Genomic DNA, 288,358 nt, shown 5'->3' with positions numbered 1-288,358 from the left:
GATTGGCTGTCAATGTTTTTGTCACTGAAAAAGAATAAAAACAAAACAAAAACACTCTAAATGTGATTCCATCAATATTGTTTATCTGTTTTGGTATTGTTATAAGTTGTGGTGTGAGCTTCCATATTCCCATAGAATTAGACAGATTATTAAATCTTTATTCATGGTTATAGCAGTGTTATTTTAGTATCACTCAGACACTATTATAGATTTTATTCATATTTTGAACTTATATTTTCTATTTAATTTGAAAGTTTGGTAACACTTTAGTATAGGGACCAATTCTCACTGTTAACTAGTTGCTTACTATCATATTGTCAGGGTCGTGCTGGAGCCAGGGAAACGCGGGGATCAGGAGTTTCTTCCAACACAGACTTTATTGGAAATGCAGGAACACAGGAAAGCAGGACACAGATTACACACGAATAACAATTAACAACCGACAAGACGACAGGGAAACACAGGGCTTATGAACGGAACGAAATCAAACGAGGAGAACTGTAACAGGTGGGGAACAAATCAAACACGGCTGGAGACTAAAGAACTCATAATGACAGGAACAGGAACAAACCAAACATGGGCACGAGAGAAGGGGAAACACAAGACAGGACTGACATTACTCCACCCTCCCGGAAGGCGTGTCCTGCGCCTAGCAACATCCAACGGGGGGGGTGGGCGCTCTGGAGGCCTCTAGGGACCAGGAGACATCATAGACGGCCTCCAGGGCGGCGCCCGTTCCGGGATGCCAGGGCGGGTCAGGGGAGTTCGGCGGCCATGGCGGATCCGGGGAGTCCGGCGGCCATGGCGGATCTGCCTCCGAGACCTCGGCACCAGCCCCCACCTCGGCCTCTCTGGCAGGAGCCCTACTACCCCCCCCCCCCCCAAAATTCAGCGGTGCTGGACGGGACCAGCGGGGACTCTTGGAAGCGCCTTCGTGGCGCAGGCACAGGGGGGCGCTCTGGAAGCGCGGTGCTGGACGGGACCAGCGGGGACTCTGGCGGGCACTTGCGAGGGGCAGGCTCTGGCGGGTTTACGTGAGCCGCGAACGGCGGCTGTCGAGGGGGGGCCGTGGACGAGCCTGCAGAACTCCCAGGCGAATTCAACGAAGCGGAGATCCCTGCAGGCTAGGGCGACTAACTCCGCGGCGACCTCCATTGCCGCGGGGGAGAAACAAAAAACAGGAACAAAAAACTGACAAAACGGGAAAACAAAAACGGGGGGAAAATAACGGAAGAGGTTAATGTATTTAGGTCGGTTGTTCCGTCACTTATTAACATACTGGCTGCTTATTAGTGCTTATAAAGCACATATTCTGCATGACCATATTCTACATCCCCAATACCTAAACTTAACAACTACTTTACTAACTATTAATAAGGAGCAAATTAGGAGTATATTAAGACAAACGTCGTAGTTAATGGTTTGTTAATAGCGAGAATTGGAGTTTAGAATAAAGTGTGACCAAAAGTTTTAGTAATTTCATTGTGTTTTTGTACATTTTTAGTATTTTTGTTTTATGTTATACTGTATATTTTATATAGTTTTATTAACTGGTATTTCAGTTTTAGTTATTTTATTAAAGGGGTGGTTTACTGCTTTTTTTCTTTGCTTGATTGTGTTTATGGGGTGCAATATAACATGTTTTTGTGTTTCGTTTGTTAAAAAACACCTTATTTTTCATATATTTCACCTTTATTGTAAGCTGCTTTCTCCTCTGTCATTTGAACTACCGGTTGACTTCCTGATTCTGTGAAACCACTCCCTCAGAAACAGGCAATGGGCTCAGATTGGTTAGTTGGGCCGGTGTGTTGTGATTGGCTAAACTGCGTACTGCACATTGTCCAGAAACTTCACGCCCATTACCTTTACGGGCGACAGTTGTACGTGCTCCGGTCAAATGTAAATAATGGTGCCAATATTGCCGTATCAGTTTACAGACAGGTTTTTATGCATAGTTAATAGATTACATTATTAGGCTACTTTTGACTATAGATCAACTAACATAATCTATAAAGGTGAGAATCGAGATATTTCATGATATAGTTAATGCGTTTGGGAATGTTTTGAATAAAAAGGAAAAAAAAAATAAAACATTGGCTAAGTCTATTGTGGCTGCTGTGTGTCACATGACGACCCCCCACCCCACACCCATGCCCCCTCAAAAATAATGAGTGCATGATGCCCCTGCGTATCACTAACACATCAGAACCAGCATGCATTAAAACTATGATGTCATTTGATGGAAATCCACTTGGATTTGTTTTTAGCATCTGTCCATACTTATTAATAAAATAATTAATAATTGCTCAGAAAAACATTAAGAATAGAAAAAAAGGGGCATCTTTCAGGCATTATGACATGTTGTAGCACTTCAGACCTAGACATTTATTAAAATGTGCTCCGATCAAATGTAAATAATGGTGCCAATATTGCCGTATCAGTTTGAGCCAGAATCAGACCCAGAAAGCGGTAATGAAGAGAGTCAAGCAGAGTTTCCGCAAGCACGGCTCTTACAAAACGTTTCTGAATGGAAGTTATGCTGTTGTGATTACATATAATTTTTTGAAGTTTGTACACGTTTGTCTTATACACACAAAATAGCATCAAACTAACTGGCTACTATAACCAAACAGTGTTGGCTTGTGTTTACATTCTTGATAAAAAAAAAATACATTTACAAAATTAGTACATAATTACAAATTCGGGTCCAAAATGTTTGTACGCGTTTGTCATAGAAACACGAAATAGCATTTAACTAACTGGCTACTAAAGCCAGCGTTGGCATTTGTTTATGTCCTTGATAAAACTAAAACATTACGTCTGAAATTATACATGCAAATACATTTAAAATTATTAAATCTTACTTACAGGTCTTGGCCCAACAACTGCTGCCTCTGTTTTTAAAGTTGGAACTGCTCCATGTTTTAGTAATAGTTTCTGTGTGAATCCGGCATTGAACTCGTGTAGATTCTGGAAGCTGTTTTCCGTAAAATGCGCAGCACAGAGAGCTAAATTAGGATTGTAATTGTCAGGAACATAATCAAACATAAATTTCAAACCATTGTTGACGAACTACAGCATCCGTAGGAAGCCCGAACACAGAAGACCTGACAGCTGGGTGAAAATAACACCGTTTCGATGGCATGGCTACAACTCTCCACTATGACTCTTCCTCTTCGACAAAGCCGCAGAACATGGCCTTGCCCCCTTTTTTGCATGTTCCGGAGGGAGGGGTTGATGCAAATTTATGGGTTTGTTACGTATGCAACCCGGGAAGTATCTCGTTGTAGTCCCATATGAGTCATTTTTGTAGGCATTAAACTTCCTGATTTTTAAAAGACATCTCCGCATACGTTGATCTTTCAGCGCAGCAACTTTGCAGATACTGTTCATGCACCAACAGCAACATTACACACTATTTAAAATGAAAAAAGTGAAATCGAAGTCAAATTAAACTACTTTAAAATGACAAATGAACAACAACAACAAAAAAGTTTAAATAAATACTATATGAAATGTGTAATATATGACTGTACTATTGTTTGATTTTTAAACTTGAGTTTGTCCATTACATTAACTAATATTATTTTGGTAACCCATTACTTAAAGCCTTTACGCATTATAAAAATAGTTTTAATGCATTAATTATGCCTTCTACCTAAATATACCTTCTAATAACCCTTTATAATGCATTTAAACTAATGAACTAATCCTTTAAGCAATTATTGAAATGCTGCTATCGCATTGCAGACACAAAATCTTATTTTAAAGATGGTTAACAGGCAAAAGTCATACAATTTTGGAATTTTAGATTTGTGCTATTTCAGTTTTTGGGCCACTAGCGTTATGTCAACACCATAAAAAAGGCATAGAGTTTATATGCTGCAACACCATGGCAACACACAACAATACAAAAACCACATGGGTGACAGGTAAAGTAGGAGAACAAGGCACAGCTGAAAGTGATATCGACCCTTAAGCACAGAATACAAAAGAAACTATGCCATAGTTCAGTAACATGCAGAGAAAGCTGCTAATGTTTCCCTTTTCCCACAGTGAAAGTTTCCTTCTCAACCCTGTGGCCTTTTGACTGCTCTAAGATCCTTGTTTTCAGACGGTTTTGTCTTTGCTTACTCACAAACACACAGAAAACTGTCTATAAAGACATGCAAAGTATCAGATTTGGATAACTAAGTGAAACCAATTAAGCGTTAGCGAGTTGCTCATTTCAATAACCTCCTAATATTGCATTTTAGAATGACAATTATGCAATCATATTTGCTCAACAGGATATTGCAAGAGATAAGATGAAGGTATGGTTGCTATTATTACTGACTCGCTTCACAATGTCTCCACTGTAGAAAGAGACATTACTTGAGAACATTGCTTACATCTGGCTTACATGTATTTATGGACAGAAGCGTGGTATTTAAATTCAAATTATAGGAATTTTAAAACCAAGAATATATTAAAAAGTATTGTCGAATAAAATCTGATTCCAAAAATTGGCTAAAATGCCTTGTTCTTTGATCCCTGGATACACTCAAAGGATTTCTTGATACCACAGACAAGGGTTTCTGTCGATGATACTCAAGAGTATCATGAACCTTTCCCTGCAAAGTGGACATCTTGTGAAGAACAAGGAGGTATTGCAAAAATGAGTGGCCCTCAGAAGAGCCAAAATATCAGGCTGGACCATGTCTATCTAACAAGACAATGACTGGGGCCAATTAGGGCAGCATGAGGGCTTTGGAAATAACAAGATTCCTGGGCCTGAAGAAGTGGAAGTATCCTTGAAGTGAAAACCTATCAGACATCTCTTCTTTGTGTGTTGGAGGGCGAGCTCAAATATAGGATCAATCTCTCTCGCAGGCTAAATCAGATTTCCCTCGGTGTGAACATGGATTGGAAAAAGTGCTACCTGGCTTAAAGTTCACTCTGATTGGTGTAGTGTGTATAGATGCTAGCCACGTTCACATATGAAACCTGTAAAGTGCAGTCAAATTACCTTTGCTGCTAAATTGACCAAGGGCCAGGTTTACTAACAGCTTGTGCCAGCACAAACCGTCTTTTGGCGTTAAAATAGTACTTTTAGCGTTAAAATAGTACTTTTAGCATTTACTAAAGACGCACAGTGAAGAATCAGTGCTGAAAAGGTGTGGGCACAGTTATTTTTGCACCTGACCTTATTGACTATGCATTTGTAGGAGTTTCCCTTTCAGATGCAAAATTTATGGCAGGAGAGTATTTAAATGAGCATTAGCTCTGTTTATTTGTGACTACACTAATTTGAGCTGCGCTTGGTATATTGCGTTGGTCGATATGTAAATGAGATGTTGCATCTGTGTTTTTAATTTGCTCATTGTTAGTAAATCATTCGCAGACATTTCCACGCCTATCGGCACTGTTTTCGAATTGCGCTCTAGCTATTCATGCATGCAACAGTTTTCAATCTTTTATCGGTATCACCAGAGGCGTCATGCCCATTCAAAGTGAGGGGGCACGTGCCCCCTCAGATTTTTGAACCAAGTGGATTTTGAATGCAGCTTCCAAAAGACAAAAAATAGCAGATTAATATTTTCTATATTTGATACAATCACACTGGTGATTAGAACGTTCAGTGCGTCATAACATCATCTGCTAAATTCAAATCTGCGTTCGCTGGCTGGCGCTGAGCCAGAGACAGATGCGTTTTTACAGCACTGCGCATTACAACCAATCACACACAATGTTGTTGAGCTTATGAATGCAATGACCAATGAGAGGCATTCAGATGAGTCATCGCTAAAATGCCGATGTTTCTTCACTCGCTCGCTGACTGAATACCTCTTTCTGGCTTATTCTCTTGACAGAAACAACAAAGTGCAGATGTGTGTACAAATCTGTAAGTAAGATATTCATTTCACTGTGTAAACAGCTTCAGTGATTTTAATGGGAGTTTTTGAGAGTGCTTGAACTCTATAGACCGTCAGTGAAAATGTTCTCTGATCATGTAAATGTTCTTTGCTCTCTTTCTGTACAATGAAAGTGTTATGATTAGTAGCCTAAATTACAATGTTTTTATTCACATTAACTTACAATGAAAGTGTTATGTTTTGTAGCCTAACTTACAATGTTTTTATTCACATTAACTTCCAATGTTAAATTAACATTAAAAATAAAGTCAGTCGTGTTAAAAATATGTTATGACATGACACCCATATCTGTTATTTAAGTAAACAGACAGGTTTTTATGCATAGTTAATAGATTACATTATTAGGCTACTTTTGACTATAGATCAACTAACATAATCTATAAAGGTGAGAATCGAGATATTTCATGATATAGTTAATGCGTTTGGGAATGTTTTGAATAAAAGGAAAAAAAAAAAATAAAACATTGGCTAAGTCTATTGTGGCTGCTGTGTGTCACATGACGAACCCCCACACACACACACCAATGCCCCCTCAAAAATAATGAGTGCATGATGCCCCTGCGTATCACTAACACATCAGAACCAGCATGCATTATGATGTAATTTGATGGAAATCCACTTGGATTAGCATCTGTCCATACTTATTAATAAAATAATTAATAATTGCCAGTTTCGACGTGGTGTATTGATAAAAAAAAATAATAATAATAACGTGTATTGAATGGTGTATTGATAATAAATAATAATAATTAAAAAATAAATAAATAAATAATAATAAAAAATAAATATATATATATATATATATATATATATATATATATCGGAACTTCCTAACTTCACACATTCAAACTGTTAATCTTAAGCTTTATTCACAAAAACATCATTGCAAAAATAAGTACATAAATAAATAATAGGCCTACAACTTTTAATTAAAAAAAAAAAAGTATTAATAAATGTTGAAGTTAACATCAACTAAACTTAAAATATGCTTTATAAATAGTGTTAATTTCAAAAGTTGATGTTAAAGGAATAGTTCACCCAAAAATAAAAATGTACTAAAATGTACTCGCATTCAGGCCATCCAAGATCACCAATGGATCCTCTGCAATGAATGGGTTCCGTCAGAACTCCAGTCCATCAATTAACATCTTATGAAGTAAAAAGCTGCGTTTCTAAGAACCAAAGACATTTTAACTTTAAACCATTGCTTCTGGCCAATCAATCTATCAATAATGTTACTTTCTCCAGTGAAAAAGTCATTTTGTCTATATGCACAGAGAAATATGTATAGATCAAGCATTGTTGTTTGAAGAAATAAACTCATCTACATCTTTGATTTTCATTTTTGGGTGAACTATTCTATTAATTACTGTAGTTAACTAATGTTGACAATTTTTTATGTCTAAAAGAGGTTCCTTGTACTGTACATTATATGTCACCAAAAATATATATATACTGTCAGTATATATACTGAGATATATATACAGGTGCATCTCAATAAATTACAATGTCGTGGAAAAGTTCATTTATTTCAGTAATTCAACTCAAATTGTGAAACTCGTGTATTAAATAAATTCAATGCACACAGACTGAAGTAGTTTAAGTCTTTGGTTCTTTTAATTGTGATGATTTTGGCTCACATTTAACAAAAACCCACCAATTCACTATCTCAACAAATTAGAATACTTCATGAGACCAATAAAAAAATAAAACATTTTTAGTGAATTGTTGGCCTTCTGGAAAGTATGTTAATTTACTGTATATGTACTCAATACTTGGTAGGGGCTCCTTTTGCTTTAATTACTACCTCAATTCAGCGTGGCATAGAGGTGATCAGTTTGTGGCACTGCTGAGGTGGTATGGAAGCCCAGGTTTCTTTGACAGTGGCCTTCAGCTCATCTGCATTGTTGGGTCTGGTGTCTCTAATCTTCCTCTTGACAATACCCCATGGATTCTCTATGGGGTTCAGGTCAGGCGAGTTTGCTGGCCAATCAAGCACAGTAACACCATGGTCACTGAACCAGCTTTTGGTACCTTTGACAGTGTGGGCAGGTGCCAAGTCCTGCTGGAAAATGAAATCAGGATCTCCATAAAGCTTGTCAGCAGAAGGAAGCATGAAGTGCTCTAAAATGTCCTGATAGATGGCTGCGCAAACACAGTGGAGTCGACCAACACCAGCAGATGACATGGCAGCCCAAATCATCACTGACTGTGGAAACTTCACACTGGATTTCAAACAACATGGATTCTGTGCCTCTCCACAATTCCTCCAGACTCTGGGACCTTGATTTCCAAATGAAATGCAAAATTTACTTTCATCTGAAAAGAGGACTTTGGACCACTGAGCAACAGTCCAGTTCTTTTTCTCCACAGCCCATGTAAGATGCTTCTGATGTTGTCTCTGGTTCAGAAGTTCCTTTTCCTGAAGACGTCTGAGCGTGGTGACTCTTGATGCACCGACTCCAGCTTCAGTCCACTCCTTGTGAAGCTTTCACAATTGTTTGAATCAGCTTTGCTTGACAGTATTCTCAAGTTTGAAGTCATCCCTGTTGATTGTGCACCTTTGCCTACCCAAATTATTCCTTCCAGTCAACTTTGCATTTAATATGCTTTGATACAGCACTCTGTAAACAGCCACACCTTTCAGTAATGACCCTCTGTGACTTACCCTCTTTGTGGAGGGTGTCAATGATCGTCTTCTGGATCATTGCCAAGTCAGCAGTCTTCTCCATTATTGTGGTTTCAAAGAACAAGAGATACCCGGAATTTATACTGTAGGGATGGTCATTAATTGAAAGTCAAATGTAAATATTCTAATATTCTGAGATACTGATTTTTGACTTTCATGAGCTGTAAGCTCTAATCATCAAAATTAAAACAAACAAAAAAAACTTTCAAAAATGTTTTACTTTACATGCAATGAATCTAAAATATATGAAAGTTTCACTTTTTAACGACATTCTAATTTATTGAGATGCACCTGTGTATATATATATATATATATATATATATATGGGTTTGATTCCTAAGGAACATGCATAGTGATTGTAGTATGTAACTTAACGCGAGTCAAAACAGTCAGTAATGTGTTCAGTAACACAACAGGTACATTCTCTTTTGTAAGAAACTGAAAAATGCATATTTGCTTTTAGCTCCTCCAGTGTTTAGACAAGGATGTGCTGCAGTATGCTGATAAAGCAGTGGTCGTCACCCAGAGGGGCCTTGTGTATTTGTTTATTAACAAATCCACATGCAATTAAGCTCTTTGTGCATGCAAAAGCAGTGGAGCCATATGGGTAACTATAATTGATTCTTATTTTTGAGTCATTTATGGGAATCAGCAGCTGCAGCTCAGATCATATTTGTTGATGACACTCCAGATAACTGTACTTGCAAGTAGATTATAGTAAACAGTGTTAACATGACTCAATCTTGTTATCATGTGCGCAGTAATATCCTCTTACCGAAAGACTCTGATGCCTTTAGCATCATTTGATTCACGTAAAGACTGAGCCGTATTAAGCTAAGAAGAACTACAAAGAGGATAACGGCACCCACCCCTGCAATTAAAAACAGATTACGGCGACTTTGAAAGACTCTGCAGAGGTAAAGCCTACAGACAACAGGTGATTGTTAGACAGCGATCGCTTACCGACTGAGGGTATAAATGAAAAAAAGAGATCTTTTTGTTGTTTGTTTCTGTTCGAGAGGTGCAGTTTAACACCAGAATTCACTCTACCTTTTATTCCCGCTGCTTCCTGACAAGACGCGTATCCTTCTGTAGACTGAGGAGAAATTAGACTGTCAAACAAAACAAGTCAGCCCTGTGACTGTACTCAAACCCAACCTCGCACTGATATGTCTCTTCTTGTTCTCAGAGATGCAAGTAGGAGATTCATTCACCTTTCCTTCACTCATGTTCGCCTCCATTGTTACCTGGCTTTCTGGAAGAACAAAAGACGCAATTCTTTAATAGGAAAGCAATGAAATTCTGTGAGTCAACACAAGCAGACAGCCACACAAATGCATTATCCGCTCGGTTTGATGCAATGAACAAGGCATTTAGTATTCGGCAACAACGTTAACCTTCTAACAATGATACTAATTAATAACATGCAACACATTTCCTGATAGTCTTAATGGTAATTATCACATGAGTCTATCACAGAAATGTCACAGACGGCGAGATTGCAAAAGAGTGAAAATGGTACTTGACAGTGTAATTATTCAGGGCACTCTTGCAGTGGCTTCGAAGCATTAAATCACTGCGAGGAAACCTCAGCGTTAGGTCACGCAATCTTAGTGTGCTTTGTTTTAAACTCTTATTCGATGCTGTATCACTGTAGGAAATGTCATGTTAAATGCTAAACTGATGATCTAGAGTGTGACAATCTCATTGAGACTTTAAGCCAAACTTCTGTGTTTATTGAATTTTAATTATTCAAGTATAGACTAGCCTGAAGGCAATGTGATACTTTCTTTTGTTTTTCGGGTCAAGATGAGGTTTCGCCTGTTCGTTCACCTGCTGAGGCCTATATAAACAGTAACAGCATTTATATTCTGCACCTGATTCTGTCATGCCCAGCGTATTCATTTAAACCATTTGACACATGACCCTCTCACATTGTCTGCCTTATTATTGCAGTTTTTAAGCAAATTGAACATACCGTTTTGACATGACACTGGCCAACAGCACACTTAACTCGGGTTTTGAGAGCTTTTGCTGATGCTTGTTGTCATATCGCCATGTATTTTCTCAAACCTGTGCACTGTGGTTTTCATAATGGATATGCAGTAGTTTGTGTTTTACGGAAAAGCATGTAAGGAATAGTTCTCCCAAAAATGAAAATTTTATGAAAATGTACTCCCCCTCAACCCATCCAGGATGTAGATGAGTTTGTTTCTTCATCAGAACAGATTTGGAGAAATGTAGCATTACATCACTTGCTCACCATCGTCTTCAGTGAATGGGTGCCATCAGAATGAGAGTCCAAAAAGCTGATAAAAAAAAACGACACAATGACCCCAGTCCATCAATTACCGTCTTGTAAAGCAAAAAGCTGCGTGTTTGTAAGAAACAAATTCATCATTAGAGCCCTCTATCCATAATATTTATTTATCCAGTGAAAAAGTTGTGTCTTCTGATTCTGACTAAAGTATGCAGTATCTGTTGTTTCTAAATTGTGTTTAAATTTCAACTAGTAGTCAGATGTAAACCCTTCTATCGATATACTTTAAAAGATGATTTTCAGATGATTAATGATTTCAGTCGGTTAAATTCAAAATTTCTCATTTAATTCAACGCGTTGCTTTCCATTTGTAATTATTTGTGAAATTTGCTGGCAATTTTTGAGTAAAAATTGTTTCAATATAAATCCCACATTATTATTATTTTTTTTGTGTGTGTATGTGTAACTAAAAGTCATTTTTCCAATAACTATTTTTAAATACTTATTTTTTAGAACAAATTAGCACATTAACATATGTAATGTGATTAATTAAATGTGTTTAGTGCTGTTACACTTTTGAGACTAGTAAAACGCGCTGCTGCATTATCTACCTTCATGCAGTCTTTTATGTATTGCATATAATCAATTCTACTAGTGTCATTCATGCAAATTACTGCACCCAAAAATGATGCATATTTATTTCTTTCTGTACCAAATAATTGAATTTGTTACCTATAAAAAAAATGCAATTAAATCTTTTAATTGATTGACAGCATTTTCTGTGTTCTTTTAGTATTATTTACAGATATATGTACTGCTATAGCATTTATTAATATTTTGAATATTTTATATATTTTCACTTTTTTAAGCATTTATGAGTTTTTTATTTCAAATTTTATCTAATATTTATTATTTCATTTCAGTTTTTTTTTCTTTTCTTTAAAAAAAATAGTTTTAGTTGATAACACAATATTAAATGGAGTATCATAAACACATTTTTCTACTACTGTTATTCTTGATGTAAATTACCTTTTTGCATTGCACGTGCAACATGGACACTGCAAAGTGTCACCACATACACATACTATTATGTACAAAGACACTGTTTTTACTAACCTTTCGTGGGTGAGATGTACACAACAAACATAATGAACGACACTTTATAGTGCAACCGATGTGATCTCATTGAATGTTTACTCAGAAAACATAACCCATCCTGCTCATGACACTACAGCCTTCTCATTGTAGCTGTGTATCTCACCTTTCTCTTCCTGTTACGCTCTTCGGTGTGAAATATATCATACAAAGCAAGTAGAGCCAGTCTTTCTTGCTTGTCAAACTCCATGTTTGTCTTGGCATTGTTGTGAAATTATGTGTGGTAACACTTTGTGAGAAAAGATAGAAGTGTTTCAGGTCCCCATCCAGACAACCTCAAAATGAAGTGGAAAATCTCATAATACCTGATGCCCTGCTTTCACAAAAGCATTATTTATTTAATTCTGGGCCAGATTGTAAAACGTGAATAACATCCCTTAAGTAAAATACCCAGTACTTCAAAATACTGCAGTATAAATTCATCTCACACTGCAAGAAAGAGTTTATTTGGTGTGGTTTCATCTTTAGGGATCAATCTGTTCTACCTCATAAAAACTGGCATGATGTAGGGTGGATGTCAACGCTAATGTCATCTCCACAAAATAAGGAGGAGAACAGAAGGTCCAGAGGCGGTCCCAGACCTCACGGTTTGATGAATGTTGATACAGAGATTGTTTTCATTTTCTGTCAATACCAGCAAAGAAAACTCTACAGAAACATAATATGATCTTGTGGAATTATCTGCATCGGTAATGAAAAATTAATGCACAACATCCAAACTAATTTCTTTTATTTGAGTAAGCAAAAAAAGATGTATGTACTGTGTCTGCATTTTAGTCACCTTAAACATTACTTCAGGCAACTGTGTTTGTTGAAAATTTAATTGACCGTAAAACTGCCATTATCAGCAGTTTATCAAAAGTAAAAAAAAAAAAAAAAAGAGAACCTGTGCGTCTCATGAGTGAGCAGAAAAATCCATCCTTGATTCATTTCATGCTGAATGCAAGGCTTAGTTGAATAGCACCATTTGCCTTTCCAAGCGAATGTCCGTACATGCTCTGATTAGCTAAACGAATATGGCCCATTATATTAATACGTCCTGGTGGAGACGTCTTGAGATTTAGGAGACAAAAATTCACCATGATGTTCATTGCTGGGAATTATCCCTGACATGTAAGCAGGACCGGCGGAGCCCTGCGGCACAGTTACCACCAGCAACCCCGTAGTGTGGTCTGGACTTTTATCCATCTAATTGAATATGCATATAATGCATTGCTGTGTAACCCTAGACAAAGCCACATGCTAATTAAATCAACTCTTTGATTGAGGACATCTTAACAAGTCTAGACTGTGTCATATGAATGTGAATTCTTAATTATGTCAAGCATTAAAGAAATCATACATAGTGCGAGGGTTTTTCCCTCACTGATTTTTGAGTGCCTTGTGAGGGGGAAAAAATGAAGGGGTATGAACACTTTCATATTTTGTTACATTAAACTTCTTTTTGCCACATCATACACTTGAGACATTATAATGACAAAGCAAACAAACAAAGAAAAAACAATTGGTGATAACTTTACAACATTACAAATGTATTAAAACAGGAAAAACTGAAATAATTACGTTGCATAAGTATTCATACCCTTAACTCAGCACTTCGGCTGTGTTTACATCTTTTTGGGTATGACGCAACAAGCTTTGCACATCTGCATTTGGGGATTTTCTCAAGCTGTGTCAGGTTGGATGGGGTCTGTCAGTGGATGGCCATTTTCCGGTTTCTCTGTTTGACTGGGTTCAAGTCCAAGCTCTGGCTGGGCAAACTCAAGGACATTCACAGAGGTGTCCATAAGCCATACAAGCATTGTCTAAGCTGTGTGCTTTGGGTCATTGTCCTGTTGGAAGATGAACCTTTAATGGACAGTCTGAGGTTCTGAGCGCTCTGAATCAGGTACCTGCTGCTGAAAAACACCATGCTTCACTGCTGGGACGGTTTCGTTCACACATGGTGTTTGGAATTGAAGTTCATCACACCAAATTATCTTATTCTTTGCAGTCAGATTTTTATTTTTATTTTATTTTTTACACCAAAAGAAGTTTTGCAGTGGTACAAGATATTAGTAAATCTGACAACTCTGAAGGTCTTTAAACTCTGATGAAGAAAACATCTTACAAAGCAAAGATGTTCTGTGCATCAGTTTTATAGAAGTATATAGACCTCAACTTTAACTGAAGATGAAATTTTAACATCATTACACAACACATTACTAATTTACTAAAAAAAATATTAAAATAAAATAGTTCAAAGCAAATGTGTCATATTACACATTCATCTGATCTGATCTTATGGCTGTTTGAGAGAAAACAATTATTACTATTATTAGTATTATACTTATAAGTGGTCATTGATGGCTTTAAGTAAAGTAGCATAAGAAAGATGGCAAGATATGAGACTTATAATACATTATAACTATGAGAAATATAATCCATTGTAACTTAAGTGGATGCAACGTGTTCACTGTGTGTTATAAATCATAAACCAAATAAGTAAATATTATAATACATTAAAACTGTTCTTATGAATATTCATAAGATGATATAACACATTATAAGGTATTTTTTAATGCATTATGCATTCAGTATAATGCCTTAACAATACCCTTATAATGTATTATAAATATGGGCTTCATAGAAAGTGTTACCGGAATTTTATATCTGTAGAAATGATTAAATGTAAATATTAAAAGGAAAATTTAGGTTACAATACCATACGAAAGACTTTCTAAACTTTTTTTAATATACACATGTATAATAAAGTGATACATATTTATGCAATATCTATGTCCCACCTTTAATTATACTGATTATAATCAAAAGTTGCCAAGCAAAGTGCTGTTGTTATAGTTACCTGTGCAACTTTTAGTTAGTGCCTACAATATTTGGGAAAAAATAAATATGTTTGACTAACTTTTATTGTGAATAATTTGTTATAATATACATTATATAATAAAATATATTCTAAATACCTGTATATGCTGAAAAACAAATGCTATAATATGAGAATATATTATTTCACAGTAGCATCAAAACAATATTAAAAAGAATGTTTATCAAAAACAAGTGAACTTAAGTTTTGCACTTCTTTATCATGACTAACACTTTGAACAGAACAGAACGCTAAATCGGCAATTACAACACTAACTATTACAAGAACACATACAAATTGACAAGTCCTAACACTTAGTCAGTGTACAATTAGTCTGCTCATTTCTGCAATCTGATTCGCAACATATAATGACACAAGCTCTTTTGAGAGCAATCAGGAATCTCGTTGTCTCTCTGCCTCGGTGCCTGAGCTGTGGATGATGAGCTAGTCCTTGGAGGGCCAGTTCATCTGCTGATGGCTACCAGCAAATCTGAGTTTAAACTCTACATGGAGCACAAGGTCATATTGACTACTTCTGCTCCACTTGAGCAGAGATATATTGGCATTTAATGATGGAACAACAGGTACAACATAGATCAGTCTGCAGTAAGACATGTACCAAAAACTTCAACAAGTGCTCTTACCTGCAATATACACTAATCTAAAAGTTGGAGCCAAATATGTGGAATTTCTTTTTCAAATACGCATACATACATATACATATACACATATACATATGCATTTGAAATACAGTGTCAATCTACCAACACAGGCTTTGGTCGGACACACATTTGCCATCCTTTTAACACTATTTTGTACTTCATATAATGGTATATGATAAATAACTGAATAATGTTATGTTGAAGTTAATATTAAGTGAAGTATATTCCCCATCTCCTAATATTATTTAAGCAATTGTAATTGCAGTGTAAATGCATTTGTGGCATCTCTGGCAGCATTAAACAGTGCATCTAAATGCCACTTCAGATGGAGCTTGAGTGCCATTTCTGAGGTTGTTGATATTTCATTCCTTTAATAATACACTGGCTGATGCATCATCATTCTGCGCGTTTAACTTCTTAGAAAATATATTACAACAAAGTAAATGCACAATGTCCTTAAGTGGGACATCTTACTCCATCCTATACTACATACGTGTAGGTCATTAGTGAAGCCGCAGACTATCTAAGGGTAATTGATGAGCAGGTTTCTTAGCTATGATGTGATAATGTCTTATTTCATTTTCAGAAAATGTGCCGTCTCTAATTACAGCAGTCCATACAGTCACTAGTGTCATTAAAGAACTATTATTTGGTGTGAGATGTGCCTGTGCTTTCTGTGGGCTCTGAGGTAAAGGTGATCATCAAGGAAAATCGACAGTGTCTGTTAATGGGTGCCACAGGTAACGTTACTGAGCTCACAAAAGACTGTCCTTAATTATCTTGCATCTGAACTGCGAAAGAGAGAATAAAATGCACATTCTATTTGCACAAAAAAAGAACACTGGCATATTAATTGGTGAAAATGTAAAAAAAAAATTAAAAAAATATCCATCATAAATATTCATACCATTTAAGCAATACAGTGATTTACGAGCTCAAACAAAGAACCCTTTGTCGTTAGCATTACCATTACTGCTTTCCATGTAAATAGTAACCATGGCTTGGTTTTGTCTTGAATGAAAATAACAGATTCACATTCTCCAAAGCGAAGCAGATCACCCAGACACATAAAACTGTCACCTAGGGGACAAGCATAGATACAGACTCAACAAACAGAGTGGCTATTTGTCACTTGGCTGTTCTGGGCTGCCGTAATTGCCATTGTTAAAACACATCTGTTACACCTCTCAGACACCGTTCGGTTTTTAATTAATGAAGATTTGGCTTTGTCACCTCACGTCCGAAGGTAATAATAAATCAGCATACCGCAGTAATTCAGACATAACCAAGGTGATCGAGACTGGAGAGCGGACTCCAAAAATGGCTCAAGCAGACACGTCAAGTCTTTATATCTTTGATTTTTAGTGAAAATGCTTCACTGAAACAGTAGTTCAGGCCATACAAAGGTTTAATGAGGACCAGTAGTAAATGGCTAGTATATGCATCATTGATTTTAAAGCTCTGATATGAAAGATTATAACACAGTCTGAAATTCTTAAAAGCGCTGTGACAAATCGAGAGATATCTGCAAGCAAAAGACTCATTAAAAACCCTGCTAGGCTAAAGTGCTGTCGTTAGACACTATTGGCCCTTTTTTAAAACTGACTCCACCTGATGAAATCAAAATGTAAAAAAAAAAAATGCCATTTTGTGTGATATGGTACATGTAGATACTAAAATCAACCTCCAATGCTAGATATGAAAATAAAAATGCTAATTCAATGGGTTGTTTTGTTCTGAGATGTGCAATTATATTGGCTCTATTGCAGAGTAAAAATAAAATATCAGTAATTCAGATTCATTAATGATTGTTTATGTGTGCATCATCTATATACAAATATCATTTAATGGTCTTAAAGGAATAGTTCACCCAAGAAAATTACCAAAAAATGTACTCACCCTCAAGCCACCCAAGGTGTAAATTAATTTGTTTCTATACATATATAATAGTGTTTACATTATTTGGTGACATGCCTTTGAATGCATGCTTGAGGAATTAATCTATTTACACAAGAATCATTTGGGGGTAATAGTGTACCACACGCTCAAAAGTTAATTGTTAATTTCAAGATTGAGATGACAGGAAGGAAGCATGCCTTGATTGTGATAACAGAAATTTATCACACCTCTGATGTGACGTGTAAAGATGCATAAAGATGTGCAAACGACGTGTGTACTGAAGAAAAAAAAAAAAAAGTAACTCATGTGAGACTAAAGTGGCAGAGCAAAAGCAAAAACATCATGCATCTATTGCTTTCTACAGCATTCTACCTGCAAAACTATAATAGTGTGCGTTCATTTTATCTATATTGTTTGCACTATATGATAGAAATGTTAAAATAGAGAGACAAAAAATTTAAATCACACTCCAAAAATCTGACTGCATACAAATGTTTAGGTGCAATAAGATTGATTTTTTTTTTTTTATTTTGTAATAATTTAATACATATATTGTACTTAATACTTGTAGTTATATTGCTCAAAAGTGATACTAAAGACATTTATAATGTTAAAATTACATATATGCAGTGCCCTCCACTAATATTGGCACCTTTGGTAAATGAGCAAAGGCGTTTGTGAAAATAAATCTGACTGCATCATTTATCTTTTTGATCTATACAAAAACAAAATCCTAACCTTTCATTGAAGTAAAACAATGGAAAGTGGGAGGAAATTCACATCATGAAATACATGTGTTTCTCCTGTGCATGTTGGCCTCAATTATTGGCACCCTTAAAATTCTTTAAATGCAAAATACCTCTGAAGTATATTCTCATTCACATTTACAAGTTTTTAGCACACCAGGGTGACTAGGAGCATGAAATTGTCCAGCCATGACTTCCCGTTCCACAGGATTATAAATATGAGGAACACAAGCCAAATTCCATCCATCACAAGGAGTAAAACCAAAGAATAATATCTGATGTGCAGAACAAGACAGTTGAACTTCAAAAAATAGAAAGTAACAGGCTGTAAGAAAAGAGCTAAAGCATTTAAAACCCCCATTTCCACCATCAGAGCAATAATTAAGAGGTTCCAAGCAACTAAAGATGTTACAAATCAGCCTGGAAGACAATGTGTGTATGTGTATTGTCCTAATGCATGGTGAGTAGGAGAGTCTGAGTGGCCAAAGACTTCCTAAGGGTCACAGCTGGAGAACTGCAGAGATTGGTTGAGTCTTGGGGTCAGAAAGCCTAAAAAAAACAAAATAAATAACGTTTTTTTTTTTTTTTAACAGCAAACAGGCATATAATGCCCAAGGTTAAATATACTGCTGGATCTTTAATGCTGCGGGCCTATTTTTCTGGATATATAGGTCCTGGATATATTGTTCAGATACATGGCATCAAGGATTCTATTAAATGTCAACAGATATAAAATAAATAAATAAATAACAAATTGAAACCTGACAGCCTCTGTTAGAAATTTTACAATGGGCTGTGGTGAGATCTTCTATCAGGACAACGATTCAAAACAAACATTAAAATCAACACACACAAAAAAATGTGTCACTGAACACAGAATGAAGCATCTGCCCTGGCTGTCCCAGATCCTAGACCTGAACCCTATAGAAAATGAGTGGTGAACTGAAGAGTAGAGGCACCAACATGGAGCTGGGAATCTAAAGGGTCTGGAGTGATTCTGGATGAAGGAATGGTCTCTGATCTTTTGTCAGTTATCATCTAAACTCATCACGCATTAAAGGCAAAAACTCGGAGCTCTTATCTTGGGAAAAGGATGTTGCAATAATTGGGGGGCACTAACATTGTGGAGATCAATATTTCCACAAAAACAAAACAAAAAAAAAAATATTAAGCTGCACAACAGTTTTCAACATTGAAAATAATAAGTGTTTCATTAACAACAAATTAGAATATTAGAATGATTTATGAAGGATCATTCGACACTGAAAACATTTGAAATATTCAGAAAGAAAACAGTTCTTTTAAAATGCAATAATATTTCACAACATTACTATTTTATACTGTATTTTTGATTAAATACAAAGTGTTAGTGGGCATAAGAGGCTTCTTTCAAAAACATTAAAAAACCTTGATGGTAGTGCATGCAACAACTAACAAGGTTAATCAATAACATTATTTCAATGATAATAAACTTATCTCAGAATATTAAGTTAATTTGTTTATAGTCATTCAACTTATGATGCAATTTAATGCTACACATGACTGTAAAACACGTGTTGGGTGTCTCCCCAGACCACATATCGTCCGAAGATATGGCACAGAGTGAAGGCTGACACTATGGGACTAGTGTGACACTTCTCAAAGAAATAAAAGGTGAAGAAATGTTCAGGTTGAGTTGTGTGAATGTCCAGGGGATGTGGTGTCCATGCTGTGCTGGGAACGACAGATGTGTCAGTCAGAAAGGGCAGAGAGTTCAGAGACACGAGGTGGTCAGTCCTTACATGGAGAGCCAAAACTGAATTCTAGTAAACCGGTTCAGGAAAAACAGGTCAATTTATTCATGGTCAAACACAATTTAGGCCCAATAAGCATCAGGCGTTTAATCAAAAATTTACATTTTTGTACCACTCCTTCTCCTTGGTTAAGCTTGGAAATAGACAGGGCCAAAGATGACTGGAGGGAATAGGTGAATCCTTCTGAGCTTTATAGGCTATGCATCACAAATTCACAACTTCCTCTCCTTGAACACAACAGCTTAGGGGTGAACACAGGGCACACAGGAGTGTTCAAGAGATGGGATCGAGCTTTATCTAGGAAGATGGCCTCCTCACTGGACACTGAACTCACCTTGTCAATCATCTGTCAGTGGCATTACAGTTAATCGACTTTTATATGTTTTCGGGTCTCATGTACTATGGGGGCAGGTGGCTCAGTGGGAACAGCTGTATACTGTGCCCTGGAAGATTCAGGTTTAAATTACACTTTAGGCCCTTCCTGTGACCACTGCTGGTTTGCCCTTCGGCAAAGCACTTAATTCTCATCTGGTCTAGAGGTGCTACGCTGTGACTGCACCTGTGCTCTGATATATCTTTATGCCTGATAAATACAGCTCAAAGAATTATACTGAATATTAAGTTGAAAATGTCAAAACACATACATACATACACTGAACAAAATTATAAACGCAACACTTTTTTTTGCCCCCATTTTTTAATGAGCTGAACTCAAAGATCTAAGACTTTTTTTTTTTATGTACACAAAATGCCTTTTTCTCTCAAATATTGTTCACAAATCTGTCTAAATCTGTGTTAGTGAGCACTTCTCCTTTGCCAAGATACTCCATCCACCTCACAGGTGTGTCATATCAAGATGCTGATTAGACAGCATGATTATTTCACAGGTGTGCCTTAGGCTGGCCACAATAAAAGGCTACTCTAAAATGTTTTTGTGCATCACACAGCACAATGCCACAGATGTCGCAAGTTTTGAGGGAGCATGCAATTGGCATGCTGACTACAGGAATGTCCACCAGAGCTGTTGCCCGTGAATTGACTGTTCATTTCTCTACCATAAGCCGTCTCCAAAGGTGTTTCAGAGAATTTGGCAGTGCATCCAACCGGCCTCAGAACTGCAGACCACGTGTAGCCACACCAGCCCAGGACCTCCACATCCAGCATCTTCACCTCCAAGATCGTCTGAGACCAGCCACCCGGACAGCTTCTGCAACAATCGGTTTGCATAACCAAAGAATTTCTGCACAAACTGTCAGAAACCATCTCAGGGAAGCTCATCTGCATGCGCCTCGTCCTCATCGGGGTCTCGACCTGACTGTAGTTCGTCGTCGTAACCGACTTGAGTGGGCAAATGCTCACATTCGATGGCGTCTGGCACTTTGGAGAGGTATTCTCTTCACGGACGGATCCCGGTTTTCACTGTACAGGGCAGATGGCAGACAGCGTGCATGGCGTTGTGTGGGTGAGCGGTTTGCTGATATCAGCGTTGTGGATCGAGTGGCCCATGGTGGCGGTGGGGTTATGGTATGGGAAGGCATATGTTATGGACAACGAACACAGGTGCATTTTATTGATGGCATTTTGAATGCACAGAGATACCGTGACAAGATCCTGAGGCCCATTGTTGTGCGATTCATCCACGACCATCACTTCATGTTGCAGCATGATAATGCACGGCCCCATGTTGCAAGGGTCTGTACACAATTCCTGGAAGCTGAAAACATCCCAGTTCTTGCATGGCCAGCATACTCACCGGACATGTCACCCATTGTGCATGTCTGGGATGCTCTGGATCGGCGTATACGACAGCGTGTTTCAGTTCCTGCCAATATTCAGCAACTTCGCACAGCCATTGAAGAGGAGTGGACCAACATTCCACAGGCCACAATCAACAACCTGATCAACTCCATGCGAAGGAGATGTGTTGCACTGCGTGAGGCAAATGGTGGTCACACCAGATACTGACTGGTTTTCATAATTTTGTTCAGTGTGTATATACACATACAAATACACATACACATATACACACACACACACAATATATATATATATATATATATATATATATATATATATATATATATATATATATATATATATATAAACAATGTAATTTAAAAATGCATTAATTATTAAAAAATGAAATTTAAATTTCATCATTTTATTTTATTTATTTTCAGGTCTGCTGCTCAAACTGATCAGTTTCAGAAAAGTATATGTTTAGTTATATTATGTTTTTGTTTTTTTTTTGGTGAAGGAAAAAAAAAAAAAAACATTTTCCATCCTCAATTTTAGTGAATTCCCACTGCTGTCATTGGCTAGCTTCATGTGTTTGATACTCCACATGGAACATAATAATAATAATAATAATAATAAGTTTTAGGTTTAACTAAATACATTGCACAAACAATAATAAAGAAACAAATACAACACCACTGTTTTTGAAAATATTTCAGTCACACATAACTTCAGGCTAAAGGCACTTGGACAAGGATCATCATAGCATAAAATGTGTTGCCATAGAAACATGCCATACAAACAAAGCACTCAAGAAACGAGTGGGTGCCCTAGAGAACTAGTTGTCATTGTTGCACTCTATATTCTTTTTTTTTTTTTTCTCTCCATATTGTTCATCTTCGTTCACTTTTTTCATTGTCATTCTGCTAGCACTACAAAAAAAGAAGGCATGATGAACTTAATGTGGCCTATTGCAAAATAAAAAAAAAAGAAGAAAAAGTTTTATGAAACAAAGCGGTTTCATTTAAAGTTTATTGTAATGGGATGAAAACTGATCTTGGAGAGCATGTAGTGCAGCATTAGGACATGATATTTGGATTGAAAGCACTCTGTTGTATTTAATTTCCTGTTCCGGTTAGATACTAATAGAGTTATGGGCCGTTTTCAGGAACATGTCTTCCTGTTGCCTTTTTCCTTGGGTGTGCCGCTCTTATGTTGTTATATTTTGTAGGACTATTAAAGTAGGTTATTTTGTGGTTTGAGAACCCTAAATATGCATCAGGGGGGCAACGATGGTAGAGAAAATAAATGAACTGCTTTAATTTGATCTGGATTCAAACTGATGCTTAAAAGCTACATTTTATTGGTAGCCGAGACGGAGGATCTGTCTCCTCGTTGCCAGAACATCATCTCTCTAGTGGGTGGCCAAGAGGACGGGCACAAGCACAGAGCCGTACTGGCAGTGCTTGATGAGGTGCACTGATGCTTATTGTGCCTTATCATTGCTGCCATAAATCCAGCATTGCATCTCTCCTTGACTGAGACTGAGCTGGCGTGCACCAGATGTCCCCAAGGTTCAGGTATGGCTCGTATTTATAGAACATGAAAGATGGTCAAATGAATCAATAAATAACACTGTGAATGGCCATAAACATCTCAATAACAGAACCTCCAATGCTTAGATATTTGAGTTACTGTTATGAACAAATATTCTACAAACAAGCATAAAAGGACATTGTGCTGTAAATTAATCACATTATACTTGCCAAATATTACAAGATTTTTCTATATGCATTTAAATACAGAACTACAATGAAACAGCTCTGAAACAGTTTTCACTTACAAGTAAATTTTAGAAATAATTAAAAAACGCAAGTATCACATTGAATTAAACATGAAAGTAGAAAGACTGAAATATTGTTTTCTTGTAAAAGCACTCAAATAATCTTTATTTACAACTCTGAGTATCCATCAGTTATCATTAATTACTCACCCTCATGTTGTTCCAAACTCGTAAGACCTCCGTTCATCTTCGGAACACGAATTAAGATATTTTTGATGGAATCTGAGAGCTCTCAGACCCTCCATAGACAGCATGGGTCCTTACAAGATCAAGGTCCAGAAACATAGTAAGGAGTTCGGTAAAATAGTCCATGTGACATCAGGGGTTCAACCGTAATTTTACGAAGCTATGAGAATACTTTTTGTGCGCAAAAGAAAAAGAAAATAACGACTTTATTCAAATTTGTCACCCTAGCGCCATTTTAAAGAATATCCACTGAACGCAAAAAGCGTATGCTCTTCTGTGTCAGCTGCGCCACACGGATACGTTGTTTTCGCTCAAATCAAAGTGTACGTACAACGTAGAAAACATATCCTCGTGGCGCAGCTGTAACAACACCAGGGTGAGTAATTAATGACATAATTTTCATTTTTGGGGTGAACTAACCCTTTAACATCTTGTGAAGTAAAAAGCTGTTTGTATAAAACAAATCTATCATTATCATCTATCAGTGGCGGCTCCAGGATTTTTTTGTTGGGGGTGCTGGGGGGGGGGGTCTTAACAGTTCAGAGGGGGTGCTAAAAAACTAAATTGAGAGAGAGAAAGTAACGCCTAAACTTTAGATAATTTTTTTTTTTTTTTAATTATTTATACAGCAGATTCGAAAAAGGCATTTTTTTTTCAGTGGTATTAAACTTCTCATATGCCTCTGTTATTAGTAATATAACTTCTAATGCCAACTGCCAAATATGACACTTACAAAGTAATATAATTTATGAACGCATATAGAAAAGAGAAAGTAGGGATTTTTAGTTTTTTCATTGTTTTATCTTATTTTATTTATTCATATATTTATTTTTTTAACACGTATCTAGTAATTTTTTCTGACCATCAAGTGTCAGTCACTCTCAATGCCAACTGTTAGGAAAACATGGTAAATTCTAACCCTTTAAAATAGATAGTGCTGACAATTCATGAAACTATTTCCACACAGTGGCATACAGGCAGACATTGCGAGCGATAACCTCCCTGTGCTGAGCTGCATCGTATCATGTGTCAATGATAGCCAGAGGTATTGTCAAAAGCATAAAAAATGTGCAATATTACGAGGATTTAGCATTTCCATTTAATGTAGGCCTGTTGCATTCTTCTTATTATTAGGCTTATTATTATTAGATTACTTTTATTATTAAATTACATGAAATTGTTGCTAAAATTATTAATACTGCAGTCATCAATAAAAATTCAGAGCAGCTTTATTTCATGCACAGTTTTATACCGGTTTCAACATATATTAAAGTAGATTCGTCTCTCGTTGTCTCAGAGAGAATATGCGCCGTCAGCCGTCAGTTGTTGTTTTTTTTAACTTTCACTTTCTCTATAGTGAATTGACTGACGCTCACCAGCATATCTCTTGCCCCGTCAAGCCCCGCCCTAGCACCACCACTGATCAAGGCATTTTAACTCTAAACCATCGCTTCCAGCCAAAATACGAGTCTCCATAATCCATAATTTCTCTTCCTCCACTGAAAAAAAAAAAAGAAAAAAAAGAAAATAAACTCATCCTCCCACATGAAAATCCACCAACATATCTTTAGAACTGTTTTAAATCGTTTTCACTTTTCCACAGTGCTTCATCTGTGTTTACGTCTCTTCTGATTCAGATGAGATGACTTTTTCACTGAACAAAGCAATATTATGGATGAAGGACTCATATTTTAGCTGGAAGCAACAGTGTAAAAAGAACACTCAATGATGAATTTATTTTTTACAAACATGCAGTTTTTTGTTGTTGTTGTTGTTTGTTTTTCCTTTACAACACATTAATTAATAGACTGGAGCGGTGTGGATTATTGTGGTGTTTTTATCAGCTGTTTGGACTCTCGTTCTGACGGCACCCATTCACTGCAGAGGATCCATTGGTGAGCAAGTGATGTAATGCTACATTTCTCCAAATCTGTTTTGATGAAGAAATAAACTCATCTAAACCCTATTCGGACGGGACTAGTTTTCCAGGGGGTCGTTAGAGAAATGTGTGTTTCACAGACGTACTTGGTGATTTTAATCCCGTCCGAATCTGCCAAGTCTGTGTTTTTCTCACACAACCTCTGTAATAATTCCAGAGCAAATTACCAACTGTTTTTCAGCAAACTCAATGATCCTCTGAGAAAACTAATCCAGTCCGAATGCGATGTCTGTGATTGCCGGTGAGATTTTTCACAACGCGTTTCCTTGTGTGTTTTGGCCAACGTGAATTACCGTAGACGCTCTTACCGCGCTCATGTTTGATATATTTGCCTCCCGGCAAGGAAAAAATATGTAAATGAATTAAAAACAATAATAAAATCAAGAGTCAGATCACATAAACCATTCAGACTGGCTATTGTAATATCTGCGTCAGGTAAAATTACTCGCGTTCATTTCTGCAGTCAATTACATAATGTTTTAATTACATATGCACCTTTATGAAAATTAAACACGGGTTTACTACAAATAAATAACTAAAGTAAAACTAAAGCAACCACACATTAACATGGTTTTGCTATACTTCACCATGGTATTTGTAGTAAAACTGTTATACTAATGGTAATCAATCTGAATGACACGCAATGCACGCATACAGAGCGCGTGACCTCTGAAACGCCACACGTAGTTTGGAAAACTAGTCCCGTCCGAATAGGGCTTTAGATGGCCTGAGGGTGATTACATTTTAAGGAAATGTTAATTTCTGGGTGAACTACTCCTTTAACACCTGCAGTGCTGAACATGAATGAGATGGAAATGGCTTTACTGGTGCCTATTTAAGAGGCTGTTAGATCTACTTCTATTATCTTCACATACAGACATAGGCAGAAGTGGACCTGTGGGAGCAGATGTACAGTATACACATCCCTAATGGGCATGAAAACAAGCTGCTACCATTTGGGTACAATAGCTTCTGCAATTTATTGCAACTTAAGTGCTTAATATGTTCCCCTTGAAACTATGGTTAAGTGTGGTTGGGGATATGGTTAACACACTGGACAAATCTAAGGAACCCAATTAAAGTTTATCAATAATCACATGAACATTTGTTTTTGGGCATATGCAAATATGCCTCTTCTCCATTCAAGTGATCGTCAAGATGTAGCCAGTTTTTTTTTTACATTCCATAATGAAAATGAACAGCATTGTTTGTGTCAGATTGGCATTTTTAAGCTTTTAAGACGATAGCCAGGAATTTCTTTTTTTTTTTTTTTTTTTGTGATTTTGCCATAATTCTACTTCAAGAAATTATGCTTACCTAAAACATATTTTAAAAGAACACTTTATTCCTTTTTCTCAGCAATAATCTTTTATTGCTTTGCAAGATTAATTAATAAATTGAAAAATACCCTTTAACTGCATTTTGTTCAGGCATACTGGTTAAGCTCAAGCAGGTTAAATATTTTATAGCACAACCTTGAGCAACATAATATCTTATGAATATAAGTTTTTCAAATAGTGATATTTAAAGTCATATACAATATATGATATGGTATGATTTGCAAATGAATAGTTTCCATCTAATTAGTCTGCATTCAACACCTATTAAGTAATGGAAGTTTTCAAAAGCCAAAGTTAAAAAAAACACCAGCATCAATGACGCCTTTGAAACACTAAAGGCAAGAGCTTAACACATGAAGATAGAAATGAGATTATCCTGTTTTCCCCAAGGACTTTTGTTCATATAAAATCTTGGCATTGAAACCACAGTGGCTTTTACACAAATTTAATAAAAGCATTCATGATGAAATTACCTAATGTCTATTGACATTTTATCCAGGCATTATTAAAACGGCCCAGGATCTGGTTATCATTCTCTTTCAGGTTTACAAATCACATCAAATATGCTTTATTGTGCAGCTATCTTTTCAGATTGATCAGAGAAGACGTTGCTATTTTTGTTTTTATTTGTTGACAGTTTTTGAGTTTTCTGTAAAACCTCAAACACAGCTTAATCAGTGACCTGCATCCAAATCATTTTAGCACATTTCTACACAAGTACGAATTAGTATTATGGTTATGCTCAGGGTTGCTAACTGAAAAGGTCTTTACTCGAAACCTGCGAGGATGGCCATGAGCCACCATTATGCCCTTGAACGAAGCACCTTATATTGGTTGCTTCAAGGAAATTGCCCTTGTAAAGGTCCAGTACCTGGCATTAAAAACCGGTAGTGACAAGTTACGCTAAGTTAAAAGAGAATCATTCTATTATACTTAAAAGCTTTAAGAAGCTGCTTTAAGAAGACACATCGAAGGGCTTTTAAATAGCCAGTGGCCTGTAGTTACATCACATATGTACATATGCACGCACGCATAGAGGTTTTCATGTTTTATGGGGACATGTAATGAGTGTATTTTCTATCCCCTTACCCTAAACCTACTGCTCACACAAAACTTTCTGCATTTCTAGATTTTCCAAAAAAAAAAAAAAAAAAACATGATTAAATGTGACCCTGGACCACAAAACCAGTCATAAGGGTCATTTTTTTTTAAATTGAGATGTATACATCACCTGAAAGCTGAATAAATAAGCTTTCCATTGATGTATGGTTTGTTAGGATCGGACAATATTTGGCCGATATATAACTATTTGAAAATCTGGAATCTGAGGGTGCAAAAAAATCTAAATATTGAGAAAATCTCCTTTAAAGTTGTCAAAATGAAGTTCTTAGCAATGCATATTACTAATCAAAAATTTAGTTTTTATGGAACATGATCTTTACTTAATATCCTAATGATTTTTGGCATAAAAGAAAAATCAATAATTTTGACCCATACAATGTATTTTTGGCTATTGCTACAAATATACCCCAGCGATTTAAGACTGGTTTTGTGGTCCAGGGTCACAAATGTCCTTTTTGAGGACATTTTGACTCCAAAACGTAGGTTATACCTTAACCACACACACAAACACATTTGACCCTTATAGTCAAAACAAGTACAGACACAAATTATTGACTAAATTCACTTTTAGCAGATATTGTTTTAAAAAAAAAAAAAAAAAATCATGTCTTTCATGAAGAGATATAATACATACAACTAAAGAATGGGTATGTGTGTGTGTGTGTGTGTGTTTATCATTGAGATACCATTATAGTTATGTTAATATTTTTTTAATTAGATTTCATTTTTATATCTTGTGCTTCTCTTCTTGTTAATTTTAGTTAAAAAAAAAAAAAAGTGTTTGTCATTTTTACAATTAAAAAAAAAAAATTATATATATATATATATATATATATATATATATATATATATATATATATATATATATATATATATATATATATATATATATATATATATATATATATATATATATATATATATATATATATATATATATATATTTTAAATTGTAAAAATGACAAACAATTTTTATTGCTATATATATATATATATATATATAGTGCCCTCCAAAAGTATTGGGACAGTACAGACAAAATTGCTCTGTTGACTGTGGAGACAAGACATTTACAAATATGATTAAAAGATGAATATGAGACAAAACTACAGAATGTCACATTTTATTATTGGGTGATTCAACACATAGATGTGCAGCTAAGAAGTTCAGCACTTTTAGAGTTTCATCCCTCTATCTGATGTGAGCATAAGTATTGGAACAGTTGCCTCACAGGTCTTTCTAAGTGATCAGCTGTGTCCTGTTGCATTAATTCTTCAGATATTAAAAGCAGGGAATGTCTCGTATCGGTTATATCCATTACTTCTGCATTCTGAATCTTGCATTCAATGATGACACACACAAACCAGGATGAAGATGAGGGAGCTGACTTTGAGAGAAAAGCAAGCAATTTGGATGCTAAAAGAAAAGAGGAAGTCAATTAGAGCTCTAGCAAAAACAAAGGGCATGGAGAAATCAAGAGTTTGGAAACCACCAGCAACCAACTACCTGATCAGCTGAGAAAACAACAGTAGTTGATGACAGAAAAATCATAAAAGCTGTGAAAATGAACCCTAAAAGACGTGTCTGTAAAATCACCAACAACTTCCAGAAAGCTGGGGTGATGCTCTGACAATTTACTGTCCTCAGGAGACTGACACAGAATTACAGATGCTACACAGCAAGATACAAACCTCTGAACAGCACCAAAAATAGAAAGGCAAGATTAGAGTTTGCAAAAAAGCACAAAGGTGAGCCAGAAGAGTTTTGGAACTGTGTTTATGGACCGATGAGACAAAGATTAACCTTTATCTAAGTGATACAATGATCCCAAGCATACAGCCTCATCTGTAAAGCATGGTGGAGGTGGTGTCGTGGCATGGGCATGCATGGCTGCTTCTGGAACAGGCCCTCTCAACATTACGTATGACAATGTATGATGACAGTAGCAGAATGAATTTGGAAGGGTACAAAACCATCTTGCCTACCAATATTCAAGAAAATGCCACCAGATTCATTTGGAAGTGTTTCATATTGCATCAGGACAATGACCCAAAACACCCTGCCAGTTCAGTCAAGGAGTTTATCAGGGCAAAAAAAAATAAAGTCTTAGATTGCCCAAGTCAATCTCCAGATTTAAATCCGATTGAACATGAATTTCACCAGCTGAAGAGGAGAGTAAAGGCAGAAACTCCCCCAAACAAGCAACAACTGGAATTGGCTGCATTAAAGGCTGGGAAAAGCATTTCAAAGGATAAGACCAAGTGATGTCTATGGGTCACAGAATCACTGCTGCGATTGTAAGCAAGGGATCTGCAACTAAATAATAGCTTTTAATCTTTTACATCTGCCTTATGTTCAACTGTCCCAATACTTATGCTCGCATCAAATGGTGGGATGAACTCTAAAAGTGTTGTTCTTTTTATTTGGTAAAACATGTACGTGTTGAAACGGCTAATAATAAAATGTGACATTCGTCTCGTATTCATTTTTTCCATCATATTTGCAAATGTCTTAACTCCACAGCCAACAGAACTATTTTGTCTTCACTTTTCCAATACTTTTGGAGGGCACTGTGTGTGTGTGTGTGTGTGTGTATATGTATATGTATATATATATATATATATATATATATATATATATATATATATATATATATATATATATATATATATATATATATATATATATTTTTTTTTTTTTCAGTTTGTTATTTTAGTACATCATGTTAAACATTTAATTTCAGCTAGTTTCCGAGAAACATTTCTCATTTTAATTTGAAGTTTTTATATTATATTTTGTTTCAGCCAACATGCATTTAATTCCAAGTAACATTTTTATTGGTTTTAGTTTAAGTGTTATATAGTAACTCTGATATTGATTGTTTGATTGATAACATGAAGATCTGCTAAAAGTGAACTCAGTCAGTTTAGGAATGAACTAGAATGACCAAAGCTAATGAACATGGGCTAAAAGCTAACTCATAACGAGTTCATGGGGTTTATGGCAGACTAAATTATACAACTAGCTTACAGTATCTGTTTTTCCCTAATCTTTTTGAAAATGTTCCTAATATGGACTACGGGCTGCCTATGATTTGTTTTGTCCCTTTTTACAATTGTGGCTATGTGACAATAATGAGCAAAATGCAATAAAAGATTCAAGAAAGCACATTTGATCATCTCTGCAGTAAGAACAGAAAGGCAGTAGAGACAATCTGCACAGTAAATAATGAGCCAATCAAACTTTTAGAGACGAGATCAAGGGAGTCAAATATACAAACCTTGCATGCCATCTGTTAGTATGTTTCTTCACCTAAGAACAACCTCCTCCGCAACCCCCTCCACCTCCAGCTCCAAGCGCGCACACACACTCACACACGCGTGCGCGCAAACACACACTCCGAGCTTGAGCCAGAAGCCCCACTTCTCTAAGAATCAAACAATTAAGAAAGTTGCTTTCCTGAATCCACCAGCTGGATGCGCTTTAATCTCAGATTCTCTGCGAACTAGAGAGACAGTGGTGCAAATTATTTGCTTGTTTTACATCACATCACATGTCAACTATAATGATGGAGGCCCACGCAAGATTTCAGCGGACAAAAAAGCAGCATGCGTATGTCTCAGTAAACCCACGAGAGCAGCAGCCTGTGAAGCAAAACAGCTTTCACTTTCATGCATTTTTTTTTCTTTCTCTCTCTTTTTTTTTTTTTTTAAGTTTCAAGTAAAATTCTCCATTAGAATGGCAGCATGAAGCATAGTTCTGTAAGCCTTGAGTCGTTTGAAGAAAGTACTTTTTTGTTTAATGTTAGAAATGCATTACTTTTAGATGGAATGCTGATGCAGAAAGACGGATGAAAGTGAAACCACACTTTTTTTTGTCTTTTTTGTCTTTTAGGTCTTGCTGTGTCAAATTGAATTATATATGTTTAGTTTTAAATTGTAAGCATTTGCAACTTTAATGATTGAATAGACACCAATCTCAAGCACAAAAATTAAAAATTACACCACACATTATAAGGCTGCTGAAAGCCTATTGTGGACCAGGAATGAAACCGACTATGTATGTTTTATTTAAACCCCACATAATTCGATCTGATTTTATACACTGGATATGAGTGCACAATGACTTCTGGGAAATTAACAGAGTATCATTTTTTACCAACAAACAGAATTCCAATTATTTAGATGCATGCTGTGAGAATTCAGACCTGCAGAAAGGGGTCACATGTAAGAAGCCCTCTCAAAAATTCACCAAGAGCTTTGCATGAATATTGAATACCAATCTCCATATGAATATAAATACTGTCAGTGATGTGAACGGGGAAAAACACATTATAAAACTCTTAAAGGCTTATTTATGCATCAGTTGTTTGTAAACACATTTTAGGCTACATTTTTATACCATTTCATATCTGTTTTCCAAACAATGGTAGACGGAGGAGTGTTAGGGAAGCCTGTTATTAATTAGCAATTTTCTTTGATTACAAATTTCACCCTTTACCTTTAAGAATCAATCATATTGTAGGATAATAAGCATACCTTCATGTTCAAGGGCCCTGGAGAGGCGCGTGGTGTCCTAAACCATCTGTACTTGACAAAATTGATGTGAGCTTAGTGAACAAGTCAAACCTTTGACAAAACTAGATGAGCCCCAGAGACTGATCCCCAGCGAAGACCCGGTCTCCTAGATGGCCATCAGGACAAGACCACAGGAACCAGATGAGTCCTTTGCATAATCTGACTCTGCTTTAGCCTAGATTTAAACTGCTGATTTTGTCTGGCCAGAGGAGAATGACACTATTTCGACAAACTATTTCCTCGTCTAAATACTGTAAAGCAGATATAAAGCCACCCAGCATTATATCAAGCTGATGTAAAGTTGCTTTGACACAATTTGCATTGTTAAATACGCTATACAAATAATAGTGACTTGACTTTACATACTAAAATATAAAATAAACTGGATTTTTACGATAAATCTTTACAATTCTTTCATGCACCACATCAATCTCTGTTTCCTACCCCACTGACCAATTTTGTTACGCCAGACTAAATAAGTGGGACAAAATGAGATGATCCATCTAGGGAGTATGTCGTGATAGTGTTTGTTAAGAAGGTTCCTAAAGATGTTGTACGCTGCAGTTTAGCACAGCTTGACTATGTCAGTATCACTTCCCCAATGCAGCCATTTCTAAAATGGATGTGATAGAAGGGAAAAGAAAAGAGCACCATGCTTTTGTGTCAGTCCGGGTAAAAATAAAGGAAATTTCATTCTGTTTTAAGTAATGCTGAATGACAAAAGGATGAAGAGGCATCAGCAGCAGTCTGACGAGATGGGGAGATTACCAGTGGGAGAAGATTCTTAGAGATGGCAGTCTTTCACAGCCCACTTGACTTAAGCCGTCATGATACCATCAGATATTCCACACTGGCCAAAGTGTTCTTCTTTTTCTCCCGATAATCTTTTATAGGGTGAATGTTGTATGCTTACATATACAATTCATGTAGCATTTATATATACCATCAGAGCAAAGATTCATCCCTGTTCTTGAAACAGCAAATAATGCAATAAGTAAATAAATAAACATACAAACTCAAAATTATTTGTTAAATCATGCAAATCACTGCATGGTTTCTTCAGGTTTTATGAAGGTACATTTAAGACCTTAAGACTTAAAAGGGATGGTTCACCCAAAAATTATTCACGCCATTATTTATTCATCCTCATGTCATTCCAAACCTGCATGAGTTCCTTTCTTCTGCTGAACACACAAAAATATAATTTTAAAGATACTCAAAGTCAAACATTGGCTACCAAGACAGCAACACTGACAACGTTTACATGGACATCAGTAATCTAATTATTTACCTTATTCTGAATAAGACAATATTATGATTAAGGTGTTTACATGAGTTGCTTTTAGAATAATCCTTTCATGTTCCTGTTTTACATGTTATAGTACATAGATCGATTAATGGAATGTGTCATTACGTCACCACGCGACGCTATCCGACGTCTCCTCCAGAATTTCACGTATAAACATATAGTTCGTCTTCGTTATGATGCCATATACAGTTTTGGGTGTTTCATTTTTAATTTTAGGAATGCTTCAAGTGCAGTTAATTATTTGTACGTGCATACAGATGACGGCGGTGTTGAAGCTCTTTTATTTGCCGTCAAACGGTTGATCGCTGCCGTATGTGTATCCTGTCGCAAAATGCGGCGAAAATTCCTACACGGCGGTAATAGTTTGATTAAGGTGTTTACATGTCTGTACTGCACTTCAATAATGCGACTAAAATAGGAATACTCCACATGTCTTAATTCGATTTGTGTTTACTTCAGTATATGTTTTCACCTTTTGTAATTGTTATGTATGAGTCCCTCAATTGTCCTCAGTGTGAAAAGATGGATCTCAAAATCATAGTCACTGTTGGAAAGGGTTCAAACATGCAGAAGATGCTGGAAAACAAAATAATGTGCAGGAGCTGGAGGATTTTTCTGAAGAACAGCAGGCAGTTGAACTGCTCATGAACAACTACCACAAAACAGAAAAACAGTTATGGATCATCCAGGAAACGAGACACAGTATTAAGATTCAAGGGTATGTAAACTTTTAAATGGGGTCATTTTTATAAATTCAGTAATATTTTTTTCTTGTGGAGTATATAAACATCTGTTATGTGAAACAGCTTACTCAGGACAGTACAAAATAAAGAATAACATGCAATTTTCATAAGCTCTCTTATTTTGTTAAAATTATTAACATATTTACATATTCTGCAATTGGGTGTGTAAACTTATGAGCATAACTTTTTTTTTTTTTTCCCCCATACTATTAAAGTGTGGCTACTGTCAACTCATTGGTTAACGACATTCTTTAAAATATCTTCTTTTATGTTCAGCAGAATAAAGACATTCATGCAGGTTTAGAACGAAATGAGGGTGAGAATGTAAATTTTGGGGTAAATCGTTCCTTTAAGATCAAGTAATGAAAATGTAAGGAAAGGGAATAGAAGAACGTCAAAGTGGTTTCTAAATGTCTCGTATTTTCAAACTTTTAAGCATTGCTAAAACAACTTCCAACCGAACTCTAGCCTATTACTTTTTCAATTATTTTTATGCAAAAAACTAAAATGTCTAAATATTCTTAAATTAAGATAATTCCAGAAGGAAAATGACATTAAGGGGAGACACTGCAGGCAAAAACACTTTTATACACCTGTCAATTTTGAGATTTTGGGCTTTTTGGTTTTTCATAAAGTGTTTTTTCATACTAGTAGAACAAAAACACTGTTAAGTTTTTCTTTTATAGCACTTTATCTATTTGTGTCAATAGATTTCAATTACAACACATATTTTTAAAGGCCGTTTTCTCAAAATGAGTTTTTTCTCCTACACTGAGCCATAAATCTCCACTTCAGTAGCACTTACACACACCAAACTTTACATTTTTATCCCTGTCTATATCCTGAAGGTTTTTACAGAGGGATTTGTTCATATATAATTTACTTGATTATATACAACATTTTAATCCCCCAAAATTGTCAAATTGTAGTGTTTTCTGTCTGTTCTAAGTATTTTCTGAATTATGGAGTGACAAAACGAGATACCCAAAATTCCCTCTGTAAAAACTTTTGACTGTAATATGTCAAAAAAATTAAACAAGAATTTTGAAACTGACTTCATCCAGTATCTAGATTTTTGTACTAGAAATGTATGCAAATTAGTGCATATTTCATTAAATAATGCCTCATTTGCATATTTAAACCTAACAAACCTGTAATCAATCAACTAGGTAAGTAAGGCGATAACTATTAGTTAATTTTTTTTACCCTATTCACCTGCAGTGTCTCGCCTTAAATAAGTCTTATTTTTTGAGTTTCTCATTAAAACAATAACAAATATCTGCTAATGCTGAGCTCAATAAAATCAACTCAATTCAAAGAAAAAAGTTTGTATAACCAAATGAAATATTTGTTATTGTTTTAAGCATAAACCTAGGTAATTTAGTTCAATTGCTCAGAAGACAAGACTTTTTAATCACTTTATATCTCAAGTAAATGTATCTTGATTCAAAGATGTTTAGACATTTGTATTGGAAAACAAAAGAAAAATACTGCAAAAGATATGGCACATGTAACATTTAATGCCATGACTATGAATTTAAGACTTTCTGCTCCAATTTAAGACCCGTGGAAACCCTGCAGAAAATGTGCAGGCTCACACTCCAGGCCAAATCCCAGAAGGGAAATGGTAGCATAAAGGAATGTGCTGGAAACGCGGTGGTGGTCAAGTGCCATAACAAATTTCCTCTGAACAAAGCATGAAGTCATAAGATGATCCAAAGGGGCTGTGCTCTGACAATTATGACCCCCTTTTGAGCTCATTTATGTAGAAGAACCAAAAAAGCAGGCTTTCATGGTAGAAATTGTCAGGAAGCACATCTCAGTGTGTTCAAATGTCAGCGTCTTCACAGCCCTTGCCATAAACATGTAGCTTTGTATGGCTTGTTCAGTATGTAAAATATATTCATTGAAATCCTAAAGCTGACAATGTTACATTTTTCCTTTATTAACTGAGGCTACAGGAATCCCGCTCTGCTGATTTATTTAATGAAACACTCAAGTGGCTCTAGGGTACCAAGGCACCAAATGAATAAGGCGTGCACCAGTGCTTCTAAATTCAGATATATCACTACAATTAAAAAGGCCAAACTGCCTGTTCAGTATTCAGATTCAGACTACAAAATGCTCCTCCATAGAAGCTTGTGGTATTGAAAAGATTATTATGCATCAAAGACATTTGCAAAAGCTCTGCCCACAGCAGCTCATTGCTTCTCATTCGTGCCACTACTTCACTCCTGCACTAGTTAGATGTCACTGGGGGATTGTTATCGGGACTGACTCTTCATTCCGAATTGGAATGTGTCAGGGATCAGTGATTTTAAAACTGGTCATGGGGCAATTTTAACCACCACAAAGGCAGCATGTGGTGGGCTGGAAGCGATAGTGACAACTGGAACGCCAGTACACACATTTCCCATTGCATCTGCATGGCATCTTTTAACTCGTTGGAGACATAAAACCACATTTTGCTTTTAAAATCTTGAAATCTCAAGTACTCTTTAGTGGAAACTGCATAAGCCATCAAAGGCTGCAAATGCAGTGAATGTGACAAGGTGGAGTGTATACAATGGATTTCTTAAAGAGTCATTAGCTAGGTGATTCATATTCAAGACTATGCTTCACCGGATCCAGGCTTGGGCTTCAAATTCTTAACAAGATGCAGGAAGACTGAACATTGATTCTGCTGCTCCTCCCTTTGGAATAACAAACCAAATGAGCGTTGCAGAAGCTACCTTGGAACTGGCTTTCCAAGCTGCAAGCTACTCGTAAATTTACAGTTCAAATACGGTCAAGCTACTTCTGAACGGTATAATACACGCATATATTTCACATTCACATGTAATTCAGTGTGTTCTGTGCAGTTTCTGTGTAACTACTTCTAAAGTTTACTAGCAGTTTCTGAGTGCAAACTGTTTAAAAGTAAATCCTGCAACGTTTTTAATTCTCCCCAGCTAGGTAAGGGGTAATATTCAATTACATAATTTATTTACAAAAATCAGAGAAGTATTTACCTGGCAAAAAAGCAATGAAAATCTCAACTATGGCGACAGCATTAAACTTCAAGTCAATTTGCAGAAAATTAAAATAACTGAATTTACCGAACTGAAAGCATGTGATAAACAGCACTACTGCTAATAAATACTAATTAAATATAAACAAAAAAATAAAAAAGACTGTCAAAATGATCTATTACTTCATTGTTCCTCCGGTAAAAATGTTAAAAGATTTTTGAACCATTTCAATTAAATTAACTTAAATTAAATTAACTAATGAGGATACTGTACACTTTAATATTTTGAAAGAAAATGAGCTAGTATTGAACAGGTGTCACAATCAGTGAAAAATGTTACTATGTGACTTAATTAGTTATTATCTAATTCCAGGTGGAATGCTAGAGCATCAGACTTACAAAAAAAATAAATAAATAAAAATTTCCTTGACAATACAAGATTTTCCACATCTTATGTTATTTCAAATGAATTGTGTGCTAAATTCCAATACTCCTAAAGACATATAAAAGAAAATACAATTTTATTCACTAATAACTTTCTCCAATTATTTAAAAAAAAAAAAAAAAAAGACATTTTCAACAGGTCAGTCTAATTATTTATGGTGTTTTTAGTCCTAATTGTTTGTTGGCAGCACCTGGTCACTATGGAATCTGCATGGTAAAGAACGGGATGAAGATTTTTCAGAATATTATTATTATTATTATTTTTTTTTTGTATTGGTAAAATAAGAGCCTACGGGATTGGAATAAGGTGAGTGACTGAGGATGAATAAATAATGATGGGTAAATTATTCCTTAAAATATCCTCATAGCTCAGAGCTGTGTGAACCCTTATGTGTTAATTAGCGGAAACTCTTCTATTGTTGGTTTTCTGACTATTTGACAAGGAGTTCTTTTGAACTGTAGCTCACAGACACATGACTTGGAATTCATTGGTCACTCAGTAATTGCAAACCTCCCAGCACAGCAGCTTCAGACTCCTCAAGTCCTTCAATCGTGCTTCACAGACGAGATGGGCTTTTGATGTTGCTATGCACTACATTCTTTGTTTCCAACATAAGGCGGTGCACATAGCATAACAACAGAGATTATCACATGCAAGAGGTTCCTGCAGATTCATAGCAGTCACCAAAGAGTTATTGTTGTCATCTTTTTCCCCCTCTTTAACAGAGCACACTTGTGCTGGTCTTTGTAGGGTATTCACTTCCTGTTTGAAAATCAACAGTGCTGAACTTCTATTAAGACTAAAAACTGTTTAGTCCATTTTCGGAGTATATGCATAAACAGTTTTCCTGACTGTAGAGTCAGATTGATGTCCTAGTTCCTGAGTTTGTAGTAAATTATTTTAACTAAAGTTCTGTAATGTTTTTAAATTCCAATTTAAAAGCTTTTTTTCCGACAGTACCTGCACAAGTAAAATGAATACCTTATGCCCATACAGAAACTCACACAATCTCAAAATAAAACATGCATCTCAGATTTGTTTACTTAATTTAACAGACTGGTACACACATTCAACTGCAACCACTACTGGATTTTGCTGATACAATAGTAATGCATTTTAATAAAGGCAATAAAAAAAAAAATATCATGTTGGTACTAGTCAAATCTTTGTACTGAATGTGTTTTGAGTTTATTAATTTAATGCCAGATAAAGTCTATGTAATTAAAATACCAAGAATGTCCAAGTGAAAAATCCATGCGTAATGCAGAATTTTTTATTATAAACACACCTGAAATACACCAATACTCTTATTTTGAAATATAAATGCTTCACTGCCAGCTGCACATTCAAAAACAATTTTTCTGTTGACAAACTTAAGACCTCCTACAGCAATTAAGACTTTTGTTATGGAATTATTTGAACCTTGCAAAGTTTGGAACACCGCTAAAATTGCCCATACTTAAGTTTGTACTTAAAGGGTTAGTTCACCCAAAAATGAAAATTATGTCACTGATTACTCAGCTTCAAGTCACTCCAAACCCATAAGACCTTTGTTCATCTTCAATTAAAATATTTTTGATGAAATCCAAGAGCTCTCTGATCCTCCATAGAAAGCAATGCAGCTGAAATGTTGCCAGGCCCAGAAACGTAGTAAGGACATTGGTATTATCGAGAGTACAATGACGCATGTGTATGCATTCCTCTACTCGTAAACAAGGCTCAGCACATGCGTGGTCTACTTCAGCAGCACCATATACATCACGGAAGTTTTGTTTTCCTTGCCCACAAAAAGTATTCGCATAGCTTTCGCAAATTAAGGTTGAACCACTGATGCCACATGAACAATTTTGCCGATGTCCTCACTGCATTTCTGGACCTGGGAACATCGCTGCCTATGCTGGGTCAGAGAGCTCTCGAATTTCATCAACAATATCTTAATTTGTATTCCGAAGATTATCAAAAGTCTTACAGGTTTGGAACAACTTGTGGGTGAGTAATTAATGACAGAATTTTCATTTTTGGGTGAACTATCCTTTTAAGTATACTTTTCACAAAACGTTGAGCACAAGCCAAATGTATTGTCTGATTAAAATATACACATGCCGAATGAAGCCATGATCATATTATCTAGATCCGTTAGTTCAACTTTGATGCAAAAAGATGTGAAAAGTTGTTGAAAATTTCAAGTTATTTTATTACTGCTGAACTTTAGCAACTGTATTAAAGTTCTTCAATAGGAGCAGGGAGTTATTTTTCTCTTAGTTTTTTATTTTATTTTATTCAAATTAAAAGGAATAGTTCACCCATAAATGAAAATTGTCATCATTTACTCACTCAAGTTATTTTAAACCCGAATGAGTTTTTCTTCTGTTAAACATAAAAAATATATTTTGAAGAATGTATTAATTTTTATTCTTGTGCTGAACACAAAAGATGATGTTTTAAAGAATGTGGGTAACCAAACAGTTGCTGGTCCCCAGTGACTTCCATTTTTTTTTCTTCCTACTATCAAAGTCAGTGGGGACCAGCAACTGTTTGGTTACCCACATTCTTTAAAATATCTTATTTTCTGTTCAGCACAAGAATAATAAAAAAAAATAATAATAATAATAATAAATGAAAAAATTAAATAAAATAAATACAGGTTTGGTACAACATGACAGCAAGTAATTAGACAGCAAGCAGAATTAAAATTTTTGAAAATCGGCAGCATGTTTAGTACTGTCCCTTTAAGACCTGCAAGCAGTTTCTCTCTCAACTCTTTACTTTCACTTTAGACATAACTGTGTTTACATGTAAACCTTGTGTGTTTTTGACAGTATTAGCGCAATCAGACAATAACTAAGATGAACAAGTAACCAGGTGCTGTTTAACAGGCCTTTTAGTGTCCGCACCAAGCGGCAACCTCCCGCTCCCTCTCTTGAAACCAACATGGCAGTGACAAAAACTGCAATTCATCGTCTGGCCGCTAGAGGCTGGCTCCAAAAGGGAGTCAGTCCCATAGACTCCCCATGTTAAAATACCCAACTTTACAGCAGAAAAAAACATATTTGCAGCCTGGTACAAAAAAAATTATTTTAGTCTATATAGGTAATTTTGCCCTTCATGACAACTGTGAGGGGGGTGAATTTTTTTATAACTCATCCGTTTAAATTATATCACGCCTTAAAGTTCTGTATAATTAAGGGCGTGGCCACTTGAGTGACAGGTGGATTGCAGCTGCTGTCACCAATGTCGCGCTTGGCGGGCGTGGTTTCAGCAGCCAGCTCCACCCACATCCTGCTTTTTTGCCCATTTTCGATTATCCGGGAGTGACGCGCTGCCAAGATGGCGACGGTCGTCTTCACCCACTTTGAGCTTCAAAAATGCTCTTTAGAAACCACGGACACTACGTCCATTTTTTTTTTTTACAGTCTATGGTTCACACTTCAGGTGAACGTGCTCTGAATAAGCGCATGTCAGAACAGCACGTGAATGAAAGGTTTAACCGGCAAGGCTTTTTCTCGTGAGTTTAACTCTACCGCTGAATCAACATTTGATGTGAATGTGTCTCGCGAGTTGCAGTTGGAGCTGGAGCCGGGAGACATAGTAAATATAGCACACTGCTTGAGGTAGATATTGTGTTTTGTTAGTAAATGTTTCATTATATTACTGGTGTTGCCTCCTTTGTTCACTATTACACTAATGCATATATTGCATCTGACGCTGGTGTCGCTTATTTTTGTCACGCGAGCCCACACTTTCGAACATTTCACTCTTGCCGCAAACACACACCGATATGCACATGGATATCACACGCAAACGCCGACCACATCATTCAGTGAAGGAAAATGACAAGCAGCAGCTTCTAATTCGTCATTAACATTGAACTACACAGAGATAAAACAGCGCAAGTATCGATAACAGTATCATTTGTCCTTATTGGTAGTCCGGTATTGACCCGATTAGGTACCGGTCCAAAAAAATACCGGTTCTCCGTACCCATCCCTATGTCTGACTCATCTATTACACCTGATTCAACTCATCAGCTCATTAGTGGAGACTGCAAGACCTGAAGCAGTGTTGCCAAATCCGCGGTTTGCCTCCAAAGATGTGATATTTAGCCCTGAAATGCGAATCTTACCAGGGGAACCCCTTCAAAAAATGTGTATTTTACGCCCCGGAATGTGATTTGTACCGGTGGACCCCCCTCGGAACGGGATTGGGCTAGTTTTGAGTAGCAATTGGGTGGGCTTTGTTGTGAAAACCTGGCAACCGTGACCTGAAGTGGGTGTGTCAGATAGAGGGAGACATACGAATTGTGCAGTGCTGGGGGTACTTCATGGAGAGGTTTGGGAACCACTGTTCTAAATGATTAAAAATGCGTGAAAAATCCCATGAACTTGGTCTGAACAGTGGCCAGACTTGAAGTTCTTCTGATTCAACCACCAAGGGCACTCTAACAACCACATACTGTAGCAAGTTTTGCAAGGACAAGCATACGTTCATTACAATAGCGGAATGGCACACATTGTGTTTGCATTGGATGTTTACACACATTTATTTAGTTTTGTCTAAGGTGTGCAGTTTTCAGCGGGTTGCCTGTGATGCAAAGATGAAACTAAAATTTGTTTTGTCTTCCTCACAGAATACAATATGAATCAAACAATCCCCCCTTACAAGCACAAAGCTTCACGCAGGAAAACTAGAGAGAGCAACTTATTACACATTAGACTTCAGATCATGCAATGAGATAACATGAGAGGGGAAAGCAGGAAAGGAAAATGGCCTCTGGGCAGAATGTCTGTCTTACACAAGCAGAGCCTCTGGGTCGCTGTAGGCAACATTCACGGCAAATGACAGGCCCTGGATGTTTCTCTGAGCATCTTGTGAAACTCCACAGAGCAAACATTGGGCCAGTCACCAACACATGTCAACACACACCAACCCTGTCCCCATCAAGCAGAAGATGCGAGACGGAAGCTTCGCAGACGAGCGGTTCGATTCCTCTGATCGTTATCAGTACTCTGCTCTGTTTTCACCAAATTCTCCTAAGTAATGATTTCACCTTGGGCTCAGTCTATCTGAACCGGTCTCTGTTATTCAAGTACAGAAGATTATATGCACTGAAAACAGAAAAGAGCAAGATGTGAGTCAGATACCTCTGAGGGACTGTAATGTTTTAAGATTCGCAAAAATGGAAAGCTCCCTTTTAAATTAAAAAAGACAAGAGAATGGCAGATATATTTGGCTGCTCTTGTAGAGTGTTAGGCACTGATACATAAAGGGACAGAGGACAAAATTTAATGAGCCCTTGAATACGTACCATTAACATTTTCAGTGGCCCCTTAACGCAATGCTGTCCAGACGCTAACCTCTTTACACTTTTAGCACTGCATGACATACTTGCTAGACACAATGAGGACCGTGAGCCGTTGTAAACTGAAATATGCATTTCAGAGCTTCCTTGATAGGTTGTTTTTATAATGATAATCAAATATTTAACATATATATTATAGTCATCTGCATTTAGTGATGCATAGCAATGGTTCCATATGTGACCCTGGACCACAAAACCAGTCTTAAGTCGCTGGGGTATATTTGTAGTAATAGCCAAAAATACATTGTATGGGTCAAAATTATAGATTTTTCTTTTATGCCAAAAATCATTAGGATATTAAGTAAAGATCATGTTGCATTAGATGTTTTGTAAATTTCTTACCATAAATGTATCACAACTTAATTTTTGATTAGTAATATGCATTGCTAAGAACTTCATTTGGACAACTTTAAAGGCGATTTTCTCAATATTTTGATTTTATGCACCCTCAGATTCCAGATATTCAAATAGTTGTATCTCGGCCAAATTTCGTCCGATCCTAACAAACCATACATCAATGGAAAGCTTATTTATTCAGCTTTCAGCTTTCAATTTTGAAAAATTGACACTTATAACTGGTTTTGTGGTCCAGGGTCACATATGTCTGTCACAGCAGTCATTTTAGACATGTTTAACACGTTATCTTATTTGCATGCAAGGTTATGAGAAGAATGAATCCACAATCTATTCCTGATTTGAAAATTTAAAACCCAATACTGTATGTATACTGTTATTAATAAATAAAGTTTGGCCAAAAAAAAAAGTTTTTGTTTATTAGGTTTTTGACATACTTGTGAATTTTTGCCTTCTGTAATTATCTGAAAAGCCTAAAATTGGATGTTTAACTAGGGCTGTCGCGGTTAAGGAATTTCCCTTGCGGTAATTTTGAGTGGCTCATTAGCGCGGTATGCGGTATTACCGCATATACAGTGAGGAAAATAAGTATTTGAACACTCTGCTATTTTGCAAGTTCTCCGACTTAGAAATCATGGAGGGGTCTGAAATTGTCATCGTAGGTGCATGTCCACTGTGAGAGACATAATCTAAAAAAAAAATCCAGAAATCACAATGTATGATTTTTTAACAATTTATTTGTATGATACAGCTGCAAATAAGTATTTGAACACCTGAGAAAATCAATGTTAATATTTGGTACAGTAGCCTTTGTTTGCAATTACAGAGGTCAAACGTTTCCTGTAGTTTTTCACCAGGTTTGCACACACTGCAGGAGGGATTTTGGCCCACTCCTCCACACAGATCTTCTCTAGATCAGTCAGGTTTCTGGCCTGTCGCTGAGAAACACGGAGTTTGAGCTCCCTCCAAAGATTCTCTATTGGGTTTAGGTCTGGAGACTGGCTAGGCCACGCCAGAACCTTGATATGCTTCTTACAGAGCCACTCCTTGGTTATCCTGGCTGTGTGCTTCGGGTCATTGTCATGTTGGAAGACCCAGCCTCGACCCATCTTCAATGCTCTAACTGAGGGAATGAGGTTGTTCCCCAAAATCTCGCAATACATGTACAGGTCATCCTCTCCTTAATACAGTGCAGTCGCCCTGTCCCATGTGCAGAAAAACACCCCCAAAGTATGATGCTACCACCCCCATGCTTCACAGTAGGGATGGTGTTCTTGGGATGGTACTCATCATTCTTCTTCCTCCAAACACGTTTAGTGGAATTATGACCAAAAAGTTCTATTTTGGTCTCATCTGACCACATGACTTTCTCCCTTGACTCCTCTGGATCATCCAAATGGTCATTGGCAAACTTAAGTCGGGCCTGGACATGTGCTGGTTTAAGCAGGGGAACCTTCCGTGCCATGCATGATTTCAAACCATGACGTCTTAGTGTATTACCAACAGTAACCTTGGAAACGGTGGTCCCAGCTCTTTTCAGGTCATTGACCAGCTCCTCCCGTGTAGTTCTGGGCTGATTTCTCACTTTTCTTAGGATCATTGAGACCCCACGAGGTGAGATCTTGCATGGAGCCCCAGTCCGAGGGAGATTGACAGTCATGTTTAGCTTCTTCCATTTTCTAATGATTGCTCCAACAGTGGACCTTTTTCACCAAGCTGCTTGGCAATTTCCCGTAGCCCTTTCCAGCCTTGTGGAGGTGTACAATTTTGTCTCTAGTGTCTTTGGACAGCTCTTTGGTCTTGGCCATGTTAGTAGTTGGATTCTTACTGATTGTATGGGGTGGACAGGTGTCTTTATGCAGCTAACGACCTCAAACAGGTGCATCTAATTTAGGATAATAAATGTAGTGGAGGTGGACATTTTAAAGGCAGATTAACAGGTCTTTGAGGGTCAGAATTCTAGCTGATAGACAGGTGTTCAAATACTTATTTGCAGCTGTATCATACAAATAAATAGTTAAAAATCATACATTGTGATTTCTGGATTTTTTTTAGATTATGTCTCTCACAGTGGACATGCACCTACGATGACAATTTCAGACCCCTCCGTGATTTCTAAGTGGGAGAGCTTGCAAAATAGCAGGGTGTTCAAATACTTATTTTCCTCACTGTATATATATATATAACAGTTAGTTCTGATCCTCGCATCTGACTGGACAATATACTTTTTCGGTTGATATTTCACCTGCAAGACTGTCTTTGAGTGAGTCTTTAAACCGTTCATTCAACTACAAGTTCAAAAGCGCTGATTCATTCAGAGATTTGTAATGAAACACGCTGTTTAAATCATTTTAACTTTGAGCGCCACTTTTAAAGGCTCAGCTGACTAGCAGAGCGTCGATGCTAAGACATATTTCGCTTTCCTTGGACATGACAACCTGTTTTCACATATGACTCGGCCTGAAGGACAGACGCAGGTAATCGCACGCGATCAGTCGATCTCGCTCTCATTTGCAGTCTGTTTAGGCTTGTTAAGTGCAAATTTACTGAGCCTCTGTGCAAATCAGCATGATACACATTGTTATCATTAGTAATATTCAGTACACATGCACGAAGTGTAAAACAAGAAGGGCGTAACCTTACGAAAAAGAAAACACTGAAATATCGCGGTTGCTGCATTCCTCTGCGGTTATGCTCGTCAATAGCGCGGTATTGCGATATTGCGGTTATCGCGACAGCCCTATGTTTAACTATAGGTTCCAACTTGTGACAACTTGCCCCATAAAGTGTGGCAACACACCTGCTTCTGCGTCATTATGTCTCCAATAAACCCTTTTTTTCCACTGGTGGAAATGTTCAATAATGTTTGTAGTCAAGACAAGAAATGTACTATCAAAATTAATACGGCCCTATGAAATGATACAATTGTTTAATGTTTAAATTAAATTATAGCATGTCTAATTAATTAATTCTTAAACAGTTTAACTCGATTTATTCCAAATTTACCAACAATTACATTTTTATGGCCTTATAAAATGTATTTTTTTCTCTCAAATTCTGTTTTATTTATTTCCCAAATTCTGTATTTACATTTACATTTTTTCTGGATTCCTTTCCAAAGGTTTAATTAAATTGTAATAATCCAAAAGCACGACTAATCAATTGAATTCATAAAACTATAACAACATAATTTATTAAATTGTTTTATAATATATAATATAACATATAGGGCACTATTGAATTTCATTCATTCATTCATTTTTATACTCAGAAATTCTGTTGTGTTTGTCCATTTTTTGATGGGTCTATGATATTACAAAATGAAAAGGTATGAAACATTAACAATCTTCACAGTATTTGTGACAACTAACCCCAGTCTGCCCTTTATTGTGTATATCGCTGAATTTTAGAGACTATTTCCTCAATGATTACTTAAGTCTATACGCTCAATACTACAACTAAGCCTTTTGGCAGTCATTGATGTTTACCAGTGCGGAAGCAATGTCCATATATTTCCCCTGGCATGACAATGAATCAGTTCCATAATAAACACTGATGCGAATTACTCTCAACTGATGAATAAAACAACTAAGATCAACTCACACTGGACATTGCACTGCACACTACGCAGTCAGGGTGTATATTGGCAGATATTCTGTGCTGCTCTCTCTCAGCAGTAATGGGAAACCCTGCGGGATTTCTCTGCAGGCCAGAACCCTAAAAAACATGAGGGAGCACATCTGGGGCCCAGCAGGTGTGGGATGTCCCATGAGAGGTTGTTGCCAGGTAGTAAACTTCTGGACCAGCTTCCCCCAGTGCTCACAGACATCTAGATAAATGTGATAATCAGCAGCAAGCCCAAAAAAAGATCTGTTTGCCAGAGGCGTGTAATTGTGTACTCACCCACATTTTTATATAATTCTTACATACATGTAGTCTACCCTACTCCAATTTCAGGGTAGAGATCATTTTTTAACCTGTCATGCCCTAAGGACGGTCTGTGTTTACAGTGTAGCTCAGGTTTATTTTTTGGTTAAGTTTATGATTACAGCCACCATAGCATGTTTAAATAAATAAAAAATCACCCCAGAATTGAAGTTCTGTTATTATTTGCTTACCTTTAAGTTGTTCCAAACCCGTATAATATCTATTCTTCTGTGGAAAAGAAAATTATCCGTGGTCCATATAGCTAAGGTAGCTATAGACGTCTAGAAAGACCTACCGCGTGCGAAATTCTCGCACATGCGCATTATTATCGGAGCTTTGGTCGAGTTGTTCACTCGAGTTTTTCCTGCAGTTCAGCGGTTTTTCTGACCTTGCTCTCTGAATTGAATGTGATGAGATAAAAAGCCTGTACTGCTAAACAAAGGCACGATGAAATTATTATTTTTTTTTTCATGTCTTCTCGAAGCACACGCAAAAACATAGCAGTTTGATTCACTGAAATGACTCTCGAGAGTGAGACGGTTCTTTTTAACGAATCAATAAACACACAGCGCAAATTGCATATTCCGATTCATGAACAAATGACTCATCATGTGCCGGATCTTTTAATGAATCATTCACGAATGCACGAGTTAGCTGTTTGAATCACTCTGACGAATCTTTCTCTCAGTGAACTCTGAAAACGTTCAATGCGTTGTCGTTTCGTTAATGAATGAATGAATCACTTATACAGGTTAGGTTCGCGATTAAGTCACGGTTCGTTCACGAGTTGTTTGCAGTGATTTCTTGCTAAAACAGTTACCAAACTAAAGTAGCAAAATTTAGAACACCTAGAGCAAAGGTTCGCTGGTTAAAGTGGATATTTACCTGCTGAAAATAACCTAGAAATTCGTCTTACCGATTGTGAGCGAATATTTTTTATTTTTTATTATTTTATTAAAGTTCAACACCCGTGTGTGCTTGTCGCCGATTCAGAACTGCAGGTAAAGCGATCAAAACACTAACAGTATAGGCTACAAAATAGTAAAGTACTAGAAAGTGTTTTGTTATTTTTGTGTTTAAGCATATGCATGAGTTAAAAACATGCTTTAGCTTAAACTGTTTTTTTATTTTTTTATTTTTTTTATTTTGCTTGACAGTGGTCACAATTTACTTCAGTTTTATGGAAAACAGCAGAGTGGATATTCTGCTATAAATAACTCTTTGTGTGGAAAAACATACATGTTTTGGAAAACGTGGTTGAGTAAATAATGACAGCTGTATTTTTGGATGAGCTATTGCTACCCATTTGAGATAAACACAGACTACATTTGCATAAGGCCTTCAGAAGCGATGATGTTTTTAAACAAATCTGTCACACCATGAGAAGAATTATACAAATTTAAGTAAATGTTGCAGGTCATTTACATGTTACATGGGAGTCAATCAATCACGCGAGGAACACTCCAGTGTAGTGCTGCTGAAATATACTGCAAAAAACAAATATTAATGCAGCCATTTTTAGATTTGGAGATTGTGTTGATTAAACCAACAATCAAGCTTGCATTTGCAGGACTCTTGACAGCCACTGTACAAGCTTTGTTTACATGTTTGTCAAACACTAAAAGGACGAGGCAAGGGGAGCCAAGAAAAGTGCCACAATCTCATCAGCATTCCAGAGAGCTGGCTGGTCATATTATCCTTGATAAGGAAGCCTGGAGTAATTGGGGAAGATAACTTTTATTTCAGCCATCATTATCTCCCCCTCCTTTCTGTTGAGTTTTAATTGTAATCATTTCCTCCCCAAAATATCATTGACTTTCATATTGACTATGAGGTATCTGCAGCAAGATCTGAATAATATTAAGGTGTCCGACAAGGGACACTGGGGAAGAAAGGTTTGGGATTAGGAAAATTGAATCGATTGTGTGTTTGGAATGGAAACAGCATGCAGCAAATTAATTTTAGCGGTGTATATTGCATTTTAAATACCTTTGTCTTGAGACAAACAATTTTCTTTTTCTTTGTTAAAGGTACAGTTCACCCAAAAATACAAATTCTGTCATTTTAGGAAGATATTTCGAAGAATGTTGGTAACCAAACAGGTTTGTTTACCCGTTGACATTGTATGGAGAAAAAAAACAACAACAAAAAAAAACAGATCTCTCTAAATACCGTATGTGTGTGTGTCTCTGTTCCATAGAAGAATGTCATACAGATCTGCGACAACGTGAGGGTGAGTAAATTATTTTTCATTTGAAATATTTTGATTAACCATTTAACTTTCTTTCATCTAATTTGCTTTCATTTTCATTTTACACCTAAAAGAGCTTGGGTGGATTATCAAGAGTTTAGTTCACTTTCATTATATGCAAAACAGCAGCCAGGATATTATTCAAAAGTTCACAATTTGTATTCCATGGAAGAATGAAAGTCATGCAAGTTTGAAATGAGGGAGAGTAAATAATGACTGATTTTTCATTTTTTGTTGAACTAATCATTTAAAACAGAGCTTTTATGCATGTACAATTAAAAAACAATGCCAGGTTTATATGACTCATATCATTAATCACTACTGGGGTAGCAAATGATCATAAAAGTCACGCCAGGCTCTGCGTGAGTGCTTTAGATATGTCGCACCATATGAGCAAAATTTATCAAGGTACTAAAAATCATACCAGTCACCTTCGACTTCGCCCTGCTGAAATATGCTCATGTCTGGAGGACACTATGTAAAGCACAGGGGCAGTAAATTAAATTTAGATTGCATCTAGAGGACTACCTGGTAATTTTGGACTAAAAATAACTTCGAGGCACTTGACAACTAAGAGATCCTCAGCAGGATTGAGATGGAACATATATTGTAAAACCTGATTACTTGAGCTAAGTCAACTTGTTGAAAAGGGTTGTAGAAAAGAGGATTGTTTGACCTTTCTCACCTCAGTTGTATACTCCTAGCACAAGGTACACATACGCAGTGAATGGGGTTACTATGGTGAACTGCAAGGTTTTTTCCAGTACATGGCAAATAAAATAGACGGGCATTTTCCCACACAGCTTGCACAGATGCTTTAAAGACGGAAAATATGTTCTCTTAGGTGTCTAAATATGCGTTGAATGACTAATGTACATATATCTACACCAAGGACAAATTTTTGTAAGGAAGCGAGGGAGGTAGTGCGTCCTGAAATACATTGTGTAGTATATACCGCATATATAAGTGTGAAAAGTGTGTAAACCACTAATAATTACTGACGTTAAACTTTTCAGCAGCACCACCAACAAACAGCCAATTCTCATCGAGGTTCGAAAGCGCAGTGTGAATTATTTGCAACCAGTCTTTATATATCAGACTAAGTGCATTAAGCAAAACTAGTGAAAATGAATAGACTAAATACAGAATTAAGAACTCAAGAGTTTTCTTTTCATTGCTTTTGATCACATCTGATTGTAAATGGCCTTGTTACGGTCATGGCCAAAAATATCGGCACCCTTGGTAAATATGATCAAAGAAGGCTGTGAAAATTAGTCTGCATTGTTAATTCTTTTGATCTTTTATTTTAAAAATTCTAAAAAAAATCTAACCTTTCACTGGATAATAAGAATTTAAAATGGGGGGAAATATCATTATGAAATAAATGTTTTTCTCTAATACACATTGGCCACAATTAACGACACCCTTTTATTCAATACTTTTTTAAACCTCCATTTGCCAGTTTAACAGCTCTAAATGTTCTCCTATAATGCCTGATGAGGTTAGAGAACACCTGACAAGAGATCAGAGACCATTCCTTTATCCAGAATCACTCCAGACCCTTTAGATTCCCAGCTCCATCTTGGTGCTTCTTCTCTTCAGTTCACCACTCATTTTCTATAGGGTTCAGGTCAGAGGACTGGAATGGCCAGCAGAACCTTGGTTTTGTGCTCAGTGACCCATTTTTGTGTTGTTTTTGAGGTTTGTGTTTGGATTATTGTACGGTTGGAAGATCCAAACATGGCCCATTATAAGATTTCTAACAGAGTCAGTCAATTTTTGATTTTGTATCTGTTGGTATTTGATAGAATCCATGATGCCATGTGTCTAAACAAGATGTCCAGGACCTCCAGCAGAAATATAGGCCCAGAACATCAAAAATACAGCTGTATATTTCATTGTACACATGGGGTACTTTTCATCCCTGTGTTCACCAAACCCATCTTGAGTGTTTGCTGCTAAAAAGCTAATTTTTTAGTTTCATCTGAACATAGAAGCCAGTCCCATTTGAAGTTCCAGTGGTGTCTGATAACTGAATATGCTGGAGTTTGTTTTTGGATGAGCTAGGATAATTTTTCTAGAAACCCTCCCAAACAACATGTGGTGATGTAAGTGCTGTTTGACAATTTTTTTTTTTTTTTTTTCTTTTAAGGTTTTCTGACCCCGAGACTCAACTATTTTCTGCAATTCTCCAGCTGTGGTCCTTGGAGAGTCTTTAGCCATTCAAACTCTCCTTCTCATCGTACATTAGGACGATGTAGACACACTTCCTCTTCCAGGCAGTTTCGTAACATTTTATGTTGATTGGAAATTCTTAATTATTGCCCTGATGGTGGAAATGGGAATTTTCACTGCTCTAGCTCTTTTCTTAAAGCCACTTCACTAATTTGTGAAGCTCAAGCTTATCTTTTGCTGCACATCAGAAAAATAATATTTAGTTTTTCTCATTGTGATGGATGATTAAGGGAATTTGGACTATGTTTTCCCTCCTATTTATATTTCTGTGAAACAGGAAGCCATGGCTGGATAATTTCATGTTCATAATCACCCTGGAGTGCTCAAAATTGTCAAACGGGAATATACTTCAGTGATATTTTACTCATAAGAATTTCTAGGGGTGCCAATAATTGTGTCTAATGTGTATTTGAGAAAAAAAAAACATTTATTTAATAATGATATTTCCCCCCATTTTAAATTCTCATTATCCAATGAAAGGTTAGATTTTTGTGAATTTAAATAAAAGATCAAAAGGATTAACAATGCAGATTAATTTTCACAGCCTACTTTGATCATATTTACCAAGGGTGCCGATATTTTTGGCCATGACTGTATATCTCGAAACACAAAAAAAATTGTGAATGAAGCAATTTTTAGCATTCACATTGCAGCTATCTTTCCACTTTTTGTTTACTAGGGATTACTTGAGTAATGCATGGAAAATAAAGTGACTATTATTAATAATAATTAGGCAGCAGCTTGTAGTAAAATAGTAGTTTTTGTTTTGTTTTTGTTTTGTTTGTTTTTTATGGAGAAGGCTAACTTTGGGTTATTTAACCCACCATTATTATTTTTTTTTAATTTTACAAAAATACTATTATATTTTTACCTCATACATGAGTTACTTCCGTATTATAATTAGATTCAGTATATTTACAAATAAAATCATTTAATTTTAAGTCATCAGGTGTTTCCATCACACAAAATGACCACAGTGATGCACAATTAGCTGACTCACATCATCTCCGTTTGTTGCACGGAATAGAAAAACAAATATATAAATAAAATGATTTACTGCACAGTAACAACATTATATATGAAATACAGCATACACAAACCTTCACTGAATAAATGCACAAATTCAGCTGCGCTGTTTCAACAGTCAGTCAGATTGACCCTGCCACTAACCCTGCGGCTGTGTAACACAAAAACTACCAAACATTGAAATGCACCATCCCAAACAAGATGACCTAACAGGCTCAACCCGGCATTTGGGTAGGAAAAAATAACTCAGCATTTATTTATTTATTTATTTTCTTCTGAGTTATAAGACTATTATAGTATTGATTTGTTTATGATAGTGCAGATAAATGCTGTCACATATGCCTTTATCCAGGAAACCATTTCAAAGTACAACTGGAACATCGAATTTACATCACAAAAAAAAAAAAAAAACCTTGTAGAAAAGGAACACCTTCAGTCCACTACACACCACTGATCAGCAGATAGGGAATGCACGCTTCTATGAGTATGCAAATCAACTCTCCGCTATACATCGGGCACAAGGGTGCCATGCCAAAGCAGTCCAAAAAGGTCAAAACTGAAGGATGACTCTGACCTTTGAGACCTGCGGGTCGGACCAGCGATACCTACGTACAGTGCTTAACATTTGCGTGGGCAGAAGTTCAAAAATATCTTGGAAATAGATTACGCTTGGCTTTCCCACCTCCCCTGTTTTGTGAGAAATACTGTGTGTTTTTCGCAGCATTTGAATCCTTCCCTTCAACTTGTCAGCACTTTGATTCCTTGACAGATTTCCTTGCTGCATTTTTGCTTCAGTGCCATCATGCTCTGTTTTCTCCGTACTTTCTGGATCTGCCTCATGTCTCATCTGACATGTGCACAGAGACAGCCCTCTGCTCATCTGCTATTTTCCATATAACGTGTACAGGTTTTGGCGATCTGCTATGCAAGCAACAGTGTAAACGTCTTTCCTAACAAGTGAATCAGTGCCAAATAACAACTGTATGGCATGTCTTACCGTGCGTCCTGCTGTTGGACTTTTTTTGGGAATGTTTGACAGGCAACAATTCTATTTTGGTCTTTATAAAAGTCGTGTTTTGTCTTTAAGACTATATTTTGCTCAGCACAAATCTGTGATATGTTTCCTCGCTGCTTTCATCGCACCACATCAAATGATAATCTAAGGATTTGATAAAAACAAAAAAGATGTCTATGTTTTTTCCCCAAGCAAAACCATTCTTTCTATTACATGTCATTTGACAAGTATTTGCTCCAGAATGCTGTCTCGTGAGATTAGCGAGGAGAAGTGAGAAATAGTCACACCATCAAATCTGGGGCACTATTTCACCTGCTGAAGTCTGCCGTCCCAAAAGTAAAACTTTCTTCTTTGCTCTCTTGTTTTCTGTTTGCGATTATGTGGATTGGGGTAAACACCAAAAAGATGTAACTAATGCACTACTTCTATTTACAGTGGAAAAACCTAAGCCTGTAACAGCAAACCCAGACACCAGTTAGTGATGTACTCTGTAATGTTTGGTTTAATAATTTGAGAGTCATGGTCTGGTAAAACCAACAGAACTGACAGAATCAGTGCGCTTTCACTAATAATGAACAAAGCTTTGTGGGTGTTCTGCGTTGAATTCCTAATGAGCTGGCGATAGCATGGGGTCAGCGAGGTGACTGACCAGATAAAAAGGCATAGCAGTCGCTTTTTATGGACGAAAGGAGTATTTCAAGAAACAGGGTGAGTGAAAATTGGTCCAACAGAAGTTGTCAAATGATTATTAGGATGCATACTGTGAACCACAGTAGATTATATAAAACGAAAAGCATATTCAAATCTAAGCACATAATTAATATGGCCGTCGATCAATTTGCACGCGATTTGGTTGCTTTGCTGTTGTCACTTCTTATTTCTTAGAGTAATGTTACTGCCAAACATAAGAGACGGTTTAAGGCGATGTAGCACAATCTTACACAACTGCAGCTGTACCGCAGAGAGCACCGCAGAACGGGTGAGGGGTCAACACAGCAACAGTTGGGGAATGCTTCAGGGACGTACATAAAATTGGATCTGTCATTTCTGAAAATTGTAGGGTTGATTTGATCCTCCTCAGGCTAGACTTTGTGTAACCGGCGATGTCCATACAGGCTGATGAAGACAAATTACAGATATTTTTGCCATGTAAAATTACATAAAAACTCTTGTTTTTAAATGCCTATCTTAAAAGTTAATGCCACTTGATGATGTGGTAATAGGCATGATTCGCATTGTTGATCAAGTGATTATAGAGAAATAAAACAAACTTGATTATCTTGTTTTTTCCATAACTCATTAATTATAATCATCTGTGTTCACAGCGGTAATTCATCAGACGTGACTATACAGAAAATATATTATAATAAAGTAATAAGCCACAAAAGTGATTTGTTAGGCATGACAAAAGGGTTTTATAAAACAGTGGCAGCCTCAATATGATAAAAGCCGCTAATGTTAAATAAATATATAACTTTATTATTAGGATTACTATTAATAACGATCACAATGAACAATTGTTCCACCAAGTAATAGGTCATTAGCCTAGTTGGTTTACAGATTATATTTAGAATTTGTGCATTAAAGGAAACATTCTCTCTACATTTATTTATTTTTTCTTCATTCTTCCTTCATAATTAAACATGTTAAAGAATCTTACGGGAGATTCATGGAAGGGCACTTCATTGTGACTGTAAAGACCTAAAAGTCATTCACTGATGATCTTCATCTCTGCTAATCTCATTTGTCTTGCAAGGTTTGACAAAATTGAAGTTGCAAAAATCTGTGAAATGAGGAAGTTGGGTCATGCAAAAATGTATGAGCCAATCCTAATCCTAACAATTAAGCACAATCCTTTACCTGAACCCTATATTTAAACATGATTGTAATATACCTTTTCATAGGAGTCATATGAATTCATGGGAGTGTGTTGTCATCGACATAAAATGTCATTGGTTCTTGTGTACGTTGTAATTGAATGTGTAATTTTAAATATGCGGAATAGAGACTGACAAGTACATAAAGCTAAATTAAATTACATTGAATTCAACTGATGCTGAGTTCACAGGTGTGTTTAATGGCTGTTTTATTATTATGACTTCGAATGTAGTTCAACCAATCAAAATAGTTCAGATTTACAGCTCAAATCAAACATACAATAACATACAGTTTTTTTTTTTTTTTCAGTTTTGTACTTATGCAGGTCTAGCTGTGTTTTGGCATTCCTACTGCAGGGCATGAAACATCCAAAAATTCTGCATTGAAGCTTGACTAAGAAGCCTTTTCACAAGTCACATGTTTATCTGTTCAAGCTGTCAGTACCACATGCTGCGGCCCAGCCTAACATATGTACAGCATTTACAGACATTCTTCTTCATCTTTAAGAACAAAGATGAAGAAGAATGTCTGTAAATGCTGTACATAAGTTAGGCTGGTTAGAGTTTTCCTTTTTTTTTTTTTTTTTTTTCTTTCATTTGAATGCTGCAACCAGTGTGCAAAACAAAAGTGACAGAGAAGTGATGAGAAGAAGTGTGACATAAATGTGAAAATGGGGTGTGGATTTTTGGTCTTCCGTACACGATGTCTTTTTAATCGCACCTTTAAAACAGGGTATAATCATTTCTAATATTTTATCATCATTCATTTTTGTCTTTTTTTAATGATAACATTTGCATGGGAGCACACCATGCATGGAGGTTGTAATGTAAGTCAGTAGCAATTTTTATGTATGCAAAAAAATCATGTTGCACTTGATATGAACTTAGAAAATACACTTAGGTAATGAATTTTGATCTGAGGACTGAAAACTGCATACATACGCAATCCCCCTCTAAACACAGACACAGACAGACACACACACACATTCTTAATTGTGTATCTATATATCCCTATTTCTTCTGATTCTGCATAACATGAACTTCGTAATTTATAATTTACAAGTCTTAATTTCCAACTAATTATGGTTGGTATTGTTTATTTCAAATATCCATGGAAGATTGCATCATTATTTAATTATAAACAGCCTTAGTCACAGTAGATTTGACTGGAAATTCCTTTTGAAATGCGGTGAACAGATACACTATGCATGGCATCCACTGTAATAGACTGATGTGTTTTAATGTGATTTCACAAATATACTAATAATACCTGAATAAAATCTTCCTTAGATCTTATTAAACAACTCGCAACTAGAATACTTTCTGATTGGTCAATTTTGGTTTTGAGTGGTCATCCCTGCATAACTGATTGCTCATACAGAAAACCTGTTTCTTAGCTGCATTTGATCACTTCAAAAGATCATCAAAAAAGTATTAATCTGTGAAGAAAATGACAAGCTAATTATCTTGCTTATTAGCAGGGTAATTCTTATCTGCCGACAGAATGAAGTAAAAACAAGAGGAACAGAAAGAATGGAAATTAATGTTGTTGTTATTATTAGGCAGAATCCTTAATTAGAACAAATGCACAGAATGAGGTTAATACTAAGCCGGCAAAGAATAAAATAGCAAACTGTGAGTTGTTCTAGAACAAGAATACACAGTATTTGGTATGTCACGTTATGCCTTTCAGATATATAGGGGACATGTAATTTTGTGAACCTCACAAACTTTGGTGAATCCAGTGGTTATATCTTCTGAAATGTGCATTTGTAGCTCTAAAAATGTGTTTGCGCTCCATTCATCCGATTTGGATGCCAACATTTCAGACTATCCAGTTGTCGGTGTCATATTAATTTGCTGTACTGTAGGAAAAATTAGCACTGTCTGGTTGTTGTTTGAGGAAATATGATTCCCAGTGCTCACAGACCAGATTACTGAGTACACTGTTGGTTGCTGTGTTCGTTCGTTCTTTCTTTCTTTCTTTCTTTCTTTCTTTCTTTCTTTCTTTCTTTCTTTCTTTCTTTCTTTCTTTCTTTCTTTCTTTTCTTTCTTTCTTTCTTTCTTTCTTTCTTTCTTTATTTGTGAAAAACACTATAATAGAATTGTAGTCTCAAGAAGTTTGTATGTATACCTGTATATAAGCAATAAGTCAAGTCAACATACATTTTTCCATTACTTTCAATTTCAGCTTTTTTAAGTTGTACAGTATTCAACTCGATTGTTTAAAGCTGTGTAATATAATTTAAATTGAAATGACTTGCGCAGCCAGTTTGATTATACTTACACATTTAAGGCAGAAACTACATTTTTAAGTTGAAGTAGGTGTATATTTATACATTTTTCTAATCAATTATTTCTATTTTAGTAAATATGTAAAAATTTTTTTTATTTCAACAATTATGCATGTTATTTATTTACTAAATAATTATTTAGTAATATGTTATTTATATACCTTAGTTATTTATTTTCTAAATGAAATGGTTTGATATCACACACATTCAACAACATGTTCTCTAATATATTGGCATCGACATTTGCCGTCAGAAAAACCATATTGGTCGATCAGTGGTCCAAATGTGCAAGTGCTTCTTTTTCATTTTAAAAGATTGTTAAATTAAAAATTGTTGTTGTGAACTCTGTCCTCCAATTTATGGTCACGCTGTAAAAACACTGCATTCAGGTTTTCACATTTTTATTGAGACAGGTCGTCACATTTAATAGCCTGCATAATTTATTGCGGTATTTGTTGACCAAACAGTTTGCTACTTTTTATGATACCTTTTAAACTTTTGCTGTTTAATGAGTTGATTTGTGCTTCATGATATAACTACTAAATTGCATAAGTATTTTATTTATATTTACAGTAGCTAAAAGCTGAATGGGATGTTTAATGGCAGGCAACAGCCCCATATAGTGCGGCAGCATGCCATGCTATTGTGTGTAGTGTACTGCATCTTTTTTCCTGGGCACTAATGGTGGAAAAGTTCAAAACATTTTTTGTAGTCAAGGTATGTGCCTTCAAAGAAATTGACTTTCAAAAACAAACCCTGAGAAGCATTGAGCAGAGTGAAAGTGTGATAACTAGCCCCGCTTTCTCCTATATTTTTCTTAATTCATGGAGTCTATTGCTATGGCAACATATGGACGATTTTTGATTCATTTAAAAGACACGGTTTGTGAGAACATGTTGATGACGTGCCGTGCAGGTCCCGCTCACGCTAAACAGAGCGTCTCCTCCTTTCCATCTTTTCCTTTAAAACACGAGCGTGTTGGCATATGATTTATTGGCGTTTTGTTGTGCTGGTTTAAATGGGCTTGCTCTATTAGAATCACAGAGGGCCACATCTTTTCCTCAGTAGTGCACATGCGAAAGCCAAGCAGTCCCCAGAGCCTCTGTTTACCAACCAAGTCGGATTTACTCCTTTCATACCCAGACGTACGGAGGCTCACCTTCTCCCCCGAGGCTTTCATTTTGTCTCACATTCTAACTCCATTCCAGCCACAATCCGCTCAAAACTTAGCAGACTGAGGGGCTTTTATGCAAATCTCTGCACCAAAAACATAGTTACGAGCCCATTCCTCATTCTCAGAAATACACACTTCAAAAAGAAGCCATTTAATTCTCTGATGACAAAATTGAGAACAGTTCCATTATTGCCCGCACCAGCTAGAGGGGACAACTTAAGGAGCTTGTCTGTAAACATAGCCATACAAAACCGCTCTCAAGGAAAGCTTCATCAGACAGGGAATCATTTGCATTCTTTTAAACAAACGTTTTGATGGTGAAACAAACAGGCCCGCTCTGCCATGTTTGATCTCCATCATTTTCACAAAGCGCTGACACTAAGTACAAAAACAACTTAAGGTCATTTCTCTGTGACTATGACAGACAATTATTCAGCTGTGTTTCGTATGAGGAGCTATGGGGGCGGACACGGATGATGGGTGAATGGATACCGAGATTACCGCCGCGTTTCAGCAGACTGACCAAAACAAAGCCGGATTCCTCTGTGTCTAATGGTGGCCAACGGAAAAGCTTTTGAATCAGATCACATTGAGGATAAATGAAGCTTCTTAAAATGGAATGGGGGGGAATGTGGCGCGGATTGCAAAACGGGGACCACGGGGAACGGTAAATGGGTTCGAATGGCAGCCAGATTCATCAAGTCATTTATGCCGTTCCTGAAATATGTCAAACGGCCATTAGGAATGCTGTTCTGATTACTAAAAGGGAGAAAGAATTAAATGCATGAATTGGGGAGGAGGATGGTGAGTCGTGAGCGCTGCATTTAAAATCGAAAAAAGGGACTTGTAACTGTCCTAATCAGTCAGGTCAAAATACTAAGTATATTCAGACTCCACTAGTGTACCAATGTTTAAATTCATTATAAATAAAGTCTTACCCCATTAGCACCATTTTTTTTTTTTTTTGGAATAAACCTAAGAAGCTATCTTTTTAACCAAATGTTACCTGATTAAGCATGAACTAAAGTAATTTAGTTCATACTTCTAAAAGAAGATGAACGATTATATGGATGAACATTTAACATCCATGGAACTTTTCCATTGCACAAAAGGTTATTTATAGTGGAAAATGTTTTGTGAAAATTTTTGAATTTTTTTTTCTTATTTTAAGAAATGGTCACTGAAATGCTAATGAACCAAAAATGGTTGTTTTATGGCACCGCTGCAAAATAAAAAAGAATTTAAAAAAAAGAAAAAAATCTGGTACCTGTATTTTTAAAAGTGCATACTTAAACAGGAGAAATGGGATTAAAAAGATATTTAATTTAAGATATATATATTCTTACACTATATTTCTTCTCATTTTATTTATGTATTTATTTATTTTTGGAAGCCAGCAAGCATTCAGATTAAGAAAATATTAAGAATATGATTTGTGTGCCTGTGTAACATGAACATAACATTTGATAGCATGTGTAACACGTCTTTTCCAGTCCAAAAGTACTCATATGCCATTCATTTATCAGTATTGTGTATATTGTAAGAATCAGCTCTTTGTACTGAATGACTGACGGCTGCCAAGTGCAGCTTGTGTCACCGGGAAGCTGAGCCACAGCCTATCACTTCCAACTGTTCTTTCTATGGTCACACGACATGAAATCAATACGGTGCATTCTGCAGCTGATAGGGACACGGTGAAAAAGAAATAGTCCTGCAAACAGACTGCACTATATTTAAGTCCACTGAAGAACATATCATGACTGATTTGACAGAACAAACCGTAAATTATGCTGAAGATCAGGCTTTTATTTTAGTATCTTTACAGCATAATCTAAGGCCAAATATTAGGTAGGTGGAAAAAAAAAAAAAAAAGATGACTGTAGCACAAATCTGTAACTGAGACATACATTATGAACATCGCAACAACATAAAAATTTAATAACTTGACATACAAACAACTTTATAGATGAAAAGTTATTTATGAATCCTTTCAATGCATCACATTTATTTAACCCATTTACCTAATTTGATATTTATAATGTATTTATTATTTAAACAAACAAACAAAAATAGTGTATTGTACTTATTGTCACTGTTATCTGCATATTAGGTTTTCAGTATTGTTGAGTTAAGCCTTTACATTTCAAATGTTGTCAAGGCATCCATGTTGTACATTTCAGAATATACGCATGCGAAAATGTGTAAATGTTATGTATGAAAAAAAAAAATGAAAAAAACATTCTCCCTTGACAGCTATTTAAAAATAACTCTGTAACCTGCCAAACTACTGTATGTCTTGCATTGAGATTGGAATGATAGCAGATAGGTTTCTCCCTCTATTATATACTGTTTCTGTCAGTTAAGGTATTAAAGCTGTTCACATTTGTACCTAAAGGGTCCATATAGGTACCTTCTTTTTCTCTCATGTGTGCTATTTGCTCAGATAACACATTTTTAAACGATTCTGAACCTGGAATGATCACTATATATGGAAACACTGAATATATAGGCAGTCTATGTAAGATATTTTGATCATTTTTGTATTGGCAATGTTCTGGAAGTTTAAAAGAACCACTATATTTATGCTCAAAGGCTAGAAGAATTGAGATGTTAATGAATTCAGTGTTTAATGTGAGGAGTATCTGTTTGAAGCTCTGCTTTATTTAGTAGTACACATCGATGGCTCATGTGAAAGATTTTAAATGTCATCGTAAGCATCCCTCTGAGCATTACATGAGACTGTTCCTTAAAAGCCAAGAGAAACGTAAAAGAGGCTAAAGTGATTTCAAGAATAAGACAAGCAGTCCCAGAAGACCCAGTTTAAGTAGGGCTCCTTTGGTAGAGCTCTCATATGCGATACCTACAGTTGTGACCATTGTTCAAAATCTTGCTGCACTGAGCTCACTGTCTGTGACTAAGAGCCTTTGGAAAGCAGTGGCTTATTTCATGCGTTCCTGAGGGAGTATGCGTCACATATCAGATTTAAAATCAGATGGATGTTATTCTGTAAGGAGGAAACCTCGACACATAGTAACCTATAAAGATTTCAGAAGTGCAAAACGTCTTTTCCAGTCCAAAAGTACTCATATGCCATTCATTTATCAGTATTGTGTATATTGTAAGAATCAGCTCTTTGTACTGAATGACTGACGGCTGCCAAGTGCAGCTTGTGTCACCGGGAAGCTGAGCCACAGCCTATCACTTCCAACTGTTCTTTCTATGGTCACACGACATGAAATCAATACGGTGCATTCTGCAGCTGATAGGGACACGGTGAAAAAGAAATAGTCCTGCAAACAGACTGCACTATATTTAAGTCCACTGAAGAACATATCATGACTGATTTGACAGAACAAACCGTAAATTATGCTGAAGATCAGGCTTTTATTTTAGTATCTTTACAGCATAATCTAAGGCCAAATATTAGGTAGGTGGAAAAAAAAAAAAAAAAAAGATGACTGTAGCACAAATCTGTAACTGAGACATACATTATGAACATCGCAACAACATAAAAATTTAATAACTTGACATACAAACAACTTTATAGATGAAAAGTTATTTATGAATCCTTTCAATGCATCACATTTATTTAACCCATTTACCTAATTTGATATTTATAATGTATTTATTATTTAAACAAACAAACAAAAATAGTGTATTGTACTTATTGTCACTGTTATCTGCATATTAGGTTTTCAGTATTGTTGAGTTAAGCCTTTACATTTCAAATGTTGTCAAGGCATCCATGTTGTACATTTCAGAATATACGCATGCGAAAATGTGTAAATGTTATGTATGAAAAAAAAAAAATGAAAAAAACATTCTCCCTTGACAGCTATTTAAAAATAACTCTGTAACCTGCCAAACTACTGTATGTCTTGCATTGAGATTGGAATGATAGCAGATAGGTTTCTCCCTCTATTATATACTGTTTCTGTCAGTTAAGGTATTAAAGCTGTTCACATTTGTACCTAAAGGGTCCATATAGGTACCTTATTTTTCTCTCATGTATGCTATTTGCTCAGATAACACATTTTTAAACGATTCTGAACCTGGAATGATCACTATATATGGAAACACTGAATATATAGGCAGTCTATGTAAGATATTTTGATCATTTTTGTATTGGCAATGTTCTGGAAGTTTAAAAGAACCACTATATTTATGCTCAAAGGCTAGAAGAATTGAGATGTTAATGAATTCAGTGTTTAATGTGAGGAGTATCTGTTTGAAGCTCTGATTTATTTAGTAGTACACATCGATGGCTCATGTGAAAGATTTTAAATGTCATCGTAAGCATCCCTCTGAGCATTACATGAGACTGTTCCTTAAAAGCCAAGAGAAACGTAAAAGAGGCTAAAGTGATTTCAAGAATAAGACAAGCAGTCCCAGAAGACCCAGTTTAAGTAGGGCTCCTTTGGTAGAGCTCTCATATGCGATACCTACAGTTGTGACCATTGTTCAAAATCTTGCTGCACTGAGCTCACTGTCTGTGACTAAGAGCCTTTGGAAAGCAGTGGCTTATTTCATGCGTTCCTGAGGGAGTATGCGTCACATATCAGATTTAAAATCAGATGGATGTTATTCTGTAAGGAGGAAACCTCGACACATAGTAACCTATAAAGATTTCAGAAGTGCAAAACAGACTTTTCTTTATTTTTAAGTTCTAATAAAAGCTTATCAACCACATCTTATACAAAGCGTGGGAGGAGAACTAGCTTGTGCAAAATCTGATAGCAAAGCCTTAAACCATTTCAGAGGTCACACGCATGGCACCGCTATCCCTTTAGTGCTGTGCGGGTACATCTTATAAACCTGTCACTCAACCCTTTGGCCCTAATGACAGAGAAAAGCCAAGCCTGGAGCTTCTGGTAATATCTCAAAAGGTCATTCTAAAGCTGATAATGCATTCATCAGCACTAAAGAAAATTAACTATATAATTTCACGTCCGTAGTTTTAATGTGGAGATGAATTTGTGCCACAGACCATGGGAGAGCAATATGCCATTAGTTTTGGTTGGCCAAGTGAGAGCGCTTTCATTGTGTCTAATGCATACCTGAGTCAAATAATTGTAAAGTTTAATCTTACTGAAAGGGTTTGGGCTTTTTAAACAATGTGTACTTCATGGCATGTGACTTTTTGCTGTCGCAGTGCCTTGATTTGCAGGCAATTGGACATGAAAAGCTGTGTGGTGTAGAAGATCGTTTTATTCCTTCTTTTTTGGTGGTTCATTTTAATCACACGGCTGTTCTTAGTTCATTAGCTAAAAAATCATATTAATCTTATGAAATGGACATTTTTAGAAAGCTCCAATGAACACATCTTTCTGTTTTGACATTATTAGCTCTGTTTTCCTCAAAAAAGGCAAGCAGAATTTCTGCTGGAAACTTTAGTTAGAGTAAGGGTCAATTTCATAAGTAGTCATTAGGCTTTTCCAAAGCTCACAGAATTCATGGCTGCTAGAATCATGAATAATGCTACTTGCAGCGCACTATTAATCTCACCCTCTCTTTGAAGTATTCTGCTAAACTAATCCACAAATTTTCTAATAAAAGTCACCTAAGGAGTTTAGATTGATCTGAACAATATGTTGCAATCAGGTGGTTCGGTGGTGATTTAGTTGATTTACAAAGTGACCCTCAGAAACACTTTTTCCCTCTGCATTGTTGTTGGACATAATGAACAGCAGGTTCTCGTGACATATTTATTTATGGAGATTCATATTCATATGTGAAGAGAGGAAAGCACATAATCCATAATGAGATAAATATAACTCAACAAGCCAAATCAAGTTATATGTATATATGTACAGTTAAAATATGTAGGCTTAGCAAGGCGTTAATACTAATAAACTAAACAAATGGAAATAAGTTGATGAGATGTGATAGACATTAGCATAAATAAACAAACACACATACGGTACATGCATAAATGCTGTTCCTTTTATCAAAGTATCCTGAAAAATGGATCATACCTTCCACAAAAATATTAAGCAGCACAACAGTTTTTAAACGTGACACTGAAAGCTGCTAAAAATTCAACTTTGCCATCATAAGAATAAATTGCATTGTAAAACAGAAAATGGTTATATAATGGTTATTATTATTACTGTTTTCACTGCATTTTGATCAAACAGTTGCAGCCTTTGTGAGTGTGAGAATAATCTTACTGACCCCAAATGTAGTGTGTTTGTGTTGTATTTGAGCCTTTATGAATGTTCATCTCAGAGCGTTCATCTGAGTCACTAAAGTTTCACTAGACTATATCAAAATATTTAGAATATTTGTGATTTCACTTTATTGAATGAGACCTGGAATGTGAAAAACATTCACAGAATTTCTGCAACATTCAAGAAAAACCTCTCATAATTTTTTTTTTAAAGTAAGAAAAAGTACAAAAGCATGGAAAATAGTTTTTACGATACAGTCAGCAATGGTGACCATGATGTGTGATATTGTCATGCTAGTGTAATATTAACAAATGTGTTGCAGTTTAATGTCAGTAGGTCTCAGAGGGTTCACAATTAATGATACTAAGTGTACTTTTACTTTATTAATAAAGTAGGCAACTGAATGGAAATAATGTCAGTCACTTTATATGACGATCAACATTTTGCATCCAGGTAGTCTGCAAAGTAACACTGGAGAGAGGTGTTAATGAATTCAGAAGGGGGTAAAAGCCGAGATGAAGATAAGAAGCACTGGTGGAGGTCAGTCCACATGTGTCCCAGATCAGTCATTGTTGTTGGACATAATGAACAGCAGGTTCTCATGACATATTTATATATGCAGATTCATATTCACATTTGAATAGAGTAAAGCGCATAATCCATAATGAGATGAATATAAGTATAACTCAACAAGCCAAATCAAGTTTTTTTTGTTGTTTTTTTATGAGTCACTATTATTCACATTATTAATATCAGCTAAAGTACACTGTAAAATGCAAAAATAAAAATAAAAATTAGGTATTGTTTCTTGATAGGATGAGATATGCTGATACATTTAAGGTAAAAAAAAAAAAAGGAAGCAAAATACTGGGAAACTTCATAAGGGGGGTAATTAAATATACATTTGATATTTAAATATGTGTTTTCATTTGATCAGTAAAATTATTTGTTAATTTACAGTAGTCACTTTGTGAAACCATTGCAACTGAAAGTTATGGGGCCACACGCTGCACCCCTGCCTCTGAATGTGTGTATTGTATTACCTGACATATCTGCTGTTCTCTCTCTCCTTATTTACAAATTCCCAAAAGCCACAAAAACAAAACATTCACAAACTCTAACCGCACCATATAAAAAGGCTATGTTCTTCCTCTTCAGAGGTAATTTGCATATCTTGCAGGTATTGGCTGTCAGTTTCTGGATTCCTAATGTGCAAAGTACGTTAAAATTTAAAGCAAGCGAATGGAAAATAGATTTGAGACTAGTACTTACATGGTAGTTCAACTGGTGCAGGAATGATGAATCAATAGTCTAGCTGTAACATCTTTGACGATGCTCTCATCTATAATGTATAACTCATGCATGTGTAATGAATCAACAAATAATTTGTATTATATTACAGGTCTTGTTGCTCCTTAGTACCGTGCAGCAGTTACAATGCATTAAGATGTCTTAGGCAGCGTGAATTATCAGATTGTTGCATGAATATATGTAGGCCGTTGTGTTGTTAGAATATATCACGCATTAAAACACCAGTGGCACCATCTAAAGAGCTCCAAAATCAAATAAAGTTGCAGAAAACTCAAGGGATATTAGCCAGTACTAAAAGGGTTGACCCCATAAAGAGTTGTAGCCTAATTATGATTTCATTAAAGTGTTTATTCAATAGAGGAATAGGGACGAGATGAAATTGAATTGTTGGATAAGATGATGGCAGTGTTGTATTGAAGCTCAGAGTTGAGTTGGGGTTTCATCCTATTTCTAGGTTAATTACATGGAGCCTTCACTTCAATTGTCAGAGGAGGAGCATCGCTTAACCTAAATTACACCAAAACCCTGAAGAGAAATTGTCTCATCCATGTAAACCCAAGTCGTCTCCCTCTCGCTCATCTATCTCTTCCCCCACCTAAGACGTGCTGCGATCATTAAGCTTACTTCATTCGCAAAACCTACACCTCAGAGGCTAGTCGCGAACATCCCGTGCAAATCGCCCCGTTTCCTGCATCAGACGGCGACGGTTTACACGGCATGCCTTCAATTTTCCTCTTCAAACAATGGTTGTGTACACAGCTCATTCAAGGTTTGGAAAACGCAACAAAACGTGATTTGAACATCAAGAGTCGGACCATCTGGGCCACATTATGAGCGCCAAATAATGACCGGTCCTTCATTGCTCCTCTAATGCGTGTTGTGTTTCACTTATATAGAGAAATATTTCCACGCGATGATATTTTCAATTTTGCTGTTTGTATGTGCAGCCGCCTTCATCTCATCTGTCCTTAAACCACAAAGAAAAGGCTCCATTAAAATTTCACACACAGAGACAGGGCTGCCGGGCCTGAGGTTCAGTTGATGGAGAATCTCCAGTTGCCACATGCCATTCATTTCACCTGCTTTTGCTGTTATCAAGGCCGGTCTAATCCCTGATCTTACAGAGGTTATTCATTAAGATTGAGATCTTCAGCACATAAAAAATGTATTTAAAATCAATTCCACGTCATTCCTATGCAAAGACGGGTCACTTAAGTAATTTTTTTTTAGCCGTATGCAAGCTAATTGATATCACCCGGGCGCAATCTGATTGAAACATATTTATATTGAATAGCTTGTTAATTGTAAACTGATTATTAATATGCATGCTTTTATTGGTGTTTTATGCTGCAAAATCATTATGTTCAAGCATTTTTCTGTCTCCTGTAATTTAGTCAAGGACCACTTGATAAGTTCCTTCCTCCATTTACTTGTGATTATCAGTGGGAGTTAAATGCAGCGGTCTGAACCCTTTAAATTCATGAGTTCCCTCCGAGAAAGAAAAGCATTTTGCTTACAATTGGTCCATTGGTCCGAAAGAAAGGAAAGACAGATGGCATAAAAAAGACACAAAATACATCAATGGGCTTTTTAAAAGCAAAAAGCACATTGAAACTATGCATATGTCTCAAAACCAGAGGCTTTTTTGTTTAACCGAATGTATTTTTACAACGCGCAGCCTCCGCACCCAAATGCCTTGATTTTTTCAAACATGATTTATCAAGACACAAAAGTATTTCAATGTAACCCCTCCTCTCTTCGATTGCTCTTTCTTGTTGTCTCCCTCTCTTTCCTCTCCCCCCTCTCTCTCTCTTGCACGCGCTCTCCTTCTCTCAATCCTTCTTTTTTTCTGCGTGTGTGTGTGTGTACGGTTCGTGAGCGTGCGTTGCAGCCGAGAACTACAGGGGGGAACAATGTGATAAATTAGTTATGCATGCACACAACAAATTGATCCTGCTCTGTTCTGTCACAGAAAGCAGATGTTGCATGCAGTGATGTATGTGGATGAGCAGCATGACTACAGTGCATTAATATTATTTCTTATTCAAATGTAATGCAAAGGACAAACAGTGTCTCTCATTCATGGCAAGATGTGCAAACAATAATAAGCTGTATTTTTCCATCGCTTGATGTATGAACTAATACATCACAGATTCAGAGAGACAAATTAGTTTTTTGCCTTCTATAAAGACACGTTTTTAGGATAAGTTATCTTCTCACTGAACGTATTTTCCTCTTCATTAGAATACATTTGTTTACGACGTGACACAGTAAATTATTGTCTGTTTTGCATTCCCCTTCTGATTTTTCGTATTACTCAATACATTGTTGTGAGACGTTTTGATGAAAACCAGCAAAAAAATAAAAAAAAGTGACATTTTCTACATTTTAACTCCCATTTACTGCAACCAGAACTGGTATTACAGGAATAACAAGTTAGCTGTCCTGCCATGAGTGCATTCGTCAAAGTAGCGCAACGTGCATGTAAACAGCATATAAAAATCTGAAGCAATCAGGAAGCAAGAGCTGCTATGATTTGACTTACAGTCATAAACCAAATGAATAGCCTCTTGTCAGAATCTACAAAACCTCTCTGAATAGCTGTTAAAAGGACGAACAAACATCCCAAGGTGTTTTTACTTCTCATTAAAAGTCCCATCCAGCAACATCTGGACAGTTGGCATAAGGTGTCCTTGGTATGCCGTAATAATTGTTCCAAGTACATCATTTGAAGCCTCTTATTAGTCTTTTAGGCTCTTCCACATGCATCCTCTACCGTTCAAGCCCAGGATCATGGAAAACATTCAGTATAACACAAGCGTAGCTGTCACGGATTGGTGGAAGCGGGCTTCGGGACAGATGCATCCTTGCTGTCAGATATCTCCTTGGCCTCCTCACCTCATAATATTCCCCAAGGACATGGCATAGATCCACTTCATGATTGCAATCAACCTTGACTTCCACACAAACAAACAACTATCCTTCACCCAGACCATCGCCAAGCTGGCTCATGCCAGGCAATTCACCAAGCACCAGCATTCAGCTGAATCGCTTCGTCTCATCTAACTGAGAAACCCCATGGCCTGTGCAATTGACTCTTCCATGAGCCGTACAACAGCTCGGCAAGACTCGGAGCTGACAATAATAGAGCGCTTTGTGAAGCTAGTGTGCATCAAACTCTGAAATCTTTTATTTCAGACTCTCTCCTTATAGCTGGATGCATACCCCTAACGCTCACCCCCGATGGTAGCAGTCATTGACATTTTGAGAGACAGGCAGGATTACTCTTGCTCCCGCTCTGCCTTCCTCCTCTTTTGTAGGCAGAAAAGCGTTTCATACCTACCTGACAAAAAGACAGTATCCAGTTCAGATGGCTTAAATCCTTACATATTTTATTAGATTTCAAAACCCTTCATAATTCATGCTCCTGACCGTATTACTGCCCACTTTTGTTTACGTTTTGCCATTTTCCACCACGGTGGAGCGACAAGCCAGCGATCATCATGCCTGAAGGGCAATTTTCCTTTGAATGCCAGCTTACTCTGCTGGGTTGAGCCGAGGTTTTGAATGTTGTAGGTTTTGAAGGCGAAGGTCAAGATATGGAGCTCCTTTCAACCTCAGACACCTCCGTGTCTTTGTTCAACGAGTTCGGTAGATGATGGCGGCTAGCCAGTGTAGGATAAAAGTGTCAGCCTGTATGTGCAGGTTTGTCTTGATGTATTGGAAGTAATGGACTTCAATTACAGTTGATGATAATTCAATCATCCTATTAGACGTAGAAAAAAGCAGTGGGCCAAAATGTTGTATGCGAGGTTAATAGACTAATGATCGCTAATAACGAATACAAGGATAATGACCTAAATATCCTTTGAATACAAGCCTGTTTATTCGACCTGCATCCATCAGTATGCTAACAGAGAAGTAATGTTGATTTGTCTGAATAATACGTATCCTCTGCATAGCATGACAGGATTTTTAAGAGGCCGATGATTGCCTGAAGGAAGGGGGAACAGTAACAAGTCATTCTTTAACGGCAAGTTGGATAATACAGAGGCATGGTCATGTTTTATAGGGAAGAAAGATCAATCCTCTCTGAAAGAACTTGAATGTTAATATACTGAGGCACACCTTGCAATTTACCTCCCTGGTCTTCAGCACCGTTCCCTGCCAAGCTGCGCTAGACTGATAAGGTATATTAGTGTGTTCTTTCCTCAAATGATTTCTCTTTGTGCTGCTAGTAATGAGTCATGGATCCGGTAGGGGGGCCAGTCGCATGCAGACTAAGGGATGAATAGAGGAAAACCCCATTTGATCATATCTGCGAAACAAAAAAAGTGAAAAACCGCTCCGTGCAATACTCTAGACTTTTCATTCGCGGGATCTCATATTGTACACAGTACCTTTTTATCACTTTAATGAAATGGCATTATCACTAAAACATTAGTTTGGATTTTACTACAAGAGGTGTAATTAACACTCTGTGTAGTCATCTTGATTACATGTGTTGGTTCGATCTGATTTGCCCATGGGAAGTCACAGCTTGATGTGTTTTATACCAGGAGAAACCACCATTCACCACTGATTGTAATGTGAAAAGCTTGTGTAATACTTGCTGTTAATGGTACTGCTAAATTATGAGGCACACCGTAAAAAATAAATAGTTGAGAAAACGGTAAAAAATCAAGGCAACTTGATGCAGTAAGACTTCTGAGTTCTCTCAACAATAGTTTTTTAGTTCTGCCCAGTAAAGATACTTTGTTGAGCCAATGTAAATTTGTTTGTTCATGCAATGCTGATTGTCTTATTTTGCTAATAGAACAATTCTTGTCACAGCAGCTGTAACAACAATTACTGTCGATGAGGTTTTTTTTTTTTCTGTTTCCTGGAATGTTTAAAAAGTCACCACAATATCAAATTTATGTTTGTTTACAAATGACAAACGTTAATGGATAAATTAGTCTAAAAAGTAGACAACATTGTCTTTGTTTGTAAGACAACTTACAAAACTAAGATATCCAGGAAATGGACATAAGTCGTTGGACATACACTGTAAAAAATGACCGTGATTTTAACGGTAAAAACTGTGAAAAAGCTACGGTAAAAACCTGTTAAATGGTTAACGGTAAGTTCCCCTAATATATACGGTGAAAAACTATAATATACATTTCAGACAATTTTACGGTGAAATACCGCTTTTGGAAGTGAAAAAGAATGTAAAATTTACAAGGAAAAAACGTAAATTGACGTTCCCAGAGTTCCCTGCGTTGCATTTCAAATTTTGTTTGAATTTGATGTTTTTTCTTTGCAATAACTAGATTTCTTCTTAGTTTTTTAATCAGTTATGTTTATTAGGGTTGTTTGTTACATCTAATGTTGTTAAATTAATGTTTATTGCATATTTCAGTTTAATGAGTCTCACCATGATGGTGTTTAGTGCTTGTGTGAATGACACTGTGCACCTTCTATATATGTTTTTATTTAAAAGCTGCTTGTGATGGGCTTTGGTTCTCCCATCACCACCTGCATTTGGTGATTATCAGTGTATTTCAAAGGTACAAAACAGATTTCAGTACTTCAATAGGTTGGTATATTAACATTATATCAGTTAATGAAATTACGGTATTTAACTGTAAATTTAAGTTAAAACCGTAAAACCTAAAACGTTGCTACCATATATTTTACGGTAGAATTCCGGCAACCACAGCTGCCGTTTTTTTGACCGTAAATTTTAAGGATTTTTTTTTTTTACCGTGTACTCTAGGCCTCAAAACTAGATACACAAACCTCAAGAACGGTGGCAATCAACAAATGTTAAAAAGATGAGCTCTTTTACATCACCGTACAACAAATAACTAACATTAATGATAAAACAACAACAAAAAAGTTTAAATGAAGTCAGCAAACAGCAAAACAATAATCTTATAACTAACTGCATAATTTATTCATGCTGCAATGCATGCTGGGAACTCACAAGGCCTTAACATTTCAACAATATGAAATTTGTTCAGACAACTGTGTTTGACTAGTTGGGACAACATTTGTGGTAATTGTGTTGGTCTGACAATGGTTTTTATGTAGTTTCAAGAAAATAGCATATTTTAGTATTTGAGACTCAAAAGGTTTTGTAAACTGGAAAATGTGCAGTTGCATTTTTTACAGTGCAGAAAAATAGTTTTGCCATATAGTACTGTATTTATGTACTATATTCTGACATACCTTTTGTACAGTAAAGTATATAAATATTGTAAAAACAAACAAAAAGTTAAATGTTTAACAAGGCAGTATGATTTTATAAGTAAAAAGTATAAAATGCACGAACCATAACATTTCAGTTTTATTTAGCAAGTTATTTTTTCAATTTTTATTTTTTTTTATTTTTCGTGTTATGCATTGGGTGTTTGTTTTGTCTATCTATCTATCTATCTATCTCTATGTCTATCTGTACTTGCTTATGTATTATAATATTATTGTTAAAAAAAGTGTAATGATTTTGTGCAAAAAAAAAAAATATATATATATATATATATATATATTAAAATAAAAAATAATAAAATAAAGCAGCAGGAAATATTTAACTGCAGGCTTTTGTACTTTTGGAAATTAATATGATGTCGAATTCTGAACCCAGCACAAGTTAACGAGTGAAGTTTTAATTACTGAGCACAAAGCAAAAACTTCATACCATTAAGTATTGTAACTCTGTCCTTTATGTGGCCCTGAAAATTCATACACAGGTATCCAGTGTCACACATCATTAGGTTATCATGGTTGAGATAGTGGAGAACAGCTATCTGAAAATGCTTGGCGTACATTTCTCTTGAAAGACAATATGCATAGAGACACAACAAGGACAATAGCAACGACTCGGATACTATAAAATCATCATCATTTGTGCTTGCTTTACATGCAGTGCATTAAGATTTTATTCACATATGCTTCCTCACAAATGTTACCCTCACCGCCCCATTTACAGCAGGAAATAAAACAATGTCCAAGATTAGATGGGCAGCATGACATTTAAACTGCTCTGTGCATTTGGTGGATTCTCTAGCCCTATCAGAAATGCATAACTGGTTTCTCTAAAAGTTCATTTTGAGGGTGGCAAAATAGCCCTCTGAATAATTCATGAGGTATTTTGTGCCTTTCATATTGCTTTAAGGCTTTCAGATTTGCATTTCTTTAACATGCCTAGGAGAAGTCCTTCAGTGACAAGAAGTATGAATCTTAAAAATATGAAGGGATCAACCCTTTTAGGTATAGCTCTCGGATAGCTACATTACTTGATGAGGGAGAGAAGCTCCCTGGACACTCCAAATTCCTCCAAAGATGTAGGTTTCCCGGAGTAGATTGTGCAGCTTAGCACAACTATGTTATCTAATTGGGGAGCCATTTTCCTGAGGTGCTTCGAAGGAAGCCATTGTAAATGTTGCCCTAAAATAATGCCTGATAATGGGATGTTAAACACTATGATCAAATACGCATTAGCCTTAGAAAGAGTTAAAGAAAAGCTTAACTGTAAACATGCAATTGTACACAAGGATTTAATGTTTTTTGTTTTTTATTAAATGCCAACTTTCCAAGCTTAAGGGCACGTCACACTCAATTGAAAGTGTGACCATTTAAAAGCGTGCTGAGGTGAAGCATCAGGACGTGATTGATGTTACGAAGGTTATGGCTTTTGGTAAGAAAAGCTAGCTTGAGGGGACCAGTCAAAGACTGTGATTTGTTACATTGCAGCAGTGTAAAAATTAATGGGAAGATCAATGTGTACATGTTGTGTGGGTGACCTTTATTGAATGTGGGACTGTGCAAGATTTTCAGCCATCCCTGGCAATAGAAAGTGTTAGATTGTGCTGACGAACCATTGCGTTTTTTTACATGGGTAAATTGACTGGTGTTCTCGCTTAAATTTCTGGTTGTCTGGTTTGAATACGTTAGTGAGAATAGGGCATGTTGTGCACATTTTGTTTAAACATCTGTACGTTTTTGAGTCACTTGTCTCAGATTTTGATATTTCCATATGTGTTGACAGCAAATGGAATCTTAAAACTGTCTAAATTAATGTCAAGTTTAAAGTACCCCACTACCAGCCTGGGTTGTAACACCAGTATGAGTATTTTGTGCATGAATCTATTGTGGTGATCAAATTACGGTTAAAATAACAGTGTGTGATTAACAATTAATACTTTATTATCATTATCACAATCAATTAACAAGTTTGATTCAATTTGTTGAATAGCTATAATTTGTCTCTAAATTCACAACACCCATGAATGATGAATATCGTTCATCACCAATCAACCATATACACAATACAACTGTACAAACACAATAACCAACAGACTTCATTTACAAAGAAAAGACAAAAAACACTCAAAAAATAAGAATCTATTAATTGAAATATCAGGAGTAGACCAACATATATCTCACCATAGACCTTCACATGTGTTGGCCTTGTTAATGTGCTTATCCGACATTAATGCAATGGCTTACAGGAGTTAAGCAAGGATAAACTTCATATGTCTATCTTGTCTGTCTGTTTGTCTGCACATTAGTGAAGTGTAATGAAGTAGTTTGACGTTGGACTTTGCACTCAAGCTGCTGTTTATAAGCAAAGCGAACAGTGCCCCCTTTTCCTCTCAGGCGAGTCGCGGCGTTGGTGTGAGGTATTAGTCCGCGGTGTGCGCGAGCGAGCGAGCGAGCGGGGCTCTGACTCCAGCAGCAGTGCGGCTTTAAGATGATGAAGGCTGTGAAATTTATCGCTGGCTCCTCCTCCCGCGATGATGTCAATCGGAGGTGGAGAGGTGGGCAGTACTAAGGAACTGAGTTCATACAATACAACAGAGATTGCTGGAGCTCTGCGTATAACTACGGCAAAAAAATCTCAGTGTGTGGAAGTGATGCTGCACCTATAGGCACACTGTCCACCTGCTCCGTTACACTGACAGTCTATGAATATCTCTCAAAATAGATGTTTTACTCTCCATCACTCTGCCAAACCACGGGATGACATTAAATGACGTGTCCGAGGATGCGGTTCACAAGTTCTTTAGCTGTTAATTAAACGCACAGAGAAAAAAAGAAACCAACTTCACTAAACAGTTTTCGTACATGCGAGGAGCGTTCCCAGGTTTTTTCCCGTGATGACTGTAAGAATGCACTGAAATTAGAAGTACTGCACATTGACAAACCCATTTGGAGCACCACTATCTCTCCGCGCGCGTGGGATTCAAGCAGTAGCCAGGCGCGAGACATCTGAGGAATTACATCGTCTCTTCTAAAAAGTCATTCGCAGATGTTTTTCGCCGTTCGTGCGTGGAGCGTGGACTTTTTCATGGACATGGATCGTTTTCTCTAGTTGGATACCGACTGGTCACTACGTGAAGCTGTTTGATTCTGGGATTTTCTTCAGTCTGCTTCACGGCACTTCATCTCCTCCAGCAGTGATGCCGCTACGTGACGGGAATTGAGAGTTTCCATATTCACAGAGAAATCCGAGGTAAAACGCGTCCTCTTTATGCTCATTTGTGGGATTTTTTTCTTCTTCTTCTATTTTATGCTATTTCTGAGAAGAAAATGTTGTTGAATTTCACCGCGCTCCCTAGTTCATTGAAACGATCGGTCGTACTTACTTTAACGTCTTACAAAAACATCGCGAATTAGATTAAATATGCGCTTGTACTGTTCGAGGGGGGAAAAATGCAAAAGTCGAAGGGCCTTTGCCGACAAAAGTCGATGTTATTTTCCCCTGTGAATAGAACAGTTTGCCTGAGGAAAATAAATGAATTATAATATTTACAAAATAATAATAATGATACGAACTGCAGAATTTCCAAAAGCTATCCTACGGCTTCACTTTCCTACTGAAGATGCGCTACAGTCTAGTTTGTTAGTTAGAGTAGCTACTGATCTAGCTTTATTATAATGGAAAAAGCAACGCGTCCGATTTAAAGCAAAGGTAAAATCATGTTAAAACGTTTCATATACTGAGAGAACATCTACAGCCAACACGTGAATTACAGCGTATAGCTCTAAGATGCCATCCAACAACTTCTGAAGCGTTCTCCTCAATCTTCTGGTTTTAGGGGGCTTTGTTTTGTAACTATTCAGAACCTAGGAGTAAAATATTAATATATTCCATAATTTGCTTTTTAAGGAAATGTCCACATCGCATAGCTTAGGCTACTCAAAAATGCACGGCTGTATGCAGCTTGCGAGACAGAAGAGCATCAGCAGATGAAGTCGGAAGCTGATCCAGGAGGATGCGTCATTTTCTGAACCGGTGTGCCGGCCGAAGCAGAACAGAAATACTTTGTTTTAAACACAAATCCGGTCCTTTACAAAAATGTCATCCATACTTTCAGCTGGAATACCATACCCTCTTGAGGAAAAAAAAAAAAAAGATTCTTAAATGATTTATCAAGAACCGTTTTGGGCTGTATAGGAGTTATTGATGAATTTTAGGTTTTCATTGGCGATTTAAAAGTTATTGATGTTAAATTATAGGTTCCTCGTATCAGTGTATGGTTTTGCTAACCTTTAAAGAAGTATATAAATAGTTTTCTCAACAATTAGAAAATAATAGCTAATAAAAATACAAAACTTGGCTTATCTGTGTAGCCTTATTTAAAATGTTCACCAATTAGATCATGCTAAATTGTACAGTTCAAAATTGGAAGATTTAGTATTAAGAGTGTAGATACTACATTTATCGTTACTTCTGAAAATGAGTTGTAGTTTAATATTATTAATCTGTAATAGCTGTAATAATCTAATAAAAAACAACAACAAAATAATAATAAAATAACAAATATTCTTAAAGCCTTACACTGTGTGCAAGGGTCCCACATTGATAAATTAGACTTACCTTGGTAATAACTGTAGTAACATTGGTATTTTGGTGCAAACTACTCTAGTTACCATGGTAATTTTAAGAGAAGTGTCCAAATGTAGCATACAAGTGCACTGGGGAGCGCAGTGTAGATGTAATCCATTATGCTTGCTTTGTTCACATTCAGTTATGCACCAGTTGACCTTTGATGACAGGTATGAGTGTCAAATCTGATTAATTTCTCATTTGGATTTTCATAGGGACAAGAGTTCAACATTGTTTCATGCTTTAAGGCAAAATGATGCAACTGGTTTTCATTTTCACAGTGCATATCTGGTGGTTGAGCAACACTCGGATATGGAGAAATTCAACAGGCCTTTCTCTTTATAACCCATTGTTTATAGGCATTCTTACCAGTTTTCACATTTCTTCATGGAGTGTGGAAAGCACTGGGCCCCTGGAGTCGATGCTGAAAGTACTTTATGCAATTTTTAACAGTATACAACAAACAAACAAACAAACAAACAAAAACTCCTATCTTTACTCAGATAGTGCCACTATTTGTTTTTAAACATTTATCCATTCTCTCTTGCCTATCATTCAATTTTTTTTCATTCATTCTGTAGTTCTAAATATATTGAATGTTGCGTTGTTATAATATATGCAGTAAATTATATCTAAAACAAAATGTTATCTTTATAGATGAAAGTTATGGCACATCTAAGGGTGTGAGTTAGGAATTATTTTATGTAAAATGAGACACAAGTTCTTTTCAGTCTTGATCGGCCACTAAAAGTATGATGTCATCGAAAGCGAAAGCAAAAAAACAGTACATGTCACAAAACAGTTGTGATGGTTATGTAGTTGCCTGAATCCAGTAACATAAAATAAAGGCATCAAAAATGTGTTATGAAGTCAGATGTTTTAATAAACTTTCTGTATTGCTTTATAAGCTACTAGTATCATCAATGATAAGTAAGAACAATTTGAGTGAAGAACTTACCTAGCAAACACTGGTGATATCAATATTATATCAATTATACAGTTGTCCTCAGCAAACTTAAAATGGTAGTTAATACTAAGTTCGTAAAAAAAAAAAAAAATAAATAAAAAAAACGTGCGTCAACAATTATTTCTGTCATTGCCGAATACCGAATCTGCACTGCGGTGTTAGTCAAGGTGGTTACACTTGATACAGTGTGCTAATATATTATAAAAAGCGACCTTGCGTTATCTGATAATTAGAATAAGAGTTTGCCTTCCAACTATGTAACCATTAATATGAATGGTTACTTATTCTATATTAATTGTTTTATTTTGACCGCACTGTCTATTGCCCTCTATTGGTGATTTTATTTATTTATCTTGCCTTACATTACAGTAAAATAAAAACCATGCTTTACCACCTTGAATATACAGATTATTAGCATAATTTCTCTCTCCTTTTTACATTTCAACAATTTACAGTCTATGTTTGTCTTTTAGAGCAAGGTGAGATTAATTAAATGTGTTGAAATAATTTTTTCTTCATAACTATGTGCTTTGAAAAAAAAAATGGCATATATTTTTTTATAAGTACTCTAAATATGTTACATAAGTCATAAAACGTGGTGGAAAAGGAGTGATGCAAGCATCTATGTCTGTCATCTTAAAGCCTGTAACGAATGTTACCCTTTTTTTTTTTTGTGAAATCCCCTTGTATTTCTAATTTCTGTCATTCATAACTTATAGACTTAATGCATTTATTTATTTATTAAAGGGACATTTCAGAGAGGAAGAATGCAGATGAATGGTGCATCTCAGGCCAAAAACCAGCCTAAGATTTAGAGTTTCATTGGCATGTTATACACTTTGCAATGTTTGTCCATATAAAATCAATTTGGGAGAATGATATATCAACAACTGACTTGTCGTTCCACTGAAAGTGCCCACAATAAATTGCCTGATGTTGGTCTAAAGAATTAAATCAAGTTTTGCTATGATTATTTATGATTCAAATTAGCAAAAATCTCAACCATGATTCATGGCGCACCATTTTACGCAAACAAAATCACTCTCGGTTCCTTCTTGGCTGAAGTTAGCCATAAGTTATGTTGTCATCTGACCGCATGGAAACTTTGATAAATTGATAAATGGCAGACATGACTGTTTGGATGCATAATCTTTGCTGACGGACCTAAATCGACTCCATCGCGTTTGCTACATCTGTTTATCCGTTGCGACTGGCAGCCTGTTTGGTATGTTAATACCTCCCTATTGATCATTCAATTGATCATTGGTTCTTAGGATCAGTGTAGTCGCCATCAAATCTACTCAAAGCCAGTCTGTATGTTTCAAAAGGATCCTAACTTTATATGACACATCAGTCTAGCCTGTTCAGGTACATGTGAGCAATTAATTAAGACATATGAAAATACGATAGTGATGTTGCAGAACAACAACACAACAATAAAAGTAATATTCATGTTTAATAATAATACCAGATGTTTTTCATTACCACCTATTAGATTAAAAAGGATGCCTTCCTGATACATAAAGCCTGAATAAATGATTAAAAAACATGTTTTCTGTTGATGAAAAGCCTGACATCCTGACAACACAAGAAGGACAGCAGGTAGGCTGGCGAACAGCTGGCAGGGGGGTTATGGGTCTCAAGCTGCTGATGGCAAAAGGTGGAGGGCGAACTCAAACAAGACATTGAAATGTCAAAGAATCGTGCACACACAGGGTTTCTTTAAACCGATAAAGAGGGCGATGCTTCTGATAAGAGCGAGTTAAGTGACACGCTTCAGGCAGTTGTCCTAGTTTAACTTCCATAAGCGGCTTTAATCATTATTCGAAATGTCATTTTGCTTTAATTACCGTTCGTGTTAAATTTGATCGTTTTAATCTGATGCCCGTTTGGTAGGTTGAACCGTATCGATTTTCCCACCTCTGCAGCACTCGGTTCCTGCTGATTCATATAGACAGAGATTCAGCGTGAACTCGCGGTTGACATGTAGAATTATTTTCTTCCTTGACAGCTCAGCTCGAAATCAAAAAACAGGCAGACCTGTCCATCACGTTGTCACGTAAAGCACTCCAAAGTCTGTGCGCCGCTCTCTCTGGGCTCCGGAGGGAAAGACGGCTTTTGCATACTCCCTGGAATGCATGGTCCGCTGCTCAGAATAGATCACTGGAACCCTGCGCAAGCAGGGAGGAAGTCGCACCGATACCCATGAGCACAATTTTCCCAGCTAATTCTCTCTATTCGCTCTCAAGCTGCAAGTTTCCAAAGATTGGGAAAGTTGAAACTCAAAGCTTTGCGAATCCATCCAGAGTACAGTTTTGAAAGAATCGCTCCCAGGAGTAAATCTGAAAATGGCTCCGCGAGTTTTCGCAACAACATAAACTGTCCTAAATATGGGGAGGAGTGACATGTAGGCTCCCGTGTGGAATTGTCTAATCCCAGCACCGCGTCCCTGGGTAGCAGAGCTCCATACAAAATGCCAGACATCACTTACTGAGAGCTGGAGCTTATACTGTCTACAGTGTTTGGTGCTATTTTGGGTTATACAGGTTCATCAGCGTTCTCTCTCTCTCTCCCCAGGACAGTGTGATTCGTTATTGTTGACTGTAAACTGATGATCTAAAAAAGCAAGAGAATTTGCAGAACGAGAGACCCGTCGCCCTTATTGTGCGTCACGGCTAGTGTCAGTTGCGGTTATTTAGATGTAGCTCATCTTTTCATCTTTTATGCACTACTCTGCAATGCATTCCTTAGCCAGTAAGTCCTCTTCATTATGCATTGTCGGATACAGCCTTGGACTCTTTCGGGCTTATCAGAGTACAGTAGGTGAATAGTAATTGCTTTGCTCTCGCCGACTCAAAAATGGTGCAATCTTCAAAAGCAAACCAAATCATTTTTCACTACTTTCTTCAAAGAACAACATAACAGTCTGAGAATATGTGCAGATAGTAAGCTGGCCATTGATCACTGTCGTGTAAATACTCTGAGTGGTGCTCGTCTGCCCAACAAACCTTTAATGAGTCCCTACAGTCCAGCCGGAGTGTTCACTGTGAAAAACGGAACATCTTGTGACAGCTGAGACTTGAGCGGCTAAAAAATTGGGGCCTTCAGCTCAGTGTGTTTAAAGGAATCAGCCTTTGTGATGAATTTTTGATGTGCAAAGCGAATCTTCAAGGTACATGACCGTGTATCTCTGCTGCGTTCGGCTCTGTTTTTAAACAAACATCCTTTTGGCACATACAAATTACACATTAATGACTTGACGAATGGGGAGTCATTGTTAACAGTATTTCCAGGATATCCCATTTCAAAAGCATTATGCCGTGAGCTGTAATTTTTCTTTGTCGCTCTAGTAACGTGCTATATTTGAATAATTAATTTGCTGAAGCTATATTGGATACTCCTACTCCTAAAAAATAGTTTTATTAATGATCTAGTTGTATATTATTACAATCACTTTGATTTAAAAGAAAGTCAAACTCTTTTAGTTTGGAGTTATTGATGTGGTTAAGGTGAAGGGCGCTACAATTAAACAGAAATAGCACTGTGTGGACAATTCTGTAAACTAGCAAAACCCGGAGTCTGGAAGTCTCCCCCACCAGTTCTCTGTGACCTAGTTGAGTTGTTGGCACATTGTGAAAGCCTCAGCCCCCTGGCTACTTTTATTTATATAATGCCCTGACAGGATTTGTGTGGCCATCGAGCAAGTTGGCAACAAACACTGAAATGCTGATTCATAAATCATGTCTTGGTGGTTTTGAATTATGGCTTTGTCCTATTCTTCTGAGGGATATTGACAGTCATTTGGGACTCATGTCTTTATTCTTAAACTTTAAATCATAAAACTCTTACTTGCACTACAGTTACATCTTGGCTGCTCAGAATATCAACATACTGTAATCTGATATCATGCATTGTAGCTTTGTTGAGTGTTGCCAATGGCATACAAGAGTCCATTATGTGCAGTATGAAATCTGGAGAGCCTCTCTAATGCAATTGTATGTTGTATTTGGTAGCATTTGATGATTCAGACAAAGATTCCTCTTGTTAAAACAGCATCTTTTTCCTTTTTTGTAAAAGAAAAAAAAAAAAAAAAGTGGTTCAAGTGGTAGTTCACCCAGCGATGTAAACTGTGTCATTTACTCAACCTCATCTTATTCCAAACCTGTAAGACTTTCTTTCTTCTTTGGAACACAAAAGAAGAGAAAAATCTCTTTTCTTTGTAGTTTCTTTTTACCCCATTGGCAAATAGTGTTTTTCCCTCTCATTTTCACAAAAACCTCACTAGTTTGAGATTTCTATGCAAAGAAACTAAGGTTTATTTTTTGTCTTGTTTTGAGATGTTTATATGTTTTTACTTGAAAGACAAAGATGCTAAAGGATTTCTTTGCAATACTCCTCACTCCTATGTCTGGTAGTAGTCTAATAGTAGTCTGATTCGGTGAATTGACTCACAGTGAGAACTTGAGAACCGGATCAGTCCAGTGGCTCAGTTTTGTGATTCATTTGAAAAGATCCAACTCAAGGTAATTTGTTCACATTGCTACTCTCATGCACATGCATAAAGATTTAAAACATCAACCTCCATTATTGTAATTGCATGGAAGAAGAGCAACCAGCACTATTTTTTCTTGTTCAGATTATCCCTTTTGTGTGTGTTCCCTTTCTGTTTCACAGACGAAAGTCATACAGGTTTGGAAAAGAGTGAACAGAATTGTTATATTTGGCAAACTAATCTCTCTAACTAATCTAATGAAGAAGCTAAAATGCTCCCCCAACGAGTTAATGTTTTAAAGTATCAAAAAGCAATATGTATCAGAACTCTGTTTCATAGCTGTGAATATGACTATCTTTCTTTTTTCCCCACTTATCTTCCTCTAGCAGACCTTGCAGATCTTTGAAGAGAGTGCAGCACCTACTCTGAGTATGGACTTGGCAAATGAGGCCCATGTTCTGGTGGTTTTACTCACCTGCCTGTTCTTGATGTGCCGGGCTCAAGAGAAGGACTACACTGTAAAAGAGGAGCAGCCAGAGAATGTGCGCATCGGAAACCTGCGCAAAGACCTAAACTTGAACCTAGATCCAGACATTAAACTGTCTTCTGCGCTGCAGTTTAAACCTGTCTACAAGACGGGTGATGTGCCTTTGGTCAAGGTAGAAGCAAGCACGGGAGAGATTTTCACCACAGCCAACCGCATCGACCGTGAGAAACTCTGTTCCGGAGTCTTCACCGAGAAGCGCTGCTTTTACGAGATCGAGGTCGCAGTGCTACCCGACGAGATTTTCCGACTGGTTAAGATCCGCTTCCTCATCGAAGACATCAACGACAACGCCCCGCTCTTTCAGTCGACGGTTATCAACATCTCCATTCCAGAAAACACAGCCATCAACAGCCGCTACCCTGTCCCTTCCGCATTTGACCCTGATATTGGGATCAACGGGATTCAACACTACGAGCTTGTCAAGGTGAGTTCAACGTCCAGCTGTGATTTATTACGTGACACCGCCATTTAATGGGCCCTTAATGTCCAGAATAAAAATAGCACTAAAATAAGCAATAAAAAATTGTTTTTGGCTCAAGGTTTTAAAAGTAATTCAAATGTAAGGTAAGTTGTTAATTGCACCAAGATAGATAGATGAACAATGGGGAGAACGGTTCTTTCTTCTAATTGATGTCTTCCGAGAAACTAGTGTAATATTCTCAGAGGCTTAATGCAGTCCGCTCAAACTGAAAAGTAGGATAATGGTATGCATGCTATTAAAATATATACAGTAGCAGATACGTTGCATGTGTATTTAATTTAGCATTTTATACAGTGTCAGAAGGCCCATTAACCCCAGAAGTGGTAAAAAGTCACTAAGCACACTTGCATGCATCTGGGCTGTCAGTCACAGTGTGGAAGATTAGGACGTAGCGCAGTTCACTGAATGAACTAGTATTCCCCAGAAAGGTCGCCCTGTATTTTAATTAAAATTCAAATACAGTGTGAAATTCAAATACAGTGTGAAACAAAGAGCCCAAGACTGTCATTAAAGTGTGAAAGAGTAATTTGTACCTTTTCTTTTGAGAATTAGCCGAATCCTTGCTTTTCATGTCTGATTAAGTTACCAATTTGCATTTTTAAAGAGTCTCTTTCTCTCTCTCTCTCTCTCTCTCTGCCAAGCTGCTGCGGCTCTCTCGATTGCCTGTGCTTGGAAAATGACCAGTGCGTTTCCTCATACAATTACAATAAATATGTAAAGGCTCTGTTGCCTTTCAGATGATTTCATTTGTTCTTCGTCTGCAAGTGTAGTGTTTCTTTTTATGAATCATGCATGCGAGTTTGGTGAGGGTAGATCTAAGTAAACAGAAATGGAAAGGGAGGATATGTTTCATCCTCTGAGGTTGTTGAAAGCATCCCACGAGCAGCATCTGGCCATGAATCCACCTCTTGGACTGCGTTTGCATGGTCCTGTGAGAGTTAGAATCTCTGAAGCTCCCACACAGTAATGGTTTAGACCGGCTCACCGTCAGCATGGAGCGGCACGATTAGCATTGTGGGCCACAGCTGCTGCGCGCATAGCTTTGAAAGAGCTCTGATAGCAATCCCTCTTCTGCTCTTTACTCATTCCAGTCATGTCCCCTAAGGAGGAAGCCCTCGCTTATGACACAGAGGGCCGTTATTGCCTACCCCGGTTTTAATTGCGGTGCCATATTAATTGTTCCATCAGCATTAGTGTTGCCATGTCACCTGGAACGATGCACAGAAGCACCTCTGGACACTATCAAGGTCAGCCTACAGAAAGTAATACCATGCATGGCTGGAGGAGTACTTTCCATTAGAAGAGATTTTATCACTTAAGGAGAACCTCTTTACAAGTCCTATCTGGAGGCATTTGGATCAGATCAGGCTCATGGGATGAGGATATTGACTTTTCTGTTGTGGGTTCCACCCAACTCATTGTTATTTTTACTCTTCCGTTTAAGCACTCTAACCTCACATTAAGAAAGCCGTTTCTCTCCTTTTGAAGCCGTTTGTGTGCTTTTAATCACCTGGGACCGCCGGCATTGTCGTTTTAGATCTGCACCACATTTTAGATCTTTCTAAAGGACTTTCGTTGCAGCAAAGTCTCTGTTGGATTGCTTATTTGGAGGAGTCAAGGTCAGCATTAAAGTTGTTACCATTTCATTTCAATAATTCATGAGTATTTTGGTTTTCATCTGTGTCTGATTCCGATTTGAAACTAGCTTGGAAGAGAAACTAGCTCAGCTTAAATAATTTATCCAAAGTGTGATTTTTATTTTATTTTTTAAGCTCTCACTTCTCACTTCTCCAGTTATTTCACTTCAAGACAATGAGAAGAGCCAGTCGAATGATGCATTAATGATCAAGGGCTGACAAGTAACATGTCATAAAGAGTTTCCATGAATATTGCACCACAAAGGCTTGCGAATGATTCTCGAGAAAGATATCATCGTCTTAGAACAAAGTAATTGTTGTGCCTGAAGTTGAGCTGAAGGGTTCTGACACTTCTCACAAAAGGTTTGTTTCCCAGGAAACGCTTGCAATATATAAAATAAATAATATTAATTAGAACAATTAGCCTATCAGATTATAGATGCTCATTAAACCAAACGTTTTGGAATTTCACTCCCTTGAGAATGAGTCTGAGTAAAAGTGTATTCAGTTTAAGGATGAGTGCATAAAGTGAAACTGATTTCTGCCACCGTTCTGGACAATAGTGGATGCAAGGGAAAGGGTAACAAATTCTAATCACATTACTACCTGTCAGTTGGTTCCTGGTTTCATTTGTGCCTAATTTCTGGCAGATTGTTCAGCCAAAGTTTTGCCAAGGAGACAGCGCTTGTGTTTCGGTCACAGGCAAATGGCTTAGATCTGATTATAGTTGGCAGTGAATCAAAAATAGGTGACAACATTTTCAGACAATTTAGTGTAAGTGAAATATTTATGGCTTTATATGTTGTATTATATGTATTTAACACTTTATACAGTGTTCCAACACAATACAATGGTGCAAAGGTCTAAAATATTCAGTTTCTCGGTTGTTGATACTGAGTTCATTCTGAGTCGTTGCTATAGAAGGTCATCTCATTGATTCATACCGCAGATACTTCAGCCAGTCTGCAAAGCTGAGAGAAACTCTGGGGTTGAACTACATGAAGCCCACTGACACTTAATATTCTACTGTTAAGATGCCGCTCTCTTTGGGTTATTTATAACCGACATTCGCTTTTGCATATATTCCTTGATTGCACCAGACAATTGGGTTCAGTTTAAGCAATTTTTTTGGCTTTGTCTTACACCCAGTATCATCCCCTGTCAGTCTTAACTTGAACAAAAGAGATTCATCCCATGTGTCTCTCATAATGCTCTATGGGTCAGTTAGAATGAATATGTAGATTCTTATGCACTAACTGTATTAATTTCAGACATTTGTCACTTCCCTTGAGCCTGTGATTCATGTTCTTTTTGCTCTACCTGAGTCTGTCTGAAGATAATCAGAATTCCCCAGCCTCATTTTCTATGGGCCTGGCTTGAAAAATTATGATTGATCTCCTCATTGCTAGGCATTTTTAAATCAGACTCATTAACTAATCCATGTTTTAGCTCCCTGTATAAATCTGAAACAATCATAGATAACTAGTGGAAAAAAGCCCTTATTGTCACCATGCATGCATTTGCAACTGACAAATTGTAACCCACATTTATCATAACCAAAAGTACAAGAAACAGATTTTTGTGCTGATTTTTACATTTACTGTACATCTTCACGGCAATCACTTTTGTTGAATTGTGTTGACGCTATAATAAAGAAAAAAAGCCATTTTGTATGTGCTAATATATGTAGGCATCCAAATTGTTTCTTTTATAACTTTTCTGTTTTAATGCTAATTATGTACTTGGATGCGTATTGATGTGTGTGTTATTTGCATGTGTTAGTAGTACTGACAGTAGACCACAGATGGTCACAAAATTGTGCCAAGAACCACCAAAGGGGGATGTTACATGATTTTAGCATGTAAAAAGCTTACTTTGTCAACCCCAAATATAAATTGTCATTTGCTATTGTAGTTAATTTGTGGCTGCATGCAGTGTGCCCATAGAAAGTGGTTAAATGGCTAAATGATTCAAGATCACCCATAGCATGGGAAATGCATATATGTATCATAATCACATTTGAAATATGTGCCTAGACAGAGTAATCTTTCCCAGCTTTATATGAAGCAGGAAGCTTATCTCTTAAGGAAGTTGCCTTTTCTTGTTCTAGCATGAAATGTTTTTGACTGAAAGAGCTTCAAAGAGCCTCTTTGTTTCACAAATGTGCTTGACTCTCATTCAGGCACTGTTCCCCTGTCTCCCTCGCTCGCCAACCACAGAAATATAGAATATGCGTGATGTTTTGCCGTACCATGTAGCCTGATCTGTAATCATAAATATTAGGGCGTATTAGGGATAGTTTCGGTAGGAAGGCAATTATTTTAAACAGTTGAAGCCGGATTCTCAGGGGGATTACATATGCATTTGTTTTCATTTTCCTCAGGCTTTGCTGTTGCCTAGATTTAGCTCCTTGCTGGTAGAAAAGCTTTTTTTAATGTTCAGGTTCTTCTCTTTTCTTTAATCTGTGGTGGTCTTGCAGTGTATTTAAAATGGAAGCTTATCTCTTTGACTCCCTTTTCAGCTTCTTTCTTCACATATGAACTTGAAACTGCACAAGCTGTCTTCCATAGACTAAATCAGAGTCTTGCTAGTTGGGTAAAACAATAAGTTGTGTGCAGCAAAGCAGAATACACCAGAGGATAGGGCTAGAACTCACTGTTTTATTATTATGTTGCTATGAGATGCAGTGTGGCATTGTTACTCGTGTTGGTTGGTAGAAAATGTTGTTTTTGAATGTTAAATCTGCCATTTTCTGTCAGACTGGCATATGGTTTTTACAATTTTTTTTTTCATTTTTACATTTTACATTTCACATTTAACGAAGCACGCGTATTAAGGAGTCAGCAAAGGTCAGGGAAGAAAAAACATGTATTTCATGAGGGTCAATAAAAGGCTTGCTGTAATATTTCAGACAGGAATAGGTGCATCGATTTATGCTTACCCAAGTAAATATGGAATGACACAAGGTAATTTCCTCTCCAACAAACAGTTTTTGATTGTTTACCACATCTTAGACTTATTTACTTTGGGGGGAGAAACTGTGCTCAGTGCATCATTTATGGCACATATTTTAGTTTTCAGGTGCTCGATGGAACTGTTTACTGTGTGGGGATCCAATGTTTGCTTTATAGGATCATATCCCCCGGATGGGCTTTTCAAGTAAATATTTTGAAGACCTTGTGCATTTTCTCATAGGATTAAATAACTTTAACCCCAAGGTTTAATGCTTGAGCTAAAGCCAACATCTGTTGAAAGCCAGAATAAATGACTGGCTCAAACACATTAGTATTTGTATTTTTTATTTTTATTTTTTTACTTCTGTGAGTTATGTCTGAGAGGTTTTCATAACACACATTCCCACATACATTAAAAGCAAGATAATGTAGTAATAGGCATAATAACAACTACAACAACAACGATATTAATAACTGAAACAACAGGAAAAATGCACCATGCATGGGATTTTTAGTTTAGGTATAAACATCAAGTGGAAGTGTCCTCTTACTGGCATTTTGCTAAACACTTTAAAGATGTACTGTTCTTGGTCAAATATACTACAAACAGTTTACAAAACTGCTATTTTTTTTTAATTTTCCAGAGTGTGAGTGAATTTGGCCTGGACATCATCGAGACGCCTGAAGGAGACAAATGGCCCCAACTCATAGTCCAGCAGAGCCTCGATCGGGAGACGAAGGACACCTTTGTGATGAAAATTAAAGTAGAGGATGGTGGCACCCCTCCAAAGTCCAGCACAGCCATTCTGCAGGTCACCGTCTCAGATGTGAATGACAATCGGCCGGTGTTCAAGGACAGCGAGGTGGAGGTAAACGTTCCTGAGAATGCCCCAATGGGAACATCTGTCACTCACCTCCATGCCACAGATGCTGATCTGGGATCCAATGCTCAGATTCACTTCTCCTTCAGCAACCAAATCTCCCCTGCCACCAAACGACATTTTGCTATTGACAGCACAACTGGACTGATTACCGTCAAGCAGCCATTGGACAGGGAAGCCAACCCGGTGCACAAGCTTATAGTGCTGGCCAGTGATGGAAGCTCTACCCCTTCAAGGGCTACAGTAACAGTCAATGTTACAGACATTAATGACAATGTCCCCTCCATAGATACCCGTTATATAATGAATCTCGTTAATGGTACTGTGCTGTTGTCTGAAAATGCCCCCCTTAACACAAAAATAGCCCTAATTACTGTGACGGACAGAGATGCGGATCTGAATGGTAAAGTGACTTGTTACACTGATCATGATGTACCTTTCCGACTGAAGCCGGTCTTTAACGACCAGTTTTTGCTCGAAACGGCCGCACCCTTAGATTACGAGACCACTCGAGAGTATGCGATTAGGATAGTTGCATCTGACTCTGGGAAACCTCCTCTGAACACTTCGGCAATGGTCCTGATTAAAATAAAGGATGAGAATGACAACGTCCCAGTTTTCCCTCAGCCTGAAATCCAGCTGTCCATTCCAGAAAACAATGACCCGGGCACACAGTTGATAAAAATCAGTGCAACAGATGCAGATAGTGGTTCTAATGCCCTTATTATTTATGGTCTTGGCCCAGATGCTCCTGATGGGTTTAACATAGATCCCCGTTCTGGAATCCTTTCCGTTGTCAAAAGGCTGGATAGAGAGAAGCAGGAGAAGTATTCATTCACAGTCATTGCCAGGGACAATGGTTCTACCCCTCTCCAAAGTAACGTCACCGTCAAGCTAATAGTCCAAGACCAAAATGACAACAGTCCAGCCTTTACCCATCCCGAGTACAACTTCTATGTGCCTGAGAACCTCCCTTTGTATGGCACAGTGGGTTTGATCACTGTCACGGATGCAGATGCTGGTGACAATGCAGTCGTCACTCTCTCAATCATAAATGGGAAAGATAATTTCATCATTGACCCCAAAACCGGAGTGATCAAACCAAACATTACCTTTGACAGGGAGCAACAAAGTTCCTACACATTTGTTGTCAAGGCTGTGGACGCAGGTCAAATGCAAACCACCTCCTATGCCAAGGTCACCATAAATGTTGTTGATGTGAACGACAATCGACCGGTGTTTGTCATCCCCTCCTCGAACTACTCCTATGATCTGGTACCTTCAACCACCAGCCCTGGTTCAGTGGTGACCAGAGTATTTGCCATTGACAATGACACTGGGATGAATGCTGAGCTGCAGTATAGTATTATTGGAGGGTCACCAAGAGGACTGTTTGCCATTGACAAAACGACAGGCAACATTACTCTGCAGGAGAAGATTGTAGCAGCAGACCAAGGACTTCATAGGCTAGTGGTAAAGGTCAAGGACTTGGGACAGCCTGAGTCTTTACACGCAATCGCCCTTGTTCATTTGTTTGTGAATGATACTGTCTCCAATGCCACATTCATCCAGGAACAACTTCGCAAGAGTTTAGAGACTCCTTTGGAGCGGAACATTGGGGACAACGAGGTGACACCCCAAACCAATGGCTACGTAATTGTTGTTATTGCCATAATAGCTGGGACTATGACGGTTATCCTGGTGATCTTTGTGACTGCTTTGGTACGCTGTCGACAGACACCGAGACACAAAGTTGTCCAGAAGAGCAAGCAGAGCGGCGAGTGGGTGTCACCCAACCAGGATGGTCGGCAGATTAAAAAGAAAAAAAAGAAGAAGAAGAGATCCCCAAAAAGTTTGCTGCTGAATTTCGTAACCATTGAGGAATCCAAGACCGATGACCCTACTCATGAGCACATCAATGGCACCTTAGACCTCCCTGTTGAACTTGAGGAGCAGACAATGGGAAAATACAACTGGGCTACCACACCGACTACATTCAAACCCGACAGTCCTGACTTAGCCAAGCACTACAAATCCGCTTCCCCTCAGCCAACATTCCAGATCAAACCAGAGACCCCTGTGGCTCCCAAGAAGCATCATGTCATTCAGGAACTCCCACTGGACAACACATTCGTGGTGGGCTGTGACTCACTCTCCAAATGTTCCTCCAGCAGCTCCGACCCCTACAGCGTTTCAGAGTGCAGCTGTCAAGGCGGCTTCAAGGCACCTGGACAAATCCACACCAGACAGGTAATTCACAACTTCCTTTCTTAAACCACTCGCTGCTCCAGCTCCCATTTGTACTGTCCTTCTGATAGAAAGATGTAGAATGGAAGGTGACAGCCACATGTGCTGAGCTTCAACATGGGCTCAAAGATGCGTGCGTGTCGAGATGCAATGTGCAAATGAAAATCTGAAACTTAAAAAGTGGGAGGCTGTTGGTTTTATGGTTGTGTGCTCGTATTAGCAAAAACAGCATTTCACGTCTTCACTGAAGAAGACTGTAGGAAAAATGGCGCAATTCATCAACTGAAGGAACATTGTAGATATTAGGAAGACTGTGACAGATAGTGAGATGTTGGATGGCTTTGATTATGGGATGTTTTTTTTTTTTCTTCTTCCAATCAGACGTTCAATTCTAAAGAGTAATTATTAGCAAAACAACTTTTTGTGTATACAAAAAACAAGAGTGCTAGCTTGAGATTACAGCTATGTTTGTTCTTGATTGACATGCCAAAACCAAGCATGCTTGACAGAAAACCAAACAAGATAGGGTTGCGTTCCACAGGCACAACTGAACAGATGCACACTGCTGAAACAATTGTTTCCCACACAAATGCTTGATAGAACTCATTAGAGCTAAAACTTGTAACATAGTAGGGAAAGGCTGATTATTTTTAAATAGAATTTCGAACTCAGTCCAAAGGAAACATTATAAGTTGTCTCCGAGGAAAATTGCCGGCATTAATGAGACGAAGCTTCATTTGAATACTAGTATTCTAGTCTATGGTTCCAGAGGAGATGTGCCAAATGCAAAATAGCTAATAAATAAAAGCAGGTGAGGGACATAAATGTAAATTGGGGTGGAGAGAGAGGTGGCCTCGCTGTGGCGACTGGTCTTTCTCACGGAGTGGAAGACTGAGCTGTGCAATTGTAGGTCAGAGAGATCAAGGTGAAGACAGAGCTGTGGGACCGTGAGACTTAAATAGAAGCATATTCACTAATAACTTGAAACACCATTCATTTTACCTATCAACTGCATGTTTTTAATGGCCAAGCAGTCTGCAGCGTAGCCATTTTCTCAGGCAGGTTAGAAAGCACAGGACTGGGGTCGGGAATGTAAGCTGGCGAGACTCCAGGGGCCTAAATTCAAACAAGACTGAGCATGTATACAGTGATAGGACACTAGATAGGACACTATCTACATGATCAGTAACTAGCTGCCCAAAATAATATTTTTTCTCATCTTCTTTATTTCTTTCCTTAGCATTCAATCACAGACAATTTTTTTTTTTTTTTTTCCGGTAATATCATGTCATCCACTGTGAGCTCTTGTCCTTATTGAAGAAAATCCCCCTCTGCATATTTTTTACAAATTACAGTATATCCACTCAGATGCTTTGTGCACATGGTAATTTAAGGTGACACCCACACATAGCTGATGTTCCATTTTCACCATGAGGCCTTTATTTTAAAATGCAGTTAAAAGCAACGCTCTGCCATGGTGCATTATACATAAGCCTGCTTACATAGTGAGATTATGGAATGACACATAATTTAGGTTAGATTTGTAATTTGCCCTGCCATAGTTGTCTTCCTGCTTCTGTGTATTTTGAAATATGCAGAAATATTTGTTAAAGGTTTTGAAACCTTGCATCAGATTCTTGAAATATTTGTGATTTAAAATCCTATTCAGATGGTGCCTTTTACTGTGAATACTATAGCTACTGCAGCAAATTATATATGATATTTATTTATTTATTTTATTAATTTTTGTTAAAAGAGTGTATTCTTAATCACATTGACCCCTTCTTTGAGCAGTTCAAAACCTATTGGCAGGCATGTTTCCACCGGTTCTTTTTCTTTCTTCTTTCTTTCTTTCTTTCTTTCTTCTTTCTTTCAGAAAGAAACATAACTTTTCAGGTTTTAAATATATTGAGTGTAACTTTGAATGCCTTAGTCGTATGCTATTTCTGTGCATATTAAAGGTGTCCTGTATGTTTTGACCGGTATAGACTATTGAATTAATATATTAGAAAGAAGTTAGTGTTGAATCATCTCCAATTCTAAAGTAAAGTGCTTTTTATGTTGTATCTTATCGTTCCGTACATTCGGTAAAGCTCATTTTTCCTTTCATATATTATCCATTGTCTATAATATTTCTTCTTACTTAGTCATTTTAGACCACAACTTAGATATCAGCTCAGAGCCATTACTGACAAACAGACAGTGGATATTGCAGTAGAGAATCTAGAATATCAGATCATGTCTTGTACCCGCTGGCCCCATATTTGGTGAAAAATCTCTAGTGTCTCATGTTAGCTATAAAGCAGTGACACAAATGTCAGCATTATTTAACTTTAGCGACCCCATCTCGATGTCTGAGAAACATCATGTCTGAATTTACCGTGATGAATAGGTGCCAGAACATTTGTAGGGACCATTAAAGGATGCATTTCTCCCAGGAAACACTCGCTGATGAAGGTCAATGGGATGCTTAGCAGGGCTGGGAATGATGTCAGCATCAAAGGAAAGCTCATCAAAATACAACATATTTATGGGCCATATGGCTCATAATACCATCAGTTGTCCATTCTGCATTCCGAGCACCACCACAAACCTCTTTCCCACCCCTTTCACTCATCTCTGCCTTTCTTTTATCTTTCGTCTCCCAGTTCTCAGACAGTGATTTTAGAGGTCAATCCCTCCGGTGGTGGGGGGTTCTGTCTGAATACACACTTTAGTTGTGGCAGATCAAGTAAATTCCACCATACTTGACTGATCCCTGGCAAGGCCATGAATATGCAAGAACTCTAGTCAAATCAATCGCTGTAAGGCCTCTATATTCAGAGCAGGGGTGTATTTGAGGTCAGTAGCTTCGCCATTCTAACCTCATGTTACTTGCAAACCCACCTCCATTTGGATTGGTATGAATATGCCCTCACAGGCTTATGAGGTCTCACAGTCAAACACATTTTCTTTGCATCAGGCTTCATGGTACGTTCGGCATTTCAGAAACATCATAAAATATGGCAGAGGATGTCCTTGAGTCCACAGTTTGTGCTCTCAACCACCCGCGTTTCAATAATTCAAATTCTACTTCATTTTTGAATCTCGCCGGGTATAGGGCAGATGTGCCTAGATTTCCAACTAAACACATTTTTTAGAACATGAAGTGATTGATCTCTCTTGAAATTCTCTCTCTGTATTGATTACCTCCAGTTGTGTCAAACTCCAGGCGATTTCTGCAGCGTTTAGCCCATCAGCAATTCTTGTGCATCTTGGCATTTAGTAATATATTCTGCATGTTTGTTTAAAATTCACAAGCTTTAAATATGTGTATGCCTTTTTTAACTGTCTGATTCTCCCACAGATAATCCTAAGTAATATTAAATTTTGCCGTTAATAGTACTACCCAGAGATGCAGCCATAATTGCTATGCTTTCTAGGTTAATAATTTATAGTTTGGTTATTACATCATTCTGAAACATGTTGCACTTTTAAATATTGTACATTAATGTACAGTGTATGTATGTATATGTGTGTGTGTGTATGTATGTATCTCAACTTATTTTATTTTTTCTCGGTGTGATGCAGTTGTTTCAGCATGCGTTTATGTGTTGAAACAACAGTTTCTAGTTAATTGTATATGTATGTGTGTGTGTGTGTGTGTGTGTATTAGTGCTGTCAAATGATTAATCGTGATTAATTGTCCAAAATAAAAGTTTTTGTTTACATAATATATGTGTGTGTACTGTGTATATTTATTATTTATATGTAAAAGCACACATACAGTATATATTTTGAAAATATTTACATGTATTTATATGTATATATTCATATAATTTATATTATATATAAATATATTTATTATATAAACATATATATATATATATATATATATATATATATATATATATATATATATAAGCGCACGTGTGTGTGTGTGTGTGTGTGTGTGTGTGTGTGTGTAATGTAGGTAAGATTTTGTTTGTAAAATAAATTACTAATTTTATTCCGCAAAGATGTGCTAAATTTATTATAAGTGACAGTACATTTACATAAGTTACAAAAGAATCCTAAAACACATGAGGTTAAGAAATACATGCTTGTTTTTATTTATTATTTATTTTTAAGTTGGAACAGCAGAGTGTGTTTTTTTTTTGTTTTTTGTTTTTTCTCCTCAAAGAAACCTGAATTAATTTGTATACATTTTATAGGCATGTGTGTTTCCCAGGAAACGAACCATGACCTTGTCATCACTGCCATCTTGTTCTACCAGGGAAGCTGCATTGTAATATCAGTTTTTAAAAAGTCACTCTGTGTTCATTTAACATGGCTGAAGAGTGAATCAACAGTACAAGAAGCTTTGAAATGGTACTTTCCTCTTGCACATGCTCATTAACAGGTCCACTGCTGCTTGCTGATGTATTTCAATAATGAATTTAAATTTAAATTTAACCTTATTAGCTGAATTTTATCGTATTTTTAAAAACATGTTCATTACCAGCTATTTAAAAAAAAAAGAAAAAAAAAAGTGTTCTAGTCCTATGAGCTTCCTGTTGTCATCAATGAGTGAGTGTTGCTGTAGTGTGGTGGGTGTAACAGCACATTTGGAGCAAAAAGCAATTTGGTTGACCTGCATGCACTGACTAGTCACTTTTCCCAGCATTCTTCAAGGTAAATCCGACGAGATGAAATTAACACAAACCTCTTTCGGTCTGTTCCTTGAAGAATGCTGATTATCTCCCTCTCTCTCTATGTATGCACGTGAATGTATATGTCCAGAGAGAGGCCTTCATTATCATCTTACACAGTACATACTGCAGCTTAGCAAGCCAGATGATCTTGTAACTACAATCTCCCTATATCTGTCTGTCTCTCTATATTACAGGAGACGGCACTGAAACCACCACTCTATGGCACACTCTGTGGCACAGGTACAGCTCGCTCCCACAGGATAAAAATCAATCTCTAGCTGCCATTTCCTAAAGAGAGGGAGGGAGGGAGAGGAAGGCACTCACTGAAGAGGTGAAAACACGAACTGTACAGATTCTCCAGCCTCAAACGAGTCCTAGAGAGTAACGCCAGACTAATTTAACCGTCCGAAACTCTGCTTGTGACTTGTGGGAGGTTTGAAATGCTTTGTTTAACCCCTTTTGTCCTCATTTACCGATTGCACCGAATAGGGCACGAGAGACACATCCACTCTGCTTATCCAAATGGAATATGAATATGGCAAAGACCTCTGTATAGGATGTTTATATAGAAATGTATTTATGTATAGCAGCAGCACAGTCCTTGTCGTCTGTGTGTCTATTTATTGATTTTGTTCACTGATTTTCTTGATTGACATATTAGACAAAGTTCAATGAAACTTCGACGTGCCTGGTGGTTGTTTCTTTTTTTTTTTTTTTCTTCCTTTTTCATATCCTTTGCTCACCAGCTTTTACTGTTTCATTTGTTCATTCTGTGCTCGTATCCGATAGATCACTGCGAACTCCTCGTCACCGATTGCCACGGCTCTCCTCGCACTGTCCCAACGCTTGTTAACATTGAAATGCATGGCCCTCAATAGGAGGTACCAACACGTTTTAGCTCTGTCACTGATTGACTCTGACTTTGGGACGCGGAAGATTCAAAAAGAACCCTAATGCTTTGCTAAGCTGCAATCATATGGGACAGTGCTCCCGCTTCCTAATCAAAGAAACCCCTTGTACGCAGTAGAAAGGGACACCGGCTCTGACCTCTATATGTTGTCTGTCGTAGTCTGCTTTTACCAGAGCCAATATAACTTGTGAGATGTATTTACTGATTTTGAATAGAAAGCCTCCGGCAATCTTGTCATACGAGATGGTAGGTTTTAGTTACATCACCTGGGTGTTTGTATATTCTGAAACTGACATGCTATGTATTCTTACAACCAAGGTGACTAAAAAAAATATATAGTATATTAAAAGTAGAAGATACAGTACAGAGCACGAGAATACAACGTGGACTATTCAGATTTTGTCAACAGCAATAAATTTACGATAAATCGAGAACTCACCCTACATGAGCACTTTAAAGTTGTGATAATAAGCATCCCACAGCTAAAGCTCTCTTTTGTGAAACTTAACAGTCGGGTATTTCCGCCTTGAATGACTATTACATCACTAATAAATTGCCTCGATGGATAGCACTTTTGTTCGAGCTGTAATTTACTCCTTTTTAGCAAATGGACTGATTTGTAGAAGTGTCTTTGGGCCCAAATGTTTGACCTCTTATTCTTGCGGAGGTATCAGATGTCTTAATGGTGTCAAGTGTAACACTCTGGAGTAGGAAACACAGAATGACTCACACATAAAACTGTAGCACTGTGCAAGAAACAATTAGACATGCCTGGATATTTGGCATTGACAATGAATGAGAGGGAGGGGAAAAAGAAAGAAATTGACTTTTTCTTTTCATGTTAAGGAGTTGGTTAAATCACTTTCATTATATATGAAGCACCTTACATTATCTTTGTATTCTCCGTTGATTTGCCAACATGTGAAGTAAACTGTATATAACTGTTTTATGTATGTTTGAGCTTTGGAAGTTTATTAAAGTCTTTTGCATTGTACTGCACATTTCCATGCGTCATTTATTGACCAAACAATATACAGTGGGGTCCAAAACTCTGAAATCACTAGAGATAATGCTTCTGTATTGTAGTTTTCTAATGCTAATATTTTGATTATAAATAATACAATTTGGAAAAAGTCACAAAATTATATTGCTTAATTTGATGTTATTATTTAGGCAACTGTTTACAATAATATTCCATTAGCTTACATTAGTTAATGCATTAACTAACATTAAATAAAGACTAAGCTTTTTTTTTTATGAGCTCTCTTTTTTTGTTAGTTATTCTTGATTTATTTATTACTTGATTAGTTTTCTTTACAAATATTTATTTTTGTTGAACTGTGAAGCTTTAAGCTAAATGTTGTGGTGCACTAATTAAAACTTCTATCAAACACAGAAGTCATGTTAGGCCACATGGGCTCTTTAAACTCACAAGTACATTGCAGTCTGTGGAAGTACATAAATTACAACCATATTTATTTTGCCCAGTTATGCAACTGCACTGGCATTTATGCATCTTTTGAAATGTACATTTTTTATAAGACTAAACAATTACAATTTTAAGGCTCGCTGATCACATAACTGTATTTCCTCAACATCCGTTTGTGAGCGGGCCCAAGAGCCAGCCATTGTTCCCATGTATGTGGTTTCAAAGCAGCTGTTCCAGAAGTTCACATGAAAGAAAGGAGAAATGAGAGGCGCAATGGAAAACAATTTAATTGCTTATCAAAGTTACTTTAAATTGCAAGACTGGAGAGCTAATCATTTCCCTTGAGGGAAATATGTCCTTGGCGATTAGAGAAAATGGTGCACATTTGCTATGTTGAGCTTGCATCTTTTTACTTCCTGAGGTAGTGTGTAAATGTCAGCCTGCTATTAATATCGCAATGTAAACTCTCAATGTACTAAACTTTGTGTACATTCATGACGATGCTGGCATGCACACTTCCATAAGAACTGAATGATAAGATCATCACCAAAGCACATATGCTCTACCGAAACAGCAAAAATAGTGATTTGAGTTGATATGTTTTTATAGTCATGTAGCTCAAACAGCACTAACAACGCCAAGGTCATGGGTTCAATTCCCAGAGAATGCATGAACTGATTGAATATAGCATGAATGCAAGTCGCTTTGGATAAAAGCATCTGCCAAATGCATAAATGTAAATATCATTTTATCAGCTGAGAAGAACAAAATACAAAAGACTAGCACAGTTATGTAGGAAATCATTTGCCTTGAACAGCGGTCAATTATAGGCTACTGTTAAGTGGTCATTATACAAATCTGAGCGCAGAATGCTGCAATCGACCAATCACACTCAAGTATTCCAGAGAGTCTTACTGTCTTTGGATTTAAAGAATGGGCAAAAATCTTCCAACAGATTGGTCTCCATCTGCTGGCAAATTATGTTTCTTAAAGATATGTAATTTAGCCATTGTTATTCTTCAAATTGACTGTGACAGCTGAGGAGAGTTTCTTGTGTTGGCTTTGCTTGATTTGTGGCATTGAGCTTAAATGTATTATTTGTTTGACAGCATTTAGAGGAAAGAGATTTCAATCAAATGCTAGAAATGCTAGCTGCACGCTGTGGATTATGTGTCTCCATGTGGTGTGCGCACAGTTAACATACCTGCACGTTTGCTCATAATCTAATAAAGCAACTGTCAATAAAGAGACTGATTAACTGAGGCTGTAAAGTTATGGCCTCAGTAATGGAGATGCCTCAGGGATTGACCGCATTAGCCTAGAATAACCTTCAACATATTACAGTTCACCCAAAAATTGAAAATCATTTGCACACAAACAAGATTTTCAATTACACTACAGTTCAAAAGTTTGAGGTCAGGGTTGAGGTTTTTTTTTTGTTTACACATTATTTTATGGTGTCCTTATAACAGTTGTATATTTAAGTACTGAGTAACAGTACTTATTATAGGGTTAGGGTTTGGTTCAGGATTAGTTTGTAATGATTATAGTAAGAATTATAGTATTATTATTATGGCATAGAAGAAAAATACTACATTAATAACATTTTTATTCAACAAACATCAAGCAAATGCTGTTCTTTTGAATTTTTTATTCATCAAAGAATCCTGATAAAAATGTATCCTGGTTTCCACAAAAATATTAAGCAGCAAAACTGTTTTCAACATTGATAATAATAAATGTTTCTTGAGCCACAAATGAGCATATTAGAATAATTTCTGAAGAATCATGTGACACTGAAGACTAGAGCTATAATGCTAAAAAATACATCTTTGCATCACAGGAATGAATTACATTTCAATATATATTAAAATAGTGAACTGCTATTTAAAATGTTAATTATATTTTACAATATTATTTTATAAAATGCAATTAAATGCAGTCTTTTGGGGGGGGGGTGGAATGTCATGAAAATTGCGTTTTTGGGTGAACAATCCTTTTAATGTCACATTTGTTTGCACTTTACTCTTACATCTGACCTTCTACAGTGTCACAACCCTCAGGAACACATTGTTTGCTTAATTTTCACTCTTTCTATTTCCTGTGAGTGTTGGTGGGAAGAACAAATGCATAAATACATAAATTATATCTAAAAATAACTAAAGAGTCGCATTTAATTTTGATTAATTTAAGGAAACGTGATGATTGGAAACAAGCTGAACTGCCAGGCACAGCACAATGAAAGTGAAACCAGTGAGGAATTCCATTACTTGACTCTGAATGCCTATGAAAGTACCTCTCCGGCAGGTGCTGACTACGAGAGTACTGCACCATAGGAGAGCTCATGAATTAATAAATGGCCTGGACTTTAGAATGACAAAATGTATCTTGAGGAGGACAGACTAGGATCAAATTGCTGAGAAAGTGCAACAAAACATATGTCTTGAGATCATATTTATAATTCATATCGATCATATCCTGTGTCCTCAGTATTACATCACACACAGAATGGGGCCGGGATTTGAGGGTACAGGAGAGTCGTCCTCCGTCGTTATAAATGATCAGGTACACCAGGGAATTAATGTAGACTGAGAATATTGTGTCCAAGTCCCAAAGGGTTTGCTGATTATCTCTGTGTAGTGCTATTTATGCATTTCTGTGCAGCGGTGTAGGAAACAGGAAGATGGTCTCTGTTATTTGCACTCAAGGCAGTGCTGCGCGCTCCTGCTGCCAAATCTCTGCCAAACTGAATAATTCAATCATGCTTTTTTTTTTTTTGCACTTCTACATTTGTGTGTTCAAAAATCGAAGTGGTGCTCAAAGACACCCGGTTGTCTCTGTGGCTTGTTAAATTGTGCCCATTGGTTAAAAGTACAATGGTATAAATATTCACAAGCCACATAGTGATGACTATTTTTAGGCTGCATGGATTTGCATACAATTGCTCTGAGATGGCTGATATTAATGTTATTGATTAAGGATGTGGATTGTGCAGACGTGTCTTTCAGTGTCGAACTGAGTTTTTTTTTTTGTTTTGTTAATTAGAAAGTCTGTTTCTCACATTCGAATGCGTTCAAATGCAGAAGAGATTGTCCTAAATGGATCTCTGCAGCCATATAGCTTTTTCTTGTTTTTTCGAGAGATTAGGAATTGCTTTTAAACATGATTGTCGTTCTTGTTTGTCTAGGATTGCTAGGTTGTATAGGCTTATTATTCCAAAGGAAAAATGTAAAAAAGCTTCAAAATAAATACACTGCTGTCTGATTAAATGCTCTCAAAATTCAATTGAAGAACGTTGTTATACACTAATCTTCAGGAGGACGCTGTCTTAGAAATACATTCTTTTAAAACAAGGGATCAGAATTCAATTTCCAGAGCTTGTTTTTTATTTTGTCTGCATAGTCATTCTAGCAAGGTAACTTTTGTGTGTCATGTCTTTGCGCTGCTCTGAAACACATTGTTTGCAATGCGGTATTTATTTAGAAACGGCATGACATTATTAAGGTTTTTCATGTATGTTGAAAGGGGACTGTTCACCCAAAATCAATATTGACATCATTTAATCATCTTCAATGACTTTCTTTCTTCTGTGGAACATAAAACAAGATATTTTGACAATGGAGGTCAGAGGTCACCAAATGGTTACCAACATTCTTCAAAATATTTTCATTTGTGTTTTGCAGAAGATAGACGGTCATACAGCTTTGGAACAACATTGGGTTAAGTAAATTAATTTTCATTTTTGGATGAGCGATCTCTTTGACATATACCACTCTCACATTAATCATTCAGCATTGTATTACATAAAGCACTGCTGACTTGTTTTCATTGTAAGACATTTGATTTACTGTTAGTGCTGCTTTACCAAATACTGTGCCATGTAATATACAGCACAAGCCTTGGTTTATATGATGTTAGTTTAATATATATTAATCACCCTTATGTCTCTCAAAGCTCTCACGGCTTACTTGCAACACAAAAGGACAAATTTTTCCTTTATTAAAATACTTTGTGTTTAAAAAAATCTTACAAAAAGCTCTCAGATGACTTCCATTGTACACTGACAAAAAAAATGCTTTTGAAACCGTTTTCACTCAGAAATTGCTTATACATTTCTCTATGAATTAGAAAGATTTCATTGTTACTTCAAAATAGCTCTGTGAATTACACATACAGTTTGCAAGTAGAAATACTTAAATAGAGTTTTCCTTTTCTTACTCTAATAATCTTTAGAGAAGGAAACAAATCACTTTTTACAGTGTATGGAGAAGAGCAGCATGAACATTCTTCAAAATATCTCTTTTCTATTGTGTGTGTTCTACTGTTCAAAGAAATCCATACAATTTCGAACGACATAATGACAGAATTTTCATACAGTATATGGGTCAACTACCCCTATAAGTGATAAATACATATGCTGATTTTCCAGAGAAAGCGGTTCTTCCATCTTCAGAGCTTATTATGTCTAGGAAACGGTGTCTTGTGGAACAGATGACCAGCTGAATGTTGCAGGACATTTGCACGAGATCTTTCCTAAGTGGGTAAGCAGAAGATCGGCTAAAGTCGGGTTGGGAGGCGTTGACTGAAAGACACTGTTCAGAGCCACCGTAATCCAGGTAATCCAGCAAAGATTTCTTGATTTGCTCTTACAAAAGAGATTGAAGGACGATAAGAGCCCAGCCCCATCTTAGAATAGCTGGTAATCTGGTTTGGACAGAGGACTCAGGGGTATTTACCCAGCCTTAACATTTGCTGAAGCAGATGGTATGAAGGAGGGGTTGGAGCCACCAAACTTCCTCATCCATCTACAGGACAAAAAAATAAGGGGAAAAAAGAACAGTGGATGATAATCAATGTTGTTTATTTTGCTGCTTGACTCCTTAAGTACTGTCAGCCAGATTATAGGCTTTCCTGGGGATAATCGGAGACAGCAGACAATTGCCTTTTTTCCATCCTGAAAGTATCCCCTGTGACGGCGTAAAGAAGGCGGTTTAGGGTGGATGCCGACTCTTAATTCCTGATTAGTCCTGTTCCAAACCTTGCTAAAATTAACTGGGCAGGGTGCTAATCACTGAGTCTCAGACACTCTCTGCTCGGCTCTGCCGACGAGTTAACGCTACATAGCTGACATGGAGTAGATGTCTCCAGAGTGAGACCCAATTAGGGCAGGCTTTTGAACCCTGCTCTGAACAATGTTTGACCACACAATGGACAAGCGATTTGCTCCGAGTCGTTGTTACTTTGTTGACTTTATAATAGCCCCTCAACAGAGCTGTCCCTCAACGCGGCTTGCATTTGTCGCACTGAACAGACAGCCGTCGCTCCTAAGCCTGGTCTGAATAGCATTTCGGATATTTGAAAAGAAATAAAAGGAATAATGACATACAATGCAGTTTAGAAGTTTGGGGTCAGAATGTTTTTGAAAGAAGTCTTGTATGCTCACCAAGGCTGCATTTGTATGATCAAAAATACAATAAAAACAGTAACACTGTGAAATATTATTACAAACACATGCATGCATGCATATATTTAAGAAAAATATGTTATGTTTATATATTAATATATACATGTAAATATTTTCAAAATAAATACTGTAGGTGTGTTTATATACATGATAAATAAACAGTACACATACATATATTATGTAAATAAAATCTTTTATTTTGTATGCGATTAATTGCAATTAATCGTTTGACAGCACTGATATATATATATTAGTGCATCAGTGTCACATGATCCTACACAAATCATTCAAATATGCTGATTTGCATTAATTATTATTAATGTTAAAAATAATTTTTTTGTGGAAACCATGATACTTTTTTACATTTTTTGATGAATAGAGAATTCAGAACAGCATTTACTTGAATAATTTATTCTTTTGTAACATTATAAATGTCATTACAAATGTGATCAATTTAATGTGTCCTCGCTAAATAAAAGTTTTTCTTTCAAAAAATCTTACTAACATCCAACTTTTAAATGGTTCTATTAAATGTAAAGATTAGATAAAATATCATTATAAAAGATCATTTCTAAAAAGTCATGTCCTCGGTTTATATCTCAGAATTCTACCTTTTTTCTCTCTCAAAATTATGAGATTGTCAGAGAAGGTCTGTAGAGAAGCTAATTCTTTCAACACCGCTACATCGAACCTTTCAGTTATGCTTCCCTACTTTTTAGCCACCTCACAATCAAGGGATGGACAACAAGCACAGCCGGGACATATTTCTCTAATTAGTCTGTATCAGACTCATTAGAGCTGGGAACAACAAGAGTGGATGATGTCTGGATGTCACGTAGCCAGGAGACCATATAATGCACTTTTAAAGGTGAACCGGTGCTAGACTGGAGGACAAAAAAAGTGTTAACAGAATAGATCAATATTGCATAACGTGGTCAAATGATGCAAAATGGAATTTAATTTAATTAGCCTTCCTTTTTAATTGGACAAAAACGTGTGATCAGGGGCCAGATTGAATGGCCGGTGCTCTTGATTTAATATGTATCTCCAGCAGGCGGCCAGACATGTTCAGAGGACGCTAAACAAGAGCGGACAGACTGTTAAGTTTCCAGGAAACAAAGAAATTAGAATTATGCAAGCTTGTATTGTCATTCGTCCAGAGTTAACTTGCTGGCAGAGGTTATTAGCAAATGTCAATATCAGGGCAGAAAGCTTGCTATTTTTAAGTTTGCTATTCATAGTATGGATCATTACATATTTATGACACCCAAACTTTGTGTTGCTTTGGACTCGAGCACAAAATCCTGATCTGGAATGTCAACAAAATGTCAGCTCGGTATTACATTGCAAAACAGGCCCGAGAAGATTTCATTATAGGATAGTGTGTGTGCCATTACGCGTTCATTATATTAAATTTGGCTGCAGGCAGTCGAATGTAAGAGAGGCGAGCCTGCTGTTCAGGGGAACGCAAGCAGGAGCTGGAAACATACTGTTCGTACAGATTGTCGGCCCCAGAGATCTGCCCTGTAGACCCCGCATGCCTTCGGATGCCTGCCGCTTGCCTAGTAAGCACTTTGAAAGCTACTGTATTGTTTAATACCTTGCCGAACTCTTTGCCTCCCTCCATCTAACAGTAGTGGCTTTTGTCACACATGATGGCTGCTTGAAAAATTGTATATATTTTCTAAATAAATAGGACAAAGAGGCGTTAAAAGATAAATGACTTTCCGCAGCTGCAGTCTTGTGCTCCTTTATGAAACATTTTTTTTAGAACGGTTTTTCATTGCTAAAATGAAACAAATGCTTTTTCGAACCAAGCACTTCTCTAAATACACCTAAAGCGCTCCTTTCAAAGCGTTCGAGATTTTAATATTTGAACAGAACGCCTTGGATCGTATTTCGAAACTTTAACAAAGAACAAAATCACAAGACCAGACCAAAGCACTCGCTTTTTTTTTTTTTTTTTCAAAGCTCACTGATGTTTTGACATCCCATAAAGGCTTAAACAACTCATATGGTCATTGCTGTTTCAAATGTTTTTACATTGTTTTATCGCCAGATGAAAGACAGTAGTATTCTCTTTTGTGTGCCGTATACTTTCATATCGCTCTTCTTTTCTTTTTTTTTAAATCCTGCCATGTTTAAATGCAAATGGGCTTTGGCTGTTCTGCAATCTGCCTGCATGGGGCAAAGCCTTTGGAGTGCTATGGATGGTGGGCATGATAAATCTCAATATGCAGAAACCAAGCACATGGACAGATAATGTTATTCCTCCCCCAAAACATTGAGCCACTGTCCCTTAAAATGAACAGCTGAGCTCAAGCGAAACGTGCTAAAACGCTCTGAAACAATCAGATCGGGAGTCATAACTGATTCATTAGCTGAGCATGTGAAGTCTACCTTTGATGGATCAGTTAAACGGATTATTGCATGTGATTTCTGCCAACACCGTAGTTATTTGTGATGTTTTTTGGCTGGTTAGATCTCACGAGATGAAATGTATTCACCTCAGCCTTCACCAGAGCAGATCGTCATTTTGCTGCAGTCACACGTAGTTTGAAGTCTGACTAAAGTGCTGTCAAGCTTTAAGTGCAGAGTATTTGCTGTGCTTGTTTTCTATTTGTTTGCATGGCAGGGACCTCAGGTGTAAAGACACATTGGTGACACAACAAAGCCGTCGTACTGAATGATATTGAAATCAGTGAGGGATGTTCATGCCGTCACTCGCGGTCTTTCTTTAGCACGAGTCGCACTCCAATGAGGGAGTCAATCTGTACTAATTAAACATAGGCGAGAGTGCCTGTGGACTGGCAGCTCTGTCTAACTTGATTTACACCCTGATAGCTCTAAATCAAGACTACAAGAGTTTACAGAAGCACAGCCACAGTATTTACTGGAGCCACAGTTCAGGCTGATCCCATAGCTACAGTATAAAGTGTGACATTATCTAAAATAGCCGTTTTATATATATATATATATATATATATATATATGTGTGTAATCTTACATATAATTAACACAATAATAATAGCAAGACTGATTCATCAACAAGATTTTGTGATGGAGATTTCATGAAATTGGTTGTGTTTGTTTAAAATATTTTTTACTTATTTTTCATTTTTAATATTTAATTTTTTAATCTATAATTTATTTTGCATGCATTTTAAATGTATTAAATGTAAAATGTATTAAATGTAGATTATTTGTTTATTATAGCTGACTGAAACTAAAACCATGAAAAAAAAAAAAATAAAAATAAATGAAATAAAATCAAATAAATTAACTTTGTTTCAGCTTTTTGACAAGACCAACATTTCTTATTTTAATTTAACTTGATGTACTAAAATAACTAAAAATGTATGCGTGCGTAAAATAATAGTCTCTCAATACTAAAATCTTATCAAAGCATTATTATAAACATAATACATATATAGTATGATTGTAAAGCGTAAATATGTATGTATGTGTGTGTGTATATATATATATATATATATATATTGTTTGTTTGTTTGTTTTTATAAATCCCATAAAATCAACTAATGAATTTAATATTCTGTGTCATCCAATGTATTATTTGTAAACATTTTATTTAAGGTTTATAATTTAGATGCTGTCAATATGCTTATATCCAAGCGTAAATAAGCGTATATGCACCTGATCCACACATTACGTATGAATACTAAAGAGATTACATTGGCTGGCATTTTGCTGGTTTTGAATGGTAGCACTTACCCATTTGAACCACCTGAAGTCCTCCTAGAAATAATACCACTGAGAGAACTTGTAATCTATATAACGTAATACATTTACTGCATGTATAACGTCACTACCAGGCACAGCAGACAGAGCGTCTAGCCATAATAGCAAACCATAATGCACCATATGACTAATATAGTCTATTTTCCAGACACTGGTTTTGATGTTGGTTCAGTAGCGATGCTGTTTGATGGGTTGTGAATCTGCTTTGTGTTGAGGCCACAGTGAGCAGACCAGGACACATTCCTTACGGCTAATTCACTTCATAGATTAGCACGCACAGCGAATACATGTGTTCGGCCCAGGGAGATGGACAACACTCGAGCGCATTGTGAGAACAGAGCTCATTTCATTGTGTGGATGATTGGGTTCTCCTGCTGGAGATAATGACTGTGGCCTCCTTTGACTTTGAGGCAGTGACCTGAAATAAGGCCCACAAGTGAAACCGGAGTCCGTCTGAACCTGTGTGTGATTAAGGTCACCCAGACATACCACATTTTCTTGACCCTCTGCTCACATCGACCACAGCTTGAATTCATCAGGGAGTCTTTTGTAGTTCTCGTCACAATGCAAACATCAGACCTCGGCTGAACGGCGGGGGCGAGGCGATGCCGAGGCACTCGAACCGTCCTGTAGCGGTTGCTTTTCTTTTTGGCCTATCTATTTTCTGACAGCTTGATAATACTCGCCAGGGAATTTTTAAAGCATATTCGGCTTGCTAACTTACCAAGGACAAGCATTCAGTCATGACCACAGTGCTAAAACCGGCATGTCGAGTAATTAGTAAGATGGCTACCCATGAAAAAAGACACTGGGCTGCAGCTCATGCTGAATGTTCCCAGCTGAATATGGCCTGTAATGTGAGATTTATGAGTTTCAACACAGAGTTTACTCTCAATTCATCTCCTTGCTGTGCCCTATCGGGCCGTCAAAGTCAGCCTTTTTTTTTTACTTTAAAGTGTCCTGTCGCCGCTGACCAATATTGCGTGGTGGCATGGTGTAGTATAACAGATGACTCTTGCACTTTTTCACTGCCGCTGCCGGCGATGTAGGACAATTTATTGACGTCGGCGGTTACTCTCGTATGGATGAACAGTAGTTCTTAGAAAGGTACTTACTTTTTTAAGGCTTCTGCTTAAAAATACTGTCCCATGCTGTATGATTTGATTCACTTAAGACCAGAATGATAAATAATTAAGCATAATTTTCTTAAATTTTCATACCATTTCATTACGGCCTATTACGTGTCTTGTGCATAAGCAATTTTTCAAAGGAAAACTGAAACATCTATGCTAGAATATGAAGATTTTATCTCCACCTGGGTTTCTGAACTACAGTAGCATCTAATGATTGATTTTCAGGTGGCAGATGATAGGAGGATATAACTTTATTTGTAAGGTTTACCTAAAACATTGATCAGAGGTAAATTATGTATCATGCAAGACTGAATAGGCAATGTGAATTATTTGAAAATAATTGTGTGGGTTATTTTTCTGCAATCACAATGTTAGGTTTCAATCTAAAGAGCTCAGAGTGAAGTTCCAAACAACTTCCCATCCAACTCTTTTTCTTTTATGCTGCTGGAATTCTGCATTAATAAAACACAATAGACAGGTAGAGGAAGTAAAAATCCCATTTATTTTCACCATAGGGCAATTGGTTTTTAACAATAATGTACATTATAAACAGCATGAGATCGATAAGAAAAAGTTGAGCCCATGGTCTGTGTGCTTTAAATTAATCTTTAAAAAAAATAGTTTTATTGTCAGATACACAATGAAGAACCACACTACTCATAATCATGAAGAGCAATCACAGATCATGAAGACAATCCAACAATCAGAGAAATCACTGTTACTATGGAAATGCATATTGTGCCGAAAGCACTCCGTAATAATGTTACATTCATGCAATCAGTTCAGTCTCCCTACGCTCTCAAACTGCTTATTTATATACACTACTGTTTTAAAATTTGGAGTCAGTAAGATTCTACTTTGTATTTATATATATATATATATATATATTTTTTTTTTTTTTTTTTTTTGTCCATAATATTACAATTTTTACTGCTTGAATATTAATATTTAAATATTTTGCGATGAGTTATAATATATATCTTATATCTTATATAATGACATTGTCAATATTTTAAATTATATATATATATATATATATATATATATATATATATATTTTTTTTAATTCAGGTGACATTTAATTTATTTATCTATTCATTCATCCATTTGTGATCTGGTTGGTTTCTCTATAGAATAATATTTCTTTATAGAATAAATTCCTGTGGTGAAAATAAAGTTTTAGTCTCCTTTCAGTTCTTACACCGGACGTATTATATTGATGGCGTAAATCCGCAAATGCAATTGGATATTGAAAATTAAGTGTCTTCAAAACCAGCTGTCCTTGACTGCTTAAGTCTAAAGAGAAGACATGAAAGACAGAGCAAGTCAAAACACACATTTCCTGCAAAGTGAGGAATCCTGCCTCTTATCTATTTGATTTTGCACTTGGGGAATTTTTCTTCATCTTATGCTTCAAACGTCAAGTGCCAAATTCATTTGCATGCGCTTGAGGCTTGGAGAGTTAAAACAAAGACGTGCGACTGGGCTCGGTTCAGACACAGAAGCTGTTGATGGAAAGGCAGTGCGGTGGGAGGGGAACCTGGAGGGAGGAGGGGTTCTGAAGGCAGCAAATCACATGAAGAGGATAATTTAATCTGACTCAGTCTTTCTGTCACTTCATATAAACTGGTTAGTTGGCTAGGCCTCCTGAAATGAATTAAAATGCATGAATAATGAAACATCTCTGGCTCTGAAAGGAGCCGTGCTTTCTGCAACTTCAAAGCTGGACAAAGCAGCCTTTATAATCAACAATTTGCCATTTTGGTCTTATATTAATGCCCGTGTTTGACATAAGGTAATGAAAATGCAATTAGGTTTTCAGAAATGAAACAATTTCCTTAATCAACCTGCGACAAGTGCACTTGTAACATTAACAGTCGTCATGCGCATCTGCTGCCGCCGTTAAACCAGCCTAAAAATGCAGGATAGAAAAACAGAATTAAGCATTCAGTTTGAATCAAGACACTTTGAACTCAGAAACTAGTCTATTTCCTTGCTGCAACTGGTCATGTGATTTTAAGTAACTCTGACATCAGGGATGTAATGTCGATAGCTGAAGTATACTTTTGCGCTTTGGAAAAAGTCCAGACTAAATCATAAATAAATAAAAAAACTACAATGCCCAATACAGCAACATACTTTTAAAGTTTTACTGTTGCCAAGGTTAAGCTGCCTGCTGTGGACTGCTGTCTTTCTATCATTGTTTACTGCTAGAGATAGACGTGATATTCCTTTTAATGTTAAGCTCCCATAGAGAAGCGATATGCGCATAAAACTTTGACACAAGTCTTTACTTTAGCCATAATCTGGCGGTGGCAGTGTACTTTAATGTATTGGTGCCACATTGTGAAGAATGGAGGAACGATAACGCTTTGTGATCTGCAATCCAGTTTGAGATCAATGCTCCGGCAAATAAAAGCATGAGGCGGCTGAAGCCAGAGAATTTATAAGCAGCTGAAAGTATTGCAACTCAAACCTCAGAGGCATAAAACTAGAGGTGAACACGCTTTCTGGCCTGGCAGTGATGTCCTACTTAAGGGAATAGTTTATTCACCCTCATGTTGTTCCAAACCCGGATGACTTTATCTCTCCTGTAGAACACGAAATGTGATTTAAAAAAAAAAAATAGTCCAATATAATAAAATTGAATAAAAAGCTCCCAAATAATAAGTACTGTTCAAAAGTTTGGAGTTTTTTTTTTTTGTTTTTTTTGTATATGTGAATGTCTTATACTCACCATGGCTGCATTTATTTAATAAAAAAAAAAAAAAGCAAGCCAAGCAGTGATATTGTGAAATTCTATTACCAATATATATATATATATATATATATATATATATATATATATATATATTTTTTTTAAATATAACACCACAATATTACACCAGTCTTTAATCTTTATAAAGTATTCTAATATGTAGTTTAATATGTGTTAATGTTTAATATTTAATATCAACTATAAATATATACTGTTAATATTTTTCAGTTTAATGCCTTCTTGCTAATTAATATTAATTTGTTTTATTATTTATTTATTTATTTTTAAATAAAGCTATTGTATGGCTTCTGAAGATTTGGGATATAGTCCATGAATTGTATGAACTTTTTTTGTGATAATTTCTAAATGCATTTCAGTCTCTATTTATTGTGATTAAAAAGATTGACCAAAATTTTGAATTCAATTTTAGGTGAACTAATCCTTTAATTCGCTGCTGGAATTTTCATTTTAAAAAGTAATGTCACTGAAGAGATTAGATGAGCAATATTGATTTCAAAGAAAATTTTTTAAAAGGTATATTAGCTCATTTGTTAGATTGGTTAGATGTCTGAGCTTGTTTTTTGTCTTTTCTCTAATCTGATCAAACCAAACCAAAAGAACACTGATTAAAGTCACCCTCTTATACAAAAAGCCAGTCTAAAGGAAAAGCCTATTGCTCTGAACAAAGTGGAGCTTAACCATTAGACAAAACAGAGGCGGCATGCACTTTTGTTGGATGCAGGACAAGATTAATACAATCATGTTTTAATCACTGACCCGGCTGATTTTAGAGCCATCCCGCCCCCTTCAATGAGTCTGGGCTTGAATGAAGCCAATTGATCTCCACCAAACTCTGTGAAATCGATGTGTGGTGACCATCTTAAAAGGAAAATAATGACTGGCATCAAAGTCTGTGATCACTTGTTGTTTGGCAACTCAGAACGATAATTACTGGATATGTTGGTCTCTTTACAGCTTGCATAATTAACACATAATTAAGTGTTGAGTTGATGAGTTTTCTCAAAGTATGGATGACAATCCTAATGTGCCCAACAAAGTCGAGACTTTGCTGCATTGCCTTGATGAAACACAAAGCCGAAGCCAATACAGCTCATTGCCATTGGATAATGGAAAGAAGATGAGTCACAACCGTTCAAACAAACGACACACCAATTTAAGAGTGTTTCTTTTGTGTCTCAGTGGTTGATTTTATTTAATAAAAAAAAAAAAATTCTTACTGTTATTTGAAGGTCACATTAAAACTGAAACTTTTTACCATGACTTCATCAATTGTGTTTATGACTTTATTTTTTTGTTTTGTTTTTGTTTTTGTACAGATTTTATTGTTTTACCCTTATCCAAGACCCAGAGGTTTAGTCCTAAACTATAAACTATCATAATTTTTAAACTATGACAAGGTAAAGAGTGAAATTCATCAACCACTCCAATATTTATTTTATGAAAAGGATTATATATTATATTATTTAAAAAATTATGGCAGGCCCTCAGACATCATTTGCATCTTAAAATGTTTTCATTCATTCATTCATTCATTCATTTACATAGACAATGAGCAAGGCATTTTATTCCAGAGATTTAACATGTAATTATTTGTACATGCCGGTTGATTTGTATATTGACTGTTGGACAATGAGCTGACATTATATGAGAAATATCAGTTCCAGAGAAAATATGTATGTTTTATAGTTTTTTTTTTTTTTTTTTGCCCATAGCTTGAAGCACAGTATTTCCAGAAGGGGCACAGGTATTTTATGTAAATATTGTTTATGAGGTGTAAGTCAAGGGGAATGTTTTTTCTGTCACAGATTTCCACCCATCCATGAATATCTGATGCATCAATTTGTGTTTAAAGAGGCATACAGTGTTGAGGAGAAAAGAGCATTATTTGACGGGGGTAATCCTTTATAAGACTCACCCTGAAGTTGCCTGCGGGAGAATAGAACAAGGGAGCAGATTCTCGCTTCTGGCTGAATTCACAACTGTTATCTGCCTTCCCTATCCTCTTGTTTAGTGATATTGCATTCTACTCTTTGATATTCCAGTTAATCCTTCAAGTAAAAAGATTTAACTCGAGATTATGCTATTTCTATGAACGCTGGCTCTTGCTCGCTCTCGCGTGTCTGAGCGAATGCTCCTGAGGCGATGTCATAATTCGAATCCTACAGAGAGAAAGCGGAAAAGGAAGCACCGGGTTTCCCATTGGTGCCGTTGTTCGCGTATACATCATCTACGAAGCCTAAATCTGTATACAAGTCCTAATGAATGCGTCAGATACATTTTGAATCTTCATTTAATGAATTGCTTGATGGCTCAGAAGCATTGTGCAGTCATTTTATGTCATTTCGACATGTCACTCTCATAATTTTTTTCCACTTTCTTTAGAGAACACTAAAGTGCTTGGCTTATGATAAGTGTTGGTACTGATAACCACTTACAACACTTACCAGCTTAATGTTAGATTAGACACTTCAACTCCCAGCTGCATTTTAACTCTCTAAAGGGCGTAGTGCCGCTGTTCACAAACTAACCCACTCGTCCGCCATTCCGTTACTTCATAAAACACAACATAATGCATGACATTGTTTCCTATATGCTGAGGTCTTGAGGCAACAGAAGCCTGTCATCCTTTATAAATATAGAATGAAAGATTATACTATTACGATTCAAAATTACTATTTTAATATATACTCAAACATTATATATTGGTATATTTTAAACTGTAATTTATTCATGTGAATTTTCAGCATCATTACTTCAGCATTCAGTGTCACATGATCCTTCAGAAATCAGTCTGATACACTGATTTGATGGTCAAGAAGAAAGAAAGATATTAACAATATTGTGGACATTATCAGTGTTGTGAAAACACATTGTGATACAAAAGTTATATAGTTATTGGTTTGTTAATAGCAAGAATTGGGCCTTAGAATAAGTGTGACCAAAACATATCTTTAAAAAAATTAATAATAATAATATAAGAAATATTAAATTATTTTTTACAAATTGTGCTGTATGTTGTTTTTGCATGCAGCTCATGAGAACAGCTCTATAGAAATATATTTTTCTCCATTAGTTTGTGGTACACTTTGTTTTTATAACATCACATTCAATACAGACTGCAAACTCACATTCTTTCAAGTAAAATATTATTTATTTTGCCATGGCGGAAGATTAAAGCAAAGTGGTGCAGGAAATGCTGAGACATGAGCATGACCAGAGACACTACAGGAGACAGGACGCTCTGAAAAATTAATAGTAGAAATTGTGACACTCAGTATGTAGGAATGGAAGTCCTGCCTTTGAGGTGAAAAAGTCAATTGCCTTTTAGTGTTTTTTTTTTTTTTTTTGGAAGCACAATCTTTATAAACAGTTCTGGCAATTTTGAAAAACATCCCAGGCACCGTTCTTGTATTCCTATTACCTAGAAAATAGCTGCCGAGGTGTTACCAAAATGGCCAGCAAGTAGATTGACTTGCCTTAAAGGGACTTTAGTATGACATTATCATATTAAATTACAGTGTCAGGTTTTTCTCCTTCTGAAACAAATTGAATGCTGCATATTTCGCTCAGATAATGGCCCGAGGGCCTCTCATTTGGCAGCTTGCAAACCAATGTGCTAAGGTCTATCTGGTCTGCTATTCTAACGGCTTCTCTTTCTTGCCCTGAATATGAACTCCTGCCTTGCTCATTGTGATTCTCTTCTCATGGCCTGTTGTCAGCGGCTCAGCTGAAGTCTAAACGGCTGAAAAGCATCGGTGAGTTTTATAGAGAATGATACCTGTTCGTTTGATTCGCCGGATTTGTGAGTTGGTATTTTGGTCGTGGTCTTAGCCCTCTGCTGTTAAATATTTAATGTTTTTCAAATAACAACAGTTGCGAGACACTTGATTGGCTGTAGTGTGTATATGTTGGTGCATGGGATGGTTGCCTAGTAACATCATCTGTCTTTCTGCAAGGTCTTTGCATTGTGTTATGAATTCTTTAAAAGTAGCATGTTGCCCAGTTCAATCAATTGAGACAATCAAAAATACCTTTTTTTCGATGGAGATCTTGAGCGCTGTCACAGGTTGTTATTGTCTGATGTTTAGCGGTTTGAAGAGCATCTCGATATATTAGTGGCACCTAATTGCATTACCTAGGGGGAGACGGATGGCGCCAGCTAAAATGGTTGGCTGTGGCTCAAACTGTGTTGAAGGCAAGTGCATCTTTACAGCTTTTACATCCATTTCCAGCTGGGATCTTTTATTGACAACTAAGTGATTTTCCAACAGTTTTTTCTCTCTTTTTTCAACACTTATGCTTCATCTTAGCAAGTGTTTTGCCAGTCAACATCTAGAAGCATATTAGCGGGTATTCTCATTACTTTAGTAATACTACAACGTTAAAATGTCTGTAACCACTTGGATAGTATTACATGCTGGAAGCATTTGTTTACTTATTTATTTTAGAGTCAGTTATTGTTCTTTATGTGACTTGTACACTAGATATATGTGACTATATTTTCACTATGCATGAAAAGATGGCATCACCTTATAACCAGTTTTTGCACATTGTTGTTGAAGTACACAACACGGATGTGGTATTTTCTAACAGAGATAACTAACAGGTCAACTTTAGCACAACAACAGTCTTTCTACAAACACTCCATATCTGTTTGGTGACCTATCGGTCAATAAAACACTTAAACTGACCAGCTTCCTCTTCTAGATGATATATTTATTTATTTTTTGTTTTATTTTGTCATTCATTAAAGTTTTTACATATCAACACACACTGGCCCTAGCCTGACCTGACCAGAACTGAATAAATATGCAATATTCCACCCACACAATTAGTTGTATTATACACATTTTTAACTAAATGCTACCAATATCACAAATAATTTTTAAAAAATATATATAAAATACAATTAATACTATACATATAGTTGATAATAATGTGCATCTAAAAGTGACTTACTACTGAGGTGACATATTATGATGTGGTTTTAAGTGAATTTTGTAGATGAGTCTGATTGTATTGCACATATAAAGCCAATTACTGGACATGAGGATAATGTGCAAAACAGCGGGGACAATTACAGTCTAATAACTTGACACTCTAGCCAATATTTTCATGTTTCTTATGAAACCTTGTTCTGTTTGTTCTGTCCTTGTCTCTAAACAGAGCCAAACATATGCCGTAACAATCCTTACAATAAAAGCATCCTAATTGGGGGTTAACGACAAAGGGAAGTAATTTTTTCACAGGAAAAAGCACTAGCGCTTTTCAGGTGTTGTTCGTTGTGAAGTGAGAAAAGGAATGTTTCTTTTGGTCTTTTGGGAGCCATACCTATCGGGACCGTTAACCTTACGCCATACAGCTGTACAGCAAGTGTGTTTCATTAAAATGCATAATGCATCAAGTGCAATCATTGAATGCCATTGATCAGCACTTGAATAAATTGAGTTGGAATTCTATTAACGTAACCAGTTAAGCATAAAGTGAGATGAATATTTAACAACAGTGCAATATTGCATATGTAAACCCCCTTGCCTCTCTGAATGGTATTTAAACGACTCAAACAGACTATATGCGTCTGAATGGTACGTGTTCCCAATTACCGCATAATAAACATTCAGGCAATATTATCTTGGATCCCCTCCACAGACATAAGTGCTTCTTTTATATGGAATCATTAAATGAACCCTGATCAAAAGAACCACCAGCACCAACACCATGTAGCGTCTGGTGATCGAGTTGTTTCCGGTCGTATTTGCTGAGCGCACAAATTTGTCACTATGAAATGTGTGGTGCGGTGAGGTATACTCAGTGGCTCCTTGTTTGTGGCGCCTGTCTCTGTTCACTCTTTGTCTGTGGGCTACAGCCCGACTGCCTGTCTCTCCCCAGTGGCCGCCTGGCTCTCTCCTCTCTTCACCACAAAGCATTTGCATGTACTCGCATTTAAAGCAATTAGGCCCTAACCTGTCAGCCTGACAGGTGGCCTCCATCTCACTAAATGCACCTTTAATGTTTGTGTCTGAGTTAAGTCTTTGCGGGCCTGAGTTGACAAACCATTGCCTTTCTGTATTGTGAATAATTAGGCCAATTATTTCAAGCGGATAGCGATTAAACATATGCGTTTTGCCGATTCAATCCGGCAGGGGTCTGTCACTCCATTCCACGTGGGCCACTCGGTGACCCAAATTAAGGCAGAAATCCCTCCCTCTGTTCCCCATCAACTTCCACAGCAATGGCAGGAAGGAGAGTCAGCTAGTGTACACTGCCTTAATAAAACAGTAACGATAATGACTATTGGTACTGCTGCGCCACAACATCAGGCCGAGGGAGTCTTGTTTTATAGGACAGCTAGTCGCGGCCGACAGCCTGATTTATCCAGAGTTTCATTTAATACCTCTATTTAGCAGATAACACTAATTTCTTTAGTGTTATGGGGTTTCCGCAGATTGTTTTTGGTGTGCGTGAGGTGTTTTTGCGGGTGCAGCATTGAAAATGTTAGGTTAAGCAGCATTAGTTTGTCTAAAGAGTCTTAGGTCTACTGAATTATTATTATTGCTGTTGGTCACACATCATTTCATGAACATAATGCTCTCCTAGATTAAGCCGTGTCTTCTTTTGTGAAAAAACACGGCGTGGATAATCTTCTCAGCTCATCGTAGTCACTTGTAAATGCTCGATTCTTTGACGCGTCATGTCCCTGTGTCCCGCTAGGGTCACCAAGAGCTTTGAGCAAACCATCTGTCAAGAAACGTGTCAGGAGCTGACCTGAATTCAGCCTAAGTCAATGAAGGTCTTTGTTGGCGCATCGAGCTTCCTCATGGAAAAAGCACAGTTGCTTTACGCCGACCTCCATTTGTTAGCCCCATGCAAATGGCAATGCAAAATAACGCCGGTTGATACATGCAAATCACAGTCACGGTAGAAATATTGACAGTTTGTTTTGCCTGTAACTATATTTGCATCAGCTGTGAATCATGGCTCGCAGGTGAGCCTCCGTGTGATGTTTATTATTATTACAGCCATGCAGTGGCATCAGCCGATGGTCTGAACTCCAGAGTTGGGGAGTTGATAAGATATTACATGCCATTTTTTAAAGGGACTCCCACGCAGCACTGCGAGGCAACTAATGCTGCCTCTCACAGCAACAGAGAAAGCAGGAGAGGGAGTTATCAAATGTGACTGTCAGTCAGACTCTAGGGAATCACTTCCCCATTCATGACCATGAAAAGGTTGCCAGTACAATGTATCTTAGCAAGTAAAAAAGCATCTGTTTTTACATTTTTTCACTTCATGTCAACCTTTTGCCTCCTCACTGCAGGCTAAACACAAAACAAAATGTGCTAAGCTCCTTTAGCATGGAGAGAATAGAGAGAGAAACCAATGCTTTGTGTATCTTCATCTTTGTATTCTTGTAGGAGGGGAAAAAAAGAAGAAAAGCTCCTTTTGAACCTACTTTTTCCAACACATGTAGGAGACATTGTAGCTTTTTAGTGCACAAACGCTTTGAAACAGTGAGTTCTGCCTTTGCCTGATGCGCTATGTGGGCGACACCAATGCAGACTCATTTATTAGATGGCTGTAATTAATGTGTTTGTTGATTCCACTCAAAAAAATTATAAGAATGCCTTTGTTTTAATTCTGGTGTGGTTCAAGAGTACAATAACTGGATTGTGTGCTTTATTTGTGGAATTATGTTTTCTCCTGTGAGCGTACGGTATTGGACGCTATGGGAGTGTCATTAGGAGATGGAGGCAGAGCTACCTGAGAAACCCTGAGAGTTTGTGTCATCTTAGTCAGATCAGGCCTATTTACACGCAACTATTATCCGCAGTTTGTCATGTGGCAGGTGTGGGATCTTCTCAAAGCGGACGTAATGAGGACATGTGAAACAATGTTTGAGGAGGAATACATTTACATACTTTTGAATATTTTCGTAGTCTTCTAACGTTTCTGCCAAATGTCGTATTAGAATAAGTAACACCTCCACTGGGAGCAGGTAAAAGATTTAAATATGCACATACATGATAGATACATACAGTACTGTTTAAAAAAATCTGAATCGATAACATAAAAAAAAAAAAAAAAAAATGGTTTTGAAAGAAACCTCTTATGCTTGACTTTAAGGCTGAATTTATTTGATCAAAAATACAGTAGCACAGTAATATTGTAAAATATTATTTAAATTTATTTATTTTTAAATATGGTAATATATTTTAAAATCATCATCAATGTTGAAAACTGTTGTGATGCTATTAATTAATTAATTAATTTATTTATTTATTTATTTATTTATTTATTTATTTATTTATTTATTTATTTATTTATATTTTGTTTATTTGGATCCCCATAAGCCACCACCTAGGTGGCCAATGGGGGAAAAAAATTATTCTGACCTCAAACTTTTGAATGGTGACATTATGAATGATTTACTTCTGAAATAGTAAGTATATAAGTAAGCAAGCAAGCAAGTAAATAAATAAAGATTGAACACCATACTGACCAATACTGTAATTTTTTAAATATTAAAATAAATAAATATTAATATTAAGTTTCTCATTGAGATCAAGTGTATTTCCTTATATTTCCTTACATTTCCTCAAAATTATATTGTACTTTGTGAAGCTTTATTTGCACCTACTAACTATTGTTGTATAATTCAATTTTTTTATTACAACATTCACCAGATGTTTTTATCCAAAGTGGTTCAAAAGTGAGGAATAATACAATAAAAGTAGTTCATCCTAGGGGTACAGAAACGTGAATTAAGCAAACATGATATTTGGCTATTATTTATTCATAGTCACCTTCTTTTCAAACCATTAGTCAACAAATCTTCAATAAACACGAGAGTTGTCATAATGGTGGCAGGCATGGAGATGCACATATTGTAAAAATTATACAGTGACTTTCAGTGGGTTTGGGATGCACCAAAGTGGTTGAGGTTAGTACCACGTGTTATTTAGAAAGTATATGTTCATGAGTTTCCCTTTTGGCAGACAATGAGTATGTAAAAAACTGCCCAGGGAAATTCAGAATTTATGCATAAAAATATTGTATGGCGTTTCGAGTTGTTACATCAGAAAACAATGTGGGAAATAGACTGAGGAAGACATACTTATTTTTTCCTCTAGCTTTTGAGAGTTTCCGTAGGGGAGACCAGGAAGTGTTGTAACATGCAGTGAGTTGTAACTCCATTAGTTTAACCAATTAGAAGAGAGCTACAGGGGTGATATCACAAACATACATGACCACAATCCTCCTGATGTGACTGTAGGATTTGAAAGTCTGTAAAGATGTATAAAGGACAGAAAACAGTTTTGAGTTTTGCGTTTGTTGCATCACATACAATTTATAAAATGGATTACAATCATATTAATGTATGTCAAATTTCACATGATCTGGTATAAACTCAATCAGCAGATTTAATTCAATATACAGTTTAAAAGTCTGGGGTCTTTTATGAATATTTTATTTATCAAGTAAGCATTAAATTTGTCAAAAAGACATTTGTAATGTTACCAAATGTTTATATTTCAAATAAATGTTCTTTTGAATTTATATTCATCAAATTTATCATTTCTATTTCTAAAAAAAGAAATAGGAAGCAGCACGCAATGCAGCTCTCTCTCTCTCTCTCTCTCTCTCCCTCTGCACATAACCTGACCTCTCCAACTCACTGCTTGTTCTCTTGCTGTACGAAGGCACTTTAATCACTAAAAAACCTGGAAAGTGCTCTTTTTCTCTACTGTTTTGTGCTTACACGTCTGTTCAAGCATGTACCCTGCTGATCTTTCTTATCTGTATATATAATAATTAACAGAGTTTCTGTGAGTAATTTTTGGGAAACTGAAAGTCTGTGGAGGTTTATCTCATGAATTTGAAATAAAGTATAATTTGTAATTTAACTTTTGTGGGAGTTTTTCCACTGTTATTCATTTCAAGAAAAAACACAGCTCTTATAAATGACAAATTTGAGAGATTTTAACAGATTGCTTTCAGCAACACACTGGGTGAGCATCATCATTCAAATGTGTGGCAAATGTGTTCCTGAAACACAATTCCATTTATATACAAGACTAAGTTTCAAGAAAATATTTCTTGTCTATATTCTTATGTAATATGTTCAGTATTACAGGCATTATAAGGTTACATCAAGAGTATGACCCATATTAAGGGTGATATAATAATGTTATATAATAGAATTATATACCAATTGTACAAAATGTAGTGATTTGTTGAAATGTGATGTGTCTAATATGGCTTCACCCTCTCATCTCACTTGCGCAAACTCAGAATATGTCATAAACCTGCAATAATTAAATATGTTAATTAGCACACACATTAACAGTTCAATTCCCTTCAACCAGAGGATAATTTATTCACTTTTGGTATTAAAGGGCTTTTACATTTGCCAAAAAAAGATTTATATATATATTAAAAACATTCAAGCAAGCCCAGCTCAGATGAGAAAAAGTAACATTTCACATTACTTTCCATAAAAAGTAACTAAGTAACAGAATTAGTTACTTTTGTAGGGATTAACTCAATATTGTAATGCTTTACTTTTAAAAGTAACTTTCCCCAACACTGCTGCTTAAATGCATAAATGCAAATGTACTTTTCAAGGCCCTCCTAACCCCAAACTTTGAGTGTTGATGTCCATTGTGAGGATTTAAGATTTAATTAGTGGGGTCAGACCCCAACAACCCCCCAGATATTTGCACCCTGGTGTACCCAGGCACTTCTGCATTCGTTTTGATACAGAATATGCATTACATGCATGAATCTGTCCTCATCATCAAATGCAATCTAGATGCTGTGACATAAAACATTTTCTTAGTTGTCACAAAACCCATCCATCCTATAGCTAAACAAACACTCTCTGTGAACTACATTAAACATGCATTTTCAAATGCTAATTCTGCATCAGACTGGCTTGATTTTAAGCTTATAGGCAGAAGCTCTATTCTGAGGTAGGGAAGCGTATCCTCAGTTTCAGCATGTCAGACTGCCGTACTGTTGCTCAGCGAGCTCTTTGTATTCCTTGTAAGTAGACAGCCGTTTGACAGTTTGTTTCAAAGAATGTTTCAAAATGTTTCAATACCTAAGGGGAGGTGTGCAAGGAAGGAGAAATCACAGAGGCAATTCAGTTATGCAAATCACATCACACTGTTTTCATTAATCCCACCTGAACATTGCAAACTGTCTGTGCAGAACCTGCAGAGAGAAAAAGAGGAGAAAAAAACGCATGGAACTTTTTCAATCTATCAATGTCTTAATGTGATGAAATTATGACAGAAGGAGTTATGTGACATGTTTGATGGGCTCTATGATAATAAAAACACCTGGCAGACTTTGACTGTTAGAGGTATAGATATTATACTTATTTTGACATGGAAATGGCATCTTATACAGTATAAACAGTTCAGGGTTAATTGTCTCGATTCATTGATGCACATTCTGACTTGATGCTCTATTTGATCCAGATGTGCTGATCTGTAATTTCTCTATACCAAAATAAATAATTATAGACTTTTATTTTAATACACTAGCTTTATTTAAGTATTATTTATTTATTTATTCATTCATTCGTTCATTCATTCATTTTTTTTTTTTTTTTTAAATAAATTAATACTTTGATTTGGGAAGAACATGTTAAAATTGATCAGAAGACAGTAAAGGCATTTATAATGTTACAGAAGAGCTAAAACTAAACTCTGCAAGAGTGGGCCAGATTTGATGATGCCTGCTGTAAATGAAGCTTTGCATCACAGAAAAAATATAAAAAAATAAATAAAAAACTTTTAAAAATATATTACAATAGAAAACAGTTATTATAAATTATAATAATAATTCAAAGTATTTCTTATTTTACTGTATTATTTTTGCAGCCTTGTAAAATCCTCGTATTTCTCATAAATAATAATAATAATAATAATAAATAAACACAAAAACCGTTAAACCATTTTATCTTGCTCTAATTGATTCTTTCACCAAACACATTCTCACAATACTGAAATGCCTCTCCATTTACTCTTCTGCTGCTGATTTATTTATTTGTCACTCAATATTTCCCTTTGAAGTGTCAACTGCGGGATCAAGTTGTAAAAATATATTCTAGCCAAATCCCATCAAATACTCTATAAACAGGAGAACTGAGGGAATATGTCATGCTAAAAGCATAATTGGCATTATACATTCTGTTTAAAATCTACATTGGGGGATCCGGACTGACAAGTCCTCATTAAGCCTCTGGCCTCTGCCTTGCTGGAGAAATAAAAGTGATTGCTGTAATTACACCATGCAGCGAGGATGAGGATGAGGATGATGATGAGGAGGAGGAGGAGGAGGAGGCACTTCTGGCTACAGGTGGCTCTGATTAAGTTTAATCTGGCAGCCCTCCTCTTTCCTATCTCTTCTCTAGGCTCTGTGCCTCTAGGTGCAAAGGCTCGGAGGCAGCCTTCCATAATGAGCTCCTCAGCTACACACTGGATACCCTGGAGTACAGTCCCTACAGAGCCATAATGAGCACTCCAGTGCAGCACTCTGTACTCGCAGCCAAGGGCTCCAAGCCGGCCTCCCCGTAGACAATGGCACATGGGTGGGCACGGCTTGTTCGCCATTCTCCTCTCAGTCGGTCCCCGGGGTGCTTGTATGGATGGTGGGGAGGGGTGGCCGGGAGCCTGCAGTTGGCAGCGGCTGCCTCGCAGGGAGAGGCGCTCGTCTTGGCCCGCCGACAGCCCTCCTTCACATCCAGCGATCGTGTGGGGTAGCGAGCGTGAAAAGCAAGGCGGAGAGGCGGCCCGTCGCTTGGGGCGAGCAGAAGGCACGTGAACATCTTCTGGATGGACTGCATGAGTGGTGTGGGGAAACTGTTTACTTCCCAGATGCCGTTTAATAGACTCTTACATGCCTTGTTCTGTTGAAAGAAGTCTCTTATGCTCAGCAAGGCTGCATTTATTTGATCAAAAATACATTATTACAAATATCATTACAATTTAAAATAACAGTTTTCTATTTGAATATATAAAAAATATTTTTGTAATAATTAAAATAAATAAATTAATTAATAAATTAATAATAATAATAATAATAAAATCATTACTTGAAATAAAGTAAATGTTAACTGAAATAAAACAAAATCTAAAGTCTTATTTTAATTCAGCTAGTTTTCTGGTCAGCATTTTCATTTTCACTTGATGTTTAACTTGATGTAATAAAATAACTAAAACTGAAATAAGAATAAAAACTATATAGACATACTTAAAACAACAAAACCAAGACAGATTACAAAAACTTTCCAGAAATTCAACTAAAATTAGCATTAAAGCAGACAATATAAAAATAAACTCAAAATATTTATAACATATACTATATATATCTTAAGAATAAATAACACTGCTTTAGTGTCACATGAATCATGATCTTGCTTCAGAAATCATTCTAATATGCTGATTTGCTGCTCAAGAAACATTTCTTATCAATATTAAAAACAGTTGTGCTGCTAGAAACCATTTTTCTACCAATGGTAGAAACCATTTTTTCTTCTTTTTCTGGATTATTTGATGAACAGAAACTGTTTTTTACTGTCTTTTGATCAAATTGTTGAATAAAACAAATAAAAATAAAACTAATAAAAAAATTAAATTAAATTAAAATAAAAAAAAATGATCCCAAAAGTTACTGAATTGTTTTGATGGGTAGTGTATTATAATTTAATTTAGTTATGTTGGCATAGAGAAATTGGATAAAATAGAGAAAAGTCAAAAACAACTTGGTTTGTATTTTTTGCAGGATTCTTTGCTGAATATACTTTTGTTTAATTTAATTTGCGTTTGTTGAATGGGAGAAAAAAAAAACAGTGAGCAAAAGCTATGTGAAGATCTTCTAGATGGACCGCATCAGTGGTGTGGGAAAACTATTTACTTCCCAGACAGCGTTTAATAGACTCCTGGAATCAGAAGACACTCACTTTTGGTAGCGTTTGTGATGCATTCGCTCTTAGTCTTTTGATTATCTTCGTTATTTAAATGGATTTGCATAACAATCAGCTAGATTTTATTAGCCGGCGAGATGCAGAAAACAATCAGTGCGCTGCAGTGTTGATGCAAGACTCTTAATTACAATGTTGAATAATGTCAAGCAAATGAATCAAGCCAAGCACCTCTCACATCAGCTTTCATCAGCATGGAGAGATACAGGGAGCATGCTCATTACGCTTGCAGAGTGTGTGGGTCGTCGAACAGGGGGCCGAGGTGATGCTGAAGTGCTCTGTAGGTTAGCTTTTCACTGTTCCACAATTACGGATATGGAGGGAAATATTATATTGTTTATGCATTGCGACTGGCAATGGCCGACTTCTTTTTTTTTTTTTTTTTAATTGCTCTGTATTTTAATGAGCTCACCTCTCTTGATCTTGGATAGACACGGTGTTGGCTAGCACTGTCTTTTCTGAAACAGCTCCATCTGGGAATGAGGATTACATAGTTATTATCTTGGGGGAGGATTAAGGATTTGTGTCTATCACTGGGTGGTGCAGCCAAAGACAAATAAATCTCAACATGCTGTTAATACATAGTCTCTTTTGTTCCTTTTGTAATAATCAAGAAAAAAAAAAAAGAAGAACACAGGCATGACGGCGGTGAGGGGTTTTTGGGTTTACTGCCGCATGTCCTGTTTGGGAGGTGGGATTTATCGGAGCGATGTTTCATCATCAGGCATAATACGCTGGATTCTGCTGTTCTGGAACACTCTAGCTGTAGAGAGATCAGAAACTAAATTCATTCTCAAAAAACAAAGATTGAAAAATGAGAAGAGGATATAAGGTGATATTGCTCCGTTGCTGTTATGTTATGAATATACACGGTTTTATGTGGCACGACAGATGCATTGTTTGATAACAACCCAAATCCTAATTCAAACTTTCATACGTTATTCTGTACGACAGGTTTTCTCATACAAAACTATGACACTATGAAGGGTCAAGGTTAGAAAATAAGAAAAAAAAATAAATGCTTCTAAAAAGTAAAATGCATGTATGTGCATTTTTATTTATTTTTATTTATTTATTGAAAAGAAGACTCATGCTTACAAGGCTGCATTTATTTGATCAAAAATACTGTAAATTACAGCAATATTGTGAAATAGATTTACAATTTAAAATAACAGTTTTGTATTTTTCAAATATAATTTACTCATGTGATTCAAAGCTGAATTTTCAGCATTATTACTCCAGTCTTCAGTGTCACATGATCCTTTAGAAATCATTCTAATATGCTGATTTGCTCAATTTTTTTTATTTATTTATTTTATTTTTTTATCAATGTTGAAAACAGTTGTGCTGCTTATATTTACTAATAATATTTTAAGGAAAGTCAGTATATATTATTTTTCAGCATTCTTTTAATGAATAGATAAAAAGAGCATTTATTAAAATGCATCCTTGCTGAATAGATAGATAGATAGATAGATAGATAGATAGATAGATAGATAGATAGATAGATAGATAGATAGATAGATAGATAGATAGATAGATAGATAGATAGATAGATAGATAGATTCCAGAACAAAGGGGTAATCCACAAGAAAACAGCAGAGACACACGAGCAAGACGATAGAGACCCGACAAACACAGACTGAACAGAATGGGGCTTAAATGCACTGGATAATGAGGGACAGACAGGTGCGGGGAATCAACTAATAATCAAACTAAACGAGGACAGGAACAGAAACAGGGGAAAAAATACGACACAAACAGTCCAGAATCCTGACATTACTCCACCTCCCAAAAGGTGCGTCCTCGCACCATAGCTACAACAGAGGGATGGATGGGTGGGAACTTGGGAGGAGGCTCAGGAGGAGGACAGACACCTGGGAGGGGGCCGGCTGACAGAGACCAAGGAGGTGACTAAGGAGGGAGGAGACAGGAGGGGCCCGGAGCAGGAGGAGCACAGCAGGACCCAGGTCACAGCAATGATGATGGCCCACGGTGGAGCCGACCTAGGGAGGAGCCATGGAGGAGGAATGGCTGCCGACTCCAGAGGGCTGACCAACGGCGGCGGAGCAGGTGGAGGAGGAGCCCGAGCTGGAGACGGAGAGCCAGCAAGCCAGGGGGATGCCGAAGATCCGGGGGGCCAGGGTGGATCCAAGTACTCTGGCGACCGAGGCGGAAATCCGGAGATCCGCGGCAGAGCCAGAGCGACTGAGGACCAAGGTGGAGCTGGTGGGAGGAAGGAGCCCAACGGAGCCGGTGGGACGGAGCGACAAGGTGCAGCCGGAGGAGCGGAGTCCTGAGGCGATGGCGGGTCAATGCCCGACCAAGGCGGAGCCGGAGGGACGAGAGACTGGCGGAGCTGGTGGATCGACAGGTGACGGTGGAGGCAAGGGAGCTAGGAGCCGAGGTGGAGCCACTGGGCCTACTAATCCTGATAGATAGATAGATAGATAGATAGATAGATAGATAGATAGATAGATAGATAGATAGATAGATAGATAGATATACATATTTTCATCAATTTATTGCAACTCTGCTGAATAAGTATTTATTTCTTAAAAAAAGATTCCAAATATCAAATTTTAAAAACAAACAAAAAACATAAAAATAACAAATTAAATCAAATATGCCCTCATCTAGTTAAAAATGCCCAAAAATTCAACCAAGATATTGCACCTAAATAAACATGTAAAGTTTTTGGCAGTGCTAGGGGTGCAGTTAAACAATTAACCTTTTTGATCCTTTAGCAGTATTTGACATTTTAAATTGTTAACATGAATCAATATAACCGTTTGCCCTCAAACATGTCAAAGGTTTGTCTACTAACACGTAGACCACGAAAGCCCCTGGCCACAAGTGACCTTTGGTAGCGCAGCAACCTGATTTGATCCCTTGTGTTGTATGGAAAACCAAAGCCCACAAAGCACACTCTTATCCTCATATAAACCCATTAGTTCACCAGGTTATAATTGTAGTGCTCAGCAAGTGACGATACAAATAGCACACCTGTTACTGCATGCTGACTTCCGCTTGTTTGTAGGTGCGATGTATGTTGAAAGCATTGACATGTGCAAGCGTTGAAAGCCCTGTTACGAACCAAGCACAAGACCTGCTTTGATAGCCCTGAGTGGAGCTGTAGGATTAAGGGGAGCATGCTGTTAGAATTGGTTTAATCATCATGAAGGACGTCGCCGTAAACGGAGACGACGTGACATTGTCTTTTCAAACAGCCTCTTTATTAGTGCTGGAGGGTGCTGTAATCCAGAGAACAACAGCCTGCCAGTGGTTCTTCTCTGAACAGCTTACCTTTGTGCTACATGTTTGGTCCATCCTTAGAGCCCACGCCATCACAACAGCCATTTAGATGATTCAGTATTGTGCACACAGAAAGAAAATGAAAAAGAGTGAATGGCAGGAGAAAGAAAGGAGATAATTAGTTGCAAGAATTATTGAGTTATTCCACGTAATTCCTGTATCTATAAGATTTATATATAAGATTTTAATAGTTGGGATTTGTGTATATATTTTAAAATGTAATTTATTCCTGTGATGCAAAGCTGAATTTTCAGCATCATTACTCCAGTCTTTAGTGTCACATGATCCTTCAGAAATAATTCTAATATGCTGATTTGCTGCTCAAGAAACATTTATTATTAATGTCAAAGTTGGAAACAGTTGTTCTGCTTAATTTTTTTTTTTTTTTTTTTTTTTGGAAACCATGATGTATTATTGTTTTTAGGAGTCTTTGATGAATAGAAAGTTTTAAAGAATAAAATTTACTTGAAAAATAAATATTTTATAACATAATAAATGTCTTTAGGTTAAATTTAGGTTAAACTATCTAGTATTAGAAATGATCAGATACACATTGCATTGAAATGCAGTGGCCTTTTTAGTAGTCAGTGCATTGGCATAAATATACACATATATATATATATGTGTATATATATATATATATATATATATATATATATATATATTAAAATGTAATTCATTCCTGTGATCAAAGCTGAATTTTCAGCATCATTAGTCCGGTCTTTAATATCACATGATCTTCCAGAAACCATTCTAATATGCTGATTTTTTTTTTTTTTTTCAGCATTATTGTAATTAATAGAAAGTTCAAAAGAGAATTTATTTCAAACATAAATCTTTTATAGCAAATGTCTAGGTTAAAATAATTTATTACTATGATGTAAAGCTTTATTTTAAAGCATCACTACTCCATTCTTCAGTGTCACATGATCCTTCAGAAATCGTTCTAATATGCAGATTTAGTGTTTAAAACAAATATTAATTTTGAAAACAATTGTTCTGCTTAATACTTTTGTGGAAAACATGATATGTTATTGTTTTCCAGCATTATTGTAATGATTAGAAAGTTTAAACAATCTGCATTTATTTCAAACATAAATCCTTTGTAAATGTCTAGGTTAAAATATCCAGCATCAGACATGATCAGATGCACTGCATTGAAATATGCAAAAATATTCTGAGGTCTTAATGATTGGAATTCGTGTTTCTCAACACAAAGATCACTATTTCACATCTGCAGCAACATTTGGACTGACTGCTGTGTAATTCAGTTAACAGCCTGCAATTTGCATATGAGGTTACCAATTTCTCTTCGAATTTTATCTTCTCTTTTGTCCCACAATTGAATCTTTCAGACATCCAGTGCCCTAATCTGGCTACTATGGTGTTAAATGTCACAGAATGGCTGTATTTAGATACGGTACGTCAGCCTGCCAGCGTTTGACCATACGGTTGCATCTTTATAAGATACACAGCGCTTTTTAGCAGATAGAGAAATGGAAATGAGAGAGAGGATTGGAAATTACAAAGACTTGGAGTGTCATCGAGGATCAGTTTTCTTTTAAAATCCGCCGTTGTTCGTCCATTTGAACCCGACATACATACGACCGCGGTGTTTTTCCGTCTCAATCTTATAAGCCAGGCTCGAGTTGTTCCACTGACAGTGGCTTAAACAACAGATGACTCAATCAAACAATATGCTTATAAACCACTTAGCCTCGAAAACAAAAACGAAAGAAAAGCCTCTAAGTGTTGAAGTGCTCATATTAAGCGTTTTATGAAGCAAAACATAAATCCATCACGACTTGCTTTAAAGTCAAAGTTATTAAGGCCGAACACTAAAGCTGGGTCAATCACGGCATGTTTCTGTGGCACATTTTATCCCAGAATCAAAATATTTGTAAAAGACGCAGGGGAAAGAAAACTATTGTTTTCTTCACAAATCTCCAAAGGCTATATTATTCAGTGCGACCAAATACCAGTTAACATTTTCCGAAACGAGACGCTAAATCACAGCAGAGACTCCGCCGCCATTCAGAGAGAGCTGTATCTTGTCACACACATTCTACTGGATGAGCTCTTTTCTGGAGCAGAGGAGAAGTTAGGCAAAGCTGGTTCTTCTGCTCCTCTACCTCAGAGACCAGGATCAGCAGGCAGAATCCTTTATTTGTCCCAGAGTTGAGTGTGTGGAACACTTGGCCTTGTCCCTCGGTGCTGCCAGGATCAGAGTTGCGCGGCCGTGGTCTCACTGCTGGCAACACACAAAGCCGGCTTGGAATGACAAATTGGTCTGAGACACCACCAGGCACATGCCAAGAAATGCTCGCAGAACACACCACACCGAATTGGCAATCTCAACTAAGTTTAGACAAGCTGAACACACAGGCACAAATCAAATATCTGCAGGGTTTGTGTGTGCATGTGACTCCGTACAGGATGTTTGTGCATAATTATGATGCCCTTTGTTTCTACCGTGTGTGATTTTAGGTGAAGCACACATTCATAATGCTTTTATTTTGGATGGGACACGGTCTCTAAGGAGTCTGAGGGAGGTGGCCCATATATTCTCTCTTTTGTTTTTATTCATGATATGGAAAACCTTTTTTTTTTTTTTTTAAATAAGATGCTATTTGTTTTCTGAAATCTACTTCACTACTCATAAAATAATGTAGAGGTTAAAGTTACATCCCATTTCTTTTATTCAGTTTACATTTTCTGCCTGTTTTTAGGAGTCCATAAGACAATTAGACTATTTCTATACAAATTAAGCGTAACATACAGCATTCAACTCATCATAAAGCATACGCTTTTCATAAGTGTACTTGCATAATTTGACATAAAGATGACATGTGACCCTGGGCCACAAAACCAGTCATAAGGGTAAATTTTTAAAATTGAGATTTATACATCATCTGAAAGCTGAATAAATAAGCTTTCCATTGGTGTCTGGTTTGTTAGGACAATATTTGACCAAGATACAACTATTTGAGAATCTGGATTCTGAGGGTATAATAAAAATTAAAAATATTCAGAAAATTTTGAAAATCGCCTTTAAAATTGTCCAAATGAAGTTCTTAGCAATGTGTATTACTAATCAAAAATTAAGTTTTGATATTTACAGTAGGAAATTTGCGAAATATCTTCATGGAACATGATCTTTACTTAATATCCTAATGATTCTTGGCATAAAAGTAAAATCAATAATTACATGAATATACAATGAATATTTGGCTATTGCTACAAATATTATCAGTGACTTATTCAAAGTAATGAGCGGTGATGGCGTCGTGATGGTGCTGTGTTTATGTCACAGAGGCTCAGATTTATTTTGCCAATTTAACTTTCGTGGCCTGAGCCCCAGTAAAATATGTTTATCAGTAGTACCTTACTGATAAACATATTTTTGCTCCAAAATGTATCACTAATCACATCATGTATGTCCTGGATTGTCTGTCGTCTGTTCAGAATCAGAACTACAGATGCCTGATTTGTGAATGAATCACTCTTTGGAAATGTTTATTTTCTATGAGTTAGCTAAACGTGTTAAGAAAACAGTCTGAATCGTCAGACGTGTTTCAGTCAATGTGATTCAGTCATTTGGACAACTCACTCACGCGTGTATGTACGTCAAATCATCAATGTATTAGGGGATTTTGAGAAGATGGGTGTTGCCCCCCACATTTAATGTTACTTTGCACTCCAAAAAATTAAAAAATGCTGCACACAAAGTCACCTGAAAGTCACAAGTCACATTTTTTTTTTTTTTTTTTTAATTTATATTTTTGGCATGTTGGCCTTTATTGTGATATAGGACAATTAAATATTGACAGAAAGTGAAGTGGACGGGATCAGGAAAAGTCTGCGAACCGGGACTCGAACTTAGATAGCCCGAAACGCAAATGTGCTACATGTTGACATGCTGCCCACGAGGCTATTGTCGTCAACTATTTATGTTTTCATTTTTGAACATCTTTGGTTGGGGTTGAACTTTAAATATGCAAACACGCAAGTTTGTACATGTTTATTTCTGTTATGGTTATGGCTTTTTACAAATGCACTTTGCATATCCTACCATTTTTGTTCATGTAGAGTTGATTTATGAGTTCTAAACAAGGGCAATGGTATGTTTTTACACTCATCGTTGTTCACTTAACTTATGAAAATTAAAATAAGGCAAATCCCGATGCCACTGGCAAACATTCAGCATTTCATTTACAAAGAACCAAAATTTACCTAAAACTTTAATACTGTTGTTTTGGCTCCCTCACAGGCACATTATGTTTCCTTCAGGCGATGCAAATGTAGTTAAACTATGTGGCTGTTATGATGTTATGTTCTAGTTGGTATGTTCCAGTGTGCACAAATTACGATAGTCCAAATATAGGCCAAAAACAACAGAAATGACTCTTTTTTTTTGTTGTTGTTTCACTATCTGAATCTATGAATTTTGACTAGATATGAACGACAGGACTTACTTCAGTATGTGGCAGGTGCGTACTTTGACTGCCTAGTAGGGTTTTTTTTTGCCATTAAAATGATATTCGGCCTCTCCTTGATGGTTTGTGCCCGAAACCGTGCCTTATCATGATTTTAGGTGGACCACTCAAATTGAAAGCTTCCATCGCTCGAAGCCGCATCAAAATAATTGTTTCGAGTCGTAGTTGATTTTATCTAGGAGAGGACTTACTCGAAAATGATCCTGGAGAACAATAAAATGCATTTCTTTCCTCTATGTCGGCAAAAATGTACGACACTCTGGCTCGCAGTTATTGAATTCAGGCCCCATATCAGTCACAAAGCCAAATTCCCCTTATTTCTTTTGGGGGGTGGAGGTCCCGAATATGATAAATGTACAGTACGGGCCTTTGATTGTATGGCCAAGGCAGCCGCTAAATTATACTGCTCAGTTTGAGGGCTCTGAGTTGCCTAAGGCTTTTAAATTGCTAATGATCAACTGTGAAGAAGCACTTTGATAGCAGTGCCGGGGGACTTTAAAGCAGATCTACTGTTGTGTGTGGAGCACCCGCTTCACACTGGAAACCCTGTACCATTACTCTTTCAGAAATAGGGGATGTCGAAAATGGAAACAGGAAGAAAAATCCAGGAAAACAGAATAAGTTGCCCAACCCACTCCAAAGGCAGACATGCTGCATGCATAAGTATTACAGCATTAAGGAAGACAACCACACTTGTGACTGTTTCATTGTAAACTAGGCCTGTTAGGTTCTTTATTTTACATGACTGTTATCACATTGTCATTTTCTGTGGTGCCAATGCTGCTAAGATGTTTTTGTTGTTGTTGTTGTTTTTTTGTGTGTCGCAAGATCAAAACCATGGAAGTCATGTGATCGAAAGCATCTGATAATCCTTGAAATACAGACCTTGTTTTAATCCCACAGAGAAAAATGTGGGTGTTGTTGTTGCTTCCTCTTATTTCTCCGTCTTTTTTTGGTTCGCTTTTTCATATTACAACAGCAACAACAGAAAGTGTCATAAACGGAGACAACAAAATCAAGAGCATGCGAGGGGTGTGCAACTTATTTAACGCTCAGTACTCTTGAGTGTCAGCCAGGAAGTAACAAGTACAAAGTCTCCCAGTGTGTGAGGAGAATGTTACTGGGCCAGAGCATCCTCACTGTGCCAGGCTGCCAGAAAAGCCCTGCTCCTTATTTTGCCTTGGGTGAATAGTGCTCTTGTTTGTGAGTTTAAATGGGAGTCGTCTGAGATCGCGGTGAGTCTTCTCCACCTGGTGCGTATCGGAGAAGACAAGTTAATGTGACGACGTCAGACCCTCTCTTTAAGATTGCTTTTAAGGTGAAAAGTACTTCGGCGTTCGCTCCTGCCAATTCTCAGCCTGAGGCTTTTTATCTCATGAGGGCTGGCTGAGAGAGAGAGAGTAACAGAATTATTTGCGGGTTCGCTCAGGAACTGTGTTGCCAGCGCCATTAATATCAAACAGAAGGCACTTCTACATTAGGAACAATTGATTGGCTCATTTTTTTGTGACTTTGCACATACGCTACCGGTCAAAATTTAGAATCATTAAGATTTTTGTTTTTGAGGTCTCTTATGCGCACTAAATCTTTGATTAAAATTAGAGTAAAAACAGTAAAATTGTGGAAAAATGATTACAATCGAACATTGCTGTTTTCTGGTTGAATATATTTTACAATGTAATTTATTCCTGTGATGCAAAGTTGAATTTTCAGCATCGTTACTCCAGTCTTCAGTGTTACATGATCCTTCAGAAATCATTCTAATATGCTGATTTGCTCCTCAATTATAATCGGTACTCAGTTATTAATAATGGTTCTTATTATCTTTTTTTAAAAACAACTTTTTTTCTAAAATTAATTACTTTTTGTCTTATAGAATTCTTTGAAGAATAGAAAATGCAAAGGAGCTTCATTTATTTGAAACATTTTGTTACATTCTAAATGCATTTACTGATGTGTATGATTATTATTAATTTAGTAGTATTATTGATATTATTATAGTATAGGAATAATGATGCTGAATATATTCATATAGAAAATACTTATTTGAATTGTAATGATATTTCACAATATTACTGTTTTACTGTACTTATCAAATAAATGCAGGCTTGGTAAGCATAAGAGACTTCTTCAACAGCATCGGAAAATCTTAATCATTTCAAACTTCTAGTGTCCATTGTATTTGTGTCATTTTCTTTAAGTTTCATAATAAATGCATGCACATGCACGACCAGATCAGATTAGCTATGATGAAATATTCATGCTTTGTATTTAAACCCCTGCAAAGCAGTAATAAATGAACATGTTTGCTACGAACTGCTTTGTTTTGCTCAGCTTGAGAATGAAATGTGATTTTTAATGCAGCTAATCCTTTTAAAACACATAGCAGGCTCATTATGGCCTAGGGATACAGTAGTGTCTGTGTGAGAGGAGCATTTGCGCGGCCGTGTGTCCTCACCTAGCTCTGTGTATGTGACAAAATTTGCTTTATCTTTGTTGGCAACCGTAAATAAAAAAATATATCATTCCAAATTAGAGTTTGGCTATTATGTGGCCCACAGCACTTTTGAGCGAAACAGGTTTTATCGTTATTATGAAGAGAAGCACAGTCGTGCATACCTGGGTCATTTTATAAAACAAATGCCTTTACCAGCTGATTTTAATAGTATTTTATATAAGATTTTTTAACATTTTATCATGCAACTAATTTGTTTACATTTTAATAAACTGCATTGTGCCGTCTAAAGCTAAATGAATCCATTTTAATGGAATATGTTGTATATACAGTATATACAGTGGGGCAAAAAAGTATTTAGTCAGCCACCAATTGTGCAAGTTCTTCCACTTAAAAATATGAGAGAGGCCAGTAATTTTCATCATAGGTATACCTGAACTATGAGAGACAAAATGAGAAAAAAAAATCCAGAAAATCACATTGTAGGATTTTTAAAGAATTAATTGGTAAATTCCTCGGTAAAATAAGTATTTGGTCACCTACAAACAAGCAAGATTTCTGGCTCTCACAGACCTGTAACTTCTTCTTTAAGAGGCTCCTCTGTCCTCCACTCGTTACCTGTATTAATGACATCTGTTTGAACTCGTTATCAGTATAAAAGACACCTGTCCACAACCTCAAACAGTCCAACTCCAAACTCCACCATGGCCAAGACCAAAGAGCTGTCAAAGAACACCAGAAACAAAATTGTAGACCTGCACCAGGCTGGGAAGACTGAATCTGCAATAGGTAAGCAGCTTGGTGTGAAGAAATCAACTGTGGGAGCAATTATTAGAAAATGGAAGACATACAAGACCACTGATAATCTCCTCGATCTGGGGCTCCACGCAAGATCTCACCCGTGGGGTCAAAATGATCACAAGAACTGTGAGCAAAAATCCCAGAACCACACGGGGACCTAGTGAATGACCTGCAGAGAGCTGGGACCAAAGTAACAAAGGCCTCAAATCCTGCAGTGCCAGACGTGTCCCCTGCTTAAGCCAGTACATGTCCGCCCGCCTGAAGTTTGCTAGAGAGCATTTGGATGATCCAGAAGAGGATTGGGAGAATGTCATATGGTCAGATGAAACCAAAATAGAACTTTTGGTAAAACTCAACTTGTCGTGTTTGGAGGAGAAAGAATGCTGAGTTGCATCCAAAGAACACCATACCTACTGTGAAGCATGGGGTGGAAACATCATGCTTTGGGGCTGTTTTTCTGCAAAGGGACCAGGACGACTGATCCGTAAACGAAAGAATGAATGGGGCCATGTATCGTGAGATTTTGAGTGAAAACCTCCTTCCATCAGCAAGGGCATTGAAGATGAAACGTGGCTGGGTCTTTCAGCATGACAATGATCCCAAACACACCGCCCGGCAATGAAGGAGTGGCTTGAAGAAGCATTTCAAGGTCCTGGAGTGGCCTAGCCAGTCTCCAGATCTCAACCCCATCGAAAATCTTTGGAGGAGTTGAAAGTCCGTGTTGCCCAGCGACAGCCCCAAAACATTACTGCTCTAGAGGAGACCTGCATGGAGGAATGGGCCAAAATACCAGCAACAGTGTGTGAAGACTTACAGAAAACGTTTGACCTCATTGCCAACAAAGGGTATATAACAAAGTATTGAGATGAAATTTTGGTAACACTTTATAATAACTGCACACTATAAATCATTAGTTAATCATTAGTAAATAGTCAATTCATTATTTATAAAGCATTGTTACAACATTAATAGGCATTAGTAAGCAGTTTATAAACACAGCTATAAATGTTTTGTTCTTGAGCATATCTATAATGTTTAATAATTGTATTTTCATACTTTATTAATGATCAATTTATCATTTCTAAATTATTACATTATTTACAAACCAGTTATTTAGGAGTTGTCAGTGGTTCATAAGATCATTTAGAAAGTGTAAGTAAATGATTAATAAACTATTTAAATGTACATTTATAAATCTTATTATTTAGACACGATAATAGTTGCTCAGTGTGTTAATAAATGCTTTATTAACACATATTCCTGCTGTAATTCACGATTAAGTCAGGTAGTTATAAAGCATTTAGTAGTTGCCAGCCATCTATTTGTGTGAGCAAATCCAGATGAGGACTAAAGTGAGGACTTTAAAGCATTTACAAAGGAGATTTAAAGGCTCATTTATCTCCCAAACAGACAAGTTAAACCAACACAACACCGAGGGATACAGAACACAGAAATATTTTTTCAAGATGCAAAAAATGAAACTGTACAACTGTACAACTAAAAAGAAAAAATTAAAGTGTACAGTTGGACAGTTTCACTTTTTTTTTTCATCTTGAAATAAATATTTTTGAGTTCTGTATCCCTCTGTGTTGTGTTTGTTTATTTTTTTCTGTTAGGAAGATAACTGAGCCTTTAAATCTCCTTTGTAATAGATATGCTTATAAATCAAGAACAAGGCATTTATAGCTGTATTTACAAACTGCTTACTAATGACTATTAATGTTGGAACAATGCTTTATAAAGGATGAATTGACTATTTACTAATGCTTACCTAATGAATCATAGCGTGCAGTTATTATAAAGTGTTACCCAAATTTTGTTATTGACCAAATACTTATTTTCCACCATAATTTGCAAATAAATTTTTTAAAAATCCTACAATGTGATTTTCTGGATTTTTTTTTCCTCATTTTGTCTCTCATAGTTGAGGTATACCTATGATGAAAATTACAGGCCTCTCTCATCTTTTTAAGTGGGAGAACTTGCACAATTGGTGGCTGACTAAATACTTTTTTTGCCTCACTGTATATATATATTTGAAATGTTTAAAGGTAACAGTTTAGAGATTAAATTCAGGGTTGCGAAACTACATGTTGCTTCTCAGAAAGTAGTGTAGTTTTAATTTAATGTAGATATTTCAACAGATATCATGGTATAAATGTTAACATTTTAAGATAATTTCTAATAACAAATTCAGCAAAACCTAAGAAAAATGCTATTTAAACATATTTAAAATATTTAATTACTTTGCAAGGGGAAAAATATGATGGTAACAGATTTTCACACCACCATCATAATACATTATGGGAATAAATGTAAATTTACAAAGATCTGCACTTATATACAAATTTACAAAGGTCTGCACTTGTACTCAAACCCACTAGAATGGCTGGTTACCATATATGTAAACCATTCATTTTTTTCCCCCACTGTACTTCTAAGGAATAAGTATTTGGCCAAAAAAAAAAAGCATTGTCAAACGATACAATAATCTCAACATTTATTGGCTTTCACAGTTTAGAGGTGACAATAATTGGCAAAATCTGTGGCAACAAATACCACTGTTTTCATTTATTCATTCTTTCATTCATTTTTGAAAGAATAATTAATGCTCACCATGGTTACATTTATTCGATTAAAAATACAGTGAATATTGTCATACTTAGTACTTACGTATATACAAATAACTGATTCCTATTTGAATATACTTTACAATGTAAGTTATTATTGTAATGGCAAAGCTGAATTTTCAGCATTTTCAGCAATTTTCACCAGTCTTTAGTGTCACATGATGCTTCAGAAATCATTCTAATACTAATTCTAATAAAAAAAAAACACATTTATTATTTTTACTAATGCTGATAGAATACATTTTACTTTTACATTGTTTTAAATAATACATTGATACTTTTTTCTAAGATTCTTTGATTAATAGAAAGTTCATAAGAACATCATTTATTTGAAAAATAAATATTTTGTAACATTATGATTGTCTTTATTGTGTATCTCTTGATCGATTTAATGTGTTCTTGCTGAACAAAAGTAAAAAAAAAAAAATAATAATAATAATAAAATCATAACGACCCCAAACTTTTGAATAGTGGCATATTTAATTTCCATCAAAACAGCATGTTCACTGGTACAGCAAGGCATATTAAAAGTTGGAATCAATTATTATCTGTATTAATGGTACACGAGTGGCTGCGCTTTTTTCTTCTTAATTTGCACAGACCGATGCGGCTATAATGCCAGAATCAGACATACCTGCGCCTCTAAGTCATTACAGAGGTCTAATTGAGACCTCTTCCAGCTCTCAAGACTGGTCTAAAAGAAGGGGCTTCACACTGCTTAGCAAATGAGCACACCAGGAGCAAGAAACCGTGGTGTCTTGATGCACTTGTGGGAGGCTGTCATTTCAAAGAGCACCCCTTTATAGCGATGGCACATTGAGCGTCAGTCAGCCTCAACACTGCTGGCAAGGAGATTACGGCTCTTTGCAGCCTACCGCTTGCTCTCTTTCTCTCTCCACTACCATTTGGAGGGGAAAACATTCAGCAGAGTGAAGTGTAGAAATCACTTCCATGGCTTGTTTTGGGGAGGAACAGCATAGAGGTTTAATATTAGCAATTTGGCATCTTGATAAAAACTAATTTGTCTCTGTACTGTGAAGCAGAGATGTAACACGTAATGAGAAGAGATAATAAATTTGCCTTCTATCTGGCATTTTCCATCATGTTTATTTGACTGCACTTCACAACCTTGACAAAATCACATTTTGCTTTCACAAGTTTACTGTCGCTGCATGAATTATGGAAGGAGCAGAGAAGGATGGAAGATACCATTGAAGAGTTTTTTTTTTTTGTTTTTGTAAAAAAGCGACTATTTGAAAGCCATTCCCTCCATCCGCACTTATTTTATAGACTTATCCACTCTCCAAAATAACAGCAGAGCATTGAAGTCATTCGCTTTTACCAGTGCAGTTATGTAGCATTTGCATAGCCTAGGCTTTCAGTGCAACGTATAATTTTGCCACACATTACAGAAAGGCCATTCAATTGAACACACTGGGTCAACACCGCCTTATAATGGTGCCTGTGTACCTGCAAATGAATAAAGCCCCAGTGGCGTGTGTGTCTGTCGTCTATGTCAGATTTTAATGGGATCATATATTATTTAAACATGCAGGACAAGTTAATACACTCCGCGCAGCATACCTGTCATATTAAATAATTAACCGTGGCTGAGCAAAACATTAAACAGGAAATAAAGCATTAACACAAATGCAGTTTTTCCAAAGAGATTTCTCTCCTTCAATATGTTTTTGTTTCATAACTGTTGCCCAGTTTATTTAAACAATATCACACCAGCAAGAGGTGTTGTTCTGGATATCAGCACGACTGTGATTTAGCCGTTGGCATGAAGCCAGAGAGTAATTGATATTCAGTTTTATATACAGCATGATTTAATGCTGCTTTTTATGCAAAAGTTATAGAAATAACTTCCGTTTCAGACGAAATGGTTATTTCTTTTTTTTTTTCCTCCTTCTATGAAAATAGTTCCATAAAAAAACAAGCAACACACAGAAAGGCCCGGAACCCATATATACAGTAACTTTAATTTAATTTTTATTTATTATTATTTTTTATTTATTTTTTGCAGTTCTCATACGAGGTTTTTCTCACTGTTTCTATCACTTTGTTTGTCTGTTCAAACTGTGAGTCTGTGGTGACTATTTTTCATTAATATTTTATGCTGGTTATATTACCAGTAGGTGGTAAAAAGTGAGCTTTATGAGTGAGTCATTGAATCATTCAACCATTAATTTATGAATAAGACAAGTCTTTACAAGTGAGTTATTGAATGATTAACTCATCTGATTCATTTAACTGCATTGATTGTTTTGTTTTTGCATTTATTCAGCCATTTTTTTTCAACTACCCTGTATAATTATTGTACAAAAAAAAAAAAAAAAAACTGGCGATCTTTACGAATAAGTCATTGAAGCATTCACTCAACCGACTTGTTCAACTACATTGATTTATTTAGGAGCAAGTTATTGAATAATTTACTTAGCTCATTTGTTCAACTACTCTGATGCTGAATTCAGAACTAGTATACTACTCTTACTATTTTTACCATATTGTTATATGACAAAAATAGCTAGAGTACTATGCTAGTATGCCGATCCAAATTTAGCATGATTAATTTAGAAGTAAGCCATTGAATCATTTATTCAACCCATTCTTTTAACTAAACTGATTCATATAGAAGTGAGTCATTGAATTGTTCACTCAGCTAATTCATTCAGCTACACGGATTCATTCAGGAGTGAGCCATTGAATCGCTCATACATCTGATTCATTTAACTACATTGATTTGGAAGTGAGTCTTTGAATCATTCACTCAACCAATTTGGTTCAGTTATTCATTCAGGAATTAGTAAACAACACTGTTGTGTGTTGCTTAAAGACGTGACAGTTCTGCTTCACAGGTGGCACAAAAAAACAGAAGAAGTAACTGGCAGAATTGTGTCTAAAATGTAAGTTTCTCAATATTAGCTTATTGTATATTGAAGTGTTGAATGAGATATCACACTCACAATCGTGCTGTGAGTCAGAATAGCACTGTTGCTCTTGTACCATGTGGAGCGATTGAGTTCAAATTGCACTGTTCTTAACAGAGAGCTTAATAGATGTTTTGATTGACCAAAGTAGAGCAGACACAGGTCAATGTGAGCGATGCTGACAGCGACTCTCCTGAATAAACATGTCGTGTCCTCTGAGCTGCCCTTGCAACCAGGAGAACGTGTGCTTTATTAGTCTCCTACTTGAGTACCTGAGCCAGCTCTGCTCAGGTTACAATATAATGTATTGTTTAAAACTAGCTCATTAAAGGAAAAACTGTCTCCAGGAGTGTAAGAATCGGGTTGAAAAGGAAAAGAATGATTCTGTAATTGGCCAATTGCGCACAAAAATGTAAAATCTTGTAACCTATGTCTCTGTAGAGTTTCATCCTTTCAGGAGTGGCACAAAACTCCTTTTCTATTATCTCAGATGCCTAGGGCTGACCATGCAGTGTTTGTCTTTTACCCGACAGAGGGTGTGAAGTGAGGTTACCACACAGCCGATGCTGACTCCTCTAAGTGCTGATGAAATATAGATGTTGAAGTCTGGACCGCTCAATGTTTCATCTCTCTTGGTGATACCATAAGGAAGCCATTAATAGTGTCAGAGAGCATTAGTCCTACAAAAAGAAGATAACTTGATGTAAGAGAATGACTGGCAGCACCTGCTTGGAATCAACTGTGCGTCCCACAAATATTAGGGAGAGAAGTTTGTCCCCTGCTGTGCAGTCTTTTTTCCCTCATATGTATGCGAGGTCACTTCAAGATGGTCATTTCCCCCTGTGCTGCCTTTGTCAGTGTGCAGAGGCCCTGCATCATGCATAATCGCAAACAGCAGGACCATCTGTTGTTGCCTTGTTGACTTACCTACGTGCAACCTTTTTAGTGTTGGTTTTCATGTATCAGTCTGATGTAGCACCATATTTACAATATGCTAATTGGTTAATGAAATCCTGTTTGAGAACCTTTGCATATGTTATGAAGCCTGTGCTATGTGTTACGCTCGTGTTTTCAGCAGTGGACGCAGAAATAGGCTTGTATGGAGAAGTTTTGCTGTAACCATCTGTTGGCGGTATATTCTACCAGCACAGATTGATGACCTTAACCTTTATTCACTCAATTGGCTTTTCCATTTCTTCAGAATAAGTGTACATAATAGGTCACTTTGTTCTCCCTTATTATGAAACATGCAATTTATAGGAACCGCGCTCGAATGCAACAGTTTTATTCCAACTAAAATAACTAATACAAAGTGATTTGTTTTTCTTCTAGAACCACAGCCAGACTCCAGATAAAACATTCCCTGTTGTCCCAGCCACGTGTCCCCACAAGGTAAGTCACTGTCTTACTAATGGTTCTGCCTGTTAGAGGCATTGTATTTTCTCTGTGTGATAAAGCCGTTACAGTTTGTTGCATCTCTGTGAATCAGTGCTTCTAAACTGGTAGATCACAACCCCATTTGTCTTTTCTAATACGCAAACAGAAGGGAAGAACAATGTGAAAATGTGTCTTTTGTTGTTGACGTCACAGGCTGTGCTTTTCTGTTGCTAATTTCTCTGGCACAAACATTTCTCTAATGCAAACAGTGCCAAGGTAATGGGTTCGATTCCCAGGGTATTCATGAACTGATTGAATGTGTACCTTAAAAAAGTGTCTACCAAACGCATAGATGTAAACTATCCTGTCAAATAAGCAAATAGCAATCTGGACACATTGCCTTACATGCCCTTGTCCACAAAACTACACAAGGTAAAAAATTATTATTATTATTATTTTAATTTTTTTTTTTTTTTTTTGATTTTCAATGGATTTTATGCTTTTTTTTTTTTTTTTTTTACTTTTGTGTGAAAAACAATTTTGCTATTGTGTTGGGTTGCCTCTTGATCTGTGTCCTGAAGCAAAGCCAGTTGAGAACTGCTGCTGTAAAAAAATATATATATATATATATATATATATATATATATATATATGATTAGTGCTCATGCATCATGTACATTTTTATCTGGGAGATCATTTTATTCTGTGAATATTTCAAAATGTATTTTGTATGAATACGTTGAAATAGAAGTACATGTCTATTTCTCCACGCCGCCATGTACCAGAGCAAGGAGGCATGACAGCACATATTTCCTTTTTATTGTGTCTTATCTCAGGTTGGAAACAAGGCCCTGAATTAAACCGTAGTATTGCAACAAGATGTCGAATTATCTGTGATTTCATGCTTTTTGGGCTTGAGATTTACCAAAACAGTGACAAGAATCAGTCGAATTCTTTGTGTAGATGAACAAAAAGAAAGTGCATTTCCTACTTGAAAGCTGGCTGCCTCGGCTTTTCAGCAGGTTAGCATGGGCTTTTTCACGCAGCCAATGTGAGAAACGCAGTAATGTGTTATATTGCCAAACCTCGCACCATTGTCAGTCCACTAAGCCCAAATGTGCCAAAGTGCTCATGTCCTTTTCTGGTTGACTGGGTGGGTCAAGAGTAAAGACCTCGCAGAAAAGTCAGTGAAAGTCCGACAGCCCGTCAGCGAGCAGTCTGATCCGGCAACCCTCTAATATACCGACAGCCATCAAAAGCGACTCGAAGCTGCAAGAGAAAGCGGCAAAATATTTATACAAATCACCCAGGTGCTCATCGCGAGACGTATGAAAAAGGCAATCAGCTTTGTCCTGAACCTCTCGGCACACAACGGGGCTCTAATTGCTGACCCGTCCTTCACACGAGCTTGCGCGCTTCACCCCTGTCGAGATCACCTCTAATAACACGTTCTATACAGTGCTGATGCGCTCGAACTCACCTGCTCGACACCCAGGCTGCAGCGTTTTGTCCTTGAAATATGGAGAGCATTGCAATTTCTGTGTTGCTGTCAGCTCGCCTCGAAACAGCTGATCTGGATGGAGGTAATGAAGGGATGCCACCGATTTGTGATGGCGTTAACGTTTCCCTGCGACCAGCAGAACATAATCTCTGTCTCGTCGCTTCCCATTAACGCCTGTGATCTGCACAAACCAATATGCAAAGAAAGCAATGGAGCAGTGGAGTAATTTGGCATGTCACTCAGCACCGAATGAAAGTATAATGGCTAAACGGTTAGATATGATTTCTATAATAGGAATGTCGTACTGTGTGGCACTAAGACCGGTCCTGTTTTCTTTGCTGGTATTGTATGCATTCACAATGAAAGGGAGCTAATGAACAGAGAGCTTTTAAAAGCTCCGTGATTATATGGAAAGGAGAGGGGAAGAGAAGGATGGCGGGAGAATGAGAGAGTGAAGCCGAGGGGGGTGGAGAGAACACTAAGTATACATAATTGCTGCTTGACACATTGGCCAAATTCTGCTGTGCCAGGATTGGAGTGAAGATGATTAACGGCTGTCCGTGTGGGTGGGCAACTTGGTCACCCAGGGCTTCTAGTTTCCATAGCAATTGTACTCCAAAGGCCATACATTACATTGTGAGAGTCCCTGAGGCCTGAGCATTGTTAAATTCCCCAATAATATCTTACATTATGCGTTTGTCCTCTCAGCGGTAATTCATTCCTGCCGCTGCGATTCACAATAGGTCAGTAGTGAAAGTGGAGAGAGTCCCAATTTCAGACCTCCTATCCGAACGTGAAGGATGGCACATCTCCACGCTTAACGTTGATCAAGTGGCCCCGACTTGAGGGAAAGTGATCATTTGTCTGACATTACAGCAGGCACGTCTGTTCTGCCGATCCGACGGATGACCCGGCTGATATTCTGCAGGTATTTAAACGCCATTCATCAAGGCTTCGAGTTAACCCTAGCAGGCGCTTAGTTGCTGAACCTCCCCGTTGAGCCGGAAAAGCAGATGGCAGATGGAGTGCAGAATTTGACCCTTCCCTCCCTGAGCGTGATGCGTGCGAAACCCTGGCACGAGCCGCCCGATCCAGGCACGGTGCGACTGCCGTAACCCCCCCACCCCCCACCAATTCATCTCTCTCCATGATGTAACGTTCCCCCACCGCTCCGAAATTGGCCCTCGTGATCGCACACTCCTCCACATCCTACTCCGAATGGTGTTTTGAACTTGGGAGAACCGGTGGTGAATAAGCACATCTTAAAAATGATTCATACTAGATAATAAATGGAAATCCCTCCAGCCATGCAACAACAGGCTAGTCATGCAGCAATTAAGCCGCATAGCATGCAAAACTCAAGACGGCGTGCTCTGCGTTGGGGGCTCCGCTCGCGTACATGCGCCATTCAGGAGGGAGTAGGCGTGATGCTGGAAGACAAGCAGCAAAATGCCCAAACCCATACCGCCATCTCAGCGTGGTGCCTGAGGATGCTTTGGCGGACATCTTTAGACAAACATGTAGTAGAGCTGGAAAAACTCACAATCGGAAAGGTCAGTTGTGACCTCTGGGTGCAGGGCTACACTGAGCCTGTCACTAGCAAGCACAGCATGTTCATGTCAAACAGAGAAAAGGTACACCAGCCGCCCCACTCTCAAGTCTGCCGTGCAGCAGGTTGCGTGTGCGTGCATCTGTGTTGGGGATATTTATAGCTGTTTTGATTCATCAGTAGGGTCGGGAACCGAGAACAGGTTTTTATTCAGACTTCTTTTCCACCTGTATAGAAAATGCCAGAACTAAATGACGTTTGGTTCTGTTAACAGTTCTCGCACTTTTGTTTTGATTTTAGTGAATAAAACATGTACAGTGCAACCAGTGTAGTCTGATTGCCGAACGAATTGCTCAACACTCTATCTTTCAAAAGTTTGACATCATTTTTAAGAATTTAATATTTATATTTAGCAAAGATGCACTAAATTTGTTACAAAACATTAACATTACTTCAAATAAATGTTGTTCTTCTGTTCTTTCCATTCATCAAAACGTCAAGAAAAAGTATCACAGTTTTCACCGAAATATTAAGTAGCAATATTGTTTTTAGAAACAGTAATAAGAAATGTTTCTTGAGCAGCAATTCAGCATATTTGAATGATTTCTGAAGGGCCATATGGCACTGAAGACTGGAGTAATGCTGCTGAAAATTCAGCTTCTATATCACAGCAAGAAAAAAAAAATCTTACAGAACTTTTGAACAGTAGTGTTTGTTGCCACAGTTTTTGTTTGTTTGCATATAATTAGGGCTAATTATTGCATTTCATTCATGCCTCTTCTAAAAACACAGAGAAAGTCAGCTGTAAACACAGCTTTTGCAATAATTGTTTAATTAAATTTACTATTGAAATTTCTAGGCATTTGACAATTAAATTAGACATTTTTTTCCCCTCAGATATTTAATTATTAAAAAATACCAAAAAGTAAATTAAATAATCAATCAATCAATCAATCAACACTGTAACAGTTAAATTCCCATTCTTAATCATCTGGTGATCTGTATGTGTGTGTTTTTTTTTACACAGTAGCTCTGGTAACATATCTATACCAATTTCTGTTGCAGAGAAGAGAGAAGTGATTGTGGTCCCCCATTCAGTTTAGTTTGCTCTTGCACTTGGCTGTAATTACAAAAGCAGTGTTAATGTGGAGTCTCATTAATTGGCAGACATGTTGTTTTTTTACAGCCATATTAAAGCGAGGTCTGTGTACAGGGTACCGCATTTATAGACTTGCCCCTCACAAGGTCCTCTGACTGTGGTTGACCTGACTAATGAAGAGATGAAAGGAATACTAACCTCTGGAATTACAGCCATAAACCCACTCAGATCGGATGATTTATGGCATTAGAACAAGATTAATTTGTCCCATTTTTCATACACATTTCAATATTAATCAGTCATACTTAAAAGAAGGCAGGAACTAATTTTTTTTCCCTCGTCACCACAAAGTGCGTGGCTTTTTCTGAAACTGTGGCAGGTTTCCTGCTCTCCTAGTTAAACCAATCAGGGATTTCGCCACACGCTGTCCAATCAATTAAGGCAAATGTGTGCGCAGCCCTTTGATATAGAATCATTTGTCAAATCAGCGGAGGTGGCAGAGTGCAGTTACCCAGGAGTCTGAGGCTCTTGACTCCCGTCCACCTGAAAATCTGCTCAGCGTTTGGATTCAGGCATTCCTGGTGTCCTCCATCCCATTAATGGGGTGTCATTGTGTGTGCTGGATTTAGTTCAGCTAGGGTCCAAAGGCTTTTTCCATGCATTAGCCTCTTGACTACATAGCTTAACCTCTTAATTTTTTGAAAGCTCTGCCCAGAGAAAACTCGATATTATATAACAGAATGGTAGCCATTAGGATTCAAATGATTTGCTTTTTGCTGTTGCGTGGTTATTGCATTTAATGTTACACGATACAACAACCATGTTCAGCATGACACAGTAGCATCAAACATAATCTGGTTTTCTGCCATTATTGTGTAATTTGTGATCGGAAGTGAAAGAATCCCGAGTTCTTCAGGTGGAGGTAATCTGCTGATTGTGCTGTATGGAGAAGCAGCTTGGCACTGAGGGGTCATTTAGTTCATATATTGCGCTTTTTAATAATGCTCTCATGTTTCTTTGTTCTTATGGCTCTCGGAGGAACTCCTGGAGAAAACTTCAAACTTCACCTAATTTCCTATTGAAGCGAGTCTAATTTAGAGCAGGCGAGATGCAAAGGATTCTTATTTTGTGAGATGGATTAACTGGAAGCCTTCAAATGAGCAATGTTGTTTAATTTTTAATTATATATATATATATATATATATCTATATATAAATATATACATAATTAAAAATTAAAGGGGTGGTTGATTGCAATTTCACTTTTTTAACGTTAGTTAGTGTGTATGTTGCTGTTTGAGCATAAACAATATCTGCAAAGTTGCAGCGCTGAAAGTTCAATGCAAACAGAGATATCGTCTTTTAAAATTCTGGAAGTTTAATGCCTACAAAAACGGCTGGTAAGGGACTACAACGAACTACTTCCCGGGTCTGATATGTCACGGACCCACATAAACCCCGCCCTCGGGAACATGTAAGGAAGGGGGCGAGGCCATGCTGTGCTGCTTTAGAGAAGAGGAAGAGAAAACTAGGGGTGCACGTAAAAATCTATTCATATATGAATCACGATTCTGTCTTCTAACGATTCTAATGAATTGACAAGTTTCAAAATTAATGTTCTAAAACAGCCTTTCTTAATACTGTTCCTCGCGTCGCCCTGCTCTGCATCTCTCTCCCTCTCTCTCTCTCATTCAGATCATCATATCAGCTCCAATTATACATTTTCACATAGCAATGAGAAGCGTTATACATGGACGTGTGTGCGGTTGCCATACTGTATTAAAGCTTTAATCAGAATAAAACCGTATATTAAAAGCTAACATAAGCAGTAGCATAATAACAGCGTATCTAAAAGTATGAGACAACAAACAAACAAACATACCATTAAGAGCTGTGCTTGCACAGGTTCTGCGCGATCCTCTTCAGTAATATCCTCTGCATTTCAATCGGGCTCAAATTGATAAGCAACTGGAGCACATGCCGCTGAGCTGAGGGGCGGGACGTTTAGACGCACGCTCGGCGGTTTAGTGAATCACAATACACTGAGCCAGCTAACCAATCAGAGCCCATCACGTATTTCTGAGGGAGGGGCTTCATAAAAACAGGAAATAATCGAGGCGTTTGTCAGAGAAGGGACAGAGCGGTGTGGAATAAAGGTAAATTATATGAAAAATAATGCAATTAAAAAAAAAAACAAAGCATGAACACATGTTAGACTGCACTCCATAAACACAATCAAGCCTAGAAAAAAAAACAGTAAACCACCCCTTTAAACAACTTATATATATATATATATATATAAAGTTGTGCTATACTCAGTCCTTACGCACACACAATAATTATTCAACACAGAAAGTGTACTTTTAATGGAATTATTTTATGTAATTACTCCTTTTTAATGAAATTTACAGAATTTTACCTTTTTCATAATATCAGGATGTACTGTAAAAATGTCCACTTCTTTCGGTCTGAACTCCTACTTTCAGTATTTATAAGTATTCTGTACTATTGGATAGGCCTATATATATATATATATATATATATATATATATATATATATATATATATATATATATATATATATATATATATTAGTGCTGTCAATCGATTAAAAACAACAACTAATTAATCGCACATTTTTCTGAAATTAATCTCAATTAATCACGATTAATCCCACCTAACATTAAAGTTTTTAAATATACTTTTATATTGCAATAATTCCACATTCAATCTTCAAATTAATGTGCAAACAACATAAATACAGTATATTTTTTTATATTTGTTTAATGGCATATTTTTTTTATGACTGAAGGCTAGTATCACTGATACCAATACTGATTTCTCTATAACCCCCTTATTATTAAACATTGACTACAGCCATTCAGCATTATAGTATAATTAAGAGACATCAATTTTAACATTTATTAGACTTAAAAAAAATCTTCTAATTTAAGTGAACTTAAAACAATCTTCACATAAACCCATTATAATAAATGTCATATTTACCTGTGCCCTTCAGCAGAAATATACAGAAATTGAAATTGAAGTTCTCAAACACTAAATTCTAAATTAAATATAGATGAATCCTTCAAGCTATAAAAGTTATTTCTTTTCCTCTTTTTTTTTTTTTTTTCTTCTTTGTCCTTTGATTAATAGACATCACAGCAGCTGGTTATTAGGTTATTTTGGTTGTTATTTCTTTAAGAGCTGTCGCTGCTGAACAAGACGCGGATCTGACACACATCATATTTTCTCTCAACTCTTTTTTACATGCATATTACATGCACACACAGTTTTAAGGGCGCTTTAATTGCCTTTTTAATAACTTCATGATTAACTGACCACGACATTGCATGCACATAGTTTATTTCGTGCTTTGATATGAAATGATACGCACTAATTTTGACACCACTAATATCCAAAATAAAAGTTTTTGTTTACATAATATATGTGTGTGTGCTGTGTTTATTTAATATGTATATATAAATACACACAAATACAGTATATATATATTTGAAAATATTTACATGTATATACATTTATATATTTATATTATTATTCTTATATTATATAAAAATATATAAACATAGCATATTTTTCGAAAATATATACGTGCATGTGCTTGTATTTATATATGCATAATAAATATACACAGTACACACTCATATATTATGTTAACAAAAACTTTTATTTTGGATGCGATTAATCGTTTGACAGCACTAAGGCATATACACTTATGGACGTACTGGCAGCATTTAAAATAGCACAGATTTAGAAGCAGAGACATCTACTATATGACAAATACTTTATGTGTATATTTAATGCAATTTCATAGTTTCCCTCAACTTAAAGGGATAGTTCACCCAAAAATAAAAATTCTGTCATCATTTACTCACCCTCAAGTAGTTCCAAACCTGTATGAATGTCTTTGTTCTGCTGAACACAAAGGAAGATATTCTGAAGAATGTGAGAAACAGAGCAGTTCTGGGGCACCATTGACTTCCATAGTAGGAAAAAAAATAAAATAATCATTTTTGGGTGAACTATCCCCACTTTCCACAGCAATATAAACATGTAACAGTAAGATAAATGTACAGATGCACACATGAAACATTGCACATAATTGACTATGCACACATTTTATGTACAGATAAATATATTGTATTAACATTAAAACAGCTGTGAAAATTATTTAAATAAAAAAAATAAAAAAATCAAGTGCAGCATTTTTACTTGAGTGCGTTTGACACTTTTGAGTAAATTTCTGGTGCAGTCACCGTAATATAACTCAATTACTCTGTACTTTTGACACCACTGCTTATCCACCTCATTATGAATCCGTGTTGTAATGTTAGTTGAGATTACTTTTTGTACTCTTTAAAGTGCTTTTGATGTAACTAACACTTGATGTACCTCCATAGGAGCCACTATATAAATGAGTTTCCAGCCACAAACAAGGTCTAGTTAAATTAAAAGAGGTGCGCAGAATGAGCATACTGAGCTGAATCAAAACGCAATTGAAGTGTAGGACATCAAGATAATGCTAGAGTGGTTTCAGTCCCATGATTCTTATCTGATCTTCCATACTGATCAAAGCCATTCGACTCGAGTGCTAAATATTTCAGTAAGAATAAAAAAACAGCGTGGCATGACCACGTGATTCATTTCTGGGCTCTAAAATGGCTTTTTCTCTGTATTTAATCTGCAAATAAGAGGTCTTCAGACAATGTTATCGCACTCATGCTGCCAAGTGTCATGCAATTAATCAATCATTTGGGTTTGTGATTTGTGCGGCTCCACATTTCGCCGTGTCCTGTTTTGACAATGAAGCCAATCTTCATATTCGGGAACAAAAAAAGCCATCTGGAGCTTTTATTGCACATGCTTTCCTCACATTTATGGTTATAAGGTATTCCCTATAACGCGGTATAATGATCCACCCATGGAAGGTAGTCATTTTCCTGATGTAGGGTGAGATGCTAATGAGCCTGTGTCACAGGCACTAGGAGTGGTGCTGTATCTTTACAGTGGGTGGCTAAGCGCGGGGAGCATGGAAGAATCTCCCATAAGCTTAAAAGCAAATTAATGCCTCTCACCTTCATGCAACCTTTCCCTCCCTCTTCTCTTCATGCTATTATTCATAGGACTCTCACTGTCAAGTTTGGCAATAATTTGTATACTATTCTTAAATACGTTCCCAGCCCCGTTCCAAGAGGCGCCGAGGGGAATAGACAAGGGAATATTTAAAGGTGATTTTTTTCTGCAGCGATGAATGAGTTTGGTTTAAAACGTAAAATTTATGATTTCCTGAGACCCTCGGTCTGGTCCACAGATGGTAGTCTTTGTTGGGGAAGGGCTGGAGGGAAATGCGATGCTATGATAATCATTTAACGGATGTAAGTACTATGATAGCATTGCAGAATATTAAATTTGCTCCAAATACTTGTATATTCTGGGAAAGAGAATTAAGACTTGTTTTTCAAAGAGTAGTAAAAAAGAAAAGAGAGAAAAAAAAGGATAGTAAAACATTATATCTACCAGATGACCTCATTAGACTGTGCTCCTCCAATCCAGAGCTGCTTTTGCACTGACATCTTCTCCCATACAGCAGAGAGCTTGATAATAAGACATTTACTTGTAGTCTGTTCTCTAAAGGTCCATATGGGGTTTACAGGTCTTGAAGCAGTCGGCCTGACACTCAATATAAACAAGCTCTGGAAGATTTCAGACTGAATCAAGCGCTGGAGATTTCTAGCACTGTTCACTGTGACAACATATGCTGCATTTGATAGCCATAGCCAGAAAACAGTGAGAGGTCTGGAATAGAAATAATGTTAGGTTTGCTCCCTTGTTACATTGGCTGATGACATAGACTATATTTTCAGTCACGGGCCTGTTTTAATAGGGCATTTTTCATGTGCAGACGTGTACTGTTGTTGGCGGTTACAATTTGTATCGTGTTTGTTCTCATGCATTATTAATATCTAGTCAGTCATAAATATAAACAGTTTTTATCATGCCTGGAAAGCTGTCTGTCGTTGATGTTAAGGAAAATTCATTATTCCATCACCCTCATGTCATTTTATTTGCATGAAATGCAAAAGGAAATGTTTAACAGAATGTCCAAGCTGCTCTTTTCCATACAACGGAAGTAAAGAGTGGCCACAAATGTCAAGCCACTTTCCATTTGTTTCAAAAAGTTAAGATAATTATTTCAGACATAATTATTCATAACCACCTATTTTATAGAAATAATGTAAAAAATAAATAAATAAATAATAAAATAGTGCAAAAATATTGGTAATTATCACAATTCATTCTCATTCTCATAGTTTTGATTACAATACATCACATCTGGTCTGCTGGTCACTTATGATCCAGACATAAAATATTTCAACACACCCAAATAAATTTAATCGGAATTGAATATATGATTGAAACTTGAAAAAAAAAAAAAAAAAAGAATAAAACAGGGCCTTCCCAGATTATATAGATACATATTAAATATATATTAGACCACTTAACATAGTGATTGCTATCAGGAGGTGAAGAGAGTTTCAACCAGCATAACAGAAATGTTTTTGAACCAAATCACCTGCCCTGCCTTTAATGTATGTTTAAGGTTTCATATTGTTTGTAATACACATTGATTGTTCATCCACTTGGCTGTTTGTTTCTTTTCAACTAAATTTTGTGCGCCTTCCTCTGGCTGTTTTGTTCCTCTTTTTAGATTCCAGTGAGTCATGTATTGCTGAAATTGTATTTATTTATTTATTTATTTATTTTTTTGGTGGACACACTCTGCCTTCTGTAAAATGTTGATACCTCTTAGCTCTCAGGATATAAAGGAATATACTCCAAAGTCAAGGCTACATCACACAGCCAAAGCAAGTGCCAGGCCAGCAAAATACAAGCACATCAATCCCAGAACATTTTCAAAATATCAGATAGTGTCTGTAATACCGCTGCCATGTGCTTAGTGTTCCTAGAGTAGAAAATCCATATTGAAAAGCCAGCGTGGGGATATTTTTATGAAGTGATTTGACTGCAAACACCATTTTTATGGCAGAATTTCTACTTTAATATTTTGTACGCCTTGATCCCTGTAGGTTTGCACCTCACCTTTTTGGTGAATCATAAACCAAAAAAAAAAAAAAAAAGGAACAGTAAGAAAAATGTAGTTTACAAGTTAAGTCACCTGCCCAGAATCTGTTTTACATGTTTTTTTATTCTCTTTGGTTCTTATCCTTTGTTGTCCTTCTCGGACTATAAAGCCTTTTACTTTATTTATTTATTTTTAATGTTTATTGCTTTAGTTTTATTTCATTTTCATGTGAAGATAAAACACATGACCTTGTCTTTCTGTTTTCAGCTTTATGAGTTGCAGTCTCATCTCCCTGCTATTCACAGACAAGTTTTTCATAAAGACTGCGTGCAATCAAAGCGCAAAATTCTCAGATAGGCTGCCCCTCATTTGTAGTATTGAAAAGCCTCTAGACAGGCTTTTCATGACAACTGCAATTATGTTTCTGTAGAAAAGAGCTCAAATTCTAAGAAAAGACCTGTTCTGAGACTCGGAAGGTCCATGAATACTTGAAATGCGGCACATGGATAACTGTTATTGAGTTAATTAGTCTGGGCTTATTAGGATCTCCCCTTCAGTCTTTCTCTCTCGGTATAAATTACTTAAGTCCACCATGGGTATGCATCTATTTCCCTCAGTTTAAAATCAATCTTGACAATCAATAACCATTGCTATTAATGTTAGAAAAGGCAAAGCCGAGTCAATACCTTTAAGTGTATCAAAAGTGTAAATAAACACTTGAGAGGCTCATATCTAAAATAAGCGGGAGTCGTCGCTCTTAAGTAGGCAGCGATTAAACTTAAGCATTTATGCTTTCATAAAGATTTTTAATTACACACTTTTAGCCATGGAGTATAAACAGACATGGATTTTATGGATATCTTTATACATCCGCAGTAATGCAGCGAAATACCTAGTCTGGGGAGACTTATTACGCATTAATATATTTTTTATTTATTTATTTGAAGAGTAAATATGATATATTGCCTTTAATATTCAGTAATGTAAAATGCCCTGGTTTTGTTGGGTGATCCCTCTTTTTTTTTAATAAGAATTACCGTCTATATTTGCACAACAATGGAAAAAAGGCCCCAAATATGACACCTGCAGGTTCGCAGCGGTTGGTCATCATATTTATGGAAACACTTAGATCCATATGGTGTCCATATGCTTAAATATGATTCAGATGGAACCTGTGTGGGGTTCCTGCTGTGTTCACAAACTTATCCGGCATCATTAATCAGTGTCACCATCAGGTGTCTTGTTTGCCAGGCGAGGCCTAAGTGACAGTGATAAGTGATCCTCCTCTTGTTCCAGCATGAGCCCTAATACAGTGGGCTTTTCACATTATCAGACGCGGACAAAGCCGGTGCCACTCTGAATGAATGGAAGTGTCAAGTTATTCAATAAGTGAACAATCCAAACCATTAACAATTTAAATGTCATGCTGAGGAAGCTAACATTGAAGGTTGATGCAGATATTACTGTAGGTACTTACTTTTCCCATCATCCGCCCATCAAAGCTTAACGCTCAAACGACCTTCCGACTCTCTCTTTTCACATTGAGCTGCAATGACAGAAGCCAGGTGCGTGGTGAGACCACATGTAGACCGAGTTTTGACCTTCGGCCTGATGAGGGATTTCAGGAAGCGTAGAGGGTAGAGGGCAGAGTTGTAGACTGATGGGCAGTTAAACGTGGACTCCAAATGGTTTTTCTCAGGAGTGCGAAAATATTACCTTGCCCTCAGCTGCCAAATCTCTTCCTGGCCTTTTTTTTTTTTTCTCTCTATCAAAGTCAGTCTTTTTTATTTGATGTCTTCACTTAATGTATAACTAATGCATCGCATCAAAAATTGAAGTTGTTTCGTCGATAACTAGATCCTGTTTCATCTTGAACCTTCAGACTAATGTAATCAATAAGATCTGATTATTAACTTAACTCCAACAATGTAATTGAAGATGTCCTTCAACTCCACCTGCATTCTAGGGAGCGCTTCAGAAAATTCGCTTTGAATTCGGTTGAAAGTACATGATTGAATTTTAATGCATAATTAAATCAAGCAGTAAATCAATTCATCCCCCTCTGAAAATGAGTATTCAACACTCCCAAGCATCAGAAGCCAATTATGATGAAGTTATTATCATAGAGTCGTATAATGGCACAAAATGACTGCATTGGCACCAAATCGGCGCTCGTCAATAGAGAGGCGAGCGAAATTGCAGGTACAACATCGAATGCGCATGCTTTCCATCTATTTCACTAAAATAAAGGTGGCAGTTTACCCACACGAAACCTCTGGGGGGGACTTAGACTGCTCTCTTGATGAAGAACCAGATCAAACTGGTCTAATTTCCTAAATGAATCCTCCAGAACTATTACCAGTGAGCCCAGCCTCTGCATAATGTGATGAGCAAAGGGAACATTGATGAACTTTTTTAATTATTACGCCGCTTGGGAATTTGACATACCAGTTCGGGGATCCACACCGTCAGGCTTTGCACTGTTTTTCAGCTCCTTTTTAATTCACCCAATTTGTCGGTCCAAATGAAACACTGAAAGGTTAGAGTGTGGAGTAATTAACAGCACCGGGCCTAATGAAATCAGGAGGGGATGGCGTGTACCATGAGGATCAATACAGGTCTTTAAGTGTGAGTTGGGTAGGAATTGTTCAGGGAAATAAGGAGCACTTAATAGTAATAAGTTGATGAAAAGGCTACAAGCCTGCATGTGCTAAATGAGAATCTGCTGGAACACAGATAGAGGTGTCACTCGAAGGTGGCAACGTATCGAACTGTGATCATGTGGCGACGTGTTGAGCTACGCTAGCATGTTCTCAGCTAATCAGTCGAGATGGATGCGCCGTGCCTTGGGTTTTAAAACGGCGAAGAACGACGCGAAACTGCCAAAGGGTGGCGTGTTTGTTGATCTTCCAATATGAGACTAATATGCAAAGTATTTTTGTGTTTGTCCTAGTAGTGGAGGAACAGATGCTAGCTGTAAATATGTGCAGCTCTCCGCGCATTCCTGAAGCAAGAAGAAGAATTAATCACATGAATGCTTCCACTTTAAACTCCTGCTGTCTCAGACATTAATGAGCAGCGCAGGATTGATAATTCCACATCTTGCGCACAATTTTCCCATAGTGGGAGCGAAATCTGCAGTGGCGATGTGCCAAAACACACTTAGCAAAACTGGGCAGAGCTGACCTTTAAAAGTGTGAGGAAAACATCCTTAAACACAATGCGAAATGATAAACGGGTGGCTGGAGCTAGCTGTCACAATTTTTACTTCAGTGAATGTTTCTCGGGGTATATTACAGGATGTTCCTGAAACTCGCACTATATGGAGTAAGTTTTCACAATGGAAACACAATGGGACCAAACGATCCATCCATCAACAAAATTTTAAGTGAAGAAATATAATAGTTATTAACACCACTGTTTAGAATGTTGCTATCTATCTATCCATCCATCAATTTTCACTCGCAATTAAATTTCTATCTTTGTTTTATAATTTACAATTTTTGGTAACACTTCATTTAAAGGGGTGTGCATAAGACTGACATGACACCTTCATAATCATGACATGTGCAGGAGGTTTTATGCATGTTTATGACAACTGTCAGTAAGTGTCATTCGCTCAGTTATGTCATTTTTAATGCAAAGATGACATTATTTGACCTGACCCTAACCTAACCCTACCCCTGCCCTTACCCCTAACCCTAGCCCATAACAAAGACATCTCAAACAATGTCATCTTTGCATTAACTGAGCGAATGACACTTAATGACAGTTGTTGTAAACATGCATAAAAACTAGTGGTGGGCATAGATTATTTTTTTTAATCTAGATTAATCTCACTGTAATCTTGGAATTAATCTAGATTAAAATGGCTCATTTGAATTCTGCCAAGTAGATAAGTAAACAACTAGCAGTCATCAAGAATTTAATATTGATAATAACATTGAAGACATTGTATGATTATTCCTTAAAGATAAAGTTTTAATAGTTTTAGTAGTAGTAGCCTATTACGTTCTGCCCAATGTCTTCAAGTGAAACCAAACTTTTATTTTGACGGGTTGCCGTGAGGATAGTTTTTCTCAAATGAAACGCTCGAATGCTCATGAAGTGACTCTCAGAGCAGTTCTGGAGATGTTGTTCATGTATTTATGTCCTCATTTAGTGAGACGACAGACGACAGACGGAACTCCGCTGTGCGCGCGATACAGAGAGCGCGACTATGTAACGTAGAGACAGAAATGACTTGCCGATTTCCATTGGGAAGCTTCTTAAAAATAAATTTTCCCTGAAGCAAACCCGGCGGCTTCATAGCTGCATCCATGTTAGCACGCATACACACAGGTTCGAAGACTCGTTCTCGCCCCCTACAGTGCAATTCGGCTAGGTATACATCCGCACTAAAATATCAAGGTGAAAGTCATCATAGCTTGCGTAGTATAGACCCAGCTCCCAACCCAACTTTGAGAATAGATTAACGGCGATATTTTTTTTATCGCCCGATAAGAGTCTCACGTTAACGCAGCACGTTAACGCCGATAACGGCCCACCACTAATAAAAACCCTTCATATTCATGATATGTGTCATGTCATGATTATGAAGGTGTCATGTCAGTCTTATGCACACCCCTTCAAGTAAAGTGTAACCCAATTTTTTAGTTATTGGTTATTGATATTGGATGTTTATGTTAACTGCATTTAGGTTGATCAAGTCAGGCGATTATTTAGCATGTTGAACACGCATTTGACAGTCAGCAGGGCACGTTATGCAAATAGAAATGGTGATGAGATTGCTGGGATTGGTGAAATGCCTTGAACTTCCTTTTCTGATGGTTTCTACATAATTGCATCTGAGGGAGAAATCGTCATGTGATACCGAGTGTCAACCAGTTCCCCCCGTTAGTCCGCATATGCCCAATTACTGTTTATAATGTTGCTATGTTTGGAGGTGGGCATATGCTTCAACTATATGAGTGGGCGGTTGTGCACATGCCTCAGCGGAACAAGGTGCAGTGAGATATTACACATTGAAAGCTGTGCTGTATTTCACCCGAATACAGGCACATAAACAAGGCTCCCTGGGCAACTGTCTGATGGCAGGTCACGTGATTCTTTCACCTCCACTTAACAGCTGAGGTGGAGGTCCAAGGCCTGCCAGACAGTTCTGCACGGCTGAGGTACTACGACAGCTTGTGCTTGACCGTCCTGTCACTGTTTTAGCACATTACATGGCACTTCCTGCCAAGGAGCCCCCAGTCATGAGAGCAGCTATTTGAAGCATTGGATACAGCAAGAGAACACTGTTCCTCAGACTCCATTGCTGTTTAGACTGAAGACAGTAAAAGACTTCATTGAGACAGAAATGAGAATAACAAACATTTAGGCTTTTTGGTATCTACCGAGAACTGGTCTTAGAACAGTAGGATACATTGGGACTAAAACTAAATGTGACGGTTTTTGTACATTTTTTAGTAAATTTGTTTTCCAAAAATCCAAATCCAAAATCCAGAAATTCAATTGCGAATAAAATTCGGTATTAAATAGTAATACTACCGATAACTGGCTGCTGCAGGATCCGATTTATGATTATCGTTTAAAAATCTGTTGTCAATAAAATATAATCTTTAAGGTCTTCCTGTGGTGTTCCACCAAAATAAAAGTTCTATGAAGCAAAGAAATTAAGACAGCCATAAATATTTTTTTATTCTAACCTTTTTTTCTGTATACTACTACTACTACTACTACTACTGATTATAATAATCATCATCATCATCATCATCATCATCACCACAACAAAAACAAAAACATCAATAATAATAATAATTATTATTGTTGTTGTTGTTGTTTCATATTTTACAGTACAATATTTATTTATGTATTTGTTTATTTATAGTTCTTTTTCTGCACAAAAGTCACATTGAAGGTGGGGGGGGGGGATTCTTTCTTATTTGTCCGTTGCTGACCATGTTTGAGTAACATTTGCATATAAGTACATATTTATTGAAAATAACCTGTTTAGTAAATGGCGAATCAATTTTATGTTTATTGAATTACAAATAGTGTTTACGAAGGTACTGTTTCTATTTAGTGTTCTGTAAGAGAAGAAAAGCCTTCAATAAATCTTTAGTCTCATGGTACCTTAATAACGTCAATAGTGCATTGTAGGATTTTTGAATATTTTTGACTGTGATATTAGGATGTTATGGGTTTATTTATGATGATGGTACCACATTTTTCCAGCCATCCTTTTTTTTTTTTTTTCAGATAGGATCGATATGGAAATATTTCTGTCCCAGTGATAGCAGCCCTCCGTCTGCGTTTGTTCAGTCCTAAGGGCAAAACGAAGAGTTCTTTGTCTTTGCTGAGGCATGAGCTTGGCTGCAAACAAGCAATATATTTTAGCTTTATGGAAGGGGTGAACACCGTGGAGCATCATTCTTCAAGGCCAGGCGTAGCAGGGTGACTGTTGAAGAAGGTTATACTCATCGTAGGTTTCGTCCTACATTCCAGGCTACTTTGACAAGACTGCGAATTTCCTTTTTTTTTTTTTTTTTTTTTGACCAAAGCATTTGATTTTATGAAGACATAAGCTTTAAAGCGGTGCTGGTATTTGACCTCCCTGGGGTGTGAGCTTAGTCCAGCTATCAACAGTGCAGTTCCAGCCTGGTGGTGGGTCTGAAATTAGCCCATAATAGCACCTCAACACGCCAGATCCACCGAGACAGGTTTGGGATAGAGAGCGATTGAAGGACAACACTAAACAAGTAGTCCGCTGAGGATTGAGAGCCCAAAGTGAATGTTTCCTTCTCATCACAGACATCACAAGAGGGCTATGACCCCAGCAAGGACATCTTAAACAACAGCACTGTGCCGCAAGGCTCGAGTACTTAAACACCTCAAACATATGGCTTGCTAAACGAGCGCACTTGCAATGTTTATTCATGTACTGCCAGAATACTAAATGAAGGAATGAGGAGCCAAAAGATGGTGAGTTTATACGAATGAGCATTATTTTGAGCAACTATTGAGCAGGATCCTTGGCTGTGAATATATTAGGGTTTGTGTTGAATTTGGTATAAAGCAAAAAAAAGAGTAGTGCGAATGGGGAAATTACGGAAATGGAATTACAAAATGCACAAATGTTTAAAATACTGATGTTTTACTTGGTCTGATATTTTCAGTGACATCTTTGACTGCTGAAACTCAGTTTAACGGCGTTGCAAATGAACTCACAATTTGCATGATTTCCAGCAAAATGGCATAATGAGTTAATCTCAAAAGACAATGTGTAATTCATGCTGCAGGTAGACACATTTCAGGGTTAATGAAGTTAAAACTAAAACCATAAATTTAAGGTTTATTGTTACTGGAAATAAACAAAATGTTAACTGATATAAAATACACAAATCTTTTCTTTGGCTAATTGGCATTGCAACATTTCTCATTCATTTAGATGAACTTGTTGATGTTCTAAAATAACTATACTAACCCTAACCCCAGCTGAAATTAATACAAACTATATTGATGAATAAAAAAGGAAACAAGACAACATTTAATTTAGTTTAAAATGATGTTCTAAAATAACTAAAATTAAAATACTATTTAAAAAAAAAAAGACAACAAAAAATACTCAAATTTAACCAAAAATAAAGCAAAATTATTACCAAAAATAAATTTAATTAATATAAAATTAATTATTTTAAATTTGAATTTAATATTAATAAAAACTATAATAGTATCTCAATGGTCCTAAAATAACACTGTTTGACTTATTTGTTTAAAGGAAAAGGCGACTTCAAGGTGGAAATAAATTGGGATTCTGAGACGCAACACAATAAGCCCTGGTGTTTTTAATCAATTATTAATTCAATATTTTAATGATCAGAAAGCTGGGGATGATCAAAGGCCTGGTTCATGCCTCTCTGCCATTGCTCACTGAGACACACTCCGGCTCTTTGAAGTGCTGCGCCAACAAATGCACTTATCTCCACATTTTCCTCTCAGGCATACACGTGGAAGCCCTGTGAAAACACTGGCCACTGATCCACTGCGGCGAGGCCAAGGTCGTTGACCCATACTTTTGCCATAGATTAAAATACAACGACGTACAACGTATACCTTTAGATCTGTGCTGGCAGTTCGACTGAGAGAATTCTGATTCGTTTGAAGTTTTCTACTTTTCTCTGAATCATCAAGAACACCTCTGATTTTAATTCCTATTTTTGTCATTCGGAATATACATAATTTGGATTTCATTCTATCATGTCTCTCTTCTGCATGACTGCCAGAATACAACATGGTAACATGGAAACATTTGTTTTGTTTTGTTTTGTATTGTTTGCTTTTGGTGAAAATATGCTTTAAATTTAGTCCATACTTTGACATGTCACATTCATTAATTTTAGTTAATTTTTACTGACTACGATGGAATGGAATGAAAGTGAAAAAGGCCAAGTAAGGTACCCGTGACCCATACCCATACTCAGAATTAGTGCTCTGCATTTATCCCATCCTAAGTGCACACACACAGCAGTGAACACACACACCCGGAGCAGTGGGCAGCCATTTTTGCTGCAGCGCCCAGAGAGCAGTTGGGGGTTCGGTGCCTTGCTCAAGGGCACCTCAGTTGTGGTATTGAGGGTGGTGAGAGCGCTGGACATTCACTCCCCCCACCTATAATTCCTGCTGATACCAAGACTTGAAGTCTGACTCTTTAACCATTAGGCCACGACTTCCCCACATGAATGAACAAATAAATAAATTATGTTCAACAAATACACTGTATTGAGTTTAGAATAAATACATTTTTGTAGTTTACTCTAAAAAAAGTTTCAGTTGAGTGTTAACCAATTAAAGTTAAAATCAACAGGTAGCACATTCTGTACCATATGTTACTTATTCAGCATGTAATTTCAATGTAATTAATGCTAAATTAAAGTTATTTAGCATGAAATTTACCAAACAATACCATCATGTATCCACCCACCACCTAACACAACGAGCACTTCAGTATAACACAAACTCTTTTAAATGTCTTTCCATTTACTACGTAACAATACCCAATTATAACATGTATTCTCTTTATCTAGTCCTCTTCAAAGCATGCTGGTAAAGAAAAAACCCAATGCCTAATTTTCAAACAATTTCATTAAGTACAGTACCCTTTTTTAATTAATTAATGCAGAAATGTGAGTCTAAATTACACACAATATTAAGCTGATATAATGATCAACATTATTATATCAACAGAACACATCAAAATAATGCTCGGAACTTAAAATGTTTAATTAAATCAACAAATTAGAATTGCTAACTTGCAACCATGCAGTTAAGCTGTGGTAACAGGTCCAGTGAATTTGAGTTTATTTGAAGACTATAACAATTTAGCTGATAAGTAAAAAATGTAAATATAATTCTAAATGTTAAGTGCAGCAACATGTATAAAAAACATGTGAGAACTCTCCTTGGTGTAAAAACCTGAGCCTTCGAAATAACATAATGCAGTATTTTGAGTTCTTTATGCTTTTGTTATTGTGTTTTAGCAGCACAACATGACTTACACATTATGACTAGCACATAATACGTTCATCTTCATAGTTCAACATCATGTTGTGCACATGATTTTGTGTCAGTGGTTTAGTTAACACTGAGCATGACTTCAGTATCTGAAATATAACAGCACATTTCCTTCAAATGTACGTCTCTGGTTTCAATCTTTTGTCAATTTCTGTGCGCATTACACTCTCAATTAAATCTGAATAGTACATTTTGGTCACCCAGTGCAAGGGCAAAGCTCACATTAACTCCCAGCACATGCATCTCTCGCTAAAAAGGGCTCCCTGTAGTGAAAGCACAGTTCCATTCATGGTTTTAACCTAATGAGCTAATTAATTTGTTGATTATTATTTTCAGCCTCAAGATGGATTGGCGCACGGCAGTGTTTGTCTTCTCGAACAACTGCATGATTCAAGGGCAATAAATTCACTAGCTGAGATGTCTCAATGCCTTCTGATGAACCAATTCAATCTGTGACAAGAGTAGAGGTGTCTGGGAGACTTCCCCGCCACCCTGACAGCCTGTCGATGACCTGTATTTATGGACGTGTGCAGTCTGCCTTTGGCCGCGCAAACCCAGGCCTCTATTGTGTTTGTCAAAGTAATTGTAAAACAAATGGGATATATATTTTCCCTTGTTCGGATAAATCAGCATGGGCAGATTCTGGCCAACAGAACAGGTTGTTAATGTTTCCAAATAACTGCTAAAGAAATGCTTTCGTTGGGCATGAGATATAAATTCTTCTCTGCTGACAACATATAGGGTGAAATAGGGCTGGGTGCTGTATCGACTTTGTAAGGGACATCAATATATTTTCAAACACGATATAGGGTAGAACAGTATAGTTTATATTGATACAGTAGTGTGATGTTGCGAGTGTATCTGAAAATTTGCGAGAACAAAATGGATAGTGCATAATCCAAATAGTCAATGAGACATGATTTATATTTTATGCTTCAAATTCACTTTATAAACATATACACTGTAAAAAGTGAAAAGTTGACTTAACTTAACTATTATTAATTATTAATTAAATAATAATTTTAAAAAAAAGTTAAGTGAACTTGACAATTCACTTAACTTATTTTTTTAAATTATTGTTTACGTAATAACTTTAAGGCAAAGGGTTTCCTCAATTTTTTTAAGTTCAGTCAACTTATCACTTTTTACAGTGTAGTTTAACACAGCTTGTCGTGTCAAGACAGATATGTGCACTGATACATATACTGTTCTGTTTGAGATGTGGTTTTCTCTGAGCATAACCTTCATTTCATGTGTGTATTCTCATTTGCAAATGTTATTAAGCTTTTTTTATTATTATTATTATTTTTATTTATTTATTTTATTTTATTTTATTTTATTTTTTTGTGCTTTAAAAGCATGTTATGTTTATGTTATGTTAAATAAGGAACAAAAGCTGTCACTCTGGCAAATTATACCTTTTGAAAGGTACTAATATGTAAACTTTAGATGTTAATATGGTCCTTTAAGGTACTAATATGCACCCTTTAGGGCTAAAGAAGGTACCCTTTTGAAAGTGTATTGCCCCAGTGACAGCTTTTGTACGTCCTTTTTTCCCCCTCAGAGTAGCATAGACTATATAAATACATTCACTATATTTGTTTTCATAGCTTTCAATCTATATATATCCTCCAAACAATGTGCAGATTGAAATATCCTCCAAACAGTTTATTTATTTTATTCATCAAAATAATCATAATTCTCCAAATGATCATAAATTAAATTATTTGGAGATTATTCAGATCTAAAAGATCAGATAAGCAGCAAAAGCACTTCATCTGTCATAATTAGGTTGCATCCAAAAGCGGAAATATTTCAAATATCTTACACCATTTACAGCAGCACCATTAACTGCACTACACAGAGTGTTAAACATTTTGAAACCCAGCCGCGAAAACCTTTACAGCCTGAAAAGTCCTCTACCCTGAAATAAAGTGCTTTGCAAGCTTAATTTAGCCATGGCGTGCAGATAAAACTGTACATTTAGCCCACTTTGTAGAAATACCGAGATATTTATTGAATGTCGCCATTCAGCCTAAAAATACCAAGATACGATTTTACAATATTGCCCAGCCCTACTGTGAAAGCATTAGTTATTAATCTGTTTATGGGGCTAAACACCACCAAGCCAGGCTTTATTCTTAGCCTACTTTCCAAATTGAATGGAACCATCGATCTAAAAACAAGAATATATGCTTTTTAAGACCATCTAGCACACGTTCCGTATTGTTCATCTAGACACCAAAGCTGGCCGTCCTTATCTTGGAGCTCAACTCATGTAATTGTAGTGAAACTTTGTAGGAGCCGTTCCACATCTAACACTGCCAGAAGATATAATGCTGTGCCTGTTGAGATCTACATCTCGTTTTAAATGGGTATACCAGAGGCCACCGTGTAAATATTTCATTGCCTTGATGAATCTCAGTTGTTTTCCACGACAGAAGCAATTATGTCGGTGGCGTCTGAAGGGATGCTTTTCGCCGCCATTGTCCCACGCTACTATGTAGCCGCGTTGTCTGAAGCCTTGAAGACCTGACAGGCCACATCAGTCAGCCCGTCCCGCATGCTCGGCTAATGCGTCCGACCTCTGCTATGAAAGCACGTGGGCCCTCTTCTCTGTGTGATTTGTTGATTTGTCGACACGAATGCTTGCTTTCCGTTGTCGAGCGGATCAAAACACGCAACCGTCATTCTCATGTCCCGTGGTCCTCGGCGTCTCTTCATCACCGTTGCTACTTCGACATCCCAATCCTGCTTTTCTTTTCAATATCAAATTGCTCATTTATTATCCTCGAAACAAAGAAAACACAATCTGTGATTAAAAATTAAGCAACGTTATCTCTTCCTGAGCTATTACCGAGTCCCTCGGGAGAGAATGCTATTTTGCTGCCTTGCAGGCGTCTTTTGTTCTCGTTTTGGAGGCATGTCACTATTTATTGTTAATTTTTGATGCTTCATTTGATATGCAGTTCTCCCCGTGACATGCACGAAAGTCTTCATCTCTGTCAATGACTTCCTGTGAAGTCCTGATTTGAGGTTCACATAGAGCAGAGAATGTATTCCACCACAAGCTCTGTCAACCTGCTAATGCTGTAATCATAGCTGACTGCAGACTCACTCTGCTCCACCACCCGAATCAATACGTAATCAGACACATCATGCAGAACCCATAGAAACACTTTCACAGAGGTAAATGCGTGTGATGTGGCTTATCAATACATACGGGTCTAATTTTGGGAGCTGTGTCTCAACTCTGTAAATATAGTTCAAGGTGAGCTCCTTCGTAGCCTCGTTTGGATGCGGCTGTCTAAAGCACATGTTGCTTTGTTACTGGACAATAATTGGAGCAGAGGACAACTGTCCTCATTAACAGTCTTTTCCTAATCCTTTTAACCCCACTGCCAAAGTGTCTAGGCTACAGAGAAACTAACAGGAGCCTGTCGTAAACTCTAATCTGAATTTACTTTTAAGCTTAGGGCAGTGATCTTGACCTCCTCTATTAACTCTCCTCTCTGTCGCGAGTTGCACTTGTTAAAAAAAAAAACGAAAAAACACTAGAAAAGGCACTGTGCCTGAAGTTGTCTACACACTTAATTAAACAGAATTTCATTTTATTACTTTTATTTTGATATTATGAAATTCTTGCATCAACACATCAAATGAGCGCCTTCTCTTTTGATGTTTAAAAAGGCACTAGTGTTTTATGCTAAAATGTTTTCAGGCACAAATGCATTTTGACACTTATGCTACATAGTAGTGTTATAATAGTATAAATGATAGTTTCAAATGATTGGGGTCAGTAATTCAGAAATGATGCATTAAATTGATCAAAAGTGACATTAAAGACATTTATAATGTTGTTAAAACAACTCATCAAATTTATTCATCAAAAAAATAAAAAAATAAAAAAATAAAATTAAAATAAAAAACCTGGAAAACATTTTCCACAAGAATTATTGTATTAAGCAGCAAAACTGTTTTCAACATTGATAATAATAATAATAATAAATGTTTCTTGAGCATGAAATCAGCATATTAGAATGATTTCAGAAGTGTTACACTATTCAACTTTACATCACAGGAATAAATTACTTTTTAAAATATATTAATAATAATAATAATAATAATAATAATCACAATGTTTTTTTTGTTTTGTTTTTTTAATTAAAGGAATTCAGCCTTGCTTAGCATTAAATATTTAAACTATTTCAGTCATCCAGTGCATAAGTAAAATTATTACACAGCTATTTCAGAGCAGGTTTCTAAAGAAATGCAGCAGCAGAAAAGCATTGTGAGCAAAAGAGATTTCTACAAATAACATGAATCAGGTTCTTCAAAAGATCTCGTGAAATGGCTTGACGAGCAGTTCTCCTTTCCATGTTGACACGCTTATTAATTCAGGATGCTGGAGCAGGACCTGTTGAAGGGCTTGTCATTTATTTTTATTAGGGGGCGGGGCATTCTACAAAGCCATTTGATTGGACAAAAAACTGTGCAGTGCAGGCTGAGTCATCAGTATCTTTTTTTTTTCTTCTTCTTCTTCTTCTTCACACAAGTAACATGACGTGTAGCCAAGTAAAGTAACCCATACTCAGAATTTGTACTCGGCATTTCACCCACCCAAGTACACACACACAATGTGGACACACAAACAGAGCAGTGGGCAGCCATTTTTCTTTTTCACTGCAGCGCCTGGGGAGAAATTGAGAAAGACTGTGATTTTAAATGGATATATCAGAAAGTTGTGAACATTTAAATTCAGTGTATTTGCGTGAAATCTAAGAGAGATGGACTGAAAGCCACATAACTCCAATTTTGTTTTCGTGGCGCCTTTAATGATTCACTCTTCTGATTGGCTCACACTCATTTGTCACCTCTGGTTTGCTTAAAATTTCAGGATAGTTAGAGTGTAATGACTTCAGTGCCTTGGCCATCACATGCCTAATGAACTGACAGTTTTTCCTCTGTTTTTTTTTTTCTTTCTTTTTTTCATCAGCTCTTGTCAGAACTACAACAGATTTAACAAGCAATTTTCTGATTCTGCTCCATCAAAAGCCATTTATTCTGAGCAAATGTCACTTGCAAATGCCTGGTGAATCAGTGTTCTTGATGCGTGGAAGGAGTTTTCGGCAGGGTTGGAGATTGTCTTTTTTGTTTCTGAAGTGCTTGCCCCAGCATGGATGATCTTTTCATTATCATGAAGTGCTAACCCAGGGTCAGCGTGCACAAAGTTATGATTAGAGCGATCTGTAATCTTCGGCATTTAGTTAATTATGTTGCTCTCGAGGCGGCCATCCATGTCAACTTCAAATCCCTCGAACGCTGTTGCCGTGTATTTTTGAAAGCGTTTGAGGTGTAGTCATAACCTGCTGTCCCTGTGAGCGGCGGTACCATGAAAGCAATGTTCTTAAAACTAATCTCCGTTGTTCTAAATTCAATGTCATTACTCACATACTTCACTGAGCCCTTTGGCAACAAAATGAGAAGCAAGACAAAGCGCTTTCACCTTCAGCTGATGAGAACCTATAAGTTTGCTGCTGACCTTTGCACTCGCTGGTCGTTTGTCTTTTTTGCAGTTGTATTTTTTAGAACGCACCTCATTTATTCATTTTGCAAAAAACATGTGGTTTGGTTTAGAGCTCGTCTAATGATTAATTTGGTTGCTTTTGTGGTTTTGTAGAACTTGGGTCAAAGCAAAGGGTTAAAACAACATCTCCCCAGTCTCAAAATCAAGCATATCAGTGTGTTCAGGTCTTGAATGTGCAGTTTATTTGCAGGGAGCGAGTGAAAATGAGGAGATGCGGCTCATGTTTCTGAGCTGAGCTTGTGCGCAGATCTGGAGAGATGGCTGTTGGTGCCTTACTGGTTCATGAGCAGCAGCAAACGAGAAAATTAACCATAATGCTATTTCACGGTACTCCACTGTTGGAGATCACCCCTGCCTGGATCTGCAGAGCTGGGATGATGGGAAGCGACTGCAGCAGCTCGTTGGGTCACTCCACGTGAGCGCTCACATATTTGTTAGCCTATTCATGGGATTATTATTAGCTCACCCTTCCAAAGATGAGTATTCGGGGTATATTTTAATATTTAATACATAGAGCTTTTAGAGAACCAATTTATATATAGGCCTATGTAAAATTTACAAAAATACAGATTAACGTTTATTTTTTGAATTCATGTATGTTTTTAAAGAAGTTTCTTATGCTCACTAATGCTGCATTTATTTGATCAAAATTACAGTATAAACAGTAATGGTGTGAGATAGTAATACAAAAATAACAATTCAAAAAATAAAAATAAATAACTTATTCTTTTTAATATATCCTTCAGAAATTAAACATTTATTTTAAAATGTATTATATTATATTATATTATATTATATTATATTATATTATATTATATTATATTATATTATATTATATTATATTATATTATATTATATTATATTATATTATATTATCACTGACTGTGTAATTTGTGGTTTAATTAAGTAGGCATGTTTATTTTTAAAAATGAAAGAAATAACAAACAAATATTGTGTATAATATAATTAATATAATATAATATTTAAATAAATAAATATGCATGTGTTATATTATATTATATCATATTATTATATTTTTAGCAGAAGTAAATGTTATTTTGCTTTTTAGTACTATTCTTTAAAATAAGCAAATGCCTGCTATATCAAATCGCATTTTACATAGCCAGTATGGTGATATATCTCTGTTCCTTCAGGAAATCACAGCACCTGAGATCCCGTTTGTTAAACAATGCAGAGGGAATTAGGTTTTTCACAGCTTGTTTTTATGGCATCTATTAACCCTCTATATAGACGTGCAGCTTTGGCTTGTAAATCCCAGACAGCTACTGTTTGTCACTCCAAATGCGGTGGTGGTCCACAGATACCTGGCTTCTTTCTGAATAACAGTGATGTTGTGACTTTGCTTGGAAGAAAGGACATGGCAGTGCACTGATCTGTGACTTCCCTCTGGAGCAGAGCGGCTGATGTTCTTCTTCCCTCTTCTTCATGTTAATATAAGCACCACCTAATTCTTTCAGTGAGCAATCCAGCCCCATCTGCACATTGTCTGGGTCGCCACCGGCGAGGGGCTTTGGCAGGAGTTGGCTTGTTACAGAACTTGGCTTATTTCTCCTCTTTTTTTATCTCTATGCACATACTTTTGATGGCGATGTTTTATCCTGTTGGACAGGCTTTGTTTGGTCTTGGTATCTCCTCTAGCAGCTTGTGTTTGTTTTATGGATTTCTGGCATGGGTCTTTAAACAAGTGATAATGTTTCACAATATGTACACACCTTAACCCATGTGGAGACAGGAGAGATGACACACAGATGCTTGCGTATGTTAAGACAGACATTAAAACGTGAAGTATCCAAAACATAAATCCTTTTACATCGACCAAAATGTAAAAATCCTTTAAGCGTTTATAGAATTCATGGAGTTTTTAAGTTTGCATAAATAGTATGTTAATATAAATAGACAAAAATAAAACACAGGATTGTATTGGTTGCTTCATAGTGTTCCCATTGCTTTACATTTATGAATTCATGACACTTTAGTTTCGCGACCAGGGGCCAGTTGCATAAAAGGTTAAGACTAGTCTTAAAAGTTAGTCATCTATTTTTTTTTTATTTGAGACTGGCCATAATATTTTACATTGAGTTACATTAAATTAGTCTAAGTTAAATGCAAAAATAAGACCAATTACCCCTTTTGCTAACTGCTAGTTTGTCAAACTTGTTCTTAAGACACAGTCTTAACATAGAGGCTCAATTTGTGCAACTAGCCCCAGTTCTCACTATTAACTACGATTTTTGCATCAATGAACTCCTAATTTGCTGCTTATTAATAGTTAGTAAGTTAAGGGATTTAAAATGTAGTCATGCGGAATAAAATATTAATATGTGTTTTAACTAGTTAATAGTAAAAATTAGTCTCTAAACTAAAGTGTTACTATGAATTAGATATTAGTCCCATTTGGATTCAGTTTGCAAATAAATTTGTTTTTAGATTTTTATTAATTTATTTTTTCTTTGTGATTCAGACATTCAAAAACATGCATGTACATTTTAGGTACAAATATGTGGTCTGCATTGAAAGAAATGTAATGTCTTTAAAAAAAATTAAGTGCTTTTTTATTTGCTTTTTGCTGTCCATTTAGACTTATGATAGAAAGTGGAGCCTTGTGGCTGTAATTTCTCTTGAAATGTCCTTGACAGCTGTATTTAATCAGTTATGACAGTAGATTTGGAATAAGCACAGCAATTAGAAGCATTAAAGTGATATTTGTGCACATTTCTGGACAGCTGACTGTTGTCATCTTTATGGAACTAAATTGCAATGAATTTCCCTTAAGGGGCATTATGATGATTCAAATCAGATCCTGATTAAGTATTCAGTAAAAAAAAGAGAGAAAAGGAAATAAGAGCAGATTAAATAGATTTTGACGTCTCATATGCAGTTACTGATAACTTATTCAAGATTCAGACCAGTTGTGCTTGGACTCCAGGCATCTAATGAATCCAGCTAGCCTCTTTTCCCAAATAAGGAGTCAAGACATGTACGAGACACGCTCTCACTAGCATGTTTGGTGATCATATGCCTGTTACTTTACATTCCAAAAGCTGCAAATACAGATGCAAATCAAGCCAGCTAATGTATGGTTTATTTTAAACAGGATCATGAAAAGTTCAATTTATGACTTATGCATGGCCTCTGAATTATAGATAGCGTAATTCCCCAACGACAATCTGTTGTTCTGTCAGCTCAGATCAGAGATGAGCCACCTAACATCACACTCAGAGGTCAGAAGCTGCTTTCTGCAGCAAAGTTGTGAAAGCACACTGACTAACCTCATAATTAAAGCAAGAAATTAACCTTAGAGAACCTCAGATAGCTGATGACAGTACATCTACAATACTATATAACATTTCACAGCAGTTTTAGATCTTCATCACTCTCGCTGTCATGTATAAATGCTAAATAAGTTGAATGTTTTCAAGCTAATTGTTAATGTGAAGTTAAGTAATATCGCTTTAGACAGTTTTACATTTGGGATGCCCGCGGCGTGATGTGATATACTCCATATAAAATTATTTTAATCAGCATTTTCTTATTCTTTTATCCATACAGCTTTTATGATGGCTAAATTAAAGACTACATGGACTATTTTGTTCTTTTTCATTTATAATTAGTTGTCGATCCGCAGGGCCATTTAAAATGAAGGGCAAAAGAAAGAAAATCATAGAAGGCCCTGAGATGTACATATTCCGGTAAGACTTTAGTATAGGGACTAATTCTCACTATTAACTAGTTTCTTTCTTAATAGCATGCCTGTTATTATCACATTGGCTGTTTATTAGTACTGATAAAGCACATATTCTGCATGACCATATTCTACATCCCTTATCCTGACCTACACAATACCTAAACTTACCAACTACCTTACTAATTATTAATAAGCAGACAATTGGGAGTTTATTGAGGCAAAAGTCATAGTTAACGCTTTGTTAATAGTGAGTATTGAACTTTAAAATAAAGTGTGAACCCATATGCCTTTATAATGTATTTAAATTTTAACCTAAAAAAATATGTACACAGCTTCTGAGGAATGGTTATTACCATAGTTGATATTCTTCACAACTTTCTGTTAATTTCTCAGTTTTGAATATGCTTCTGAGGTGGCAGTAACACAAACTATAATGAACCTTCATAGCTTTGCATTCAGCATGCCAACTGTAAGGATTTTTGTCAATCCACCAATAGTTCTTAAATGAAATGGTAAGTGTTTTGGAAAAGTGTATTTTGCTTTTGGAAACACATGCTCTTTATTAGAGCCAAGTTTTGTTGTTTTTTTTTTACACACAACTATTCCTTTTCTCTGCTTTCACAAATATGACAATAAGGCCTTTATTTGTGTATTATAGTGACAGAAGAGAAGTATTCGGGAAAAAAGCTGGTTTAAATTCCCTAGAGCTTTTGAGCATGTGGTAATGATTAACTTTTGATTCTTGATTTCTTCGTGCAGTGCTTTAAGAACATAAGAAAATATGTTCTGCGTGTATTTTTGTTTTTAATTCCAACTGGAGATTTAATAGAAAGCGTATCTGATATTGATAGCACATGGATATATCTTAGGTATCTTTGATTTCCAATCAAATATGAATACTCATATAAATGAAACACATAAAACACAATCACATCAGTATCTCAGTATCATGGCTTTTATTCTTTGCAGTGAATTTGGCTTTGTGAATTCAATTGCTTTGCCTTTCATTTTGGCTATAATAATGTCACTGGCTATCCTTGGCATAAATATGAAAAAGCAAATAAATTGATATTGGCATATTAGAGTCTAATGTGATATTAGATGAAGAAGAAGATAAAGGTGCCCTGTTTTATAAGTACTCCTGTAAAGGCTGTGCTTGCCCGTGGCCATCTTCTTACCGCTAGCAAATTAAGAGACTGCAAAAAGGTCACCTTACATACCAGTCTCAGCCCCGAAGAGACAGAGGTTCTCCTCCTTTGAACAAGAAAATCTACATAGTGTTCCCAGATCTGTCTGGTTAAAGCTACTTGATCCACATCCTCCTCTGCCGTCTAAATTGGGCCAGTGGGTCGAATGCAGTGGAGCCTTGTGAAAAAGAATCACTAGTTTGCATGACTGTGGGCAGTCTCTATCAATCAGAAACACAATGCTTAGAGGGAGAAACCGAGGCTCCGATATTCAGCGGAGCAGCCGAGTAGAACAAGTAGTGACTCTCAAGTAGTGACAGGAACCATTTTATTAAAATGGATCAAATGATACTTTGCCGTTCTTGCTGACAGTCATCTCATAACTGAAGTTTATGTTTATGTGATTTTGTTTATTCCTTCCAATGATACTTGGCAATATAATAACTTTGGCACCATGCAGCACACTACACTCTCAAAATGTGTTTTTCAGTTAGTTGAAAAATGTGCTTCATGTGCTCCAGCTGTGCTAAACTCTAAAAAAGTGTTTTTCAGGTAATCGAGAAATGTGCTTCATGTGCTTCATGTGCCCAATCATGTGGTTTTATTAAAAAAAAAAAAAAAATGTATGTAATTTTTTAATTTATTACATTTCATGTACTTTGTTTGGTTGTTTGTTTATTCATTTATTAATTGTTTGTTTGTTTTTAATTTTATTTATCTTTTTTTATTGAACAATTTGAAAACGTAGTAGTTTATGTTTTTTGTGAGTATGATTATTCCTCTGAATGATATTTAGTAATATATATAATATAGCAATATTATAATTTTGGCACCAGCTACACTCTTCATTTGATTTATTTAGTTTGTTTGTTTATTTGTTTATTTGGCTGTTCTTCCCAATGTATTTATTTATTTATTACATTTTTTTATTGAACGATATTGAATCCCCTGAATATTTATTTAATCAAGTTGTGTTTTAATATGACTATACAGGCTATAGTAACAAAAGTCATTTCTAAGATTTAGGGCAAATAGAAATAGTTCCTAGAAGTTCATGCTGAATTTTGTTATTATTTTTTAATTTTTTTTTCCCTTTTCCAGCTTTATTTTTATTTTCATTATATTTTGCGACTCCATCGGTGACACTAATGATTCAAATATTACACACTTCACCTTTAAGATAACATGTATGTGTTCACTTTTTACAGTGAGTAAATAAGACATCTTGAATGTTTTTCATTTTAAAACACATACAGCTGCAGGTCCAGAGCTGTGACTCTGATGCACAGGAACAAATATTCAAAATGAAGTCTCCTGTTTCTTTCTGAAAGCCTGAAGCCACTGCCTGCTCAGCTTGACTGCTGTGTGTTTGTGTGTGTGTATTTTAGCAGACACAACGCCGCGTGACCTTTCACCTCCCAGACTGCTCTCAGGAGAGCTGCAGTGACAGCGGGCTTGGAGAGCAGGATCCCAATAGCGGTGCCAGCACCACCCAGCCTCTGCCCTTGGGCTTCCCTCAGGAAGAGTACTACGAACAGACCTCACCGAACAGCCGCACTGAGGGTGACGGCAACTCTGACCCCGAGTCCAGTAAGTACTGACCACTGTCCTTTACCAGCACATTTTCAGCAGCTGAGCGGGCAAAAGGCAGAGGACGCGACTGTGACGGCCTCCATGTAGCCAAGGCTGATAAACTGCTGAGCGATGTTTTTATATCACGTTTACACAGATTTATTCATTCTTTATCTATGAACACATTCAGATGGGTGCCTTTGGCCATTGTGTTGCATCTTTCTCGCAATCTTTGATTTATACGCTATTGTTTAAAAGTTTGGGGTCGATAAGATATATATATATATATATATATATATATATATATATATATATATATATATACATTTTTTTGTTTATTTGTTTTTTTTAAAGAATGAAGTCTCATATGCTCACCAAGTCAGCATTTATTTGATCAAAAACAAAGTAAAAACAGTAATATTGTGAAATATTATTACAATTTAAAATAACTGCTTTTTATTTGAATATGTTTAAAATGTAATTTATTCCAGTGATGACAAAACAAACTTTCCTGCAGCTATTACTCTGGTCTTCAGTGTCACATGACCTTTCAGAAATCATTCCTATGTGATGTTTCAGTGCCTAAAAAAAAAAAAAAAAAAAAAAATTGTTTTATTAGTATTGACGTTTAAATCCTTTAATATCAGTTAATATTTAATATTTTTGTAAAAAAAAAAAAAGAAAAATATCTGTTGTTTTTTTTTTTTATTTGATGAATAGAAAGAAAGTACAAAAGAACAGTGTTTATTTGAAATAAAATATTTTGTTACATTATAAATTTCAATTTCTTTAAAAAATCTAAAAAAAAAACTTTCTGACTCCAGACTTTTGAACTAGTGTGTGTAGATAGAAAGACAGAGGTAGATAGATAAATAATGATAATAATAATAATAAAAATAATAATAATAATAATAATGCATAGCCACTTTGAACCTGAACTCTCCATAATGTTCTTAACTTGTGAATGAATCAGCACTGTATATTTCCACACAAGTTTTGAGTTTCATGCTTCAAATCAATGGACATCTACTCCCGCTCAAGTGCTGTCCATTCATTTAGATCTGATCCAAGAAATCCCTATTTTTCCCCTAGAAATATTTGATTTGGATTGTTTTTCAGTCTTCACTGGTGCAGGATCAGAAATGCACACAGTTTATAGGGCACATTGCTGCTAAGTGAACATTATGCTGCCCTCTGCAATAGTGCTTTGCGGAGCAAATAATGCTTGTTTAGGGAGGGTGTTTATTTGCTCAAGTTGTTATTGTTTAATGAGGCGCAAAAGAGCTGGTTAGTATTTACTGCCGGGCTACTGTATATTGCACGGCCATTAGTATGACCGACTGGTCTTTGTGAATGTAAGCTTGGTAGATCTTCTTCATCATGCAGCATATAAAGTGGTCTTTGTGTTTGATTCGCGCTGTAACCCAGGGATGTAAAGCCCTTGTATCTGAAATATCGAAGGACGGTCCGATGCGACTGGTGGATCCTTTGATTCCAGGGTTCATTTCGGCATCATCATGAGGAAACTGTGGGGGAACTGTGATCAGCACAGATCTCTTCATCTCTTTCTGGCTTACACATCAATAATATGGCTGAATTACCATAACGTTATTCATGTTGTTTGAGGCAACACAAGTTTGAGAAAAAAAGCACGGGAGTGAAATAAATTGGCTTGCATACACCTGCAGATATTCTCTCTCTCTGGTCCATAAATGAGACAGTAGCGTCTCTGACTGAAGCACAAATGTCTTTGGGTTCTGCACTGCAGCAGAGCTATGACACTCACAGTGTTGTGTAAGAATGAATGCATTTCTTCAGCTCTACTCCTGCCAAGCTATTTACATACACATGATGGCCAGTCTTTGCTCTTAGATTAGCTGCTGTTGAACCGGCCTGCTGTCTATGATAATGCAACATGTTCTCTCAAACCGAGCTGTATCCATGCATTTAAATCCCTATTTTTCATATTAATATATATGTCTGATAAAATAGGCAGTATAATTTTTCTATGCATACAAACACATATCTCCATATCAAATATTTTGACACCCTATTTTTACGTTGTGTGTGTGTGTGTGTATATATATATATATTTATATATATACAGTATAAATACTGTGTGTGTGTGTGTGTGTGTGTGTGTGTGAGAGAGTGTGTGTGTGTACTGCATATACAAGGAGACATTCTTTTTTTTTTAATAATTAAGTGTACATTTACACTAAACACTAAGCTAATAAAACTAAACAACAATGTCTTTTATGCAAGTGAATTAAAAACAAGGCAATAAACAGCCCTACTTAACTAAATATTTATTTCACTGCAAAAGGAAGATGTGAAATGCCTTGTACGGTTTGAGTTTCATTTGAGTTTTGGGAACAACACTGAGTGATGATTCAACTGAATCCCTGAACTATTGAAGTGATCACTGATCTGTTGAGGATGAATCAGATGAACTGGACTTCCCTAAGTGATTTCAAGGGTTAGTTCTCCCAGAAATTATAATTTTGTCATTATTTACTAACCCTCATGTAATTCCAAACCTCAAAGAGTTTAATTCATCTTTGAAACATTAAATGATTTTTGTTCTTCCACTGAAAGCCATTTCACAAAAACGTTCACGCTTCAAAAAGTTCATAAAGAGATCGCAAAATAAAACCACGAATCAAGGAGTTTAATCCAAGTCTTCTGAAGAAATATGATCCCTTTATATAATTAAGTTTAATTTAGGCATTTATTCACATGTAAACACTGATCAACGCAAGTAGAGCAAATAGAATATTGTCAACGGAAGCTAAAATGTTTGTGTGCAAAAAAACCCCAATGAGGTTTGTTCTTGCACTTCAAGCATTCACATCTGAGCTTTCATTTTCTATATATTATGTATTTGTGTTGATCCGAAATCTCTCATGTTTCTTTAAAAGCCAGAAGTCTTATGAGTGTGGAACAACATGAGGGTGAGCAGATTTTAAATTTCCAGGTAAACTGTCCCTTTAAGAGAGAGATTTCTAAGGTGTATGCTCAATATAATGTGACATAAAAATAACATTTCGTCACACCACTGCCACGTTTTATAAAAAAGTAATTTTTAGCTAGTTACTCCCCAACTATAGTAGCAAGTTAACAAGTAGCCATTGGCTACCGTCAACTGTTTGGTTAACAACATTCTTCAAAGTATATTCTTTTCTGTTCAACAGAAGAAAGAAATTCATACAGGTTTGAGGATGAGTAACTGATGACAGAATTTTCATTTTTGGGTGAACTATTTCTACTAGTAATGCATTTTTGATGTTTGAAAATGTTACAGTCATATTTAGGCTTAGGGCTATGTGCAGATTAGTGTATTATAAATGTCATATTCCTGACATGGATGGTTTGTACACCACTAATAATTCCATATCTGACCTTGTAATTTTTTGTGTACTATATTTCATAGACTGAAAGATAACAACAAGCTTGGTAATGGGCTGCTCTTGTGCATCATCTCGTACAAAGGAACAAACTATAACGCTAGCAGTGATTTGCATATGCTAAGTGATTGCTCTGTGGCTCATTAATATTCTGCAATGGATGCATCTCAGGCTTCATAAAATCAGCCTTGTAAATGGGAGCACGACGTTCGTGTCATTTGGGAACTGGGTTAATTGGCAAAGTGGACACCTTTTTTTATTTTTTTGGTAATATATTTCTTTTCCCCTCTATCTGGAGGCTAAATTGCTCTCAGGTAATTCAGTTACAACAGACAGCAAATGATATACGAGAAATCCGAGAGGGAATTCTGAAGTCAGTCTTCTTATCGCACTGTTTCTTTTCACTTCAACTTCATCCATTTAAGCAAACCATTCTTTGTACACAAAATCTATCATTTATTCTATTGTCAAAGCACAAGCTGAAAAACCTGAAAGCTTCCAAACTGACAGCCTCATGAATAAACATGAGCAATCCAACGCTGCTTAAAATGAAAAATACATCATGCACTTTTATCCCAAGATTATTTGCTGTTGTGCAAAAGCCAGATTGATAAAAATCATGTCATTTATTTATAATCAGCAGCACAAGAGCGGTTGGAGGTGGCGTCAAACGGCAGAGAGAAGGCCGACGTCATCTCCTCGAGCGTGATAGGACCCCCAATGTGTGCTCGACGAGGACACAAGTCGACCGTCTCATTCGCTCCCCATTTCCTAGCCCAAAAGTTCACTGATAAAAGCTGATGCCGTGGTTGAGAGTTCAAAAAGAGAGATAGATCCCCTCTCTGTTGACAGACTCTGAGACTGTGAGAGGAGTGCATCGGAGGCGTAGGGAGCCCAAGACGGATTAGATATGGTTTTATCAATGAGCAGCAGGCAGCTGTAGCTGTGGCAATCGCTTATCTTGTCGTCTCAATTTGAAAAGAGTGAGAACAAGAGAGAGAGAGAGAGAGCAAGACGAAAGGGGGATTGAGAGAAAGAACACAGAGTACCGGTGGCAGACCCAGGGAAAAGGTGACGTGAAGCGGGTTTACGCACGGAAAGGTGGCAAGGCAAGGTCCCGCGTGTCATCGCGGCTTGAGTAATAGCGAGTGGAAAAGCAGAGGATACGACTTTTTTAAAACAGCGTCTTTATTAGACCGCCCGCTTTCGAAATAAAGTTCATGTGACATTTATGTTAGTGTTATTTATGAGGCAGGAGGCCGTTCATTTTATGGCTCCTTTTTACCTCGCCTCCTCAGGCTTTCTTTATCAGACGGTCACCAGTACAGTTTGCTCATTTTTGCCACACTGTGCTCCGAGCGGCTCACATTTGCAACGGCCTCTGGCCGATTGGCTGAAGACTCCATTCTGCTGTTTCCAAATTAGCATGGACGTTGTTGTCTCTCTGCCACCACCCTGTGCTTCCCTCCTCCCAAACAGCTGGCAGAGGGAAAAGGGAACTTCTCATGCAATTAACATTTTTAAATCTCCGCTGTCCCTTCAGGCGGCCAAACCTTTGTACTTAACATCAAACAGTATTATGCATTAAACTGTATGTTTGGGATCAGCGCCGCCGTGGAATCCAGGTGCTTGCGTGTTTGTTAAGCAAACAAGCAAACAAACTTCATTTTTTTTCCAATTTCAACGAATCGTTTGGACACGCAGTGTGTGAAATACAATTATATTAAGCTTTGCCTTGAAAGTGTTGAGTCTTGTCTTTGTACGGAGGTGAGTATTACGTACTACAAAGCTAATTTGCGGTAATGGTGTGCTTCGTGATTGCATGAGTCACATTGTTTCCTTCCAAATAAGTCAGATTAATTACATAAGGGTTATTTATAGAGCTATACTCATGCAGCATTGCGGTGTGTGTTGATTTACATCCTTAATAACCCTTGCAGACGTTGGACTGGTGGAAAACTGGTAGCAATTGCATTATGTTTTATATGGCCACCAGGTGACTAATGGAAAAGAGCAGCCAATGAAGATGCTTGCAAACGAGCTATGCGCAGTGTTTTTTTTTTTTCGTTTTTTTCTGTTTGCATTGTGTTATGTGATATTGTAAACTGTAATATTGTGAAATATTATTACAATTTAAAGGGGTGGTTTACTGCTTTTTTTCTTTGCTTGATTGTGTTTATGGGGTGCAATATAACATGTCTTCGTGTTTCGTTTGTTAAAAAACGCCTTTTTTTTCATATATTTCACCTTTATTGTAAGCTGCTTTCTCCTCTGTCATTTGAACGACCGGTTGACTTCCTGATTCTATGAAACCACTCCCTCAGAAACAGGCGATGGGCTCAGATTGGTCAGTTGGGCCGGTGTGTTGTGATTGGCTAAACTGCGTACTGCACATTGTCCGGAAACGTCACGCCCATTCCCTTCACGGGCGACCGCTGCATGTGCTCCGGTCAAATGTAAATAATGGTGCCAATATTGCCGTATCAGTTTGAGCCAGAATCAGACCCAGAAAGCGGTAATGAAGAGAGTCAAGCAGAACTTCCGCAAGCACGGCTCTTACAAAACGTTTCTGAATGGAAATTATGCTGTTGTGATTACATATAATTTTTGAAGTTTGTACACGTTTGTCTTATACACACAAAATAGCATCGAACTAACTGGCTACTATAACCAAACAGTGTTGGCTTGTGTTTACGTTCTTGATCAAATTGAAAAATTACATCATAAAGTATACATGGAAAATACATTTACAAAGTTAGTACATAATTACACATTCGGGTCCAAAATGTTTGTACGTGTTTGTCAAAGACACACAAAATAGCATTTAACTAACTGGCTACTAAAGCCAGCGTTGGCATTTGTTTATGTCCTTGATAAAACTAAAACATTACATCTGAAATTATACATGCAAATACATTTAAAATTATTAAATCTTACTTACAGGTCGTGGCCCAACAACTGCTGCCTCTGGTTTTAAAGTTGGAACTGCTCCATGTTTTAGTAATAGTTTCTGTGTGAATCCGGCATTGAACTCTGAACTCTCTTGATTCTGGAAGCTGTCTTCCGTAAAATGCGCAGCACAGAGAGCTGAATTACGATTGTAATTGTCAGGAACATGATCAAACATACATTTTAACCATTGCTGACGAAGACATTAAACTTCCTGATTTTTAAAAGACGATATCTCCGCTTACATTGAACTTTCAGCGCCTCAACTTTGTAGATACTGTTCATGCACCAACAGCAACATTACACACTATTTAAAATGAAAAAAGTGAAATCGCAGTAAACCACTCCTTTAAAATAAAACATTTTTGATTTGAATATATTTTAGAGTGTCCTTATTATGGGTTATGAAAGATTCATATTTTGGTTTTGGGAGTCCCCAACAACAGGTTGACATGCATGCAAGGTCAAAAAACACTTTCATTTTATTCTAATATGCATTTATTTTTACCTTATTTGCTCAACGACTCTCAAACGATTCGTTCAACGATTCATTTTTCCAAACCCCCTCCTTTGCCAACACGTTCTCGCTCCCAACTCGTCACATATTGAAGCTTGGTTAGGACCACTTGGTGTCGCTTTTTGACGCCCAAGGTACCCCTTTATAACAGACAAATGCAGTTAATACAGTTAATAACTAAGTTATGAAAGAGAGAGAGAGAGATTAACGTTACCTCTGTGAGTCTGTGTGTCTCTGTAGTGTTTGGCAGTAATGTCTCTAGTTATTGTGAAACTTTAAGTTCATTTAAGTTAATTTTCACCAAATTAATAATTTGGTGAAGTGATATGGTCATGTAATGCGGTCAAGACCTGCCTGGAACTATGTTCGTTGTGCGTTTCCCTGAAAATAATTGCTTTGCCTTAGAATGTTCGTCAGCCAGTCAGATTCAAGCATTCAACCGCCCCGTAGTATAATGCTTATTTATGGTCAGTTTTTGCAATAAATACCTGTGACTGCATTTATATTTGCCTGTTACGTGGGGTTAGGTGCTCCAATGAAATTCTAAATTTATATAAAATTATTTCTATGTTTTTTCAAATGCATGCAAACCATTAAATTAAGACAAACAGCTGAAAACAACGGAGGACCCTGCAAATCGAAAAATTACGCTAAAGGGGTACTTTGAGCATCAAAACGCGATGCCAAGCAAGTAGTGACCAAGCTTCAATATGTGACGAGTTGGGAGTGAGAACGTGTTGCCTTTGCATGACGCTAATCTGTGGTGATTGGTCGATTTCATTTAAAGCAGTGTTTGTAAGCTCAGTGCTGTTTTGTGTACAGCTGTTACCGGGGAAACAGCTATTTTTAACACTCCAAAAGCTGCACCTAGTGGCAAAGAATGAATTTGCATTTTCATTCAGACCAACGCGAAAGTCAAGTTTTCCCTGGTCTGCGTGCGCAACAAGTGGATGGGCAATATGCTAATGTTTCATGTTGGCGTCAATTCAATGATTCAGAGTCGACTCTTTCTTTTGAGAGACAATAACTTTATACACGGTGCACTTTCAGATTTAAAACTTTGGAGGATGTTTTCATTCACTTAGAGCTGTGTTGCACACTGCATGAAAAGTAATTTTCAAAAATCCATAATAGGGGCACTTTAAAATGGAATTTATTTCTGTGATGCAAAGCTGAATTTTCAGCATATTACACCAGTCTTTAGTGTCACATGATTCTTCAGAAATCATTCTAATATGCTGATTTGCTGCGTAAGAAACATTTATTATTAGTAGTATTACTATCAGTGTTGAAGTGCTGCTGATTTTTATTTATTTATTTATTTATTTATTTTTGTGGCAACTGTTATATGTTTGTTTTCTGGATTTTTTTTTTTTTTTTTTTCATGATTATAAAAAAAACAAAACAAAAAAAACAGCCTTTGAAGTAGAAACTTTGTAACACAAAAATGTCTTTACTGTCACTTCTTGAATAAGGTAATAATTGCTTTTTACTTTTGAATGGTAGTGTAAAATAATGCATTTCTGACATAGCTGCATGTTTTTTTATTCATTTTAATCATATTTGTAAGCATATGTTTTCAGAAATGTTACAAAAGAATATGAGGAAATATTCTGAATGGATGCTGTTGTAATGCCACATTCATGGGATTTGCTTTTAAATTAATTTACGGAAATGTTCATCTTGAATCATATGCTGATTGATGAAGTCATATAGCTTATGAAGTGCCTTCATGAAGTCCATTTTGCTTTTCAATGCAAAGATTTTCTCATGCATCTACTGTGCAATCTAACCGATTTAGTCTCAGGGAGTCTCCATTTTACTAGCTAAAAGCATGTTGCCGCCGTGTCATTAGTAAAGTATTAGTCATTGAGAGATTTCCTGATGTGTAGCATATGGCCTCATGTGACCAGCTTATGTCTTGCCTTTCTAAGATCTAATCTGATGTATTAAAAAAATAAACTCAAATAAACCAATCCATTTTATTCATTCTAAAATATAATAAGATTACAGTTTTAACAATGCCCATACACTTTCAGAGTAAGAGCTTTAATGTATACTTTCCCTAAGTGCATTCATGGGCAATTTTTGTTATTGTTTTCTAGCGCAGTGTTTAGAACTGAAACATGCATGGAGTTGGTGTAGCCTAAGATATTAAATGCTCACTCTCTCTCTCTTTCACTTTGGCAGAGCATAGCTGTTATTGCTGTTAGTGGTTTAACAGATGCTATGTTGGCCTTTTCGGATAATCTCAAGCGGAGCATGTAAAACATTGTTATAAACACAGCATAAGTGATGGGATGCTACGTAAAATGCATTTTCATTAAATCAGGCTGCCAATTATTTTATTCAGTTATCAGTAATGAATGTGTAGTTTAATTGCACTACATTTTGTTTTACATTTCCCAATCAGAATCCTCCCTGGAAACATTTTACTCAAAATTCTGACTTTTTATAGGCGCAAAACATTCTTACATCCAAAAATATTTGCTAATTCCCACCAAGAGAACAGTCTGCATGACTAAAACTGTTCAACGCTGCTTTTGATACATCATGTCAGGTTTTAGTGTAAAAAAAAAAAAAAAAAAAATTGACTTTGTGAAATAATATGTGCTTCAGATGAAAACACGTGTCAGTGATTGACTGCGAGTCTCTGGTTGATGTTGAGATATCCTGAAAAGCATGCAGTTTTAGCTGTTGTCTCTTTTCATTGCAATATTCTGACTGATTTAAGCGTAATATCTCACTCGGAGTTGCAATATGACACCACTGCATCAAAGCAATGCCTGTATCTCAACCATCATAGCAAGTCATCTCATCCTCGGCCCAGCATGCATGAATGCTTGAGTTTAAAAGGAATAAAAACAGACGAGAAATGAAACGACTGGGATGAAAAAGCTTTTTTTGCTTGCATGCTTGTTAAAGACCTTCCATGGGACACCAGTAATCATATTGGGACGGTCACTTGAACCAAACCATATTTGCAAAGTTGGCTTCTCTCAAGCTAAACAAATAACTGATTTTGTGCTGCAGGCTTTTGGAACCTATTTCCAGCTGCCGCATTAAGACCGAGTTAAATTAAACCAGCGGCAGTATGAATGTACACATTTTTAGTATTCTCATGCCAGTTTTGCCCTTTTTTTCCCTTTTCTGTCTTTTCCTGTTTCATGTCTGGCCCTGGTCAGGTGGGATTTGATTGGTTTCATCTGTTTATCCGTCATAGCCAAGAGGGTTTTAGGGAAGAGTTGACTCTTTGAGCTGATATTGAGGTGAACCTGTGTTTAGTCTACTTCAAATGCCATTGATAGTTGTCTTGGGGAGACAATGTATTGATCTGGAAAGTCAAGTCAAAGCACTAAAATCTCCTTTGTTTCCCTGGAAGAGTTAGGAATGTGTCATACAAGAAAGCTCCAGAACAGTGTGTTAAGCAGCTGTGTTTTGGGGATTGAAAGCAAAAATGTAATAAATAAATACATTTGCAGAACTTCTATTTAATGTTAATTTATAAATATACTGTTGTGCATTGTTCATTTGTGTTTGTTCATAATACATGTTCACTTACAGGCTACAACTTGAAATTTTAATATGTATTAGAAAATGATTAGAATCGAGAGAGATTAATAATAGTTTTGGTTTCACACACTCATTCTGATTTGTTTTTTTTTCTCACATTATCCACATACAGGGAATGATATAAATCAGGAGTCGCACCAAAATGAACCAAACAAATTCAAATATTCCAAATATTGCTGTTCTATGTGTTAATTCAGTCTATGTCTTCAGAATATCCTGCTGGTTTGAGTACACAGAGCGAATTTCTATTCTAAGCTTTTATTGGTTTGAAATCATCAGATTAGCTTTTTAATTAACATTTATAAAAGGGATTAAATAACTTTTTAATGAGGAGCAGATACCTATTGCCGATAAAATATCCATAACTGCCTTCAATCCAACAGTCGCTAAGAATATGTCCTTCAGGATGTTATTTGGAGACTCATTTGAAGTGTTTTCTGTATGAACGTGAGTTCTGAATGAAAACCCACCGCAGAACTGTCTGACTGGGATTTCAAAGGCTCTGACAATTAAAACAGCTATTCGGTGCTTGTTAACATGTTCAGTAAGTCTCATGTCTGATTTGGAGGATGGATCAATAGCTGTCACGTTTGATTGCATCTCTGGATAAAGTGTTCTGAACTCTGTGGGGGAACTTCAAACACCCAGCTCAAAAGCACTTGCTAACAACTGGCTATCAAGGCGATGTGTCTCATTTTTCTGACAAGTAATGTGATTCTGAAAATCGAAATCACCTGTTCTTGAAAAAACGAAGAAGAAATAGAGATTCACAAAGTAAAAGATAATTAAATATGCATGCGCTCTCTTCAATAGAAGTAATCCACACGCTAGCAGAATCGACAGGTGCAGAAAGTTTGATAGTGAAGATTTCTTTCCGAAGGTTAGACCTCACTTTCAAAGTAAACTCCTACACTTTATAGGATTGTTATAGGCCACTATGTTCCAAATTTATTTTAAGCTGGGCAGATTCATTTTAGACTTCTGTGTATTTCTATACAACTCATTGAATCAGAAATGAATCAGAAATGGCAGCATATGAGAATAATGGTCCAAACACTGATATTTATTTTATTTTATTTATTTACATTTTAATTTTTTGATTTTATTATTTTCATTTCATTTTGCATTTGCAGTTGATATTTACTTTTGTTATTATTATTATTATTATAAAAAAATTAATATAATATTATCATATATTAAATGTTCCATACAATTTAAAAGTCACGTCATATATAAAAAAATAAATAAATAAATAAAATTAAATAACATAAAAAAGAATGATAGCACATTCAATTATTTATATTTTTCATACCCAAACTTGTTTTGTTTGTAAACTGAGTGTTTATTCATCCGTGACCAGTTGTGACCAAACATGGACAGGCTGCAAAGGCACTTCTGTTCATGACACTTTGGGGCTTCATCATCTAAATGTCATTTTGATTACGTTTCTCCCAAATGGCATGATTTCAGTGGCTACTTTCATGTATGGTTGCCAGAGAAATATGTAGAGCAGCTCATTATCAAAGCATTAAAATGCCAGGATGTATGTCTTGGATACACATCAATTTTTCATGCTCTTGATTCACTTTGTGAACAGAACCAGACTGCAGACTCCAGTTCCATCAATCAAACGCATTTTGTTAGAAGTCTATCATCCTTCAGAAACACTCGCCTCCTTGACGTCTACAGAATCCAGCCTGCTTGATTCGACATTGTGCAAGGGATAGGTACGAACAGCCTGCTTCCTCACTCAGATGCAACAGGAAAACACAGAAAGCCACTGAAAAATTGATATGTTGATGTTTTATTAAATGTCATTTGTTACCAATAGCTTTAACAAGGATTTCCGTCTCTTATACAAACAGTAAATCCTAAAAACCTCAAAACTGTCACATGGAGACTAAATATGAGCTTTAAAAATTGGTTGCATTATGTTGCGCAATGAAATTTAAGCATATTATATATTTTATTCCGCTTAATCTTAATTTGTATTCATTTCATTTATTTGTGTAGCAACGCTAATAGCAGTCTTTTTTATTTTTCCATTTGAGGACAATTTGCTTAAAGAGCCCAAATTAAGCATATTTCATATTATTCATATATGACATTTTAACACAAATTATGCCCGATTACTTACCAGCGTCTAATGTTAGGACAGTTGTGTCTGCACAGAGAAGTGGGTCTCTAAAATAAGCCACAGCGAATTGATTAAAATGCATGTCCTCACCTCTTTCTCATTTTTCATATGCAGACAGTGCCAAGGATAAAGATGGGCCTCAGATAGGATTATTGACCAAAATAACCGAGCGTCAATATATTCTTTTAAAGCTAAACAGACTCTGCATCTTAGTGGTTGTATTTTTGGTGACAGTAATTTTATTGACCCCTGTCATTTTTTGGTGTCTCGTTAATATACCTCTGAAGCCGTTTTAGATTTAGTATTAGTGCAAATCGTGTATTGCATATTCATGAAATGATGTGCAAATTCTTCTGTAAACTAGAGCGTGCGATAGGGATGTAACGGTATGAAAATTTCTTATCACGATTATAGTGACCAAAATGATCACGTTATCAGTATTATCACAGTATTGTTCAAATGTGCTGGAGATGTTCAAAAAGTACTGACACATAAATCACTTCACTAAGTTTTATATTTAAAAATCAACAAACAACTTATAAAATGATTTTTGTTTGCATAATCACTAAAACAATAACGTTACCAATGATGTTCGGATTTTAAATGACAATTTGACTGACAACAATTTAATAGCATGTTCAAATATCTAATGTAAATGTTCAAAATAAGTTCATTAAAAGGTAAACCTCACATTTCAGCCTTTAAATAAAGAAAAGGGTTAAGTCAAAATGATAATTGATTAATAAATGACTATATGTATTTTATCCGCTCCATAAATAATTCTAGATAACTTATCTGAATTGTTTAAATGTATAGAATCCACATAAGCTTGTTTTTCATCAACCGGTCAAAATTTACAGCAGGGCATGCAAATTCGGTCCATTTTTGGCCAGACAGAAACTTCACGCAGGCTGAACATATATATAAGTCTCTGTAAATCCACTCTCTGACACTAGGTGGCGCTTATAGAAAAGCTGAATTACAGCTGTTTCTCGTAAACTCCGTGGACAAAGCAGTATAGCGATTAAGAACACGTCCTTTAGCTATTACATGGAACGAATATGAAATCAAAATGGCATCGAATCGTTTCTGAAGACAGTCAGAACCTTCAGAGGTACATTCATATAATTAATTAATTCATATATTCATTTGTATAATTCCCTCAGCACTCTTTTAAAACCTCCCAGCTTTTCCGCCCTGTTTTCACTCAAAACGAAACTACTCTGCGCGCTGTGCGCACATGAGACTGTTACTTAAAACTATGCTTTATGTTCGACAGTAGTCTATTTATTTATCATGAGTTGTTCAGATCGCGGTAATCGAATGCGGTTTTAATGATAATTAAAATATGAAATGGTAATACTAACCGTGGGGAATTTTATCACGATTTATCATCAAACCTGTAATCGTTATATCCCTAGCGTGCGATCTACCTACAGAATGAGGCATCTGGGCTATTTAGGATTGATATATTGAGAGAAACCTTTAAAATGTAGCTCGCTCCATTTCCAATTTATCAACAAGGGGAGTGAAACGTAGCTAATATGAGACCAATCGAATGTGAATAAGTAATCTTTTCTAGCTCCTAGTCCTTTATCTTCACACAGGTCAGTAGGATGTAATCTAGGCGCGTGTGCATGCGCATGCAGGAACCGGATTATTCCATGGCACCCTGTGGTCCGGTGATCAATGTGAGCTCTGATTCTTTGATAAATTGGTATTCTCAAGCAAATGGATGACTTTAGAAAGAGCTCGGGGCCAGTAACACAGACAGATGGAGTGTGGGAACAAGGGAGCTTTGCTGAGTGGAGGAAAAAGGATTTCATTTGGGACACACGGAGGATGGATTAGACTTGCCCTGGCAGGAAGTGTTTGGGCTAACAAAATATGACAGGAGCTTTTGAGGGCTTGACTCTGAACATGGAGGCCTGGCAGAGGCGTAGCCTGCGCGCAGAAGAGCTGGTGCATTCATCACATTTGCCATGGTCAAGTTCGCAGACCATGCTGCTGCCACCCAGCATCTGTGGGACCTCCAGGCAGCGGAGCACCAGGAGGGTCATGCAGTTGCCTGCCACTTTGCGCCGTCTGTGCCGAGGCGAGCCACCAAAGTGCACTTCTAGCTGCCGAGGCGGCCAGCCACGAGTGTCCCTGTGCTCTGTTTCTTCTGCGCACCTGCTTGGTTGCATTGATTTGCTCTCATTCCAGGCGGTCCTAACTCCCAGGGGTTTCAGCTGTTCAGCATCTGTCACGCCATGCAAAATTTTCCATGTTGAGACAGATACTGTATATAAATCTTTATTTACCATGTTCCTTCTCTCTAGTTAAAGCAAAATAGACCTTGCTCGTGTTCGCTGATGAAGTTTCATCATGCTACTATGGGTACAAACACTGATTTAATCAAGATCTACAGTATGGAATTATGCACAGTCATTTGCTGTTGTGGTAAAACACTAGCTTTACATCTGAGCCATAATTTTAAACTCTTAATTTTGGAAAGAATGGATATTGCCAATAATAATAATAATAATAATAATAATAATAATAATAATAATAATAATAATAATAATAAAAATACAGTCATAACCTTTCAAGCATTACATGACTATTATTTATGATTATTTACATGTAGTTTAATATTATTATAATATTACTTGAAACATAATCTAGATTGTATTTTAAAAATGTACAAATAATTGTTTTGTTTTGTTTTGCTTTGCTTTGCTTCTTTTTTTCTGGGAATGTCGATTGTCTTTTCATAATATAGCTTAGTAAATATCTATCTATCTATCTATCTATCTGTCTGTCTGTCTGTCTGTCTGTCTGTCTGTCTGTCTGTCTGTCTGTCTGTCTGTCTGTCTGTCTGTCCTTTCAAATAATAAGAATAAAAAATGATAATAATAAATAACTCATTTTATTTGCTTATGAAATGTTTAATGTAAAAAAATATATATATATATATTAACTTAAAATTTTATGGCAAATCATACTTTTTACTTCCAAAAACATGTAATTAATGTAATTTATCATTCAAATTTCATTTTAAAGTTAAACCTAGCATAGTGTTTCCATTGCATGTAGTAAAATGTCTATTGGTAAACCACTTTGCAGGGTTTTACTGTTGCTTTTTTACTTAAAATCTTACTAATTTGACTCTTTTTCTATTAAAATCGTGAAACTTCTAGTGCAATTTTCTAAAGCAGGTCTGCAGCGGTTTTAACAGAGGCACCGTGTGTGTCCTTGATTGTGTAGCTGGCTTAACTAGTTGGTCACAGCGGGAGGCAGATGTTGTCTTGCGGCATGGCCGTTCGCCTCTGCCACTTTGATGCCTGATGTCACAGTGCATGCAGGTGCACTGCTCTTCTGGGTTAACTCTCTCACTCTCTCCCGGCCTCTCTCTCTCATGCCTGTGGTCAAAGCTGCAAGTGTCACACCAGGGGATATGCCCATTTTAGAGCCAGTGAGCTATAATAATTGATGATCAGACCTGCTGTCAGTGTAAAAATGCAACTCCAAACGAGGCACGGCGTACTAAGCACGGAAGCGCTGTTGCAAGCGAAGGTATGACGAGAGGGCCCCGGCGTGAGGACAACGGAGGCCTATTGCACCAGCTGATGAGGGTTTTGTCCTTGAAATTGTAGATTTGCATTCTAATGACAAGAGATGCTCCACTGATAATAGACGCCTTGATGCGCTTCGGCTCGTAGATCTCTTTTACACCTCCACACTCTACAGTTTCAGTTAATTATGCATGTCTTTGCAGAGACACCGTGTCTCCAATGGCAACCCGCAGGTAGAGCCTATAAAGCAGGCCCTATGTTTATCCAATGAAAGCCCAGGCCCTTATTTTCAGAGAAATGTGTCCACTCCATATTGCCGTCTCATTTTTAAACTCGGCCGTGAAGAGGGTTTCATAAGTTAATAATGAGAGGACCTGAAGGAGCGAAAAACACAAGCCAGCTGAGATTCATATCGGCAATGCGACGTCTTCAGCCGCCGAGCCGGGCTGATTTTTCAGCAAGACGCATTACGCCGCGTTATGCTTCTGCTTAGCGTTAAATCAAAGCACACGTTTTTCAAACCGGCCTGTCCTGTGACTAATCGTCCCATTAAGATCGCGAGTAGGCATTTCATTATGCCAAAGGTATTTTGAATTCATAATTCTTAACAAACACAGTGTACAAGGTGTATCTAATTAGGCATTTTACACTCCATTTCTTAACAACACTCTTGAGCTTGGGAACTAGATCGCATATTTGGATACCGGTGTGATGGTGCACACCTGTTCTTCCCCTGTCGGAGAAATACTGGGTAGCGGAGCAGAGCGCCTCATTGATGCTCTTAATCATTCTCAGGAGTTTCACGTCTCTCCCTTTTTGCTGGGGTGTCTGGGTATGCGTGGACACGGACCCCTTTCCTCGCTCGTGACAAGCAGCCTTTCGCTTTTTAGAATGATTATTCCCATTATTCCTCAACTTAACTGCCCATAGCCGCACGCTCCCCGAGTCACTTCCATCTGTTTTACCTTTCGGAGCATCTGTCATGGCTTGCAGGGACATCCACCTCTCGAGTCGGAGCGACATGAGGACATCTGTCCCAACAGACAGCCAATCAGGATGCAGCGACCGTTCTGTTAACGCTCCGCTGGGCCCGGCGCCACGCTCGCGAGCATTCGACACGCTGTATCCAAGCAAATTGCATTCCTCAGTGAAGTTAGTGTTTCTAATTCTTCACTCACAGCCAGTTGTGCCGGCAGATAATTTGATAAGGCCTGTCATAATGGTGTTGGCGAATCCTGATAAATGTGTCTAATGTGGCTGTGAGTACGGGCTGGAAAAAGAATACCCAGGATTTCCTGATGAGGAGTGCGAGCCAGGAAGTGTTCCTCGCTTTCAAGTTACCAGAATGAGTGTTTGTCCTGTGGCACATTTCGAGCCGCAGTGTATGTTTTAATGCGGTCATGTGGTTTATTATAAAAATCAGTCACACAAATAGCTACACCAATTCACTCTCCATATTCTCCTACACAATGTCACTACATCACCTCCCCCTCTTCTGTTGGTGTACGATACAGTGGGAATTCATTAGACTGGCATAACAGTGATGCATTCCTATTCCGATATACTTTTTTTTTTTTGTTCTCACACATAAAATCCTCTCTCTTAAAGGGGTAGTTCATCCATTCTGTCATCGTTTACTCACATTCATGTATATGACTTATTTTCTTCTGTGGAACACAAAAGGAGAGTTTTAGAGTCATGCAATGGTCATTCTTTTCCATGCAGCGACAGTGCATGGGTACTAGAGCTTTCAAGCTTTAAAAGGATGCAGGAGAACCATAAAAATAATCAAAAAAGTGACTTGTGTGCTTTATTTTAGGTCATGTGATGATATACAGTACGTTGTTCAATGATAATCTTCCCCTCAAGTTAACATTTAACACATTATTTAAACCATTCAGACTAGTTTTGTAAACGGAATCAACAGATTTGTTTAAAATGATCTGCCTCGAATGATTCATCTTAGCAAATCATTGGAAAAAACAACTGATATTTCTACTGATATCTCATACAAAGTTATCATATGGCTTCAGAAAATAATTAAATATAATGCACACTGTTATAATTACTACTTTTATTGTTGTTTTGTGGTCCTTTATTGCAATTGTTCCCAAACACGGGGCCGGGGACCCACTAGAGGTCCTTAACAACCCCTCAAGGATGTCTTAAAAGTATTTAAATTAATAAATTATTATATTTTAAATTAATCCAAGTTTACTCTAAATTAAAATACATAAAACCAAACTGTAAACAGATTTATTTATTTATTTATTCTAAATAACTAGTGTTGTTGTTACTGAAGAACATGCAGTTCTTGAAACTTCTGGAATCACAAAAAAATGAATCATGGCTAATTATTTTAATATATCAGCATTCTTTTCTGTTAATAAAACTAACAGCTTTGTCATAATTTCAAAGACAATATCGAAAATACTGGCCTTTTTGAATATTGTGTTGGTCAATGGAATGGCGTAAAGGTTGAGAATCACTGCTTTATTGTCATTTTGAAACACTCTGTTCACTTTTATTTCATTTAGAAGAGAGTTGGGGATATAAAACAATATCATCCTTGTGGGTTTCACAGAAGAAAGAAAGCGGTCTAGGGATCGATAAAGGAAAGAGGTCTAGGGCGACAAGAGGATGAGTAAATGATGTCCGAATTTTCATTTTTGCATGAACCGTTCTTTGAAGTTTGTGCCCTAAGACTTTTCATACTGAGGATGATTTCTCAGAATGGAGCTGTTTGGGAAACTGACCAAGCACTGACCTATGAATGCACAAAGCCACGGGTCCTCCATTCTCCCCCATCTACTTATGGTTTAATCTGTGTCAGATTTTCCCCTTCTGTTAAAATATGCTGTCTGTGGCTGCCAGTCTCTGTGAGAGTCTCTGCTTAATCCTCATGAATACATGACTTTGTGCGCATGAATAAATAAAAAGCTGCTTGGCGGGTAATTGAGGTGCCGTGCCACTAACAAACGAGGACACAATTTGTAAATGAGATATTCCCCCATCTAGCTCGACGATGATTTATATCAAATTAAACCATTTACTAAAATCATGCAAGAGGGCTTGGAAACCTTCTAGCACTTTTTTCTCCCTGCTTCTACAGAAACAGCAATTGCAAAATGCCCTTCAATTGCTCTGTATTGCTCTCAGTTGGTTAACCATACATATGTAGAAATTAGATTTCTGGATCTTTTCATTTGCTTTTCCATTTTCTTCGTTTTCTGTATGCTTTCATCTCACATCTTTACGTCAATGACGGACCCCTGGCTGTGCTGCATCCCATATGGCCTTGCAAAAGCGATGCCTCTAGTCTAATTTCACACACAATAATAAAGCTATGATTGCAATGATTTCTTCAATTGAATACATCATTACATTCATGTACTTTTTACTACTATCCATACTTTTTTACCAGCCATTTTGTCACTGCTTACCTACTGTTCTATTTGATAGTGTGTTTGTATATATTATAGCAATACCATAAACACATATTGAGAAGATCATACATGATAGTTGTAGAATTGGCCACCAAACAAATAGGGGCAAATTCACTTAACAAACAAGGCAGAGATTGTGTTTGCCCCATTGTGGTGTTTTCTGATTTGTGCAATTTCTATAGCCCAGTAACTTTCAAACGTGGGTGCTTGGGGGAAGAGAAGTCTAAAAATAAGTAGAAATTAAAAATCACTTGCTATATACAGCACATCTAACAGCAATGGAGGGTAGAAAGCGGATGCGTTGTCAACAAAATCAAAATTAGATAGCTTAATATTAATTTGGCTTTATTACCATTTTGAAACATTTATTAAAGTCAATTATTAACGTTTTGAAAGCATTTTGTCTATAATATCACAGCAAACTTTTTTTTTAATTATTATTCATTCATTCATTCTGCATACACATACTAACTTACTAACTTACACATACTAACTGCATAAACATATTAACATACTAACTTAAATACCGATATTTAATTTAAAACTTTAATTCTGCAATAATGCATTGAATTGATCAGAAGTGACAATAAAGACAGTTCTTATGTTACAAAAGATTCCTATATCAAATAAATGCTGTTCTTTGTATCACAGTTTCCAATGTGTTTTCCAACTTTTTTCAACATTGCTAATATGAAATGCCGCAAATCAGCATATTAGAATGATTTCTGGAGGATCACGTGACACTGAAGACTGGAGTAATGCTATTCTAAATGTTTTACTGTATTTTTGATCAGCCTTGGTGAGAATAAAAATATTTTAAAAAACAATTAAAAATCCTACCCCAAGCTGGTTTCATATTTTAGGAAGGGGTTCCCTAGCAAAGAGACCATCCTTTTGTGGGAGCACTTGGCATCAAAATATTTGAAAGTTGAACACAAATAATTAATTCATAGCGAATTCCCTTTGGTGTTATTGGTTGCATCAGAAATGTCTCATACCTAGTCAGTTTAGAAAGCATCACACTGGTCTGGAAAAATATCTCATTCCCTCTGAACGTTTCTTTAAAACGCCTCTGTTCCGTTCCATTGATTCATAGGATGTTCATTAGGCTTGATAATTTGCCTTAGCCTTTATTGTGTTGCATTGTTACTAAAAAGAAGCGTAATGAGAAAACAGTTGATGAGCCAGACATCCTCTCTCTTGCCTGTGGGAGACCTCAAGGCAACAAAGGAAGTGCTAACTCCAGATAAACCTAACACAGCAATGTAAGGCAGATAACACAGTTAACCTAAAGCAAAACGGCTTATCTTTGGGAAAACACACCTGTAGTAAGCAGTGAAATGTTTAAAACGCTGCTACGAGTACATAAAGGGTGGAGAGTAGCAGTGGCATTGTGCCCACAGCCAGAATGCAATAAATAAATGATTTCAAGTCGAGGGAGAAGCACGCTGTGTCTCTGATGTGGTTTGAAACAGTGACATCTTGTCAGCAAGGTGAGATATCCACCGGTCAGTGGGTTCCTCAGGTAAATGTGCCGAATGCACAATGGAGCCGCTTTGGCGGCGGATTCCGTCTCGGGAAATGTTTTCCATTAAAGCCGCAAATGTTCCTTTGCCGTGGCGTCATTAAACAAAGCGGGAATGTGGTGTAAAAGTGCATGGGATATCACAGGATACTCCTCGTTCACAGCTTTGTGCCTGGTGTCGCCAAAGTCTACACACAGCGAGAATCCCTGATTACTCGGCACGCTCCAGGGCTGGAGAAGAATGGCGTGGCAGGGGAGACAATATGAACCTTGTCGGCTGCTATGTGTTTAAATGACTGCCATCACCAGAGGATGAAATAATCAAAGCTAAATATAAAAGGATATCACCTCGTCGCTGTCAGCCGCCGCTCTGCTACACATTTTGCAGTGTTCGATATCCCACAAAAGCGACTCTTGAAGAAAGCGGCATTGATTTCACAGGTCCTGTTCCATCCTCGTGCCCTTGTGCCTAGTGCTTGACCCACTTATTTTCTCATCTTTCCTGGCTGCCTCATGAGGGTTATGCTTGCCTACTGCTTTTCCCATTACAAAGTGGACGCCTGCCAAGTATCCTGTACGGCCTCTCTCCGAATGAGTTAGGTGATACCAGCTCAGTTAGTCAACATCATAAATCACCTGACAAATTGACATATGTGCCACAGGAGAGCCGATCCTTAAAGGAGGCTGAAGACCACACGCAGCTACAGAACCTCACGATCATCACAGCAGCGAATAAATATTGACAAAGCATTAAGTTAAGATATAGCATCAAGCGTGGCATTTAGCCCATCTCGAGTGGATTGCACTTAAATACATTAGGAGTGCGATCGCCGTCTCTTCTAATACGCATGGGTATTTCTAGGCTCCCAGCTGCAGTAATGCAGCGCTTCAGACCCCTCCTTTTCTTTAACGATGTCCTAATTTCATGTAAGGACATGATTTACGCGCCAAAATTATTCATGCACCACTCTAGGTCAGATTCCCTTGCTTTCTTTTTCCAATAAAAATAAAACACAAAAGGTGACTCTTAATCGTCTGGAAATGGCCCATTAGAGCGATTACCTGTCTGCCAATAAATGCAGTTCTCTGGGCTCGAACTTTCCAAAGCTCATTTTCCATCATGTGTAGATACTTCGGAATAGTGTGAGATTTCGTCCGGAGCGCAATAACGCACCCAAATATATTGTTGTTTTATAGGCTTGTTACACGGTTATGGCTTACAGTGTTGAGCAGTGAAGACACAAGTAACAAGACACTGGAAACAGTATTTAAAATCAAATATGCTTTGGACATAAAAAATAAAAATAAATAAATAAAATGAATTAATTAATTAAAAATTAAAAATAAATAATAGAAGAAAATGTATTAAATAGTTTGGTAAAACATATCTCTCCCTCATTCATTTGGTTATCTCTTGAAAGTGTTTAAGATATAATGCTAAGTCCCTCTGAAGGCTGCAGATGAATTCGTAAAAGGACCAATGGTTGGCTTGGGGCAGGAGAGATTCCTTTATATATTCCTTGATTATCTCTTCTAAGCTGTGTCCTTTCAAGACATTCAAGAGGATGGGTTTGACTGGCACAGAAGAGACATGGGTTTCCATATCTCTTTTCATTGTGAAAGCAAAAAAGCCCTATAAAGGCTGTTTAGAATTGTAAATGCAAACATCTCAGCAGGTTACGCAAGTGACTGAACTGACTTGCATTGGTATGCAAATAGTAAGGCTGTCAATCAATTAAAAATTTTAATCAAATTCATTACTTTATTATAATACGTAGTTTAATTAATCATATTAATCACAGTTAATTGCACGTAGCAGTATTTGCTAAAGAAAAGCCCGAAATGAAGATTATTAATTTATTCATTGTTGTGGCAGATGAGTAAATCACTGAATGAATATAACAAAAACTGCTTCTTATGCTTGTTTAATTATAAAACATCAAAAATTTGGGGTCAGTAGGTGTTTTGTTTTGTTTTGTTTTTATGAAGGATTCATTAAATTGATCAAAAGTGACTGTAAATACATTAATAATGTTACAAAAGATTTCTATTTATGATAAATTATATAATGTAATATAAGATAAGATAGGTTATAAGATAAATGAATAGTTTATCTGCATATTCAAAAAGTCCTGAAAAATGTACCTCAGCTGTACCTTTACATTTAAACTATATTAAAATGATTTAACAATTGGAATAATATTTCACAATTTTGCTGTATTTTTGATCAAATAAATGCACCCTTAGTGAGCATAAGGGTCTTCTTTTAAAAAAAACATTTAAAAATATTACAGACTCAGCGAAAAAATGTAATAGATGAAATCTCTTTAATTATGTCCAAAAAGTGACCATTTTGAGTATAAAATTCAGAAGAAAAACAGCACAATTAACTGGCTCCTGTCTATAAGATTAAGACAAAGCATAATTAATAGTCACCATAAGCAACAATGCCAATAATTCATTGAAACCAGCAGTTACAGAGAGAGAAACTGATTTGTTCTGCATCGCTCCCATGGATAAGTCAATGCAGGGGTGTAATAGGGCAGGAGTATAGGATAATTGTTGTCTGAATGTACGGTTCCCTTTAGTACAGCACAGAAAAGCAAACCCATTTGCCTTCCCACAGTGATCACGATGCTTTTCATCCACACAGTACCAAAACATGTTTAAAGGCTCATATTCTGAAGAGGCCAGTTGCGAAGAAGTAATATACATATATGAATATAATAATCAACTTAAAGAAACATTCTCAAACTCTACTGAAAGTGTGTGTAGCAATCTTAAAAGTGATGATTCTTTGTATGGCGCTTGCGAAATCCTTTCTCTGTGATCTATTCATTGCAATGGGATTTGCATTTGGATTTGAGCAGGATTTCAGTAAAGAGTATGATCGCTCGCTTTGCTGGTTAAATGTTTAAAGAAGACATGCAATTTGAGTTGGTGCCGAGCTCATCAATATGAAATTGGTGCAGAGCTGAGAGGGGAAAAAAATAGAATGAGACAGCCTGACACACCTCCCTTCCAAATCCAGACTCAATCCATTTTCCGAATCCTCCACCTGTCAAGATTAGAAATTGTGTGGAGACAAAACTTCTTACATGGATTTTGGCTTGCCTTTGAACGTGACGTCTGTGAAGGAGAGAGACAGGAGGAAAAATAAGAGTTCATCCGTTCTATGATATCATGCTTCCTGTTTTGATTCCACTGGGCATATGGACGTGCAAAGGTCAAAAAGTGGCAACCAAGCGTCAGTTTTTTGTACTCACCGTAAACCCTAACACTTGAATTAATTGATTTGAGAAGGGCAAACTTAAGTTAAACTAATTAACTTTTTTATGAGTATTTAGAACTTTCCTTTTCTTTTGAGTTCACAAAACTGACTCATTTTAAGTAATCTGTTTGAGTTTTATTAACGTGGCTGTTTTTTTTTATTTAGACAAAATGAAATTGGGCTGGGATTTCTATTTCCCCAGCATGCTTTGCGATGGCACTCGAAAGGGCGAGTAAATTATAAATATTTAATATTATGTAAGTTTTTTTCCACTTCTAAAAATATTTAAGAAAAATTACATGATAATTTTAAGTGAATGTACAAGTTATCTCACTCAAATATTTCAAGGTAAAAGCAATTAAAATGTAAGAGTAAAAAATTATTTACTTAAAATTTTTGATGCAACTGATTACTGATTATTATTTTTTGTGTGTGAGTTTTGCCAACTTTTTCGATTTTACAGTGTAGAGATGACTCAAAGTGGGCCTGCTGTGACTCTGAAGGGGTTAAAATGAAAGTGACTTGCTCCGTTCGTGTACTTTAGAAATGTGATCTTTTTGCATAGGTATAAGGGCAGCCGTTCAAAGAAATCTGTTTCGATCTCTGTCGTGTCCGGTAAAATTAACATTCTAAGATGTGGCTCTCAACTATATTAGTATGGATACATTGCATCTGCACTTATAAAAGACAATTTCTTCCGAACTGAAACTTGATATCACTTACAGTCCCACAAAACCAGATGAAAATGCATTCATTTCTGGCATACGCAAAGCATATTTTCCTATTCCCTGTGGAATCCGGCATATAAAATAGTTAGGCTACACTGTTACAATATGCATTTTTATATATTGATAGGATACATATTACCTCAGCCATTCAGTTTAGGTAGAAATGCCTTGCTTGATAAAATACATGGCTATGACCCATCCATTTAATTTCAGTTGCTTTTCATGCATTTTTCTAGGAAAACACACACTTAGTTAAGATTTGTAGACGCCGTTCCTCGTAATAAAGTTCAGTCACAGCAAATTATGATGCACAGTTGTCCTGAGGGTTGAACCTCATGCATAATTCTTGTCAAATGCTAATGACCACCTGATAGTTAAAAGAGGTTATAAAAGAAATGGCAGATTGAAAAAGCCATACAGTATACTGTCGTTTTATATCGGCGTTATGTGTCATTGTAGTTTTGATGCCATCAATCACCGATTAGTTATAGTTCTGCTTGAGCACAGCAGAGCAAGCACAAATCAAATGTCAGCACTCGCTAGTAATTTCTAAAGACTGTCAAAGGCCAGTGCAGTCTCATCAAGTCCTACGGGAGATAAAAGGCAGGGTATGGAGACGTGACATCCGTTGTGTTGACAGATTTCATCGCGAGTGACTTTCGCACACCTACAAGGCGCTGGTATCGGGCCATCATGCCCTCTGTGAACAATGAGAGTGATGAATCTGCCGTTATGGGCTTTCATGATGCCACTGAGGCCAATCTAAGGGAACAGCCGTTAAAATAACACACCACATGACTGGGCCTTTTTAACAAGCTCTGAGACACGAGTTCAGGGAGGGGTTGTGCAGAACGAGGGACCTAGCTGCACATTTGTGTCTAAAAACTATACGTCCTGCTGCTCCCTGCTGACCTCCACCAGATCAGTTCATCCATTGCAGTGTGCCGCACCAACACAATGTGATCATGAGGTTAGGGCCTTCTTTTTTAATTAATTATTTCTTTTTTATTTTCTTTCCATGCACCAATGCTTTCCCTTCAGGCATTATTTTGTGAAACAAAGATTCCGAAAGTCAAAAACAGCTCTTAAATGCAAAAGTTATTAACCTGTATTATTATTATTATTATTATTATTTTTTTTTTTTTGTCTCGTTTTCTAGTTTACTTGAGAAGCATGGTTGTGTATGATAATAAGTTTTCAGAAAATAAATTTTGATTGAACTTTGTTTTCTTACTGAATTGGCAAATAGGTGTTCCTTGTTGTCTTGCTTTCATAAACTTCACTAAATTTTGTTTATAGAGGTTTATTCTTAAAACGTGAAAATTAAATTTGCCAGTTTGAGAAATAGAGAAATAAACTTAATTCAAGTGATATTTTCTGAAATTACTTATTAATACCTTAAGCAGTTTTACAAATAGGTTTTTCATGTTTAAAGCATAAACCATATTTTCCACCTGCAAATAACATTTTAAGCAAAACCTGACTAAATGTATTTGATTTACTTTTAAAACAAGAAAAACTCGATTTGCCAATTATTTAAGAATAATAAACTTCATATAATAATACATTCAGGATATATTCTCTGAACTCAAATCCTAATAACTTTAGTAAGTTTGTTTCTCAGGTAACTTTATATATATTCCACAAATTATCAAATGTTTTCCCCTTGTTTTCCTCCAGGGGAGGAAAAAACTGCCGATTGAACATAAATAATACTTAATTCATGATATATTCTCTGAAATTGTCTTTATAACTTAAGCAGTTTTGTTTCTCAACTAACATACTTTATTTAGTTAGTTAGTTAGTTAGTTACTTATATTTACTTATTTACTTTACTTTAAACCAATCGACCAAAATAGGAATGGGTTTTTCTTTCTTTCTTTTTATTTTTAAGCATTAACTTCACTAAATGCAGTTGACTTGTTCTTAAAACAACAACAAACTATATTTGCCAATCTAGTAAGAAAAATAACCGAAATTCAGTCTTGATATGTAAAGTAATTTTACTTGTGGGATAAATCTATCACATCAAACTGAAAAACAAAACAAAAATACAGATTAGGAAACCTATATTTTGCAGTGAATGTATCTTTGTGGTTTCGTTAATATTCACATTATATGCCGCTGTCCAAGTCTTTGTCTTTCCTACTAAAAGGACTGAAACGGAAGGTCCAATATAATCAAATTACAGAAAGCTCTGTATTCAGATACACAATGCCCGAGCAGAAATATGGTGCCGCATTGTTCGTCTATTGGCATCAGCTGATGAGCTAATCTCTTTGAAGCCATTCTCCTTTCATCATTAAAGCACCACACTCTGCAGGCAGCCAAAATAAAGACGGCCAAATTCACACCAAACTTACAATACTAGCGATTATAGATGTCAGTAGTTTAAAAAAAAAAAAAAAAAATCAGTTAATTAAAGTTATACACTGAGGAACCGAGAAATAACTGGAAGGACCCATGTGGCATCAACATTTGTAGGTATTAATGGTGCCGTTGTGTAAGACGGCCCACAAATTTTCTTTGAAAATAAGGGGCAGATTCTTTGCTCCAAGTTTCCACTTTTGTTCTTTGTCGTTTTCATCTTCTTTTCTGCTTCTGTTTAACAAGCTCAACAGCAAAAATAATGTATGTTGTGTTAGCACAAAGCTTTATTTCAAGCCATCATTATAAACTGACATGCAAACGGTCATTATTAATTCATCCTTGGACACTAACGTCTCGAAACAGCCTTGATGCACAGCAATTTACCTCACATCAGAGAAGTTTTCAGAGAATTGTTCAGGAAGATTGAGCATAGCTTTAAAAGCCTATCAAGAAAATTGCTGGGCTTGTTCACTGACCTTAGCTGTTCTGTACCGCGACCAAGTTTTGACTGTTACTTGGCGCGAGCGTGCTCTGATCCCTGCCTTTAATAATGTTCTCCTGCACACCTACACTTGCTGGGCTTAAGCAGGCTTTCCACAAAGCCATCCTGACATGATTGATTGGAGTATAACCTGCCAAATGCATGGCTTTGATAGCTGTGATATATTGCTACATTATTTGATTGCATCACCCAGCTGAACTGAAACAATGCATTCGGTTTGGCCCTAAAGAATGTGCTGCGAAAGCATTAGCGTGTTGATTTGGTCGTTTAAAATAATGAAACTAAAAGTGGTGAATGATGCTGGCTGGGGGATTTTTAACGTGAAATCCAGGGACCACCAGGAAGATGCTGTGGGGTCTAGGGAAAAAAAAAAAAAAAGCATGCTTTATATTTTTATAATAATTTGAACAAATCATGGCATACCAGTACATTCCAATTATTAATTATTATTTTCAATCATTTAATAAAAAACTTCCAGATAGTATTTAAATATTTTTAGGACAATGCCAAAATTTTCAATCACATACTATTTTTCTGACACATTATGAATGAGTCTTAAAATATGTGTATATACTTTGTTTTAGGAATCATCATACACTGGATAAATAAATATGAAAATATGAGTTACTTTTTCATAAAAAATAATACCATTAACTTTGTTATCCCAAAGATTCAATATTTCTCAAAATTAATAAAAACTGTGAAATGCAAACTCAGAATATGATGCAAACCTTTATTAAATATATCAAATAACACAAATACAGTACCCTTTGATTAATCCCATTTTATTTACCAGTGTCTTGCTGACCTTCAATGATCCAATTCAGCCATGATTTAACATTTGTTTCTTTTCTTTTTTTGCTGAAGAGTGTTCTTTCTTCTCCTGTGTCTTATTCCCGTAAATTTCACACACAGTTACAAAGAACTGTCAAATAACACATTGAATTAAATGTAAAATTTTGAAGTAGAAAGGCTGAAATGGTATTTTCTTGTAAAATCTCCTCCAGTAATCTGATTTATTTGCAAAACCAAGAAAAAAAAAAAAAAAAAACATTTTTACAGTGTATTTGGAAATCAAAAACTTTGCGAATTCCTGATGTAGCTGCTGTTGTGTCTAGCAATTCAGATTCATTACAGCTAATCCTACTCGTAAGCGTGTCAATGTCAGGCAATGTGACCTTATTTGAAAAGACTTCTTGTTGCGTGATAAATATTAAATGAGTGCTATTATCTGTCTGTACCAGTACAATATTTCTTGCAAACCTTTTTCAGCTTCATAAATGCGGTGTGACTTACATCTGTGTACGCTGAAAAAATCCTAGCTGGATTAGCTGCGATTCAGAACCTGCTGGCTCTCATCTGACTGCTACAGGCTACAGATTATGCATGGGCACTGTTGTCCAACTTTCACACAAATACAAGAAACCTCCCAATACGTGCTCTTTCATCCACACACTGTATTTCTTTTCTTCACTAATGGAGGTTAATCACACATAATTGCCCCATTTAATGAATGAAAACATACAAATCGTATTGATCTTATTCATATAATACTGAAATAATAAGTTATTATCCAAAGATTGTTTGTAGTGTTTTCACTTTGAAAAAAAAAATCTTGTGTTGTTACAGCTCAGTGATTGCATTTGCGCTCACTGAGTTGACTGTTGTCATTCACACACTAATTACAGTACTTGTGCGAATTCTTAATAACTAAAAATTACAGTGTGTGCCTCTCAGCATCCGAGGGGGTTTCTAAGTTTAAGCACTTTGTTCGTTGTCAGCAAATTTACTGGGAATGTTGTTTTGCGTTTAGAAATAAATGCTGATCGAAGTGTCACTTCCAGTCGATTCATGACCTAAGTTTGCCTTCGAAAGAATTTGATTGGTTAAAATATTCACAAGTCAGAGCGACTGTGGAAACATGGATTTTTTTTATTATTATTTTTTTTTTCTTTTGTTACGCTCACATTATCTCCCAAAGCAATTGCTGTTCTTCAGATTGGACTTTCCAAGATGATATCACATAATGGATGGCTATTTATCCATTAAAAGAAGAATAAATTGATGGACAAGACATAAATGTAATTTCGCATCACTTCAAGCTGTCTGTCTGTGTTGCAGAGAATCTTTTCCATGTTTTCTCAAGGCATGACCCTTTAATTGTCTTGTTTGGTAATGCATGCCATTCTGCTCACGTCTGTTTCTGCTATTAATGGAGGAAGCTCGTGTTGTGACTGCCTCCACCCTCGGCTTGTTTCATGAAGCCACAGGCCATTTCAAGGCCCCTGATTTCTGGGGATTTTATTTGTCTCATCCTGCATGAAAATAGAAGACAACAGCAGACGAACGCAAGGAGGCGAAGATTCAGGTGCACATGTCACGCAACAGCGAAACAATGTTCCAAAGCGCGTTAAAAGGGAACTTTTTGTTGTTGATATATCATTATTTATTTGAGAGGGAACCAAAATAACTACCCCACAGTGGAACAGTGACAGGGTTTGTCAGACACCTAATTATTTTAACCATGTTCCCCCAAGGTTGTGTTTACTGAGCCCAGGGTAAATGATCGTGGTTGGCTTGACATTATGTTCATTTCATTATCAACGATATTATGATAGTCTCACCCTATTATCCTGTCTGGGCTTTTTGCACTTGATTCGAATGGTTATTTTACTGCACTTTTGACATATTAAGCTGTAATGGGATGAAATATCACAATAGTATGTCCAGTTATTTTTTTCTGTGTCAGTGGAGGTCATATATTCATCCAAATGGTCATTTCTTAGGATCTTTTTTTTATTTATTTTTTTTTATTTTATATCTTTTATTTCCCCGTTAAATGTCACTGTCATTCTTTGACGTGAAAAAACAACGCAACATTATCCGACCTGTCAGTGTGTATTTGTAAACAACATTTAGTCTGTCTTTTTTTTCATGGTTGCGTACCTCACGTATCATCTAAACCCGAGCAGAAACAACACTCAGCTGCAGTTTACTGATGTATATTTAGCTGTTGTTTTAAGCGCACCACTAAAGTAGGTGTTATGTCGAGTTCTTTATACGTTTGTTGACCCCAAATCATTGATCATTTCTGCTCTCATCGTCGCTTGCTTCTGTTTAGCGTGATGTGAGATGGAGGATGTTCCTATTTTCTTCACACAATACATAAGAGTCTTGTTTTGTCACAAAAGCTTCTCGAAGCCGTCGTTGTAGTTTGTGTAGCTGTGATTATTTCAGAGTGAACTTTAGAAAAAACAATTCCAGAATGAAGGATATGGAGGCAGAGCACAAATGTAACAGTGCAATATTATGGCGTAGAACATAAACCAGGAAGCGACTTTATCAATTTAAATCAATCAAGTGTGCTGCAGGCGAAACTTTAGTCTGAATGTTATTTAGCACAAGTGATTTATACTTCTGCTTAGATTATTTTCCTGTGACTATGTTATTGCTTGACAATGCAAGATTTGCTCATCTATTGCTGTATTACCTCCACAGGAGAACATCACAGCAGACCATTTTTATACATCCATTTCAAGTGAGCTTCAAACTATGACAAATCCCTCCCAAAATTAGGTCTGAGGTGAAGTAGGATACCTGGAGACTGTGAGTCATAGGTGAGATAAATCTCTCTGCCAATAGACTATAGGGAGTGATGACTTCCTGTCTTTTTTTTTTTTTGTCTGGAGGTTAGCATCAGAAAATCTGATCCTTGGCATTTCTTTCTTTCTTTCTTTCTTTGGCGTCAAGCTTGTTGTATTTTCAGCAGTCTGATGGCACGCTGATTGGTATCTGTTTCACAGCAAATGTTTCTTTCCGTACAAATGCCCTGCTATTTTCTCAATTGGTGCAATTAATCTTGTCCAAACATTGCAGAGTTTCTGTCATCTGACACTCTTTGCCAAGCGCGACCAATGTCAGCTTTCATTACATTTTTGAAGGTTTTAAGGATCCCTAGGGGTGTCAATTCACCATTTTCTGAAGATTCAGCTCTTATTTGTGGAAGTGGGTGATACCACTTATTTTGTTGTTGATTCAAGACTAATATTACTGATACCTCTGTTAAATGGAAGGTTAAAGATAAAGTGAGTAATTATAGTCATTTAACATTCTGTCATTATTAAAATTCAACTGCAAATTATGAGACTCCTTTTCATTTATTAACCAAATTACCATTTATTAACAATGATTGTAGTGCACAATCAGTTATTGAACTATGATCAGTCTGCTTGTTTAAAATTACATCAGACCTCACAAAAGCACATTACAATGTCACACAATGTCTTGAAATGAGATGACTTCAGATGATGATGATTTCTCTGAATAGTATATGCGCTATCAGAGCTAGGTAGATTACTTACAAATTGTAATCTGTTACTGATTCCAGATTCCATGACAAAAATGGGGTGGGGGGGGGGGGTGAGTTTAATGAAAAGCTGACAATTAATTAATCAGAAAAAATTAAAATCTTGATAATTTTAAAACAAACTCCCTTTTGAGGAAAGTCTGTTCACTCTGCGGACATATTTGCAACTTCCCGGGCAGCTCATAAAAGACCGATCTTAATGAATGGGGGAATCCTGAAATCTCAAAAACTGCTCGCTGAACTCACAATTAAATTCCATATGTCAAATCAGCAACAAAAATCTGAAATTAATTGCCCCATGAATGTTGTTTCTTATGCTCAAATAGAGTTTAAAAAGCTTATTTTTCAGGCTGAACCAGCCAATGTGCATGCAGAGTCGTAACGTGCTTACTGTGCATGTGCATTGACTGGTCTAGTCAGGGCTGCGTTCAGCCCCGTCAAAACATTGCAAAACGTTTATTAAACGGAAACGGTGGTTGGACACCCTGTTTAATACTGCAAAATACGCTCAATGTTAGTCACTGCCCTTGCCATCCATTCTTATGTAAAGCACTTAATTACCATTGTGTATGAAATTTGGTATATAAATAAACTTGCCTTGCAATGAAGCTAAAAATATAAACAACTACATCATCATGTTGTTATGCTATATTGTTACTATAAAACTCTTACGACAAACATGTCTTCTAATATCTTAAATTGTTGCGTATACCGAGCTGCATCGGACACATTTGTAAACGACTTTACTTGGACCCATTGTGCGAGCTGTCTCTTTAATACGCGTGGTTTATATACATGTTGCTGCTGATGAGAAAACATATCTCAAACCCCGTTGCACACCGTTTCCAGAAAACATGTCGTTCAACCATAGCAAAACATTGCGCACCGGTTTGAGCTTGAACGTGCCCCAGGTTTCTATGGGAAATATGGCTCTTTCATTTAGAAGGTGGAACTATTCCTCCATATAGCGTGTTACAGTTAAATATAGGAGTGAACCGTCTTTGTATTTCTATAGACTTTGTTTTAAATAAAACACTTACTAAGAAAAATGAAATATTTTTATTTACCTGCATGCAATGTGATCATTAATCAACATCAAAGAAACCGTGAACATGCAAATGTGATAATTATTTAAATATTTATTTTAAAATCTCAGGGGTACTTGAAGCAAATATATTTGGTGAATAAGGTTTAGATGAAAACAAGTTCTGTAATGCCTGCATTACATGTAACTAAGAAATAACGTGAATATGTGCATTTGAATTAGTTATAATTAATAATACATGGTTAAATAACCTACTGAGTGATAATTCAAAGAAAAATGAATGTGTTCTTCAGTACCTGATGCAATGCTGAAACCCTTCTTAAACCTGAAATGATTTTTGTAAATCCAGTGGTCCAATGCTGTCGCCACCTGACTAATGACTGATCTTTGTGTGAATGTCCAGAAAACTGGACTATATATACATATATAATATGTATATAATCGGTAGGCTATTTTAGAAAGGAAAATTTAAAAGATGAAAAAGAGAAATTAGGGAGAATCAATGAATTATGAGTAATTTATTGCTATTGTGTGAATAATATGTAATCATGTAATCCATAAAAAAAGTAACTGATTACAAGTATTTTAAAATGTAACTTACTCTAATTACAAGTACTTAATTTTTGGAATCTGATTACGTAATCCAGATTACATGTAATCAGTTATTACCCAGCTCTGCGCACTATGACTGATACTATCGCTGTTGATGAGTGGAACAACAAAGTTCCTATCCCACATGGCTAAAGGAATAAAGTAAACTTTAATGAAATGGGTAACACTTTACAATAAGGTGTCATTTGTTAACATGAGTTAATGTATTAACTAACATGAACAAACAATGAACAATGCATTTATTACACTATTTATTAATATTTGTTCATTTTAGTTAATGAAAATACAGTTGCTCATTGTTTATTCATGTTGCATTAACTAATGTTAACAAACACAACTTGTGATTTTAATAAGGCATTAGTAAATGCTGAAATTAACATTAACTAAGATTAATAAATGCTGTAGAAGTATTGTTCATTCTTAGTTCATGTTAACTAATGTTGTTAACTAATGAACCTTATTGTAAAGTGTTACCATGAAATGTTACAGGATCAGTACAAAATAAACTTTATTGACAACATTTGTGACACAATGTTGATTACCATAGAAAATAATTGCAAATGTTAAAATGCACATTATTTATAACCACAACTATTGCATAGCTATATAGTGACAGTAAAGACATTATGAATGTTCCAAAAAAAATTATTTGTAATTTTTTAATCAAAGAATCCTGAAAAAAATATGTATCACAGTTTGCACACATTTTTTAAGCAGTACAAACTGTTTTCAACATTGACAATAATCAGAAATGCATCAACCATCAAGCATCAAATCTGCATATTAAAATAATTTCTGAAGGATTATGTGACATTGAAAACTGAAGTAATGATGCTGAAAATTCAGTTTTGCAATGCAAAAAATAAATACAATTTTCAAATATGTTAAAATAGAAAACAGTCTTTTTTAATAATTTTTACATTACACGATATTACTGTTTTCACTGTATTTCTAATCAAATAAATGCAGGATTGCTGAGTATAAGATACTTCTTTCAAGCGATGCCAAACTCTTGAATGGTATGTGTACATGTGTGCATGTTAACGTGAGTCTATTCTGGTAAAATTGTGTATTAAATAAGCTATGTCCAACCTTTAAACTTTGCAGACAGTGCACAATTGTTGATTGTTAAGCAAAAATGTTGATTTATGCAACTTTAAAGTCAAAATAATTGTTTCGGAAATAACATTACGCTTGATTTATAGTGAACTCATGCTAATAATAATAAAATTACTATATTGTAAAAACTGTACAGCTCTCGATATAGTAACATGGTAGTAGTAGTGATATTTCAAGGTCACTCCACCCAGCACTCTTTTTAATGCATGCATGTGCATATATGTGTGTGTGTTCATGCAAGCGTGTGCCTAAGCATGTGTTTTGGAACTTCCAGGTTGAGGTCTGTCTTTCTCACCTTAGGAGAGAGAAAACTTCAGCAGATGGCCAGCCTTTAGGGTCCATAGCACATTGTCACCACTGAATTACAGTCCAGGGGGAGATGAGATGCCTGATAACCTCCATCCCCTGGTTCCATCTGCTGAATCCTAAGCAAGGACACTGAACTCTAGGATGCACACAGTATTTCAGAATCCTGATGAAAAATTATTCATCGACTAGAGCAGAATCCCATCGCTGAGCTTGTCTTGTATATATTTTCGGTCCGTTACCTAAAATATGCTACATTATGTTTACATGTCCACGCGTGTATTTCCGTGCATACGATTTGGGTTTTATGAGTTTGTGTGCATGTGTGTGTGTGTTGCAGAGCTCTGATTCCTTCTCACCGCCAGATTACTTTATACAATAGTACATTCTCAGTGCAACAAGCACACTGATGAAGCTCACTCATTCCCCTGAACGCTGTTTGAGAGAACAAAAGCAAAGGCTTGAATGGAGAGTGATCATTACTGCTCTCGGTTGTTCATCCTCACTAAAAATAGGAATTTGTGACTCCTCACACAAGCTTTCAATTCTCCTCACATGAATGACCCAAATACAATAGACGTAAAGCCCTTGTAATACACATTGCAAGAAGATGCAAAACAGCCTGTTGTCTTTATTTGGGCAAGAGGCTGTTTTTTTCTGTTCTTTTTGCCATGTACGTTTACCGTCAAAACATGAAAGCATCACAATAGAGCATCTAATTCTGATTGTTTTGCATCAAAGCTGCTCTTGTGTGTGAATGGTGAGGAAAGATGGCGTATCTAATTGCAGACACCGCTTGCTTCTGTACTCGAGTATAATTTTGCACTGCCTCTGTTTGTCCTCGCAGTCACTGAATCCCTTATAAAGACAATTAATTGTGTCATAGTAGTCGGTGCACAAAGCACATGCACTTATACTGAGAGGGTGTAATTATAAGGCACCATTTCCTGTTTTGTGGTTCTTTGTCCTATAGAGGCACAAAGGTGTGTCTGTAGGAAGATGTACAGAGAATTTTATCTGCAACATCCAAACAATGGCAGCAGAGCCACGCTTCATAGAGTAGATGGTCCACGTGCCCATGACACATTAAAGCTGAAATTTTAATCTGGCTTGTGTCCTATTACGATCCCCTGCAGTTTCTTGTACTTTCAGTTAAAGGGCAAATTTCCTTTTTTTCCAATTTATATTATTATTATTTGTTTTATTTTATTTTATTTTTTAAACAAGTCTCTTATCCTCACCATGGCTGCATTTATTTGATCAAAAATAAAACAAAAACACAGTACAGGAAAATATTATTAAAATTTAAAATATCTGTTTTGTCTTATTTTTAAAAATGAGCATCATTTTCAGCATCATTCCTACAGTCTTCAATGTCACATGATCCTTCAGAAATCATTTTAATATACTAATTTGCTGCTTAAGAAACATTTCTGGTTGTTATCGACATTGGACTTTTGTTCAGTGGAGTTGTGATGCTTAATTTTTTTTTTTCAGGATTCTTTGATGAAATTAAGGAATCTTTGGTAACATTATAAATGTTTCTACTGTGACTTTTGATCAGTTTATTACTTATTAAATTAATATTGTTGAAATATTTGGCTGTTATATGTTTTATGTTTTAGAACAGCAATTATTTGAAATAGAATAAATCTTTTTTTTCTGTCATGTTTGATCATTTTAATGCATCCTTGCTGAATAAAAGTACTAATTTCTTTAAAAAAACAATTGTGCTACTTTAGTATATGCAAAATACATAAAATATGTGCAACATTTATATAAGCAGCTGTTGTATGCAACAGCTACAACAATAAATAGCAGTAGCACTAGTAGTAGTATTTATATTTCTATGTATTATTTATTGATTGATTTACATAGGGGGACTTTAAGGTAACCGAAATTCATATTTATTTATATTAATGTTTTTGGAGGGATGGGGGGATGTGAAGTCTGTTCCCCCGTGCGCTGAAGACCCTAACCAGGCGAAACCTCTCCTGAAATAACAGCTGTTTCCACTTACATAATGGCAGCAAGATGTCACTTCATATTCTGGCTGGCGAAGCTGTCACAAGCCATTAATCCAGGTCCATCCATGGGCCACGCTGTCACATCCAGCACCAGAGCGTGGTGGAGCCGGCCCGCAGTGATCGCCCGACAAACAAACAGACCTGTGTAGTGTAACCTACACAGCACTTTAAATGGATGTCTTACAACCTCACAGCTTTATGCCACCTTTTTCACCTGTCACAGGAGCGCCTGTCCTCCCATTATCGAATGGCACTCTTATCTGTCTCACAGACCATGTGACGGATAACATGCTGTATTCGGGCACATCCACATAATCTATGCATTGTCACATATTGAAATAGCACATAATTATCAGGTAATTACATTGTAAAGGGGAGCAGTGATGTGTTCTTTCACTGGCACGTATAAATTACCGTCTGTGGGGTGCACTGCATGTTTTCAGGATTCATTCTTGTTTTTCTTCTCCCCACACACTGTAATTAAGCAGGAGCTTTTGACCATATTCTTTAAAAAGGTGGCTGTGGAGTCATATATTCAGTTTTTTTTTTATTTTATTTTTTTTTTTTGAAGATACAATGTCCTCTCTTTCACTACATCATGAAAAAAGGGTAGGATTTTGCTCAAAGCAGTGCCTTTGGTAATCACTGAAGCCATTGCATCTTTTAGAGATTTCATCTGCCCTCTACTGGCCAACAAGAAGAGGACAGATGCAATTCCACATTCTAGAGAGAGAAAAGAAGTTGAAGAAACTTAAAGCACCATAAACAGCTCTTTGAATCGCCTCTGTGTGATTGGAGACAGATTACTTATGTGATCACTTTCAAGGCCACATAATAAAGAATGATCCATGTTTACTGTACATCAAGTCGCTGTTGTATCGATCAAAAGCTTTTGGTTTCGTCTGAATGCAGAAAGCAGACAATAGCTTTTTCGTCCTCGCCTTTTTCCCGTTTCACTAAAGCCCTGCAGATACAAAAACTTACATTAACACGAGACCACTGGAGTCCGGCTTCTTCTCTCCAGCAATGAATGCTTCATACAATTGGGACCCTATTACTGCATAAAACACACTGGCTTGTCAATGCATTTGAACCTTGCAGAGATCTAGAGCTCTTTAGAGTGTGTTGAAAGGTCATAGGATGTGATGAAGCACTGCTGGATGCTTTGGGCTGGAGCTTTTCAGATGTGTTGAGCAGCATCAATGTGTTAACAGTTTGAGGCTTTTCTTGGATGTGCAAAATGATCCTTACACAATATGCCAGCTGTTCCAAGCAGAGGAGATGTCTTACTTTAATAGGGGAATATTGCATTAGATATCATGGATCTGGGGAAGAAAATTCGGTATACAATACCCCATGCATCTGTTCCGATGTTCAGGTTATTTCTTGACACTTCCTTGCCGATATCCAGCTTTGGTAGGAAGAGATGCTTCCTTTTTGTTCCCTGTGTGTTGTAATATTTCTTTCCTACGGTAATCAAATATTAATGTTGAGAGAATCAAAAATGCCAGAGGCGGAAGAGATACTCATGGCCTGTGCTTGTGGAGGTTAAAAAAAGATTCTTTAGCAAATTTTTTGAAATATTTTTGTTTTGCGATCTACTCAGGGGAGAATGAATTGCATCCGCTGATGACGTTGTTTATTCGCACATGCTGTTCGCGTCATTTTAGTGCTGCATTACAGAAGGAAATTTACAAATTTGGTGCATATTTCTTTGCTGAATACAATTTGTAGTGCAGTTCTCCATCTAGCGGGTCAGTTCTGAGTGCTGCCACAATGTAGTATATTACGCTGGGTCTTTACAGTATCGCTCCTCCACTACGGTCCAGACACCTGAATCAGCGTTTTGAAATGCTGAACGTGCGTCTGAATATATGTTGGCTTATAACACCACTCCTCATCATTAAAGAACTGCAGTGATCAGTCGATCTCCATAAACATCTGTTTTAAATAACATTTAGCAGTAATTAAGGATGCACTATATGTTGGTAATTACAGCAGTCAACAATAATGGCATCACACATTATTTATGGTTGGCCTACATGTTGTTACAATCATATAAAATAAAATTCTTACTCTATTTTTTTTTTTTTTCTCTGTGGTACAAGGGCAATTTTTTTCATTACATGTTAATATGTATACTTAAAGTTTTTAACTTTTATAAAAGTAACTTGGCCTAAGGTATGTATGATTTATTTATTCTAGTTCTTCATAGTAGACCTACATTTTGTTAAATGATTGTGGTATAAGAATGATTAAAAACATTATAAATAAAATCAGAAAACAGTTTTCCACTGTATAAGAGGCTTGCTGTCAGTTGAAACACAAACATCTTACATTTTAAGGTGAACCTTTGTATTGGTTATCAGCGTTCAAATATTGTTAATTATTGGTTTTCAATATCTGACAAAATATCCATATCAGTACATCCCTAGCTATAATATCACATTGTGAATATAGCACATTCTAAAATCAGCCACTTTTGCATGGATAGTTTGTTGTATTTACTTAATTTAATTCTGAAGTATCACTGTTGAAGCACATTTAGCAGCAGGTTATGATGAATTGTGAGTGGCTGGTGAATAAGATGCCGTTTTGTGTTGAAATATCATGTGCTAAATGGCATAATTTTTTAGTGCATTCAGTCCTTAGTTTTCAAAGAAAAAGAAAAGAAAAGATACATGATTGTAAATTTAATTTGCCTTGATGGTGGGTCCTTTGTAGTTGGGTGAGATTAATAAATGTACTCGAGTCTTTAAAAAAAGACAAAAAAACAGAAATAGGAAACATTTCCATTTTAAATAAAACCTGCACTCCCTGGGTCAACATTTAATTGCTTTTTAAACTGTCGCCCTGCAAGCCAATGGACAAATGAAGAGAGAGCACGAGAAAATGAGTAAATGAAAATTCTGAGATAAACATAATTATTGTGGTGCTCATTTCTCTAGCGTCTGACCTGGCCCACTGTGTGTTGGAAAGTGGCTCCGTGCTGCCGAGCCCTGCTGTGTTTTGGCACAGGTGGTAATGACTTGACTAGTTCAGAGGTCAAATTCAATTAGCCTAGAGATTTTCTAACCCAGACTGTATTAAGTTATTGACCTAATTAAAACTGAAGGCATAACTTGTCATAGAGTTTCTTGTGTCAGATTTCATGTAATGTAAACTCATTACGGCAATGCCTTTTCTCCAGGAGGAAAACAGCCTCTTTATGGCCTGACCTTTCGTGGTGGTCATTGACAAACCCATGATCCAGTGCAGATTTCATTAGGGAGAGAAACTCATCTTCATTGATCAAACTGAGAACTGGCTAGAGGGGCTCAGCAGGGCGTGGAAGAGCTACGCACTGATCAAAGAGCTGCGAGTGTGCTATCAACAGGCCTTCGCCTTTCACATGCTGCGAAGAGGAGAGAGCCCGCATCCTTGCTAGGCTAGCGTGTCGGACAGTATCTATATATACACATAGCTATGTACAGTCATGGCCAAAAATATCGGCACCCTTGGTAAATATGATCAAAGAAGGCTGTGAAAATTAATCTGCATTGTTAATCCTTTTGATCTTCTATTTAAAAACTTCACAAAAATCTAACCTTTCATTGGATAATAATAATTTAAAATGGGGGGAAATATTATTATGAAATAAATGTTTTTCTCAAATACACGTTGGACACAATTATTGGCACCCCTAGGAATTCTTATGAGTAAAATATCTCTGAAGTATATTCCCATTCATATTCACAATTTTGAGCACTCCAGGGTGATTATGAACATGAAATTATCCAGTCATGGCTTCCTGTTTCACAGAAATATAAATAGGAGGGAAAACAAAGCCCAAATTTCCTTAATCATCCATCACAATGAGAAAAACCAAAGATCATCACCACATGTTGTTTGGGAGGGTTTTAAGAAAAATTTTCCTAGCTCTTCCAAAAACAAACTCCAGCATATTCAGTTATCAGACACGACTGGAACTTCAAATGGGACTGGCTTCTATAGTCAGATGAAACTAAAAAATGAGATTTTTAGCAGCAAACACTCAAGATGGGTTTGGTGAACACAGGGATAAAAAGTACCCCATGTGTACAATGAAATATACTGCTGTATTTTTGATGTTGTGGGCCTATATTTCTGCTGGAGGTCCTGGACATCTTGTTTAGTGAAAGTGAAAGTGACGTGACATACTCGGAATTTGTGCTCTGCAATTAACCCATCCAAAGTGCACACACACAGCAGTGAACACACACACACCGTGAACACACCCCGTCTGTGTTGCGATCGAAGCACTGACTTCTTGAAAATCACACTGTGTTTCTGTTGATGAGCAGTGCTATTTTCATTTCAACTGACTGGCTGATATATAATGCTCTAATAATGCGCCACTGCTGTGCGTCGCCACGAAAGCTTATTATTTGCACACGTTTTTATGCCTTGCCCATTTAAACATTCTAAAGAGTTTATAAACATTCAAACACAGGACGCGGAAAAACTCAAGAGATCTTGCGCACAGTGTGCACATAATAGAGAGCAAACGTAAACTTCAGTGAACTTGAACAGTTGAGAAAAAAATTGTTTGTGTATCATATTGGATGTATTGTCTCTTAAAGTGACTGCGCCTAATTTACTAGCTGCCGGTGTCCTTAATGTTAATCCAAGAAATTAAATCAGAGAAAATCACTCACAGCTCTTCACTGAACTACTTTGTAGCTTAACAAGAATTAATCTATATTTAATTTATACAGTGAAGACTATGCAATGCTATTTTATATTTGATTATTCGGTTTTTGTACCTGGACACCTAAAAAACTTAAACATTGTTTAAATAGCACAAATGGATATATAAAACAAACATATTAAACTATTTCAAACAGGGCCCACAGGTACAACTTGCACCGGGGCCCCGCAAACCCTAGCTACGGCCCGGGAGCAATGACAGATCAGTCAACTGTCCCAAGCATCTTTCACACAGTTTCTCAGGCCAACATAACTAGCTAATAACTTCAGTAACATCAGTGTGCGGACCAATGAATGCAATGAATGCAATGAATGTCTGTGTACAGCAGTTAAACTTAATGTTTATATCTCCTTTTTTCAGATGATGAGAGAGGTGAGAACTCCTGGCCAGCCTTGTAGACTGAAGGTCAGGCTAGGAAATAAAAAAAAGGCACTCTTAAATGTGCATTGAAAATTGCCATCTGATAAAACCTGTGCTCCAAGGACCATATTCAGGAAAAATATAGCTCTTAACTGGCTGAATTAGATGATTAACACAGTAGAAAATCAGTCCAGTCTCCCCAGCTGTAAATGTTAAATTCTTATTATCCAATGAAAGGTTAGATTTTTGTGAATTGTTTAAATAAAAGATCAAAAGGATTAACAATGCAAATTAATTTTCACAGCCTTCTTTGATCATATTAAGGGTGCCGATATTTTTGGCCATGACTGTATATACACTCTGCCGTTCAAAGTTTGGGGTCAGTAAGACATTTTTTTTTTAGCAAAGATGCATTACACATGCAGCAAATCAGCATTTTAGAATGATTTCTGAAGGATCATAAGAAACTGATTATGGAGATTAAAAGTATCTAATTTTATAAAATTATAAAATTATAAAATTTTTATTTATATTAAAATGGAAAACAGTTATTTTAAATTATAATAATATTTCACAATATTACTGTTTGTTTGTTTTTTTGTTATTAACGGGGTGTTGTGGACAAAAAAAACAATATTACTGTTTTTATTGTACTTTTAGACTGTAATTTTTTTTTTTTTTTACTTTTTAAAGACTGTGTCTAAGTAACGATAAGGTTACTTCAAAAAGGTAAGTCAAAAATGTAGTTGCACCAATTACACACACACACACACACATATATATATATATATATATACAGATTTCAAAATGTTTATATTTGCAATTCTGTATTACATGTTTTTTGATATTTTATGAATTGTTTTGTCTTTCATATTTCTTTTGAAACTGCAAATTAAAATGGGCATATGACAGCCTGTTATGGACTTGCCAGCAAAAAAATCTTAACCAATATAGTATGACGACATGCCCCACGGTTGTGTGTTTTTACCCACCTAGACAACTGGAAATGTTTATTATATTTCTTTGAAAGTCAAGTCTTTAAGCTGTGAACCTATGACTTTCAGAAATAAACCTATACCATGAGAAACATTCAATCAATACTAGCTGTAGTCTCCCCATATGACTGCACATCAGTTAGTTTGTGTCCAAATAGTGATATTCTCAGGAATTTCTTCATCCGTAAATACGCAAGCCTGCTCGAGAGAGAAAGCCAGCACACTCGTCTATTGTTCGCCTCATTTTGGATTCTCATTCAAAATGGAGAAAAAAACATCAAAGGCAAATAGAAGAGGACATGAATTAATTAACAATTTGAAGTGAACGTATGTACACAGACCGCTGTGCTGAATTGCTATTCATTTGGAATAAGACACTTATCACAGCTTTGCAGACAGCGAGAAACACCTCACACGAAGTTGTATTGACACAAGCAGGCAGTTAGAAATTTCTTGAACGAAAAGAAGAATTATTCACTTCAGAAGCTCCTTTAGCTCTTCAAAAAGAACCCGACATGCTGCTGAAATATTCAGTAAAATTAATAATATCACGCGTTCGTGCTGCTTCATAGCTCGTGGCCATGGTTTACTTTCTATTTATAGTTAAGACGGGGCCCGTTATTTTTCTTCCAGTGACCTTCCATCCAAACCTGTTCTCCGTCAGCCCCCCGTGAGCCTTTTACACAGGGTTCATTCCCGGTTCGCCAGGCACCATTCGGCGAATTCGCAGATACAGAGGCTAATTTTGTTTGTGCATTATTTGTCAGTTTTATTTTCATTAACTTCTGGCCGCAATGATTGATGATCTAACAGATGCTTCATAAATCAGCGCAGTGAAGACACAGACTTTGGCCATCACTTAAAACATCAACTGCAGCATTCGATATAAATGAAGATGAAACTCTTGTTGGAGCGCTTTTTAATGACTTTACTTTACTTTGCTCTCATCTTATAAGGAGCTGACACTTGAAGCATTGGAGCAATCTGCGCCCATTTACAAAGTTCAATACCCCAAACAGCAGCTCACCGGTGTCCCCTCACTCAATATGTTAGGCCATAGCAAAATGTATAGTATTTTTCATATAAAAAGGCAAGGGGAAAAACTGCAAAGGGCGTGCAACCACTATAAATGGTAATTGTCCTACTTTACTGTGCCTTGTATGAAACGCAGTCCAGTTTATAAATGAGACTTCTGCGAGCTCCTCTCCCGGCGCGCTCCTGTTTCAAATCATTCGGCCTCTGCTTTTAACTTTAAAGGGTGCCTGTCACCATGCCTTCCTCCTTCAAACGTTTGGGTGTAGCGAGGGCTTTCTCTACTACTTGGCTATGTAATTCTCCATCATTCCCTTAATGTGGGGTTTGATGTCTGAATATATTTCACTAATGGATCATAAATAAAAATGACCCAGGTCAGCCACAAGCAAATTAGTAAATTAGTTTGCAGCTTGCCAGAGAGATGGATAGGCTGTAGTCAACCTACACAAGTCAAGCAGAACCGTGTGGGGATGAGCAGCTGCCTTCAACCAAATACATCACAAAAGAAGAGCAAAACAAACAAAGGTTCGCTCTTAAATAAGGGAATGTCATGTTAATATATTGGTTCACTCTTCCTTCCTTCCATCCATCTACAATGACATTTCTTTCATTCTTTTTCTTCCTTGTTTTTCTATCATTTTCTTTTCCTTCTTTACTGCCATCCTTAATCTTTTATCATGCATTCATCTGTTCTTTCATTCTTTCTTTTCCTTCTTTCTTTCTTTCTTTCTTTCTTTCTTTTTTTTTGTTTGTTATTTCTTCATTGCCATTGTTAAACTTTTTTCCATTTCCTTTCTTCCTTCCTTATATAATGACAGCTTTCTTTCTTTCTCTCTTTCTTTCTTTCTTTCTTTCTTTATTGCAATCCTTAATCTTTTGATTGATCATTCATTCTTTTGTTCGTTCTTCCTTTCCTTTTAATTTTCTTTTGTTTTTCTCTCTTCATTGCTATTGTTAATCTTGTTCTCCATTTCTTTCCTTCCTTCCTTCCTTCCTTCCTTCCTTCTGTCTGTCTGTAGTGGAAGTCTATTTCTTTCTTTCTTTCTTTTTTTCATTTACTCCCTTTATTCCTTCCTTCCCTCCTTCTATAATGTCCATAATGAGTTCTTTCATTCCTTTTTCTTTCTTTTTTGTTATCTTTCTTTATTGCCATACTTAATTTTTAGTTTGACAGTTCATTTGTTTGTTTGCACTTCCTTTTCTTCCTTTTTGTTTGCTTTTTCTCTCTTTGTTTCCATTGTTAATCTTTTTTATTAATCCTTTCTTTTTGATCCTTCCTTACTTCCTTCTATCTATAATGGCAGCTTTCTTTCTTTCTTTCTTTCTTTCTTTCTTTCTTTCTTTCTTTCTTTCTTTCTTTCTCTCTCATCTGTAATGACACTGCTTGGCATTTCCGCTGCTAGTTACCCAGAGTTCATTTCCTGACAGTCTGAGCTGAGGCATATCCAATAAAAAAAAAACTGGAAGGAATATTCAATATTGCACCTCCACAGAGGATCCATGTTTTGTCATTCCTGTCTTTGTTCTTGACATTTCTAGGGTGCAAAATGTCTATTATGACTTTACGGCGCTATGTTTCACATGAATTCACATTAACACATTTCCAGAGAAATGATCATTTGTGCTTTCAGCTAGTGATTTCAGTCCATTATTCTGGTCATGAACTAGCCGTAGCAGGTTTAAGACTCTGATGATGCAGCGCAGGAAAGGGGAAAGAGGCAGGAAGGAGTAAAAATGTCAAACTCAATGAATTCATCTTGGTAACATGTATACAGCTCACCATTTTCAAACCGCTGTGGAGGAGAGCGCTGTGCTCTTAATGGCCAGCGTATTTGATTATGTGATTCTTGCGTACAATAAAACGAATTACGATAATTTAGTGTTCAATATGGAATATACTAGACTGTACCGAGATGGACGTTGTGACCACAGAAAAGGCTTGTGCAAAATTAATGTCACTATCTGTTTGCAACCACATCATTTCATGTTATTGCTGAGCTGGGGAATCGAAAATGAAAACTCTTATCTGTGAATGTTGTATTGATTGAAGGTGGTAAGGTAAGGATTTTCAGATAGTCAATTACTACATTTAGATAGCACTCTTTTTGTCATTTGTTCTCTCTGTGTGATACAATCGCCGCAGAATAGAGTAGTTTTATGTTGTTATACCGGGCTTTTATACAGTATCTCCACAGCACATCACACCAAAACACTGTCTAAATGGAGTTTTCACTCATTTAAAAATGAAATAAAAGAGACTATTTATTATAGTCTGCGACTGTCTTCACTGGAAAAAGTAAAATAAATAACATGAATATAAAAAATCTATATTTTAACTTTTTTTACTTATTCTCTTAGACTGTTTTTGGATATACCATAGAGCACTTTAGAGTACAAAAGACAAATTTTTGTCTTTTTTTTTTTTTTTTGTAATTATTTTCTATATATCATATATATATACAGTATATATATTGTATGGAGTCAATTTAATGCCGCATATATATGCAAAAGAAAATAAAGTTTTGCAAAAGAAAAATAAAGAATTGCAAAATAGATAAATAAAACAGAGCAAAAGCAATGATTTTGCAATACATATTTTCCATGGCCATATCTACTAATTTATTTGCAATGCAACTTTTATTTTGCGTTTCAGTCAAGTTTGAGTTTGCGATACCGTTTTCCCTTTGCGCTTCACGTTTCTGCGCGTCTCACTTTGTGGCGCTGTTTTGACATGGGGGTGGAGTCAGGGGACGGGGGCGTGTCCAACAGGCCTGGGCATGCCTCCCTGGAAGTGACGTCATCGTCCTGAGATGCAGATCACAGCTGATCCAGGCACCGTCACTGAGCAGAGGCATGCGGGTGGATCGTTTCCTTTTATTCATTAGCTTTAAAACATGCATGTTTTCATTTTATTAACAAATGTATATGTGTATTAGCAGCGTTTGCTCAAGTTAAAGAAGTTGTTAATATGAACATCTGCTGTTTATTTCTCTCAATGTGTGCACACTTTTATAGCATTAAAACGTGTATTGTTTCATCTGGTTAACTAAATGTGCATTAATAGTGCTTGTTTAAAATCTCTTAACCTGTGCACAGCGCTCTTTGTTTACATTAGTTCAGAGTTACTGCTAGTTTTAATGTAAAAGAATGCAATTAACTTCACAAACTATACATCATTAAAAGGTCTAAGACTCAAGCTTCATATCCATCTCGACTTCGTTTTCATTTACATAACTCCTGGCATAAATTAAGAAATGACTGGCACTGGAAGTTTAAAAAAAGATTAAAAAGTATTTTTAGTTTAGTTTTGTCGTGGCCACGAGATATTAAGTCGTGGGAACGTGATAATACTGTATGTCGTGGCCATGAGTTTAATCATGCATAAACAAACCCGCGTGACCATAGCAACCTGGGATTATCAGAGACTGATCAAATATATTTATCCATCCCACAGCCCGTTGATCGTGTCTTTTTATGTAATATATGTGTATATTAGGCTATTATTATTATTATTATTATACAGCCCTGAACGTTAAGAGATCGAAATGAAGGGAAAATAAATCAAATACATAACAACAAATATAAAAATATTACCAATACTAATACAATACATGGACTTACAAGACTTGTGGGATGGATAAAAATGTTTTCTTGTCGGCCTATTTTATTATACTTTATGTAACATTTATTCATAATAAACTTAATTCGAATGTTGTCTACATCGCGATACAGTCCAGTACGTAGCCTATGGTTAACACTTCAACCACCAGAGGTCGCTGTATACCTAAAAGCGCTAGCGGGTCAAATTTACCCATGCCATGACTACTGTTTTGATATGGCTAAAAACGTAGTTTGTCACTGTATTATGCCACTGTCTTCACAATGTCTAGAGTCATAAAATTATTATTTTTAGTCATCAGCTATGTTTTTGTCCTGTTGTTTTAAGTTCACAGCTATTTTTAAGCAGGTTACACTAATCACTTTTCTTAATGATGAATAAACCAGCCTGCAATTACAACAAGGATTACGAGGAAATAAATACATATTTGGGTGTTGTAATATTATAGCTAATAAAATGTTTCAAGATAACCCATGTTATTTAAATGACTAAAACACCCTAAATAGACTATTATAAGCAATACTAATTCACCACATTGCAAAGGATGTACAATGACAAATTCAAGTGCACAGTTTCACCTAATTAATTAATTTGTTTAGTTATATAATTTATCATTTGAATAAGAGAACAACACCAATAAACATGGGGTAATCATAAAAATTGTTTTATTCATTACATCATAATTCAGATTTTTTTTTCAGGAATAAATAAGCAACACAGTAGCGAACCATAAACGATAAAAAATTGCAAACACAAATTAATATTTAATCCAAAGTTTGAACATTTATGAGTAGAGGAATAAACATCTTCATTTGAACGTGATGACAGGAATTATGTGTAAATTTGTCCTGATGGCGCTTATAGGTATAAATGCCCCATTTTTGTTCTGGTTTTATCTAAACAATTTTTTAACAATAAACAGGGATTGTAAATAACACAATTTTAGTAAAAGTCAATGACTGTAAGACTTGGATATTTTTAATTGAAAATATATTATGTAGCCTATTTGAAAAACAGCCATGGGTAAAATTACCCCGTGGTGGTGTTAATATAATAATTTAATAATTTTTTTTTTTTTTTTTTTATAATTTCTTAATTAAAAATAAAATATTAATAAATACATCTCTGATAATCCCAGGTTGCTATGGTCACGCTGGTTTGTTTACCCATTAATATATCGTGGCCACGAGAAATTTAAACCAAAAAGACTCAAGCTTCATTTTTTTTTTTTTTTAAACTTCCAGTGCCAGTCATTCCTTAATTTATGCCAGGAGTTATGTAAATGAAAAACGAAGTCGAGATGGATATGAAGCTTGAGTCTTAGACCTTTTTAATGATGTATAGTTTGTGAAGTTAATTGCATTCTTTTACATTAAAACTAGCAGTAACTCTGAACTAATGTAAACAAAGAGCGCTGTGCACAGGTTAAGAGATTTTAAACAAGCACTATTAATGCACATTTAGTTAACCAGATGAAACAATACACGTTTTAATGCTATAAAAGTGTGCACACATTGAGAGAAATAAACAGCAGATGTTCATATTAACAACTTCTTTAACTTGAGCAAACGCTGCTAATACACATATACATTTGTTAATAAAATGAAAGCATGCATGTTTTAAAGCTAATGAATAAAAGGAAATGATCCACCCGCATGCCTCTGCTCAGTGACGGTGCCTGGATCAGCTGTGATCTGCGTCTCGGGACGATGACGTCACTTCCAGGGAGGCATGCCCAGGCCTGTTGGACACGCCCCCGTCCCCTGACTCCACCCCATGTCAAAACAGCGCCACAAAGTGAGACGCAGAAACGTGAAGCGCAAAGGAAAACGGTATCGCAAACTCAAACTTGACTGAAACGCAAAATAAAAGTTGCATTGCAAATAAATTAGTAGATATGGCCATGGAAAATATGTATTGCAAAATCATTGCTTTTGCTCTGTTTTATTTATCTATTTTGCAATTCTTTATTTGCAAAACTTATTTTCTTTTTGCAATACTTCATTTTCTTTTGCAATTCTTTATTTTTCTTTGCAAAACTTATTTTCTTTTGCAAAACTTTATTTTCTTTTGCATATATATGCGGCATTAAATTGACTCCATAGTATTGCATTTCTCTGTTGATGTATAGGGCTGTATATAGCTTGGATTTTCCTAGTTTGTTGGCCCATGAAGACTGACTGTTTTAGTGCCCATAATAGGCTATTTTTGGATGTGGCTCTAGCAATGCCTGACAGCGTATTCGGCACATGCAGGGTGAGGGGAATCATCAGAAATCAACTTTTTCTATCAGCTCAGAGCAATTGACTGATGATTCACTGCGACATCTCTGCTGATTTCCAAATGAAAAGCAGGAGCTTGCTGAATAAACATTCAGCTGATTGGCACCACATTGAGTTCATGGATTCTTTGATTGCGCACCAGTTATATATTATCTATTTGTGGCATTATGCAAAAAATTTATTCATGTCTGAGCCATGCTATAGGCTACTGTGGCAAAGCTGTGTGGGGTGAATTTCACTAAATTATTGTGCCACTTTACTATGTGGTATTTATTTACAACCTGCAATCAACTTTAACCAGACCTAATGTGCACCAGTAGAGCACCGCAGTTAAATGAAGTCATTAATTAAAATAACAAATAAAGAACAAAAAATAAACAGATAAAGAGCAAATGAGAGTTTATTACTTGCAGTATTTATTTAGAAATTATTCATAAATTTATTAACTGATTAATCTGCATGTCTGTGTATAGTGACCAGGGTGAATTTACTTTATTTACGACCCGTAATCAACTTTAACCAGTAGATCACTGCACTTAAATTAAGTCATTAAATTAATATTAAAAGGAGCGAAAAATAAACAGATAAAGATCAAATGAGAGAGTTTATTCTATTGCAATATGTATCCAGAAATTATTTATAATAAATTTAGCAACTGATTTATTTGCATGTATGTGTAGAGTTTTTCTGAATAGGGTGATTTCACTAAAGTGTTGTGGCACTTAACAATGTGGTATTTATTTACAACCCACAATCAACTTTAACCAGTGGATCACTGCACTTAAATTAAATTAAGTTTATTAATTAAAATAAACAAATTAAGGGCAAACAAGAGAGAGTTGATTATTTTTAAATGCAGTATTTATCCAAAAATTGTTAATTTTAGAAACTGATTAATTAGCATATCTATGTATAGTTACCAACTTGTTCTGTATATATATATATACCACCGGGGATCAGCCTAATGTGCACCACTTAACACATTAATTAAAATAATAAATAAAGAGCAGAAACTAACAAATAAGTAACAAATAAGAGACAGTTCATTCTTTTTATATGCAGTGTTTTTATCCAGAAATGAATATGTTTTACATACATGCACACACATAAAAAAAAATATATTAGAAATGCATGCATATTGCCAGACTAGATTTTTTTTGCATGTTATTCTATTAAATATCATGATTTTTTTAAATGTGCAACTGTACATGTACAGCCAATACATCTCGAAGCCAAACCATGTTAACATTTTTCAGAAATCATCTTAACATATTACTCTGTCCACCTTAATTTACCTTCCCAGCATCCATGAAGGTGAACAAGCATTCCGATTAGATGCTGAGGGGTTCAACCTAAATTAAAAAGTATTTTTAAATGGTGCCCGGACCCGGTCCATACCAAGCAGCAGTCTATATGCAGCGCTCCCCTGCTACGCTCAAGGTCACAAGGGCGAAGAGTTTTAATTGAAAATGAAATTGTCTACCTGATGGGTTCACCTAATTATGAAATATTAGAGCGGAGAGCACGGATCAGGAACGTGAGAAATTATGAAGGGATCACCTTGGAATATTACGGTATGTGAACCTTCATGCTGACCAATGGCAACTAATCTTAGCTTCAAATTAAAACCTGCGCTCTCTATCCTCAAACCAGAAACACAAATCCCATGAAATTACTAACATAATCTAACGGCCGTCATCCGCCGTAAAGCCCACTCCTCGAACACTATTGGTTTCGCGAGGAAGCGTTATTATCATACATATGATATGGGTTTCTGTATAGACGGCGAGTGGGCTGAGGCCACCGAATGGCTTTGATGACAAGCGGCGACGCTAAGCCTCGTCCTCAGCTTCACAACATGATGACAAAAGCATATGACATTTGGAGTATGGAGTTTCTGTCTTTCCATGCCATCACCAAGACACGCTAATGGGTCCTGACATTACAGCTGTAAGAGATGCCAAGCATAAAATGTGACAGACAAAGGGTTATCTGGGGAAAAGAAAATACCTAGAACCCGACGACACCCCCTTCCGGTGCCTTTAGAGTGCTCTGGCACTGCAGGACAAATGACCAGGGCTTATCTAGGGCTGGATAGAGACACAATCCAGTACGTATGGTGTTAATGTTTGATAGCAGTTGCCTCAGGCAGGACACAGAAACTCAAAGCAATAAGGTCAATAGGTTTCGGGCAGTCTATTGAACACAGCCCTGTGGCTATTTTCTATTCCTTACACTCTCTGGAAGTCTTGTCCTTCTGAGCTGCCTTCATCGTGACTTGGTGTCTTTTTCCAGAATCGTGCTGTGTTGGCTTCCTTTGAGTCCTGGACCCATGTGTGTATCCGGCTCTTTTGAGTTTGCTTATGTATTGATCGCCATACTGTATTTATATTTCATGTTTCGGCCTTTCAAAGCGTACGCTCTTCGGCCCGCCGTGATAAACATTGTGGTAAATGGTCGAAGCGATGTCAAAGTGCTCTAACATTTGTCCTGCGATTCAGTTAATTCTGCACGTAAACAAAGATGAGAAACTTTAGAGGAATAATTATGCTTTTCATGTGCATTAGTAAGTGAGATGACTTCAGAAAACAGCAAAAACTGAGGGTTCATGTATCTGATTCTCGTTTCTTCTTCCATTTCCCCTATTGCCTCGGACCTAAACAACAAACGGAAAACATCAAACAGCATCTTTTCCATTCTATAAGCTTGGCAGCTTTGGGTCTGTACATGATTTAGTTAAACAATTGACTTTTTTTTTCTTTTTTTTTTTTCATGAAACATGATCTTCTTGTGTACATAAAAACCAAAAACCACATCCTTCCCTTTTTAAATACTCATTATCGTAACTTATAGTACAACTGTAAATAAAAACACACATGTATTTATTTTAGCTTTGATACTTTGAAGTGAACAATAACTGGAGGCATTTTGATTAGATATTATTATATCCCTCTTTTGACCCTAATTCATGCCTGAATGTTGTGATTAAAAATTGCATACCTCAAAATGAAAGCCCCCTCTCAGAAATGTGTTTTGATATCTTCCTCTGCTCCGTAACTCTCTCTAGTGCATCTCTCTATTGTATAAATGTGACATATGAGACAATAAATATGCAGAGACATGATGTAAAAACTATGATTTAATGGCATATTTCATAAATAAGGATCTTAATATACTCGCTGCACATCTTGTGATTACTTGTGAGGAATGGGATGCTGGTCTAACACGCGTCTCTTCTATATTCTGGGCCTTGCCGAAGTGCTGGTGACAGGCGTTTGACAGGTAGACAGTGGAGTGTAAGGGAAGAGAGTGGAGGAAAAACATGTCTTTGGAAGAGAAGCCCTGGAACTGTCTGCTGTATGGGCACTCTAAATATATTCTTATGAAGCCATACATACAGCGCATTCATCTCAACACAGCAGCATTGTGCATTTGCAATTGAACAATCCCATACTGTTGTGAAATATTAATATCTGTGGTGGTGCTTTACAGTATAGCATCATTACTTTAGGTAATGCTTAACTGGTCGTTCGGGGATATACCCTTTAATTGTTGAAATGTCATGGAATTTGATTTATGCTTCTTCGTAATGTATTCATATTAGTTTATTCAAACTCAGTTTAGTTAAGCTTGATTGTTTGACTCTTTCAATATTTTACAGTGCAGTGGCATTTCAGTTTTACATGCTCAACAGAACACTTTCTTATGCAACTTAGGAAGCATGCATGTTTTTTATATATATATATGTTTATATATGGGGTAAGTTGTCACAGTGAGACCTGCCATTAAACAGGCTTTTTCTAAAAGCAAAATTTAATTGGTAAAACATTTATGAAAAACAAAACATTTATGAAAAAAATGTAAAAGGTAACTTTAAAAAATCCAATTATTGATGACAGAAAATGTAAAAGAAAAATTTTAAAATTTTACAAAAAACAAATTATATAAATCATAAAAAAAAAATAAAAAAAATAGTATTACAAGATATCTTACTCCAATACAAATGTGTTGATTTGCTCCAACCTAACATGTATGAAATATACACAAATCTTGAGAGCACAACCTCTAAGTTAAAATCTGTCTCCATCACTGGACCTCATTCATGAAACAAGCATTTTTGTGTGAATTGTTCATAAAGCCATTCTGACATATTTTTCAGATTCATTAAAAGTATTTATATTTTCAAATTGTTAGGCAATCTAATGGCATTGAATTTTAATAACACCATTTGCCATAAAATACATAATAGCAAAATGAGTTAACCAATTAAATCATGAAATATTATTGAAAGCCGTAGTCTGTTTTCCTTTTTATTATAGATTATTATTCTGAGCACCAGCAGTATTTTTGTCTGCAAGAATACTTTAACTGAATGATGTTTGTTAAATGAATAATGTTTGCATTTATGCATAATACTGGAGCCAAATCTGAAAAGCGACTCCTGAAGATTCCAAAACATTTGTTGTGTACATGAAATTCAAATAGTTGTAATTTGTTGGCGGAAATTATGAATTGTGAATGAGCATGTATATGCGCCCTATATACTAATATCTGGGATTCATTAACATGCACACGTTTAACTATTAATAAATCTGAGGTAGCAAAATGTTTGTCAATCCAGGGGAGAGTTTACATGCAAATTATTCTAGATTTACTGTATCCGAAAGTTGGACTTCTGACTCGCCGCTATACCTCTGGGTTACGGCAAGAAAAAGCAAGAGGTTATAATGACAACAACACAAAATATTCAGATATTCCTAAACTGATGGCATGTCCCCTTGATGCCTGAAAGACTTTCTGTTCCCTGCGGAGCAGAGGCAGGCGAAGAGACTTAAAAGAGTACTGGGTCAGGAGCAGGGATGTGGCTGCCTTTCTGTTTACAAGAAAGTGAGAAAAATGGTTTCTTTTGCAGAGAATGAGAGAAGCAGAAATGTTAACATTTTACAGCAGTTTAAGAACTTTTTTCATTTTTGAAAATGTGATTTATTGAAATCAGGGGGTATCCCTGAGGTGTCCTAGACCATCTTTAATAAGTCGCAGGCTGCTGTCACAAAGCGAGTCGCTAAGCTCTCTGTTCTTTACAGCGGCGATGCCAAATAATTCGCAAATCCATCAGCGCTATAAAACTGTAGCTCAGACAACACCCCCTCGGTGTTGGAAAATGCACGAAGCCCCTCAAACGGACGGCCCTCACAGCACTCAGGCTATTCTTAGCTCTTTTTCAGAGAATTGGATGTGGCCCTTCCTTGAATCAGATGTCGAATAGAAAGCGCATCGCTCCGAGGCATATATCACAGACACAAAGAGACCCTGAAGGTTGTTTATTAAATATTTCTAGCAGCTAATTAACCACCCCCACTTCTCGGAATTGCCATTGTTAACGATTCCATCATTTGCAGGTACATCTATTTTGCGAGACAATGGAGTGAGCGCGGCAGCTGGCCTTCTGTCCTGCCAGTAAAGGCTTGAAAGATGGCCCACCTTTGATGCCATGTACTCACTATCTGCCTGACCATAGAGGCAGTTACCAAAATATATTGCTGAGGGGAAAAGAACAAATCACTGGTGACTAACAGATATATTGCTGATCCGGAGGCTTAGTTTATTCCCTCCCATCCCAAAGGAATTTATTTGATGGTATAGACTATTGTGTGAGTTAAAAGCCCACTGGTGTTCTTGTATACGATGCTACTGTTTGGGTCCAAATGATATACCTGCTCCAAACCAATACACGTGAATTTGACGTCTAAACCAGTTTTGGATCTTCTATGTTATTTTCCTCATATTTGATATCATATTTCCCCACAGAAACATTGCATTGTAGTAAATAGCTTAAAGCCTATCTGCAGATGTTCTTGGCAAGCCTAAAAACATATTTTGAGGACTACCAATGGTAACTGAGTTCAAATCAGCCACCATGGAGAACATCCCAGCTTTACAAACTGATATGAATGGCGAGTGAGTTTTCGAGGAGGCAGTGCGTGGCTCTGTCTGTGCCCTTACCTCCAAAGCTTTCCGTAATCTCTCACACATATTGCTTCATCCATCTTTGTTATCTCTTCATAAGAGCACCGGCTCTGTATACAAGGTGGATATTTTACCCCAAAGAAATAGTTTCCTTCCTTTTACATTTCAAAAATTGTTGTCCATTGAACATTTCACTTTACTGGCAGATTTCTCCACATATGTAAATTTGGCATTTTACTCTGCTTTTTGTCCAGTGTGGAGGTCAAATCAAGTTTGTGTGTGTATATATTTTTCTCTTTCTTTCTTTCTTTCTTTCTTTCTTTACTCACATTTTGATATACATTTAAACCATTTAAATAAACTAATTAACTATTGATATGGTGTATTTGTATTTTTAAAAAAAACACAGTACAATGAATATACAAGACGAGAGGTAACGACATAATAAATAATTCAGTATATAATTAATGATCACTGCCATTCAAAAGTTTGCGATCAGTAAGATTTGTAATGTTTTATAAATAAGTTTCTTATGCTCATCAAGGCTACGTTTAAAAACAGAAGAAAAAAAACAGTAATGCTGTGAAATATCACTGCAATGTAAAATAACTGTTTTCTATTTCATCTATTTTTTTGGAAGGTGATACTTTTTGAGGAATCTTTGATTAATAAAAAGTTTAAAAGAACAGCATTTATTTAAAATAGAAATCTTTTTTAACAATATAAATGTCCGTTCAAAAGTTTGGGATCTTTAATTTGATTGGTTGATTGATTGATTGATTGATTGATTGATTGATTGATTGATTGATTGATTGATTGATTGATTGATTGATTGATTGATTTATTGATTTATTGATTTATTGATTGATTGATTGATTGATTGATTGATTGATTGATTGATTGATTGATTGATTGATCGAGCGATCGATTCATGAAAAAAACTTTTATTCAGCAAGGATGTGTTAAACTGATAAAAAATTAAAGAAAATTGATAGTAAAGACTTATATTATTAGAAAAGATTTCTGTTTTGAATAAATGCTGTTCTTTTTAACTTTATATATATGCTAATTTATCGAGTATTGTCAGGAGTATTTTCAGTAAAGTTGTAAAGAACAAATGTCTTTAATATGGTCAAATAAAAAGTGACCAGTTACAACACCTGACATATGATGTACTTATCTGTATATATTTTATCCTAGACTTTGATCTAGCGAATTATAAGCTGTCAAAAAACCAAAAACAACACATAAACAGTTATCATCAGGCATTTTACCATTTATTTTTGTATGTGTATTTTTCACATTTCAAATTGTGGCTGAATTTATTGCTTCTCTTCACATACTGGCCCATGTACACAATAAGTGCTCCTGGCGGGGAGGGAGAGCGCAGCATGGATCTTGTAGCACTCTCTATGTTATTATCATGATCAGTGCTGATTGCTGATTGTTATGGTGTTTGCACCTCTCTTCTATTCAGCCCATGCTGTGTGTTTGGGCAGTGCTGATTGTGTTGATGCTAACACCCCCCTCCTAATGGAGGAGAGGCCTGAACACACAGGAGAGGTACGACCACACCAGACATAATGAACACCAGACAATCAAGACCATCAGTCCATGGGAGAGGGGGGAAAAAAAGTCAAGTAGCTAGAAGACTAGAGCGCAACAAATCTTTTGTCCCCTCCAAAAAAAAATAAAAATAAAAATAAATAAAAAAGATTTCCATTGAAAATTGGAAAAAATGTCTCACCTTAAAACACATGGAGAGAGGGATGTTTGGAAAGATAATACAGCAGCATCTTATTCTTCGAGCGTGTGAGTGGCAGCGTGGAGATTTACTTATTTCTTTAATTCATTTCCAGATCGGACACCAAATGGAATCTTTTATCCGCTGCTTGTTTTTAATCAACGCTAACAAAAGAAAAGACAGTGGAGAGAGTTTGACCCGCCGTGTTTCGGGGGACAAGCTCTTTCTGTGGTCACTTTGTCCTTGATTTTGTTCTTTTATTTGTTTTGCTGTTTTAATCTCAGCCAAGTCAATAATATTCTTTGTTGTCTGAAAATGGTGTGTCGAGAAAAAAAGGTCTCCCTCTTTTGTTGAAATTACCTGCCTGTGACTTCTCTCTCCTCAGGACTCGGAGATGAAGTAATCATTAAATGTTGTTTTCTGCCCGCAATTACTTTCCGTTGCATTGGGTCAAACACAGCATGGATACAGAAGAGAGTGAAATGGGATGGAGAGGCAGGTGTGTGGGAGTGAGGAAAAGAGGAAGTAGACTTAAAGAAGTTTAATATTTCTGGGCAATCATCTGAGAGCTCAACTGATATACACGACCGTACGAAAATGTGATGTTTTGAAAGAAGTTTTTAATGCTTACCAAGGCTGCAGTTATTTGATAAAAAATACTTCAAAACAGTAATACTGTTTAAAATAACTCTTTTCTATTGAAATGTATATTTTAAATGTGATGCAAAGCTGAATTTTCAGCATTGTTTCGTCTTCAGTGTCACATGATCCTTCAGAAATCACTCTAATATGCTATTAATGCTATTAATATGTGTTTATTATTATCAATGTAGAAAACATTATTTTAAACATACATTTTTTCATGGTTCTTTGACAGAAAGGTTCAAAAGAACGTTTTTTTTTTTTTTTTTTAAATAGAAATCTTTCGTAAGATTATGAAAGTCTTGACAGCTACTTTTGATCAATTTATGCCTTCTGAAGTAATAATAATAATAATAATAATAAATAGAAAATACTTACTGACCCCAAACTATTGAATAATTATGTATGGTGGCTCCAATAAGTATTTTGGACAGTTTATCTTCTGAAATGACCAAATACTAATATTAATACTGAAGCTGCTACTGCAAATCATCAGATTAAAAATATTATAACTTGTATTAAAAGTGAATTTAAAACATATTTACATTACAATAAATGCACATTTCTAAAGATCTAAATTTGCACATATATAAAAGAGTTCAAATTTAAGATGCTGTCAAAACACTGATATTTTTTGTTGTGGTATCAATGCAAGTGAACAAAACATAAATGAATTGACCTTTTTTTCATCTATGCAGTTAATATCTTTCATTGTATGGATAAAAACAGCTGTATGTCACACTTAAAAATGCTGTAATTTCACAGATAAACCATGTGTGTTCTGCTCAAAATATAATGCTTTTTTTTTTCAAAACTAACTTACTTTTTCCAGCCATTTTTGCTATTAGTTTAAACCAAGTGGTCCCAAGGTGATTTTTAGAGGATGGATGAAGTCTGTTCCCCTTAAGTTCACACAGGTGTCCTATAGCAGAGTCACCACAGGTGCCGTTTATCACATAAACATTCCCCTAATGTTTGACAACCATAAAGAGTCCAAATACTTCTCGTCTTACGCCTATATAAGGACTTTATAGTGTTTCAACAGTTTCTAACTCAGACGAAAGCACATTTTTGGAGCATTGGCACATTGGTAGAGTGTGACAAATAGCTTTATGGGAGAGGATGTTTGTAAAGCCCTTATATGGAGATGGTTTGTGCTTGTATTATGCTAATTACCAAATTCATATACAAGCTCACTCATTTAGAATAATCCTAATGTATCATTGTTAGAATGAAAGTAACACATTTATGCATGTACCTGGAATATTTTTGCACATAAGAACATTTATGTGCAATCATTAGTGAATGAGGCCCGTTATGACTGCTATTAATGCAAGGCCACTTTTTATCATAGCTGCGCTGTGAAATATGCACCTTGATTAAAAATGTGTTGAGGTGCCGTCAGTCGACTCCACCCTTTTGAGAGGACAGGCATATTTTATACTAGTCAGCTTGTGAAATATAGCATCCTCGTACTGCCACAGCGGTTTCCATGTCATAAGGATTCAGTCAATCAGATGTGGTTTGAAAAGCTGAAAAAATGAGTTTAAGTCAATTAAATAATTGCACATTATTTGGTAATGATTTATGAGACTTGATTCTTCCACAGCCAAACAGAACTTATAATCATTGCGAATGCAGTGTGTAAACAAACATAATAATTGTCTAATTAAATAGAAAAATGCCTTTAAGTATCCTCAGTAACACAGACAGGTCAGTATTGTTGTGATGAATGTATCTGTATGACAGCACTCTCGTGTTGTAAGCGATGTCTGTTGTGCAGGTGTGAAAGAAGATAAACAAGTAGCAAATTGAGAAGATACAAGTCTGAACATTTGCCAGGCGTAAAGCGCATGCTTTTCTTTGTAAGATGCTCTTTTTCATGAGGAGAAATCGTCCGTGCCAGATTTTTATTCAAATACAGGAAACTGCACATGTGTTGCCCTGAAGTTTTTTTGTTTTTTTTTACTGCCGACTAACAGATGGTGGGATGTGTACTTTACGTATTCAGGGGGCCATTATTCAAAAAAAAACACTCCGTCTTGTGCTGGACCCCAGAGCAACTCAGCTGTGCAATCGTGAATTATAACTTCCCCCTGAAATTGTCATGCTGTTTGTCAATCGGTCATTTAATCTCAACAAGGGCATTTTTCATCATAGACTATATATAGAATTCCACTACTCTCTATTTTTCTCTTCATTCGAGTCAGTAATTGCACTGATTAACAAGTTAGTAAAATATTTTACTAATTTTAATGTAACTAATTAAATGATATGCTGATTAATTAATCTAATTAATCACAATTAATCACAATTAATCACACATATGAAGATCTGCTGAGAAAACCCCCCAAACAAAGATAATTCAAAGACAAAAAAATTTGAAGTCAGCGTATTGTTTTTTATATTTCCACATCACTGAACATAACCTAGCCTAGTTCTTGTAGTTTGTCTGTGCTATTCCCCATTGAATGTATGCATGTCTCAGAATGCTGCATTTGGCCATTGTGACACATCTAGCTGTGCTTTCAGGGTCTTGCTCTATTAAAGGAGTAGTTCACACAAAAATAAACATTTGCTGAAAATGTATTTACCCACAGGCCATCCAAGATGTTGATGGGTTTGTTTCTACACCAGATTTAGAGAAATTTAGCTTTACATCACTTGCTCACCAATGAATCCTCTGCAGTGAATGGGTGCCGTCAGAATGAGAGTCCACAAGTCCACAATAATCCATAACAGTGAAAAAGTCCTTCTTCTGTTGTCCTCTCACATCAAAATCCACTGACATATTTGTTTTGGACTGTTTTCACTTTTAAATGGTGCTTGATCTGTGCATATTTCTCTACCTGGTCTCATGGCATTTACGTACCTGGGTGCACTTTTTAGCGTGACATGAAATACGTACCAGTAAGTACATATCACTGCAGTTTCCAAAATAAATGAACACTTTCACACAAATTTTCAGAGTTGCAATTAATAAAGCGTAATTTTCGCACAATTACTTGAAGAATATCATGCTATGACTTCAAAACAATATTAATATGCTGGGAGATTTGAAAACTGATGCTTTTGAACGTTAGCATCGCACACATCCAGCTTCATATCTATGGGTTTTCATAGATGACAAATTTGTTCGGTAGCTCACGGAGTACGGAGACGGATTTAGGAGACGAGAAGCACCGGTTCGAATCCCGTGTAACTACGGTTCGACAAAGCAGTTAAAATCTGCGTAAAAGGAAGTTCAAATGGCACAGTTGCATCAGCTAGTACGTTTTTATATCAGTTTTGCATTTGTTAACACTATCGGGTAGGTTAAGGGCTGGATTTGGTGTAGGGCATATTTCCAACACGATAGAGCATTAACCTTTAGCGAAAGTCCCCGGTTATTTGAATTCTGAACCGCCGCAATACGTATCTGAAGCAACGTAATAAAAAAACAGCAATACGTACCAATATCTACGTAATAAAAACGTGCCAGGGTTCACATATTGAACCTGTGTTTTAGCTCCACTCAGTGGACATTTCTATTTGAAACTGCGGCGAAACATGCAGCAAGGTACGTAAAACGGTGTCGCACAAAAAGTGCGCAAAGGTACGTATTTTTATGAGACCAGGTTGATATTTCTATATATTTTTGGTAACACTTTATTTTAAGGACCAATTCTCACTATTAAGTAGCATGCATATTGCTAGCAAATTGGTAGTTATTATTAGTTCTTATGAAGTGTATATTAATGCTTTATTCTTCATGACGTATTTTAGATTCCTTAATCCTAAACTTACCTTAAACTTACTGCCTTACTAACTACTGATAAGCAGCAAATTAGGTTTTCATTGAGGCAAAAAGCTGTGACCATATTTTCATGTACGATTGTACATAGGCTACCAATTTGTTAATTAAATTAATTTGTAAATGAAATGCATTATAATATGTTACAATGTCATCATTAAGATTAATTTGAAGAGTAACCTTTAGTTGCAGAAAGTAGGACTCGTGAAGAAGCTGAAAAGCTCCCGTAAGTGTATAAAATATGTTGTATGGCTCCACGGAGCCTGGAATATTCCTTAACATATTGCAGTTGCTGGAGTGTTGCATGCCCCTGGCCTCCAGTTGTAATTTATTTTTGCGATGCATGTCACAGTTTACATCCCACTGTACATTTGTACATTTGGGACTTCATGAATATATAATAGCAAAGAGCAGCATGAAATCATACGGATCTCCTCTGCAAAAGTAAAAGTGTAAATCACTCATAAGCAGCGATGAAATACGAGAGTGGTGCTGGAGTGGAGCTGGTGATGAAATGCATCTAGCCTGCAGTAAGTGGCCTTTCCCTGATTCATGAGAATGAAAAGTGGGCCTCTTATTTCACCTGATGGTTGTGTCCAACCCTTGAGTGAAAAATGGCATATTTCCCCTTGTAAAACACCCATGGGGTTAAATAGCTCCATTATTATTAATGACCATCCATTTGCCAATCTAGATGTGGAGTCAGAGTGGGTGTGTAATGAAATGATAAAGTCCATGTAATTACAAACTCAATTATTATCTTTCAAATTTCATTTTGTTTGACAGCATGGGATTTGTTTGAATCTCATGCCCTTTGTTTAATCTGTATTGCATGCATGTACAAAAGGGTCCAGAAGATTGTGACCACATTGAAAACTTGGCATTCAAAATCTAATTGAAGAAGATAAATATTTTAAATTGTGTAGTATTTCTAGTTTACTAATCAGATAAATCAGATCAGTTTGTGACGCTGACTATATTACCTCCTTCACAGACAGTAAGATGTTCTTGCGGAAGCACAAGATGCTCATTGGATCTCAGTAACCGTGATTCAATCACAAGCGTTTTCAAACAGTAGTTCAAAATGCTCTTGAATTCAAAGCAAGCGTTTATTTAGTAGTTAGTTATTTTTGTTTGTTTAGTTTTGTTTTGTTTTATCTTCCAAACTAATGACATGAGTGAAAGTTTATTTATTTTTTGTTTTGTTTTGTTTTGGAAGCTAATGACATGAGTGAAATTGTTACAACTGGCCTAGTTATCGTTACAACAATACATAAGTCAAACCCCTAAAATCTATCTATCTATTTATCTATCTATCCATCCATTCATTCATCCATCCATCCATCCATCCATCCTAAAATCAACTGACATGAGTGAAAATGTTGCATCTAACCTTCTAACCTCTCCAATAAGAAATTGTAAAATTTATGTTATTCTTCAGTTCACCTTTTTCTAACTAAGTGTAATGGAAAAAACTATGTTTTTTACTACATACTGTATGCACACACACACAGATTTTGGGGATTTTGCTTTTCCAGACTAAAAAGTTGAATGTAGCGTAAGACTTTATTTATTTGTTTATTTATTTATTTATAAATTTATATTTATTTATTTTATTTCATTTCATTTCATTTTAGTTTTTATTTACAAGAAAGTCCAGCTCTCCTTAAGGTTGTCAGCTGATGAAACTATAATAATATCCTTAATTTAGTATGGATATTCTCTCTTGTCGTGTTCTTCTCCTGTCCCAAGGGTTCTAACTGTGCTCATATCAAGTGCACCAATTAAATACATGTAAAATTTGCATACATGGCTGAAACGATACTAAACTTTGATCAAATATGCCACAGTGTACCCCCTTGGTGGATATGTTTTGGCTCAGTGAACTCCATGAAGACTCATTACTTGATCATTTGCATTTTGGGGAAAAAACACAACCCTAAATCTTTGCCATGGTCTCTCATAAAACTTTTATTTGTGCTTTTCAACACAACTGAGACAGTTTGTTCAAAACATACAGACACTAAAAGCAATGATACACTGAATCCTCTATCACATTTTTTAAATAAAATCACATATGTCGTTCAAAAAAAATCAAGGCTGAATTGTCTCATGTGACATAAAGCTCGCTGCTCCATGCAGAAATGTGCCGTAGGTGGTACAGAGCCTGTTTTTCTTAAGCTCTACAGTCAACCAGATAATGTTTAGACAGGAGAGAGAGAGAGCGGGGAGAGATGATGTTCTATATTTATGCAATTAGCCTTCTAATTGGTAGTAATGGGTTTGCACATGCTAACATAATGACTTGAGTAATCATCTCTGTGGCATCCTTGATGTAAATCCCATCAAGATATATTCAGGTCGTGCTGATTTGCTTAACAGCCCTGTCACAAATTGTCATCCGTGCTTATTGTCTGACTTCAGCATGTCTGTGTGTTACAAACACCGTTTCATCACACTTCCTGACCAGGAGCGTCCCATACAACATACAATATTCATAAGCTCATATAATACATTCATATATCATATACATTTATTTATTTACTTGGTTTTTTTTTTTGGTTTTTTTTGGGGGAGAAAAAAGTCCTATTGCTATTTCACCCAAAAACGATCATTCTGTCTTCATTTACTCACCTTCAAGTTGTTCCAAACCTGTCTGAGTTTCTTTTATCTGTTGAACATAATATAACATATTATAAACAATGTTGGTAACCAAACAGTTGGTTCTTCAAAATATCTTCAAATTATCCACATTGACTTACATAGTATGCAAAAAAAAAAAAAAATGATGGAAGTCAATGGGGACTCTTTGGTCTCCAACATTCTTTGAAATACCTTCTTTTGTGTTCAGCAGAAGAAAGAAATTCATGGAGATTTAGAACCATTTGAGGGTGAGTAAATGATGATTCATATGTGGGTGAACTATCCCTTTAAGGATTGAAATGCTTTTCTTTTGTTTTAGTTTGGAAAATAAAGCTCAGGTTTTGGAACAATAGACGAGACCTTTGCGGTTTGTCATATGGGAGCAATCCGATTACCAATCTCTCTGACGACAACGTTAGACAATGTTTGCAGGGGAAGATTGAAAATATCTTCAAGCGTTCGCACCGCTGTAATTACAAGTGTGAATCAGCCTGGGACTTCAATCAATAACCACTGGCCATTTTGCAAAATGTTTCAATCTGCAGACAATTTGCTTTAAATGCGAGCCATTATTATAAGCCCTATTACTCTCAGAGTAAATAGGCTTGACATTTTTAAGCCTATGTTTTGCGATAATGTAAATATCATTACCTCGCACAACATTCCATTTTTTTTCTGCAAGAGGTGAAATTAAAAATACCATCTCTTACCCCGAAACGCGAGGTTTTCCGACACATCTATGTATGCGCAGACCGGAGCACGTGGGGTCTGATTCTTTTTTTAAAAGCTCGACAGGAGAGTAGTGATTCCCCCTGAATACAAAAAGCACTTAAACAGCATCAGAGTGCGCCGCTGCCTCGGGCTGACGAAAGCATTCAGCGCTGTCACCCACATCAGTCAAGCAGTACTAGTCCCTGTGGAGGAGAAACTGATACGGACTACATCTTTGGAGCTGTTTAATGTGAAATATCACATGCGAAAAATAGTAGCTCTCCTGGCTGTTGACATAGCGCCACTGACAGCTCGTGCTGTGCCTCTGCACACTGGAAAGCAGCGTGGCTTCAAAACACCTTTTACACATAATGTAATTGCGCACATACTCTCCACTGCTTGTGCTGATTGGCTTCATACACACACACACACACACACACGGACCTGCTGGGCAAATGCACTAAAGGTGTCTCACGCGCTTCTCAGCGAATGTGTTAGGGCCGGACATGTGTCTGCCTGCGCACATGAATCTGTCCAGCGTGGCGTGATGCGCTCGGCCCCTCAAAAGAACAATGGCTCTGAAAGACACCTCCAATTTCCAAAGCAGCTCTGGGGTGATTTACAGCAGCCTCCGAGAGCAACCTGGCCAGGACTCATTCTGCTTGCTCAGAGAGTGAGTGAGCGGCATCATTTTTCCTTAATGAAGTTAGTGACCCTCTGAAAGGTGACACGTTTACCGCTCCGCTGATTTATGCACTGATGCTCTGAGGCAGACTATGGCAGAGTAAGACCGGGAGCATGTGGCCACATCTCTCTCGCTCGTTCCTCTCTTTCTGTTTATAGCTTTCTATATTTGTGCTATTCTGTCCAGTTCTCTGGTATTAAGACAAACTGACATGTAAAATAAGAGCATACTATAGCTCTATTCCAAAATCTAGTAAGCTGTCCGAAGCCCACAATATGCTGTAGTTTTTATGCGTATGCAGTGCACATGGGGTAAATATTGTCATCGGGACAGTGCATGTTCAACCCAATTTTTCCTCACCGTGTATACTTTCTACATTCAGCTTGCACATGCACCTTGAATTGTGTATTTGCACTAATTAGTTCATCCACAAGGTGCCCAAGCCTGTTGTTTTTTAGTCTGAAAAGACGTTGAATAGATGGAACAACCAGAGATTGTCTTACTATTAGAAGATGAGAGGGTCTGTATTAATTACCGTTGGAAAAAGTGCAACGGCCAACTTGGATTACATGAGGCACCTCAGCCATACAATTGCCTCTGGTCTCCCTCCCAATGCATATCTATGGCTGCAGCGTTAGCATTAGCCGTTACACTTTTTTGGCTAAAGGTTGCAGGCTTGCCTTCCAGTGGCTTTGGAACAACTACAAACTACTGGAGACCACAACAACCTCAGTGCATTCCAGTCTGCCACACCAAAAGATGGCACCATGACTCAAGAACATTTGATATTCTGCCGGTTATGGCAAAATTAACATTCAGAGTGTCTCAAAATCAGTATATTGTCATTCGTTTTTTTCAAATTTTTAAACAATATAATGTCAAATATAATGGTACAAATAGCTGTCTATCTAGTAGACATTGAAAGAGAAAAACAGGTAGGCATTCATTGATGAACAAACAATTTATTATATATTGCACTTTGATCAAAATACATAAAAATGCATGTAAACCAGCTCTCTATCCGCCTTGTTTGCTGTCATCTTGGAAATTGCGTCAAATAAAGCTTAACTCTGAGGTTGGGGTTGATTGATCTGCCTAGAGTTTACAAACTGGATCTCCAGTTTGGAGCAGCATTCCCGACAGATGTTATTTTCAAGTAAGAGGTGGTAAAAATCTACCTGTAAACTCTAATCAAGTACAAAGCCATTTTTATCTCTCATAACTTCTGAAGAGAAATAGCATGGACGAAAGGATGACCCTTACGAAAATTAACCATGGTTTTACTTCAAATAAAACCAAAAAACCATGGTTACTATAGTTAAACCATGGTAACCCCAAATTAACCATGGTCTTGCTACACTAACCATAGTTTAACTATGGTATTTGTAGTAAAACTGTGGTTATAAAAATGGTAATCAATGCAGCAAAATAACATGTTTACCTTATTGTAAGGAGAGTATATTTTGACAGGCTGTGCACTGGGCTGTACACACACGCTAAGCTTTCTTGTTAATACGGAAGTATATGACTTAATTGGCATCTACCTTTTAAGGAAGCTTTAAATCATATTTAGTGATTTGGAATGCTCTAGATTGGCACCAACTCTGTTTGTATAAAGGAGACTGAATTGATTTAAATGGAGTTTGACGTTAGCATGTTGCTAAACTAACGGCATAATACTTTAATAAACATGCAAATGCACAAACAAATGTTGGGTAAAGTAGTATTTTTAAATTACAAAGTACTGTTTTTTTATTGATGTTTTACAGTATTGAATGACATGTTTAATTGGAACAAACATTTCTTGGATTTGTTTACAGATGTTTGTTTAATAGAAGTACTAACTATAAAACCATAGATATTTATATACCTACCTGGTCTCATGGCATTTACGTACCTGGGTGCACTTTTTATCGTGACATGAAATATGTACGAATAAGTACATATCACTGCAGTTTCCAAAATAAATGACCACGTTCACACAAATTTACAGAGTTTCGATTAATAAAGCGTAATTTTCGCACAATTACTAGAAGAATATCATGCTATGACTTCAAAACAATATTAATATGCTGGGAGATTTGAAAACTGATGCTTTTGAACGTTAGCATCGCACACATCCAGCTTCGTATCTATGGGTTTTCATAGACAACAAGTTTGTTCGGTAGCTCACGGAGTACGGAGACGGAAGCACTGGTTCGAATCCCGTGTAACTACGGTTCGACAAAGCAGTTAAAATCTGCGTAAAAGGAAGTTCAAATGGCACAGTTGCATCAGCTAGTACGTTTTTATATCAGTTTTGCATTTGTTAACACTATCGGGTAGGTTTAGGGCTGGATTTGGTGTAGGGCATATTTCCAACACGATAGAGCATTAACTTTTAGCAACAGTCCCCGAATATTTGAATTCTGAACCGCCGCAATACGTATCTGAAGCAACGTAATAAAAAAACAGCAATTTGTACCAATATCTACGTAATAAAAACGTGCCAGGGTTCACATATTGAACCTGTGTTTTAGCTCCACTCAGTGGACATTTCTATTTGAAACTGCGGCGAAACGTGCAGCAAGGTAGGTAAAACGGTGTCGCACAAAAAGTGCACAGAGGTACGTTATATACAGTAGGTAGATCTCTCATTTGACTGCTCCAGACACACCAGCACATCCACCATCTAACTGTCAACGTTTCAGAGACTGCTTTTAATACTCACACTAACAAACCAATGAATTTTCAACATCATTGTGCAGCCTATGGTAGTGTTCTCTGATGAGCAATAACATTTGTAAGAGTGTTCTCAAGTGTTCATTAACCAACTTTGACAGTTCCAGTATGGTGGATGGCTTAGTGGGCCATAGCAGCTTATGTATGGATATCTGTTGCTCAGACATTAAATCATGGTGCTAGCAATAGCAAGGCCATGGGTTTGATTCCCAGGAAATGCCTGAATTGATCAAACGTATTGAATGCCAGTTGAATGTCAGTTACTTTGGGTAAATGTTTAAATATGTATTCTGTCTTTCTGCAATTCAGAATATTTTGATTTCCCTCTGCATGATATTAATATACTAAACATAAAAAAGCAATAACTATATTGGCTCCTGATGGTAAAAATAAAAATAACCCAAGCATGTAATGCAAGGGAACCAGACGTAGTCCCTTTCAATTATTTCTAACATCTTTACTTATGCAAATATGCTAAATTATTTCTAGATGACAGCTTGGAGGGGGACCAGCATGAGCAAAGTGATGTTCAGACAGGGCTCTCCTTTTCCTGGCGGGTTAAGATATACATGCGCCGCTGTAGGGCTCCAGCCTGCCTCCACAAGCACTGTTTTACATTCTAATTATTAGAGCTGACAGGCTTTATGGCTGGGGCTCAATACAGAGGCCTTTTTCTTGGCACATCTCGCATGTGATGTCAGAGCAAGTTTAATGAGATAAGAAAGTTTGAGTACTGTAGTTTACGGTTCTCTTTCCTTTGAGCAAATCACGTTCTTTTGCTCGCAGCTACTGTAGCACGCTTACTGTACGTGTCAACTGTGCTAACAAGTAGGTGAAGGAGGAAGAATTGCTGTGTTTCCATTTGATTTGTCTTAATTGACTTGATTTTAGTGGGAGACATCAGCAGAAGAAAGGTGTGCCACGATGACTGTGATTAAAATAAACAATGGTTTTGGAGCCGTTCATTAATTCTTTAATATGTAAAAAGCCAATCTCAGACACAAACAACAGAGACTTTTTTTTAAGATTTAATTAAGCTACAGGGAATTCGGCGCATATTGTAGGTAAACACTTAGGACCATGGGAATATCATTTAAATTAAAAGAACTGGTGTTGTTTTTCTCATTACCAGATGAATTAAACATTTATCGCTGCCTTTCATTTCTCTCAGAAGCTGACATTTACAGGTCACCTTTTGATAGCGCCAACTTTGTATTGTCTCCAATTGCCTTAGCAAAGTGAGAAAGTATGATTTATTTTGTCTTCCGTGTTCACCTCTTGACTGAGCCTCCGCATTTGTCATTTCATCATCCACAGCTATTGAAGTGAACCTGCAGAAAGCTCTCGCCGAGGCCTCGGAGACCTGTACCCAGGAATGTCTGATCCTGGGTCATTCTGACAGCTGCTGGATGCCGCCAGCACTGACCCAATTCCAGACGTCCAGCACCGCCACTCTGCCCTCCTTTGGTTTTCAACAAAGCTGGGCGCGGGGGACCAAGCCAGATGGGCGTCACACCCTTGGCAGGTCAGTGCCCAAAGATGATCTGGACAAAGGGAGCAACCGGCCCCAATTCTACAACACACTTGAGAGACACTGCAGCAAGAAAGATGATGCCGTCAAGGTCATCCCTCTAGCCAGCTTTTCCGCCACATCCAGCCCCCAGATGTCCGCTGGCGGAGGCTCTTCTGCCTTCCTGCACGAGCATCAGCTGTAGAAGCGAGGGTAGGCCTCAGAGCACTGCATAATGAGAGTGATTGAAATGGAAAAGCTGACGGGTTCTGATCGTTATTAGCATGTGTCAAACATTTCACGGCACAGCGGAAGGGGAAGTTAAAGCAAAGGACGGTAGCTTTCGATATCCTCTGTGAAACTGAAACATGTACAGTAGACAAATGGTAGATATAGACCAAAGTAGCTCTTCAAGTGAAAAAAAAACAAAAAATGAAAAAAAAGCGGTGTGAAATGTGTCTTAGTGACATATTAGTGGCAAATGAATTAAGCTTTACTGTTGATCAAAAGGGACAAGATTTTTATTTTATTCTTTTGTGTGCCTCTTGAATGCAACCTAACAAATTACTTTAAAGTCTGTGCTGCTGGAAGAAATCATTGCATACGTTTACATGCTCGCTGATATTCCTAATTATAAAAAAAAAAACATTCAAGTAAACGCCATGTTCTTGTTATTCAAAGAAAATATATCCATATTCCACACATTATCTGGTCTAATTTTAAATACATATGAACGCGTGTCTGCAGCTAGTGGTCTTGGTGAGTTTAATTGGTGCTCACTAGCAGCAAAGCCAGTGGTTGTTTCGTTGTGCTTTACACATGGACGCAGACACACTCGTAAACAAAACAATAAAAATTAGGCTCTGAGTTAAGAACCGCATTTGGAATATTACGACGCATGTAAGCGTAGTCAATAAGGTTAAGTGTAATGTGTGAGCGCTGGGTGACTGCAGTATTTCTTTTGGCTTCGGTGAGGTGCATCGTTTCCAGCCGAATTTCCGCCTGAGTCTGTTTTACTCTGCTAAAGAGACCTAGTTCCATGCCCCTGAATGTGCTGCTTACTCTGTCAAGACTACAGATACAGCTAAGCCTCTCTGCAAAAATTAGCCTTGCTCTGTGTTAACACGTAGAAACTTTTATATATTAGGGTGCTTTTTTTTCTTCTTAAACTTTGACGTTAGCTCTTTTCTCCCTGGTGAGCTCAGAGCCTTCCTCTGATGCTCAGCATTTTGGTAGTTTCCATGCATTTGACACTCTTTCTCTGCCATTAAAAGAAACCCGCTTATTTTCAACGTTATCTCATTAGCAGAGGCACAGACACGGCTAAAAAGGCATCCTTTGTTTTTTCGCACTACTATATCAAGTTTTTCTCTCGATATATACAATTTATGCACCATAATAAGTGCTGTGGAACCAATTACAAGAATCTCCCAATAGTATAATTACTTTGATCAGTAATCACCATAACTGCTATAGAAGCAGAACGCTGCTCTATAATAGCATAATTGGCTACCTTTTGTATGTGTGTGTGCTTGTATGATGTGCACTTCTTTTTAAACTTGCGTAAAAATTAAGCGTTTGCGAGGTTTATATATAATGATGTCAAAGAAACAGCCTTAAGATGTAGATGTGTATTGTATGGATGTAATGACTGCTAAGTGAAGTAGAAGTTTGCTTACAATCGTGTCATATTTTCATCCAGTACCTGTATTTTCAAACAGAGACATAAAGTAATCCCACAAAGAGGCTGTGCGGGTTGAGAAATCAGCACAAATTTAATTCGCCAACGCTTCTCCTTAGTATATACTGATGACACAGAAATATTTGGGTCAGTGATCCAAAAAATTACTTCACTATAAAATAGTGTACGTGCCAGCGACAAGAAATGTGTCACCACGAGACGTGTTGGAGTGTGTTGCTCTTTGATGCGAGAGAACTGACAATCACTCCGGCAGCTGTTCCCTCAACAACAGTTTAAGATCTGTCGAACACTCTTGATTAAGAGGAATAATTGCGGTGTGGGACTCTATTAAAGGAAGGAAGCGGTGGCTTGGTCTTTCGCTCGAGCTCTTACACGTCTGCTAGCTGGGACGGAGAGAGAGTATCGAGTGTAAGGATGGTGACTCAACTCAAACTCTCCTAATCCATACAATAGATCAGAAACGCTCGAAAGGCAAGGTTTGAAATATTAACAACTATCAGCCGTAGTGTCTGTATTGCTTAACACTGCTTGAAAATCTCTGCTTCTGTTCATTCATGACAGAATAGAAAACACCTAGTTACAAGTAATTGAAAAATTGAAATCAGATTTTGGAGGTCTTTTAAATTTCCAGTGATTAAAAACAATGTTTTTTGAAGAATGGGGCTGTAGAGATTTTTTTTTTTTTTCAGAACTGCATGAATTTAGAGGTTTTACATGCTTAGAGTCAACATGAAATCAAAGATACCCTGTTTACTTTCTTAATGCATGTCACTGGGGGTTCTGTGAATGATTCATCTGTACACATTTTCATTTAAAGAAAAAAATGCACATCTACATTTTAATTAAAACGTAAATTCCTGTGCCTCTCGATCAACTTTCTTTAATTTGGCATCTCCAGGCAATAATGATTAAAAAAATGGCCAAACATTCAGATCTAGCCTCAGTCTGGGACAGAAACAACCCCTTTTCGTGGACCAATGCAAGGATGTGCAAGGAATTCTCTGGGCCTCAAAGGTAGTAATAAAGTTGTTGCAGTTTTGTACACGTCATATAATTATAATTCAAATGCACATTGTTTGATTGATCACAATATTATTGTTGCTAATTGTTGAGAGTGACACTTTTGATTAATTTTAAAAAAGAGCAACACTCACCAGGTCCAATCATATCCTACTGTAAGCTTTTTTTTCCCTCTCATTTAATATCCTGTTTCTATCAGAAAATTGTCACAATTACAGAAGTTGCAAATGCTATTTCATGTTGACTTTAAAAATGTATGACCTTAAAGATTTGCTGAAATTTTTGAGTAGTGGAGAAACTCTATTAGTGCCAAAGGTTTACCAAGTAAAAAAGACAAAAATTGTGTGAGAATGAATGAAAATAAGAACATTTTGTGATAAATAAATGCATAAAAGGTCTCAATATGCATGGTTATTCTCCCCTCTAGCACTTTTGTACTTTTCTAAAAAGTTTGTTCCCTGATGTATCATGTAAGCAACCTTGGTAATGAGGTGTTTCTTTACTCTGATAGATAGTTTTTCTTTTTTTCCTTTTACTTTTTTTCAGGAAAATATTATGGCAGATCGTCTCTGTAGTCAGGCATCTTCATTTGCATGTGGTTCCAGTTGACCTCCACTGGCTGATTGTGTTCTGTAGCACTAAACCCTTGTTCTGACACTAATCAGTAGCTTGTGCTGTCATACCATCATCTCCTCGGGTTGTTTTATAGTTAGTATGAAGGATTAGAATGGTAAAACACTTTGAGTGCCCAACACATCGTTACACAAATCAAATAAATTCTCATCATTACCGTACAAAAAAAGAAAAAAGAAAAAGAAAAAAAAAGAGCAAAGTGTACATAGATATACTTAGCAGTAATCCTGGGAAACAAATTTTAACATACTGTATGTGTAAACAAAAGGAAAAGTGGTTTATACTTACTGAAAATAGTTGATAAAAGACAAAAATCATGAAAAATGAGGACAATCTCTGTTGTAATGTATTCAAAACATATGCATACTGTATATTATTATATGTGTGCGCGTGAGTTTGTGTGTGTGCATGTATGTATACTGGCAAAAAAGCGGGCGGATAATGTATGTACACACTATGTATCTTGTATAGAATCTGAAAAGAATATAAAACTGCTGATATATTAAATCTGCTTGTAATTTAAACATCATTTGTTGTATTTCACAATTATTTCTTTCTTTGGAGGTGAGCTTTCATATGTGCCAGCAGTCAAGCAATGAACACTGTTGAACAATTGAAGTGTATCTTGATAGCGTACCCCTGTAAAATACTCCTAGAAGTTAAAAAAGAAATGAAAAGAAAAAGAACATGCTCATTTACATTTGGTGTAATGTTTTTTCTTGTCTTGAATTTTCCTTGAACCATTAAATATTGTGTATCTTTAGACGCTCTGTTGTGTGTCCTATCATTTCAAAACACTTTAATCCTATTTTTCTCTTATAGACTGCAAAGCCTTGATGTAGAAAGCAGGAGGTGGAGGAGAATACTAACAAAAAAGAAGAAAGAAACGTGGTTCGGTTATGGACCAGCTTCCATTAAGGAAAGCGAGCAATATGCATACGAAACGCTGTCTATTTGCAGAAAAGCAAGGCGGAGGGAACTCTTGATTAAGTCCGTCTGTACAGACAATAGCAGTTATACAGCTGTTAGAGGCAGTGATTCAGTAGGAGGTGAGCTTCGGAAACACACCTGAGAGATTTTAGGTGGAAAGAGAAGAGGCCACCTAGGTGGGCTCAAGAATAATTGGTGAGTCTGGGCATATAACCACCATTATGTGCTCTGCAAATGTGCCAGGACTGCAGCTTTGGACCGGGCCCAAGATGGAGTTGGGAGCAAGAAAGGAGTCTTAAAAAGCAAATGAATAAAGATTATCCAAGCAAAAAGGGTCTACCTACAGCACTGTAAGTTCCTGAACATTTTGCTGAACTGCCTAGTAACACTCTTTTTCTGCTGGCTTTACATTTTTGATGCTTGACGAGCACGTATGTGTATATGAGTGTGAGCTTTCATATATAGGGGTAAGCTCAATTATCCATCCTTTCCCTCGTTAGTCTAAAGAAATACTGGGCATCCAGACTGCAATGCAGATAAAGTAGCAGGGAAACAAATTAGAATTTAACAGCATGCAAATGTTCATTTAAAGCGACAGTTCACTCAAAAAAGAGCTGTGTCATAATTACACACACTTGTCTGCAGAACACAGAATAAGATATTTTTGAAAAATGTTCATGTCATTTTAGTATTATTTACAAACTATCAGATTGTCATTTTTACATTTATTTCTGTTTAATCATTTTAACAAACTTATTTCAGTTATTTGCCAAAGCAATTTTTTTTTTTTTTTTTTTTCATTTAAAAAACCTCTAAAGGCCTGTTTACACAAAGAGCGGTAACTATAGTGATAACAATAAAGATATATTTTTTTAAAAATGTATAAACTTAAAAGAATAGCAGAGTCCACATCACAACTATAATAAGTGCACAGAGAAACGATTTCGTTGGAATCACTTTCAAAAATTGTTTTTCCAGTTGATGGGCAATAAAAATAACCAACTGACTGCCAATCAGAATTTAGAAATCAGAGCCAATCTGATTTAAAGTGGCAGATGCCAAAACTGCCACCCGCTTATAATAAATGGAGTATCATGATGCTAATATAGTTGTCGTTGTAGTTATATGTATGGTTATCAAACTAAAACATTTATTAACAATATAGAAAAAGACTATGGCAGATCAGTTATGGCAACACAGACCTCAAGCACTATGACATTTGAACGAGAACGAGAACTACTGAGAACTGACGTTAGCTAACAATTAAGGTGTGTGTAGTTGTTGCGTATTAAGTTTGCGTATTAATTAATTTCACTTTACCTTTATGTGCTTTCTGGAGCTTTACACTTCCCACTGAATTTCAGAAAACAAAAACAGTTCTTCAAAAATCTTCTATGTTCCAAGGAAGAAAAGGTCATACACATTTAGAATGTTTTTGTTTGTTTTGTTTTTTTTAGAATGTTATTTAGAATTTTCATTTTGGGTTGAACTATCCCTTTAAGAGAGAATTTTAAGCACAGTCATGTCAGTGCTTTAGTGTAAAATCCAGAAACTAGCATTTTTGGAGTGTGCGACCAGAGAGTGCAAGTGGAGACACTAAGTGGCTGTGACAATGGGTTGATATGCATGGGGGAACATGAGAAAAGGTAATGGGCGAAAGGGTACGGACGGGGTCTTGCAGTCACACATGCAGCGAGCCCTTCCACACTTTCCCAGACTTAATCCCCATGGCCATTTTATTAGATGAATGAGACATGACTGGCTAGCATAGAGCTAATCAACCCAGTTTTGTTGTAGCAGCTCAAAAGGGGGAACTGCTAGACTCATGGCCGTTTTGTTCTTTACCTGTAGATAGAGACTTCACTGCGGCGGCCCACACTGATTGCGCGGCTAAAGCCCACCTGAGTTTCCGGGTAAGTCCCAGTGGATGTGGCGATCTAAGCGCGGAAGCTAAACGAGTTGCTAGATTTGAGGTTACTACACAGTGACACCGTGCCTGGTGAGAGAGGGCTTATGTGTACAGACAGAGTATCTCATCAAGGACATCTAGATGGGGTCATCACATCACCGCTGAAGAAAGCTTTTTCCTTTTGCTCAAGTGGGTTGCCGAAGGCAGCGCAGCAGCGTGGCTTATGTCTCATTGCCGTGTTGACCCAGCGTTTAAATCCAGCAATAGTTTTTGTATCAGAAGCGAATACAGGAAGACAGAGCGAGCGAGAGTTTAAACCGGTGTGGTGACAAAGTAATAACAAAGTTACTATTGAATCACAGAGCAAGCCATTTGTAATTTGTCCCTGGCAAAAGCTGCAAATACAATACGCTATGAGACGGACCGCTGTGATGCTGAAAAATGCCTCAATGCGCCAAATGGGAAATTGATTGAAGTGGCCATCTGCAAGCGACTCACACCTTCTTATTGTTCATTCGTATCCGGCTTCAAGAACACTTGTTAACTTTGTAAATATGTTTCTTTAGTGGAGACGCACTTGGTTTTCAAAGCACCATCTGCAGAGGCCGCTGATTGAACATATAGAGGGTGTCAAACAGCATGCTCATTTTAAATTGTAATTAAACTGGCCATCGGGTACCTTGAGGCTGTTTAGTCTTCAGCAGGATACTAATTACTATAAGATGACCTTTGGAATAATATCTGGTGAATAATTCATAATTGAAGAGATTGCTTCAGAGACATCCGCTCTGAACTTTGTATGCTCACAACTATTTCAATGAATTTTCAAACCAAACCCTCCGATTCGGTCTTGGAGCAGTACAGTACGAGGGAAAATATTTGTACGCATACGGTGAGGTTCCTTTTAAGCTGGTGATAAAAACTGATGTGTGTTATTGCCTTTAGTCAAGACTGACTCATGTCAATATTACACTTTCATCCAGCATGACGCATACCAAAAAGAAGCCGTATAGTAATGTATTAAACACAAGTCGGAGCTCAATGATATTTTCATTTCACGATGATACAGGACCTGAGTTTCTTGAATATCAAACGATTACATTCATACAAATGTGATTCTGAAGCCTTTATATAAATGATATCAGAGCAGAGGAGGTTTATATATAGCAGTACATCCTGATTGGCCTCATGAGTGAAATATTAGATAGGTGTCAGGTAGTTGAGGACATATGCATTTATCATAATTACTCCATGCATACACATTTTTTAGGAACACTCATACAAATGAAAGCAACCAAAACGAATTGGTGTTCATTATTGAGTAGTAAGTGACTACATGAAATATGTGATAACAGTAATATTGTGAAATATTACTGCATCCGTTTCAAATATTTTTCTATTGTAATATATGTTAAAATGTAATTTATTACTTTGATCAAAGCTGAATTTTCAGCATCATTTCTTAAGTCTTCAGTGTCACATGATCCTTCAGAAATCATTATAATATACTGATTTGCTGCACAACAAACATTTCTTATTTATATCAATGGTGTGCAATTTCTTTTTTAAAGAAACTTTTATTCAGTAAGGATACATTAATTTGATCAAAAGTGACAGTAATGACATTCATAATGTTCTAATTTCTGTTTCAAATAAATGCTTTTCTATTTAAGATAAAATATTAAGAAGCTGTCTTAAGAACTGTTTTCAACATTGATAATAATAATAATAATAATAATACCTTTTAACATATATTACAATAGAACATTTTTTTTTGTAACACTTTATTTTAAGGTCTCTTAACTAGTTGCTAATTAGCATGCATATTAATAGAATATTAGCCATTTATTAGTAGTAATTAAGCACATATTAATGCCTTATTCTACATGACCTTATTCTACATCCTTAATCCAACCCAATACCTAAACGTAACAACTACCTTAATGACTATTAATAAGCAGCAAATTAGGAATTTATTGAGGGAAAAGTCGTAGTTAATAGTTAACAAGTGTTCCCTATTCTAAAGTGTTACCTTTTTTTTTTTTTTATCGTAATAATATTTCTCAATATCACTGTTTTTACATGTCTTATCATGTCTTCCGAAAAAACATTAAAAAATATTAATCATTCCAAATGTTTGTTGTCAGGTATATTAATCTAAAAATGTAATGTTCCAAAAAGTATGTGCCAGTGCAACTACCAATGTATAGTGTGATTATGTTTATTGTTTTCTCTTAAAAAATAAATGGCTTGTCAAGTTAGCAGTGCTAGGTTTAATGTTATGACATTTTTTATACCAGTGGGACCAATTTACATGATATCATCTAGGCTCCACAAACCTACGAGCTGGCCATGTAAATTCACTTTATAAGTTACTGTTTATTTCGTTTGCGATAATACCAGTTGTTTCTACAAGTAAATTCAATTCACTCTTTCTCTCTCAAATGATTTATTGATGTTGCTTCATTGTAGCATTAACCCTTAGATGGTAAACACAGTGTACCTTCACCTGTCCAACTAGATTTCTTCTGTATTTCCTGGAGAGAAAAAAAATCAGGTCAAACTAATTCAATCATTAGGCTCAATGCACATTGGCTCTTGCCCTGATACTGTAATACTATTATGTTGTCCAGTCTCTTGTGCTTCACACACAGGATTCAATTTCCATCGTCTTGCCATAGGCCAATTCATTTTTCCATAAGAAATAAAAGAGCGCACTGTGACCACAAAGCAGCACAAGCTCATCATGTTCACAGTGATTTTAAAGCACATGAAGCACATTGAGATGAGACAATTCAATTTTCTTATATGATAGGTACTATTAAACAGTATCAAAGGCGATTCTAAGAACTCAGCTTTGGTGAGACCGAACCCCCAATGATGAGTAAAAATGGTTACAAAAGTTGTTACTGGGACTTCACCATTCAAAAGGTGCAAAATCCACTCATGTACCAAATATTAAGACTTTTAAGCTGCCAATATGCAACCAATATGCCCAGTGAGAGCTTTTGTACCTAAGAGTGTAAGACACAGTATAGATCTGGGAAGGAAGCAGCAATTGCATATGGCTTTATTTGATGTCAATCACATATTTTAAAGCCTTTCTAAATTGGATCTATAATCATCCATGTACTGTATTAGTTTTGTAAATTGCAAATTTTAAGTTTCTTGCTATTTTGTCAGTCATTATGGATTAGGCTTTGTAACGGCACACACAGAGCCAGCAGAAAAAGAGGGATTTAAAAGAGGGAAAAATCTATTTCAATTATTGATGGTGATAATGAAAACTAGGTGTTATTTTGGAATGGCAAGAAAAATTAGTTGACATAAAACCAATGCAAGGGGCAGAAACTTTCAAATGTCTCTAATCGCTTCTTTATAGATTTCAAGCTGTCAAGAAAATGAATAATTGGTTTATCTTTCCTGTTCATTACTCAAAACTCAGCTTTGGAACTTTAATCCACTCACGATTTCACTATTTCTGAAAGCATTGCAAACAAAGACCCTTTCTCAGATAAAAGAGGCTTTCAAAGCCAGACTCTTAGTCGAGCAGATGGAACAATGAGAAATTAGCTTTAGTCGCCTCTATTCACAGGAACCGAGCTCTGGACCGGGTCAGGTGATTGTGTGATGTAGACAATAAAGGCCACAAAAATCAACTCTATGTGAGCTGACAGGCTTGACGGAAAGTCCTCAGTACGTGCTGATTAATGACTGACAATTGCAATGACTGATTTAAATAATGCTAATTGGCCAACGGGATAATGATCCGTACATTTCCTCTAATTAGAGACAGCACAGCTCTTTGTGACGGCGCTGATGGGAGGGTTTCTGGGGCTGTCGAGCAGGAACGTTTCACCCTGCAGCTGTGCTGCCATTGGCAGCATTATGTAGACAAAATGTAAATGGATATACCTTATGTTTTTTTTTTTGTTTCTTTGTTTTAGCACATTAGCACAACTGGCTTTTTATGATTATTTTTGCTGTAGTATCAACCGAATAATGATCGATTGTGAATAAAGACATCATTAAGACAATGTCGACTGCTAAATGTCATAATTACTGTGCATTTCCAAAAGCTGAACATACAAACGCTATCATCTAACCATCTGGAGACATATAATAGCCATGCAGGTTTTTATCTTTTCATAAAGTGCATTGGTAAGTGAGTTATGAATAATATATACAAGGACACTTTATATTCATGTTCATGTTCTCACAGCATCTTCAAATTTCCAAGATAGTCTAAGTACAGCTAGCAATAGCACGCAACTAAGGCTAGAAATGGATGAAAACATCTGCAGTATCTTTTCATTTCTGACTAAGGCACAGGGTTGGGCAAATTTCTGAAAAATAGAATTTATTTCTTCTTTCAACAACACAGATCTGGCAGATACAGGGTTTCCACCATGTAAACAGATTAATGTTGTCTGGCTCAGTTTCGAAGACTAATTTGCAGTAAATTAGAGGATTATTTGATATGTTTGTCAACTGTGGTTTGTAAAATTAAATAATTTATAAAATGTAATAGAATACATTTTATAACACATCTTGTTTAAAGTTCTGTAACTGGATGGTTCAGATTTTGTGCCTTAATGTATTGTGATAATTAGATTTATTTTATTTAAACAAATATAAGACATTTTTATTTTCAACACACACAATTGTATCAAATGTGCCTCTATACACTCCTGTCCAGTCTTTTATATATATATTAAAAAAATGCTATATTATAAATTATATTATTATGTATTATAAATATGACTGTTCAAAAGATTGGAGGTTAAGTTGCTTAAACTCAATACAGTAAACTAGTAATACAAAATGTTCAATTATTATTATTAAAATATTATTACAATTTAAAATAACTGTTTTCATAATATATAAAAAAAAATTGAGCTGCTTAATATTTTGTGAAAACTAATAATTTTTTTCAGGATTCTTGAAGGAATACAGCATTTTTTATATAAATCTTTTTTAACATTATAAATGTCTTTACTGCAACTTTTGATTAATTGAATGCATCGTTGCGGAATAAAAGTCTTAGTTTCTTAAAAGAAAAGAAAAGAAAAACTTTTAATTCAAACTTGAATTAAAAAGACATCATGCCTAGACATATTACAAATATTACATATTATTATTTTAATTTAAGTTATAAGAGAAACTTAATATGTTCCCAGTTCTCTCATTTAATATCCACAATGATCACAAACTAAAACCAGTCAATAAATGTTACATTTCTACCTCAAAATTGTCATTTGTCCTGTGAATCCTTTATATTCTTAAACACTTTCCGCCATCATCTTATGAGGATGCTGCTCATGGAGCTCATTTCTCACTGGCTAACCTGTAACAACCATATAGTCTTAAAAAGCAGCAAATTCTATTTTAATGTCACTCCCAATTCCTGCATCCTGTTTTCAACCTCAGTTCAACTTCAGGAACCGAACTGTAATTTGAAAGGCATCGGCATTTAATTGTGAATGGCGCAGGATGCTGCTGAGGTAAATGCTTGTAATGTAAATCAGTATGCACGTCCTTATAATCTTATTATATTATCCTAATGCTCCCTCAATCCTCGACCACAATGCACTCAATGACCTCCAAAAAGTATTTTCAAAACACTCTCATGCCAGTCTTAGAATAATTTATTTGGCAGGAGAGTTAAGAAGGAAAAAGGGGGAAAGGTAGACAGTTGTGATATTGCAGCTCTCCCTCTCCCTCTCCCTCTCCCTCTCCCTCTCCCTCTCTCTCTCTCTCTCTCTCTCTCTCTCTCTCTCTCTCCATGGCCCTAAAGGAGGATGACCCTCTTGTATAACCTTTGTGAAGCACATAAGTTGCCGTGCAGGCCTGTGGCTTGTTGCCATGGCACTATGTAGACGATGCTCTTCCTGAATGATGGGCTCATTGCATGCTGCTGAGAAAATAGCATCAAGCCAGAATGATTCATCTTGTAGGAGCACGGTGAAGAGCGCACACAGAACGCTCCTCACAGCGGCGAGTGGGAAAATGAAGAATTCAAAGAATTCTGAATAATTACTTTTCTCAACGTATGCATCGGATGCCGGTTGAAGTGTGCAAACTTTCGATTCAACATTTCACACCGGCACGTAAATTGAATTAACGCTTAAGAGCAAAAGAACAGCAGAGAGCCTCAGAGGAATGGAGAGGTGATCAGAGAGGGAATAATTGCTTTTGCTGATGTACTGTAAGCGTGGAGACGATTCTTCAATTTTAGATCACCATGAAGGAAAGTAATAAACAGGGAGGCCAATGGCAATAAAATGAATACCACAATGGCAATGGGGCTGCCTCTTAATTATAATGAATGGAAAATTTGATCTAAATTGTTTCACTAAAGCGTGCATTAATTGTATCATCTGATGCACAATAGAACTTAATTCAGGGGTGTGAAAAGTTCATTACCTGTGAAATTCATCATGCCAAATATTGGCCTCGATGGCTCGTGGGAGGGTCGTAAAGAAGATCGCGCTCGTCCCTGAGCATTGTTTAATATTCACGTCTGACTAATCATGTCTTTGCTCGGAGTCATTTTTGGATCGTCATTTCCTCCCTCCGAGTTCCCAAAATCTGGCTGGCTCAGAAACGCGTCCAGATGGAGTGCGAACTGTCGCTTCTTGAGGAAAATCAACAAGGGAGTCACCAGTAGGACTCATTTTCAATTGCCATACAATAGGAATCTTTATCAGTGTTGACTCTACCCAACATTGCTATTGTGCTAATGTGTTGTTGGCAAGGGGTTTTGTTAACTGTTGAATAGAGTTTATTGTAAAAGAAAGAGCCTAGACAGTTTGATAGGAATCCGTAAGCGCCAATCGGAGACTTTTCTCACCCAGTGGAGTTTCTTTCTCAACCTGCCGCCTCAGAAAGTCCAAGGACACAAATTCAAACGCACAATGATTGTAGAGTCTTGTAAACAAGTTTAACAACTGAAATAGTCCACTATCCAACAAAACTGCAAAATTGCAACCAACAGCTTATACACTTTTCTTAAAAAAAAGAAGAAAAAAAGTAGAATACATAAGAATTTTATGCTCAATCTTAAGCTTAATACGCATGCAGTTATTATTATAAACAGGAAATCAATATATTATATGAATAGAATTATTTTGAAGCACATGTTTCTTTGGAGAGTGTGTTTATATGGATGCATGTAATTTAATTAAGCATAATTATAATAATAATTATTAATTTTGAGACTGGTATTATTATTATTGTCATCATCATCATCATTAATAATAATAATAATAATAATAATAATAGTTATTGTTATTATTATTATTATTGTTGTTGTTGTTGTTGTTGTTAAAATTAATATGTGGTGGTGGTGGTGGTGGTGGTGGTGATGATGATGATGATGATGATTATTATTATTATTATTATTATTAATTCTTATTTATAAATATTTATAAGTATATAACATATTAGGTATAAATAAATATGAAGTTGAATAATATTATAATACTTAAATAATATATATATATTTATATTATAAATAGTATTAATCTAAAAAAAACCTACCTGGTCTCATGGCATTTACGTACCTGGGTGCACTTTTTGGCGTGACATGAAATACGTACCAATAACTACATATCACTGCAGTTTCCAAAAGAAATGAACACTTTCACACAAATTTACAGAGTTGCGATTAATAAAGCGTAATTTTCGCACAATTATTTGAAGAATATCATGCTATGACTTCAAAACAATATTAATATGCTGGGAGATTTGAAAACTGATGCTTTTGAACGTTAGCATCGCACACATCCAGCTTCGTATCTATGGGTTTTCATAGACAACAAGTTTGTTCGGTAGCTCACGGAGTACGGAGACGGAAGCACCGGTTCGAATCCCGTGTAACTACGGTTCGACGAAGCAGTTAAAATCTGCGTAAAAGGAAGTTCAAATGGCACAGTTGCATCAGCTAATACGTTTTTATATCAGTTTTGCATTTGTTAACACTATCGGGTAGGTTTAGGGTTGGATTTGGTGTAGGGCGTATTTCCAACACGATAGAGCATTAACCTTTAGCGACAGTCCCCGGATATTTGAATTCTGAACCGCCGCAATACGTATCTGAAGCAACGTAATAAAAAAACAGCAATACGTACCAATATCTACGTAATAAAAACGTGCCAGGGTTCACATATTGAACCTGTGTTTTAGCTCCACTCAGTGGACATTTCTATTTGAAACTGCGGCGAAACGTGCAGCAAGGTACGTAAAACGGTGTCGCACAAAAAGTGCACAGAGGTACTTATTTTTATGAGACCAGGTTGAAAAAAAACATATATTTTGACTATATAATTTGTTACAAATGAAAAAGAGCTGATTAATAAGATCATATTCTATGAGAAATCTATGAAATCTGAGAAGAAATTAATGTGGGAAAATGTTTTTAAAAAAATAGCATTTTTTTTTTTCCTGGTACACACTGAAAAAACATTTATTTGATGAGTATGTTTACATTCATACATGCAAATTAATTATGAATAATAATCCGACAAGGTCAGGTACATTTAAATGCCTTAACTTGGTTCTTTTGTTAAGCAGAGGTCATATAAGCAAAACAGTTTAAGCTAAACCAACACATAAATATTTGCTCATTACTGCAATTTCACTCCAGTTACCTATAATGTCATTCTGCCGGCTTATTCAGTTTGTGAATGTCTGCTTGCGCCTTGACGTCAAAAACATATATTTTATAATTAGCATTTTTTTTTATCATTTTGCTGTACATGTAAACACACTAAGTGATTCAGCTGGCATTAGTGGTAGTCATGACTACGCACTCAAATATCAGCCATCAAGCTTGAAATAGCTGATCTCAAAACATTGCTGTGGAGCAAAAATTTATTTGTTTTACAGACTGAAAAAAAGTTCTCCTCTCCAAAGAAACAAACTGTGAAATCTGCAGCAGACATTTGCTTGGTCCCCCACCCAAATAACGTTCAAGCAACCTCTGATTACCAGCCTAGAGCTTTAGGCGCTCTCCACCATCCTGTCAGTCCATGAAATATGTGTTACAATATCTGCAAATAGAGTGTAGTCCTTCAGAAAACTGCTACAGTATATCAAACTTGAGGTCCTTTGAACTTAGAATAGAGTTTTCTATTATTGTTCCCTGGCAACACATGTGCCTTTGTGCCATCATCTCCCAAAGCTGACTATTTGGATCAGTAGGGAGAAGTAGCAATTCCAAGGAGGACAAAACAGCAGATCTAGGCAGCTTTCAGCCCTGATGCATCCTGATGCGTTGAGATTTGTTGTTTAAGTTGACTTGTGAGGTGTACTTGGACAAAAGCCTTTGAAATGTCAAAGAAATCCTCATAAGACACTGAGATAAGGGAGTAATGTTTCTTCGATGATGAAGTCATGGCTGAATGTGTCAGAGCGTCCTATTATAGAATCAATCAACTGGATCACACTGAGAAAGCAGCCTTTTCATGTTCAAACTCAGATCAGGATGAAACCTTTTTTTTTGAAAATGGGACTGGGATGAAAATTAAATAATAATAATAATAATATTATTATTATTATTATTCAAAATATTAGAAATCGTATTAGAAATAGTAATTTAATTTGAAAAATATAAATAATAATAATTATTATTATTGTTGTTGTTGTTGTTGTTGTTGTTGTAACTAGAAATAATACTTTCATTGGGATTGGAAATAACAACAATAACAACAATAATAATAATAATAATTATTATTATTATTATTATTATATAGCTAAAATACTGCTTTGACAAATTGCTTTAACTATAGGTCAACCATGAGTTGTTTTTAAATATGCTTTATAAATGAGAAGTTGAAAGTTTAATAATAGATTTTTTATCCATTTAGAATGTTAGTAGCATTCATCTAAAATGTATTTTTAATACATTAACTATATATAAACTAATATTACAAATAGAAAAGAGCATATAAATAAAATCATCCCATATGAGAGGAATCTGTGAAATCTAGGAAGAAATGATTGTTGGAAAATGTAAAAAGTATCAGGCTTTTTCCTCTGACATACTGCAAACAAATAATGAAATGCCATTTCCGTTTCTAAATGAGTTGCTTTTCGACTGATGTGATATAATGTGCTTATCATTACATCTGCAAAAAAAAAAAAAAAAGCTACAAATGTTTCCTAATATACATTGAAGTGTTTTTTTCTCAGCTTACATACGTATTATGAGATGTCAACAAGGTATGAAAAAGAAATAAATAAATGTCATTACATATATGCCGCACTGATTGAATTTCTGGAGTTGAATTTTATTGTTCCTCTGTATTGTACTGGTAGCATCTCATTGAAATGAGTCTCAGCACTAGCTGATGTCATTTATCGTGCCGTCTGCTCACACATTCCAGATCGCTAACACACAATCAAGATACCCAGCATGCAGTCGGTTTTGGTGGTCCCCGAACCTTCAAGAAAGCGCAGATTGGTTCCAGCTCAATGGATCCTCCCCATTATTTAATGTATTCCAGTCTATTACCACTGCTTGCTGTGACACCTCATTCCTTTCCACCAATATATAAGAGGTCATTCAATAACTGACACCTCCCTTCCATGCCATAGTCACATTTCTGTTACTGTTTTGGCATGTGTCACAGCTGTGAAGCACAAACTCAAAGATATATCTGCTGACAGAGATTTCCCTCATGAGAGCCACAGTAAATGCATTTCTCTCAGATGCCAGACAGATCTGTCGAAGACTATTGATCATGGTACAAAACCAGCCATAAAAATCACGGATGACAGAAAAGATGTTAAGAGTATTTCATGTTGTAGAACTTAGATGCTTTTATGGAAGGTGAATTAGGGTAATTGGAGCACCTAAACTCTTATGTACGCATTGTTTGCTTGAACTGAACCACATTCCAGCCGGGATTTCATGTTGTCAAACTAGAGTGGGGACGGTTATCAAAGAAGAAAAAATATCCCAAAGGTTGGTGACATTTTGACAAGGTTATTGTTAAGAACAAAAAAAAGAAAGAAAACAATGTTCAAAACTTTTATTTGATGTTTGTGATGCGATGGTGCAGTGAAATCGTCCCGGGTTACTTGACTGTAACCCTGTTCCCCGAAAAAGCGGGAACGAGATGCTGCGCTGAAAGCGCTATGGGAACATTCTTTGTTCGACCGGTTGTTGAAGCACGTGTGCCAAACACGCCAAACTTGGCTTAAATAACCTCGGTTAGGTGACGTCACTCGATTACGAACACCTGGAGGTTATAAATAGATGTGACGCGAAACATCCTCAGGTCAAAATTTTGTCTGAAAGGACGCCCAGTCACGCTTACAGTGCGGCATTGAGGCGCAGCATCTCGCTCCCGCTGGGAACAGGGTTACAGTCAAGTAACCCGGACGTTCCCCTATCAAAAGCTACTCGATGCTGCGCTGAAAGCGCTATGGGAACGAGAATACCAACGCCGCCAAGACTGGAAGTGTCTGGACCCCCAATGTTGTGTAGCGTGTGCGCACAAACATGAAAGAGGTCTCAGACATGACTCTGGGATGTCGACTCAAGGACATGCGAGCCCGGAGTAACATGAACATCCAAACTATAGAATCTAACAAATGTGTGCGGAGAGGACCAACCTGCCGCATCACAAACTTGCTGCAAGGGGACACCTCTTGCCAAAGCCATGGAAGATGCAATCCCCTGGTTGAATGGGCCCTTACACCTAGAGGCGAAGCTTGACCACGCGCCTCATAGGCTAGGGCAATAGCATCCTCACCCAATGTGACATAGTCTGTCGAGTGGCAGCCGCCCCGGTTGCGGCTTCCAAAACATACGAAAGCTGCTCCGACTTACGCCACTGGCTAGTGCGGTGGACGTAAATCTGGAGAGCACGTACTGGACAAAGTAAGTGAAGTTTCTCCTGCTCCGGTGTCGTGAACGGCGGAGGGCAGAAGGCCGAGAACGACCGGATTTATGGTCGAGAATGGAACCTTCGGAAGATAACTAGGGTGAGGATGCAAAATAGCTTTGACCAGCCCAGGGCAAAATCTAGGCAGGATGACGAGACTGACAGAGCCTGCAAATCCCCAATTCTCTTCAGAGAAGTAATAGCTGTTAGAAAACCATCTTTAGGGTCAGAAGCCTGACAGGCGCTGACTCTAGTGGTTCGAAAGGGGTGTCCACTAAGCCCTCAAGCACTATAGCTAGGTCCCATGAAGGAACTGTCGCCTAGTGGGCGGCCTCAACCGCTTAGCTCCTCGAATGAAGCGGGCAACTAGAGGGTGTTTCCCACCGAAACCCCATCAATCAGAGCATGGCAAGCCGAGATGGCGGCCACGTAAGTTCTGAGAGTATTAGGACATGTTCCTGAGGACAGTTTCTCTTGCAGAAACTCCAGTACTGAAACAATCTGGCAGTGAGCTGGGTCTGCATGGTGTGTCGACACCAACTTTCGAAAACGCGCCATTTACTGGCATAAGTTCTTCTAGTGGAGGGAGCCCTAGCGCTCAGAATAGTCTCTATTACATCGGCTGGAAGGCCAGCATGTCTCAGTTGGTCCCCCTCAGGGGCCAGACATGAAGGTTCCAGAGCTCGGGCCGGGGATGAAATATTGTCCCCTGTGCCTGAGAGAGAAGGTCCCTCCTCACCGGAATCGCCAACGGCGAGCCGTCGAGGAGAGATATTAGATCTGAGAACCATATTCTGGTCGGCCAACGGGGCGCTATCAGTAAGAGGCGAGACCCTCTTGACGGACCTTGGCCAGGACTCCTGGGAGCAGAGCGACTGGGAAATGCGAAGACGCAGTCTGGGCCACACATGGGCCATCGCGTCCAGACCCAGGGGAGCTGGATGAGTCAGAGAGAAGTAGAGGGACATTGTGCTGTCTCCTGTGAAGCAAAGAGGTCCACCTCTGCTTCAGAAACCTTTCCCAGATTTGACTGACTACTGGGTGGAGTTTCCATTCCCGTGTATCACAGCTTGTCTGGACAGCAAGTCTGCTCCCACATTCATATGTCCGGGGATGTAAATCGCCCTGAGGGACAGGAACTTTTCCTGTGCCCAAAGCAGAACTTGGTGCGCTAGCTCGTTCAAGCGGCGCGACCGCAGTCCACCCTGACGATTTATGTAAGAGACTACCGCCGTGTTGTCCACCCGCACTAGGACATGGTAGCCTCTTAACTGCTGGAGGAAGTATTTCAGGGCCAGAAATACAGCCTTCATTTCGAGGCAATTGATGTGCCATTCGAGAAGATGACCTCCAGATCCCTTGGGCTGGACGGCCATCTAAGACCGCCTCCCAGCCCGTGAGGGATGCGCCTGTCGTTAGCATCTTGCGACGACAGCACGGACCTAGAGTGGGACCCAAAGTCAGAAACCGGGGTCTGAACCACATAGAAAGGGTACGAAGCCCCTGGCGCGTAACCCTTATTTGCCTCTGGGGATTGGCCCTTGGATGAAATCCCCTGGCTCTGAGCCACAACTGAAACGATCTCATGTGCAGGAGACCCAAGGGTATCACCGTGGATGCAGCTGCCATGAGACCTAGAACCCTCTGAAGGTAATGAACAGTAATCTTCTGGCCTAGCTTGATGTTCTTTAGGGCGTTTAGAATGGATTCGACGCGTGCAGGAGACAGATGTGCCCGCATCGTGATCGAATCCCATACGACCCCCAAATACGTTGTCCTCTGAGCAGGAGAGAGAACGCTTTTCTTGGCGTTGAGTCTCAACCCCAGAGATTCGAGATGAGCTAGGACGACATCCCGATGTCGAAGCGCTAGCTCCTGAGACTGAGCCAGAATCAGCCAGTCGCCTATGTAGTTTAAAATGCGGATGCCCTGGAGTCGTAGAGGAGCCAGAGCTGCATCCATGCATTTGGTGTAAGTGCGGGGTGACAAGGCTAGGCCGAACGGAAGAACCCGATACTGGTAGGCTTCGCCCCCGAAAGCGAACCTCAGGAACTTCCTGTGTTGTGGCAATATTTCTATATGAAAATAAGCGCCCTTAGATCGATAGTCACAAACCAATCCTCTGATTGATGTAAGAAACAATCATCTTGATTGTCAGCATTTTGAACTTGTATGTTCTGAGGTAGCGGTTCAACCCGAAGATCTAAAATCGGACGCAACCCCCATCTTTCTTGGGAACAAGAAAATACCGCTGTAATAGCCTGACTGTCTGTCTGGCAGGGGAACACGTTCTATGGCCCCTTTGTCCAGCAGAGTTTGCAACTCCTGTGTCAACAAATGCGCTCGTTCCGGTTTCACGGAAGTGGAGACCACGCCGTTGAAACGCGGAGGACGATACGTAAACTGAACCCTGTAGCCTCTCTACAGTCCTTTCTACCCACGGAGAGATATTTGGCAGTAGCTTCCACGCTGCCAGCTTCTCTGAAAGGGGCACTAGTTTTGACACTTCGCTTTGATGGGGGGATGTTAGATGTCTGGCATCCTGAAATGTGGCAGGAGGAAACCGAACACCTAACATTTCGCTGGAGACCGCTGGTCCCCGAAACGCCAGTGGCGGCGGAGATTGTACAGCGGCCCCCTGAGGGTGCCAGGAAGGAGCCTCTATTCTCTGTTGGAATTGTACGCGCCTCCTGGGGACACACCCACGGTCCTGGGCGCACCAGCCTCAGGACTTCTTCTTGGCGGAGATGATGCTCCGCAGGTCCGGTCTCTTCGAGGCAGATTGAGAAGTGCGGCGAGCCGCTCCCAGTCTCTACGAGGGGCGACGACCGCCACACTCTCCTTCTGGGCTTCGCCTCAGAAGAACCGGACCTGGTCGGGACTGGGTGGCCGACAGTCCCGACTCTTGAGCACGGCGGGAAGAAACCTCACAAACGCTTCCTCATAGCGCCGCCTCCCGAAACCTAGTGGCGGCGGTGTTGACGGCGTCACCAAATAGGCCGGAAGGCGAGGCAGGGGCATCAAGGAGAAAAGCGCGGTCTTTGCCCTTGATGCCCGTGAGGTTGAGCCACAGATGTCTCCGTGGAAACCATTGCAGCCATAGAACGGCCGATGGCACGGGCCGCCTGCTTGGTCGCACGGAGAGACAAATCTGTGGCCCGCGAAGTTCTAAAACGCCTCCTCGTCAATTGACCCGCCAGTGCTCAAGTCTTTCAGCAGGTCAGCCTGATATGCCTGCAAGACCGCCATAGTGTGCAAAGCAGTACCAGCCTGACCCGCTGCCTGAAAGGCTTTCCCCACCAATGAAGATGTTACTCTGCATGGCTTGGTGGGGAGAGTTGCTTTTTCAGTGATGATGATGTCCCAGGAGAGAGATAGCCCGCGAGCGTCTCTTCGATCTGGGGCATCATCATATAGCCCCGTGCCTTTGCATCAACGATAGTCGAGTAGATCGACGTCGATGGCACAAAAACACGGGACGAATATGGCTTGTTCCATGAACGAGTTAACTCGTCATGGAGGTCACCGAAAAAGGGGAGAGACCATCGCTGAGGCCCCTCCCCCCGACCACCCGACAGATATCTGTCGTCTAACTTTGAGCGCTTGGGGGTCTCTTGCTCCTGCGGCCAGTCTAGGTGTAACCGATCGACTGCCCGAGTAACCACCTCGAGTAACTCCTCGTATGCTTTCTCATCACGAGAGGAGCGCTCTGAGGTGGCACTCTCCACCTCCCCAGAAGCAAGAGATGAAGTCTCCTCGGCCCGTTCAGAAGAAGCGCCGAATCGCGCTTGAGAAACGGACGCGAGAGCTTCATGATCTGGCGAGAGCGCGAGAGAAAGGGGCAAGTCCGTCTCACGCGCCTCGGCCAGATCGGCACGCGATCCCCACGAGCTTTTAAAGAAGGCGAGCCGCGCGCGAAGCACTTTGATCGCGTGCTCTTCCCCCAAACACTCAAAGCAGAAAGCATGGAGATCATCGTCAGAGAGCTGCCTCTGACAAGGAGGTAAACATCTCCTCTGCTGATCTGCCATAGTGAGCAGCTATCTTTATATATATAAATAAATATCTATATCTATAACTACTCGCTTCCTGCTTTGCCTTTTTTTTTTTATCGTGCTTTTTTCTCACACACACACGCACACAACAATGCGGTCCTTGAAGACAAAAGACCTGAGGATGTTTCCGCGTCACATCTATTTATAACCTCCAGGTGTTCGTAATCGAGTGACGTCACCTAACCGAGGTTATTTAAGCCAAGTTTGGCGTGTTTGGCACACGTGCTTCAACAACCGGTCGAACAAAGAATGTTCCCATAGCGCTTTCAGCGCAGCATCGAGAGTAGCTTTTGATAGGGGAACTAGGATTTATGTATTTATTTATTTATTTGTTTGTTTGTTTATTGTTTGTTTGTTGCCAACATAGTTATTAAAGGTTTAGTTCACCCAAAAATGAAAATTCTGTCATTAATTACTCACCCTCATGTCGTTCCAAACCCGTAAGACTTCCAATCATCTTCGGAACACGAATTAAGATATTTTTGATGGAATCTGAGAGCTCTCAGACACTCCCATAGACAGCAAGGGTCCTTACACGATCAAGGTCCAGAAACATAGCAAGGAGATCAGTAAAATAATCCATGTGACATCAGGGGTTCAACCGTAATTTTACGAAGCTACGAGAATATGCAAATTGAAAAAGAATTGTGCAAAAGGAAAAAAATAACGACTTTATTCAAATTTGTCTCCTCCGCGTCACCCTAGCGCCATTTTGGAGAATATCCACTGAACGCAAACAGCGTATGCTCTTCTGTGTCAGCTGTGCCACACGGATACGTTTTCCACGTTGAACATACACTTTGATTTGAATGAAAACAACGTATCCGTGTGGCAAATTCCACCAATTTGTAAAAAAAACATAAAAATAGGAGTACACCTACTATTTCAGTTTTTCAGTATTTGGTCCCACTTTATATTAGGTGGCCTTAACTACTATGTACTTACATTTGAATTAATAATTTGGCACAATGCACTCCTTGTATACATACATGTTTTTGCATTGTACTTATATTTTTAAAAATACCTATATGTAATTACATCTGTAATTAATTTCTGTAATTACATTTATAATTACACTGTTGACCCATCCCTTACACCTCAACCCACCCTTAAACCTACCCATACCACCAAACCTGTCCCTAACCTACCCGTATCCCACCTCAATAGCAGCAAAAGTGTTTTGCAGTACAGTATGAACACAATAAGTACATTGTACTTATTTTTTGATGTAAGTACATAGTAGTTAAGGCCACCTAATATAAAGTGTGACCCACTATTTCAATTTTAATTCAATGGGTTATCTGTCATTTCAGTTAATTTACTAAATAAATTTACTACCAATTTCTGAGTTAAAATAATTTTTACTTCTTTTTTTAAGTATCTACTTATGCATTTAGGTTGATTCAGTGATGTTAAACATTATTTTTGTCTTGAATAAAACCAGTTAATTGCTTCCTATTTCTCAGTGTAGACTTGTGCCATATATTGGTTCTGTTTGGTTCTGTTTTTGTTGAGTTTACATTATTAAAGATATTGTTTTGTTTGTTTTCTTTTAGTTATTTTTATTTTTTTGACAGTCAATCAATTTTACATTAAAGGAATATATCAACTAAAACTTCATTAAAAATGAATTAAATAAAAAAATAATAGTAATAATAATAAATCTTTTATGCATTTAACAAAATAGAGGTTAAATATCTGAAATTAATCGACCATAATTTTAGTAGCATTGCATCCATTTAATTTTTATATAAGATTGTCTCAGATCAAACGCAGACAAGGTGAGAAAAAGCAGAGGTAAGAAAGCATCTTGACAATCTCAGCCACATCTCATTTGTAGAGCTTACTGTAAGTGTTGTGACGTGACAGTGAGTTATATAAGTCACAAGTGCAAAATATGTCCCCTTTTTTTTTTCAGACCCCACAGGAACGGACCGTTGTTGTACAGTGAGCCGTTCCTCCGCCGTCTTCATCTGCAGCGGCAGCAACCTCTTACTAGGCTTTTCATTGAAATTCACAGCCTTGTAGCGGCTGATTAATTTTCCATGTTGTTGTGGTGCTTCATGTTGTTGCTTTATTTTAAGATGCAGTGCAACCTGCTCACTGCGGATCTGGCAACACACAAGACAGCTTCCTCCAGTTGGATGGGAGGTGCAGAACTGTCATGGAGCAGGTGTTTAGGGAGTTCAGCTCTATTCCTTTGACTGCAAACAACTGTACCCTGGGACCTTACACATGCCACTTAACATTCACACGGTTCAGGACTCATTAGAGACCCGGCAGCCTGGTTAGGGACTGTGGCATCTGTAGCGTTGTCTAATTTTTATGTCATCAATGTCTCAGATCAAACGCTGCAAGTGTTAGCTCTACTTCACCATTAGGAAAGAAGTAGAGTTTGATTTAAGTGTATCTTAACCCCTCCCCATTTCTTCTGCAATTTTTCTCTTTTTAGACGGTGAGCTTAAAGAGAAACCGGGTAGGAAAAAAAGAAATATATAACTGGGTTGTATGAAGATAAAGAGAAATTGATTGCCGTGGGCAAAGTGAGCTGTGATTGCAGCATGATTTACCTGTTTATATGTCCTGCAATTGTACATTGCCGAGTGCTGGTGATGTTTTTTTTTCTTTCATAAACACGCACACACAGACACACATGCATTTTTTTTTTCGCTGGCTCTCTTGGGGAGATTCGTATAGTAGGAAACAGGACTGTCAGAAGAGCATAAGAGAGACAGACACATGAGGGAGATAGGGAAGACATGCTTGAGAGACTCCATCTCTTTACATACACATACACAATATGGACTCCTGACTTTAAAGATCTGTGCCAGTGGTTTCTGCGATTGCACAGCACTTAGATGCATTTCCGATAGGAATTATGAACTTGAAATACACAACAAAAAACATTCTACAGAAGTTCTAGATACTGAATTCTTTGTGTTTTGCATAGGCTACCAAGAACATGTATAGAGGAGACTGGGGCTACATGTCATGCTTTTACTCCATTTGTGTATAGACACAGATCATGTAGTCTCAAATACAAAAAAAAAAAAAAAAAGTAGAAAAAATATCTAATTTATTAAACAATAGCAGGACATGTTATCACAACAGAGGCTGCCAGCTACTTGTGACAATTCAATTGAAACAGTAAAACAATTATGAAACAAAACAATTAATTAAACAGGAAAAATGTAATGTGACAATTAAAGATAGTATTTATTTATTTATTTTATTTATTTATTTTTTATTGTTGTTTAATTGATTTTTATTCTAATTTAAGAGGGTTTCCAATGTGTTGATTGAGGCCAATATAAAGCAATGCTAGAGAAAACAGATATTTATGTAAATGGTATTACTCTAACCTTATAGTTACCACTGGTTGATGTACCAAAATAACTAAAAACTGAATTGAAATAAAATTAAATAAAATAAAAATGACATATTTAAGAGAAAAAAACACACCTAAATCATGCTAAAATTAATTATTTAAAATTCATCTAAAATGGAAAATATAAGAATAAAAATTCAAATTCAGAATATTACTAAAAATGATAATAGTATCTCAGTGATACTATAATAACTTAAGTAGAGCACAAATACATGTCTTTGAATGATCTTAATAAAAACTAATTCAGAATATTAATAAAAACTATAATAGTTTACAGTGGGGCAAAAAAGTATTTAGTCAGCCACCAATTGTGCAAGTTCTCCCACTTAAAAAGATGAGAGAGGCCTGTAATTTTCATCATAGGTATACCTCAACTATGAGAGACAAAATGAGAAAAAAAATCACATTGTAGGATTTTTAAAGAATTTATTTGCAAATTATGGTGGAAAATAAGTATTTGGTCAATAACAAAATTTAATCTCAATACTTTGTTATATACCCTTTGTTGGCAATGACAGAGGTCAAACGTTTTCTGTAAGTCTTCACACACTGTTGCTGGTATTTTGGCCCATTCCTCCATGCAGATCTCCTCTAGAGCAGTAATGTTTTGGGGCTGTCGCTGGGCAACACGGACTTTCAACTCCTCCAAAGATTTTCGATGGGGTTGAGATCTGAGACTGGCTAGGCCACTCCAGGACCTTGAAATGCTTCCTACGAAGCCACTCCTTCGCTGTTCGGGCGGTGTGTTTGGGATCATTGTCATGCTGAAAGACCCAGCCACGTTTCATCTTCAATGCCCTTGCTGATGGAAGGAGGTTTTCACCAAAATCTCACGATACATGGCCCCATTCATTCTTTTGTACACGGATCAGTCGTCCTGGTCCCTTTGCAGAAAAACAGCCCCAAAGCATGATGTTTCCACCCCATGCTTCACAGTAGGTATGGTGTTCTTTGGATGCAACTCAGCATTCTTTCTCCTCCAAACACGACAAGTTGAGTTTTTACCAAAAGTTCTATTTTGGTTTCATCTGACCATATGACATTCTCCCAATCCTCTTCTGGATCATCCAAATGCTCTCTAGCAAACTTCAGACGGGCCGGACATGTACTGGCTTAAGCAGGGGACACGCCTGGCACTGCAGGATTTGAGGCCTTTGTTACTTTGGTCCCAGCTCTCTGCAGGTCATTCACTAGGTCCCCCGTGTGGTTCTGGGATTTTGCTCACAGTTCTTGTGATCATTTTGACCCCACGGGTGAGATCTTGCGTGGAGCCCCAGATCGAGGGAGATTATCAGTGGTCTTGTATGTCTTCCATTTTCTAATAATTGCTCCCACAGTTGATTTCTTCACACCAAGCTGCTTACCTATTGCAGATTCAGTCTTCCCAGCCTGGTGCAGGTCTACACTTTTGACAGCTCTTTGGTCTTGGCCATGGTGGAGTTTGGAGTTGGACTGTTTGAGGTTGTGGACAGGTCTCTTTTATACTGATAACGAGTTCAAACAGATGCCATTAATACAGGTAACGAGTGGAGGACAGAGGAGCCTCTTAAAGAAGAAGTTACAGGTCTGTGAGAGCCAGAAATCTTGCTTGTTTGTAGGTGACCAAATACTTATTTTACCGAGGAATTTACCAATTAATTCTTTAAAAATCCTACAATGTGATTTTCTGGATTTTTTTCCCCTCATTTTGTCTCTCATAGTTGAGGTATACCTATGATGAAAATTACAGGCCTCTCTCATCTTTTTAAGTGGGAGAACGTGCACAATTGGTGGCTGACTAAATACTTTTTTGCCCCACTGTATGTAATATGACACACAGCTGAGGCAGATGGCAAGAAATGACAGTCCTAAGTGAGTGTGTGTGTTTGTAGCTGTAGTTAATTCAGTCACACTGTAGAATCAAGAAAATGATTTCAAATATTTTTCCTCACTGATGGACCCCTGTAAAACATTTGCAAAATGGTGCACGTAATTACAAATCGTGGTCCAAACGTATCGAGTTCCATGCGACAGTGACAATTTCTCTGCTTTTCAAGTTCATTCGACACTCCATTCCTAAGTCTTGTCAGCCTTTATCTCAGCAAACATCAAAATCCCTATACAAAAAAGGAGAAAATGAGCTATTGATTTTTGCACTAACGCTTTTTCTACTTTCCACTTTCTCCCCACAGCATTATCATTCGGGAGTCTAATTGAAGGTCAGAGTCAGTTTCCTTGTCAAAGTCTGCTTCCTGACAGTCAGCCTGGCTCACAACAAAATGAATTATCTTGGTTTAAGCATTCTCCAACTAAAAATCTCAGGCAGTTTCCACCAAGTGATATTCTCTTACCCTCTCCTCTGCGGGGGTAGTTAACAATACGTCAGACTGGCTGAGAATTCAGCTTTATTAAAAGTAATTTGTGTGCCTGTCAAGAATAATAAAACTGTCAATTTTTACTGAACTCCTGAATGCATACCGTCCTGCTGAATGTCTGAAGAGGCCTCATTGGCAAATAATGTCACATGTCAAGAAGGATTGCTAATGATTTGTCTTAATAGAAAGAGGTGGCTTTGCTCACCCACACATCAGTCAATATAGAAATAAAATTGATTCACATTTGTCAGTTTAACAGGAGAATTCACCCATTTTCTGGCTGTGGCAATCAGTCAGTCTGAGGTCTGTTCTTACATGTGCAAATCCTGCCTCAGGTTTCTGCTAATATAAAAAACAGAGACACTTTGTGACAAAATCCCATCCAATAAGATAAACTGTTTATGAGTATGGTTATTATATAAAGCTAAATCTAAAACCATAAAAAAATATATATTCATTTATTCATTCATTTACTTAATTTTTTATTAAGGCAGCATTTCACATTTTCATTTGGTTGATGATGTACCAAAATAACTAAAACTAAAACTGAAATAAAAATCGATACCAACTATATAAACACATTTTAAAAGAAAAACTAATAAAATGGAAATGACTAATTAATTGAACTAAAATGGAAAATATAAAAATAGTAAAAACAATAATAATATTTCAATGATACTAAAATAACTTAATAAGTAGAGTTGTCCATTAACTGAACATAATGTCGATGACATAATGTCTTTAATTCCAATGCTTTTCTAAGCGAATTTCAGGTATATTTGATTACTTATGATTTATTAATCACCATATCGTGTTATTAATTTGATTACATTTAATCGATTGACAGCCCAGCTTATAAGTCATTTTATAATAACAATGATTTTTATTTTTTATATCACCTCTTTTTTTTCCTCAAGGTTGGCTTTGAATTTATTGGCAGTCTCATAGAGAAGCACACGGTAAGTGATCTATTAGTATAAAAATCATACGCTTTTTTTTATGAACTTGACATATTTGATGTGAGTGTACATTTGACTCAGTGCTGTCAGCCAAGTCATTGCCAAGAAAATACTGTTTAAGTATAAAATGGAGCATAATGCAACTTCTGGCAGCCACACAATGAGGCTTTGCCAAACACCTTATGCAGCAGTGCTATGCTTTTCATTAAAAAAGTACTCTATTGAGAATGGACAGATTGTTCCGTTCCCGAAGAGACTCCTGCAAAAACCAAGGCTGAAGCAATCAGCGGACGCCAGTGCCCACCATGAGATAGTGTCAAACAGGTGAGACAATGTACTGCAGGTGGACTTTCTCAGAGGGAAATCTGGTGATTCAGACAAACAGATGGTTTACAGCTCAGAATACTAAAAAAAATGAAAGGATGAAAGAAATATTAAAGAACATAAAATGTACTGGAACTCAGATTTTCAGCTGCATCTTGCCATTGCCCTTGGAGCCATATGTTAAAAAATTATCTAAGCAGTTTACTTATTTATAATATATACAATGCAACGCAATAATGTATATATTATATACATATATTTCTATGTTATGTTATTGTAATTGTTTAGTATAATATAAACAATGCAAAACAATCATTTATATATTATGTATACTGTAAATATTATGGTATGTTATTGTAATGCCTGAGTATTGCAATGTACTGTAAATAATGTAATAATTTACTCATATACTTATGTAATTTAAAGAACAAGTAATTGGTACATACAATTCATTTAACTACTGGTTTTTGCACACTAGTAGAGAAATTATATACAGATGCTCATTTCCACCACATAAGAAAAAAAAATGCTTTGATGAAGCACAAGATTAAAAAGTTGTAATTATGAGATAAAAGTCTAAATTATCACATAACAAGTCATAATAAAAAAAAGTCTATTTTTCTAACAAATCTAAACTATGACATAAAAACAAACAAGTTCAAAGACTCAAAATTAAGTTGAAATTATGTCATTTACTTTTTATGTCATAATAATGATTTACCAAAGCATGATTGTTTTTCTTATGCAGCAAAAATGGGTTTCAGACACTGGTATAATTCAAGTCATTAGTAATTATGTGGTACACATTCAAGTTGTGATATCTGAAGTCTCACAAATCAAGGTGAAATGTAAACAACACTCGTTTCTACAAAGTCACTGCATATTCTCCTGGCTTATTTATGGTTTACTGAGCAGGTCACTTCCCTGCTTGCTTGAACAGCTGCTGCCAAGCTAACCCTTTCAAAAAACAAGGTTTTGAGGACAACACTTGACCTGCTTGCTGTCAGCTCTCTCATTGCTTATGAAGCTATATGATGACCTCTTAAAATAGCCTTTGCCTGGGTCAAATGAATTATTTATCTAGGCTTTTGCATGCCTGTGACATGTAAATGCTTCATACCCAAGAGCCTCCTCTCAACTTCAGTACCTTGGAGCATTTCTCTGCCCATGACACCGGCCAAAATGTTCACTTGTCTATAGAAAAAAAATCTTATTTCCATTTTTTTAAACCATGCACCATCTTCCATTAATCGAATAGGGTATAAGCAATTTAGTTACATAGCTACATTCTCTATTTTGTCTTATTACTGTAGCTACTTTGCAGGAAAAAGATTCTTAAACCAGGTTTGCTAATCTACAATAAAAATGTGACCCTGGACCACAAAACCAGTCTTAAGTCACTGGGGTATATTTGTAGCAATAGCCAAAAATACATTGTATGGGTCAAAATGATACATTTTTCTTTTATGCCAAAAATCATTAGGATATTAAGTAAAGATCATGTTCCATGAAGATATTTTGTAAATTTCTTACCGTACTGCACATATATCAAAACTTAATTTTTGATTAGTAATATGCATTGCAAAGAACTTAATTTGGACAACTTTAAAGGCGATTTTCTCAATATTTAGATTTTTGCACCCTCAGATTCCATATATTCAAATAGTTTTATCTCGGGCAAATATTGTCCGATCCTAACAAACCATACATCAATGGAAAGCTTATTTATTCAGCTTTCAGATGATGTATAAATCTCAATTTAAAAAAATTTACACTTAAGACTGGTTTTGTGGTCCAGGGTCACATATATTGGCAGTGCCTCCATCGCGCTGTGATTTGCCTATTTTACTGGTCACACGATAACTACAAATCCCACCACTCAAGTTCGCAAGCGTTGCATGTTAATGCGTAAATCATGGATCGGAGTAAATAATACACCTACTCAGAAGAAATATGCATGTGTATGCATGTATGTATATATGTATATATATGTGTATGTGTATAGTAGAAACTTAATTTCCTGTAAAGCTGCTTTGCAACGATTGTATCGTAAAAAGCGCTATACAAATAAACTTGAATTGAATTGAAAACAATGAACTGTGACTGTGAGCGAGTTGGTTTTCAATTAACCCTCTACAGTACAGAATATTATATCAATGAGGAAAAAAATATTTGTGATGTTTTTCCTACTTAAAATTGGACACTATAACAATATCAATAAACATTTTCGTAATTTTTTAATTTTTTAAAAGTTTGTTGCCTCAAGGCAACATTGTACCACAATGGAAAAATTTAAACATTTGATATTTTCATGCAGAAAAAAAGAAATATATTTATTGAAAACACCAATTTCTTTAACCAAACACTTGAACAAACAGAATTATATAGTTTTTAATGTATTGCACATTGTATATTTAATAAAAAGTAACATTTCATATCCAGCTATTGCTCTCAGGCAACATTGTACCATTGTGGATCACTAGTATAACTAAACTTTCATATCTGCTGTCATACCAAAATATTATAATCAGTGTTGTTTCAAAGTAAAAAATTAAAAATCATCATAACCTTATACTAATATGGCACTTTATCCTTACAAGCATGCCCATAAACACACAAGCACATGCATGCAAAATCTCTTACTTCACTATTGACACCTCATTGCTTGTGAAAGCTGAGGAAACAATTCAACTCTACAGAAAAATCTTAATATGTGCAGATATAGTATGAGAATTACTATTCTTGCAAATGCATTACAAAATCATGCAAAACTTCTAATACATTTAGATAATTCTAACTGTTTTCCTTACAAAAATCATGTACTTGTATTCTAACCTAATATGCCTGCATGGCCTTATGCAATTCCATTACGGTACAATGTTGCCTTGAGGCAACATGGAGTTTTTTGTAATTTCCTATGATACATTTGATGAAATATTGTGTAAAGTTTTTGAAAATACTTCTTTACTTTCCAATGAAGGTGACTAAGATTTTTTGCAGGCAATTACATGTATGGAAATAGATGAAAAATGCACTTTTCATTGGACAAAATACGGAGTCATGTGACATGTGGACATGTCCTGAAAGTGGAAACAAAATGGACCTCTGTGGGTCATGTGACCACTTTTTTGTATGTTCATTTATTAGTGCTTGACTTCTACTTCCCTGAGACCTACAACCCATTAATCAATTAAATGAGTGTCTCATTTTATTTTAAAAAAACAAAAATGTGTACCATAGAGGGTACATCTCTGTGCATGAGTCCAACATGACACCTGCAGTGTTTACCGAGCAAACGAGTCAGACTAATGATCCGAAAAAAAGTGACTATTGAACAAAACTAATGTTTATGCGCATTCTTTCAGCTAATATTATTTCGATATATAATAATATATATTTAATATAAAATTACTTGAATACATTTAAAATCCTTACATTTTTATATATTTATATATATCATATTTTATCTAAATAGCTACATAATATTTATCTATGATAAATAGAATTTAATGTAAATGTACAATAGTTTTGGTTGTTGACAGTGTAAGATTTATTTTATTTTATTTTTTTTATACTTAAAAATTGTGTACACATTAAGTGAAAATATTATTATTATACATTTACACACTAAAAATCAGTGAGAACTTTGCCTTCCTGTTTCAAAAAACCACCGCTCAGACAGACTGCTTGTTAGCAAAGCATGCATTATTGATAAACATTATTTTAGGAAAATGTAAGGAATGTAGTGCGTAACTCAGCTTAGTAGCAGAGTACCTGTATCCCCCTTTCTTAAAGTTATCAGAAAGGAGCTGAATTCAGTGTAAGGCCTTTTATCAGTAAATAATTAAGCACAGACTGAGTTCTAGATTGAAATGGGACAGTACAACATTTTTAACTTTCCTTGCACATTTAGGATTCTGTAGCAAACGTTCGCCTCTTTGAACAAGGCACCGGGTATTGTTTCTCGTCCCTTTTCTCTTTTGAAAAACCTTGAAGGTAAAGTGCTTTACTTTTACAGGTTTGGGATTCGACTTTTTTGTTCTTCAAGGACATTCATCCTGCTGCCAAGAACTGTCAAACAGGAGCATCTCAGTATAAAGAGGTGAGAGGACACCAATTAGAAAGCCATCTCTGGCCAGGAGAGCCAGCGGCACAGCTTGCCACAGGAAGTGGGATGCCTGACTTCCTGCGTGGGGTCACAGCTGTTTATAGAGACACTGATATTTCCAACCAATACAGGGGCCGTTTAGCGCTGAAGGAGACAGAGCTCATTTGAATAGCAAAGTAGCCTACCATCTCAATGTCACCAATGAATTTACATTGTCTTAAACATCTGTCGCTAGAACAAGGACTTCAGTGAAATTATACGAGCATGTGGGTGTCCAAACAGTTTATGCAGAGCAAGAGGCAGATTGTTATGAGCAGGGTGTTAAATTTGCTTTGGAGAGGCAGAAATGCAATTTCATCATTATAGATATGAGATATTCATTGTGAATGTCTCTCATATCTATAATGAGATGTTCATTTCGAATACCAAGATGTACGTTAAATATAGTTTGTGGTTTCATGTACGCAAAAGTGCATTATTGTGCACGGGATCCGCATAAATATTAATCAACTTTTGTATACAGTGTTCCCCCCTTACTGTACACTGACGTGCAGTGGTCTAATATAAAAACATAGCTTTTGCTGAAGTTTCTGATACCTGGCAGAAACAGATTCTCTCAAGGTCTTAACACACGACCTGCACCCGCAAAAGTGCTTCTGCAATCATTTAACCAAAATAGAACTTTTATTACATGGAATTGGTTTTGTGATAGAAGTTAAAACACCTTTTCGCTCACCTCGAATCCTCATCTTGGTATCCTATCACGGCTTGGACTGGGATACTCTTACCTAGGGTGAACAACTGGAGGTATGGCAGGGATGACGAGGTGTGATTGGCTCCTGCTATGCGCAGCTGTCCATGTCCATACTTGCCCCAGCGCAATTACACTCCCTGATCCCTGGCCGCTCCGCTGCCATGCAGTCAGACCCATTAATCTCCCTGGCTGAGTGGTGTGCCATGTGTTAACAGGGAGGTCCCTACTCACTCTGCACCTGGCCAGTGCAGTCAGGGCCTTGCCAGTCATTCTGCCTTCTCCTCACGCCTATCCTCTCTCATTGATTACACCTAACAAACCGGCTGTAACAACACGGGCACGTCTTCAAACATCTTCATTTGCTCTCAGCTCGAAGCAATTTACTCACCAAAAGACATTAACATTTTTAAGTCAGCAGGTGTTGTCGAGCTGTGGCCTGGGGGTTGATGTATGTGAGACATTGAGCCCTGGTGCTGATGTGGGAAATGTGGGATTGAGTCTGTCTAATGAAATTTCCTGTTTGTGTCCCTTCCATTTTTTAGCAATAGGGCTAGCTCTAATCTGATTGGTTGAATTTTTGCAGCCTTTGGGCCTCATGTGCCACTGAAGTGGAGTTGTAAATATCGTAAATATGAGTTTTGAGCACATGAATGACTGAGCCGTATTTACACATGGGACATTCAGAGTTTGTTGAGGCAAAAATCATAGTTAGTTAGTGAGAATTGGACCTTTAAAATAAAGTGTGACCAATTATATACACATATATACATATATAAATGTTTACGTTTTAAATACGTTGCAACTTTTATATACAGAACATAACTCCCAACTCATGCAGAATAAGGCATTAATATGTGCTTTATGAATACTAATAAACAGCCAATATGTTAGCAATATGCATGTTAATAGTGAGAATTGGTCCTTAAAATAAAGTGTTACTGTAATATCCTTATATAGAGATCAGTTGATGAAATCAAGTCTGTAGTGAAGGGTGTTGATTGATGAATGCAGTGAATGCAATGAATGCACATGTGGTTTTTTGGGGGGTTCACAATATATTTATTTTGTTTATTCTACATCCATGTTATGTATCCAACTTGAATGCACGATATGTCTTTATAACGAACTGCCAACTCGGAGGTATATGTTTCACAGCTGCAGTTGAAGGCAGCCTAAAGGCACACAAAGTTTTTTTTGTTTTGTTTTTTTAAACAATTTAAAAGCACTTTTGAGTATGAAATAATCACTGGATTTGTTAAGGTAATGGCATAAAATCTGGCGTAAAATATTCAGAGTTTAGTTTGTGGCACCTAGTCTTTGTTTAATAGGATATTCGCAGAAAAAGATGTGTATTTGGTTTTCTAAATTATGTCTGTGAAATAGTCTGTACTTATTCCTTTTGAATGGGCAGAAAATTTGATCACAGAGTCTAATACACATTTGCACATTGCTGTTTTTCTTGTGTTTTCTCTACAACCGTTTGCTAAAACCGCTGTACCATTACTCACATTTTTGTATTATTATTATTTTAATGCCAGTAAATTATTTTTGTAAATCTATTTTAGATAAAGGCATGGAAAGAATTTATGACCAGAATAAGCTGCAATGTGCACCATACCTTTCTTTTGTGATTTAGTGAAAGATCTGACTGTGTGAGACTATTTATTCACAATCTAAATAGAAAAGTTATGAAGGTCAAAAAAATTGCATGAATTACCTTTTATATATTTTTATTTTATGCAGATAGTTAGGGGATGTGGTGGCAAGGCCTAAGTAATTCTGTATTGTTTGAGGACACAGTATATTCTGAAAGGATAATTGCCATGGGTACCTGCAGTAATTTACCGCTTTTGTGTATTTTTTTTGGAGTAAATTAGCAATCAGGCATATCCATTTGAAACTGCAGATACCTATGCACCAGAAAGCAGTCTCTCTTTTTTTTCAGTCATTGCTCGTTGATTGGCTGCTAACTTGTGATTAACACTGATAATACAGAGAATTAATAGAGATCCAAGCTAATGTTAATTTAGGAGCACTGGTTTAATCACGGTCTGAATAACAAGGTCCCAAAGTTATGGTTTAGCAAGCCCTTTTTGTTCACTGAGATTAAGGGAGGGTCAGACAGTGCTCCATTGTTCAACTGGGAATGGAAACTCATTTGCGAAAATGAAGAATGTCTTGCCGGCATAAATCATGTTCCCTAATCCCTTCACTAATGCCACATAATGCAAATTGTCTCTTGCTAACAGATCATACAATGGAGAAGAGGAGTGAGAAAAAAAGTTCACAGTATTCCTACCATTTCTCGTTTAATTAACATGATCAAGACTACACATGTTGATTGAAACAGTAACAAAACAAGTCCCTAAATGCTGGAACAAGATTTGCAAAGCCAAGCTTTAAAAGCCGTATTAAATTTGCCAGACTATTATATTAAACTTGAACAGTTAAATAAAGGTAAAATAAAATATATAAATAATGAACTAACACAGTACTAAAGCACACCATAGATTAACCCGAACACATTTTTAAACGACTCATTAAAATTCATTCAATGTGATCCTTTACACACTTGTTGTCTTTTATTATTCGCTTTCTGTGTTGTTATACCACTGCAATGGTTAATGTCCTCTCCGGTTGCTATTTATTGTGAAATGAAGTCTAAAAGAGTGGATTTATTCTGTTTAAAAAAAGGTATATCCGCTGAAGCGGTATTCGTTTAATGCACACTGGTTTTATTTGTGTCGTAAATGTCTTTTTAATTAGGCAATTTAACAAAAATGAGGTTAGGACTGTCAGGGGGCTCATTAAGTTGAGGAAGGTCTCATAGTCCCTCTTGTGACATGTGTATGGTTGTGATGTCATGCAGGAGGACAGGCTTTCATGAGTCGCGTTTAGTAGTGTACTCACATGGTTTGCAGAGCTTGTAATTACACGTGCTAGTATACACTTCATCCCCAGCTCTCCTGGGCACTGGACAGAAGACAGCTAGACCGATTCTAAGGCCTGCTTTCGCTGGTAAAGCAGGTGTTCTGTCCTGTAGGACTAAGCAAACAAAGTAAAATATAGCCTTTTTAAGGAGAAACACTATATCTGAACATTGCGTTTGCCACAAGATAATGTTTTTTTTTTTTTTAGCTTATTTATTTATTTTTAATATAGTAGTTACATTATAGTGCACTTTTGTTTTTAAAAGAAGTCTCTTATGCTCACCAGTGCTGCATTTATTTGATCAAAAATCAGCAATATTGTAAAATATTATTACAATTTGAAATAACTGTTTTCTATTTGAATGTATTTTTAAATGTAATTTTTTTCCTGTGATGCAAAGCTGAATTTACAGCACCATTGCCCCAGTCTTCAGTGTCACATGATCCTTCAGTAATCATTAATTCTACATTTCTTCAATGTTGCTTCATATTTTTGTGAAAACGGTTCAAATGTCTTTTTAGGATTCTTTGAAGAACAGAAAGTTTGGATGAAACGCATTTATTTCAAACAGAAATATTTTGTAATGTTATAAATATCTTTACTGTCATTTCTGATTCATTTAATGCAACTTTGCTGAATAAAAGTATTAATTAATGAAGAATAAAAAAAAAAAATCTTACTGACCAATAAATGATCATTAAGTCATGGCAACTTATGTTTTTGCACTACTTTAACTTAAAATCAACTTAAAATCACACATTTAAGCTGGTTTAATGTAATTTCATTCAAAATAACTTGAAAAGCCAAGTTCATTACACTTTAAAAGTTAGGGCAGAAACTGAACTTAAGTTTTTTAATTGAAATGAGTGTATGTGCTATTATTATTCAGTAATGTAATAAATGAATGAATAATTCATAAAGTGTTATTGTTTAGTGTTTTCTAAAAATGTGATGGAGAACTAAATACTTGTTGAATACTTTCCATAAAATAAAAAGACTGATAAAATTCAACACTTTGTTAAAAAAACATCAACTATTTGATTTTAAGTGGAACAAACTCATTCTAACATGAAAAATGTCGTAATAGAGCTGTGGCTTGTGTTACTGAAAGTTGTTAGAACAAACAAAACCTCTAATAACCAAGTGAGTTTTTCAGTTTTTTTTTTTTGGTGCATGCTGTAGTTTGAGCTAAAACAGCCAGACCATTTGAAGTGGTCTGACATAAAAGCAGACTTAAAAGCACAGAGTTTCTAGTCACCCTGCCATTAGGAGAGCACACCAGCAAGCCGAGAAAAAGGCCATCACCATAAGCTCTTTGGAGAGATTCATTGCTGTGATGAAGTTCACCACATTGAGCACTCATTGACTCAAATCCCTCACGTCTTGTTAAATGGCATTTCTGCTCTGAAGGGACTTGCCCCACACTCACAAGGCAGATGTTGTTGCCGAGAGCGACAAAGTCTTCAGAAGCAATGTGATCCTCCAGGACCAGGCAAAAACAAACACAAAGCAGCATTTCATCTGGGGGGTTTATCTTGTTTGGATCTGCAGTGTACACAGAGAAATGTGTGGCTCATCAAAGGCCCTAAAGTGATATCACATATAAAGGGAATATAGGCAGGCCAGGTGATAGAGGATTAATTCATGGAGATCTTTTTTTGTGCACAGCTGCAAGGATAATTAGAGCGCAGACGCACAAACTCCAGCGGATGCTCTCCTAAAGAGCTGCTGGTGCCACGTGTCGTTTCATAGGGCTTCTCTGTTGTTGTTGGGTCAATGGTTCTAGGGTTTTTTGAGAGCTGCTGTGAATATCAAAAACCATCCACACATAAATGGTTTCTGTGCAGGAAAACCGATTGTTCGTGACCTTATTTTAAATTTTTTGTTGCTTCATGTGCATTTGTTTTTGTGCACATGTTTTTATAATTTCTTAGCATTTTATACAGTATATTAAATCCATAAATGTAAGAACACTAAACTAAAATACAAGTGTATTCAAGTACTGTACATTAGCAAATATTTCTCAGAAATGGGCAGTTTTAAGAACATAGTTTCATGCAATAGCTTTCAAGTGCATTTATACAAAAATGGCCTTTAATTTTGAAACTTACATTCATTTATCAATAGTCTCTTGAAATACCATAACCTTTACATAACAAATTACATGAGGTGAATCCAGTTTTAAATGAAAGTTCTAAACATTGATTTTATTCTGATAACAGAAATAAAAAGACTGAATAGGTGTATAATTGGTCACACAATCCCTATGTGTATTTATCGACAGGAGAAGAATTGCTTTCATGCGACTCATAAGTTTTCTATATTCAAGTCTATGTAAAACATATTTTATTAGAGTGTCTGGTCAACAATGTCGTTTGCACCACGCTCCTCTGCTGCTTGATTCTTTTGTTTTGGTGCGTCAATCTGTTAAATTACTTTATAAACTAATTTATGATCCGCACTCACGAGAACAATCTTCTTTTTCATTTTATTTTACAATCATTAACATTGGGGAATAGACACAAACGTTTCGGCTACCAAGAGTTAGAGTGTCTGGTAACACTTTAGAATAGGGAACACTTATTCACTATTAACTATGACTTTTCCCACAATAAATTCCTAATTTGCTGCTTATTAATAGTTAGTAAGGTAGTTATTAAGTTTAGTTATTGGGTAGGATTAGGGATGTAGAATAAGGTCATGTAGAATAAGACATTAATATGTGCTTAATTAGTACTAATAAATGCCTAATGTTGTAGTAATATGCATGATAATAAGAAACTAGTTAAGAGACCCTAAAATAAAGTGTTAGTGCATGATAAATGATATTATACTCAGAAATTAATGGAGTTTAAAAAAGAAAATTAATTAATCGAGTTTCAAATTGAAAGATTTTTTTTTTTGAAAGAAGTTATTTTATTTATTTTTATTTTGTTTGTAAAAAAAAAAAAAAAAAAAAAGTTAAATTGTCCTATACAATTATTATTATTTTATAATATTTTATAATTATTATTATTTTTAGTCTTGTTACTTTTGAGTTTTCATTGAATATACAGTATTTGATGCTCATTGTCAGGATTCTGGACTGTCTGTGTCATGTTTTGCCCCTGTTTCTGTTCCTGTTTGTCCTTATTTGGTCATGTTCCTGTCCTCGTTTAGTTTGATTATTAGTT

At 36.7% G+C, this 288,358-nt stretch overlaps 1 protein-coding gene across 13 annotated transcripts; it reads left to right on the top strand.

Annotated features, from left to right (window-relative positions):
- Positions 1-48,567: 48,567 nt before the first annotated feature.
- pcdh11 (protocadherin 11) lies at positions 48,568-252,318 on the top strand. Of its 13 annotated transcripts, none has more exons than XR_009274189.1 (9): positions 48,568-48,872; positions 49,902-49,973; positions 50,072-50,104; positions 83,946-84,530; positions 89,823-92,309; positions 144,409-144,468; positions 177,148-177,349; positions 208,812-208,930; positions 248,032-248,071. XR_009274189.1 is itself a non-coding variant. In XM_058798144.1 (9 exons), the coding sequence occupies exons 2-8, from the start codon at positions 49,956-49,958 to the stop codon at positions 248,427-248,429; spliced, it is 3,783 nt and encodes a 1,260-aa protein (XP_058654127.1). In that variant the 5' UTR covers positions 48,568-48,872; positions 49,902-49,955; the 3' UTR covers positions 248,430-248,437; positions 251,493-252,318. The 13 variants fall into 13 exon arrangements, 12 of the variants coding, with proteins under 12 accessions (XP_058654127.1, XP_058654131.1, XP_058654134.1 ...); XM_058798144.1 differs by lacking the exon at positions 208,812-208,930 and adding an exon at positions 251,493-252,318 and having other exon boundaries at positions 248,032-248,437; XM_058798148.1 differs by lacking the exons at positions 49,902-49,973; positions 208,812-208,930 and adding an exon at positions 76,583-76,723 and having other exon boundaries at positions 248,032-252,318.
- Positions 252,319-288,358: the final 36,040 nt, after the last annotated feature.

The sequence above is a fragment of the Onychostoma macrolepis genome, chromosome 14, assembly GCF_012432095.1.
Source record: "Onychostoma macrolepis isolate SWU-2019 chromosome 14, ASM1243209v1, whole genome shotgun sequence".
Taxonomy (NCBI): Eukaryota; Metazoa; Chordata; class Actinopteri; order Cypriniformes; family Cyprinidae; genus Onychostoma; species Onychostoma macrolepis.
This window is presented reverse-complemented; position numbering and strand designations above follow the sequence as displayed.

Bases quoted from the DNA above. Each gene is read 5' to 3' on its own strand.
- pcdh11 (XM_058798144.1), top strand. The intron at 92,310-144,408 runs GTAATTCACAAC...TTTTTCTTCTAG, and splicing joins GACAAATCCACACCAGACAG to AACCACAGCCAGACTCCAGA. The intron at 144,469-177,147 runs GTAAGTCACTGT...TGTGTATTTTAG, and splicing joins CAGCCACGTGTCCCCACAAG to CAGACACAACGCCGCGTGAC.